The following is a 256,939-nucleotide window of genomic DNA, read 5'->3' on the forward strand; positions in this document are numbered from 1 at the left end:
GGACAGAATCTGGATTGTTTTACTGACTTTTCACAACATTACAGGTAAATATAAATGGCTAAAAAGTATGAAGTGGCATCATGAGGAAAAAATAGCATAATTCAGAAATTGAATTAAAGACTAACGCATTAAATAGATGTCTATCATACAACTGTCTTCTCTTTTTCTGTGTTTTTTCTCTCTCTTTCTCTCTCTCTGCTTCGTTTTTGCGGGTCATGAGAAAGCAACAAAGCCACAAAATGTGTGAACGCTCCTAAACAAAAAAAGAAAATTTAAGACAAAAGCACAGCTGTGTTCATTATTCACTCAGAAGTGAGATGATACACTAATGATATATTGCCATGTACAAGCTTCTGCACACACACACACACACACACACACACACACATATGCACACTTCTCCATCAGATGGACTCTTGCGCATGGATGGACCAGTGCATGACCCATTTATCTATTATGTGTGAATGGATTCCGACCCAGAGGAACAGAGGAACGGAGTTACTCTTCCAAACAACAAACACACACAACACAATAATGGAAAAAAAACCCACAACTTTCCCGTATACAAAAATCACAAATTTGCCTCCCCATGTCCATGACCTTTATGCAACCTCACTGATGTTAACCATAATTTTGTATTTATGTTGATTTTAGTGACAATGGTTCTAGCTTTATTGTGCTGCTAGTGTTTCCTCACGTTAGCTCTCTTTTACAACAGTGTACAAACTTGGACTGTTTATTTTATATATAACAATTTCTCACACTCACACACACACATTATTTGTTCGAGTTGTTTCATTATTCTTATAATAAAAAAATGGACATTTGAACTCCTCATAGTCAGCAAAAAGCTTACATTTTAATGTGATGTATTTTGCTCACCTGAAACCGGCATTAAAGTCAGAGACAGAGTCAGAGACAATGCAGAAAGAAGGTTAATAGTGAGATGCGTTCGTTCTGTCAGATGATTCAGGTGAAATTCATACGTCAGAGCCAAACTGATTTCAAATGAACAGCAGCCAAATGTGAAAGCAGATGACTGATGTGGTGGAATCGGATTTGAGTGTCAAAGCAGATAAAGTGAGCGTCGGTCAGCTGTGCATTTCCCTTTTTGCATACTTAATCGCTGAATGTTAAGCGATGCAAAGTTACTATCAGAAAAGTGAGGAGAATCAACACCAGGGAAGAGAAAATCTAATGAGGAGAGTGTGAGAGAGAAGTTGGACCTGAACATGAATTCTCATCCAAGCATTGGCTCCTTCATCGTGTGGAACTCTGACTCGGACTGAAATCCAAGTGCGCTTTCCAAAATGGAAATCTATTAGCACTTGCTCGGGCATGTGTCGCTTGCGTTCCCATGGCAGTAGAGAATCGAGAAAGCTGATTGGCTACTCCAGCATCCGGTGATGCCAAGTGTGTGGATTTTTCCAGCGCTGGCTGATGAATCTTTCGCTCTGTGGGTTGGAGGTTTGGACGCTGTGCATGCGTAAAATGCATCTACTATAATACACTGAAGCACACATCATTTACTTCTACACGGATCTAACACCAGACTGCACACAAGATCATCACAAACACATACATACACATACGGTGTTCTGTGTTCAATGGTTAAATATTCCTGCATGCCTACATTCAGGGGTTTATATCCAGACTGGAACAAGTTGCATGAAAGAACAAGCTAATAAAGCTCATGATTAAATTCACATTCATCATTGAAATTAACTCCCGCGCTTCCAAGGGCTTTGTGCATTCTAGAGCAAACAAATCTAGAAGTGAGAATTTTAGAAAGGCAATAAGTACTCGATTTTTGGAGATGACGCCGGACTTTTTGTAGCTGTAGCAGGAATTCTAGAATTCATTGTGCAATCACAATGCAATGCACTGGGAAACCATAGCATCGCGTGCAAAATCATATAGGTCAAGAATTCCAGAACATCTAAAGATACATTGAGAACTGCAAAAGCATGTCTACAAAGGCAGCAGGAATTCTTAATTTGGGAAGTGCAGGAATTCACAAAGTGCAATTTTAATTCCTAAAAGAACGCAAATTGAATTGCGAAATGGAGGTGCGATGAGAACTCTCGACAGGGGATTCTGGAAGTGCATTTCGAAATCTAGACGTGCAGTCACGATTCTAGAAGTTGAAACAGACTTTGGGAAATGCAGTGAGGATTTGCATTTAAAATGAAAGGTAGAAATAAAAGGAGAATCCAGGGAATGTGATTAGAAATTGGTAAGTGAAATTAAAACTGAAGTTGTACGCATATTCTGGAAGTACGGTGGGAATTGTGGACGTATGATGACAATTCAGAAAAATCATATAGGTGCAGAGCCAGTTGTAGAAACACAATTAATAATCTATAAATTCAATGGAACTTGGGGAAAGTACCACAGTGGGTACAACTGGGATTTCTTTACACCCAAAAAAGAGACTACTGGAAAGTAACAAGATTTTTGGATTGGGCTGGGAATTCATGCTCTGAGCTACAAATCGGACAGATTGGCTATGATTGGTTAGCCTTAAACTAATCACTACAGAAAAACGCCACTAATAAGGTTCTTTTCCACTCACACAGTGGCGCAGTTTTGTTCAGCTCACCAGAAATGTATACACCACCTTCGTAGATGTTCTATTCGGCTGAACCAGGGCATACAAAAAGATGATTCCACTTGTTAATGTATTTATCATGATCACTGTGTGTACCTGCTCTCCTATCATTTCATTTCTATAAAAACACTCCAGTTCTAGAGCTATCTAAAAGAAGGATGTGTGTTTTAAGAACATACTGCCTTCACATTCAGTTCAGTGGGTGTTTTTTTCCTCTTCTCCTTCTTGTTGCACATGGACTCCATCCAGGACAGAATTTCACAGTGAGAGCCCAGAGCTAATTCCCAGACTAGATGTAGCCTGTAGCTGCCCCTGCCTAGCTCTGCTGAATACACAATCTATAAACATCTAAACATCATAGTGCTTTGATTTTGTCTCTAGAGATTAAAGTCTTCATTTCAAAAATGGTTCAAAAAAGAAACTTTATACAAGGATTGGAGCAGGTAGCAAGACATTGTTTTTGCATGCCTGACAGGTTCTAGGTGGTAAAAATGGAAATACCCTGGCTTTTGTACCAGACACTAACAATATAATTTCAAAACATGTTTTTAAGTGTATAGAAATCATTTTATCAATAAAATATTTTTCATCAAGCTGAAATCCTGTTTTCAAACATAATCCGATACTTTTGAGACATTTTGCTGCAAAAATCTAAAAATAAATAATTATTTTATTCAGATTTAGTGTTGCTTTAATGAACAGCAGATACTATTAGAACCAGCCTGCTAGCTTTAAATATTTATCCACTAATTTACTAGCTAACCTTGATTTATTTTTTAGCATTATCTGACTGTATACATTGTCATTAATGATTTGCAAATTATGCAGAAACGTTAATATTTTTAAGAACTATGAATCCATTCATGATCACAACTTGACTTCTCACAACAGCACCTAGTCTAGTCTGCTAGCTAATAATAGAATATATAAGTCCAAGTTAGTTGTGGTAGTTGTCCATTAGGCAGTCAGTATCACAATGAGTGAACCTAAACATTCAGACTATTTTGGACACTTTTATTTTTGTAAAATATGAAATGGCTTCTTGTTACAACATGCACAGGATCATTGAAATCTTACATTTTTTTGACATCATGTAAAACTCATGCACATTTCAGACTTGGATGGTGACTTTGCTTTCTATGGTTCTTTTTTCATTAAAATGCATTCAAATCCATTTTGTGTTTTTTTTTGTTGTTGTTTTTGGGGCAATATATATAAAATTATTTGCACTTTTACAACAAACATCTTGGAGACAGAGGTTCTTGTTTCATACAATCTGCAGAATGTTAAAGAGTTTTTTATCAACTTCAGTCACTTTAAAGAACTGATACTTGCTATTTTTCTCTACAGTTTTTTAAGACACGCTCCTCTTCTTGACCATCCTGCGTTCTCCTGTTAGCACCGCGATGTGTGAGTCACTCCTTGAAACCCTAAGCGTTTGCCGTTTGGCGTCCGTTCCATGGCCGATGGTTCCATGTAGCTCCATGAGCTCGAGCTCATGTCTGGCTGCAGTCTCGAGCACTTTCTGCTTGTTATAATAGACAACAAAGTTGTTAATAATGGGGTGGACAGGCAGTGCAATAGCCACGACCCCACACAGGAAGCTGAGTGCTGCATTGCACCTCCCCAACGCTGTCTTCGGGTACACGTCTCCATAACCCACTGTCGTCATGGTGATGATGGCCCACCAGAAGGAGTGTGGGATGCTGCGGAACAATGTCTCCGGGTGACTGTGCTCCATCGTGTATCCAAGTGCTGAGAAGACAAAAATTCCAACACCCATGTAGGTAAGCAGGAGCCCAAGCTCGGCAAAGCTGCGTCTTAGCGCGTAAGTCAGAGTCTGAAGTCCAGATGAGTGACGTGCGAGCTTTAGTATGCGTGCTACACGCATCACGCGTAACGCCTGCACGGCCCGTTGGACATCCGTGAGGTCCATCGCAGCAGTGGCACCCAGATGGGTCAGAGCCAGTACAAAGTAAAAAGGTGCAATCGCGGCCAAGTCCACCATGTTGAGAAAAGACAGGACAAAACGGGTTTTCTCAGGAGCTGAGGCAAAACGTAGCCCGTATTCCAACGTGAACCAGCAGACGCAGGTCGTCTCAATGGCGTCCAGAGTAGGATGTTCAGCTACATGACCCTCTGCTTCTTGCACTTGTAGCTCTGGAAGCGTCGCAAGGCACATCACCAGTGAAGACGCGAGCACGAACAGGAACGATGCCACAGCAATGGCACGTGCCACCCAGGACGATTCCGGCTTCTCCATCAGTCTCCAGAGAAACCTCCGTATGCGTTCGGATCTGGTCGCCAAAGGCCCTCCGTCTATGTCCAGGTCGTCCAGAATGGCCTTGACCTTGTCAGCAATTTCGGCCAGCTCTTCCTCTTTCTCACGCACGTTGCTCTTGCAGCATTCATCCAAGCAGCTCGCGTCGATCCTCCAGAACTCCATTTCCTTCATGAAGCACATGGGGCAGATCCCCTTCTTCATGTGGATCTCGCCGAAATAATACACCTCCACGATGCACTTGAACGAGTCCGGGTCCCGGTCGAAGTAAAACTCCCCCTTCGCCGGCTCGTAGTCGTCGCACAGCGAGGAGATGGCGTCGAAACTGCGCGTGGTGCAGCGCGCGAGCTCCGCGAGGCGACTCTCCGGGTAGCGGTCCAGCATGTCGCCGCGCAGCGCGAGCCTCACGCCGCCCACGTTCACGGCGATCTGCTGCTCCGCGCCGTCGCGGTACCCGGGCTTCGGTAACGTCCACATCGTCCGTGATGTGTGAAGTTTAAAACATGTTCAGGACTAAACGCGGACAGGTTTCTACTCCGGGAAACACACAAGTGTCCCTGCTGGATGTGGAAAAAGCGGCTTTTCTCTCTCCGCGCGCGCGCGCAATTTGGCACTGCGCTCCGTGCGCTCCAGTAAAGTGCGCGCCGCCTGGACTCTGTCAATGCATGCGCGCGCGCGTGTGTGTGTGTGTGTGTGTGTGTAGATGAGGTCCGCCCCCCATTTAGCCCACCCTCACAAGCTACGGTGTCTCAGTTCTTTTTTTCAGAAGAAGCATTACAATAAATCAACTTTAAATGTAATTTTTTTTGTCATTTAGATAACAACTTAAAGAACTAACGCAATATTTAGGTTGCAGTTGAACCACAAAATCCTCAGATGATGATAATAATAATAATCATAATAATAATGTACAACATTTCCTAATAACAGTGATACACGAGAATTCATTATTCATCATATAGAAGTCGTGCACTTTTCCAGCCTAATCTGTACAAAATAAAAAAATAATATAAGTCTCAGTCACGTGCATGCAACAAGTTAATAAGTGAGTTTTCTGTAAAGGCTTTTCTGTTTGATTATATACAATACACACACTAAAAACACGTACAGTCTGGAAGGTTGTGAGGTAAAATTCGAGCACCCACAAGCTGCCAATAGTATTAGGGGCCTTGAGCAACACCTGTGTAGCAGACCTTAATAAGTCCAAAGAGCGCGCCTTAAGATCATTTCAGGATTGGATTGTGTCTCCATCTAGTGGTAAATGTCTACAATTACAGTAATAGGATTGGCGCTTGCTGCATTATTGTTGTTTTTACTGTATCATTATATTCTATTTGAGCACTTACATACACTTAAACCTGGGCAAATCAGTTAAGTAACAAAATTAGTTTATAAACTATTTTTTATGTGTATCTTTTCCTCCTTCATAAACAAAGTTTTGTAAATGTTTTGTAACATTAATTAACTCTTACATTATAGTTTTATAGACTCTGTGTGATCCAAACTTTACTCTAAAAGCTAATAAAATGTTCTAACTACAGCTTACCCTTACAACTCAGGCAAGATAGAACATCAAAGCTACAGGGTACAATAAAAAAAAAGACCTTATCTTTCAAAAAACCGCAATTTTTGGAGATATCTATATTTTGCATTTCATTTGGAATGTGTTGCATGTGTATCTGCGAATGTCAGATTTTTATTTTTATAATGAAGTATTTCTCAAAAGTGCATGTGACTTCCGTTTACTCACAGTGGCTTCTCAGCTGATCCTCGTGAACACTGCCTAAAAAGCAAACAAACCAATACAAGGAATGAGAAGTTGAACACTCACACTTCCTTTTTTAAAGTATTTTCCCATTTACATGTGTTATCATCAGCAACCCTTAGAATGAAAAGAAGACTCCGAAAATGGCTACATCTCCATTTCTGATCTTATAATACTGGCGTGCGAGATGTACCCACAAGAGGGCACTAGATCTCCAGTAATGGCTTTACAACCCTATTAAGCGATAATGGAGAGCGAATAAAACCTACAGAGAAGAAGCTGAGCGTGCGAGATGTACCCACAAGAGGGCACCAGATCTCCAGTAATGGCTTTACAACCCTATTAAGCGATAATGGAGAGCGAATAAAACCTACAGAGAAGAAGCTGAGGGGGGACTCGTGAACTTTGAAGATAAATAACTACTTTATAGTACAAACCTCAAGCTCAGTTAATGCTGCTTAGCCGAGCCTGTTATTTTCTGTCCAACTCTCAACACACCAAACAAGTCGAAAAATGAACTATCTGGCAACCCTGAGAGAGAGCAGAGACACAATATGTTAAATGGGGATGATGCATGCAGGAGCGCACATTGCATCATATACTGTGATTCTTAGCAATCAGGAGGCAGACACTCCTCAACTACAGTAGATGCACACACTCCTGCTTAAAGAAGTTAATAATAATAATAATTATTATTATTATTATTATTATTATTATTCCCCAGAAGTAACTAAACCCCTACAAATCAATATATTTTCCCAACCTCTGACCCTTGGGGTCAAGACTTCTCACTTCCATGTGTGTGGGCAGGGATGCGATACATTTTATTTATGATACATGTGTTTTAGAAAGGTATTTCAAATATAGTAGGATTTTGTCATTTGTATTTGATAGGATTGATAAAAATGGCTCCATATTTTGTGTCAAAATACTTCAAAGTCTATATGATGATTTGTGTCTACTCAGTAGTTGCCCAGACTTGTTGAGATCAGAACAGAAACTTGATCCATATGGAAGAAGGTGGTGAAGATAAGAAATGTGCAGGCTGCCAGCTTTCAAATAGGTGTCCAATAATTGCTAAATAAATATTTGGTTGCCAAATATTGAACCCCACTTGAAGTAGCTGTTTAGTAGGATCAGGATTTTACAAAACATTGCATGTATAACTGCCTGATATATAATATATTATTATATTTATGATAAACAATCAAATGATTAATTAGTTAGAAACTAGTTGCTATAAACACAGGTGCCATCAGTCGTCTTCTTATAAATGACTTGTTTATCATTGAGTCGGTGTTGCTGATGCAAAGTAGCCCTTCGTTACCAAACACCCAGTAACTAAATTAGGATACAATTATGATTCATTTACAAACTGTTAAACATTAAACTGTTGGTTACTTTAAAACTAACCTTCATCTGGGAGATCACAGGGAAATGTATGTGAATATTTCATCTGTTAACTGGTTGCATATGTCAGATTTATTGTGTGACTCGGCCTGAGAAAAGCTGTTGCTATCAAACATCGTTTACTTCATCAACTGAGTCAGTGACGATGATCAAATAGGCCAAGTTATGGAAAGATTTGGATACGTAAATACATTAAATGTCCATGTATCTACTTATCTTTCACTACCATGCCATGGACTATTTTTCCTCCTACCTAATCCAACAGAAAAACCAGTGTGATCTGGCAACCTTGCATGATATATTAATATAACTCTCAGAAGTAGACCTATAAATAGGTTTTATCATAATAATAATAATAATAATTATTATTATTATTATTATTATTATTATTATTATTATTATTATTATTATTATTGCGTTCACACAAGCCACCAAAAAAACCCAGATTCTGGGAACACAGGAAAAGGAGATAAGCCACGCGTGTGTGTGTGTGTGTGTGTGTGTGTGTCCTGCTCGACCCGACATAAACCCGAGAAGCTGCGCCTGAGCGGAAATTTCCGACGCCGCTATGCGGATCTTGCGTTCATCTACACCACGCTGGAGCCAAGCCACGCCTACTTGTGGGACAAACCCACGCGGTCGGGGCTTCTGATTGGCTGAAACGAAGGCGCGTCTTCCTGCCTCACGGGGAGCTATAAAAAGGACGCGGGCGCGCGGCTTATTGGATTTAAACAACAACGCGCGCAGCTCATGAATATGAATTGATGATCCGTTGGGAAGCGAAGAGGAGGCGTTACTCTGTACCACCGGTTCAGCATCAGATCGGGAGACCGCGTCAGATTAAGAGATTTGAGATTAGATTTTAGACGCTCCGATTTGCGCTTTTGAATCTTCTTTATTCGGTTATCCCCCCCCCGCTGTTTGGCAATGAGAGGGCCGTTTTTGCGTGTGTTCCGGTCGGCGATGAGCTCGTGTTGCCCGCAGAGTCGCGCTCATCTCTCCGTGGCTATTGTCGGAGCTCCGTTTTCCAAGGGACAGGTAAGGAGGACCACGCCGATATCAATAAAACCAGAGGGGCGAGATGAGAGTAAGTGGCTGATGAGTAAACGGAATGTGTCCTATTCAGAAAAGGAGAGGAGTGGAGCTCGGACCCAAAGCCATCAGAGACGCCGGGTTGGTGGAGAGACTGACCAGCATGGGTGAGTCCGAGGTCATGTGTAATAGCACTAAAGGATTTTAAGGGAAGAAGAAGAAATGGGTTCACATTCCGGGTAAAACTCGGTGTGTTATAGGGCACGTGCGATCCGGTGCGTCATGTACGCTCGGGGTGCGTCATCATCATTTCCCATCATTCCTACAGTATCGGATGGGGGTCTCATCTTTCTTTTTTTATTAGAACTTAAGTAGATTGCCAAAAGAAACTAATAAATACCGATTTCTAAATACCAGCACTCGTTGTACCTGTCTAGAACACTTTATTTCTTCTTGTGCAATAACAACAATAATAATATGATGATTTTGAAGGTATTGTAGTTTGGAAAACGTCAATTTCTTAAAAGTTCTTCAGTGCATGTATTCATGTGGGACAGCCATATTTTACTTTCCAAACGTATCACAGCTCAGGGTGTGTGTGTGTGTGTGTGTGTGTGTGTGTGTCTCCGCGCAGTGGCAGTATCTGTTTGCGTCATTGTGCGGTTGCCAGATCGGTCGGTTTGTGCCCGAGCTCGGTGTTTTTGTTTGGTATTGATCAGGAAGAGGTGTGTACTGTAGGTTACGTTTATGACGCAGGTAAATACGTACAATGTGAGAGTACATTTTTTGCTACATATTAGTGACAAACTATGTAAAAGTAAACCTATAACTTTTTATAACACTAAGTTGCACTTTGTGAATGTTTGAAAAATAACAAAAAAATCTAAATGACCAGTTACTGTCTTATCATAATGTAACTATTTTATGAATATAGTGCTTATACAGTATTTGGACAGTGACCCAGGGTCTCTTTTTGCCTTTGTGAACCACCACAATTGAATGATATTCTTCCCAATTTAATTTATGGGGTTTAACAGAAATAAATAAATAAATATATATATATATATATATATATATATATATATATATATATATATATATATATATATATATATATATATATATATAGCAAAAATAATTAAAATAGCAATATATTAAAGTGTTTGATTACTTGGGGTTGTGGTACATGATGAAAATTGTGCCACTGTTTAAATAAAATGGTATATGTACGATTAATGATACTTTATTGTTCTGAACTACTGTATATATAAACATTTAAAAAAATTAAGATGCACTACATGCACATTTAGGAAAAAAAAAAGAAAATTAAAGTAAAAAGTATAAAAGCTAAAATCCTCCAACTAAAGGTCAATAGTTAAAAACCTTGAATACCCATATTTACATACACTGATCCAGAGTCTATTTTACATTTCTGTTCATTTGCAGCATGCAATTGTTTCGAAGCTTTTAAACACAGAAGTGATGTTCCAGTCTTGTCTATTCCTGTCAGGGTGCAATTAGAAAATCAGCGGCATACAAAACCCCTCACCGACCCAGCTGCACACACTGCCAGTCATCCATTAGCTTTTGCAATCAGAATATTAGTGGTCAGAGCTACTCATCAGAAGATTGGAGTTTCAAGCCCCATCACTGCCAAGTTACAACTGTTGGGCCCTTTAGCAAGGCCCTCAACCCTTTCTTTCATAGACATGCTGTACCATGGCTAATCTTGCACTTCCAACCCAATTTATTACATAAGATGGGATATGTCACACTACTTAGTATAAATATATGGGGCAAATAACACTTCTTTTCTAATTTGGTGTAGTCACAGCCAAGAAAGTGCCTTAGAGAGTTATGCCATGAAAGACAGGTCAATCCATTAATGTTTTCCCTAAACACTGTGTGTTCCAGCCACTGAATAAGCCTTTATTTTAGCTAAGTAATTACCATTCTGGCTAGATTTAATCATGAAAACTACACGTTTGGTATCCAATTCACGTCATATCTTTAATTACGGTTCAGACCACACAAACTGGTTTCATGTTTATGGTAAAACACCACTTAATTTCTGGCTCAATGATACTTTGGCAGTAACCAATTCAACACGTGGAATGTGCAAGTCACCATGGTCTCTGTCTGAGCAGGTACTTAGTCAGCTGGGAAGTGAATAAACATTGCGTGTTGCCTGTAATCCAATAGCACAGGCTATCTTAAGGGTGAGCTGCTTTTTCCATGGCGGTGCAATCTGCTTTAGACCTCGATTTAAAGTAACAGGCTTATTGAAATGAAATCTTTGTTATTACACAATTCTGAGACTTTTTTTTACATGATGCAACATAAGATTATTTTTATTAGATTATCCAATTAGTATCAAATGCATAGCACGTCAACTGGGGGTGTCAGAAATGTATTTTAATGAGATGAAGCATCATAATCATGGTGAACCTACAAACCCATTTGAATGCAGTGACTAGTGATTTTTTTTTCTGAGAATATCTAAATGTCTTCACTCATATTTGGATTCGGAGCTGGAACTCATTAAGCAGAATTAAAAAACTAACAAGAATGTAAAAAAATAAAAAACGTTGCACATTTTAATGCATTGACCAGGGCTCTGGCATTCGAGTCTATTCCTGTCCAGATGTAAAAGGAACATGGGTGTGAGGGGTGTGTGTCAGTTTGGATTGGATGAGTAATACGAGACCGGCACCCTAACCCATCTAACCTATCAAACCCCCACCCCGAACATTAATCCATCACCTTGTTGTTTACCCTGTATCTGTTCCACTTGTTAGGATATGGCCAGCGGGTAGCTTTGCTTCCACGTGAACCCTTAGAGCAACTTGAGTGGTGCATTATGGGAAAATGTGGTGGGTGGAAAATGCATAGGCAGGCAGGCAGCCCCCCCAAAAAAAGATCAAGCTTGAATAACAGTTCTCTGGATGCCAATGAGAAGGAATATGTGCTTGGTCAGAGGTGGCGTACATTGGAAGGTATTTATTTTCATTGCTCAAGTACTCAAACCGAGTGATAAGGTAATACTGAGCACTGCAATGCCAGTTCTGAAGTTTCAAATATTTCTCTTTTTTTTTTTTTTTACTATCCCCCAGAAAATGCTGTGACTGATTTTGGAGACCTGAGTTTCAAGCACCTGGAGGAGGATGACCGGTTCATGAACGTTCCCTTCCCACGTACGGTGGGATATGCCAATCAGATTTTGTCAGAAACCGTGAGCAGAGCCGTAGGGGCGGGGCATACGACTGTCATGCTAGGAGGAGATCACAGGTACATTAACCTTAACCTCACTTCATAATAAATGATCACAACAACCAATCTGATTTGAATCCAGGTTGGTTTACACCACGGTATGTTCTTTATCCTGCTTTAACACATCTGGTTCAGCTCATCAGCTAATAAACAGCTGAGTCAAAGTTGATGGTTGTGTTAGAGCAAGAAAAAACAACATGCAGGTTGGATGTTCTCTATGATGAGAGTTGGCAACCTGCTCCCTGCACTTTAAAGGAACATTCTGTACGTTTTGTGTTACCGAATGCTTTGCAACACGGCAGCTTGCTACAGCATGATGCAATACGGGAGAATCTTGTTGTGTTCGCTTTATTAAGGGTGTGTGTATCTGCTACAACTCCTTACATTGGTCTCAAATGCACCAGTCACAAATTGCACCAATCCCATACACTTGGGAAAAAATAAGACACACATGCCTTGAGTCACACGATAGAGCACGTCAGATAAATTTCCAAAATTTCACCAGGATGTACATTACAGAATACAGACATTTCATAATGAGGCATGATCATCAGATCTTTGAAAAGCTATGACCTATTTACTGTACATTGTGGTTTGGTAAGAGCAGGCATCAACAAAATATAGTTTCTCACTGATCATCTCACCACTAAACCACAACTGTAGCCTTTTTCACATCTTGCACAATGTAATGTATTTTGATACAGGAATTGTAAAATGTTCCCATGCCATTGAAGTGGCTTCACGTGTCACCTGTTCAGCCATGTAAAAAAAAAAAAACCCTCGAGTGTGCACGCTATCCTCTATTGTCTTCAAGTATTTGAACACTGCATGCTTTAATCCCCATCCATGCCATTTCAAGTATCACAATACTGTCCAAAAGTAATGTAGTTGTCTCACACTTTGCAGCTTGGCCATCGGCTCGGTTGCAGGTCACGCCCAGCAGCGTCCGGATCTTTGTCTGATCTGGGTCGACGCCCATGCGGACATTAACACACCGATGACTTCACCATCCGGAAACCTCCACGGCCAGCCGGTCGCATTCATGCTCAAAGAGCTGCAGGACAAGGTGGGGCATCTGATGTACATTCTACAAGCCTCAGGCTCAAAATACCTCCCTGGCTTTAATCCCAGAACAGTGTTGAGATTGGAACATTCCTGACTAAAGACAATCTGTAGAGTTGAGCAAGTTCACCACAGTTAATGAAAGGTGTACATGATTATCACATACACTTCTGTCTGCCTATACACCTTTCAGAAAAAAAACTTTTTTTTTAAGGTAAACATTATGGACCATGCAAAAGTTATTGACATCTCTTTTAATATAATTTATGTTTTGCACGAAGATGCCAGTGGTTCCTGGGTTCTCCTGGATGACACCATTTCTCAAAGCCAGAGATCTGGTTTACATCGGCCTTAGAGACGTTGACCCTGGCGAACAGTAAGTAGCATGTTCTGTCTGGTTACTTCAGAGAGCTTGAGCATTAAATTAATATTACAGGTTTGCGTTTCACATTTTTTAATATTTATAACTAAATGATGGGCCTTTAGATTTGGTCCTCAATTTAACATCAGAGATAACTGATTAAACCAGATCAATGTCCAAAATATCAAACCAACCTGATTTTTTTATGGGGTTTTTTTTCTGGAAACAGAAATCAACTCCATTTCCTTCAGAATTGCCATTTCAGACAAACATACCATTTCACACAAAACCAAGAATTGGTTAATATTGCGCAAAAACAACAACAACGTGTTACTCAAGACTCATGGTCAAGAAAGCACTTGAAATCGAAAGCTGGGCAGGTCCCACCCCTCTTTCCTATCAGTCAAAAAAACACTAACCAATCATGGCCATCTGAAAGCTCAGGTATTTGAAAGAGAGGGCTGTTAGAACGTCCGCTGCCCTGTGATCTAGCACAGAGATTGTGTGCTGCCTTTAAGTGTCTTTGATGAATTATGGGTTAGCCTCTGTGTTTATGGTCATGTGAAAAGAGCGAGCAAGTTAGTGAAGGGGAAATTCCTCGGAAATTGGGTTAAAAAGGTCTTGAGAAATACAACCCTGACTTAGCGTTGCAGTTAAAAGCGATGCTGAAATTTAACAACTGCTCTTAGGTTTCCATTAGATGTAAGTTTGTAGCAAACAGGTTTTCTCGGTGCATCTAGATTCCTGAGAGTGACTTCAGGATGGAGTGTTCAGTAGGTCAGTAAACATGGTCTGATCTAAAATGGTAAAATGCTAAGGAGTTGTGTATTGGTAACACTACGTGTTTAGCCAGCATCCTATCTTTTGTTGGCTTTCTAAGAAAGTATGAGCACACATAATCCCATCTTACCTGTACAGACTGGTTTGGAGCTACAGTTCGGTGTACAGTTAAAAGCTTCAACAGGCACGTGAAACAAACGTCTGCCTTAGAGATGAGTACAGTTATTATAACCCATTAATTGCACATCCTAGGGCAGATCTGGCACAGAAACGACAACGTTTTTTTTTCCTTTAATGTACAACCTGTTATGACACGTTTCTGGTTTTCTCACCTTTTCTCAGTGTTATTCTGAAGAACCTGGGCATCCAGTGCTTCACCATGCGGGATATCGACAGAATGGGCATGCAAAGGGTTATGGAAGTGACGCTGGATCATCTGATAGCAAGGTGCACATATATTTTTAAGCGTGCACAAACACACACAGTTTCCTGAAGTATAAAATACTAGCAATTCTGTATTTATTACTATTGTCTATCTACCGAAAGTTGCAAAAACAGAATTCAAATGAACCGCTTTAAAACTAGCTACACCTAAATCAGTGTGACCGTGTCCTAGCTAGCAAGCTAATCTTTCTATCCTGTGCTGGCATTACAATTCTAAATCGCTCAGTATTACTCAGTTAATGTCTTGCTAGCTAGCAGTTTGCATTCCATTATGTTGTTCTGGATTGCCAGTTACAAAGTTAGCACAAAAAATGTCTTTTATAGGTAAACAATGACTATGGTTGCCAGCTAGTTATTAGCTAGTTGTTGAAATATGAACAAGTGTTCATATGCTTTATTTCTATTGCAAAAGGCATTTAATTTTACTTTATATTCGGTAGGCCATACAGTAGTTATATCGAGAGAAGCTTTTAGCTCAGTTTATGAGTATAAGCAATGCTTAGCAACATGGTTTGTTATAGAGGCTGATTGGATATTGAGACTGATGGAGAACATTACTTCTCACACAAGTTTTAATTGTATTGAGAATGTTTTTTTTTTTTCCCTCGTGTAAAAATTTCATAATTTACCTGTAATTCTCTCTGACAGGAAACAGCGTCCCATCCACCTGAGCTTCGACATTGATGCATTTGACCCCAGTCTTGCTCCAGCTACAGGAACTCCCGTTAATGGAGGACTGACTTATAGAGAAGGAATCTACATTACAGAGGAGATCCATAACACAGGTAACACTAACACACACACACACACACACACACGATGCATTATTTATTGTTTTAAGTAATTTATTTTAATTTCCTCTGTAGGTTTGCTTTCTGCAATGGACCTGGTGGAGGTAAATCCAACCCTGGGTGCAAGCTCTGAGGCGGTGGAGGCCACCGCCGGTCTTGCTGTGGACGTCATCGCATCATCTCTGGGTCAGACCCGTGAGCTACAAGACACTGAACAACTCGGCCTGTAGAGCCACGACGACACAAACACAGACCCAGACCCAGGAGTGAAATGCAAACCTGCTTAGCATTCCACCATTTGAACAAAAAAAGATGCACAAACCAGAAACTTTGAGTGTGAGAAAATACAAGAGGAGAAAAGAGAGGGATTGTGCCCCCCCTCACAAATAAAACGCACAGACGTATTCTACGTGACTGAGCCATCAAGGACTAAAGGCGTATCAATACTAGATATTCTAATATTTTGATTGAATGGACTGTTTACTGAATTTATGCAAAGATTGATTGATTATTTTTAATAACCTACCTGCTGAATATCTTTGAAACAATGCTGTACCTTTGTGTTATTGTCTCTTCGAAATGTCGACATGACATTTAACATTTAAAATGTCTGTTTTTAAGTGTTTTTTCTTTCGTCTCAACAAAATAAATAAAAATTTAATTTCCTAGTTTGTCATGCTTGAGAGTGTAAATGAGGTTCTCAGGTTTTTATCAAATTGCTAGATTTGATCTAACAAGGACACGGCTAGTCAGGTTTCTCTTTATTGTATGTGCAATGACCTGCTGCCTGATATAAAGAAAATCAATTAAATGAAAAAGAAGCAGAAGAGATTCCAAAATATACATAGACAAGAGTTAGTGTGTTTTCTAGATTCGCAGCAGACAACGGTGCAGAAAGGAAGCATAAGTGTGTCCGTGCAATGCTGCCTAATAATTAGCATCATCTCTTCTTCTTTGCAGTGCAGTCCCACCTTCTATCAGCTTATAAGCCTGGTTTGTTAACTCAGTCAGTTTGCCTGGTAAGCGGCAAAAGAAACCACATACAGAAGAAAAGATACGTCTTTCTGATGTACTGTGTCCTTTCCTTTTTTTTTTTTTTTTTTAAACTATTAAAGAATTACTACATATTTACCTGACCTGGTTTAGCCTAAGAAAAGCATGTCAAATAAATAATCAAGATTTTTGACAGATACAGTGTAAAACCTGGTACCTCTGATGACCTAAGGTAACCTCAGGGTGCCGTCTTAACTCTGTAACTTGTGTGAACATGCCATCCTAAACATACAGAAATGTTTTCAGGCAAGGTTCCCACAAATCCGCACACAAATCTTAAAAGTTAGGACAGAAAAACCCAAGCATATGTTTTATAATATCCATAAAGCATTGTGTTATTTTTTTAGTAATTATGTAATTATGAATTAAATACATTCAACAAATCACAGTTATAAGACACACACTTAAGAAACAGTCAGTGTTGTTGCAGTTATAGTGCCCGAAGCGGAATGTACAGTTGGGGAAAGTGGGTGCGGCAGCACGTGGCAATAAACAAAACAATATGCTAAGTCTGTTGCCATGAGCAACTTCTTGTGTTGCCTAAATCCTGTCTAAGTGTTTTGCGTCACATGTATTAATAAACCTGAAGGTCCTGTCAATATGAAAGGCTGTTAGGTCATAACCCCTCGATGGTCTCAGGTTCAGGATTTGAATGCATGCATGTGTCTGTTTGTGCATGTGTGTGTGTCTATCTGAGTCAGTTTGTTTGTATCTGTGTGCTTGTGTGTGTCCGTGTTCCCAGAGGACTGATATGACTATTTCTGAACGATCGAAACACATACACACACTCGTGCAATTTCACGGTTACATTACTCAGCTGAACAGACACGCCTTTAATACTATATCCAATCCAGTCCTGACAGGCAAATACAAAGTGTTTCTATTAAATAGATCAGGTTTAAGGAGTCAAAGGTCAGTGTTATTCAGTCACAAAGAGTCAATGTATGCCACTCCATCGTCAACTTCAAGCGGGCATTCGTATGTTTCTACGTGGACGCTGATTGGCATTCGTATAGAAGAAAGAAAGTCTTAAAATGCAGTGCAAGTTTCCGAGCTTCCACAAACCAACGTGAAAGAACACCGAAGGTGCCAGAACACGTCAGGTTTAAAAAGGAAAAAAAAAGTCTGGATTCTCTTTCTCGCTGCGTCTTTACTGAGAGAAAGAGGATAGAAAAATGAAAGACAGGGAACACAGAGAGCAGGCCGTCTCAGTGGCGAAAGAACTTGAGGTAGACCACAGCTCCCAGAATGGCCACCTCCATGATGATGATGATCCCCAGTAACAGCTTGTTAGTCATCAATCTGTTAGAAGACCAGAATCTCATATGAATGAAGCGCACGTGTAGTAATAAAAGCCACAATGTATCACAGCGGTGTGTGTGCGTGTGTGTGTGTTGAAGCTCACCTGCGAGACATGGTGCGTAAGATCTTCCTGCTGCGGCTCAGATTTTCTCCAGTGTGAACCAGCTAAGAAAGAAATAATAATAATTGTAAAAATAGAAACAAAAATAATAAGAAAATAGACACTGTGACAACTGTCTATCTAATCAACAATAATAAATATCATAAAAATATATTCAGCCATTTATCTACACATACTACAAAAATCAATAAACTATATGTATAAACAATATTGCGAATAATAATAATAATGACTACAGCCTCTATACACAATGTTTAATAATCATATACAGCATATTTAATACAATTATTAATAAGAATGTATAGATTTCATTATTATATTCAATATCTAACTAATAAGAAAAATACTAAAATGATTACTAAAATAATGTATTATATATATTCATAGTAACAAGTAAGTAATGAATAAAATTAACATTTATTTTACATATTAGGATCTTCTATAATAAATGATATTTTTGAAAACCATCAGCAATACTACAATGCAGCTACGAATATCCACCTGGCATCTGTGTACTACTGCTACTAATAATAATGTAATGTTAGAAAACCGATCCTGAAGTTGTCCCCGTCCCTCCTGGTGTCCCTCCCAGTGTCTCACCCTGTCTCGAGTGTGGTCGAGCTGCTCTCTCTGCTGTCCAAGCTCCTCGATGATGTCCGTGCCGATCTGTTCGCTCTCCACAGCGATGCGTTGGCTGCGTGCGATGCTCTGTGTGGCGTTGTTCAGAGACTCAGTGCCCTGGATCAGTAAAGTTCGCTGAGCTTGCTGCTCGGTCTGAAAGCGCACACACACACACATTTAATCTTGCTAAACAGAAATGTAATCAAATATAGACAAAATACAAAGATTTTTCTAGATGGTTTTCTGGTTATTAGTGAACAGCCCCAAATATCCTGATGCTCATCATGCATTATAAACATGTCAATTAATCTTGATGTGACCTGGATGTGACCTGATTTCTGGCACCTTGCGAAAGCATAATTGTTCAGTTTCAGCTCGCTGTCTCATCTGTGATTGAGTGTCTTTACCACCGCTACAACTTCCTGTTCCTTGTACTCACGCTGTGTTCGTTTTGAGCGCCATAGATGCCATGCCCACCATCTCCCGTCCTAGAGGAGAAGCTGTATGTGGTATCCGAGGTGTGTACTTGGCGCTGCAGCTTCCCCAGGTCTCTGTGGTACAGCCGCACTTTAGAGGACATGGAGTTCCTGAATGAGGAAGGGGCGCTGATAAGCTCCTGCTCCATCTCCCGCAGCTAAGAGAGAGAGATGAGAACCAGAGATGGGATTGTGAGCCCGCAAGAAGACAAATCTCACAAATAAATCACTAATTGAGATCATTTTATTTCACACTACACAGAGTTCAATGATGCTTATGGTACTCTGCTGCCCCCAAGTGAGTGTACAGCGGCATAACACATACAATTCAGCAGTCACTGTATTAAACGAGTCTGATTGAATGATCAGGATCATTTTAACGTTCTGAGTTTGACAGTATTTACTGATGTTTTAATAAGTTTTGATACAAAATTCAGAAGGTATCGGATTTTACTGCACACCGACAATTGAACGTAAAGGATCTACAAGATGTGAGAAAGGGAGAACTGGGGAGTGTCAGCCATCGTTTTCCATATAAGACTTTAGTGAATTTGTTCGCTTGAAATGAAAAACATCACAGGAAAGATTGAGGTCGTGTAGATCCCTCACAGCCTACCTCCATCGCTTGATTGTGTCTATTAATAACACAGGGTATCAGTTTTCTTCCTACATCCTTCTAATACGTCCTCGTTTCTACAGTAACAGCTTATTCTCAGGGACTTGGTGCTTCAGCGTGTGTGTGTGTGTGTGTGTGTGTGAGCATTACTTACCAACTCCTGTGCCTCTCTATGACGCTCATCAAACACTCGTGTCAGCTTCTTCTTCTCTTCTGAGAGCAAAACATTCAAATTAATTTCATAATTTATTTTTTAAAAAGCATATTGTGTCTGTAGGAATGGTTTAATGTGATGTAACAGAACAGTAATAACTCTGGGTTTTGATCTGAATTCAGACAGTCCAAGTCTAATGTGATTATGATGATGATGATGATGATGATAATCTACTATGTTACTGTCTAATTCTGGATGGGCACAAAAACGGTGTGTATTCGCTGTATTTTATAACTGAAGACAATTTATAAAGTGATGTCACAAAGGGGGCAAATATCGGTAGAAAAATATCGCGATATATCGCGTAACCAATTATCGGTAGACACCTACATCCTAATATCATAGTAATTCATTCACGACAAAAACAGCAAGCTAGTCAACTGTTTATAAACAACGTTTTAATAAATATTGCTTTATAAAAAGAATATAAAATGTTGAGTTATTTACCGCCTTGTGAGCGAATCACTCGGTCAGAGAGCTGCTTTAGCTCATCACACTGAGATCGGTACATTTCATGAAGCTTCTCAAACGCCTCGGACGACATTCTGCTCATTTTAATCACGTAAACTCTATAATGTGTCCGAAACCGATCAGTTAAACCTGGAAGGCACAACGAATAAACAGAAAGTCTGACCAGAAGCAAAGCAATCACAACATCCTGGAGGAACAGAGCTTCCTCGATTCGTGTAGGTGTCCTACTCAGTGCCTGCGTGAAAATCTAGATTTAGAAACATTTTAATCGTGAATTATATGCTTAAAAACTACACCCACATTGTAGAAACATATACGTTTATATATATATATTAAACTATACACATGGTTTAACATTTTAAAATAAAGTTATGCACTATATTTATACAGAAATAATCAACCAACCCCTAGCCGTCTTTCGCACAGCAATGCATTGTGGGTTGTGTGGTTTTCTGGTCAAATATTATTCTGAGCAAATAATTAATAATTAGATCAAATTTATAGATTTGAATGGAAAACTTGTTAATTCAATTATTTATAAACACAAAACTATTTAGCTGCTCAAAATGGTTCTGAACAACACAAACATAGGCGCAAATCACGTGATTACTTTTTACGGACATAGAGCGTTCCTAGCCAGGGCTCCAAATAAATACCCGGATGAGACGGCGCGTTCTGATTGGCCCAGAAGACACCTTCGATGCCTCACTAGCCCTGACGAAAACACTACAACTCCCATGATGCTCTCGGTGCTCAGCGAGTGGGAGGTTAACCAGCGCGCATCATCACACGATCCATACCTGCACCTTCCAGGCGTTAAACAGCACGCGCGCTACGGTTTTTCTTTTTCTTTTTTTTTACCGCCATGATGATGATGATGATGCTTGTCGTGCTGGGCTCCGGAGTCGTGGCGTTGATTCTGAGGCTGATGTCGCCTCGCATCAGGTAGGTGCACTGCTATTATCTAAACTATCACTGGAAATAGTCTGTAAATCACCGGCTCGTGCACGAGGAAGAGGATTTAAATGCATCATAAAGTGGTGCTGATGGTGGAGAAAAAAAGATAATGGTGTCCTGAATAAGCGTTCACACTGCAGTGCAGATCTCTGAATGAGAAATACTCCGATTAGTGTATTGTGCAAATACACACTTATTCAATTATAGTGTTTAACATTTGATTTTCAACCCATCATACCAATTATAGTTTTATACATCTCTATAATGATTTTCTGTAATTGTAACCGCCCTGCTTGAATATAAATATGATCCGCCTTGGAAGCTGACCAATAGGAGCTCTGTGAGGGCGGGGCTAATTATGCATGCATGTCCTAATTAAGCAGACCGCAACGTTATTGGCTTTTCGGGATGCGTGCGGTCGTACGATCAATGGGCAAGCGTTTAGTGTACAGGAATTTGTAATTTTATTTATTTATTTATTTATTTAATCTTTTAAATCTTTTTTTGCAACTCTGACCAGTTTCACGCAAAATAATCTTTCCACGGACCCTGAAATGTGCATATTCTATTACTATTATACATATTATTTAATTATTTACATATCTCATGAAAATGTATCTCAACTTATCATAATGCAGAATTAAAGCGAGATTTACCGATGCATAGAAATAAACTATAACAAGTAGGGGAAAATTTACATGCAGAAATGGTCATTTTTCACAGTCTGCAGGTTGTTGATTAGGGCTGCAACTAACGATTATTTTGTTTGGGGATTTCTCTTCGAACGAATTCACTCATGCAGAGTAGTTTCTGTAAAAAAAAAAATAATAATAATAATTAATTAAAACAGCATTTGAGAATTCAAATTGAAGCAATTTGTGCAAATCAACATGTGTATTGTTTTTAATAATATTTGCAGATGGCAAATTAACAATGCTGCTTAAAACAAACAATATATAATAATACAATATTGTTTTGGTAATTTTTATATATAAAAAAAATACACAGACATTTTGTTCAGTTGTGAAGATATCAGCATCCAGAATATATAATTTAATTTAGTATCATAAATAAATTATATGGTGTACAAATTTGCTGAAAACCTCAACAGTCACTGTAATCATTTACTGCTGCAATTATTTGCTGCTGTTGGATTGATGTTTGTTCGCACTGTTGCTTGTGAAATCGAATGCTTGTGAGTCACGCCAGAACAGATCGAGTGCGACTTTCCCGAAGATAGCAAACAAACAGTTTACACAATAGCACTTTATTAATCTATACCATTTCACATGGTTAAAGGACTAAAGTGCTGCTGCATTGCTCTCTTGGTAGAGATGAATTGAGGGTTACATCCTACTGCACTATGATCAGCAGGTAGATGAACAACATTGTAGCTGATGTAGGATACTGTTAAGTGAAACTTGTCCAACCTCATGAAGTTTTATAAAGTATCAGGACTTTATCTGTATATAAAGATTATAGGACTGTCAAAGCTTATATTACTATTAGCTCCAATTGTGTGTGTGTAGGAAATATGCAGCAGGTAGTGTGTGCATATCCACAGCACGTCTGGACGGGAAGACAGCGCTGATTACAGGAGCGAACACGGGAATCGGGAAAGAAACAGCACTGGACCTGGCAGCGCGGGGTGAGAGACACGCAAATCGAACCCGAACCACTCGATTAACAACGTTCACGTAGAAATAAACTTGACTATAAAGCAGGGCATTGCGGGGTTTTTTTTTTGTGAAATCTTGTCAGATCATTGCTAGATTTAATAATACACAAAGTTTTACAGATTCAATGGAGTACAGACACTGTCTGCTATGGACCATTTGTCCCCTTATACTTTCATACGTATCCCCAATCCTATAATTATAAATAGTATTAGATATGATTTATCAGGTAAACACCTATATTATTACTTTTAATTGTTTTACAGTATTATAATACAGTTAATTTCCAAGTAGAAACTAGATTTGTTTTCCACCTGTAAAAGTTTTTTTTTTTTAACGTGCAGGTGCACGGGTGATTTTGGCCTGTCGGGATGTGGAGAAAGGTGAGGAGGCGGCGGAGATTCGAACGCGTGTGGGTGGGGCACAGGTGGAGGTGCGAGAACTCGACCTGGCGGATACATATTCAATACGAGCATTTGCACAGAAATTCCTCAGAGGTGAATATGTACACACATACACACAAACTCTACTGAATCCTGATCAAACTTCTGAAATACATCTCATAAGTATGATGCAAAACCATAATATCAAAAGCAGATCTGATGCCATATAACACCCACTTGTTACCCAGTGTATTCCCTTACTGTTTTACTATTAACAGTGCAGATTTTCCCAGTATGGAATACTGGGAAAAGTAAGTGTTTGCCCCCTTTTCTGATTTCTTATTGTTTTGCATGTTTGTCACACTTTAATGTTTCAGATCATCAAACTAATTTAGATATTAGTAAAAGATAACACAACTGAACCCAAAATGCAGTTTTTTATTGAAGGTTTTTATTATTGGGGAAAACAAAATCCAAAACTACATGGCCCTGTGTAAAAAGTGTTTGCCCCCCCTGTTAAAACACAATCAAGAAATCTCTTAAATAGGACCTGCCTGACAAAGTGAAGTAGATCAAAAGATCCTCAAAAGCTAGACATCATGCCGAGATCCAAAGAAATTCAGAAACAAATGGGAAAGAAAGTAATTGAGATCTTTCAGTGTGGAAAAGGTTATAAAGCCGTTTCTAAAGCTTTGGGACTCCAGCAAACCACAGTGTGAGCCATTATTCACAAATGGCAAAAACATTGAACAGTGGAGAACCTTCACAGGAGTGGGCGGCCGACCAAAATTACCCCAAGAGCACAGTGACGACTCATCCAAGAGGTCACAAAAGACCCCACAACAACATCCAAAGAACTGCAGGCCTCACTTGCCTCAGTTAAGGTCAGTGTTCATGACTCAACCATCAGAAAAGACTGGGCAAAAATGGTCTGCATGGCAGAGATCCAAGAAAAAAAGGCTGCTGAGCAAAAAGAACATAACGGCTAGTCTTAGTTTTGCCAGAAAACATCATGATGATCCCCAAGACTTTTGGAAAAATACTGGACTGAAGCGACAAAAGTTGAACTTTTTGGAAGGTGTGTCCCATTACGTCTGGCGTAAAAAATACCGCATTCCAGGCAAAAAGAACATCATACCATCAGTAAAATATGGTGGTGGTAGTGTGATGGTCTGGGGCTGATTTGCTGCTTCAGGACCTGAAAGACTTGCTGTAATAAAAGGAACCATGAATTCTGCTGTTTCCCAAAAAATCCTGAAGGAGAATGTCCGGCCATCTGTTCGTGACCAAGCTGACGCGAACTTGGGTTCTGCAGCAGGACAATGATCCAAAACACACCAGCAAGTCCACCTCTGAATGACTGAAGAAAAACAAAATGAAGACTTTGGAGTGGCCTAGTCGAAGTCCTAACCTGAATCCTATTAAGATGCTGTGGCATGACCTTAAAGGCGGTTCATGCTCAAAAACCCTGGTTTACAACAATTCTGCATAGATGAGTGGACCAAAATTCCTCCACAGCACTGTAACAGACTCATTGCAAGTTATCGCAAATGCTTGATTGCAGTTGTTGCTGCTAAGGGTGGCCCAAACAGTTATTAGCTTTAGGGGCAAACACATTCACACAGGGCCATGTAGTTTTGGATTTTGTTTTCCCTCAATAATAAAAACCTTCATTTAAAAACGGCATGTTGTGTTCACTTGTGGTTCTATTTTTCCTTATATTTAAATTAGTTTGATCTGAAACATTAAAGTGTGAAAAACATGCAAGAAATCAGGAAGGGGCAAACACTTTCACACCACTGTAAGTTCTTTTATATACATATGTCAGTTGATTATTAGCTGTAGCACTGAAATGCAAAACTCGCACCAACCCTACTCAATTCAATTAGATATCCAGTCAGTACAATTTTGCAATAAGCAAATTGTCTTTATTTTCTGGCCTCACACAGAGGTGAGCCACCTGCACATCTTGATCAACAACGCCGGAGTGATGATGTGTCCTTACATGAAGACTGCAGACGGATTCGAGATGCACCTGGGAGTCAATCACCTCGGTGAGAGAAATTTCCAGCTGACGAGAAATGTATACAGTTGAAACCAGATATTTACATAAACTTCAGAAAAAAACATAATAAAAATACATCAAAATTGTCCCTTGCTCGATTCTGACATTTAACAAATGCAAAAAATATGTTAATATTTATTGATTTAAAACAGAAAAGGTTTACTCTGATTTGAAATAAGTTTTTGTGTTTTTTTCTGAAATGTATGTAAATATCTGGTTTCAACTGTAATACAGAAAAACGATACAGCTCATTATAATGGTATAACAGTGTTGCATTTCCAAATACACACCGTAAAACAGTAACCATTGCAACATGTAAAATACAGCATCAAATCTTAATTAAAGGATGGATGCAAATCAGCGTGTAATGATTTTAGGTCACTTCCTGTTAACGTTCCTGCTGATCGGCGTGTTGAAGCGTAGCGCGCCGTCCCGCATCATCGTCGTCTCATCATTGGCCCATTATTTTGGCTGGATCCGATTCCACGACCTGCACAGTCAGGGGAGCTACAACAGTGGCCTGGCCTACTGCCAGAGCAAACTGGCTAACGTGCTGTTCACCAGGGAGCTGGCGCGCAAGTTAACAGGTACACAAGAGACTTGGCATGACTTACAGAAAATTTCACTTATACTCATTTCTAAAATTCGTCCGTGTGAACTCCTACTGAGGAAGCGCTTGCTACAGAAACGTATTAGAAGGAGTGCTCTGGCTAACTGCTCTACTTCTAATGAGTTTCTATAGCCACCGCTCCTTACTTCTCAGAATGCAGATGCTGTGCTGTGATGAATTTACTTACTTTAAATGTTGTTCTTCAGGGCTGAACGTGACCGTGAACTCGGTGCACCCAGGGACAGTGATGTCCGATTTGGTGCGTCATTCCACATTGATGTCTCTGGGGTTCGCATTGTTCTCCATGTTCCTGAAAACACCACGGGAGGGAGCACAGACCTCCATCTACTGCACAGTGGCTGAGGAACTGCATTCCATCACGGGAAAGCACTTTAGGTAGGGTGCATTTCAGAAACACACGTCACATACACTTTCACGGCATAACCTGGTTTCCATAATATGGGCACTGCACAGTATTTATACCTTTTACCCTAATTACAGTAAATGCAATATGGGTTGGCCGTGAGTGTTGTGCATGCAACTTCAACCTTAAATTCTTTGTGATTTGTGAGAAATAATGGAATATAAATTCCTTCCCTTTGTCAGTGACTGTGCTCCAGCCTCCGTGGCTCCTCAGGGCCGATGCGACGAAACCTCTCGGAGGCTGTGGGAAGTCAGCTGCGAGCTCCTCGGTATCGAATGGGACTGAGATCGCTCTTCTCTTCATCACAGACTCGCCATCACGACCCGTCACTCGGACGACAAATCCATTCTGTTCTACCAATTTGCCAAACATACTTGCCACCGTTTTAAGCTTGTTTAAGAAACTGGACCCGGGATCCCAGTGTCACTACATTTGTACATCGCCGTAGTGCGTGCAAAAAAGTTTAATTTCTTTGTTAGGAATTTTAACCCTAACCCTTGTCATGCACATTTCACCTCCTCCCACTGCAGCTGCCAGGAATTGTACTGTTTTTATACAGAAGTAGACATGTTTTTTACTACTGTTACATTCATGATAAGAGAATTTAAATATATACATATAAAATGTTGAATAATTATTATAGTTACGTTTTCCTACTTGTCTTATATAAAAGAGTCACATGGCGACCAAATGTGGTCTGATCACGTTGTACTATTTTCCTAACAATTTGAAAGATTTTTTTTTTAGCTGTTTTCAGTTGATTGACACTTTCTGGTATTGTAATTGTGGGGACTGGATATTGTCCAAAGCCTATTAATGTAACAAAATTGCTTGCTGTTGTCTGATATGGAGAGATAAACCGAGAAGAGCAGATGCATTTGTACAGGTCGGGACATGGTGTTTTTCATTAGGCGTTTTCCCATTTTGGGGTCCAAACACTTTACAGGATACTTATTCTTAACTTTTTATCTTTTTCTGTAATGTCTTGTTCTTGACTGGATAGACATCAACCCAAGGCAAACAGACATATATATATATATATATATATATATATATATATATATATATATATATATATATATATATAAAAATAAAGAAAAGCCTTAATGAACATCTGCAAACAGTATTAGACAATAGCTAATTACATTTGCGTTGGCATTTGTCATGTTATGTTATTATTATTATTATAACTATGATTATGAAATTGTTAAATACTGATAATAATGTGATTTTAGCTCACCAGTGACAGTGTACTGGTGCATATCCCAAAAAACGAACTTATGGGGGAAAAAAAAAGATTATTACTTTAACATTTTGCAGGGTTTAATTCCACTTCATACTCTATGACTGTATTTACTGAATTTACATGCATCAGTCATGTTTATTCTGAATCGTATTTATTCTGTGAAAAAAAACAATGTGAACATTTTGTTATTCTCTGACCTCAGTGCATCCCAATGATTTCCCTTTACGTAATATCTAATTAACTGTTTGATTAAAGTGATTAAAGGCAAGCGATGAACTGCACTAATTTGCACAGTCAGTTACAGAATGGGTCAGACACATGACAGTGTCATAATACATCACATATCTCACACACAGTCAACACATAACAAAAGGAACAATGTGGCAAGTTTTTTACACAACTCCCCAAATAAATTTGGCAAGCTCATCCTAAGACAATGCAAATCATTTTAGAGAGCAGCCCATATTGCTCGTATAACAAATGATATGTTTTTACAACATCTGTAGAACAGATGGTTCTTTTAGCAGTATAACATTCACATGTACTTTAAACATCTGTGCTTTTCTCAATATTCCTTTAACATGATCTTTTCATATTTATTTAGTTTTTAATGCCTTCATCCAGAGGAAGTGTATACCACAGTTTAACTACAGTTTTTCTATATATTTGTTAAACAGTAGCATTGCAAAATATGTCTCAAGAGAAACCAAACTCATTTGCTATAGGATTAAAATATTAAACAAACTGCACAGTGTCTGTGTAGACCCCGAACCAGTAGCCAAACACACTCATGACCGCGAAAAGCTAAAGTTTTTTCAAATATCTGTTCAGTATAGAATAAGGTTTGTCAGCTACCTAGCATTTAATAATATGAACACAAGTAAATGTTATAATGTAGACAAAAGTGTGGTCTGGGTTCCTCCTGTTACTTAACTGACAATGATTAGCAGAAACTATTATGACCAGTTATTAATATGAATATACACTTTATCAGGATGTCTGTCGGGTTCAGTTATTTTGGAATATGACTTGATCATTTCCATGTCAGAAATCCTTTCAGATTTGTAAATCCTAATTTATATAATATATAGAAATCCCGACAAAAGGTTAGCTATCTATATGGATACGATTTAGGAATCCTGTCAAAAAAGACCAGGTTCTGGCAGAAATCCTGGATTCATTTTACAGAATAGAATAATACCAAATCCTGTGAGAAATCCTGTCAGATTAGTGCAGGTTAGCCTGCTAGCTAGTCTTAAAATTCCATCAGAATTATAGTCCTAATAACTTTTCTCAAAAATCCTGTCAGATTAGCTTCATTTTAACTGGAAAAATATGACTTGAATTCTGTCAGAAATCAGTCAGGTTAGCTCGAGGTATCCAACGGACTCAAGTGTGACAATCTGCCCTTGGTTAGCTCAGAAGAATTTGACCTTTGTGGATGTTTGCTACATGAAGAATTTTTGCATATGGACTTAAAGACTGAATAAAGATGCTACTATTTATCTAAGACAAAACAGAGTGAAAAAACAAAGCAGAATCTGTGAGGAACCATATTCCTATCTGAGGTAGGAAATGAAGGTGAAGCAAATACTGGCTGCTGACAAACATTTTCGTTCAGTAGCTGAACACTATTGATATAGCCTGACTTCAGCCAAAAAATACAAACTTATACGAAATTAGCCGTTCCCTCGCCATGTTTTCGATACAACAGTCACTAAAAAGTGTTTGTTGTTGTGGTTGTTGTGCACAGTGCGGTGATAGACGTTAAAAACATTGGCAGCCACATTCATGTGTCATTTTGTTTTAATACTGATTTTTTTTCCATACTTTTTATGTACAGATGGTTTTCTCTGAAGCAGGTGTGATAATGATTCATCTTTGCAGTTTGTAAGAAGGTAAACTTGTAGCTATCAGCTTCTCTTTTCTGATAGCTACTGTATATTAGATTCGATGCTCTTGCCTGGGCCTGAGTAAATGTGGGGTAGAATGAAAATTTTGCCGAATTTCTCATTTAAGAATACGCCGATCTGTCTGAGAAAGGTGCAGTAAAATTGCGAGTGGTTTGTAAAGATAAAAATTTATCCAATGCCACAATTGCACTGTACTGGCTTTTATATGTTACATTACCCTGTAGTGAACAGTACTTCATCTACTCTACTGCCATTCAAAATAAAATTTACTCTTTTGTAGACGGCTTCTAACAACAAGCAACTAGGGGTTGGTTATGGATCCAGATCTAAAGTCACAAGACCTGATCATGTGACACCATGGGGCATGTCTGCAATTTACTTCCAGCGTCACACATACTACTCAATCGTCCAAGACAGAGCAGAGCTTTGAGCCCTAGTCAGCCTTCTGTAGCTGTAGTCCATCAGAAATAAAGCCCCCAGTGCTACCTGTTGTTGCCTTGGCGTTTCCGTGACGCAGGCTCCTGATGTTCTGAGAGCCACTGACGGCAGATCTCTTGCATGGTGGAATCGCTCGAAACCTCGGCAGCTTGTAGAACGTCCTGTACAAGCAAACGTGCCTTCACAGGGTCCAGCTTCACCGCCAAAAGATACGCCGCCCTCAGCTTACTGCACATCAGGTATGCTTTTATCTACACATACAAAAGGATATAAAAAAAAAAAACAAATCATATTGTTGAAACCTTACAAAAGGTTTTGAACAGGAGAAAACCAAAGAAATGGAAGAACTATTACTTTATTTTCTATGGATTTGGACTCCAAAATCAGAGACTCCAACTCTTTGGCCTAAAAGAGAACAGATCAAACAGAAGCTTATAATGTATTGTGTGTGGCTTATTCTTTTGAAGGTATAAATTGGAGTAATCTAATTTTATAATTAAAAAAATCTAAACTTATGATATGGTTTCCCAGTGTAGTTTTCATTCGGCAAATGTATCATATAATCATCCTAGTTTGAGGACATATTTATTTCTATTTCCAGGATACATTCCAGAAACATTGACCAAGAAGACACAATAAACTGCCATACATGCATAATAATAGGAAAATGTAGAATGCTTCAGAAATTTCTACTCACATCAGCAGGATTTTTGTCTGAGGTTGAAATGCAGCCAAGCACTATGGTGTCACAGTCATGTTTCGTCCCCGTCCCTGACTCGCTCACACATTTCAGCAGCTGGCGAACGGCCTGGTACTCACGCAGACCTACCAACCGCTGACCAACACGCATGTACACAGCTAGAGCATCTAACTGAAAATCCTAAAAACACAAAGGAGAGAAGATATACAGCAAGAAAGTCTACACCATACTACACAGTGAACAATGCAACTTATATCGTCTTGCCTGTATGACTCGATAAGCAATGCCAAACCCCTCTTCAATGTTTTTGCCCCCCAGCATCACCTACAGAGTAAAATAAAGTGTAAACACACACACACACACACACACACACACACACACACACACACACACACACACACACACACACACACACAGTGCATTAACATTAAGTTTTAAGGCTGTTGAAAAGGTTTAGTTGATCTTTGTTATTATGCATATTAGTGTTGCATATGCATATTTTCTGAAAACACCACCAAAAGTATTGTTTAATACCCGGTCTTATGGTTGTTCCATACTGTTCTTCACTTTTTTTAAACAAAACTTGAATTAAAAATGCACGAAACTCACTCTGCAGGCCACATCAACCTTCATGGAACTTCCCCCAAAAAGAGTAGGTGGAGAACTGTTGCCTGTAGAAGTGAGTACTCTAGAGGAAGAGGAGGAGCTTTCGCATCGATGCAGAAAACGCGTCACTTCCAACTGCAGCATGATGGTGTTCATGTGTCTAAACAAAATATAACACAACAGTCACCAACTGTAAATAAAAAAAAAAAGATAACCGTTGTCATGGTTATTTATGGTTTTGCTGATTTCCAAATGTCTGACATGGAGACTTCGCTGGAGCTCATTCTTTTCCTGAAGGAGGAAGTTGATGATGAGGAAGACGAGAAGGTTTTGCGGCGGTTTTGTTGCTCCTGTAGGAAGGCCCTCAGGTGCTCTTTGGCACGGACCAGCCAGCGTTGCTGATCACCCAGCTGCACGTAGGAATGAGCGCCGCGTTTGAAGAAGTAAATACACGTCATAGCCGCACGCACGTGGTCCTAAACACATGCACACATTTTACAAAATGATGCGACGTATTGATTAACATTATTACAAATTTTTGCTGTTTTTGACTTTTTACCAAAACTCTTTACCATCATGAACTGCTGTAGTTGGTACAGCGTGTGGTAATAACCCTTGCGCTGGAGCATTTGGCATGCTGGCATTAAGTATTTGCCCCAGCTTTCCAAAGTAGTGTCCAGAGTTTCCAGGAGCCCCTGCAAAACCCCCAACCTGCCTCGATCCAAACACGGCTGGAGTATGCCCTCCAGAAACACCTCTTCTGGACATTCCTGCAGAACATCAATAAAGCCATGCAGTTAGGATCCATTCTTAAATGCTAATGTTTGTTAAGGTGTTCTTACGCTCAATAATCTGCAGAGACACAGTATAACAGCCCTAAATGAAAATCAAGGGGTAGAGTGTGTAATGCTAAACTGGTGCACATTACTATTACTAGTAAGTACTATTTAGTGTTAGCTAAGTAAATGTAGCATGCACTCGAGCTAGTGTATATTAGTAAAGAGTAAAACCATAACTGTAAATCTATAAGACTATACATTTAAACCGCAGTATTTTTACCTGTTGGTGTTCAATCAGATCTTTTAAAAAATAAATGCAAAACAATGCACAAAATAACAATACTGTCTCATTGTATTCGATGGTATGCATTATGGGTGTAACCTTGCTGAGCAGATATGTGAGTGCATCCTTCAGGCAATCGTGACGCAGGTAGAAGGAGATGAGGCTCAGGTGTGTGCCGTAGGTCATCAGGTAGTACACACACTCCTCGTGATTTCCACAGCGCAGCACCCGGCTCTCCGTCCTGTCCACAGGTGCCGTATCACGCAGAGCCTCCTCCAGCTCAGTCAGGGACGCCAGGATGTTGTCATCTCCTGACTGTTACACACACACACACACACACACACACACACACACACACACACACACACACACACACACACACGTGTCAAGAGACAGCATAGACTGCAATATTAGTATATATATCTTTACACTGAATGATTAAGCTGTCTGAGCAATATATCATTAGACAAACACAAACAGGCTAACCATAATTTATTTAATAATGATTTTAAGAGAAAAAGTGAGACAAAGCTGTATCATCCTTGTAAAAAAAAAATCAAGTGCCTTCGTATTAGCAGTCATTATTTTGAAAGTTAACATTTAATGGGGAATTTTTTTTTTTTATAAAAAATAAAAAAACAGTGTTATGTGTCCAATTTGTGCTACCAAAAAATAATGCAATGTTTGAGGCATGTTTTCTGCAGCAGGAGTTGGACCTCTTATACAGCTAAATGGCAGAGTGAATGCAAATGTTTATTAGAACCTTCTTCAACAACATATGGTTCCTACCCTGCGTTCATCACCCAATCAGCCCGCAGTGTTCATGCAGGACAACGCTCTATGTCACACAGCAAAACGGGTAAAGCAGTTCCTTAAAACTGAAAACACTGAAATAATGACATGGCCTGCTCAGAGTCCTGATCTCAAACCAATAGAGAACCTCTGGAAAATCCTTGGTGACAAAGTTATGGCCAAGAAACCCACTACAGTCACCGAACTGTGGAGGAGACTGGAAGAAGAGTGGAACAAAATCACACCAGAGCAGTGTGAGAGACTAGTGCTGTCCTGTTGCCGCAGATGTGCTGAAGTCATTCAGAGCAGAGGCCTGTACACTTCCTACTAATTGCTGACTGTTGTAACCTTCAGAAAATTTTGTTGTAATCTTTTTCCATGCTACAGTCATTGTTGTTCTCTAATTTTGATCAGTGTGTTTTCTGCAAGATAATGTTTTTTTTTTTTTTTAAATGCCTTAGTTATTTTGTGGAAAAGGTGTTCTGGTAGCATGATATAGACAGGACAAAAACTCCTTCAACTGTTGAGCAGTGAAGATGACATTATTTCAGAATTGTTCAAGTGGTTATAAATTGTTCTCTAATTTTGACCTCCAGTGTATAATACATATATATTTAGAGAACAAATTCATATATAATGACAATGTTTAAAAAGCATCATGTCACCAGCCATCTGAAGTTCTTGAGATCTTGGCTGTCTAATCTGAACGATCTCTGTGCTCACCGTGCTCGGTGCGAGTCGGATAGTAGACTCCAGGTGCTGGACGATCTCCTGCAGCAGTCGTGACCCTGGGTTCAGCTGGTTTTTGTCCACTGGAGCTTTCAGACAGCGGGCAAACTTCTCCCGGGCAGCGCTTAGACATCCGGCCTTCAGAAGTGCCATGCCCCATGCATGCCACACCCCGCTTGGGTCTAGACCACTTTTAGTTGACACCTTAAATGGGTACATCACATGGGAATAAAACATTAAACTCTCTGCGTACATTGTAAAACAGAGTTTGACATAATACAGCTGATTGTAAACACCTATATCTCACCTCTACAGCTAGCTGATAATACTCAGCCTCGAGGAGTTGGTTCCTCAAACGAGTCACCGCCGTCATCTCTAAAATGTCATCCAGAGATGGAATGTACTTATAGTTAGCACTGACTAGGATCTTCAGCACGTCCACCTTACTTATGTAGCTGTAAGCAGAGAGAGAAATCAAACATAGAACATTGCAACATAACAGTCTACAAGGGAGAACTTTAGGACATATTAGATGCATGCGGATGTGTGTGTGTGTGTGTGTGTGTGTGTGTGTGTGTGTGTGTGTGTGTGTGTGTGTGTGTGTGTGTGTGTGTGTCTCACCTGTCACACAGAGCCAGGTCCTGATTGCGTCCAGCTCTAACAAACATCAGCTTGGCACTGAACATGAGCTGCTGCATGATGTCGGTCAAGAGACGAGCGTCCACCTCAGGATTGGTCAGTTTGCGTGAGATCGAGCAGCAGTGACCAATCAGCTGGTGACCACAGGCAGCATGATCACTGTGAAGAGAGAGGATGGACACACACAGGGATGCACTGGGTGCCTGAGAGAGCAAGAGAAAGGGGAAAAAAGATGACACACAGACACCAAAAGTGTCAGAATCGTCAAAATGATTTGTCTGACTGTAAGTCTGTTCGACAGACAAACAGAAGTAAACATGGACCTGTTCATAGTAGAATTCGCTGTAAAGCTGCTGGTTCTCGGCTGCATTGGGACTGAGTCTGTACTGCCTCTGAGGAACCTCGGGGAAACTGAGAACTCCATCTAGCGCTCCATCAGTTGAGGCCGGACTGCCTGCAACTGTTGAAAAAGCATGCTATATATTTACATAGATCTAGTTCTCTAGCTTTACTCTTTACAATCTTACATAGAAGATCAATGTTTGTTTTGTTGATAAGAACTAAGACAAACAACTTCTTAGAAGGAATGAGAGAAATAAAATATAAACTTATTTAATTTAAATTAAATTTAAGTGTAATGACACTTTACGTTAATAAGCAAGAGGAAGATGAACATGTTAAAAACAGTCAGTATGATGAAACCTTTTAGACTGAATATAATATGATACCTTCTGCCTGCTCCAGATCTGCATCTGACCTGCAAAAAGACAGTTTAAGAAAATGTGTGAGGAAGTGTGAATATTATACGGAAGTCCTAACAGGCCATGTATTACTTTCTTGTTTTCTCGTGATCACAACTTTATTTTCTTGTGATCTCGACATAAAAAAAAGTCGTTTCCTTGTGATCATGACTTCATTTTTCTTTGCATTTGGCAGGAGAGCACGTTCTAGAGGCAGCATTATTGATAATAACCGTAACCATTTGTGGCCATAAATGGTTACGGTTATTATCTTTGATTATGGCTATTATCCATGATGCTAAGATGATGCTGCTTCTAGAAAATGCCCTTATGCCGAATATACAAAAAAAATGTATTTCTGATCACGAGGAATGTTCAAAATGCAGCATCATGTATAATAAGTGGATATGTGTTAGTGCAGGCACGAGTACATAGCAAAAGTTATTTTTTCGATATCATGATTTCATTTTCTGATGATCCCAACATTAGAAAAGTTGTTTTCTTGGGAATATGCTCTTATGCCAAATACACATAAATAATAAGCACTGACAACAAGAAAACAATTTTGTTATGTCGAGATCACAAGAAAACAATATTAATTGAAAAGAATATTATAATGCATGGCCTTATAATATATATATGTTTATATAACTAGAGTGTTCATATAGGGGTGTGCATGTGTGTGTGCTTACACTGTGTGAAAGAAGCTGTAACACTGGTCACACACTCTCACTGTCTCCTCACTTCCCTCCACTACCATCTTCCTGCTGGAACAGGCGTGACACACCAAGCGGCCACAGCGCCTGCAGTGATGCCGTCGGTTAAACTGACAGAGAGAGAGAAAAAGAATAGATAGATTGAATAGCTAAGTTTAACCTGATTGCAGCATAACAAATCTGTTACTCCTGAGAGTAACACATTATCATGTCTCCCTTTGGGTCTCACCATGGTGAATCTCTCTCTCTGACAGACCATGCAGATGTGCCTTTGGTGGTCAGGGATCCAGTCTTTACGCTCCGGCGTTTTCTCTGGAGGAGTGAACATGGCTGAGGGACGGAGCTTCTTCCACTCGAACCTCTGTCTTGGTCATGGGTGATGCTAGATGGAGTATGCATGGGAGTTCCTCCTATACAGAGATCCAATAGCAAAAGTTTTTATGATGACAAGTTTAAGTTTTACATTTCAGTTTGGGTTTAATCAGTGATGGATGACTTTGACCACTGTCTACTTCCCTTGCTGGTTATATTTAACAGTCGTCACAATAGTAACCTTTGTGAATTGGTGACATTTAAAATGCTTTTTTTTTTTTTAATCTAGAGTCAAATAACAACAAAATAAAACAAATGCAGATGCAAATATGGCAGACCTGTTGAAGGAGGCGGTGTGCGAGTGGGAGACGACAGTGTGCTTTCCTGAATAGGACACTGCAGCAGCGTGTCCTGCAAGCTGATCACTGAGTCTAAAAAAAAACCCAAACAGAATCTAAATTAATTGAGACCATCATTTATTTCACAGCAACAACAGAACAATGAGAACCTTAAAATTCAAAGCCTCAGTATCTGATTAGCTACATTCTGGGACAAGTGGAACATAGTTTTCTATATCAGACAATTGTCTAAATCACATCAAAATTGTTTTTGCCCTCACCGCTGCGTGTCCTCTCTCGGGGGGCGTAAGGGAAGTCTAGGGCTTTCTTTGCATACGCAGCCAGCAGTGTGTCGATGTCCTGGTTGGTGATTCCTGCTTCCTGAGCGGGTAAAAGGTTCCGGAGGGTCAAGACGGCAACCGACACCCAGTCCACTTTCAGGTTCATCAAAAGCTGCTCCAGCATGAGCAGAGGATCAGCTAGCAGCTGGAAGTAGTCCTGCCGAGAAGCTTCCGGAATAGTGAGCAACTCCTGTGGAAGCCAGGTTAGAAAACACAGTACTATAATTCATTCTGTTGTTTAATGTGAAAATCTTTTCGTATTGAATCGACTCATCGATCAATCTCGTAACATTACATCTTTGCAGACAGAAATACATGTACTCCTGGTTGGTACCATCACACGTAAACATAAATGCATACCTTAGAGCCCAGGTGCAGGGCGTGTATATGGCGTCTACGTGCCGACGTCATCCGGCTCTGAAAGTGCAGCGTGAGGTAATCAGACAAGAAATGGCAGGCAGCCAATCCGGGCCTCTGATCTAGTGCACCCTCGCTAACCTCCAGCGAATCAGAGAGACCCTCGAGGAGCTAGAGCCAGGGAAGATGGAGTGCATACAGTGCAGGACTTTAGGTCTATAGGACTTTCATTCTGTAAGTTAAAGTTCTGCCTCAAAGGTTTCTGGCAGAACATTGGTGCAAAATTTGTGCACACTCTCAATACCTGGAAGGCGTCCTCAGTTTGACCGTTTTCCAGCAGATGGAGAAGGTGTTCAGTCTGGAGCTGCAGTTTAGATTTCTCTGATACGGGATACAGCTGCACCCACTGTGCACACAAATCAAACTCCTGGGAACACACCAAATTATTCAGTCAATTATATTCACTTGAGGCAGAAAATGTTCAGAAATTATTTAACCTCATTTATAAAGTACTATCAGGCCGACCCGTGTCTGCAACAAAAGGGAGAACATGGATTCAGGGTTTCTGTTCGACTCCTCCTTTAACTCCTGCCATGTCTGCCATCCCAGTGGAGGCTGTAAATTGAGCATCTACATAACACACACATACACACACAATTTAGGACTGCACATCTTACATTAAATGGGACTAAACCTTCAAAATGCTCACACGTTTTAATAAGACAAGAATAATTTGGTGAGTGGATGTGATTACATTTGTTCTATATACTGTAGTTATTAATCCCATGCCAAACACTCACCTTGTTGTACATGTCGAGTTCATGTTTTTTTTGCTGCAGCTGTGGCGTGAGCATGTGATCCGGCCTTGAGTCACTGAGGCAGAACCGCAGGAGTTCCAGGCAGCTATGAAGAGGCCAGCGGTCCAAACTCTGCAGCGTGACATGGGCTCGCAGTTCCCAGTCCTTCACCCGGAAAAGCTGCTCTTTATCGCCCTCTCCTGCACATACGTGCATAAGAAAAGAGATTTGCAAATAACACATTATACAGTATAATGTATTGTTTAATTAACTCTCATTTCTTAAACTTAACATTATGTTTTTACAGCTCATAATTAACAGAACAGCACGAACTACTCTCACCACAGCTTCCACTAGACATAAAGAATTTGGATATTTAATTTGCGGTGGTTCAATAAAAATGTTCAAAAGATTTGTTTTTCTTTACCAATCTTATGCAAGACTATCTAAATATGTCTAAACCACTCATCATGAGTAACAACTATCCCCATTCTTTGTGTTCAGTGGAAATTAATAGACATAACCCCATACCTTCCATGGTGGTGCAGGCAAGCAGTTTGTCCTGTAGCGCCCCTTTCTGACTGCAGTTTTCTGCATAGAGCTCCAGCAGGCTCAAAGCTCGCTTCAGGTCTTTGGTGCTCAAAGCCTGTTGAAAAGCTTCAGCCAATGTCGCGTTACTTGTTCCATCCTGAGAACCAGAGAAGAGCACGACCACTGTGCCAGATTTCCTGCTCAAAGCTGCTCCAACTTCATCAGCCTCCAGAGATGACCCCAGCACAGGCGCTGCCATGTCCACTAGGAAGGCCTTGAGAATAGGAAAGGATGTAAGCAAAGCTTCGGCCTCTTTGGAGATCTGCTCCAAGTCCAATGGAGCTTCTTTACGTGCAGTGCTTCGAAAATACGAAGGCAGTCCAGGCCATGCAGAAGAGGTCACGCGAGCAATCTCAACCCTGCTCACGCCAAGCAACGCCAGCACAGCGACAAGAGGAGATCGGGATTTCAGGAACGACAGGGCAGAAGGTGTGAGGAGGAAAGAAGATGCAGTGGATGATGATGACGACGATGAAGATGAGGATAAAGAAGAAGAAGGAGAAGGAGGAGAGGTGGAGAGATTTGGAAAGACGCTGGTTTCCACCGACGCTTCTGATTCTGAACTGGGTTCTGAGACTGCAGGCGGTTCAGAAAGGTCAGTTCTTTCCTGAGTTTGCTGATGGAGAAGGGAGGCGATGGTGGATGAGCAGAAAGCTCCTCCATCGACTTCTGCACATTTTAGGGAGGAACGGAACCACAGAGGGAGTGGATCACAGCAACGCTGCACTATGACCTGTTGAACATTTACATGTAGACCCTCCTGATGCAGCAGAGACAGTAACCTAAAAAAACACACATACACACTTCATGAAAGTAAGACTCAGCCTGATCTTTATCTTTATAAATAATCTTTATAAATAAAAACAAAATATTTTATTATATATTATTATTAAATTATTTTTTTCCTGTTTTGCAGCTCTTTCCCTACTGCAAAGTAAAAAACTGTGTGCTGTACCTGTCTGGTGTGACCTGTCTGTCAAAGAGCAGGTATGAGAGGAGCTGATGTGGTGACTGCAGAAGTACAAGCAAAGGATTTCCCAATTTCACTGCCGAACTTTGATCTAAACACACGCACACACGCACGCACACGCACACACGCACGCACACGCACACACAGAATGCAACATCATCTTTTAAAAAAGATTTCCAATGGTTTTATTTAAATATTGCCTGATTTGTACCAAACACATGAAATTGCATTCAAAATAACTGCTAACCTTCTGAGCCCAGGCAGCACACCAGCACTGACGCTAGCATGTTGATATAATCCAGGAAGCTGCGCATGTAATCTGGCCTACAGGTGGAACCGTCCAATTCAAAAGGGCACAGCTGGTCCAGCGAGCGCAGCAGCTGTTTCATAGCAGAGCGTACAGGGTGTGAGTCGAGCTCAGACTGCTTCAGCCCTGTCTGCTCTAACAGAGATGCCAGGATAGAGCTGGTCAACTGGCTCTCACCTATGACGAACAATCACATTGAATACAAGCAGGAATAAATTCCTTGACATTACAAGACATACCACTTTCTCCTTAAAAATCTCTATAGATAAACAGAATTTTAGTTTCAGTTCAGTTAATCAGAATCAGAATACTTTATTAATTCCTAGAGAAATTGTTTGGTTGCAGGTGCTCACAGTAAAAGATCAAAGTGAAGAATAAGTAATAAATAAATATTATATATATATATATATATATATATATATATATATATATATATATATATATATATATATATATACATATATTTAAAGAGTTTTCTTTATTTTCATGACTATGAAAATTGTAGAGTCACACTGAAGGCATCAAAACTATGAATTAACACATGTGGAACTATATACATAACAAAAAAGTGTGAAACAACTGAAATATGTCATATTCTAGGTTCTTCAAAGTAGCCACCTTTTGCTTTGATTACTGCTTTGCACACTCTTTGCATTCTCTTGATGAGCTTCAAGAGGTAGTCACCTGAAATGGTTTTCACTTCACAGGTGTGCCCTGTCTGGTTTAATAAGTGTGATTTCTTGCCTTATAAATGGGGTTGGGACCATCAGTTGTGTTGTGCAGAAGTCAGGTGGATACACAGCTGATGGTCCTACTGAATAGACTGTTAGAATTTGTATTATGGCAAGAAAAAAGCAGCTAAGTACAGAAAAACGAGTGGCCATCATTACTTTAAGAAATGAAGGTCAGTCAGTCCGAAAAATTGGGAAAACTTTGAAAGTGTCCCCAAGTGCAGTCACAAAAACCATCAAGCGCTACAAAGAAACTGGCTCACATGCGGACCGCTGCAGGAAAGGAAGACCAAGAGTCACCTCTGCTGCGGGGGATAAGTTCATCCGAGTCACCAGCCTCAGAAATCGCAGGTTAACAGCAGCTCAGATTAGAGACCAGGTCAATGGCACACAGAGTTCTAGCAGCAGACACATCTCTACAACAACTGTTAAGAGGAGCCTGTGTGAATCAGGCCTTCATGGTAGAATATCTGCTAGGAAACCACTGCTAAAGAAAGGCAACAAGCAGAAAAGACTTGTTTGGGCTAAAGAACACAAGGAATGGACATTAGACCAGTGGAAAATCTGTGCTTTGGTCTGATGAGTCCAAATTTGAGATCTTTGGTTCCAACCACCGTGTCTTTGTGCGATGCAGAAAAGGTGAACGGATGGACTCTACATGCCTGGTTCCCACCGTGAAGCATGGAGGAGGAGGTGTGATGGTGTGGGGGTGATTTGCTGGTGACACTGTTGGGGATTTATTCAAAATTGAAGACATACTGAACCAGCGTGGCTACCACAGCATCTTGCAGCGGCATGCTATTCCATCCAGTTTGTGTTTAGTTGGACCATTATTTATTTTTCAACAGGACAATGACCCCAAACACACCTCCAGGCTGTGTAAGGGCTATTTGACCAAGAAGGAGAGTGATGGGGTGCTGCGCCAGATGACCTGGCCTCCACAGTCACCGGACCTGAACCCAATCGAGATGGTTTAGGGGTGAGCTGGACCGCAGAGTGAAGGCAAAAGGGCCAACAAGTGCTAAGCATCTCTGGGAACTCCTTCAAGACTGTTGAAAGACCATTTCAGGTGACTACCTCTTGAAGCTCATCAAGAGAATGCCAAGAGTGTGCAAAGCAGTAATCAAAGCAAAAGGTGGCTACTTTGAAGAACCTAGAATATGACATTTTTCAGTTGTTTCATACTTTTTTGTTATGTATATAATTCCATATATAATTCCACGTGTTAATTGTATATATGTGTGTGTATATATATATATATATATATATATATATATATATATATATATATATATATATATATATATATATATATATACATACACACACACACACACACACACACACACACACACACACACACATATTAAGGTATATGTTAAGTGAAATGAACTGTGTAGCAACATTAAAAACAGATGGCAGAAAAATCACACCACAATAATAGTTATAAAAGTTATTGCACATGTAACTAATTATTATTATAGCACTGAGATTATTACATATAACTTTAGTTTTTTAATGCTGTATTATGCCCAGAGCTTCTCTGTAATTTTATTCTTCTGAAAAAGTCACTGTTAAACACTGTATTCTTGGAGAAAAAGAAGGAAAAGGACATAAACAGTACAAGATAAATGCTTTTACCGGCCATGTCGATGGCAGAGGTCAGAGTCTGCAGTGTGACCTCGAGGCTCTGGACAAAGTTTATCTGGGCCATGATGGCCTCCTCTGTGAGACACAAATGCGTACAGAGGAGGACTTCCTGAGCACTGCAGCCAAATGGAGGCAGGACCCCACCCTCATCTCTGTTACAGTCTTTTAAAAAAATAAAATAAAAAAAGAGAAACTGATATACAGTATCATTCCATTAATACAGCTTTGTGCGGTATTATTCCAATTATAATATATAAATATAAATACAGTGGAACCTCGGGTTACGAACGCCCCGGCATACGTATAATTCAGGTTACGAATCGCAGTTCATAAAAATTTTTGCCCCTGGTTACGAACAATATATCGGGATACGAACGTCGCTCACCAAAAAATCGCAGGCAAGTTGGTTGTTTTTGCTCTATCCACGCAGCTCGTCACATCAGTTAGCGTCCTGTGTCCCTAGCGAGAGCATCGTGTTACTTATCCGCTTGAACTTTTCCCGGCAGCAGCGTAACAACTCGTTAGTTGATGCTCGTGGAATGATGAGATGGACAACATTAGCCGATGCATAACCACTTTACTTGTTTTTATGAAGATAGATTAGCAGGGTTACAGTCTTTTCCGAAGTACAATACCCATAATGAATTTCACTCTGGACTTCAATACCAACTGATAGTAGCCTTAAAGAAACAGCTCTCATTTTCCCTCTAATGCAACAATTGTCTCAGCGTCGTGTTAATAACACTGTCTTTAATATTCTATAATATAATATATAATAATATATAATAATATAATATAATAAGATTCTCCTTCCAAACAATAACTCTCCTCCTCCCCTTCTACAAACGTCGTCTCCTGCAGCGAGTCTTCTCAAAGGAAAGTACCGGTAAAGATCTTTTCCTCTTTGTATGTTTTATGTGGTATGATTTTAATATAACATGTTAAAAGTAAATAATATTAGTGAATATTGGCTTTATTTTTATTTAAGTAATATTTTGGTTGTCCAGAACGAATTACCAAGTTTCTGTTCATTATTATGGGGAAATTTGTATCGGGATACGAACTTTTCAGGTTACTGAATAAAGTACCGAACGAATTAAATTGTAACCCGAGGTTCCACTGTATATAAATATATAAATATATATATATATATATATATATATATATATATATATATATATTATTACAATATATAATATATTTTTTAAACATGAATTCAGTATTGTTCAAAAATATATGATATAATAATATACAGGTATAAGACTATATGAATGCGTGTGTACCGGATTTTGGTGGCCCTTTGCTTGTTGTTGTTCTGTTGAGTATTTTACTGATGTGCTGCAGCACAGAAGGAAAACCTCGGACACCTTCAGATTGACCAACGTCTCGATCCAACGTGATGTCTGCAGATGAAGATAGAGGTTAGATACTTGTCTATGGTTTAAAGAAGACACAAAGTAGGTGGGTCCCTGTGCCTGTGAGTCTCAGTAAAGTAGGCGTGGCCTCTGTGGCTTCACACTTTTTTCAGAGCTAACACCTTTGCATTCCTTGGTAAACCGGTGATCTGTCACACAGTTTCATTTTGTACCTCACAAACACACACATACCTCGACTCTCTAGAGAGATTTGTAGTCTCCGCTCAGCTGTCTCCAAAAGCTGTCGTGAGCTCTTCCACAACTGGCACTGACAGCAGGCCAGGTCAAAAGCGGCCATACCAGCTGGACTCAGCTCCTCTAGCAGGGGGCGCAGGGGGTCTGAGGGATCAGAAAGCGTGTGAGAGAGCCAGTAGTTCTCCTCCAAACAGGCCAGAGGGCGAGACGGAGAGCTCTGGAGGCGATCAGCTACATCAGAGATGGAGTAAAATGCCATGCCTGTAGGAGAGAGAAGGTGAGAGAGAGAGAGAGAGAGAGAGAGAGAGAGAGCGCATGTTAGGGAGTGTGAAGGGCCGATTTAGATCATACACCAAATTCTAATTTTATATATATTCTTATAAGTCTGCACCATATTATTATGGTGCATGCATACCTGCTGCAGCTGCATTGCCAATGCTCTGCAAAGTGGATCTGCTGCTGCTGCCCAGGCGACTCCGTCCCGGCCCTGTCACCCCGACTGACCCCAGACCCTCTGTGGAGGACGATAAGGAAGAAAGGGACTGGCTCTCAATCTTTTTCTCAACCTGAGCGAGTTCAGAGAGAACCTCATGGTACCGCTCCATGAAAAGTAGCTCGCCACAACATGGTGCGTTCTCCAACCCAAACATCAGCATCACCTACAAACACACACATATTATCTAAGTAGCTTCCTACACTATTGTTCAATATAGTGTTGCTATATAGAGTATAGCATGTAGGTAACCTGATGAGCCTCCACATAGTTTCCTCTTCGTATGCAGGAGATCAGGAGAGACTCAGGCGGGGAGAGCATAGAGGGAATGAGCCAGCTGTGAGGTCCTCCACACACACACTTTTCGCACTCCACACACACTGGCACGGTGCTACCACTGCCGTCTGGAGGAAAAAAAAAAAACATACTCTGTATTTTAGGATGTTGGATTACATCTGGATGTTGTGTAGAAGTGACATTTTTTTTATAAAGTGCTCTAACCCGAAGTGCTGGTGCTGATCTCGCCATTCTGTCGTTCAGAGGTCATGCGTCGCTCAGGGCGATGGCGAAGTGATCGCTTCTTTTTTCTAACTCCAGAAACACTGCTGCTGCTCCTACGCCTCAGAGGGAGAGTCAAGTTCACAACGGGAGAGGGCAGAGTTGGACCACCTGCGTGCGCACACACACACACACACACACACACACACACACACACACACACACACACACACACACACACACAAAAACAAACACTTTGCCAACAGAATATTTTTCCTTTCTTTAATGGGAGCCAGGTAAGTCTGTAACAGAAAATGTCATGGGCTGGAGTGACTACCAGTATTATTGTGGAAATTTTACTATGATTTTAAATGTATTTATTATGCCCCCTAATGCTAGATTTGTTTATTTTGTTATGCACTGTACTGACAAATGAGCATTACTTTTCAAGTACTATATAGCTATATAAAAAAACATTTCTTTACTTATACATATGGTTGGCACGTAAATCTAATAAAAATTAGGCTAACCAGAGGTCGACTGACAGTGGATTTTCTGATCCCGATTGCCAAGTTGGATAGTACTTGCCAGTAACCGACATTTAAAAAACAAACATAACAAAAAAACAAAAACATAACACTCCATGTTAAAAAGTACTAGACTTCATTACAAAAAAAAAAAAAAAAAAAACTAGTACTGAATCATGAAAATGTGCTAAAGGAAATTAATATGAATATTTATTTATTAAGAAATGGCATCAGTGATTCGCCTCTAGAGGCCGCTCTATTAACGACAGCAGACAGGAAGCCGGAAAAAGCCATTAGTTCCAAGCAATCAACAATAGGTGCCTCGACTCTTATTAATAACTACATGAAATTTAAGTTTGAAAGTTTATAATCAAATACAAATATGAAATTATTTAAACATAAAAATATACAGATATGACTCACTGCTTGGGTTCTCCTGATTGGTGGTAACGATTTGTAGCCTCCACTGAGCCTCGGCTGTGTATTTGGACAGCCTCTGCAACCGAGTGCTGAAAGTATCCACCGTAATCGAGCTACCCAAACTCTCAGCCAGCTCCACCTCTGCCTCCAGCGCCTCCGAGGGCACACATTCCCTCCAGTCCTTCTCTAAGTAGCGCAGGACTCCTTCCATCGCACCAAGATCCAACAAAAAGCCACGGCAACCCTTCAACTGTCCAGAACTTACAGTCTCAGAGCTCTCACCCTGCTCTTCTCGGGCTTTCCTTTCACGGATCTCTTCCTGGAGGCTGCTCTGTGTTCCCACGGTGTCGAAATGATTCGGTTCAGCAAAATCAGAATAGGACAAGAAAAGCAGCGAGAAGATGTTTTCCAGGAGCTCTAGGCGAAACATTGCAGGAACCGCTTCCAAGTAGAGCTGACACTCCGCGAGGTAATGCTGAAACAGGGATGAGTGACCTGTGTGGAGAAGTTATCATTTAATTTATAAGAAGGGACGTGTAATGCAAATTTTTGCTAGAGTGTCTCAAGGACATACAGTGAAACATTACTGTGATTGCTACAGTAGGAAGCCTACAAAAATATGCTACAAAACAATTGGATTAAGACATAGAATTATAACTCATTCAGTAGCGAATAAGTGTCCAGCTTTTATATACGCACTATCAAGACATAGTTACTGTACACACCTTTAGCCTGTTCCTTCTGTGGTACCTGTGCTGAACCAAAGTCTGAGCATCTGACCCTTGTGTTTATACACACAGCACGAACTGCGTATTTTATGGCACAGAAGCCCCTGAATAGAGTGATGTTGCGCTGAATGCAGTTGCTCTGGGTGTCTCCAGAAAGAAAGTCTCCTTAAAACAGTATCAGATAAAGCAGTGTCAGATAAAGAAGTGAATTTGTGTGTGTGTGTGTGTGTGTGTGTGTGTGTGTGTGTGTGTGTGTGTGTGTGTGTGTGTTTTACCTGCAGCCTGCAGCAGCTTCAGCACTCTGTGCTCTTCATACTTGGCCAGAGAAGTGAGAGAGTGCAGCACATAGAGAGCAGAGTGCTGATCCAGATTGTGCAGTTGAGACAGCAAGGCCTCATGGGAGATTTCGCTGATCACAAATGGAAATCTTTTAGACATTTTTAATATCAGATATTGTTTGATAAAAAATTTTGATCTAAATTTAAATGCTATTTTGACTGGGAATCCCCTACATTCTGCGTGTTTGAGTGTGTTACTCACGAGTTGTTTTTGATACACCACTCCAACACTGTTAACTGAGAAGAGAGGACGTTTGCAAAATCGCTGAGGATAGTGTCTTTGGCCTGCACACACAAACACACACAAAAAATGTGCAAAGTGACAAACACACTATGATACATGCTCAGGTTTTTTTCTGTCAGATGATCTGATTTCATTTAAACCATGGTACACATTATAGGTGGAATATTTCTAGTGGTGGCTCAATGGTTAGAGTTTTTTAAACCCAAAACATCTGCTTCCTGCTTTACACACCCTCACTGAATTCCTCACACAATTCCAAAGTGCAGCACAAATTTCAGTTCATTTAAGGCAGAAATAATTAGACTTTATAATGCAGACAAAAATTATTTGGTAATAAATTGGCACAGCGCATTGAAGGAGGTCAACTGCATCAGTTTGAGATGTTTATTTCCGGACCTGTTTTTGGTGCAGAATCCTGAGGAGTCCCTGGGCGGAATCAAGGCTCTGGCAGTGTTTCCATCCCAGCAAGAGAAGAAGGTGGGACAGTGGCTGAAACTCCGCCCTAAGTAATGTTTCCAGTTTAGAAAACTCCTCCTTTTTTATTAGGTTGAGCCCCGTGACCTACCAACAAAACCAGAAAAGGAGACAGGCGAGTGACTTTATAACAGAAACTGTAAACATAAATATAATTATTACATAATGTCCTTTTTATTTATAAAATTGACCATTTACATAGTGCTAGAAATCGTTTTTATTCTTACTGCATATTGGGCAGTGGCTGTTTGAAGTGTGTTTAGTAAAACACTCATGAAGGAGAGTGGATGAGGGTAAAACTCTTACCAGAACCTGCTCCAGAAAGTGCTTTCCACTGCTCAGACACTCAAAGTAAATGGCTTTCCAGGCATCAGGACGTTCACCATGACAACACAAGCCAAGCATGAGCCTCTCTGCTTCAGGCAAGTCCACTGAAACAAACATACACACAAACACACATACACACACTTAGTAGTAGATATTAATTTAGCCATATGTGTGGTCAGGTGCATGTTTTGAGATAGCACAAAGATATTGGTCACATGTGACTTTCGTTAGCACAAAGATGATGGTAACGTGACGGCCAGAAATAAGGCTGTGTGTGTGTTTGCGTGTGTATGAGGGGGAAATAATGTAACAAAGCAACCATAGACTCTCACTTCCTCAAATTCGAACCAAATTTAAGGACCAAAAACTGAAAATCAAAGTGAGCCTGTGAGTTTAGTTGTGTGTGTTTGTGTTAGTCCCTGTCTCTCCTACCCTGTGTGTGTGTTGGATTTTGAAGCAGTCTGTCCCTGCTAAGCTGCAGTGCTGTGGCACAGTAGCGCATCAGCAGAGTGTGGCTCTGTGGTCGAAGCAGGCATCCCATCAACCTCTCCTCACTTAGGGGCCCCACTCTTGCCCTCCATAGCTCCACCCACAGCTGCTCCAGCTCCGCAGCTGCACCCGGAGCAAGAGCCAGAGCGCCGCACACTTCTGCTGCCCATCCCTCATTTCTCTTGCTTTCCTTCTCTGCCATGAGGTCCAGGAGATGCTGGAGAAAACCACTGGATGCATTTGTGTGCTTCAGGAAGCAGAGCAGGGCCTGGGCAAGACGTGGGCTGTGCTCAGAGAGCAGGGAGCGGATGGAGGAGAGAGCCGCATTACTCAAAGGAACGACGGAGGGGGAGTCATTCTGCTCAATGCGCTCAGACTCCAGAAAAGCCTGATGTAGCTCCTAGGGAAGAGAGAAATCATAACATAAAGTGGAATATTTCTTGGATTTAGTAAAGGAGGGTTGAATGTACCTGGCAGTGTCAATAAAAGAGGCATGTCCTCCGTGTGTATGCCAATATCACTAAGGGAGGTGTGGCCTATGTACCTGTCAAGGTCATTAAAGGAGGCGTGGCCTCTGTGTGTATGCCAATATCACTGAAGGAGGTGTGGCCAATGTCCCTGTCAAGGTCATTAAAGAAGGCGTGGCCTTTGTGTGTGTGTGCTAGTATCACTGAAGAAGGCGTGGCATCTGTGTCTGTAAATTTAATTGAATTAATACAAAACCTAATATATAGGTACAACTTACATCTGAGTTTACTTTAAAAAAAAACAATACCTAACAAGTACTGTAGCTTTTATCTGTGGAATTTTGCTGCTTTTGTTACCTATATTAATCTATTACAGTTGACCTGTATAAGTGTTACAAAAAGTGGGAGGTTTACTTTTAGTACAGAATGAGGCAATTTCTCTCCGAGCTCTTCTAAAAGCAGCAGGAAGGCCAGTTCCCGTTGGACTGAAGGAGATACCTGCAGAGCAGAAAGGAGACATGATATGGATTATGAAATGCTCAGAAACTCTTCTGAGATATTTTAATCAAAAAAATTATTTCACCTTGTCTTTTGAGTGCTTCTCCAGCACCTGAAGCCAGAACCAAGCAAGTTTGTGAGGACTTCCCAGTGTCTCCCACCTGCAAAACCACACATGGTGAAAGTGAAGTCAAAGGCCACACTCACAAACCACCTGCACGTGGCTGCAATGATTGAATGTTAATGCAACTAAAATTGAAAGCTAACAGAGACTGTTTGAATGTGAGGCGACACTACTCACGCAAGTTGATACGGTTGTGCGATAAGTGCAGAGATGATATCATTGGGACTCTGCGGCACGTCTCCGGCAGCCTGACTGAGCTGTCGGACACAAGCGGCAGCCAGCTCCCACTCGCCATGCTGTAAACACTGAGTAAAAAACACAAACAGGTCCTGCACAGAGCTCTCCTCCTCCTGGCCAAAAGGATGCATAATGGCACGCTTTCCCAAGTGTGTATCAGTGTTTAGCGTCATTATCCAGATGATAACAGCCACTCATCTACAGCAGGCACAAAATACATGTAAAACAGCAGGCACATCACTTCACACAGCACTTCTCATCCAATAGTAAAGATGTGGTTCCTAGTTTGTCCAGTGTCCCCACAACCCTGTTTTTGTTAAAACTACAAAAACCTAGGGAGTCGCCTTTGGACTTAAAAAGGTGGAGCATTGGTCTGAACTTAATTCTGAATCAGAAACATAAAAAACAGAATCAAACAGTGAATAAACTTACTTTAAATATTAATATTGTAAATCAGAGTTTCTCTCAGACAGCTTCACATTTACATGATTAGAACCGATCTGGAAACACTTTGAAAATTTACAGATCACATCTTTAAACCATTCAGTTTTAGAAAATAGTGTTGAGACAATCAAATGTAGTTTTACCTAAATGTATGTCAAGGTAAAAAAGAAATGGCTATCAATATGACAGATAAATAAATTAAAGAGGAATAAAGGAAGAAGAAAGTAAATAAAGAGAAAAATACATTTATTAATTAAATGCTTCAAGGTATAAAGGAATACACTGTTGATACCTTACAGGATATTCAGCTTTACAATAAATAACAGAAATAAAAAAGTCTAGAAATAAACCTGTCTGAATAACTATGTATAGATATGTTAAATTTTTACTGTACTGTTAATATACAATTTTGTTTACTTCTGTCTACAATGCAACATCCAAAGTTTTACTCATAAACCTTTTAATAAAATCAGGATTTTAATGGGTCCAGGTGACAAACAGTCGTCTTGGAGAATGTTTATTATCTCCGAATTGTGTCCATTATCGTATAACATTGTAAAATACAGCACTTACGGTTTGTTTTGTCCAGAACAGGCGCTTATACACTCCCTCTAACTACCTACACCACCCGCACCCTGACAGCGCCGACGCCATGACAGTTGTGTCATGTGACCTTATCAGCTGATTCAGGAAGTGACTTCTAAGTTGCCAGGTTTTACTTCATCCTTAGAGATTTAATTTTAATTGTAACATTTTCTTAAAAATTTAAAATTTCACTGCATTTTTACATTCAAACCGAAAAATTGATATGAGAAAAAAATTCGGTTTTTTTTTTTTTTTTCGTCATTTACAAGAATTAAACATTACAATTTTGTGTAATGTTGGAAAATAATTATATGCGTCCTTATTATTTAAGACATATTACTTTAGTTTGCTTTACCTCTTTTAGTTTTTTTATATAGTGTATATTAACATATAGAATACATATTTATATGATCACGTGTAATAATCTCGAATTTTATCAATAATGCTTTAATGACACTTTTTAATTAATATATTTATTTGGAAGCTTAAAAATACTACATAAACCCATTTAAATCTGGCATCCCCGAGAACAAAGGTCACCAGTATTTTACCTGGTGTTTATGTACACAATTGATCTGTTAGGTGTGTGAGAAACACAGCATGTCTCTCTGTGTACGTGCCCCAGATTACCTGTTTGTTCTGTAAATGATTTTCTCAAATCCAAATCCTGCAGAAGAAGCTAACTCATCAGTTAATGTACACTGTTATTCAGGGTGTATTGACATAGTGTTGTTTTAGGTACACTGATCTTATTAGCATGAATGTTATGAGTTTTCAGATATTTCTTTTTTTTTTTTTTTTTTTTGTTAAAATTAACCATGCAATCTTTGTAATTAATAGTAATTTGTTTTTAAATAAATATGTTTGGGTGACCATTGGTTTAAGTTTAAACCTTGGTTCAAACCTGTGCTTATTGTCTGTGTTAATGTTTTGTGTTCTCTGGTCTTCTCCCTCTGTCCAAAAACATGCAAATAGTTTGACTGACTTCTGGATCTAACGTAACATTAACTTGGATAATAATAATAATAATAAGAAGAAGAAGAAGAAGAAGAAGAAGAAGAAGAAGAAGAGAAAGAAGAAGTAGAAAAAGTAAAAGAAGAAGAAGAAGGGGCAGAACAGCAAAAACAAAAGGAACAAAAAGAAATACTACTACAGCAAAATATTAATTGTAATAGTAGTTGTAGTAGTAATAATAATAATAATAATAATAATAATAATAATAATAATAATAATAAGCCGAAGAACAGCAAGGACAAAAATACTACTACAACTAATAATAATAATAATAATAAATAGGAGGAGTAATACTCATTTTATTATTTATATTGCAATTAAAGAGCGGTCTCTCTCTATCTCTCTCTCTCTCTCTCTCTCTCTCTCTCTCTCTTTCTTTCTTTCTTTTCTCTTTCTCTGACACACACACACACACACACACACACAAAGTATTCTGCAATGCACACATGAAACGCGCATAGCAGCAGGTAGCCATTTTGGATTCTGCATTGTGTCGTCACCACGGGTGAGACGGTTTCCACGGTAACGCGGGTGGGCCTGTAAGACGGTATCGGCCCAGGCGGGGTTTAAACGCTGTTCATCTTCATTCATCTCATTTTTCCACAATAACCGCAGGATCGAGCAGATGGAAACAATGTCTGACACTGCACCGGCACCGAGTGTAAGTCTCTTACATTCATCCTGTGTTCAGTTCCATATATTTCATTGTGCGTGACGATAGTGCTTTATTAACACACACACACACACACACACACACACACCCGAGGTGTTTGCGGATTATAATGTAGCCCAGCTCCATCACTGGGCCATACAATTTTTACAATATTATTTTAACTAATAGTATCTTAATTGTATACATAGTATTCATATTGTTTACACATTATTGACTGTTTGTCTTGTGGGTACTGTTTTTTGTATAATAATAATAATAATAATAATAATAATAATAATAATAACATTTTATTATTATTGATCTATTATTCACTACAGGTTATTCAATACTGAATTCTGTTACTGTTCTTTTTTTGTTTCTTTCTTTCTTATAATACTGTTCATTACTGTTCAGTGATATTTGCTATACCTTGCTGTCTTCTTTCTTTATTGTTGAGTGTTTATTCTGGATCATGGTTAATTGTTGTATTCATTATTTCCGTTATTGGCTTTTAACCGGATTGGATGCCTTGGCATTGTGGTGAAAATGATTTATTATTGTTTTATGCTTTATTATGTTAATCAGTTTAATCCAGGGAATGAGGAATACACCCTAGGGGATACCACGCCACAAACATTTTCACACACACACACACACACACACACACACACACACACACACACACACACACTGTACTTTTACTGGGTCATACCATTTTTACAATTTTATTTCAATTAATAGTCTTTTATTGTGTTCGGTGTTCACCACCACTGGGTTTTGTTTATTGATTTTATCGTTTTGATGGATTTTTCACATTGTTTTCACATCATTGACTGTTTGCATTGTGGGTACAGTTTATTATTATTATTTATTATTTATTATTTATTTGTTTAGACATTATTCTCTACAGGATATTAGATACTGTCTTCTATTCATTACTGTTCACTGATATTGCTATATTGTTGAGAAGACTTTTATGGTCATTACAACCATATAAATCACAGTACAGAGTAAAATAAAACAATGTTACCCCAGGACCAAGTGTTTATTAGGGATCATGGTTACTAGTTATATTCATTAATCCAGTTGTTGGCTTTTAACCAGATTGGAGTCGTGTTGTAAACAATTTATTATTGTTTTATGCTTTATTATGTTAAGCACTTTATTCCAGGAATGAGGAGTACACCCTAGGGGATAGGACAGCAGTCCATCATTCATGCTCATTTACACCTAACTCAAATGAAAAAAAGTTTTCTTTTTTAAACGTATTACCATATTATGTTACTGATTTGCATTCTTAATGCCTATGTTTGTACATGACAAAGAATGAAAGCGTCAAACAGAAAAAGTAGACAACTTTTACACCTGTTCATGTTTTCTAATCACTTTAGTTATTTAGTTGGTTAATTATAAGTTTCTATAGGTCCCTGGTGGTCTAGTGGTTAGGATGCGTTTAAATTAGAAATTATACGTTTCTATGATTTCTGTTGTAACTCTGTCTGTGTGCAGGAGAAGGATTACGTCGGACAGATTAAAGGAGGTCTGCGTCCTGCTATGAGAATCGTAGTGATGGGCATCATTCACGAAAGGCCAAAGAGGTAAATTGTCTCTAACCCTGTGTCATTCATGAAGTAAAGCTCCATAGCATGTCATAGGGTAAAAAAGTCAGCTGTAGGAAATAAAGACTTTACACACAGTCAGTGCATATGGACAATCTGGACATTCTTTTTATGCAAGAGTCATTCTTTCGTGTCGTGGCTGGTTCTGTAATTCCCAGTTATTGTGTCAGTGCCAGTGTGGGAAAAAGCATATCCCGTGAAGATTTTTGTTCTGCCAGATGTCAAAAGAGATATTCTTTTGCTTTGGCCTTATTTGGGAAATAAATGCTGCTCTCGTTTCTCACTAAAGCAAAATGACTGGAAGGTCATTGATACTAGTTTATTTAAAGGTTCCAGACTTTAAATGGTAAAATGGCGTATGTATTTGACCCCCTGCATGACTGCGTGCAGTATGATGGTGACGTTGTCCTGCCAACCCCAAGAAGAAGATGACAAAGAGCAGGAGGGTGACGTGGGGTTACAGCTGACGGTCAAGTTTCCTGAAAAGGCAGTGGTCCGCACTTCCAGAGTCAATGGGAAGTGGGGAACATCGGAGAGCATCGTCTCTTTCTTCCCTTTTGCTGCTGGAGAGTCTTTTAAAGTAAGCTTTTAGTCTCAGGTGATACTACATTCAGTGTCAGTAAAAGATTAAAGTATAAGTGAGGAATGAACCAGTTTGAGGCAAGGTGTTAAATAAAAAAAATCAGCGGCAAAGTTGTGTGGTGACTTACAAGTACCATCTCAGACTGGATTATTTTCTGATACAGCATGTTTTATTACTCATACACCACAGCAATTTAGCAACAATTTTGTATGGTGTCATACTTTAAAAGCCCATTTTTAGTTTCATGTAGTGTTCAGAATGTTGTAACAATGTAAAACAAGTGAGTTCTTGTTCCCTACAATAGTTTTAAAAATAGTTCTAAACTTTGCCTCTTTTGGTTAAAATTTCTTCCAGAAATGTTTACCAAACATCTCCTTACAAATACTTTTATTGATAATACAAGCCCTTGGGATTAGCTGTTGCTATGGAAACTAATGTAAATGTAATGTAAAAAAAAAAAAAAAACACTAACATAAGCCTAAGATTCATTGCACTACTGTTCGAGCTGCTGTTATAAACACCTTCTAGAGAGAAAGAATCTAGAAGATAAAAACACTGTGGTATAAGACTGTCTCTGTCTCTGTCTCTGTCTCTCTCTCTCTCTCTGTCTCTCTCTCTGTCTCTCTCTCACTCTCTCAGATGGAGATCGTGTGTGAGCACCAACAGTTTCGGATTCTTGTGGATGGGCAGCCATTGTGTGGATACACACACAGAGTGACCCAGCTGGCATCCCTCACGACCGTGCGTGTGGGCGGAGACCTGCAGCTTACCAAAATCGCATGAGAACATCATTAAGAGTCGCCATCCAAAAGAAATAACCCCAAACAGGCACTTGTAGAAAACTGAAGTTCTTTTACATAAATATCACTCCCTTAGTGACCCTTGACCTCTGGCACTAAGCACTAAGTCATAAAAACACCCAGACCGCATACACACAAGTATGAATTTCACACAAATTTCTTCTCCTGGCAGCAGTGTTTTATACTACAGCGCTTTCGAATTCTCAATTCTGATTGGTCAGAAGGTGTTGGTTCATTTTCTATCAAAGATTTACATACCGCAATGCACTTATTGTTTCAGTAGTAACAGCAGCTTCCAAAGGACTGTTTCTTATAAAGAGACGCTTCTTTTTAAAACATGTATAATCGCAATCATTAATCTAGTGAATGTTTTTTCTGTAAAGAAGAGATTCCAGTGTCAGTAAGGGAACTATAAAGCAAATATAACGTAAGTGATTGTTAGCATTTTGACACCATTTCCTGAAAGCTAGGACATTGAACTAAATTCTTGCTCTTTCGGCACAGAATGTTGTTTCGAAAAATTTCTATGTGGACGTTGTTTTAATAAATTAACAAACCAGGGACAGAGAATGTAGGAGTCATTATCACTAATCCTGTCTACATTAACGTTTTCTGACACAATTGCAAACTGCTACTTCAAGGGTGGTACATAAAATGTACTACAACCTGCTACAACCATGAACTTAACCTTGAACTTGGGCTCTTTTCAACAGAAGTGCCTTGACATTTGCATGTGTGTGTGTGTCCACATTTTCTTCATGGAGGCAGGAAAAATACAACCAGAAAGCTCTCTGAGAGATTTCTAATGCAATATCTTACATGGTGCTATTAGAACACAGTGGTGTGTGTGTGTGTATGTACAGTATGTGTGTGTTTGTATGTATGTGTGTCACACTCACCTACAATACACACTTTTTTACACACATGTAGGAGTTCATGTACGCTGCATTAGAGCTCGCCTGATCATTTCTATACTGTATGTTTGTGTTAACAGGCACAGCAGTTGAAAGACACGTGTTTGACGGAGAAAAAAAGCTTTGTCAAGATGCCTTTGTTTGAATTAGATTCCGGATGAAAACAATAAAGGACTTTTTTGCAAATATCTTGGATGTTGTATATTGTGGTAATGTATAAAGATATACCCGAAGATTCATCATCGATGTGATTCATTATAAATCACATGCTCTCCATTGTTTTTACATCACACTTCTCCTTTTCGGTCTCACATCACATTATGTTCAATTTTATACATTTTATTACTTTTAAAGTAATAAAGATTAATGCTTGAATTGTTTTTTTTAAATATACTAATGGACAATGTAGATTTCAACTCTCACTAGTGATCTAAACATGAACCAACCAATCAGCATCTTTCAACTCACACATAATTTTGTCTTCTATCACATTTCCTCTTAATGTTAAGTTTCCAGAAAGATCAACAAATTAATTATATCTTCTTTCCAAACTTTCTTACCTCTGACTTACTTCTGAATTAAATAAAAAAATATATATATTTCCATATAATTAAATTTCTTGCTAAAACAAAATGTACTCAAGAATCATGTTTTTTTTTCTCTTAGATTTTTCATATTTTTTAAATTATTTTCTTTTAAAAATGAAAATATTTTATTTTAATCTTTGTTTTTTGATAAACATTTTTGTTTCCTTTCATATTTTCTTTAGTTTTCACCACCATCCCTTTCACCATGATCATTAACACTTGCATTATTTTCACACTGCGAAGGAAAAAACACGCTGTTGAACGGGACGAGGCTCCTCACTGCATCTCTATTATACAATAAAACACTTTATTTTAAATGATTCAATGTGATAAAAATGGACATGGGCATGTGCTGAGATCAGGTTTTATAGCTACATATTATATATTATAGCTACATATATGCAACACTTTTCATTATAACTATGTTGTTTAAAAAATGACAGTATTTGTATCAGTATTTGTTCATGTATCTTGTACAAATCATGACAAAGTACTACAGAGTGATTGAATATCATAATATGGGTACATGCCTGATTCTGTATAAAAGTAAAAAAAAAAAAAAAAAAAAAATTAACACAAAACATTAAAACAAGTATCATGGTGCATACAAAAAGTGCTTAGCATGAGAATAAGTTAAAGAAAGAAGCCGCTGATGGTGTCCTGTAGTGAATTTCACATCCAGCCAATTTCATGTGAACCTAATGAAGTTAATGTCCTGCCAGCAGGATGAGCTTCATCATGATTTTTAGAGCATTTCCTGCTCACCATTTACATAAAGTTTAAATGCTGAGAATATCAGGTTCTTGAAGATTTTAAATGATAAATAAATAAATATGTCCTTTTAAATAATTTCATCATACTGATGAATGTTGGGGTTTGTAATATAATGCTACAAACACTACGGTAAACATAATGCAGGACAAAGTGTGTGAAAAGCTTAAGCCCGCCATGACGTCAGCTGTGTCTCAGACAAAACCACGGTTTTACGTTTGCTGCTTGAGGGCTTCGATCCAGTTCATTTTCTCCTGGTGTGTGGGGGCTTGGAAGAAGTAATGTATGTCTCTCTGAGTGATGATCTTAAACAGATTCCCCTGGACTTTACCTTTCACACCTGCATGTAACAAAGAAACACACATGGTTTAGTGGTGACCTCGCAACCACTTAGATAAACATCTTAAACATACGTCTGAACATGTGGGAAAAGGAAGACATTACCGCTGTTCTGGAATGATTCTATACCTGGACATCCTTTAATATATACTGTGTATTGTTGACTAATCATTTACCTGTTATTATGATGACTCAGCACATACACAAACACACAAACGTGCTCACCTGAAGGTACGCCGTTGTCATCCAGAGAAGAAATCAGACAGCCGCGCAAAGAAAACCCGCCAACTGGAGTGATGTCATCCTGAGGAATGAGGTCATCACAGGAAGTAGACAAGTCAGCACGCAATCAAGAGCAGCAATAACACAATGAAAGAACCCAAACTAGAAATATTTGTTTAAATTTAATCTTGTATTACTTTTTACCTCATATACAACAGAAACATGTGTTTTATTTGTATTTTAAGAAAGTCTTACTTTTTTCCATGTATAGTGTGTGTGTGTGTGTGTGTGTGTGTGTGTGTGTGTGTGTGTGTGTGTGGAATGTCAACAAAACAAGTTTCCACTTGAAATTATTAAGTAACAACAAGAACCTTCAAACAACATAAATCCCTATGTCTTGTTTTTACAACTTTACCTCTGACTGTTAAAGCTTCCTGCCGTAAATGTTACATTCACAAACACCACATTAACAATTACACATTTGTGTCTGCTGTACAGGTCTCTTGGAATGTATTGTCAGTCTAGGAACCATAACATATTACTACATGGGTGCCTAATATGCCGATTGCGATCGACCAATAGATCGCAAAGGTAGTATGGGTAAATTTGGTGCCATTCAAAAAGTTTTTTAGATGTTAGTGTATCATCTATCTTCTCTATGGCATTTGCGTCTTTATTGGCGTACAGGCCAGCCAGTCTGAGATCAAATGCTCACGAGCTACTGCTAAATTTTCTTTGTAGAAAATAAACGTGCTGAATCTTGAGCTTTTTTATTTTAACTATTACTATTATTTGTAAATGATTTTATTGCTCTCACCTTGCTTGGGTTGTAGTAGTGCAAGAAACCAGGTTCTGACCTCAGCACAAACAGTCGTACCTTCCAGTTCTTAACATTGTGTCCCTGCAAACACACACAGACACACACACAAATATTCACAAGTGAGAAACAGACACACATGATGTTCTCGGTTTGTATCTTGTGACACATGATCTAATTCATCCTCATAATGAAGGTACAACCTTAAACATTTAATAATGATGATGAACATGAGGAGGATAAACGTGATTTAAAACCTCACCTGTTTGATCAGGTATCCTCTCTTCTGCACTCTTCCACTCAGCTCCACTGCAGACATGGACTTTTCAGACTTTAAACTACCTCGTTTCTTAAAGCTCTCAGCCTGATGACACATAAACACGTATTTATAGTTTAAAAACACATCACTGCTAAAACACAATGATCAGTTGTCAAGGGGAAAAAACATACAAAGCTGTAGAGAGCTGTAGAATCGTCGAGAAACTGTTCTCCAAGAGCAGCGTTTCTCACGGCGGCTACGCTCTTAAATCCAACAGCTCTTACACTGCCTTCATCTACCAGAGCCGACGCCAGAGTCACTGCCTCCACCCGAGTCAGAGCCAGCTGAGTGAACACCAACCAATCCACCACTGCTGAGCCTACACACACACACACACACACACACACACACACACACACACACACACACCATTACATCATCAATGTTTTATTAATAAAATACCTTTATTAGATTATACAATACATTTTAAATAGGGATAAGCGAGACATATATCATGGCTTTAAGAGGAAGGATGTATTACAAACTTTATCTACCTGTGTGTGTGTGTGTGTGTGTGTGTGTGTGTGTGTGTGTGTGTGTACTAAATATTGTAAGGATACAGACCTGAGAAGCAGTTCATGTAGGTGCTGCCCTGCTCAACGTGGCTGCTCATCTTGATGCCACTGTGAACGTCGTACATAGAGTCCACCACCTGACTGATATACACACACACACACACACACACACACACACACACACACACACACACATCAGGATCAAACTAAAAAATTAGGATTGACACCTGGATTGTGTTTCAGGTTTTTGAAAAAGTGTTAATCAGTGAACTACATCTGAAACTCTTTTGTGTGATGATGCCAAAAACCCCCTTGAAACTCGCATCACCTGAGGTTAACACTGTGGAGCTGCAGCGAATGTGAAGTTTTCCACACAGCTGGAGAAAGACCTGGAGCATCCCCCGAGCCGAGTCTCCTCACGGCTGCGCTGATCTCCACGGCCCACTCGTCTCGCTCCTCCCGAGAACATGCCTCTAGGAAGTACTCCGACAAAGTGTTGGTCTTCAGCCTTATGACCAGCTGTTACACAGCGAACACAGCTGTTACAACACCATTGACACTGGAGACTCCTTACACTAACATACAGCCTAAGAAACATCCTCAGCATGTCATTCAATAGTTAAATAAATGTTGTCATGTCTCTATGGGTATCCCTGTCCACTAAATACGTGCCACAACAAGCTCAATTATGAATAACCACTGGTTGCTGTGGAGCCCAAGCAATTAAATATACAAACACACACCATGTTCCTGACAAGCCAGAGCAGAGTACTGCACACACAGCACATTTAATATGACTATGTATTGGAGTAGAGGAACTTTAAATGCCTGCAGCTGTAAATTACACGAGGACACACACCCTGACTAAGATTCCCTATTGTAGGTTTTATAATCAAAACGAAATGACAGGTAATAACCATTATGCTTTTTTAACTTATATATATTTAATCTCCTGTCCAAGTGGTGTAATTAAATCCCTGCAAAATAAACGTACAGTAATTCCCCCAATTAATTGTGAATCATTAATTGCAGCATACATATTTTGTCCTATTATCTTACAGGTCTGTTCTCGTATTCCAGGTAAGGACAGGTGATCTCGCAGGCCTGTAATGGGATGCTCCCTCTGTGACACGAGTCCCTTTTCCCTCCTTCAAACCTGTAGTAAAGCAGCTGCTCAGCTTTCAGGACGAACCATCGAACTTTCCAGTTGTGAACCACATGACCCTGATGAGAAATATAAAGAAAAAGTTTTACCACACCTTACCACAGTGCTGATTAGCTCTGTTTTCTGATTAGTCACAAGGTGTTGATGCATTGGCTACGAATCACAGGTTTACATTAATGCACTGCACCCTCATTCATAGGGACTTAACTAAGAATAATAAAGTATTCATAATAAGCTGTGTTATAAGAACATTTAAGCTGTGCTAATAAGCATTTAAGATGTGTTAATAAGCATTGAAGATGTGTTCATAAGCTGTAATAAACTGTGTTAATAAGCATTTAAGATGTGTTAATAAGCATTTAAGATGTGTTCATAAGCTGTAATAAACTGTGTTAATAAGCATTTAAGATGTGTTCATAAACTGTAATAAACTGTGTTAATAAGCATTTAAGATATGTTAATAAGCTGTAATAACCTGTGTTAATAAGCATTTAAGATGTGTTCATAAACTGTAATAACCTGTGTTAATAAGCATTTAAGATGTGTGAATAAGCTGTAATAAGATGTGTTAATAAGCATTTAAGATGTGTTAATAAGCATTTAAGATGTGTTAATAAGCTGTAATAACCCGTGTTAATAAGCATTTAAGATGTGTTAATAAGCTGTAATAAGTGGTGTTAATAAGCATTTAAGATGTGTTAATAAGCATTTAAGACGTGTTAATAAGCTGTAATAACCCGTGTTAATAAGCATTTAAGATGTGTTAATAAGCTGTAATAAGTGGTGTTAATAAGCATTTAAGATGTGTTAATAAGCTGTAATAAGCTGTGTTAATAAGAATATTTTTTTGTTGCGGTGACATTTATTTAACATATATTTATGAGAGGAGTCTCCAGTTTCAGAGCTTTGTATCAGTTTAACTTTTTTGTAACTTGTTATTTTGTGTTTTCTTCGTAATATAACAGGACGAGGGTTTTTTATGGTCTTGTCAAATTCAAAAGAGAGAAAATTTGAGGCAGGTGAGTGTTCAGCGCCGCTATGCTGTTAGTGAGAACTAGAACTGACTTTAAGTCGGCATTAAATGTAAACAGGTAAAAGTTTAATTATTTAAGTGAATAAAAACAATTGTTACTCCGATTGAAAGACCTTGAAAGAGGTTAAAAGTGGTTATAGAAATCTTCATATCATCCAAGTCACTGAGCTTTAAACAGTCAGTGTTTTCCTGTACTGTAATAGCACAACACAGTGTTTCCTATACTTTTTTACATGACAAGCTGAGAGTCTGCATGTTCCTTAAAATATTTATTCTGCTCGAGCTCAGAATCCAGTAAACACTCAGTGAAAGGTAAAGAAAAACATTCAGGATCTCCGGTAAAACATCTTCCACATTATTCAAGTATAAAAATCACGACTTACCCTCTTAACCAAAAAACCTTCTTTCAGGACGGAGTGGTTCTGCGTGTCCATTCCTGCTGATTTCTGCTGTTCTGACAAACCGACAAGTGTTTTTATAGCCAGGAGGAAACTGAGTCATCGTCCCTCCACGCCCCGCACGCCTCAGGGCTCAGATACGACCTCCAGGTAAGGATAAATACAAACACAGGGCAGGAGTGGCAGCAGGAAGTGCTTTCCTAATGGGGTGAAGAATCTGCAGGGTGGAGCGAGGATCTAAAGCAGCACACTTCTTACTCTGGAACTCCATATCTTATTTGTCTTTACGCATCAATAAAAAAACACACTTTTTTTTTATGATACGGATTTCACCTGAACCTCTCAAGTAAATAATTACCTGATTCAGGTGTGAGATTTACACATGAGATGTTCAGGCACTTCACAGTTTTAAATTCACACGATTTTTTTTTCATGTGTTATGTTACCTTCCCGACAGTAATTATTTTGTCACGTCAATTTGAGGACATGCTGCAACACACTTCAGATCACAAATATTTCCACTTGACATTAATGTGATTTTGTGTGTGTGTGTGTGTGTGTGTGTATAATTCAGTGAACATTCAACATTTTGAATGGAATGATATAACTGAAAGTTGGTCTCATTTGTAAGTTTCAATAATTTAAACTCACACAACATGCGTATGTAATGTTCAAGCATGACCTGCACATACGTGGTCTAATAGACCTTTGACTCTTTAGCAATGACATTATGAGGTGCTCCCTTTAAACTTTCACTTGAGGACAAGTACAAGTTCGATGCCCGGTCAGGGAACCAACCCCGGCCATTAGGGTTTCACAAGCCAGTGCACTCTTAGTGCCGGTCCCAAGCCCGGATAAATGGGGAGGGTTGCGTTAGGAAGGGCATCCAGCGTAAAAACGTGTGCCAAATCGAACATGCGGATGAATAATACGGATGATCCGCTGTGGCGACCCCTAATGGGAGAAGCCAAAAGAAAGATCGAATAGTTCAATAAAAAGTATGACATTTGCCTTTAAAATTTAGTAAAGTAAAAGTCTCCCCAAATGGAAATAAAGAATTACTTTGTTACCGTCCATCGCTGCACACTGAATACTTACAACTTTACCCTGATAAACACTGTTCTGCATTTACAATTACTGCATTCATCATGTATTTTATGGTTGTATTCTACTGTTCATTAAACCATTGCTAAAACAATGCTAATGGTGGTGGACTTTTTCACAACTCTGTACATTGAAAGGGATTTTGTTTGTATATACAGTGTGACGAGACTGAATAAGAAGTCAACAGGTTAAAAGACTTTTTGAAAGTTTGTTGAGGAAGACAGGATAGAGGTGCTAGCATCTCCTTCGCATGTGTTCAGGTTTAGCCTGTGATGTGTGTTTTTTTTTTTCATTATTAGAAATGTACATAATCGACATAAGCTGTTTAAAGTGTTTGCTCTCTGTGGTGGAACAGCCAGTGCTCTTCTAATGTGGGTGAAAAGAAATGAAAACACATGAAAAAAGAAACACACTGGCTCCTGTTTCAAGGAGTGAGAAAAGAGAATTAACTGATTTTTTAGCATTTAAAAAGCTAGCTACCACCTATACATGATGCTAATTAGCCAGCCATATTTGCTACCAGGCTATATAAGCATAATTTTTTATGAGATTAAACAATGAGAAAAAAACTCATTATACTACTATAGGCTACTATACTACATATACTGTAAGCTAGCAATAAATTCAAGGACTTTTAGTCACAATGAAATCCTTAATCCTTATCATGGCTTTGATAAAAAAGTACTTTAATCACTACATTCAGCAGAATAATTCATTTTTTAGACACGTGTACATTTACAGACAGACAGACAGCAGAAAATGACGGGACAGACACCTCGCCATTTTTTCATGAGTCACAGTAAATCACACTGAGTCACAGACATCCCGACGGCCAAATCACAATCTGAGTCACAACAGACTGCTTACAGCAGACTGGATGACTATTTAGGGAGAAATTACAAAAGCAAAAACACCATGGTTACCAATATAACTATCTACATAAACAACACAAAAAATATTCAACATTGTGAATAATCTAAACTTTTCGATTTATATTTGAATGGTGTTTCAGGATAATACATCGGATATATATTAAGTCCTGTTGCTGTTGTGGTTAAAATCAGCTGATATTTTCTTAATTTTTGATAAGAAATGCTTATTCATGTAATTCCTGACATTTTGTAGAGCTTAATTAATGAGTTCAGACATTTGGATCCCAAGCCATATGATTCCTTTAAAAATTAACTTTTTAGATAAAATATATATATATAAAAGCTATTGCAAATTTTTTCTATTTTTTTCGAATGAAAAAATCTTAATTTCACTTCACTAGTGTAGTTTTCTAGGTTAATACTAATTATATAACTATAAATAACGTCTGTACTACAAACCTTTTTCGTTTCACTACAAAATCATATATTTATTTTCCATATAGACTGTGGTTTTGGCTGCGCTTGAAATATAACGGTTTAAAGTAAATGTAAATCCATCGATTGGCGGAGTGAACAAGCTGTAGTTTTTATTGCCGCTAGAGGGCGACAAAGACCTGCGATAACATTCACACAGACTTCGTGAGCATGAAGACTAAAACATAATTACTCATACAAAAATAAATAATGAATTTCTTTCACCTTCTGTATAAGCTACTATTTAAATGTAATTATTTGTGTGTGTGTGTGTGTGTGTGTGTGTGTGTGTGTGTGTGTGTGTGTGTTGGTGGGGTGGGAGTATCCTTGGTGGGAAATTCAGATCCTGCAAATACAGTGGTGAACCAGGACACAACCCTAAACCTCTTTTGATTAAAAGTACTGTTGGACACACACACACACACACACACACACACACACACACACACACACACACACACACACACACACACACACACACACACACACACACACACACAGCCTATTTATCAGCAAAATCAGAAACCTTTGAAATCTAATTGATTAACGTTACACACATATTTGTGTCTGTGTGTGTGTGTGTGTGTGTGTGTAAATTTAAGTGAGGTGTGTTTCTAGTAGTAACCATTAACTCTGTTCAAATAGCCTTTACGTCAGTTATAAAAAAAAAAAAAAAAAGCTTCCAGGATGCAGACACACACTATCAAATCACCTCTGTATGAATAACACACCTACACACATTATGATATATGCGCACACACACATGCGCACACACACTCAAGTGTTTAAAAAAAAGTAGTTTAAAGTATAAAAGTACATTAAGCCAGTGTATTGAATTTTAACTTAGTATTAAGTTTTTTTTGTGTATTAAGATTAAGGATCAGTGCAATCTGTGCAAAGTATTGGCACCCCTGTGCAAAGTATTGGCACCCCTGTCCTGGCCAACAATGGAAAGCTCCACCCCCAGGCCCACCACAAAGTTTTGCTTTAGGGGTAAAGAATTATAAAAAAAAAAAAATCTAAATTGCCAGACATGACAGACAATCATAACATTTGTGTGTATTGACACACATCAGTACATGACCGTTTCTAGAATAATGCTGCACGTTGTTCAGAAACTCTAGCATCGTCCTGTTTTATTTCCCACAACACTTTACACACACATCTGATCCAGCAGTAGCAGACGTGATGTCCAGTTTGCAAAAAATATAGTAATAATCAAGCATTGATAAAATCCAAAAATATAGACAAAAATGTCAGTTATATAGCATTAAAGATGTAACAACTATCTAGTGCTGTAGGTAAACAGGACATTAGTTTTTGTGCACAATGAAACGGTCATTTAAAGCTAATTTGAGGAAACACAGATTACATATTTTGTTAGAGACATTACAGTGAAGTGGAACATTTCAGCCTTACAAACAAGTGTTTCTTTGTCCTCTCTCTCCCTCTCTCTCTCTCATTCTCAGTTGCCCTAAAACAGATTGAATTTTCTTTCAACTCCATCTGTTCATTTAACTACAAAAAAAAGTGTGTCAGCCGTCTGTGACCCAGAAACAAGGGCTCTGGAGTTTTAGGACTCTCTATGTGAAGCTCTGGCATGGCAGCTCTTTCTCTCAGAAAACTGCACATCTTCCCACATCATCAAACTGACAAACATCTAATTCCTCATCATAGCATCCGCTTCATTATCAGCAGGAAACCGATATGAATACTATATAAATAGTTTTATAATAGTTAAATTCAACACTTTAATACGTGTTTTCTGCGTTTGTGGTCGAGTTTTAAAAAAGCAAAAAACATGACATGTACTGAGGCCACACCCACTTTATTACTACTGACGAGCATAACGGCCACACCCTAATCTGAGAAACTCATTGTTAATAATGAACACTGTGCAGACGTCTGGCACTGTCATGTAAATATTTGTGATAATACTTTGTTCTGTAAATCTATACAGCCTTTGTTTAAATAATTCTAGACACAGAATAAAGTACAGTGTTAACCAAAGCAGAAAACCAACACAAAGTATATACAGAATGTACTGTACCTATAAAAACCAGCAAGTTACGAATCTTTCAATAAAAATTGCTAATCAACCGTAAAATTATTAGCATGTTCATGGCAACTATGTATATATATATATATATATATATATATATATATATATATATATATATATATATTTATTTTATTTTTAATTTTAGCGGCACTAATTTTAATCATTTTATTAATATTTAAATATTTAGCATGCCATTTTTTATAATAAAGTGTTCTTCATTAATAGTGATGCCTTCATAATTCTCACATGTACTTTTACAGCACAGTGATGTGCTTACTTCGAATTTCCCAGTGATGGGAAGTCTCAGAACACAAGGTTAGCCATGATACAGCACTTCTGGAGCACAGAGGGTTAAGGGCCTTGCGCAGGAGAGTGGCAGCTTGTTTATACTGGGACGTGAAAACCTGACCAGTAGCACAGAGCCTTAACCATTGAGCTACCACTTTCCCATCTAAATTGGTGTACAATAGAAATAATAAGCGAATTAAATTCAATAATCAGTCAAATGAAATCACAGTAACTAATCGGCAGTGATATAATTGAAAGCCAATCAATCTGCATTCGAATGAATTAGAATTCATATACAGAAATTGTACAATGTAGGATAGAAACTTCTTTTTCTTTTTCATCATTAATGTCAGATTTCCTGTGCAGTTACATTTGTATGTGTCCAGTTTCCATAAATTAGGCACAGTTTACAAATATGTGTATGTGTGTATGTGTATGTGTACTGCTCCTGTCCCATGTCCACTGTAGGGTGCACACCCAGTCAACCTGTTTGCCTTTCCTTCTCTCTCTCTCTCTCTCTCTCTCTCTCTCTCTCTCAGGAGTGGCTCAGTCTGTGCCATGCCGTAACCACTTTCTCTGGGTGTGTGATGGAGTCGGTCCACTGCTCTACAGCCTCCGGTGATGAGCTATCAAAACCCAGGACGACCTGCATGCAAACAAATGTACACATGCATGTGTTGATTTTGGAGGCAATATAATTTTACACATGCTTTTACACGCATGTATGAACTTTCAGCTCTATGCCGTACCGTGTTGTGATGTTGCTACGTGGTGCTCCCCTACAGGTGTTTAATGCGGGCTCATGTCTTACTGATAAACCTGTAAATGTATAACCTCCTTCAGAGGCTCCTGTGCATTGTCAAATATAAACAGCGCTATGATGCTTTAAATGAGACTGACTCTGATTTATATTAGTCATTTAAGTCTCCAAAAGAATGTGAATGCCAAGTTAAAGCTCTAATTGACATTACACATGCTGGTATCGAACAAAGAAAAACTTCTAATCTTTAAGGTGAAGATGTTTTTTTTAACTGTAATGGAATTATTGAGTCTCCAGTGTCAGGATTTTGGGACATGGAGGTTGTACATTTTTGATGATTTGCATAAAAAAGCAACTTGTGGCAATACAGAAGCGTCAATATTAACATCATAACAAGACCCTGGGTTTTATTTCTTGCATTTTTTGTTCATTTCTTCAGTGCATTACGGTTTTCTTGAGGAGTTCTACAGAAAAGAAAATGCAAACGTATAAATGGTTCATGAAAAAAGCTTAACAAATTTTTTGAACTGTTTTGTCCTACCCATCCTCACGATGTGCAACTTTTCTTTAAAAGTCCTTTTTTTTTATGTCCCTGTGACAGTATTTGTGAATCAATTTCCTTTCCTTTGTCAGCCATTGTGAAATAAAAAAAGGGCTATTCAATACAAAAGAAGCCCTGACTAGTGTACTCTCTCCGACCATCCAATCAAAGGACGTGAAAATGCTGATGTTATTGTACGCCTGCTGGATGGCTCCGATATCACCAACTTGCAATCAAATTGGTTAAAGCATCTTCAAGCAGCATGTACTTTATGCTACAGACAGCCACATTGCTGCACATTTTTATTTTGAAGCCAGATCCCTTTGATCTTGGCAACATGTGACCTGATGGCTAAAAACTGATTGGGAAGAAACTAACATAAAGATGCACTTCTTAAAGCTGCGCTACCAAGAGATTGAAATGAAACTATGAAGCTATGAAATAAAGATAATAGACTATTGGGAATAATTTAATATATGTTCATGGAAAAAATATATTAAAACATAAGTCAGTGATTCTGATTACTGATTCTGTGTAAGGACAGCAGTTAAGGCGTTGTTGGCCCTGATGGCTCCCCACTAATATAGTTTTTAATTTATATATTATAGTTATTATAATATACAATTTGCTGTGGTATTAAAGGAACAAACACTCCGGGATGTGCCTTACTAAGAAAGTAATCAACTTCCGGGTGGCACCAGGAATTCACTATTTTATTATAACAGATCAATATGAAGTGTTTTATTTACTAGTAAACAAAAAACCATATAAACAGCAACCAATTAACGTTTCCTAAATCCCCCCTTCTTTATACAGTGTCTACACAAACTTTGTCCAATGCTAATCATTGTTTAATGGGTCTGAGAGTGTACTAATCCCCACACCCACCTGTCCCAGCATGTATTTCCTGCGTATAGATCCACGGCTGTAGAGTTTGACGAACAGCTGGATGTTGTAGTCCTGACTGGTGACTGGCAGGAGCACTAAATCCGCCCACTGCACCTGCCCTCCAGAGGCCTTCAACAGCTTTGTCTTCCTCTTTATTATAAAGCGTCCGCCGCTGAACATCTCGACTTTTACAAAAAAACCTGAAAAGCGAATGAAGGTGATGTATTGCACTAATAACACCTTCATGCAAAGCTGAAAATGATGAACTATTTAATCGCACTATAAACGGATTATGTCAATAAAACTCTAGAGTAGACTCGTTTGGAGATGTGCCTCACTGTGTCTAAGGAGCAAGGATGATGATGGTAGGTTCTGAGCAGTGAGAATCTGGAGCTGGATTCGGCTGCTGACTGGCTGAAAACAGGTGGACAACTGGAGCTCAGCGTGACAAACCTACACAGAAAGTTAAAGAATCATTTTAAACATGTTCTCTTTTCCTGCTCTGTTTATTTATGGTCATACTTGTATATGAGCTCTAAAGTACTTCTGAACATGTAAGGGCAGGAATGCAAGCCCTGGGACTGTAACATACACTGCTGTAAGTACATGAGAATGTGCGAGGGATGGCAATGGCGTGATTAGATAGACTCACATGTGTCTTGCAGGGTGGACTCAGGTCCAACCAGTGCTCAGTCTCCTGCGGTGCAAGCGTCCGGAGAGATAACACACATTCACCCTGCATGTGCTTGCGGGGTGTGTGTGTCTGCAGTCGCAGCACCAGTGCACAAGCACGCAGCTGCTCCAGGCTTAGAGTGAATACGAATGTCTCCATAAAGACTACGTCCTGAAACAAAGACAGAGAATATATGCAGTTTACATGCACTAAAATGCAGCGTGTGCTTATGTTCCTAATAATTTCCAAAATTTCCAAAGTTTGATCTTGTTCAGATTTGTGTTTTGTTTAAAATGATTTTACTGTGGTATAACTGAAATAAAACACTTGCTGTTTTAAACTAACCAACTTCTGTGTGGTGTCATTAACTCCGTATCATTCCTTACATACTGACTACAAAATAAGTTGGTGTGGAGTTTTCCTTAAACTGTTTGCTGTTTCCTTGTGTGTTCTGGGGGGCAGGGTGTGTGTGTGTGTGTGTGTGTGTGTGTGTGTGTGTGTGTGTGTGTGTGTTTGTGTCTCACTGGTGTTGCCTCTTTTACTGAAGTTTTAAACTGCACAGGTTTTGCCATGGTGATAACCCCTTTAAAACCAACCCTCTGCTGTTCACCACCTTCTGAGTACACAGACAGATCTTTACACTGAAACAGACAGAGAGAGAGAGAGAGAGAGAGAGAGAGAGAGAGAGAGAGAGAGAGAGAGAGAGAGAGAGAAAGAGAAAGAGAGATCCGGTATCACGGTGAGCCCTTAAGAATGCTCCTTAAAAAACAAATGGCTTGACGGACAAAAAAAAGTGTGCAGATTCAACACAAACTATTAAAATGATAAATAATCTTCTCAAATCACTAACAAAGACACTTTAAACAAAGACATTTTTAAAAGTTGTAGGAATTGTAAACATGAATCAGGTTAAAGAAGTGAAGCAAGATAAAAAAAAAAAAGAAATAAGAGAGCAGGAAAAGGGGTCACGAAAAGAGAAACTGTGACTAGACAGAAATGAGGAAGCAAAAGAATGGGGAAAAAGTAATGATGAAGAAACCATGTGAGAAAAGAAAAAGAAAAGCAAAAATGAAAAGTAAAGGGAGAGGATTGGAGATGGGGATGAAAAATTGTGCCAGTGAAAATAAAGAAATGTGTGTGTGTGTGTGTGTGTGTGTGTGTGTGTGTGTGTGTGTGTGTGTGTGTGTGTGTGTGTTGGTGGGGGGTTGTTTATGTAGGAGAGAAAGAAAAAGCCACTAAGAAGCAGAATAAAATACAAAAGAAATAAAAGTGAGAGTAAAAAAATGATAAACAAAAAGGACACAAGAGATACAGAAAAGGAAACAAGAAAGAGAGAGAGAGAGAGAGAGAGAGAGAGAGAGAGAGAAGCACCGCAACCAATAAGATGAATAAACCGTTAGAGCAAAATAATGTAAAAGATGTAGAAAAAATCTGTAAAAAGTAAAACATTAGGAAAAAGTAAAGTGATGAGAGAAAAAGAAATAATTAACAGAGAGAGAGAGAGAGAGAGAGAAAGGTCAAAGAAAGGAAAAGCTGAAAGTGGTGATTGTGTTTGATTATGTGTATGAGACAGAGGGTGCATTGAGGAGGATGAGAGCAGACACAAAGGCCCAGTGTGTGAGTGTGTGAGTGTGTGTGTGTGTGTGTGTGTGTGTGTGTGTGTGTGTGTGTGTGTGTGTAAGTGAGATGCAGTGGCTCCTTAGCCGTAATCGTACCTGCACCAGCGTGATCCACACCTGTTCCACCGCCTCCTGGTAGCTTAAACGCACACACACCTTCCCTAAATCCCGCTCTCGCTCATCACTCGACACTGTGCTGGATTCTGAAAAGAAACAAGGTCTAAGCCTTTGTTTGTGAAAAATTCTATATAATTCCATTTTAAAAACAAAACAAACTTAAAAAGCAAAGATTTGATTTAATAAATATAAAGCACTATATTCTTTGACATAGAGCTTTAATATTGAATGTCTTGGGGGTTAAAATGGTTTCAGGTGAACACTTTGTGGTCTTAAAGAGTCAAACATACTTATATGTAGTTCGAAATTTGTTTCTATTGTGAATAGTTACCAATGCTACGGTTGCTCCCAAAGGAATCCCGAATGGAAGACGTGCTGCTCGGGACACTGTTCACTGAGTCATAGCGCTGTAACACACACACACACACACACACACACACACACACACACACACATATATATATATAGCTAATGAAGAATGATGAAGCTTGTTTAGTTGTGTGTTAAGTTGTCCTGACTTTATACTACTTGACATTTTAGATCAAGTTTTCAGGCTAAGCTGCAGTTATGTAAGATCATTACCTACATGCAAATTGCACAAAATGACTTTCAAATAAATATGACCCTGTTTTGCCTGATGGAAGTCACTGAAGGTTTATTTTTTTGGTGCTCAGTGTAAATCAGTTCACCTGTTCTCTAAAAAATGGTTTCCTTGCATCAAGAAAGGACTCAAATTCATACTGGAACCACATTCCGCAATTCACATTCAATCTATGCAGATGTTGCATTTGGACTAAAATTCCCAGTTGTCAAATATCCTCTTTAACTAATGACTTGTTGAAAAGCTGACTCAATATTACTTAAATATCTCAGGTGAGAAGCGAGACCTCGCCCAGTGCACCTGGCTTTGTGAAAGTCACGTCAAGTCAACGTGATCTGACACCGCCTTCGTAACAATCACAGCTAAATTTGGCTGGCCGATGGGTAAAAATGTGGAATCTATTTGTGGAATCTTGTTCTGTCCAAAAAAGAAGAGCTTTTAATATAAGCTTTAATATTTAGTGTACTTAATTATATTAAAGCAAAGTATACATGACCAGCTCACACGTCTCTAAGGGAAGAGAAAAGGAACTTCAGAATCCAATCAGAAAAGCTGAATAACAATTTGGAAAATAGTTTAGCAAGTATTAGAAAATTACTTTATGGTCAGCGAGGTCAATTTAACAGCTGTCTCACAAATCCTGTGGATTATATTGTCTGAGAAGTAGAATATATTTAACCATGCATTCCTATGTAATAATCACATTTTATTCAATTTTATTTGTAAAGCAGTTTTCATTAGTCATTGTCCCAAAGCAGATTTACAGATTTGCAAATATATATTTTAACATAATAAATGATTCCCTATAAGTTTATCCCCAACGTGTGAGCCGGAGACGACAGCAGCAAGGAAACAATCAATGAGACGGCAACAACACTCAAAAGGGAACCCAAAAGAATATATAAATTCTATTGCCATTATTAATTCAATCGAAGATAACATTTATACATAGGTTTATGGATGAATCATAGATTTATATTTAATTCCTCTACAGTTTATTTTGTTTCAATAATAAATCATAAATAAATAAATATATATAAATATATTCATATTCAGCTCTTCTGTGTGTCTTATGAAGTCCCAATGATGATAGTCTTAAGTCAATAAAAAACTACATACTAATATATAAAATAATGTTTAGAACGTATATTACATAATTTATTGATAAATTTTGTGTTTTATTGCATTAATATGTTATCATCTTTTATAGACTCACTATAATTTGTCTAGACTTTAAATAAGATTGCAATTCAATAATAAATAAACAAAAAAATTACTATTATTGAATGAATGTTTATTCCTTAAACTAAGCAATTGTGCAGGATTTTGTTAGTTGACAGGACTGTTAGTTGGTTTAGATAGGTGGAGGTTTGCAGGAGCATGTGTCACGTTGAACTCACCTGAATGTGGCTGTGAGGACTTGACAGATCCAACATGGATGCGCTGAGTTTTTGCTTCACGCTCTGCTCGAACGCTGAGAAAGAAACAAATCTAAAGTTTCATCATACAGCTGTGCGATGGATTATTCATTCATTATTAAAAAGAATTCATTCAAAATAAATGTATATATAGTAAAGCAATTTCTTTATCATGCTGCTTGCTGCAGTAACAAAGGATCCTGATATTTTTTCCACACACTAGTGTTAGAGATTTTGTTTAAACATGATTGAGTCTCTGCAGAATCAGTGCAACACATACACACCAAAAACAATAGCAGGTTTAACGTTTAAGGTTCAGAGCAAAGCCCTGCCTTTGCACATGTAAAGGAATGTCCATAAAGACTGAGGGTAATAAAGAAAGACAAATATTTGCAGAATGTGGTGTTCCAAAACATTGCCACGAGAACACCAAATATTTATGGCATCTCCATGCGAGAAAAAAAGGTTCTTTTATGGAAAGCTCTAAAGTGATGAGATAAAAAACAGCACCATAAGGAAATAATAAATGATTTCTCAGTGGAGTGGTTAATTTAGGTGCATCGCAACACGTTCACTAAATAAACCTGTTCACTCAAGAATTAATCAGAGTGACTCAATACATAAATGTGCCTCTAGCTGGATATATTACATGATCTATGCGGTTCAAAGTCTATTATAAAAAATAAGTTCACAGAAATGTTAAGAGTAAGAAGAGTTAATAAATAATTAAAGGCAATAAACAAAAAGAAATATTAATTATCAAAAGAATATGGAACCTAAAATAAACAAATAATAAATGCTTGTAAAATATTAAACGATACATTATCGTATGATTAATTATTATATTCATAAGCATAAAATTAGGATTCTTGTACAACATGTACACGCAAATATACCGTATTTTTCGGACTATAAGCAGCTACTTTTTCCCACGTTTTGAACCCCACGGCTTAAACAACGAGCGGCTTTTTTATTATTTTTTTCCTGGGTTTTTTTTCCGGTTTCACAAACTTTAAACCAAAAAACTGAGCGACATAACATTAGACCAATGAAATTTCCGAACGGAAACAAAAAAACGCACCTCACCTGTGTTCTGAGCTGCACGGCATCGGGAGAAAATCGGCACGGCATCGTTTTTTTTAAACGCACGATGATGCCAAAAGATAAACGCTCGAGAGAAATAGTTGTGAAAGGAAGGAGGAAGACCGTGAACAATGACTTTCTCGGTAGGCTACTGTTTAGATTCAAGCCGTTGTAGCGCGTTGAGTCTGGGTGAAGGAAGAGCGCGCTAACTCCAGTTTCAACAGAAATCATATAAGCACAGACAGGTTTCCAAAACTCGTGCTTTTTTTTATTTTTCTTGGCAACAGCGTTACAGGTTAGTCAAAAAAACTAGAAATGAGCATCAGAAAATAATAAGGACATATTCCTCGGTCTTGCACACATGCAGTAATACCGGAAAAAATGCGGCGGCAGGCTATTCCCAAAATGCCGCTCTGCTCTTAAAGAAGCCACAACATATTTCACCCATTACACTGTGTAACAGACACTGCCTTTCGTTAAAGCCTGTGTAAAGTTCATTAGTTTCAGTGTAGATGGGTGTAGGCGGCTTATAGACAGGTGTGGCTTTTTTATGTTCAAAATAAAAATCTTTGTTAAATTCAGCGGCTTATATATGGGTGCGCTTTATAGTCCGGAAATTACGGTAATCATAATAAAGATATATATAGAAAATAAAATAATCAACAGATCATACAATTTAACATTTCTTTAAATGTCTGTCTGTGTATGAAATGTTATAGCATTTCTACATGAAGGATGATGAGTTTATAAAGAGAAACATAAACAGCACTGCAGATGCCCCCACCTGATGCCTGTCCACCTTTTAACGGGGGTCGCCTCACAGCCCTTGGGGATACGTAACTGATCACATGACTCGGGTTAAAGGGGGAAGTGGGGTCATATGTGAATTGGCCCGCAGATGATAGCTCCACCTTCCTCTCAGCATACGTGGCTCTTGCTGAACCTGTTCCAATACACTCACATGTATAAATAATGAAATTGCTCAGCATTGGATAATTTTAAGTTGTATGTCTACTAAATACTTAACAAAGTCTGTGTTAAGTTACAAATATTAAAATATCACTCAATTAAATGTTTGAAGATCGTTTCTTTCAAATTAAAACAATGCCTTCTGAGAAAGTTCCCTTTCTGAGGTCTAGAGTGATGTTGATTCGATCCCTTGAACTGCCTTGGCTTTATATAACAAATCTGGAACATTTTATTCTAATGTTCTGGGGAATTCCCTGAGGGAAAGGATGAAGACAAAAGGGACCAATGCTGGAACACAGCCATGAACTTCCTCTTACTGTATTTCCCATAAGGCAGCTGTGTTTGTTCATCTGTTTCAAGTTTCTGGACTCTGGACCCTTATGATGCCTTGTTACATCACCTACTCCTTCTCTGTGATAATAAGGAGTGAAACATTTGGGGACATGTTGTTATGGGAAATTAATCTCTGTGAACGGACAATGCGTTGAAGAAGAGTTATGGTAACGTGTTTTATTCCCCTTCCTTTACCACAGCAATTTGCTATTTATCTTTACTTTACCGAAGCGATAAGCATTCGTTCCCTCGTCAAAATGCATCTTGTGATATTATTAAGAATAAAGCACAAACTTGTACTCGGTAACATTATGGCTTTATATCTTAAACAACAGACAACAGAAAATCTATTACACTTTCATCATTAAGACTGATTTCATGATTATGCAAGTTGTAATTCTTTTCTAAGGAATGCTGATTGATGAAATTTTGCAGAAAACCCGATTAGCTTTTCTGGTCTATGACACAAGAACACTCTCCTATCATACTCTCTTCTTCTGTCTTTCTGTAAGTCCTTTCTGTTTCTTATTAAGACAGAATTTACACTTCATCACCCATATTAATTTGAATTACAGCTTAAAACAAGCTTCAAGACTGTATCATTTATTCAAATGAAAGTTTGGTGAACTCACCTTGTAGTCCAGCCTGGTAGCTAGAGTATTGCATCCCTTGCGGCTGTACATAAGAAGATCTGTACGAAGGGAGTACGAAGGGTATTTCTTTGCCATCGGGAGGCAGTTTGGAGAGAAGATAATCCTCCGAGACACCAAACGTAGTTTTCTTTACTTCTGCCTCTGGCAGCGATGCAAAGGGTCGAACTGTAATGACTACACAGGACACATTTCCCTTACATACTGTATACTGCTGAAAGAATACATGCATCTACAGGGTTGCATGAGTCTAATCTTCAACACATCTTTCTAATCCGTAGAGAAAGTTGCCAAACAAAACCCTTGTCTTTTAAAGCTGCAATAAATATGTTTCATGGTGTGTGCTATATAATTAAAGTACATGAATCTGGTCAAAACATTGTTTGATGCAAGGCTTGTAGCATAAGTCACAACATATAAACACACACACACACACACACACACACACACACACACACAGACAGGAAACACATTATGAGAGAACTTTTTTTTTGCAAATAAGTGAACACTTCAGACTCTTAAATACATACATTTTTCAAAAATCAAAGTTGTTGTGTAAACATTCATGCCAGTTTAGATCTTACTTGAAATCCCACTACCATTTTTAGTTCCAGAGGAGATTCTTTAGAAGCTCTAAAGTGAAGTTTGTGACCCACAGGGTTTGGCTTTAGGGACATTTTTTATTCACCTCTTATGTGATTTGCCAAAAAACTGTGCTGAAGAATGCCAGCTTTAAAATTCTTTAATAAAACAAACCTAGAATCATTTCATGTTTAACCTGGGCTATTCATATTTAATGAAATTAGTTGCATAAATTTTCAGTGATGGCATATAGATTTATAGTTAATGCATTAGAGAATACATAACTGATTATTTTATTTATGTGATTTAGGATAACAATAAAGCAAGAGTACTTATAAAGCAATATAAGCAAACATTATTATTATTATTATTATTATTATTATTATTATTATTATTATTATGGAATGAAAGACACATTCTTTAACTTACTCTGTGGTTCTGGTTCTTTTTCCCTCACCAGAAAAATCTTGCAGCAGTTTTTAATACATTCCATGGCCATAATTAAAGCCTTGATGCTAATCCTCACGATGGTTCTTCACAGTAATGTCCCGCAGGGCAATGCAGAACCCACCAGAAACAATTCAGAAGCGTGTCAAAACTCCTCGCACCTTCTTCCGAACAAACGCTGCGAAGTATAAAGCGTTAGTTAGCTAACTTTTTCGGAATTAGTAGCTCGTCTAACATCGCTTTTCGCCATTTCTGTCCAAAAGCGGAGAGTTCATTATGTGTAAAGGAACGGGGAACGCGCATCGTTTCGTCGCGCGCTGCTGCTACTGCTGCTCGCTGTGTGGCGCGCGTGCACGTTGGACGCGCATTTTCAACAGGTGGAACTAAGAAAAAAAATCACTCTACCTGAAGTTCTCCGGGTCCTAATGCACTTCCTCTGCATCATCGTCATCATCATCATCGTCATCATCAAATTAATTATCAAGTCCATAATCAACAACTTCATCATGATGAACATCAATATCATGATCATCAACATCCTCGTCATCATCATCATCAAATTCATCATCATCATCATCATCATCAAACTAATCTAATCTAATCGATATCATGATTATCAACATCATGGTCATCATCTATATCATTTTTATGATCATCATCAAACTCATCATGATCATCAATATCATGATCATCATCATCAAATTCATCATCCTGGTCATCAATATCATGATCATTTGATGATGATCGTCAAATTCATCAGCAGCAACATCTCTCTCTCTCTCTCTCTCTCTCTCTCTCTCTCACACACACACACACACACACACACACACACACACACACACACACACACACACACACACACTAAAGGGCATTAATAAAAAGTTACTTTTTAAATAGCAAAAATGCTATCAACTGTTTTGAATGGTTTTTTTTTTATAATTCTTTTAAATGCCAAATTTAATGAACTATAAATGAAAATCTATACAAATAGCTTCATTTTTATTTCAAATTTTCAGAATATAATAAATGCTGTAAAATAAGTCTATAAATGTACAAAGGTTTTATATGTTTTAAATTATTATTTTAGCTTTTTTTGTATTCATTAATGTATTTATTTTTACAAACTTGATCTAAAGCAGCTTTGAAGAAATCTAGACCCTTACAAAGTGAGTTGTAAGAGGCAGTAAAAGGGGACCCTCCCTAAAGTAATGAATAAGAATGTACCCAAACCTTTTCTTCTACTGAGCACATGAGAGTGGACAATGTGTGCAAAGGCATATGTTTTATCAGCTACAGATCAGGGTCTGATTTCAGGATTCTGAATTACATAAAGTCTGATTGGATCACATAAAATCCCACATGGTTTCAGGTCATCATGTTTATCTTTATTCACCTGACCAGGCTCTCATTTTATACAAATAAAAAAAAAAACACCAAAAGACAACAGATAATCCAGAGGACACATGGCATGACAGAGAGAGGAAATACACACAAACGTTTTGGAAGTTTCATGTATTTGCTTTCACAGTTTTTATGATTCAGAGACAGCTGCTGTTGCAGAAAAGGAAGGAGAACTGTTTAAGAAGATGGGAACAGTTTAAACCGGTTGTGGTATTTCTGGAAATGATCCCTAAAGAAAAAGAACGACCCAAAAAACAAAGGAAAAAGCCATAAATATTGTTCTGACTGGATGTGTGAGAGTGAAAGTAAACAAAACAGGGGCAGCCGTTTTTAATTCCTATAACAAGATGCAGAATTTATAAAACACTTCTTTGGTGCGAAATATCAGTCCTATTACAGATTTCAAAAATGATCTAAAAGGATGTTCATGATGGCAAAACAGTAACCAAAAAAAAAAAAAACGAGCAAAACATTAGCCGACATGAACAAACACAGCTGCCTGATGGATAATGTGGGCACAGGAAGTCCATGATGGAACAGAGGAAAGATCAGAAGTCATGTGAAGAGTCTCAGAAAGGATGTTCAGAGACAAATATTGTGAGCCGGATGATGGAACTGCCACGGAAGTTGATGACATTGTTGACCGTAACCATTTCCAGGTCCAGGACAACTGTCCTCGGTCCTCTGATGGGACGAGCCAGGACCAGCGTAGCACTGACATTGCTGGTTTGCTGTTAAAATGGAAGAGAAACAGCACGTGTATAAATTATTGCCTGGTGCTGTTGATAAAATGTGACCTATACCACTGGTACACACAAACCTGTAAGAAGAAAAGCTGTGCTATTACTCAAACAAGCTCAGAGCGCCCTCTACTGGCCACACAAGAGTCACAAAACCAGCACTATGGACCTCAGTACCAGAGACATTTATGGAATTATACCATACTGTATTTAGGAGTGTAAAACACCTGAGTAACTGTACTTCGTTATTGTACTAAGACACTATTTTGAAAGTACATTTTCACAAACATCTTAAATCCATAAGATTGCATTGTTTAATAAATCAGGAGAAGATTTCTTAATAAATATTAAATGCTTGGCTAAGGTAAATATATCTTACAAAAAAGGATTTTTAGAACCTAATACTCATTGTAAATATTCTCTTTCCTCATATTTCCTCAGCTCACCCCCATTTCCACTCACCCGCATGTAAAACTCCCGACCCTCATTGCCAGATTTGATCTGGAAGATGTAAAAAGCCCCAGGGTAGCGTGTAGTAGCCTGCATTTGAAAAATATCAGCAGGGACACTGCGTCCAGAGGACAGGTCCATGTGGCGGTATAGGATAGTAAAAGGCCTGTCTCGGCACGCTGGGTTCTCCGCCGAACACATACACTGACTGAGAGAGACAGACAGACATTAAGTGATTATTTTATTTGAACAGGACCAATGTGATTTTTATGTAGTGAATTTAAAGACTGCGTGACTCACTTGTCACTGAGCTCTATGTATGGCGGTTCACATACGAGGGGGTCCAGGCATGTGTACCCTCCCTGGAAATTGAAACACACTTGTGCTGTTGTACACGTGTTGTTACCAGACTCACATTCATTGAGGTCTTTAAAATCAAACACACAACAGTTAGTCAGGGGTCAGCAAGGGCAACACTGATCATAGTTTATCATCATCATCGTCGTCATCATCATCAATATCAGTATTATCATGATCATCAGTATCAGCATCAAAATCATCGATTAAATATGAATACAAACAAAAGATATTGAAATAATCAGTGAACAGATATGGATTCACCTCCTGTTCTATTAAACTAGTCCCCTCATCACCCTAAAACACCACCCACAAGTAAAGCATGGTGGTCACAGCGTCATGTTGAGTGTTACTGTATCTATGTTTTGCTACACAGTGGCATTGTGGCAAATATTAAATTTTTTTATTCAGAGACTTAATGTCACTTCATAGTTCTCTAACACACTCCTTGTGTATTTATATTTATATTTATATTAAGAAAATTATAATCAATACTTCAATGCAATATCAAGATTTACATTCGTATTTGTTTATTCAGCAGCTTTAGTTGATTCATGATGTAAAATAACAGTGATATCCCTTACCTTCACAGCTCCGGCCATCCTCGAAGACGTAGTAACCAGGCGGACAAGTGCACGCGAACGAGCCAGGAGTGTTTACACATGTGTGCTGGCATAGGAAGTCTGAGAAACTGCATTCATCCACATCTGAAAAAATAGAGGATAAAGCATCAGAAACCCATTCGCACAAAAACACACAATTACACACAAACACACAAATTGTAACAATTGATCTACTCAGTTGCTTTCCTTCTCTAACTCTCTTTCCTTTCTAAGATCTCTCACCATGCTTCTGCCCTGTCACATTCAAATCTTTCATTATTTCTCATCTATTTATTTATTATCTCTCATCTTTCCTGCTATTATTTATTAATTCTCCTCTTTTTCCTTTTGCTTCCTTTGCCCTGCTTTTCACCGCTTCCTCCTCTGTTCACCGATGCAGGTAGTTCCGTCAGAGCCGAGCTCGAAGCCTTCGTCACAGTTGCACATGAATGAGCCGTATGAGTTCAGACATCCGTGAGTGCAGGGTTCAGTCCTACACTCGTCTATATCTGCAGACACAAATTTTGATAATCATGATGAGTTTAAAAATGTTGAATTTTAGGTCAAATCTTAATCATTTTAAATAGGCAAAACATTTTACTATTATAATGAATATAGGTGTTAAGGCGAGTTACTGACATACAGGTTAATGTTACTGAAGTTTTAATTTACTGAGGTCAAGTTTAGGCTTATGGTGCAGTTACATTACTAATGTTAAGGTTACATTTATTGAAGTAAAGGTTACTGAGGTAAACGTAAGAGTTATTGAGGTAAAGGTGTAGGTTACTGATGTAAAAGTAAATGTTACTTACATAGGTAGGAATTACTAAAGTAAAATTAGGGTTATAGAGGTATTGGTTAATGCTAATAAGAGAGGGGTTCGAATTACTGAGATAAAGGTTAATTTCACTAAAGTAAAAATAAGGTTACTGAGGTAAACATTAAGGTTAATGAAGTAAAAGGTAAGGCTCCTAATGTTAAGCTTGAGTCTATTAAGTTTGATGTCCTAGTTAAAGGTTATTGGTGTTTAGATTAGATATTTAGAAAAGGCAGATGTAGAGGACAGAGTAGTATGGAAATGGATGATCTTGAAAGATCTTAATAAAGGGGATGAAGAGGATTAGAGTTAAGTGTGGGTGTAGCATTATCTAAGTACAAAAATACCCCAAAAAAATGCAATGGAAAAGACTATTTGCAAGAGGAAGAAGACAGTGCATCTACCTTCACAGGTTCTGCTGTCAGAATTTAGGTTGAATCCCGGGTTGCAGGAGCAGGAATAAGAGCCTGGCAAATTAGCACAGAGCTGCTGGCAGTAACCGTAGCGGCATTCATCAATATCTAAAGTTTTGGTAGGAGGAAGCCGAGAATTCAGTAATACAGAGGTGATGTCATATACTGTAGCATTAAGGCAGTGCTAGAGTTAATAAAACTATAAAATGGTTTGTTATGAAATACTTTTTTCTAGGAAACTGCTATTTCCTTTGTTTAGTTTGTTAGGAAATCTTTATTTGTTTAGTTTTGTGCTGCGTGGTGAAAATGTTCACCAGATGAAGTATGAGACTTCAAACAAACAGAAATCTGGGCACTAATCCACAGAGCAAAGTCCATTTAGAGTTTTTTTTTGTTTTTTTTTTCTTTCAGTGCACACATCCTTCATAGAAAATGCTGCAGAAACAGAAATAACCTCCACAATGATCTGGTAAAAGTTGACTGTCTAGGTTCAGGCACTTACCCTGGCACTGTCCAGCCACCAGCCAGTAACCCTCGGTGCAGGAGCAGGAGTAACCCCCCATTGTGTTTATACACACCTGTGTGGGATTACATTGATGGGACTGTGCTTCACACTCATCAATGTCTGAAAAAGAAACAAAAAGAGCTTCAGTGTATATCCTTGACATGTTGATAATTTACTTGGCATCGCTACTATAATGGTTAGAAAAGAATATACATAGGAAGATGGACATGTCTAAGTGAGCTCCAAGAACCTCCAGGTTTTTGTGAAGCACAGGCAGGGTCTATTTAGTTTGATTTTATTACAATGGAAGAAATCAAAACAGCTTTATAGTTATTAGTGTATTTGACTGGTTATTTGAAATGAATGAGTTTAATTCAGACATCAAAAACTCTAATAACGTATTCTGTTCAGGATTTAAAAGCACTACGGCATCAATAGTTGGATTATCCTCAAAATTTAAATGTACATTTTGCAATAGACTTTAACAGTTAATGTCTTTGGCAGCTAAAAGTTTGTGAAATCCTTTATTTTAAAAGTCACAGTAAAAAAGAATGGGTATGTACATGAATGTTCCGAGACCTATTGTACCAACACAGAGGCCACATCCCTCTTTATGTCTATACCCCAATTCCACACACATTAATATATCTTAAACACACGCAGCTGGTATTTATAAGCTCCACAAACTGAAATCGGAGTCTACACACTCTCATATATGTCCTTATGTGGGCATTACAAACCCCTGAAACAACCTGAAACTACATATTTGGTTCTCAGACAGTGAAGTCACTTCTTTTAAAAAAAGAAATCTAAAGAAGGGGTGAAATTGTTTCTGATGTTTGTTTAGGCACTGGTGGTGGTTGATAACGGACGGGTTCGAGAGACCTGGTTCCAATGCCAGGACATCAGACTGAGTTCCAGCACCTGCTTGCACTTAAGAGCAAGTCAGGGTTAGAAGATGTTGGGCTCAGCATGTTGGCTGCATGTGTCCCATAGAAAGGATAAAAAAGATGTCCATTTATTGTGTACTTATATGGACAAAGACATTCTGACAAAGTGGGAAGTCTAGCGGACATGGGGGGTGGGGGTGTGTGTGCAGAGGGGGTCAGATAAGGGAATATGGGCCAATTTTGTGCACACAGATTAGGACCTAGTCTAGACCTAAAAGAAGTCATAGGGGAATGTATAGTCAGTGGCTTTAATCTATGGTTCAGTGCATTACTATTTATGGCAACATGAGCAAACATATTCATGCCAGAGACTAAAATTATATTTTTCCCCAGACATATTTTATTTTGCTTAGATTAAGATGTTAAAATAAAAAAGATTAGTGTGTAAAGGAAGAATGAACAGAATTTGTTCAACAATACAGCAATCTTTATAGTTTTTTCTATTATAAGGGTCTGCTTAGTCAAGCAACACGTTTCCAAAGTATACTCAAGCTAGACTATACAGTTTTAATAGGACATAATATAGACAGCAGGAGTCATTGTGCAGCGCTTAGATAAGCGTTAACACACATTTAAATGGGTCTAGTGTATTCATTTAAGAGGCGAACATAACAAGAATCTGACAACACATGGTCCCCGCAAAGCCAATCTAAATATGAAAGTACTGTTTATAAAGTAAGATAAGTGGATAAAAGGATAAAGAGAATATTGGTGGTGGTGCTTGTTGAAAGAGAATCTAGTGACTATAGAAATACAGTATATATATATATATATATATATATATATATATATATATATAGTACAGACCAAAAGTTTGGACACACCTTCTCATTCAAAGAGTTTTCTAAAAAAAATTGTAGAGTCACACTGAAGGCATCAAGGGCTATTTGACTAAGAAGGAGAGTGATGGGGTGCTGCGCCAGATGACCTGGCCTCCACAGTCACCGGACCTGAACCCAATCGAGATGGTTTAGGGGTGAGCTGGACCGCAGAGTGAAGGCAAAAGGGCCAACAAGTGCCAAGCATCTCTCGGGAAACTCCTTCAAGACTGTTGGAAGACCATTTCAGGTGACTACCTCTTGAAGCTCATCAAGAGAATGCCAAGAGTGTGCAAAGCAGTAATCAAAGCAAAAGGTGGCTACTTTGAAGAACCTAGAATATGACATTTTTCAGTTGTTTCACACTTTTTTGTTATGTATATAATTCCATATATAATTCCACGTGTTAATTCACAGTTTTGATGCCTTCAGTGTGAATCTACAATTTTCATAGTCATGAAAATAAAGAAAACTCTTTGAATGAGAAGGTGTGTCCAAACTTTTGGTCTGTACTGTATATATATATATATATATATATATATATATATATATATATATATATATATATATATATATATATATATATATATATATATATATATATATATATATATATATATATATATATATATATATAGGAGAAACAGGAGAAACATACTTTGGATGAAATGAAATGGTAGGAATCATGAATGAGTGATGTCTGCATCATTAAGAAACACTACATACAAAATCACAAACATTACAATAACACCATCATGACACATGGACTTAACATGAATGTTAATGTAGCCTATTAAATGTGAAATGACCTACTGCGCTCCTCTCACACCTCATTATTAACAAATGTGAGGAAGAATTAAGTAAAGACAGACTCTTGCTATGATCAGTTCAGCTTTTGAAAACATGCAGCAAAAACACACTTTTGTGGCATTCACTACTTTGGGGCCAGATTTGCAATGTCAGTGTATACTTTATGTTAATGTTTCACAATCTGGCAAAACCCATGGACCATGTGGTTAGCGGTTGATGCTAGGTACAAATTTAGTGTAAGTCTACTCAGATGGAGGCTTTTGTATAGATTAACAAAATATATTGCAATAAATGTTGACATTTCTCATAGTTTTGCCTCGTTTTCATTGTCTTTGTCATTGTGAAACACAATGTATGTGTAGCTAGTGATTTTGCTCATTGTCACTTCTTGATATCTCTGTTGCATTTAACATTTACAAAATTTGCATGATTTGTTCTTTTATTTCTGTTTACCACAAAATGTTAAGCAGTTATAAGCAGCTTAATGGTTTTCCCCGTTTTTTTTGCATTTCATTTATACACACCTACAGTACATACAAGGCCATGATTGTTAGATAAATGAGGTCAAGCTTGACACTAACCGGGGCACATTTTTGGACCAAAACCACGTTTCTAAATCCATTTCTTCTATTACTGCACAACTTCTGCCAATGGGAACTCTCATTCAACATTGTGTGACCTCATCGCTGGCAGACGCACCCAGAAGCTGTGTGGGATCTTTTAAAGCATACCAAACAGGGCCTAAATATCCTCCTATCATGGTTGAGATTTTCATAATGCCCCAAAGAGGTGATTATCTGTGTCAAAACTCGATAAGTTCGAAATATCTGGTGGCTTTTTCCACTGATTACAGTGATTTCATGGGAATGCAGGTTTTTTTTTTTTTTTTTATCTTTGCGGCTAAAAGTGACCCTAAAGGACTAAAGCAGACAAATTGAAAACACATTTGAGACTATCCAAAGTAATCTGCAGACATGAGGCAAAAATACACCTTAGAAGTTTGGGAGATTAAACCCTTTTATTTTCATTCCCTAACTGTGTGTATTGAGCTGTGAGATTAGCAAGGGGGTCTATTTCAATACCAGGTCATAAAATAACACTTTAAATCTCCCACAGAGTAAAGGAAAAAAAAAACATTAGCCATAAGGGAACATGTAATTACTTTGTAAATAGCCCCTCTCGCATCACGACAGGTCCTCATTTCAAACTGCAAACTGATATAGGGCTTTTAGTTATAGATATAGATCAGCCTTCCAGAGAGTTCTGTGGAATTCAATCTCTGCTAAAGTCTTTAAGTTAAAAGCTCGTCTCAGCAAGGAGCCACAGATATGAGTAAATTACAGGCCAGCATTTCATCACACCCGTTCTGTCTGCAATCCAGAGAGACACCCGAACCACTAAAACGGTGCAAGAACTCAATAAACACCGCAGCGTGGCCTGATCCAACCCAGAGAGACGTCAAAACCACATTCCCAAATACTCACTCATTTGCAATTACTGCAGCACGGCTTTATCAAAATGCAGAGTAAAGAAGGATCAGACACAACCGCATCAATGCACACAGATACAAACAAATCAAAGGAAGTATGTTTCTGAGCAGGATCAAAAGACACTGGTGTCTGATCAAGCTACAGAGATGTGTTATTAATCCAGAATCTCACAATAAAACCAGAATAGGGTTTCCTTATTTACACTATTTATAGCACAGCTGTTTTCTGATTGGTCAGAAGATTATTTTGTATAACAGCAGCTCTTACAACACTAACTCCAATATGCTAACCTTTCTATAGCAACAGGTCACAAGTCAGCAAATGTGGATCATGTGAGTCAACGCTGTATTATTCCAATGCAGGAATAATACAATAACTAAAATAACTTATTTAACACTCTTAATTCAACACAGGAGACTTTGTTGTGCAAACCCTGATCTTAGAAATCTTAAAATCGATTCAAAAGACAAAAGGAAGGCCTACTTACCAACACAGGTGCCATCCTCTCCGAGGGCATAGCCAAGGATGCAGGGGGCAGATGAACGGCCCACTATGGGATAACTTGGACCAGGAATGGACTCAGTGCCAGTCCCAATAGGAGGAGGATATTGCTCAGGAAACCCCACTGAGGTGTCAGGGTACAGTGGCTCAGTCTCAGCTCTGGCATACGGCTGTGAGTAAAGGTTCTGGGGGATGCAAAGGTAACCTCCGTTCTGATTTACACACCGCATGTCACCACGGCATGCACCAGGCAATGTGCGGCACTCGTCCACGTCTGAAAACATAACGAAAACATCATATAAGCTACCTGCTTAAATGAATGGCATTAATTAAACATTTTCTTGTCCTGGTTGCCCCTTTATTCTTCAAGTTTTCCCTGAACCAGCACACCTTACCAGGCTGAAACATCAGAGTAGGTTGGAACAGAAGAACATTATGACACATAGCATATAAAATACATGCAGCTCGGAGGGGGGAATCCAAAGAAAGATCTTTGACCTACTAACCAATGCATTGCCTGGAGCGAATGTCGTACATGAACCCCTCGGTGCACCTCTGTAGACAGCAAACAACATGAGTCAACCACAGTTGTGCAAATATTTTACAGAGCTTGAAATCGCAAAATTTTTCGTGGGTGTTTCTTTTAATTATTTATCCCATGAGTGTAAACATCTTGACCTAAACAACTTGTTTATCTCAGTTAGAGTCTGCTGTGACAGGACTGGACCACAGTGGTGATAAAAAATTGTTTTAAAAATGATGAGCATAATGCATATGGCTGCTTCGGGAAAGACTGCTGAGTCAAATCCAAGCAAGTGAGACAAAGTCAAAGGAATTTGGAATTTAGAAATCGGCAGAAAGCGCCAAGACTTACAAGATTTAGTCCAGAAACAATCCACAAAGCAGTTCAGAAACTCCCAAAATTTGGCTGTGTGGTTAAAGGATAGTTTTCAGGCAAAGCAAACAGAGGAAATAGAGAAGGCTTTACCTGACTCTTCCCAGACTGGAAGCAGCAGAGCAAAAATACCAAAGCTGTCAGCATTCTGTATAAAAAAACAACAAAAAAAACACAACATAGACATAAGCTTTTATAATCAATTAAAACTAACAGATAATGAAACAGTAAAAAGTACAGACAAACTGTAAAAATCCACAATGCACAAAGTAATAGTGGAAAACAAAGCAAAAAGTGCAATGTTTAGCATAAAGTCGATACAAAACTCATTTAGAAAAATAAAAGTAACTAAAACACATGCAGGGGATCAAATTGAATATTCTGCCATCTAACCTCTCGGTTGTGTTGGAGCTCCCAGCCACGTCCTCTGAATAAGTGTGTTAGTGTCAGTGTGGTTGGTCCCCACTCACCACGGACAGACAGCACTGTGCTCCCAGCAGGGGAAAAGTGAGGACCTCTCTTTCCTCTCTCTCTCTCTTTCCCTCTCCCACACACTCTCACACACGCATACACACACCCCACACACACGCGCACACACACACTGCGCTCAGTTTTAGTGCTGTTGGGCCTGAGTGCGCAAAATGCGCCAAATTCCAGCACCTGGTTTCGTTTACGCTCACCGCAGGCAGTAGTAAAGAGGAGGATCCTGCAGAATCCTCCTACTAGTGACATAAAAATAAATAAGACAACTGAACAAGAAATACCCAAACAAAAATGTTGAAAATATTACTCTCAGGAACGACACCAAACTATGACTATTGGGCCGCTTTATTTTTCTTGGAGTTTGACCAATAGTCCCAAAAGTTGCACGACTCTTTGTAAAACACGGCCACTTTTGCAGGAACAAATCAGATCGAAAACTGTGCTGGGATCTTCAATGGCTGCAACACTGAGGATCGATGTGCAGAACGTCTGAAGCATGTTGGGTTTGTTCTTCCTAAATGTTCTTGATTGAACCCATTTAACATTAAATAAAAGACCCACGCACCTCCACATGTCTAAAAGGGCCTTTTGAGGAAACTTGAATGTCTGTTTACGTATGTACTGTATGTAAATATGAATATATAAACACTTGCATGGAGTACATGCACATCTTGTAATGGTGTTTGGCCCAGTTTTACCTTCCAGCTGGCTTCTATCAAACACAGACCGCCCCTCCTCTTCAAAGGCTGGGCAGCACAGTAAAAAAAATCCAGTGAGACACTGAAGCTGGAGGGTACATATTAAAAAATATAGTTATTTAGAAATTAAAAAATAAAACAGATGTTTTATTTTTTTTATACAACAGCAGGTTGCTAACAGTTACAATTTAATTTATCATCACAGAACAAGCCATTATACCTTTCACCCATTTAATTTAGTTGAAACAAGTGAATTCCTGTTCTCACTTACATTATAGCAGCTATAAAATCGTTCCGTCCTCAAACTCCCTTCATTCTTTAAGTTCTGTTCCGCTGCTATTAAAGATAAAGATGTCACACTGAAAAGGCATTCATTTGTTCGGCTTAGCAGAAGTGAACCGAGGCTGCAGGCTCCGGTTACGGTTCGTACCCAGAAGCAGATGTGCTCTTGTCTCGTTCCAGAAGCTCAGGACAGACTTTAAACATCTCATACTGCCAGGCATAATCATCCAGAGACAAAGGTCAATGATGTAACATTTCAATTATGCCATTTAGAATCAAGGCTTTGAATCAGAGTCTCTTTTGAAACTTAAGATAATAACAGATAAATCACTTTTAAGGCTTTTAATAAATTTGTTGAGTCTTTTGTCATTGTTTATTAGTATAATATAAATCATTTAATATTAATTTCACATATCTTTATCATTATTATATATTATATTTATTAATGATATTTAATTGTGTCTATTTTGTTATTTTGACTGCATGTATCAGAAATCCTTAATGCACTAATTGTCAAATGAACTGACATAATGAAAAGAGACAGAATACTGGTCTAGAAAAGAATTACATTTTTGACCATTCTTACAACCAAAGTGAACAAAGTTTGATCAGGTTTTTCCTCCTGAAAAAAAGAAAACATCCTTATTTCTGTGTTTTTATGCGATGATATGCAAAACTTCCACCTGCCATCGTTTGTTTTCTCAGCAGTACTGACTCATTCTGTGCTCAATGGTATCTGGCAACCGAACAGACCAGATGTGCACTTAAAGCCAATAAAACACTGTGCATTAAAATCTGAACATTTGCCTGAGAAGCTTGTCAGCACTGAGTGAGAGTGAAACAGGTGGTAGAGTTGTGTTCATAGCCAGATAAAATGTCTCAGACATCACAGGGCTGTCCTGAATACCCATCAATACCATCACAGACAAGAGTATGGAGCTGTACAAGAATGTTGATATGGGGATTAGGCATGATAGGATTTAAGGATCACACATGTTTGATTACCATTTTTGTACTGGTCTTTTATTATTTTGGTTATGAGGGGAGAAAAAAAAAAATCATCAAATTCTTCAGGTGCTTTGAAGCTAAAGGTTTATATAGTATTCAGGTGAAGTCAGGACATAAATGAAACAGTAGTAAGAAGTTAAATATGGAATAAAAATACTGTCACCTGCTGTTCTGGGAAATGAATTAATGTCAGGGTGAAGTGTGATTATTACAAAGTGCTGACACCAGAGACTCCTTCATCAGATCAAGAAGTTCACGCATTTAAAAAAAAAATTATTGGTGCTTTTTACTTGTCACATATACATTACAGCAAAGTAAAATTCAGGTAGCTGGGGTCAGAGCACCCTGGAGCACAGAGAGATAAGGGCCTTGCTTAAGGGCCCATCAGTCCCAGCTTGGCAATTCTGGGGCATGAACCATGACCCTCTGGTCAGTAACCCAGAGCCTTAACCACTGAGCTACCACTTCCCCCAGCATATACATTCATCTGCTGAACATTTGTCGTACAAATCCATTTTAATGCGCTGTTAATCTAGAAATTATAACAATAGTCTAAAGTATGTGCACCTTCATTACATTTAAGAAACATGATCATGTTTTTTCCCTGAACTGGTGGCCAGGTGGCTAGAGTGACTGTCCCTCTGCCCTCATTGGCTCGCCCCTATCGCCAACCACACAACCCCAACCCCCCACCCCATGTTAATGCTCCGTTATCGCTCCGGTAAAGATCCACTGGCTCCGCTTATCCACTCCGAGTTCAGCATCACTCACAACCTGTGTGCCCACACACTGGAGAGTGAAAACAACAGTTCCCAAAGGTCGTTGCATTAACAGGTAGATGCATAATCATCATTACAGTCAGTGGTTGATGCGCTGATTTGGTCATTTGGTAGCATTTTTTTTTTCATGTAGTGATAACTTGTAAAAACGAGTCACATTCTTAGAAATAATTTATAATTGTGAATTATAACAGATGAAGTTAGCAAGATATTTCAATACCAATTGAACAGGAACAGGTAAACATCAAAATGTAAAACAGTATATAGCTTATGTATAATTTGTAAAAATGTTCTATCAAAACATCTACAATAAAGTCTGAAATTAATACCGACTGAGCAGTCTTCATTTATAAAAACGTGCATAATTTGTGTTAACAAGCACCCACCCCCTTTAGGCTGTTTTTTTGGTTTTGGGCCACTGCTGTGCACATCCCTGATTGTACAGAATGCTTGAGTTTGAATTACAATTTTACCTTCCCTGGAACTAAAAGACCCGAAGCTTTTTTAGGATGACAACGCCCCTGAAGACTCCAAAGTCTGAAGGAAAAACAAGTGTCCTGCACATAACCCAGCCCTACTCAACCCCATCAAACACCTTTTGAATGAGCGGGAGCCTCCTAAACATCCCAATACAAGTACCTGACCACACTAATGCTCTCATAGCAGAATGAACATAAAATCCTGACAATTCTAGTGAAAGGGAAAATAGTCATCAAAACCATTAAAAAGAGAATACTATGAGCAGGGGTGCACAAACAAACGAAAATAAGTGCAAGCAACACCAACAAGGTTTAAGATAGTGCTTGTGATGTGGGAATTGACACTCTTCACCCATTTGCATATGCAGAGATCTTTATTTCTGCATTCAATTACAAATATTGTGTGTGATTCATGTGAAACCTCAAAAAAAAAAAAAAAAAAGAAAAGAAAAATGCCAAACTAAAAACCTGCACAACCCTTAAATTAATAAATCACACTCTCACAAATTAATCCCAAGACCCCAAGTATTCCAGCAAATACCTGCTAAACTGCAGGTTCCATAAAAGTTTTTTTAGGGGCAAAAACAAGTGGAAGTTTATTTCTTGCATTTTTTGGTGTTAAATTAAAATACACACCTTCCCAACCGTTCCCTGCTAGCCAGTAATAATATACAGCTACATTTACACAAGAACATTTTTTTCCATAAGAAACCGATATGTACACACTCTTTTGCCTCTTTGATTTGTGAACTTTTCCAGCAATGCTTCAGATTTACATTTCTAAGTACATATTTATAATATTGCAGATATACACAGCACAAATGTTAGAGTATTATAAGAGTATTTAACTGTCAGACCGTAATCGGACGGTAGTCGTTGCTGTAACTGAGACGGGGGAAAAATTTGCATTGTATTTGGTTTAAATAAATTAAATAATAAAAAAAAAAAAAATCAAGGGGGGAAAAAAAAAAAATCAAGGAAAAAAGAAAAACACTATTTGTATGGATTTTACAGATGGCGAAAAGGTCTTAATAAATCCGACAGGCATGTGCGAGCCAACTGGCTGTCTCTCATCAGACAAACACTCTTCTCTATAATAAAAAGTGAACGCAGAACTGCTGCTGTTCACAACAAATCCCCAAAGGACACTTCTGATTAGAGGCTGCAGAATGATTCAATAAAATGCCAATGGTTCAGAAAGCACCTTGTATAATCATTTCAGCACTGCAGACCGGAATTTTTTTAGCATCTGTATTTCTGGTGTTTCCTAATTATTAAATGAATCAATGAGAAACAGCTGTAGTGCTCCGTCTCCAGGCGTCTCCTAAAGTGCTTTGATTGACAGCATTGTCGGGCAATCACTGTTTGAGCAGGTCTTTAAGGACCGCCCCAGCGCTGGCGTCGGCTGCCACCGGAACAGGCGAGAACGTAGGAAGGGCGTCCGAGATGGGCTTCATGAGCAGGTGCCCACTCGCGGCCCCCCCGCTGCCCGACGTTAACAGAGGGACGGCAGCTGAGCGAGGGGCCAGGAATGGGTTTGAGTCTGTGCTGCGCTTCCCGCTGACCGAGGAGCCTGGATAATTACACAAAAAACAAAAGTAGCACTTTGCGCTAGGTAAAAAAAAGCTAGGTTAGCTATTTTTATTTATTAAAATAACGTTTTACTTTTTATCTGCCCAAACATTCCTCACACTTGCAGAGAAAAAAAAAAGTCAAATCACTAGTTATACCCTTTACTAGTTATACCTATATTTAGGTAAGCTAATCTACAAGCAAGGAAGAGATCCAGAAAATAATCTGTGTCCCTAAAACCCACTCAATATCGATCCTGGAACCATTTCCATAATGTGTATTATCATAGTACCTGTTGCAGTTGCCCCAGCAGCATTCCGGCCATATGGGGGCGCACTCAGAGGCTTAATATCGTAAACAGGCAGTTTGGGAGCGGGGGAAGCTGGAGTGGACTCCACTTCCAAGAACTTCACAAACATCTCGGAGAAAGACTGCACAAGACACACAGTAGAACACGAGTGTGAGAGTGTAAAATCTTGGTCTCCATCACACAGTGCTGTAGCTGCATCTCTATTGAAATTGAGTTTTTAGATGTACACTATATGGACAAAAGTATTGGGACACCTGACCTTTCTAGCCATGTGTGGTTCTTCTCCAAACTGTTACCACAACGCTGGAGGAGTGTTTGGATGCGGTATAATAAAATTTTGCATTCAATTAAACTTGGAAACTCAAACCTGTTCCAGCATGGCAATGCCCCAGTGCACAAAGCGAGTCAAGTCAGGTACTGATGTAGGTGATGTGAGGAGGCCTGGGGTACAGTCCTCCTCACATCACCTACATCAGTACCTGACTTTACTAACACCCTTGTGGCTGACGAACACAAATGTCCACAAGCACATAATAAAATCTAGTGCAACATCTTCCTTGAATGTGGAATGCGATGCTTAAAAAGCACACACCATACTTATGACCAGGTGTCCACAAACCTTCGGCATTACAGCGTATGGAGATGTCAACGGTAATGTTTAACAAAATTCTATGCAATAATGTGATGAATATTTTCCTTTCTTTTGTATTTGTATATGTGTGAAAGAGAGAAACACTCACCCCGTTGAGGTTTTGGGTGCTGGTGGGTCTTTGGGGTGTGTTGGGAACGCTCTGTACCGCTCTGCTGCCTCCTAACCACCCCGACACCCAACCTGTGACTCCCTTCCTCCCCTCCTCCTCCAACATCTAAACAGAAAAAGCCAGAACGTCAAAGGGTCATCAACTCATTACCCAACTCCTCATACAATTGCATGATTTAGTGTATAGGGACTTTCTATATAATCGTGGATGTCATAGAGATGGATGAGCAAAATAAAATAAGGGTAAACGAGAACGCTGGGGAGGAGAAGGAGTTTTTTTTCTGGTCACTGAACATTTTTCCAGACAAAAACACAGACATTTAGAGTGGAAAAATTCTGATACGGGGCAGGAGAGGGAGGGGGAGAGAAAGAGAAAGGGGGGGCAAGAAATTAAAACAGGGATGAACTTGGAGACATTTGGTGTTTTATATAAAAAAAAGTCTTTATCAGAAGAATAAGTGTGCATAGTGATCACAGCTGGCTGAAACAGCTGCAGAGTTGGACAATGCACATGCGTTTTTGAGCATCTGATCAACATTATCCCCTTTCTTTACTCCTCTCTCAGACTGGTGCTAATCTCTTCCTCGTTTACAGCAGCCATGTTGCTTTAGAAGTTATAGCAGAAGTTTCCAGCTCTCATGGTTCTTACGGTTGCCATTACTTGTCTTTATACAGTGGGGGAAATAATTATTTGATCCTCTGTTGATTTTGTAAGTTTACCACCTTACAAAGAAATTAACAGACTAGAATTGTTATTGTAGGTTTATAAATTAAAAAAAATTAAAGAAAGATTATAAATTAATTTGTATTTGATTGAGTGAAATAAGTATTTGATCTTGACCCAAATCAGACTTAGATATACTTTACTGATCCCGTGAGGAGTCAGCCTTGTGCAAGTCTACAATCTTGTCCTGATGTCTTTCGACAGCTCTTTGGTCTTACCAATGGTGGTGGAGAGGTTTGAGTGGAAGAGGTCGATTCTGACAGGTGTCTTTTATACATATAATGAGTTGAAATGAGGAGTGCTTTCTTAAAGGTAAAGAACTATTTTTTGTGTGTGGTGGTCAGAATTCTTGGTGTTGGTAGGGGATCAAATACAAATCAATTTATATATAACATTAATTTAGTTTTTCTGTTTGTTTTTTTTTATATTCGTTCTTCCTCTTTTAAAATAAACCGATTTTAGACTGTTCATTTGTTTGTAAGGGGGTAAACTGACAAAATCAGCAGGGGATCAAATAATTATTTCCCACCACTGTAAAGGTGCTTTTTACTTGTCACATGTACATTATAGCACAGTGAATTATTTCTTCACGTTACAGTGATGTTAGAAATCTGGAGTCAGAGCTGGGGCACAGAGAGTTAAGGGCCTTGTTCAAGGGCCCCAAGAGTGGCAGTCGGGGCTTGAAACCCAGAACCATTGACCTACCACTTACACTACCATTTTGCCATGTATCTGTGTTTTTAAACATAAGGAATGTAATTAGCAGCAGGTACTCAAGGTGCCACTTGGTTTTTAAAGACCCTACACCATAGATGAGATGCCTGCAAACAAGGTATATATACAGCATATATAGTATCTGAAGAGCTCGTTCAAGACTTCCCCCACTAGCCACCTGCACACCAGAGCGTTTATCGCAACCCTGAGAATTTCAGACTCAAGTTCTTTTGGCCTTTCTCGAATAACATTTGTGAGGCTGTTAAAGGCAATATCCCTCCAAGAACAAAATACATGATTTATATCAGTTGTGCAGATGAAGACACAAGGGGTCAGTGAAAGCACACAGCACTGCCAAGTGATACGTTTCTTCTTCAATCAGCTCCACCCTTTTTAATATCCCACGAACCCGGAGTATTCAAGGAGGAAAAGCCAGAGAAGTTCTCTGTGTAAAAGCAGTGCCAAACAAATCCAAGGAGACCAGGAGATGGATGAGAACATGAAGAGTGACTGGTAGAAAAGAAATGAACATAGCACCGAGGAATGTGGGCTTGCTAAGGAAAGAACCCATGCAAGATCTTATAGCAGAGCATATTTGGGCAACATTTAAGACTTTGAATTTCTCCAATTTTTCTTTGGAATTTGATTGGCTTGTAAAAAGTGGGCATTCCAAAACAAACACGGAGTCAGACGCGAGTCCTGCAACACCACCGGTGAGTGACTCTAGCCAGGACATATTGCTGCAATACGCATTCAATATCCTATCTAGAAGATAAAATATATTGCATTGCTCTCAGTCACCTTAGAAATGCCTGTGATTAGCGGTTGCTATAAAAACTTAACACCATCTGACCAATCAGGATAGAGAATTCAATCAATTTGATTAGATTAGCTACTTTACTTTGCGATATCACGATATAAAGAAAGATTGAATATTAAATTCTAAAGAGCAGATGGTATGCTAGACTGAGAGATGGGAAAGCATGAAAAATAAGCCAATGTAAAGAAAAAAAAGGAAAAAAAAAACAGATTAATGAAAGGAATGCAGACGAAGTGCGGAAGGGAGTGAAAAGATGAACAGCAAGAAAAACAGGGCGTGTCCGCTCACCTTGTCGACTTCATCCCGTTCCAATCCAACAACATTACCCATAAGTCTCAGCACCTCGGCGCGTTTGTTTCTCGGCGTGTGGAAATAACCGAGAAACAGATTCCTCATTAGCACTCTGCGAAAGCGAGAAAAACAGACATCATCTTTATAAACAGGATTCACGTCATGGAAGGAATTTTATTTATGTTTTTGGGGAGATCTGATTTTTCACGTGTGTTTTTTCTTTCTTTCTTTGCTTGCTTACTTGTCCACTTTGCCTTCAGTGCTGTTGAGAAGTTCGGTCAGTTTGTGCTGGGCTTCATCCAGCATCTCCTGTCTCATTTCCACTGCAACACAATCACACACACACACTCGTGAGTTGGCTGTTTTTGGTCATGGTGAGGAAAATATGTCATCGCATCCATAAGAGCCTAACTACAGCCTTTCAAAAAGTTATTTATAAAGCAAACGATTACCTAACAAATGTCTGGAGCGCTCACAATGTCTGTGTGTGTGATATCATAAATATCCACAGTCTGGATATTTAACACAAAGGGGTTGTGTGTGTGTTTGAATATTTGCTATAAAAACAGTGGTAATGGTGTGACACGGTCTGAGTTTGTGATGTAATGACGTGATTTTTTTTATGCAAATACACCACACACTCACACACACTTACATACAGACTTAATTACAAACTTCTATTCTGAATATATATTTGTAATAGGTGATCATTCTTCTGAACTATCAAATGTGCTGAAAACAATAGCATAACTATTTCGAATTGAAAAAAAGAAAAAAAGTGTATTAATAAATAAAGTGCCAAAAAAAAAAAAAAAAAGTCTGTCAAAGTTGATGAGAAATTAACCCACAACATTCTAAATATTGTCCACATGTAACATTTACTGAAATGTGAGAAATATCTCCACATCTTTTTCCCCAGCAAAATATCTGGGGAAAAAATTCCTTCTTTTATTTAATCTATGAATAACATGTACACATGTAACTGACAATCAGTCATATAAAAACTGACAAAATAATAATTTTATACTATTTATTTAAATTTTTATGGGAAAGAAATAAAATTATCGCTATAAATTGTTAGAGGGAGGACAGTAATGTGAGGACACCTGACGACAGACAGACGGACGGACAGACAGACAGACAGACAGACAGACAGACAGACAGACAGACAGACAGACAGGCAGACAGGCAGAAAGAACGAAAGAAAGAACGAAAGAAAGAACGAAAGAAAAACGAAAGAAAGAGAGAAAGAACATGTACATGAAGCTATGGTCAGAATGCAGGGTCATGATCATGCTCCTGGAGTAGAGAAGGTTAAAACCTTTGATCAAAAGCTCAACCTACAAAATTCTGATCAGTAATCCAAAACTTCAACCATTGAGCTACCACTTCCCGATTGATAATGTTCTTCCTTTCCCATGTGGTTTTCAGAAAGTGTAACTTAAACATAAATGCCAGAATTCATAACTTCCTGCATGCATATATATATATATATATATATATATATATATATATATATATACACACACACACACACACACACACACACACACACACACACCAGCTGGCCTGTGAGAAGGTTGGAGACTGGTGGCCTAGTCTGCCTAAAGGAAGTCTGGGGCTGGGGTCCCAACCTTCTCACAGGCCAGCTGTGTGTGTGTGTGTGTGTGTGTGTGTGTGTGTGTGTGTGTTTTATACTATATATATATATATATATATATATATATATATATATATATATATATATATATATATATATATATATATATATATATATATTTTATTTTATTTTATTTAATTTTTTTTATTTATTTATCTGACATACTTGTTAAATGTACATTTTTGAAAGTGCTTTTAGTTTTGGTTTCCAACTAAAAGAGAGCTACATGGAACGCCGGAGCTGGAAATGAAAAACAAATCATTACTAATCCCTGGTGTAAATCACACACTGATGCCGCTCTTTGTCTGGGGCTGTCTTTAAGAAAATACGTTTCATAATCCACAATATAAGTCAGTTGCATCGTCTAACTTCACTATTAAGCTTTACCTTAAAAAAAGAAATAGAATGATGGAAACTTTTAGTTTTAGCTGTGGTGTACTGATCTGGCGCTGCTATAAATCAGCTCTCACCCTGTTTCTTCAGCTCCTCGATCTGCTCCTCCTTCAGGTCAAGCTGGTCAGTGAGACGGGAAGCCGACTCTAATGCGCCGTTCGCCTCGTCCAGATTCAGCTGCACAACACACAGAAACACAGTGTTACACACAAAGAAAAAAAAAAAAGTGGAGCGATGACATGCAGGTCAATGACGTCGCAGGCGGAAAAATAAAAAGCCAGGAATATATGAACCTATGGCTGTTCTTTCATTTCTGAAAGTCAGCTGTATTTGAACACAGAGCTAGGAACGTTTTCAGAGAAAAGGATTTTGGTCCAAGAAATTCACTGAAGCCAGATTTTTATGTTCGCTAAAGGCACAGCATGTTTTTAATTAAACACACTAGTTGAATAGGGATAAAATGAGTGAACAAGCAAAGTTAAAATTCAAAAGTTACAGGGAAGACAAAACAACTAGACTAGTGGATTTTACTGATAACCCGATAACCGATTAATCAACCGATAGTACTGGATTAAAAAACAAACATAACACCCCATGTAAAATAAAAATAACTGATTAAAAAATTACATTTAAAGATGCCCAATTTAAGCATGACTATTTGGATTTAGTGAAATGGCAACACTTTACAGTAAGATTCCATTTGTAACATTAACTAAAGTTAATAAATGCTTTAGAAGTTTTGTTTTTATTGACCATGATTTACTAATAAATTTTTTTATTAAATTATTTTTCTTTTTCATTTAAGGTACAGCAAGCAGACTCAAACAGCACGTGCTGTCAGTGATTCGCCTTTAGAGGCCGCTGTTTTACTGTATAACGACAGCAGGCTTTCTCCGATGCTCCAGCGCAGACGCAACCCAGAAAAATTATCGCCACGAATTTTTGTCGATGGCTAATATTTCCAGAAACAAACTAACGACATAACCAATGAATCAGTCGACCTCTAAAAACAACTTCACCCACAAATCGCAATTTCACCCACATTCCCAATAATAATAAATCTGGTTTAAAGCACAAGCTTTTGTTTGTAGTTATATTACCTGCATGGCAGAGACTTTATCCTCCAGCATGTCCGCTTTCCTCTTCCACTCCTCCTTCTGTTTCTTGTGTTTCTCTAGTTCTGCCGAATACATGGCTTTCTCCTCTAGTGTACAAACATTTTCAGAAGCACATCATTAAATTCTGACAGCACTTATTCTTGAAAGTCTGAGTGGAAACGACTGATTCCAGGAATCATTGTTATGAAACTATAAGCTATTAGATTTCCTAAATATCTACATCGATTATCCTCAATGTCTATATGATGTGATGCAAAAAGAAGAAGGAAAATCGAGAAAGAGGATGATAATGAGGATTGTGTCTGTGTGTGTGTGTGTGTGTGTGTGTGTGTGTGTGTGTGTGTGTGTGTGTGTGTCTGTCTTGCCTTGCTGGAACTGTTCTAGCACCATCTGCAGGTTTGACAGGGACACTGCATATTGGTTTATTTGTTCCTGAGCTGCATGGAGTTGAAGAAAAGCCTCGTCCCTCTGCCTGGCCATGACGTTCAACTGCTCTTGAAGAGACTCCACCTGCAGACTGGCCTGTTGACTACACACAATTTAAAATGCATTTATATAATCTTGCAATAGTTTTCCGAAATCATAGCAGCCATGACATCATGAGTAGACAAAGGAGGAACTCTCGAACCTGGCGCTCTCTACGGCACTGGAGGACGACGCCAGTCTCTCATCCAACATCGCCACCCTGCGTCTGAGCTCGCTTTCCCGGTCCTCTGCCGTGAGCGCCTCCCGCGTGTACGAGTCCTCGATCTCCAGCAGATGGTTGCGGAGACGCTCCAACTCCAGCTTCTGCCTCTGCTCTTTATCATGAGTGTGCTGTAGCTATAGTGTGAGATATAAAGAAGAAAAAGTAAGACTTTATAAAAGAAGGATTCAAACGAATTGTCACTTGGTAGTGTTCATTTGATGGAGTCTGACCTCACTCTGTAGGGCAGAAGTCTCCATCTGCTTCTGTTTAAGAGCCAGCATTACTTGGTCTCGCTCCTGCTGGAAAGCCAGTGCTTTCTCCTGCATGGACTTGACCTCATTCAGCAGCTGGTTCAGCTCTCCGGTCTTTCCCTGAAAATTATTTATGTTAAAATAAGAAGTAGAAGAAGTAGAAGAAGTAGAAGAAGAAGAAGAAGAAGAAGAAAAGTACACACCCGAACGTTCCCACTCACCTGTTCTCTATCTTTGAGCAGCTTCTCAATGGCCGCAGCCTTCTCAGTGATGGTGCTACACTCAAACTCTCGCTCCCGCAGCATCAGCGACACCTGCATGTTAGTCTCCTGTAAAGCTCGAAACTCTGTCTCTTTCTCTCGTGATTTCACCGTCACGGCTTCGTTCTCCTCCTTTAGCTTCTTGACGTCCAGCTCAAAGATCAGTGCTCGCTCCTTCAGGTTCATGACAGCCTGTTTTAGGACCTCATTATCGTTTTCACGGTTGCGCAACATTTCGCTTACCTGTACAACATGAGAGAAAGTAAAAATAATATACGAACGCAGAGAATGCCTCTAGTGGCCATCTCATGCAATAGCATTAACAATCACATTTTTTTGCATTTTGCCTAATTTACCACAGATTTTTAAAAAAAGGTTATAAACACATGAAAAACTGAACACTTGAATGTTTTGTGGGCAGAAAATGCTCTAAGGAATGAGGCTTGTTTGTTCTGAGCAAACATTGGTTTCTAGAAACCACCACCTGATAAACGTTTTAAACAGTTTTTATATTGTTATGGTTGGGATGCGAGATGTAATTCGCTTAAATAAGTATGAGTATGCATGCTCAACTCACTTGGTGCAGTTGGTCTCCTTTGGTCTTGATAAGCAGATCTTTTTCCCTGAGAGACCCCTGCAGGGTCTCAATTCTCTCCCGTGCTTGCCTGAGCTCCTCAGCATGGCCTCGTTGCTCACTTTCTGACAAAGATGCCGAATTTGACAAGCGATGGTTATTCTCCTGAAGCGTTTTCAACATATTTTCCTTCTCAATTAACGCCCTTTTTAACGTTTCCAGTTCTTGCCACAAGTTCTCATCTTGAAAAACTGGTAGTTTTGGTGGTGCCTCCTGGGCAACCTGATGTTCTACAGTTTCCACAGACTGTGCGGAAAAGTCTGGAACCTGAGAAACACTGTCAAGCTTTCCAAGCAGGACATCTTTAGTGGTACTAAGCTGGCTGATGGTCTGCTGTACATGGGCGAGTTCCTGACTCAAACTGCCCAGCCTTTTCTCCTTCTGCTCGTAGCTCTGTATGAGTCTGGAGTAGTCGACCGAAAGTTTGGAGCTGCAGTCGCTGTCAGCAGACACCTGGCCTTGCAGTTTCAGAAGCTCGTCCTGAAGCTGGGCGGATTCGTGTTGCATGTTCTTCACAGTTGTTATCACCTGTTGCTTCCACTCATCCATTTTCTTGACCTGCTGCTTGAGGTTGTCTCTTTCATGCAAAAGCTCTTCGAATTGATTGCTGCTCACACCGCCTGAACCACCGCTTCCAGAGTCTGCTCCAGAAGACTGAAGGACAGTGACCAACGTCTGGCATTTCTGAGTCAGAGCATCGATTTCAATATCCTTCTCGCGAATGATTCGGGACAAGTTCTGTATGGTCTCTCGGAACATCTCCTGACTTCCTGAAGGGTCACTCATGGTGGACAGTCGCTGGTTTTCTTGTTGAAGCTTAAGTAAAGCAGATTCCTTGGCCGCAATGATTTCCATGATGCGATGGTATTCCGAACGCAGGTGGCTATTCTCTCGCGCCTTTTCATTTAGTACAGCTAGCACTTGTTCTCGTTCGACTGCATACGCTTGCATCTGCTGCTGAAGCAACACCACATCCTGGCTATACCCACCTGAAACCCGGGCATGGAGCGCTTGGATTTCGAGTTCCTTCTGAAGCACGATTTGAGAAAGTTTTCCAAGTTCATCGCGAGACACCACAAGCTGATCAAGCTGTTTGGTCAAAGAGAGGTTCTTCTCATTTAGCTGGATAATCTCAGTCTCTTTCTCCTTGATGCCCTTCACGAGTTTTTCAAACTCCACCTTTGACAAGTCATGCTTCTCGTTGCCATTCTCACCACTGAGGGAACAAGTCTTGTCCTCTTGAAGAATTTCCACAGTTGTGTGTTGACTTTGTGAGCTGAGTTTCTCCATCTCTTCCCGCAGCCTTGAAATCTCCTCGTCCTTGGCACTGATCAGTTTGTCGTAGTTGAGGGTGCTTTGCTCATGTCTTGACCGAGCCTGCTCTAATTCGCTCTGGTGCACCTGTAAAGTATGCTGCGATTGTATATGCGATTCCCGTAGTTGTTCTAATGTTGCCCTTAGTGTCCTTGCCTCTTCCTCAAATCTGTCTCTAGCAGCTTCAGCTGTGAAACTTCAGTTTCCAGCTCGGTAATTACGTCCAGCGTCCTTGGTTCAGACATTGGCTGAGGTCTACTTTGCTGATCCTTCAGGCGGTCAATTTCCTCCCTAAGGTGACTGCACTTTTCTTTCGTGGCCCCTATTTGCTTGTCCTTCTCCTCCACCAATTTCCTTAATGCATCACTTTCTTGCTTCGCCTGTGAGACTGTGGCCTCCAAATCCTTCATCGCTTCATCAGTTTGTGCCTTTAATGAGGCAGCGAAAGCATCCTTCTCCTGTAAAAGCTCAGTGAGTTGCTTTTGTCCAGCCACGGTGATGTCCAACATCTCACTGGTGTCTTTGTGGTCGGCCACCATCTGCTCCATCTCACGCTTTAGCGAGGCGATCGTCAGGTCCTTTTCCTGGTTTAGCTTCACGGTACGTTCGTGTTCCATCTGCAATGCAGAGGCATCCAAGGATCGTGCTCTAGTCAGATTCTCGATGGTTTGCTGGTACTGCTTGGTCTGATCCAAAAGGCGGTTCTCTGCTTTACTCAGCTCATCTTCTAGCTGGTTCTTCTCTAGTTTCAAGGCCTCAATGCGAGTGTCTTTCTCCAAAACTACTCTGCTGAGAGAAGCCTGGCCATCCTGTATCTGTCTATCCAAATTCTCTACTTTCTCAAGAACCTGAATGCGTTCTTCTTTCAACTTCCTGTTCTCGATCTTCAACTCGAAATCCTCGGATGACACTTTTTCATTTAAGACTTTCAATTCAGCCAGCTCTCTTCTCACATCCTGGAGTTCTTTCTCCTTCTCTACCAGAACTTTCATTTGACCTTTTACTTCATCCCCCCGCTCCCCTGCTCGACTCAGCTCCTCACGAAGAGCATCCAGCTGAGTCTCTCGTTCCTGCAGCAGCTTCTTCAGGTCGGAGGCCTCCATGCGTGCCTCTTTGCCAAGCTCCTGAGACTTCTTCAATTTGTCCCTCAGCTCTCGCATCGTGGCCTCCAGCTGCTGTTTGCCCATGTGTAGGTCATTAAGGGTAAAGGCACTTTGGCTGAGTTTCTCCTTCTGAGCCTCTGACTCCTGATGAAGCGTCTCTTTTTGACTGAGCAAAGGGCAAGCTCTGATTTTAGACGGCTAACTTCAGCTTCAGCCTGAGACTTCTGTGTAGCGAGTAAATCTTTCATAGCAATGAGATGCTGGAGAAGAGAAGGTGAATTAAAACGTTTTCATACGATTACTAAATCAGTGTGATTCTACAATGTATTGCACAACTAGAGTTATAAGGCATACGTTAAACTTCATGCATGTACCCAGTGTTGATCTACAAAATTCTACAATATAATAGACTACTTCTGGAACACCTACTGCGGTTCTAACACATAATAGGCAACAATTGCTTGAAAGTTCTCTCTGGTTCTAGAATATTATTATTTAGTTAGAAAATGCATGTGCAGAATTGTTAGAATGCCCACAGACGCCCTTTGTGGTTCCAGTAGTACATCTACTGTTAGAACACCCACAATAGCATTCGTGTAAATACAATGCCCACTTCAGTTCTACAATGAAACAGACAACTGAAGATCTAGAATAATATACAACTACTGTCAGAATGCCCAGTGTCAATTGCAGAATATCTTGTACTAAGAGAAGATCAGATTTGAAAGCTGAACTGCATTAGAATGTACATTATATAAGAAACTAGAACCCATATTTTTCTAGTGCTGTGCAAGAACCCTGAGGAAGTCCATAAGAGTGCATGAAGCATGTAATAAAATGAAAAAGCTAACAGAGCAGTGTCGCATGTGTTTAGAATTTACACTACATTCATCACTGTCGCAGTACAAGACGAACCTGTGTGGCCTCCTGGTTCTGCCGGTCGAGTTCCTCCAGCTCTGCTGTGAGTGTGTCCATGCTGACATGCGCTCGCTTTAAAGCTTCCTCTCTCTGCTCAAGCTGGTTCTTTAAGTCCATAACTTCGAGCTGAAGGTCCTCTGAGCTTTCAGCTTCACTCAATGTGACCAGGTTCTCAGCTTGCTGGAGTTTCTCCACCATCGCTGACTGATCAGGGAGACGGAACACAGCAGCATGTTAAAAATAGAACTAAAATTAAAATAATAATCATCTCTATCAAATTATTCAATAATGACAGTAATATAGCATAAAAAAAATATTCATTTTTATTCCAAAATAAAGTTTTAATGATTGCGTTATTAACGTCTGAACCACCGTTTAGAACAGTGCTTCTTAGTAAGCGTTAGAAAACGTGGAAAAAACAAGAAATTTCCGGTAAACTTTTACTGACTCTGACATATCACCAGTTATAATTACTACCTTCTCTTTCTCTATTTCTTCTTTTTCTGCTCTGAGAGCATTGATGACTGTGTTGAGCTCCAAAATGTCCGCATGCTCAACCTCCGCACTCGGATTTAACTAAAAAAATAAAAATAAAATAAAAACAACAACATTTAAAATATTAATAAGTGGATAAAATAAAATACATATATTTTGCTATTGCTAAAAAAAAATTTATAAAAAAAATAAAAAATAAAACACGAAACTCAGGCTTACTTCCGTGAGAGATCTCAACCTGGAAACCTCTTTTTCAGCATCTACAAATGGGTACAATTGGTCATCTAAATAATGTAACCCACACTTTCCTAAATTCAGTATAAAAAAGAGCTACACCTTACATTACACCTTGATATTTATTCATTCCATATCTGACCCCGTAGCAGTAATGATGATTGATTCTCTTAACTAAGCATGAAATTTTAATTCAAATCTCCAGCTGCAATAAAGCTGATAAAACTGCGAGGATCACCTGCGAGTGCTTTCCTCAGCGTGTGTATCTCGCCATCGTGCTGTGCTTTGGCCATCGCTTTGCTTTCCTGCTCCTGAACCCGAGACTGAAGTTCACTAACAGAGTTCTGGAGGCGAGTGTAGTTCTGCAGAAGTTCGGAGTTTTCCGCCTTCGCCTCCTCTTTCTCTTGCTGAAGCTCCGCCCCCTGCCGCAGGGCCTCCTTGAGAGTCGCCGCTAGCTCACTGCACTTTGCGTTCTGAAGCTCCGCTTCCTCACGAAGGAGCGAATCGTGGCCTGCAGCTCCTCGAGTTTGGAGGATTCCGCTGGAGGTGCTGCTGCTGAAGTTTGGAGCATAGAAGTGGTTCCTGAGCAAAAGAACAATTTTAACCAAATGTTTGGTCTTGAAAGAAAAAAAAGAAAAGAAAAAAAAAAGTCACCTTCACCACTCTGAATCTGTTCCTCCAGCTCCTCGATCCTCTCTTCGTACTCTGCCAGCTCGTCTCTGTGCCGCTTTGCCATGTCTGCCATTTTTTGCCGATGAGCGTCCTGCAGCGCTGCCAGCTCGTGCTGATGCTCGTCGACCTCACGGCCCATTTCCTCTCGCAGCTCCTAATCGGTTCAGAAGGTGTTTATAAAATTAGAATCACTTTATGTGACAAATGTACCAAAGTGCTAAAGTGCGCTCTGATTGGTCAGAAAGTATTCATTTAAACAAGGCAACTCACAGGTTTCTATGAATGACAATTCTATAGTACAAAAAAATCCCTCGTTTAATCGTTTATATGGCGTAGAGTTTTCGACGAGAAGATTTATTCAAGAGTTTTAGATGGAGTCTCCAGTGTCAGTGCTTTGAATTTTTCTGACAGTCCTCAGGACAGAGGAGTTTAAAGCTTCTGAAACGTGAAAGATCAATGGCGGTGGGGAACGGTAACTACGGCTTCATCACACCACCCACGTGTTCATCGTGTGTGTCGCTTAACCATGCAAAAAGCCACGTCCTATTCATCATGTTCATGTTTTTGTCTGCTTGATAGGACCATACAAAGTTGTGCATCTTGTATTAGAGCAGATTATGTGGTACAATTTTCTCATACTGACCAGTAGATGTTCAACATGCAAAGAACTCTCTGAGGATTTGTGACCCTTGTGATGCCTGTTCCGAGAGAAACCCGTCTTAGAAAAACTCTGTAGGACCCTGGCCACTGTACTGTAACTCAGTTTAAGGGTGTTACAGATCTTCTTATAACCTGGGATTCTTTGTGGAGAGCAACAATTTAAATTATCAAATCCTCAGAGTTTTCTTTGCTATGAAGTGCCATTTTGAACATCCAGAGATCTAACTGTACTCAAAAACTGCTCTAATACAAGATTTGTATGAACCTGTCAAGCAAAAACATGAACAAGATGAATAGGACATGTGGCTTTGCATGCTTAAGCGACATACACTTAGGGTGTACTCACTTTTGTTGCCAGTTGTTTCGACAATAATGGCTGCATGTTGAGTTATTTTTTAGAGGACAGTAAATCTGTACTGCTTTACAAACTGCACACTGACTACTATAACATATATACAAGTTTCATTTCTATAGCAGTGTCCCTTGAGAAGATCTACTAAAATTGTTGCTGAAATGTTACTTTTGTGAGATACAGTATACTGTATATACACTCAGGCGCATCTCAATAAATTAAAATATCATTAAAAAGTTGATTTATTTAAGTAATTTAATACAGAAAGTGAAACTGGTATATTATATAGATTCAACACATACAGACTGATGTATTTCAAGTGTTTATTTCTTTTAATTTTGATGATTATGGCTTACAGATATTGAAAACCCAAAATTCAATATCTGAGATTTATAAGAATAAATTGTGAAAAGGTATTGTGAAAATTGTGAGACAGTAGATCAGTCAAAGAAAACGTAGCTTTTTGAAAACGTTCTCCGTAGCGGATACATTTGAAAATTGCCGATTTCGGCTTACGGCGTGGACATTAAAAAAGCAGGCTTTTGAAAACGATTACCATTTTTTTTGTCAAGCGGAAATGCACAGAACAGGGGTGTAAGCATTTTCGGACGCTTCAGTGCGGATGAGCAACTTTTAAGAACCGATTGAAAGAGCATTTTACCTTTGATTTATAAAAAATATTTTTACAAATTCTTAATTTTATTTTTAAGAAAACTGAATACTGGAATAATTTGAAAACACAAACATTTTTCAATACTCTGTGTTCGTATTTTTCTCAGACTAATCCAGACCTAGAAATCACTCAACTCAAATTCCATACTTTTTCAGACTTTTCCAAAATGAAAATCCAAAAGAACCCTGGGTCTGTTACAGCATGACACAGTGCATTATTCCTCACTTATCCTACAAAAGAACTCGTCCCAGTGAGAAACCTGAGAAGAGAGGAGATAAACTCACTTTGATAGTTCTCTGCAGCTTCAGGATTTCCCCATGGTCACCTTTTTCTGCTCCTGACACTTTTGATGCCTGTTTTATATAAATATACACAAAAAATTATCATCAAAGAACTGCATTATAAAGGTTAAGTAGTGTAATGTGTGTTACTCTGGCTGAGTAAGGCGACCTGGGCCACTCTCCTCCAGTGAGCAACGTCCGCCTCGAGTCGCTGCACCTCATGGGATAGCCGGTTGATTTCCTGCTGAGACCACAAGACATCGCTCAGGTCCACCTCGTCGCTGTGGAATCCGTGATGTCCAGCCGAGGGGCGGGACAAGAAAGAGGAGGAGGAGCTTGTTGTGGTGGCGACGGTCGTAACCGGAAGCACGGCGGAGTCGGAAGTGGAAGACGAGACATCGTGGGCTGAGAGCCGGAGCTTCTGGACTTCTTCTTGTAGACTGTTTTGGCGGGCTTTTAGGTGGCTGATGTCCACCTGGAAACACACACAAACACACACAAAAGGGATCAGCTTGAGTACTGACTTTGCTTTGGGACACATGAAAATTAGCTCAGCATGAAGGAGGAATTTACCTCTTTCTGCTGAAGAATAGTCCTGTACTCCAGAGACTGCTGTTTGATCTGGATCTCCGCTGCCTCCAACTTCTCCTCGAGCTCGCCGTTTATTCTCCTCAAGCGTTCATACTTTAGCGTTTAGACAGGGAAAGAGTGAGAGAGAGCATTCAGAGAGTCACAGAAAGAGAACAGCTTACATGCACCTCACATTAACATTGGTAACTCCACTCCATGTTGTATTTAATCTCAGGGACAGTTTAAGAACTGCTAATGTATCACCAAACAAGGTCACTACTAAACTTAAAACCAAGTCAATACATTGTTTTTCTACAAGTTAAAGTTTCTCCAGGAGCCCCGAGAGGTCAGAAAGCTCACAGAACAAGCTTGAGCGACTGATTGCATTGTGGGAGGATGTGAAAGGTATGCGGTTTTTGAATGAGGAAGAAAACACACCTCGGATTTCTGTGCAGCGAAAGCCGAATCCAGCTCCTGCAGCTTCGAGTTAGACACGTGCAGCTCGGTGGCAGCATCTACAACGCAGTCACACACATTTCAGGAATTTATTTCAATCACTATGGGTAGAAATTATACAATTACAATTTATTATGTTGAAAAGGGAATTTTTGACGCAATCTTATGGAACATACAAAGTTACGTCATATCAATAAATATAAATCAGGTGGAAATTACAAATATAACTTCTACAAATTATTATGTGGTTATGGATGATTAAAAAATTATTCTGACATGCACATGATTAAGTGTTTTTTTTTTTTTATTATTATCATCATTAAATTACGGAATTAAAGCGTAAATTTCAAATGAATTTTTGTCATGGCAAGTTTGCATCTGTGCTTCACCCTGCACAGGCATTTCAGCTGTTGCATCCAAGCAGGGCTTTAAATAACACCAACGTTCACATCAACAGCTGTATAAAAAGACTAACATATCTAATGAGTCTTAGTCTTTTGTCCCCTCAAACATGCGCAAAGTAAGATTGTTCCACATCAAGTAAAAAAACAATATTTTTCTTTCGGTGTTGAATTGAACTGCTCACCGATTTGCACTCAATTAATAACCAAGAGCTTGGAAATATAGTCCGCTCGCTGTGAGGGTCTGAGCTGCTGATTGCGATCTTGTCTGTGACAGACACTCTGCAGGAGTAATTAAGTCTTAGAAGCGTTCTAAAAGACCAGGGTCGAGAGATAAAACACTTGTGTGAAATCCCTGACAGAAAGAAATCTTTCAATTATTTCCTCTTCCAGGCAACTGCATTGTTACAGTTCACTCAAGACCGATGGGGAATAATATTAAGTACTACACAAGCTGTGTCCAAAAGAACCTGACTGAAACAATCAACTCAAGCATTTTACCTCATCATAGAATAACTTTCTGTGGATGTAACTGACTGGTAGCCTAGTTAGTGTGGGTGTGTGTGTGTGTGTGTGTGTGTGTGTGTGAAAACTAAGCTTCCAAATCCAAGCACAATAAAAGGTAGAACCTGACCAGGATCTTAAAGCACTAGACATTCTGAAAATCTGAAAGACTCACAAATCACACACCCTGATGAGTCCCTGTTTATCAAACTACAATAAATATATAACTTCTGAAAAAACAAACAAACAAACAAACAAACAAAAACAAACAAACAAAAAAAAAAAATAAATATATATATATATATATATATATATATATATATATATATATATATATATATATATATATATATATATAAAATGATGTAATGAGTAATACATTGCATGCGATGAAGGAATAAACATTTTGGCTGATTTACTGAAGATTTATTTACTGAAGATTCATTTATTTAATTAATTATGGCTTCGTTTTTTATAATACAGATGTTTCATTCATAAATTTGTAAATTTGTTATTGTTGTCCAAGAAATTGTGCAACAATAATAATAAAAACTGTAATAGATATTTTAAAACATATATGTGTGTGATTTGTGATAGAAGAGTATCTGCAAGAGTGAAAGGGAAAGTTTATATTACTGTGGTGAGAGCTGCGATGTTGTATGGATTAGAGACAGTGGCATTGAGTAAAAGACAGGAGGTGGCGCTGGAGGTAGCAGAGCTGAAGATGTTAAGGTTTTCGTTGGGAGTGACGACGATGGACAAGATTAGAAAATAGTTTATTAGAGGGACAGTGCATGTAGGATGTTTTGGGGTCAAGGTGAGGGAGGCGAGATTGAGATGGTTTGGACATGTGCAGAGAAGGAACATAGGGTATATCGGTAGAAGAATGCTGAGGATGGAGCCACCAGGAAGGTGGAAAAGAAGGAAGGCCAAGGAGGAGGTTTATGAATGTGGTGAGGGAAGACATGCAGGTAGTTGGGGGCGAAAGAGGCAGATGTAGAGAACAGGGGGTATGTAGAGGACAGGGGGGTATGGAGATGGATGATCCGCTGATTAGAGAAGAGAATTAGAGAAGCCGAAGAAGAAGAAGAAGATGATATGTGTGTGTGTGTGTGTGTGTGTGTGTGTGTGTGTGTGTGTGTGTGTGGACACAAACAATCTACACAGCAGGACATTAAATCACTATCTGTGTGTGTGTGTTTTTCTGCTTTGCTGGAAGCTCTGATCAAAGTTCTCAGTTTGTGCTGGACACAAGCCTTCAGTCAACACACACCTTTACACAGCTCTGAAATCCACATGACAACAAAAACTATCAGCACTTGCAAGAATATCCTGAGATTTCAGTCGTCTAATGATATCACATTTTATCGTGAGTGACAATGTTATTATGACATGGAGTGGTAGCTCCTGTGGTTAAGGCGCGGGTTACTGATCGGAAGGTCGGGGGTTCAAGCCCCGATATCACTAAGCTGCCACTCTTGGGCCCTTGAGCAAGGCTCTTAACCCTCCGTGTTCCAGGGGCACCGTATAGCTGACCCTGCACTCTGACCCCAGCTTCTAAGCAAGCTAGGATATGCGAAGAACAAAATTTCACTGTGCTGTAATGTATATGTGACAAATAAAGGCTATTCTTCTTCTTCTTCTATTCTTCTTCTATGACATCACACAGTTATTCAAATGCGTTTCAGTGATCCAGTATTAGCTATACAACTGCTTGTTGATTACTCGTGGTCGTTTTTCTGTAAGGAGACATATGTTCACCAAATATGAAAGGAGTCTCCTGTGTCAGAACTTTGAAACCTTTTTTTTATATCAAAGGAATTTGCACTTGGTGGGTTCTACAAACAGGTCGAAGGTAGGCGCATTATTATAATGAAATTAATCAAAAACATCACTTTGACACCACGCGGTTGGGTTGAAACACCTGAAAATAAGCAGAACTAGTGATAATACCGAAAATACCGCAATAATGACAGGCCTCGGTGATATCGCTCAGCTCTGAGCAGGGGGCGTGGCTTAAATCCAAATCATTATCATGGTCATTATCACCATCGTGCTCTTTTACCCTAACAATACGAATTCAATATGGCTTCCATATGGTAGTTCAGCTTTATAACTTACCTCCGACTTCTTCTGCTCCTTCCAGTAGGATGTCTTTGGTGAAACTGGAGATTTGACCAGTGAAAGAGGATAAACTTCCTCCGACCTGACCGAGAGACTGCCCCAGGCCTGAACCCAAACCCCCCAACCAAGACGCCATGACAGCGGCACACACTTAGACACACACTTACACCGCCTAGGAACGGAGGTTCACATGGACACCATGAACCCAAGCCACGATCAGATCGCGAGTTTGGTGTTTCGAGCTCTGTTATCGTTCTTATCAGCAGGATAGAAAATCGCTGCAACAGACCGGAAACTGGGTGTTCATGCAAACCGACTCGTTAATCCAGAACTATCCGCTTAGAGCGCCGAAATAAGAACCAGAAGCAGGCAGGGAGTGTGTAGAAATGACCCGGGCTGCGTGACCACACCGTCCCTGTTACCAGAGAATAAGAAATCCGCTTTGTTTTGGTTCGCTGTTGCTGATTTCTGCCACCTCGACTTCATCCATCACCGGACACACTCGTCAGAGGGGACGTGGACACGCGTAGAGCATCATGGGAACCTGACGGACCAATAGGACGGCGCAGGCTGGTGACGTCAAAGCAGTTGCCGGAAGTAAAAAGTCTGTTTATCTCCGTCAACTAGCTATAATATTTAGGAAGTGTTTTTCTTTATAGACACGTGTAATGCCTTAAAGCGAGAAATGTGTTGATCACTGATTGGAAAAAAAAGCGTGGACACTGCCGCTGAAATATATATAACAAATAAAGAAATTTCATTTAAACGTATGCATAGATTGTATCCAGCTAAAGCATACTTAAAGAGATTCAAGTGAGACAAGTGAGCAGTTCCTTTAGTGGTGCCCCTAATGAATCTGCTCTTCATATATTTTGGAATTGTCCTCATACATAATTATTTTGGATTACATTTTCTAAGTTTATAAACTGTAACTTGCTCTCAGATTTCTTTCTATTCTTCAAGGTTTTTTTTCTATAATATAAAAAAGGCAAATACGATGAGCACTTTATTATTCATGTTTTTTTTTATTGCCTGCTAAATCTCATATTGATCGTAGTAGATATATTCGTCAATATCTCATATTTATAGTTTTTGAAAAAGAAGTCCAGCAATATATCCATGCTATTTCATCCTCAAAGAACTCGAAAGCTGTTAAGACAATAAACCTGTACTACTGTTTTAACTTATTTTTCTAATATTTAGACTTATATTCGGTAATTTATTTATAAATGGCGCTTTGCTTCATTTATTTTTTGTTAGACATGCTTTCTTTTCTCACCTTTGTCCTGCATCTTTTTTTTGTACCTCTGCTCTTGCTTTCTGTATGTATTCTTTTAATCTAATACCTTGGCAATAATAATAATAATAATAATACATAAATAATAATTTATAATATATAAATATATATAAATAATTAAGTTTTCTTTCTTGATTTTTTTCCAGGTCAAGGACCCCATAGGCGATAGAGACAAGGGGCAAAATGTTTCAAACATAGCCACTTAGCCAATCATATTACGCTAGTTATATCATGTTAAGACAATAAGAACTATTGTTGTAAATGCATAACTGTCTGTATATTTTCATATATATTTCATACATTTTCCTTAATCTATCAGGTGGACAATAATACATTTACATGAATATCAGTTCAATAAAACGTAAATGAAAGAATTGTTATAATATAAAAGATTCAATATTTTATGCTTTTACCCATGTTAATTTTTTTAACAAAAAAATCTTTGTGATTCAACATTAAATAACAGGCTCCCTGCAGTACCACAGCAGACCCACTAGGGGTCGCGGAACCCGGGTTGAAGACCCATGCTGTAGGGCGACGCCTTCAGGAGTAAAGCAATTAAACTTTTTGTTCTTCTGCTTCTTCTTCTGCTTCTTCTTCTTCTTCTTCTTCTTCTTTCAGCTGCTCTCTTTAGGGGTCGCCACAGCGGATCATCCGTCTCCATACCCCTCTGTCCTCCATACACCTCTGTCCCTCCTCTGCACATGTCCAAACCATCTCAATAGTGCCTCCATCACCTTGACTCCAAAACGTCCTACAAGCGCTGTCCCCTAATAAACTTATCTTGTCCATCTTCGTCACTCCCAACAAAAACCTCAACATCTTCAGCTCTGCTACCTCCAATTCCTTGTGTATGTCAACCCACTTGGCCAATAAATCTGATTCTGATTCCTAGTTCTTAGTGTAGTCCCTGGTACAATGTGTGCACTTCTATAAAAGCTTTACTGGAATTAAAACTCATGAGACTCCAGTATGCTATTTGTCTGAAAAGTCATTTCACATAGTGATTTAAACTGTTTTGGGGGGAATGTCTGTATGCTGTAGCATTAGCTTTTAGCAGATGCCCTTATCCAGAAGGACTAACATTACATCTTATTCATACAACTGAACAGCTTTGGGGTTAAAAGCAATGCTAAAAGGCCCAGAAGTTACAGCTTGGTGTGGCGTGGATTTTCAAATTACAACCCCCTTTCACTAGAACTCAGAGGCAAAGACCTGTTTGAGCAGGACAATGCCTCTGTGCACAAAGCAAGCTCCATGAAGATCTTGATGTGTGAAGGTTAGATCAGGAGAACTCGAGAATTCTGCAAAGAGCCCTAATATCACTAATGCACTTGATGAATGAACAGGAACACTAACGTAATGCTAAATGAACACAATTCCCTACAGAAAGTCTCCCAAATCCCTAAAAAGTAAGTTCAGGAATCACATATGGGAGTGATGGTCAGGTGTGCACTCACTTTTTATCTCCATAATAGCTGCTTTTCAATAATAAGTAAATAACCTGCAAAAATATATAGTTTGTGATTTCTTTTAATGAGAATATGTTTATTATGGAATTGTTATGGAAGATGAAAACCAATCTAAAGGCCCTGTTTAGAGCCAAATGGCAAGTTCACTGTGTGTACATACCTATTTATAATAATTATTTCATTTATAATAATAAATAACCTACTTGTCCTGCAGTGTACTAATACCAGAATATTACTAATATAATGAATATCCTTATATATACCCCCTATATATAGCTCTTTCCTGTTATGTAACTAACTGACTAGATTTCAGGATTGATAAAAAAATATATATATAATAATTATTTTTATTATACAGGTAAAAAGAAATAGGCAGCGTCGTCTTTCTTTTTAGTGTTTTAATGTCTATTAAAAGAACACAAAGTGAAGAATTACAGACATGTTGTACCAAAAAGAGCCATGAGTAAAAATCAAATGCAAACTTTCTGTGAGAAAAAATTAAATAGAAGTCGGTCATTAAATACCTCACAGAATTTCGCCTCCACACTGCAGATTATTTATTTAAAAATGAAGAAAAGAAAGAAATGGAGAAGAATAAAATGCTCAGAGAGAATGCGCGTTTGCTGTTGTCCGGCTCGTGACGGATCATATAATTTCATTCCTATACATGTAGATCATCTGATAAAGGTTTGATATACATAATATATTCTTCTATCTGCCATCAGGATGAGACTGTGGATGCATCTCGGGTGTGTATGTCAGCAGGACGATCATCACCCAGAGGTGCAGTAGTGCCTACAGACACACAGAGACTCATTAATGTCGCACTGATCGAAAAATGTTGGATGAAGAGACAAAGCAGGAGAGTCTGCTTTTTAGCTTTACTCACCATATAAACAATTACAAAGACTCTGGCCATGGGGTAACGTCTGAGGAAGATCCCCAACCGGATGCTGGAGATAAGAATCATAAAATGTGATTGGCATATCTGGCTGTACACTATTTACAAATTACAAGATGCAATTTTACCTTTTTTTTTTTCTTTTCTAAACGCAATGCCAGTTTCTATGGCTATGTTCATTTCGAAAGCCAGGTTTAGTTACACAAATATAAAACTGAAATGTTTAAGATTCTTTTTTTTTTCAACAGAATAAAAAGAAATACAGTGCAGCAAAATATGTTTAATACACATTGGATTGTGACAGGATGGGCATTTTTGTGAATTTTCTTCTGATAATAAAAATGTATGTGTTTGACCTAATTGTAACTTGAATAAAAAGTTGGGGCGTGGCCTAGCCTACCCAGGGGTTTTAAAGAATGGTGATCAGTATGGGGTAGTGTACTGTATTTTGTTAATCATTTAAAACATTACAAAACACAATTTAGCAAAACAGAGCAATTTACACTACTATACAATATACAGTATGTACACCGAACAGCTATAACATTGGGACATTATAACGTTCTGAGCAGCGAAGAGAATAACACTGATAATCTCTGCATCCTGGCACCTGCTAGTTGGTGAAATATACTAGGCAGCGAATGAACATTTTGTCATCGAAGTTGACGTGTTAGGACCAGGAAAAATGGGCAAGCATACGGATTTGAGCGAATCTGACGAGGGCCCAATTGGGATAGCTAGAAGACTGGGTCAGAGCATCTCCAAAACTGCAGCTCTTGTGGGATGTTCCTGGTCAGCAGTGGTCAGCATCTATCAAAAGTAGTCCAAGCAAGGAACAGTGGTTGATTGATATACAGATTGAGGTCAGTGTGATCCGATCCAACAGATGAGCTCCTGTAGCTCAAACTGCTGAGGGAGTTAATGATGTTAATGCAGGTCGGGTCTATATTGGCAACAAAAAGAGGACCAACACCATATTGGGAAGGTGATCATAATGTCATGGATAATCTGTGTATATGTATATAGTGGTGGGCGTGTGAAAGAGCGAACACGCAAAAAACGGAAAATATTTGTACAATTTTGTCGTAACGTTATCAAAAACGGGACTACTGATTCATGCTCACTGTCAGATCAATGACCTGGAGTGAGTGTGCTCATACCTGAAGCGATCTATGGTGCTCGCTGCTTTGCGCACTTTCCCATACACGCCTGTCTCGGAGCCGTCCTGATCGCCGAACAGCACCGGTGTGTTTCTCTGCCTCGCGCCTTCACACAGCACAGCAGCATTGAACATTAAACAATCAGGGAGAACGCGATTATGTCCTTCGATATTGTGCCTAAATAAAACTGCAACTCAGCAATATCTGACATTTGGTAAATGTGTAAAACATATCCGAGGTTTTGTATGTATTGGCTGCTCAGAACTGAGGGACATGAACTGGCTTGACTAACTGACCTGCTCCGTCCATGGCGGTCATGTTGATGTGGGAGCCGCCGCTCTGGCCTCCCTGCACGCTCTTCAGCTGCTGCTCGAGGCGCTCCAGCTGGAAGACGAGTGAACTCTTCTCTGTGCCAAGTGCCTCCAGCATGGTCTGTTTCTGGATCAGGGTTTCAGTGAGCTGATGCAGACGACCTTCGAGCTCCGCCTGGCTGCTGCTGCTCAGAGCCTTATTGGTCAGCTGGTGAGTGAGACACGGAAAGAGAGAAAGAGAGATAATTTTTCAATCCAAATCCAAAGAGAATCCTGAATGTAATCTACATTTGCGCTTTGTGATGCAATTTTGTGTGTGTGTGCGTGCGTGTGTGTGTGAGATAGAGAGAGATGCATCCAACCTGGTTCCTGAGTTTCTGAATCTCATCCTCTCGGTCTTTGATGCGACTCTGCAGCGTGCTTTTAGTGCGATGGTGTTCGTCCTCCACATAATGCAGCTCCTGTTATACACACACACACACACACACACACACACACACACACACACACTTAAACACCAGAATACAATTTATACATCAGTTTGTTCATCAATGTGATTGGTTGAAACTAGGGTTATTCGATTAAACCAAATTCATTGTCAACAGATGGCGTTATCGATGAGTCGGGACAGTCGCACTGGATCTGATCTGGCGTGACTCGCGAGCATCAGGTTGCGCAATCAGCTCGCTGAAGACATAGCGATGAATTCAATTTAAACAGTGCAAACAAACACTTAATATAAAAGCAGCAAATAACAGCAGCAGTACATGATAACATTTCTAGTCACTGTTGTGGTTTTTAGTGAATGCTTATAAATTTGTACACCAATGCATATTTTGTTCTTTTTTTTTCTTTTTTAAAGCCTGTTACATGCTGCGTTTCTCCGTTCCATTCTTTTTCGTAGCATTTGTCTAATACAACAGTAACATATCTGTTTTCAAATGTGATTTACTGCAGCTATACTACATTCATATGCTTGTTTTCAATGTTTGTATATTCAATATATGCATATCATTTAATTATTATACAAAATTCAATTCATTATAATCCAGATGCTTATATTTAAGCATGGTTGTCAATTTGCCATCTGCAATTATCATTAAAAACAGTAAAAATATTGATTTACACAATTTACACCTTGCTATTTTATTTATTTATCTTTTTTACAGAAAGAAACAACTCTGCATGAGTGAATTTCTTCAAGGAGAAATCCCTTATGCAGTCCTCAACAAGCAGCCACTATAAGCTTTAAAATGTCTAAATTAAAGAGAGTTAACCTCAATATCTGTTGTTTGCATTTTTTTAAAGTACACTTTTATACATAAATATACTAAATTAGGGTTGTATATAGTTATAATAAGCTAAACAGCTTATTACAATTTTTTATGCAATAATCGCTAGTTGCAGCCATAGTTAAAACACATTCTAATGCAGATGTGGATCATGGTCTAAACTCTCTCCCGCACGCGCACACACAGGCAGCGCACCTGTTTGCAGCGCTCCAGTTCAGCTTCCACCTCTTGCTTCTGTCGGCTCTGTTGTAAGTTTTGCTCCTGTAGCTCCAGCTGCTGCTCTCTCCAGCTCTCAGCCTCAACCACAGCCTGGTTCTCCAGCTCCTGTGTAACGAACACAAACATGGCTATGATGATACGATCAGTGCGTGAAGACACACCTCATGTAACCTGTTTATATGTGCATAAACACTACGCTGTTAAGACACTGCTTTTACTTTAATCATCATGGAGCTCTGCTCCTCTCTTTACCAAAGATTCTTATTCTTGCAGTACTGTACTATGACAAAGTTGCATTCCTCAATCTATGAAACAGATTCACTTGATTATCTTTGTTTTATTTCTGCAAATAGATTCAAGAGAAGTCTGTTTATTTTAACATGTTTCTTGTTTTTATTATGGAAGTGTATAAATGTGGGTAATTTCTTCATCAGCTCCTGCTTTAAACATTCAAAATAATAATAAAACAACAACAAAAAAAACATTTTATAGCTAACTGATGCTTCATGCTCATCTTAACTAGCTTTTTTGACAATAAATAAATAAATAAAAACAGCTCATAGTTTTGTTTAACGAATAAATACTCCTCACATCGGGGCTGTGTTAAATCAAATATTAATAATATTTGGCAGTTTCTGAGTAGACAGATCACTGCTAAGCAGCACTAAAACTAACGCTAGCTAGCAAGATTCTACCTTCGTGACTGCTCCTGTTTGCACCAAATAGAACCATGTTAACTCCTAACAGGATTACAAAGAGTGTTAATTAATGCTGACTAGCCAAGCTGTTGACTAGTTTAATAATTGTTTCTGGCCATTTCTAAGCAAAAAATATGACCCCAAAAATGCTCCTTCTGAATAATTTACAGACTGTAAAGTGTCTGTGTTAACATTCTAGAACTTTATGGACCTGTATTTCAGAACGGAGGCTCTGGATCTGAGCTTGAAGTTTCTGAATCTCCTCCTTCTGGATCTCCTTCTCGTGCCGTAACTCCTCAAGCTCCACTTCGCCCGCTCCTCCGATGTCCAGCGCCTCCAAAGCCGAGCCCTCCTTCAGACTGCTGATCAGCTTTTCTTTGGACTGGAAACGTTTTAGAAAAAGCAAATAAGTCCATATTCCTTTTAACCATTTTTTTTTTGTACAGAATATGAAACTATAATCACCACTAGAGGTTGACCAATACTGGATTTTACCGATACCGACAGCTAGGTTGGATTGTACTTGCCGATAACTGATTAGTCAACCGATATTTTTAAAAATTAATACCGGATAAATAAACAAACATATCACTCTGTCATGTGTAAAATAGTAGTGACCTTAATTAGAAAAAAAAATATTTAAATGCTCTGGCCTTTGTGAAGACATTTAAAGATGGCCATTTTAAGCATGACTATTTGGATTTATGTGAAATGCTAACACTTTAATGCAAGATTCCATTTGTAACATTAACTGGAGTTAATAAATGCTTTAGAAGTATTGTTCATTGTTTGTTTCAACATTTACTAATACATTTTAAGTTAATGCATTATGAACTAACATGAAGGCTGTCTCACGTGTAAAAAAACAGCACGTGGTGTCACTAATTCGCCTCTAGAGGCCGCTCTCGTACTGTATAATGAAAGCGGACCTTCTCTAATGCAGACGCAACCAGGGGAATACTTACGGTACTGTATGTGTTTTTGTCTCAGCAATCAACTATCAATGCCAATTAATCGACAAAACCGATGAATTGGTCAACCACTACTCACTGAAACCCCTGAAATCCCACGTGAGACTGAGTTTCTCTAAAAGATGTTAGATGTGGTTGAGATGTGAGACCTGGAGGATACGTGAGGCTTTGTTTTTGTAGTCTTGCAGCTCCTGTTTGGCGTAATCGGCTGCGGCTCGAGCGGTTTTTGCCTGCTGCTGGAGCTCCTCTGCTTTTTGTCTTTCCTCTGCCACTCTGCGCTCGGCACTCGTCAACGACTCGGCCAAGGTCTGCCGCTCCTCTTCTGTCCTCGAAAGCCGCGTCGCAAACTCGCTCTAACACAGAAACAACAATCTGGGGTTCATTTGTGAACAGACGAACACCTGAACTTTATTGAGATGTTTTAGAAAGCAACTTGTCCACCTTGTATTTGATTAATACAGGATTACCAGGCTATTGTTAGCTATTAGGGGCGTAACGGTACACATACTTCTACAGAAAAGTTTAGCTACAGGATTTTCGGTTCTGTGCGTACCAAATGTAACCCTTTTTATGCACGCAACAAAGTTAATATCAGAGTTCCGTCACGAACATATTAATGGCGGATTACAAGTTTGTTGAGTCTCTGCCTCGCACTTTGAGTATTTGTCTTTTTATTACTATTATTATTATGCTTGAAAACATACTCAACAATGTTAGGGGTAAAAAAAAAAAAAAAAGAAACTAGAGTTAGCACAGTGTCACTGTGGCATTTCACTCTGTACCAGTAATATACGATTTGTATTGAATTGTTTTGCACATGTGCGCCCACTTCTGGTCATCGCTAACAGTAGCGCTATGGATTCTTTTGTGTTTTATGTCCAGCTTCAAGAACTTCTCTTAAAAGGAGAAAATCCTGACAATTTCACATTTCGAGGGAGTGAATGAATGAAAGATGGAAGGAAGCAAGACATTTGGTAAAGTATGCTGAAATAAGTAGACCAGTTGTGTAGATCATATCTTTAGAAAATTGAATATTAAATATAATACACACACACTCACACACACACTTATATATTTAATTTTCTTCGATCTATTGAATTTGTATCAATTTAATTGATTACTTAATTTAATGAATATTATAAAAACTTCTATAACATTCATTTGATTTATTCCATTTTATTTTATTATTAATTTTTTTTAAATAATATAAAATATGGTTTTATATATTATTTACCCAAGCAGGCATTTCATTTAAAATTGTTTAAAATGATCCCAAATTTCACTGCATTAATAAAAAAAATCAATCATTTCCTTACCCAAACTGTGACCTAAAAACCGGGGTACCTACTAGCTATAGCTGTTACTGACCTGCATCTGTCTGTAGCTGTCCTGCTCTCGAGTCAGAGTTGCCTCAGCCTCTCGGAGTCTCTCCTGCACAGTGTGTAATGCCTGAGAGTGCAAACTGCTCCCCTCACTGTGGTCCTGCAGAATCCTGTCATCACAAACACCACATCATCATCCTCATTTGCAGGCACAAAGACAACCATTTGAACCATTTGTAGAAAAATATCAACAAAATTAGGAGGGGAGAGGTGAATATCTCTGTCGTTGAGATACCTGGTCCTCTCGCTCTGAGCCTCTTCCAATGCCGAGCTTCTGGCCTTCAGTAACTGATCCGCCTCGTCCAGTCGCACCCTGAGCACAGCCAGCTGAGCGTCCTTAGCTGTCAGGGCCTGCGTGAGATCATCAACCTGCGCCCTCAGCTCCCTGCCCATACGGTCTGAGCGAATCTGCTCCGTGTTCCACTTCTCAGATCGAGATCGGGACTGGTTCAGCTCTGTGTAAAGAAACAGGGAGGAAGATTAAATCTTGAGATGGATGCTCCGATTTAAAAAAAAAGACAGACAGAAATGAATTTATTATCAAATAGGTTTCAATCTGAAATTAGTAATGTGAAGCCACGCCTCAATAATTAGATGCGAAGTAAACACCTTTACTAGGGCAGATACAGAGCCACACCTTCTTCACTTGGACAGATTCGCAGGCAACGTCTTCTTTACAGTTGTAGACACCTCGTTTAATTGTAACTATTCTTGGTCTGGTATATTTTACATCTTGTTTTAAGGTGGATGTAAATACTAAAAATGACATTGAGCTCTCGCACCCTCCTGTGTGTCCTTGGTTCTCTGGATGAGCGACGCCATCTCCTGGTTAAGCGAGGACACTTCGTTCGCAGGAGCTGGTTCTCCAAACGCAGACCAGACACCACCTGACTAAGCTGTTCCTCCTGAGTTGAGCTCGACTCCACCATGACCTGAACATCTGGTGCTGCTTCTGCTGCTGCCAGGCCTGAATCTGAGCTTTCCAGGGTGTCAACTAGAGAAAGGGAGAAGAGGATGTGAGCAGAACAGTAAAGTCAATGTAAAAAAGAGTGACAAAATGACTAATAGTGACGAATACAAACAGACATTTGGTTTTATTTCAAAGATGTTTTAAACGTAATATTATCCACCTCTATGACTCTATAGAGTTTTCTATAGCAGTACCTTGGCTTCCGTCTCGAGCGGAATCATTCTCAGTCTTGGCGCTGTGTGTGCTGGCAGTGAGGGAGCCAAGGCTGGAGGTCCGGGACAGAGCCTGTGTAGAAGGGGGAGTAGCCGGGGCAGATGGGACAGTCGCTTGCCCCAGTAACATCCCTTCAGCCACTGCAGGAGCCCGGACCGCTGTGTCTTTCCTCACCTCCTTCCTGTCGCTCTGAGGCGGATCTGAGCTGTTCAGAAAGTCAAACAGCAGATCATCGTCCACTTCAGCTCGCTTGGGTCTCACAAAGTTGGACGAGGCTTTGACCGCACTGCCACTGCTGCTTTTGCTAACAGCTGAACCCAGAGAACTTTTGCTGGACACATTAGCTGTGCCTGCTAACACGGTGGCTTTGGATTTCTTAATGTTCCCGGCAGCAGCAGAGATTAAACCGTGCGTCTCCTGGCCAGTGAAGATGTGACGGGATTCGTACGGTGTTAATTCCGGCTCTGGAGTCGAACGCTGCCAAGGAAGAACTGTGGCTTGAGTGTTTAACCAGGGCGGTGGCAGCTCCCTGGTCCACTTTGTTCAGGAAATCCTCAGCTCGGCCAGCTAAATCAACCAACCAAGACATCGTGGGATCTGAAAGTTCACAAATGTACATTTTATTTGCACCCTGCAGGGAAACAAGCAGTAATTAATTTGATCCCAAACCATTTTAAATTGCAAATTGCAAATAATTTTCACACTGATAAATTTAAATTTAAAGGGTAGGAGGAACTTGCAACCATCCAGAACATTCTTCAAATACATTTTTTTTATTGAGTTTCCACAAGAAGGGTGATGGAATACAAGGGAATTGATTTACCATGATTTTTATTAGCTCATGTTAGCATTTATATGAAACAGGCAACAATACTATTTCCCACGTATTTTAATTTAGATAGATGGAAGCAAGATGTTTCTTCTGGTGTTTAAGTGAAAATGTGAAATTACTAGATGTAATGTGTGTCTTATACACCTTAAGGGTGCCAATACTTTTGTAATTGACTGTATAAGGTTAATAAAAAGGTGTGAACCGGTAACTTTCATCACGACCTCCATACAATCAACACTGCCATTTTAATCTAATGCACAACAATTCAAATAAACAACTAACAAAGCAGTAGGTATTGTGCTAATCAATGCCTAGCTTCTTTTACTTTTCTCCGCATCCGTATTCCGACAACCACGCCCCCTGCTCTGCTATTGGCTCGCATCTGATAATGACGCTCACTTCATCGACTAGACAGCTAAACCAGCCAATCGGAAGAAGATCAGGAACCGCGCTGACCAATACCAACACAGAAGGCGTGATGTACTCGAATGCGCTTGAAAGCCTAACACCGATGCTCGGGTGTGTGTGTGTATATATATATATATTCAAAAAAATGACTTTATTTTCAGCTACGTTACCCGCGATCAGGTCTCTGTATTAAAGCGAGGAGTTCAAAATTCCACCGGCATTGTTGAAGGATAAATAATTCGTTTACTCGCTGTCAAATCTATTTTCTATTATCATCATAATCGCAAATCCTGCTTGACGTGGACCAGGAACTGAAAAGCCCCCAAAACAGACAGTCCCTGGATATGCCAGAGTAAAACTAACATGTTAAGGACCCCAAACAAGCTGTTCTTACCGATGCCTGAGTAAAAAAAAAAAAAATAGTTTGAGTTTAACGGAACTAAATTTAACAATTTTTATTAAAAATATAAATATAAAATATGCCAAATTAAAACCTTCGATGCAAGACTCATTTATTCGCGACGTTCTTTCTTTACTCACATAAATACAAATAAAAAACTCCACAGAAAAATCACTTTCAATCACTAAACATTTGTTGTATGTTGTAAACATTTGATGTACCAAGTATTATGCACCAAAATCCGCCATGATGCACACATCCAGCAATTAAACCCTTCCGTGTGGAAACAGCAAAATTTCCGTTTAGTGTCCTGATGATTTATGTCATTTAAAACACCATAATTACTTTAAAACATTTACAATATTTTGTCTTAATGCACATTGATGTACATTTTCACTAATATACATACACATTTGCATAAGGCATCCATATTTTTCTCACCCCATGTTGATTAGAGTATTACAAAACTTAAAAAGCATTAATTCAAGGTACATTTAGAACAGATGTGTGGTAGACAAGTTGTGATTAATTGTGAATTAACTCAATCATGCGATTAAATATTTTATTTGATTGATAGCCTTAATAGGAAATATATTATTTGAATATGCACACATGTACAGAATGTAATTTATATTTCTTTTTTTTTTTTCTTTCTTCCATCATCTTACAACTTTCTCCTTTATCCAAGTGGTTGAGGCCGAAGAAACGCTTGAGGCTAGCAATGGTGAGCCCCTTGGTGATTCTGGGATTTGAACTCACAACCTTTTTATCATTCGTCCAACATGTTAACCACTGAAATACCACTACAATATATTTAGATTAACTATTAAAAAATATTAAATATCCTATAGAAAGAGTCCATACAAATCTAAAATACTAATTGACTTCAAAATCAGTTTTAATTTAAAAGAATTGAGAGAAATAAACCACACGTGAACAACCAATACGAAACAGTGCTTCTTTATTGTTGCCGCACTCATCTGAAATGGCCAAATCTTATTTACAAAGCATGCCACATGAATACGAGAACTGACCAGAAGACATCATTGAAAAACCAATAATAGTCACATAATCGATCTGGAACAAAGATCGCCAAAGTACAAGAGGGGTAGGGGGAACAAAAACAATGTAATAAAAAGTATTACGTACAACTGAAGTGATTTTGTCCAGTACAGGAGTGACGTCATTAATAGTCTCTTATTATTCTTCTCAATAAGACACCAGGGTTGAATCCAAAAAGTGTGCCTGACACACATGACGCAAACAAGCACACGGATTAAAAAGCTTCAGGGGGAACAAATACAGTTTATAAAAATCCCCCAAGTATTCATGTTCTACATTTAAATAGCATTGTCATGTGTTGGAGGAGAGATTTAACAACAACAAAAAAGTATAATAGTAGAGATACAGAACATCAGGTAATTGTGTATAAATTAACCAGTGGACAATTTCTCTCCTATAAAGTACGGCTATGAGTGAAAAACAAAACAAAAAGCCGCCACATTTCACAGGATTTACATATTTAATTTCTTTTTTTCCCCCCAGAAGACTTGCGCACACAAACTGCGCAAGTAGTTTGAAGTCTCATGTCGGATGGATGTCTTGCTCTAGTCATGCACACTCGCTCATTCACTCACTCACACACACACACACACAGGTTTACATGTGTACAAGATCTCATTTAATCTAAAACTCTCATTCTCTCTACCTGCCTGATATACACACACACAGGGGACAAGGATTGAGATTGAGAGAGAGAGAGAGAGAGAGAGAGAGAGAGAGAGAGAGAGAGAGAGAGAGAAAGCCTTGGGCTCCCTGGTGCAGTCCACCAACACATGCAGGGGTTTGATGGGGGAAGCTGGAAGCTTCAGATGAGGCCTCGTCTCTTTTTGTAGTCCTCCAGGTTCAGGGAGCGTCGAGGGGCTCCGTCTTTCACCGGCAGCGAGTTGGAGCTTACTGACAAAGACTTTGTCTCTGCAGTACACATTCAAACACAAACAACTGAGAACATATCTGGGTTTAAAAAAATAAATGCAATCTAGTTTTAAGGCAAAGAAAGAGAGCAGAAAAACAAACTGAACTCTGATTACTGATCAAATGACACTTTGTATTGCATCATAAAATCTAAGAGCCAATCAGATTTTAATCCAAGCCAGACAAGACCCCAGACCTCCTCACATCAATACCTGACTTTACTAACACCATTGTGGCTGAATGAATCTCACACATATCTCTGCAAGCACACTTGCAGAATCTAGTGGAAGATCTTTCCAGAAGAGTGGGAGTTCCAGCAAATGGGGACTAAATGTGGAATGCTCAAAAATCAATCTTGTGGTCAGGTGTCCACAAACTTTAGCATAAGTAATGTTGGATAAACAGTCTATGTTTTATCTTGTTGAAAACGAGACGGCAGCATCTGTGCATCTTTTAAAACACTCACCAGCACTGGGGACCTGCAGGTCAATTTTGACATCAAAGTCATGGACTTTAAACAGGTCCTCCGAGAGGTCGCTGTTAGGTTTTGTGACATCTTTGTCTCTTGGGTTCAACGTACCCTGCTTTAAAACACACACACACATGCACATGGTGTTGATAAAGGTTAGGTTGTTATGGATCCAGTATTCAGAACACAAATGTCCTAGAAAACGATGGTTTACACCGTTTCAGGAGCAGTGAGGAGATAAAACAGTGTAAAAACCTATAAGATGCATGACATCATTAGTAGATTATGACTGGGTGCTCAGGTGGAATTCTTTCTCAGCCTACCTGTTTGTTGACCTGCTGCGAGTTGTCCTGTCCGGAGCCCGAACCGTATTTCTGATTAAGGTGGGCGAGAATAGCAGCGTGGACAGAAGGGTCTCTGGCCTGGAGGTTTCAAAATAAATAAATGAATAAATTCAGTGTGTACTGAACTGTATATGGTTGAAATGACAAATCCTACTTGAACTTGAAAATCATGAATCAGCAGAAAGAAAAACAGTTATGAAGCTTGTTGATTGTTCAAAATTTCTAGCATCATTTATTGCTCTGTACTAAAAAAGCCATGAAATTCAACTGCTGTAAAAAAATATAGCAGATATTAATGTTAATTTAATGTGGGACGTCACAGATTTGGTAAAAAAACCAAACAAACTAACAAAAAAAAAAAACACAATTATTTGATTTTAACATAAAAGGTGATTGATTCATTGTTTGGTTTTTTTCTTGCAGCATCAGCTTTATTTTTTTTTCCTCCCACCTTTATTTATTGTAGCAGTTTTTCCCCATAAACTGTAATCATAGCGACATTTTTGAATTGCGCAGTAATTACACCATGTAATCAAGCATTCTACAAATGTTAGTAGTGCCCCCTGTTGGAAAGTTTGTGTGTGCGCGTGAGTGCTCGGTCTATCCAGCGGGACTTATCACCTGGTGCTCTTTGCAAGTTTGTCCACCACAACAAGGGTTAAATATACATTAAATATCTTGGAATGTGATTGGTCAGAAGCCACTGATTAGTTGTGTATAAAGTGCAGATGCAAATCGTAGGTTTATATTAGTGTGTAACTGCTGATATGCAGTTGTATGGGAGGAACCTGCAGTGTCTGTGTGAAAGCTCTAACTCTTCATGACCGAATTTATAGCCACTATAGCGTTTGTGAGAACGGGACACTAACCAGTTTCAAAAGTAATCCACTATAGATAAAAACTCCTTTTTCATACTTTCGATGTTGTATGAGAGGAAACAGAGGAAACTTACCCTTGATCATTTGCCTTTAACAGAAAAAAGTGTTTTATCCCTTATACATTTCTTAAGGACTCGCTTACATTGTTAAAAAAAAAGAAGACAGGATAAAAACGATACAAAAGAAAACGATAAAAAAGAAAAACAGAAAAAGTTCTTACATTGGACACCATAGTGGGTTTGCACTGCCTTCTGGTAAAAGGGTCCATCTGCTGGTTTTTGGAGTTCTGACCTTCAGCCTGTGGGAAAAACAAAAATAAAGGAGAACAAGGGTGACATTCCTGGACATTTCCGTGACCAAACGCTCACACAGTGTGCAAAACAAAAACCTGGACGTACCACTAATGCTTTCTCAGACTCCACGATGTTCCAGCTACGATTCCTCTGGTTGATGTAACTAAGAAGCGTAAAAAATGGTGTTACTGAAACGCACCTAGACTGTGTGTGTGTGTGTGTGTGTGTGTGTGCGTTTACCTGATGGCAGAGATGTTTTTAGTTCTCTGTCTGTCTAATGCTTCAGCTCTTTCCTCCAACTCGTTCAGCTGATCCTGCAACAGCTTCACCTTATCGCCATCGCCGGTGTCCTCTGCCATTGCCTAACACACACACACACACGTTTACACCTCCAGCTCAGGTTAAGCATGATATAAACCGTTAATCTTCAGCGACCGTCACCTTTTCTTTGAGGAGTTGCGTTTTCTTCATGGCGTAGTTCGGCGGTGCCTTTCGGAACCGGTCCTTCTCCTTCACTATCTGTTAATGAGGCACAAAACATCACTTTATTCTTCAAAGCAGTTATTTTGATAATTTGTTAAATTATTTTGTACAATGGCAATACTGAACTTGAGGAAGGTGGGATTTAAGATAACACTCTACACACTCCATCAACACCACACAATCCAGGTTATTTTAATAAAATACTGATAAATTGAACAATCAGGGAACTGGAAATCTCTCTTAATTCATATCATACTAGCTCTATAGAGTACTTTAATAAAATAAAAATTAATTAAACTTAGTCACCATTCAATAATACCTTTGTTATTGGATGGGGGTGGGGGAGAGAGAGTGAGAAAGAGAAAGAGAGAGAAAGTAGGGGGACATAAAGCCGTGACTCACATCCTCAATGTCTTTGTCGTTGAATTTGTAGTTCACAGCTTCTTTGATGGACTGCTCTTTTTTAGCGATTTCATCCAGGGTAGGAATCTGCATTCCTGCAACGTGCATCTGCAACGAGCGAGAAAATGTAACGCGTGTTTGCCTATTACACCTTCCACTACGCCCTTCGCCCAGTAAAATCTGAGACGCTTCAGAAAACTGAAACTATGACAACAGCATCACAAACGGGACAAAAACTGAACATATGAGTAAACCTCACTCACCGCTTCCTTCCATTTCATGAACTCGCTCTCTGTGAATTCCTGATTGGACACAAACTCGAGCCGGAACACTCGGGTGTCGTTGCCGTGTCTTTTGGACAAACACACCATTGCACGTGCATTTAATTCCAATTCAAAATGACTGTACACTTATATTTTATAAGCCCTTTATTTCCTTCACATGCAAGATGTAACTCACTACTCAACTGTATCTAATGTGTGTCTGATTGACGGCTTACCGTAACTGCAGCCCTTTGTTTGTTCGCGTCGAGCCGAGTTGGTAGACCTTTGCTGTTTCTACCACGTCTACAATCTCAGCCACCTAGAAACAGCATGCAAACACCTCAGCTATAGAACGTACTACTTAGAAAACATCTACCGAAACGTATAGAATAATATAAACAATTATTTTGTATTCAATTCGTTCTAAAACCATTCGATATTTTAAATTTTTTATTTAACTTTAATTTGAATTAAATTTAAAATCTTTATCCGAAACAGGAAGTCGCTCGTACCCGGTAGACTGGTTTACTGCTGCAGTTGCCAATGCCGATGCGTACGTAGCACCCGGTGACCGTTTTAGCGAAGAAGGGCATGTGACACCAACGCTCCAGTTTGTGACGTGACAGACGGATGCGGTTCAGTTCCTCGGGCAATGACACCGGCTGAGACTTAGGTGGCGTCGCCTCTTTCCTGAGGGAGAGGAGATGGAATTATAAGGAGACACTCATAGCTTGTGTATAACACACATTACAATAGATATATAATGTCCACAAACCTTTCAAAATCGCAGGGGTTTTTTTAAATATAAAAGACAAATTAGAACAAACTTGTTGAATTTTTAATGTGAAAAATCGGGCCATCGAAAATAAATATTCAACAATTGGGCACATTTTAAATACAAAAGAAAACCTACAAAACCCTGATACATTTTAGAAACCTGCAATTTCATAAGGGTGTGTAGACTTTTTCCTCTTAGGCCATACTTACTCCTCTTCTTCATCGGAGGACGACAACCTTGAGCTGCGGTCGCTCTTTACTGAGGACTTATCGTCGTCTTCCTCTTCCTCCTCTTCGTCGTCGGAGTACACGTCGCTGGCCTTCAGCGGCTGCCGCTTGGTCAGGAGCTCTGCTGAGGGGGTGAAGGTTGAATTTTTAAATATGCACAGTGTACTAACCTCGTGTTGGTTCTGACAGACTGCAAGACACATCGTTGTGAACATTCAGCAGAAAAAAAAAAACACAAACCTGTTCTGTTCTTCTTCTTCTCTCGCTCGGCTTTCAGCTCCTCCATGGCCTGTGACTTCTTATCCAGCTTTTCGTCTCTTTTTGACCTCCTCTCTTTATTATGGGACATCACCTACATGAAGATCGGCAGACAGGTAAAACAACGATAATTCTTTTTTTTTTTCTTTTTAAAAAAAAGAAACCTTCTTGAAAGGTAAGATGGTCAGATTTCCGTGAGAAGGAGTCGAGAAACAAATCCACTCACCACCTGAGTGTCTGTAACCTGAGAATGCTTTTTCTTCTCCTGCTCTTCTTCTTGCTTCTTCTTTTTCTTTTCCTCTTTGACTTTCTTCTTTTCGGTCTTTAGTTTCTGTTTGATTTCAAACCTAATTTTAGCAAAAGAGAGGTTCTGGGTCACAAATTTATCTGGACGAAAGGCTCAGAACCGGCGGTCACGTCCAAATCTGCACACTAGTTTACTAAATAATATGATAAAAGTGTAGTATTGTTGGAGCGTGGACATTTATATGTACCATATTTTCCGGACTATAAGCCGCTACTTTTTTTCCCCACGTTTTACATACGTCTTAAACAATGGAGCGGCTAATATATGGATTTTCCATGGGTTTTTCCCGGTTTTACAAGCTTCAAGCCAAAAAACTGAGCCCCATAACATTAGACCAATGAAATTGCCGAACGGGATCAGGTAAATCGCGCTCCCACTGAATCGGGCTGCACCACATCATAAATATGGATGACGTTCCTCTGATGTTTGACCTGCCGCTCACTCGGACTGTCTACAGGAAATGCGAATCATTCGTCACGCTGAAAACAACCGGGCATGAAAAAACACTTCACCTGTGTTCTGAGCTGCATGACATCGGGAAAAAAGCTTCACCGATGGTGATTTTTAAACGCACGACGATGCCAAAAGAAAAACTTGTTGTGAAAAGGAAGGAGGAAAATTGTTGTGAAAGGAAGGAGGAAGACAGTGAACAATGACTTTCTTGGTAGGCTACTGTTTAGATACAAGCCGTGTAACAGACACTGTCTTTCATTAAAGCCTGTGTAAAGTTCATTAGTTTCAGTGTAGACAGGTGCGGCGTATTTATGTTCAAAATAAAAATCTTTGTCAAATTCAGTGCAGCTTATATATGGGTGCGCTTAATAGTCCGGAAATTACGGTATATTATATATATATATATATATATATATATATATATATATATATATATATATATATATATATATATATATATATATATATATATATATTTTGTGTGTGTGTGTTTCCTCACCTGCGTTTTAGCACCTCTCTCTTCTCAATACGGTTGAAAAGCTCTTGCTCTCTCTCTTTCTCAGTCATCTGCTCCAGCCTTGCCCGGTCCTCCTCGTCTCCCATCAGATCGTCTCCGTACCCGTCACGGAACACTTCATCCTCCGAGGACGAGTCTGAATCCGAGCTCGAAGAGGAACTGTTGCTCTCGGAGTCGGATACTTCGCCTGTGTGATTATTAGTGGCATAGACACTGTGTGAACAAATCGGCTTCCTCCAACAACGAAATTCTAATTCGGAGACACGACAAAAGCTTTGAGATTTCTTTAAAAATTACCCACTTACCCTCCTCTGGGGCAGAGCTCTCTGCGGAGCTGTCTCCATCCGAGCTCCCTGAGGAAGCAGCCTTGCTCACTTTCTTCTTTGTAGGGTTCTTCTTGTCTGCCCCTTTACCAGGCTTTGCCTTTTTCTTGGCTTTGGTGCCTCCAACAGTCCACTACACACACACACACACACACACACACACACACATTATAAATATATATATATTTTTAACAAAACTGCCTCGAGACAACCGGCAGGCTGATTCTTGGAACGAGGATGTTGTGATGTACCTCATCATCGCTGTCGGACGTCTCGGAGTCTGTAGAGGCTGCGGGTTTGCCGACAGGCTCCTCCGGTTCTTCAGAGTCCACACGCTTCCTCTTGGCCAAACTCAGCAACTCCTTCAAAAAGTTTTGACAAAGAAATGAGTCACTGTGATTTTTTTCTTTAAACATGTGTCCCTTTCTTGTAGAAGTCACTCTAAAAAAGTAAACCACAAATGCTAGAAAAAGGTGGCAGATCACAGAGTTAAGCCAGAGTTTCTTCTTCATTTTCAAGACAATCAGAACCGACTTGAATCACAGAAGCCTTAGTAAGAACGTCGCTGATAAATAACCTTAACAGAGTTCACCTTCTCGTCATTCCCTCAGATCCACTTTCACTTCACCAAACGCGGCTTCGGTGAAATCCATGGCTTTGCATGGAGTGTCTAATTTTCCTAAAACACTCTGTGTGAAATTTAACAGCCGATGAATAGAAAACAAAGTAACGCTGAAGTTTACTACCCCAGAGACACCGCGAGTATTTCTCCTACATCATCTATGGTTTGGGAAGACAAGACAGATTTAAAGAGGCGCTCTGGACCTCATGAAACCTCAGTGTAATAAAGGAGGGAGCACCAAAATGTTCTGGTACAATAAAGAAGTACAAAACACCACCCCATTTTTCACACTTAAGGTTAAGAATCTGCTCTTGCAATGCAAAAAAATTCCCAGCCTATATTTTTACGCTACGAACCTTTTAAAAACATTTATCATCATCAAAAGTGATGCAAGATAAATAGGAGGAAACATCACAGACGATAAAAATATAGAGCACGTCGGTTAGTCAGACTTCAGGAGAACTTGTGCGTTTTTCAGGCCAAAAGCATCAGAGTGACAAGCTGCATGTGTGTTTTGTTTGGGAGATTTGGACAGTAGATAATGGATTTCTGGATCTATCATTTTTGGTAAATTAGGTACAGCACGAAACCAAACCAAAAGGATATATTTTAGCCCAGTTCAGACAAGCAAATATAAAAGCAGCCAGAATTCCAGGAGTTATATTTAGTAACTTGTGAGATTTTATGCTCCTTGAAACTAGCGAGTACAGAGCATGTCCACAATGCATGATGGATTTGTGCATTACTGGTATCCAGATTCAGGGCATGGCCTGAACCCTGGGCTGAATGACCAGAGTGAACATGTGAGATGTGTTTTTAGTACCAGGCGGATAATCCTCGTTTTACAACTATATATATATATATATATATATATATATATATATATATATATATATGTGTGTGTATATGAGTTTATATATAGACATGTGTGTGTGTGTGTGTATATATATATATATATATATATATATATATATATATATATATATATATACACATACATACACACACACACACACACACACATGATGGAAGCTAAGCACTTCCATCATAACCATCATCATCCAGCAGAATAAAACGATCTAAACCAACACTGCTGGGGTATTTGGGGGGGAAATCCGACATAGCAAAGAGCGGGATAACGAAAGGTCTGGAGAAATCATGCCACGAGCCCCTGAAGTTATTTCTCTGCAGGTCACTGCAGGATGGAGGAGGAAAGCAGTGAGACTGAATCACAAGTGAAAATCTAGTGATTTGATGAGGTTTTCAGCTTTAAACTGCGTTCAGTTTTAAACACCCCACAAAAACCTGCCACGTTCCGAAATCCTAATGTAAATATACTATTTTTCATCTCCTAAAGTACAGAAAAATACAGATCCCAGGAGAACCTCGTGTCGCGGTTCATCTGCGTGATGTTTACAAGCGAACAGGACTAAACCTAACCCGCTAGCACGCTAGCTAGCAAGAACGCTAGCTAGAAAGCTAACATCCGATATCTACAAGCACAAGATAAAATGGTTTTAGTCACGTGGATTGTGATTTGTTGTCAAATTAAATCATGGACTAGCTCGTTATTGTGCACGTTTAATGCTTTGTCGGAGTGACTTTTTAATAAAATAGCCCGGCCTTTTGAGCAGCTCGCCAGCACTCTTCATCTGCGTTAGCTGCAAATATCTTTCCCACTTGTTTTCCACACTAAACCCGCCCACTCAATTCTGATTAGCGGACATTCCCGATTACTGCACAACGATTGGTTTAATCTACCGAACTATAGCTAGAACCCAACTAATCACAGAGCAGCTAGCGTTGTGACGCCAGAGATTCCGGAAGCAGACCGTACACATTACGGGTAGGATTTAATAGAAACAAAAAAGCACATACTAGCATGGACGGCCGTGCTAATGTTACCCAAGTTAAGCCCGCGCTCGCTCAGCCCCGTTTGCGTTAAAGCTTAAATAATAGAAACATGTCCATGTCTGATACCTGATCCAAATTGTCATCACTTGCGCTGTCCTCTGAATCGGAATCAATAACGACCCGACCTTTCCGTTTCTTTACGTTCACCATGGTTAGCTTGGATGCTAAGCTACCCGCGGCGTCTGCCTTCGTGCTTATTGGACACGATCGGAAACGGCGGCGCTAGAGAGGTCCGCTGCGCATGCGCGTTAGTAAAAACAAAACCCACGCATGCGCGTTACGTGTTTATGCTTGTTTTCTCTCACACACACCATAACGGGTTTGTGATTATTAAATCCCTTCATTATTTTCCATTAATTATTCCCCAAGGATTTATTTTACGGTTTTATGTTTACATTTATTTTTTATTTTCATTTAAAAAGCATCTATAACAATAGGAACTATAATAATAATTTTATTAATCATTTTCATTGGTGTTATACACCTTTGTAAACCACACTACCTGCATAAATACAATCAATTCTAATTATTAAAATAATTTGTTTGTAATACCAACACCTAGCTATTGATAATGCTTTAACTAGATTTTATAAAATTTCAATGTATTTTATGTCTATAATGACACTCGAGCCTCCACACTTTACAGGGCCGTTTTGCAGCACAACTTTGTTTCCATACGGACATTTTACTATACGGACTGTAATGGCAGCTCACAGAAACATAAATGTCAGGATGTTTCTTAGAATGAATCCTTCTCCTGGGTCGTTATTTTAAATTGATGGTGAATAATAACAGTATAACAACACTATCTTTACTGATCGCTGTTCTTTCGTGTAAGTAAAAGTAAGTAAAAGTTTATTTAATTTGTAGAATTTAAGAGTTATGGTGAACGATAATTTCCTTGATGAGCAAACAGTGGCGACTGTGGCAAGAAAAAACTTTCTTAGATGTTATGAGGAAGAAACCTTGAGAGGAACTTTGAGACTCAAAAGGGGAACCCATCCTCATTTGGGTGATATCAAGTGTGTGATTATAGTCTTTAAACAATACAGAACACTGGAGAGTGAGAACTAACATGAGCACGTAAGATTATGAGTAATTACAGCCAGATCCTAAGCACTGCTTAGGGTTCGTGTGTAAATGATGAAAGAGCAGGAAACAGAATAGGCCTTAATTCAAACGGGGGAATTTAAGACTGGTGTGAAATTGTACGTTGTTGTTCTTGCTGCTCCCGTTAGGTGTCGCCACAGCGGATCATCCATCTCTATAGCGCAATGTCCTCTACATCTGCCTCTTTCAAACCAAATTGCACTTTTTTGGTCTGCTGTCCTTGTTTAGATGTAAGGTAGTGACTGCAAACCTGCTCAGTCTGTCAGTCATTCTTTTTTCTCCTTTACAGAAGACTTTTGAATGCTTTGAGCTCAGAGGATATGGCTGTTTCAGGAAGGATACTAAAAAAATCCAGTGTCTTCCGGAGGTATCTTTTTCAGCCTCACATCCCTGTTACTGTCTCCCTCAACTTCAGGAACGTGTATGAGCGGGACTACCGCAGACCAGGCCAGGCTCCTGACAAGCGATGGCCCTGGCAGAAGATGCGCTTTGATTTCTCAAAAGGTGTAGAAGGTGTAAAGAAGCACTTTGGGCTGCTGAAGACGAGTTCATGGAGCGCTGGGTGGGCCCCGAGGGTCGGCCCCTAGAGGTGCACATGCTGGAGCAGACGCGTGTGCTGTGGGAGTTCCGTGGCCCAGAGTTACTCAGTGAGTGGACAGTCACCTCGGACCGAGAGATTGGCGGCCGGAGTGAGGTGTATTTGAAGCTGGGGAGGAATAACTCCACCTGCATGATGTACGGCTCTCTATGCTCAACCCCACCCCGAGATGGAGAGACGCGTTACAGTGGATACTGCACCCTGCGCTCCAAACAGCCTCTGGTTAGTATTCCGGCCCTTCATTACGAAGAGCCAAACCACCACAAATGATCTAAAAACTACTTTAATAAAAGGTGTATTAATTCAGATTTGACTTTTCTTTGTTTTGGATAATTTTTTTCACAATTAGAAGCAAAATGTTGAATTTTAGTTTTAGTTAAAATGGTGGAAACCCAGCAGCTGGAAGTGAACTAGAGTAGTCATGATGGCCCTCTTCTTGAACTGCATCTGTGTTTTTTTAGGCTTCCTTTGACCGGAAGAAGCACTACGATTGGTCGAACTTTAACACTCTGTATCTGCGTATCCGTGGAGATGGCAGGCCATGGATGGTGAACATCTCAGCAGAGACCTACTTCTCCCATCAGAGAGATGACATGTATAGCTACTTCCTGTACACCCGAGGGGGTCCATACTGGCAAGATGTTAAGGTGTGCCTCAAGTCAATAAATCTATGTCTAATAACTTTATATACTTTAAATACTTCCTTTTTCTCTTTCTTTGACAGATCCCCTTTTCAAAATTTTTCCTCTCAAGCCGAGGAAGAATACAAGATGACCAGCATGAACTTTGGTTAGACAAGGTCTGATGGATTTTCTTCCCATTTCTAGCATCCTTCCAGAAAACTTCAAATAACAGCTTTAGCTCTGACTGTAGGGGACTTCGTCTATTAATAAACAGCTTCCTATAAGTGATTACACATTTATTATCTGTTAATGTGAACCTGTGACTTGCTGTATTGTCAGAGCTGCTGTTACTGACCAACCAGTCCTGAAGCACTATAGTATATGGGTTTAGTCATGAAAGAGATATAATATAAACCCAATCATATTTACAGTTTATTATAATATTTGTATTGTCTAAAGATTTGCAGGTCACATCTAAATTGTAACATGATTTGGTTTGGTATTTCAGGTGAACTCTCTGGGATTCACGCTGGGAGATAAAGCAGACGGACCTTTCCAGTTAGAAATCGACTTTATCGCGGTGTGTAACGAACACGCTCACACCGAGGAGTTTGCTTACGAACTGTATAAGAGGAACCCGGAAGTGTAACAGAGTAACACTTGGATGTTCGATTTCATTAACTTTTGACACATGAAAATAATAGTAAAAAAAAACACATTTAATAGTAAATAAAAACCAGAGCTTTAACACCTCGACAACAATGTTATTCCTCAAACATTAAATCATCCGGACTACTTTATATACAAAGGGATTGGTTGTCTTTTTTTTCTTAAAACAAGGATATGGGAATACAAACACAATCTGCTCAACACTGAAAAATGACAGACAAGTGATAAAAAAATAAAAGGTGCGAATAGGTACAGTTTAAACATAGAATTTAAAAAGAAAGAAAACAGGAACATTAAGCCATGACCAGTCCGCGTCTGGCGCCGAGCATCTTCTCTTTTTCTGCTTCCGGTCCTCTGTTTGCTTAACACGACGTTCGGCTCTGTTATAGAGAATGAATCCGATCAGAATTAAGCAAAAGAACTAACAACGTGACAGTTTTAATTGGGGCAGGACAAAAATCCAAGGTGAAAAGGGGTGAATTAAGGCTTGACTTTTAAAGAGCTGCTAGAAGAGCCAGAGGGTATTTCACATCGTCCATGTGTTTTATGAATAAATACGTTGGAACAAATGTATATTTAATCAGCTTTAAAGAAAGAAAGTGACACTGTTGATCAGGAAATCTTGTGTGCATTGGAAATTGTGAAGAAATACTTTAAGTTTTAAAATGTCTATAAAAAGGTCTAAATTTATTAAAACGTTCTAAATCAAAAACATTAGCATCAACTTTAAAAATATAGAGAAAGAAAAATAAGTGTAGTTGTTATAGATACCCTAACTGATATTGTTTGTGGTTGCTTTGAGCGTATGTACTTTATTTTGAATAGAGAAAATCCAAAATAAAGACTAATGAAAGAAATATAAACCCTGCTGTGTACGGCGCCCCACCAGCCAACCTTTATTCCCCACGCATTAGTGCGTTTTTTTTCCCCCTTCGGTGTCTTACTCACCGTGTCTGCACCTGGTGCTGTTTATAGTTTTTCTGGTGAGAAGGAAGCGTTTGAGAGCTGTTCAGTGCTGCATTTTCCTGTGTGCTGCTGAAAGGCTTCAGTTTTCCTAAGCATGGGGAAAAAAACAAATAATTTGGGAAAAAAGATGATATAGAAATAGATAGAAGATCATATAATATGCATATGGAGAAGCAATTTCATGAACCTAATAACATGTCATATCAAAACTCTTTTACATAATTCAGCAGCTGGGAATTTTCATTGCATTCCCTATTTGTAAATAAAACCCTCCCTCACCCTTGTGGGGTTTGTACGTGAGAGGGCGAGAGAGGCTGGCTTTCAGATCGAAGGTATTCTTTTTGTTGGTTGCCGGAGTGTCCGAGGTGCTGTTGAAGACGAATGGGGTTAAACCTGAGGAAGAAAAAAATGCAGGCGTTACTCTGATGTTGCGGCAAAAAACCATGAGCAGAAAGTCACATGGTGTGCGTGTGTGTATTGATATATACACACTGCTCCGACCTGGAGTTTTGTTGACAGAAGTTGCGTTCTTGTTAACGCGCACTTCGGACTTCCTGCCTGACATGGGTGTGAGTGGAAATGCGGAGACATCCGAGCCGGGGTCTTTATCAGAGAGCGCTTGTGCTCATTGTCTTGTGTCGCTTGAGAAAACCTGAGAAGAAACAATTATCTCTATGTGAACGCGTTCTTTAGACCATCAACTCTGTACCCAGTATTAACTAGAGGTCGACCGATTCGTCGGTTTCACCAATTGATACTTGACTGTTGCAAAAATCCATACCAACAGTTTTTCCAGGTTGTGTTCGTTGCTGGAGCGTTTGAGAAGGTTCTCAGTCATTACAAGAGCGGCCTCTAGAGGCGAATTACCGATACCACGTGATTTTTATTTTTACATGCGAGACTGGGTGCAGCACGAGAAGCACTATACAGTATTATAGTTAATAATTGTTAATTATACAATTACATTTATTAATTAATTTATTATTATTATAAAATTATTGGTTCATTAATCCTTTATAGGCATGTGCAATCCAACCTAGCAATTAGTATCTTTAAAATCCATTAAGTGTCAAATTCTACTATTAATCTCATGCTCCTGACCTGACGTTGATCTTGTTGGTTGAGAGGATGGATGGCCTGAAAGGGCCACTTTCTTTCATCACTGACTTCCTCGCAGGAGCCTGAGTGACCCTGCGCTTCTGCGTTTTTTTCTCCTGAACTCCTGGGCTGAAGAGTGAGGCTCGGTGGACTGGAGGCATCTACAAGCAAGTACACGGAAATTGTGGATTTGACACACAGAAACGTTTATTTAAAGAGTGTGTACCACGAAAAGTGAAGAAACTGCACTTACAGTGCGAGTCTTAGTCTCTGCTGATTTCTTGATCCCAGTTTCTGACTGAGCCTGGAATCACACCACACTTGGTTAAGGAAGAAGCGTATGATATAGGAAAATAATCTGACCGTGTGGTCATACATCTTGAACTACAGCAATTCAGAAATATTTTTCAAATCTGTGTTTTCATGTTTGATATTCAATGAGGTTTTTCCGAATGCATTCTAAAGCAAATTCACAGTCATGTAACTCTTCAATTTTATGATGTTAAAAAAAAAAAAAAGTTAACATGTTACAAAAGATGTACAAAGGATCATCTTAGTGTTGCTTTGTAATTATTATTATTATTATTGTTATGCACTTTATTTGTTTTAGAAGTATTTTATTTATGGGTTTTGACAATTGATTTGCAGTCATTCACATTTGCATATTTGTTATTATAATTATTTTTTCCTTTAATTACATTTTTTTTTATTAATAGTGTAGGTGGAGGCTTTAAATTAGCCCTTTTGGGTTTTCTGTCTCCTCCGACAAAGCATATAAATTGTACTTTTTTTTGTATTGGATATATTTTATGCTTGTGCAAAATAAATACAAATTAAAGAGATAAACCTTCAGGTCCTTCACAGTGTTCCTGAGCCCCTCCACCTGCTTGTTCTTTCTCTGCACATAGGAATCGATGGACTCCATCTTGCTGAAATGCGCCTCGTGAAGTTTCTTGAAGTCTAGAGAATTTTAAGAATTTTAACACGGGGCACTTTACAATACAAACTGTGTAAATAAAGAAAGGTGGCTTTACTTGGTGTGGTCGGCCTCAGAGCTGCTTTCTTCTTCATCAGACCCTCGTGACGGGGAATTTTTCCTGCGGTCTTTGTTACCATACCTGTGTGTTTAAAAAATTATATAAATAAATAAGCAAAAAAATAGAAACATCTGTATTAACAAAACATTCAGCAAGTGACATCAAATCAGCTGTGGCTTCTATTTTTAGTTTTTTTTTGCTTCATACCCACCTTTTTTGCTCTCCTGAATGACTACGTCATCCTCAGCAGATTCAGGTTTGTTTTCAGTGACCTTGGGAGAGGACACTTTCCTCCTCTTGGAGCTCCTTTTACTCCCATCGTTCTCTTCCTCCTCTCTGGGCAACTCGGTGTCATCCTGTAATCAAACGTTTTTTTTAAATTACATTTTTTTTCACAGCTGAAGAATTTTGTGACACTGCACATCCTGTCACACTCACCTGAAAAGGTATGGGATTCAGATCAGCCCCATCTCCAGAATGCTTTCTCTTGGTCTGCTGTTTTTTTCCACGCCGTGTGGTCACCAGCGAGTCAGTCACGGCTTTAGGCTCGGCTGCTGCCTCCTCTGGGACCTGTGCATCATCGGAGGCGATGTTTCCCTGAGGTGGCACATTTGTAGCTTGGTAACAACTCATTATGCTGCATTGAGTCGTTGCATTTAAATTAAATAAATCCTTTTTACACTTGATCTAGTGCAATTGGGAGGCAGCAATCATTTTAGAGATCCCTAGATAAGCACTGACACTCACAATTTCATTTATATTTCCATTTGGGACAACTTTACTTACGTTCTCCGAGCTTTCTTGCTGTTCAAAATGAAGCCGCAGTGCCTTCAGAAGCTTATCAGCCTAAAAAAATAAGCACAGACAACCTTTTTCATATATATATATATATATATATATATATATATATATATATATATATATATATATATATGTGTGTGTGATAGATATAGATATATATCACACACACACACACACACACACACATATATATATATATATATATATATATACACATAATCCATCTCTCTCTCTCTCTCTCTCTCTCTCTCTCTCTCTATATATATATATATATATATATATATATATATATATATATATATATATATATATATATATATACACACACACACACACACAAATATTTCGCAGTCACCCATGAATCTAAATATCCTATTTCAAAGCTGAACAAGAAGAACAATGCCTTGCACAAAAAACTAAAGCCCAAAGTATTCCGCTCTTATTTTATGAATCTTTTGTATTTATCCTTCTATTGTGACTCCTGTCAGTCTCAGAACTTGTGATGCTGATGTTCGTTATGGACGGTCAGCCAAACACATTTCACCAGAACCATCACCATCACGAGACATAAGCAGTGTGTTTATTTCTGGTGGTCAGTGTATTTCTATTGTGTTACGCTGTTAGGCGGTCAATGTTAGCATTAAATTACTAGCACATACTCCATACAAATTATGATATTTATTTACTGCACACATACAGCTTGATTAATCGAGTACAATAACCGGCTTACCTTCACGTTGGCTTTCAAACCGACGCTCTTGGCGAGCTGCCGCAGTTCTGCATATTTCATGGCGTCTAAATCCATCTTTCGGTAGAAGATAATCGGATGAAATTACCAAGAAATTATTAATAAAAAACAGCGAGACCGATGTATAGGAAACGTTAACCGTTGCTCTGAACACTAACTGTTTCTCCAGCACGCGCCGGATTGTTGAAATTTTCAAAAACAGCCTCGCTCCCATCTCATTGGCTCTCTTGCTCCTGACGTCAGTTAACTATCTCCAATACAAACCGAGCACATCTCTTTTTCGCGCTGTGATTGGCCCGTGGCGTGAATAGATATCAAGTAGACCCCGCCTCCCTCCCCGGCCGGATCTCAAACAGCTCAGCTCTCCGCTATTCAAACGCACTACGTGAGTACTATGTAGCGCACAACGATTTGTGTGTTGGGATCCGTGCCCTGTAGAAGGCGTGTTCGAAAAGGAAGTAGAAGGTGTCGTGGAGGCTCTGGAGAAAGCAAATAAAAAAAGATGGCAAAAAGTTTTCTGAATGATTGCGATCCGTGTGACAGTAGCACTGAGAGCTCCATGATCTCGACTCAGCTGAAGGACATGGAGGACACCATGGAGCACAATGTGGAGTATGAAAAGTGCTCGGTTTTTCACTGCGCACAATCGAAGTGCAACATGGTGCTGGGGGACTCTTTAGGAGCCTGCGGGGAAGCCAAGAGCCTCAAATCCATCATTTGTCTGAGTAAGTAATTTGTAGAAAGTCTTATACACCCCGATGGATTTTATGCATCCCAGGATATGAGCTCTGAGAGTTGTTACAGCACTGTGTTTATTTATATCCATTTCCATCCAATTGTGTGCAGAAATCAGCAAGGCTGTCAAAGTGAGAGGAAAGCTCGAGATGAGCAAAGAAGGTCCTCTTAAATTATGGTAAAGTATCTGCACATGCACAACACATCCTAGTTTCACATCATACTCTATTTCAGAGGGGACTTTTTCCTAGGAAGTTCCAAAACATGTTTGGGGACAATAAATGTTGCATTGCACCAAAAAGTTGCCATTCATCCACTTATTTATATCATAATGTTTAAAAAGCAATGAAATCAACAGAAATCATTACTCTGTCATCTGTTAACATCTGTTCACTAATGTTGTTGTCTCCTCAACTATAAGTCATATTGGAGAAAAGCGTCTGCCAAACGAATGAACGTCAGAGTAATGCAGTTTGATGTTCTGATAGTACAATAAGAAACAATTCAATTTATTGTACAACAGAGCTCAATGCCTATTACAGCTTTTTGGTGACCTTGAATGAGAACCATGAAGCTGTTTCTTATTTTTCAAATGGCATTTCCACCATTTTGGCATGGCGGGCCAAATCCAATGGTGGACGAATACACCAATCATGTAGTTGAGTTAAATATTAGTGCTTCCTTTAAACTTTCACTTGAGTAAAAGTACAAAAGTATTTAACTTCAAATGGACTTAAATATCCAAAGTCATATGATTTATTACGGCTATTATTTTCCAATTATTATTTTTGATAAGTAGATACCACCAAGCAGCAATCAAAACAAGTTTAAGACAGATCATGTGCTACACCTTGATTGGTGGCTTGATTGACCAGTTAAGTTTTTAATCCACATTTCACAAAATGTAGCTTAGTAAAAAAATATATATATTTGACATTGAAATGTAGTGAAGTTAAAGTAAACGTCTCCCAAATGGAAATACTTTAGTAAAGTACAGATACTTGAAAAAGCTACTTAAGTACTGTAACAAATTACATTTACATTGTTACTGTCCATCGCTGGCCACATCACAAGGCTCTAGTTTCCTCTCTGGTGTAATACAATCCAGTTTCTGAAGCCTTGGTGATGATGTTCTTCCTGCTTTATTTGGACGCCAATTTCTGTGCACAAACCTGCAGAAACTCCTAGTCAGGATTGCTTCAAAGAAATAAGGTATAGGTGCTACTTTATTTACATGAAAACATGTTTCCTATACACGGTTGTACAAGAAAATAAAATTTGATTTGACGAAAAGCATTCAAATTTTTTTGATTGTATCAACAACTCGCAATTAACAATATTCCAAGATTATTATTAACAGCATAAGGTCAGAATGCCAAAGTTTTTTTGATGATTTAAATAACTAATTTCTAATAACTAATTCATAATTTACATTTGTAAAACACATTTTTTTGCATGTAGGGCTTTCGGTTCGGTACACGTGTACGCGGTCAATTCTGCATATCGAGGGAGTGAATGAATGAAGGATGGAAGGAATGAAGACAGTTGTTTAAAGTCTGGTAAAATAAGTAGAACATATCTAATTTAATTTGTACCAATTTAATCGATATAATTAAAATAATTGCATTAATTTCATTTATTTTATATGATAGTATAAATAAAATTAATTCTTTAATTGATTAAATGTAAATCTTTATTAATAAAATGAGCGAGGTCACTTTAGCAAGATATGCAGTGAACTGTTAATAGCTGAAAACTGAAACAGACACGGAGTCAACACTTTTTCCACCTGGTATCTCCGATCAGGATGATTTGCTAGAGATTGTGTAGGGTTTAATATATGCAGCCTTTGCAACTCTTATTAATCCTTGTTTATTTTCTTCTGGTCATATTTATCACCCAGCACTTACATGGCCCTGGAATGTTCCGGCTGTCGTCGGTTTGTCGGCTTCGTGCTCCACTCCACGCCACATCACTTGTCCAATCTGAGAGGCCTGTTCCTCCTGCTAAAAGAAGCCATCAACTGGTGATGCTCTAACACAACACTGCTGTAAAATTACAGCACGCCTTCAAATTTCACCTTTGAGTTCACTGACTTCTGTAACGTTAGTGCACTGATTAACTTGGCTAATGTTATCCAGCTAACCAATACTTCATTTGCTAACTGTACTCAACATTATCACATGTTTTATAGAACTACCCTTTAAATACCTGTTCTACTCACAATTTGTTTTATGCAATAACCGACGGTGTTCATTTCCCACCCTTTAGCTACATGCTAAAAACCTGCATAATTGTGAAAGCTTCCAGACTCTGCTTTGAACACAGACTGCTGGGAAAAAGCATCGATGAGGTGAGGAGGAACGACATGCTGAGATTAGACTTTTGTTCTTTTTCATTTACGTAGCTGCCAAACAGCAGTAGCACTTGCCTAAAAACATGAAGTCAAAGTGGTATAAAAGTTTGCTGCATGTCAGCATATTGTACCTATTGTCCATACAGATCGAACAGGACCTGGAAGGGCAGCTGAAGCAGGTGAACCTTCTGAAGGACACTTGGGTTGACAAACCGGGGAAGAGCAGTCTTCTGTCCTCCACTATATCTGATTAGCGCCTCAGAATCAGATTCCCATATACATGTTTGTATGTTCTTGTTGTTTGTTATTACAAAGTATAATTCATGTTGTACATTCATCAAATAAAATATTCAAATTGTAGCTTTTTGTTACATACAATCTCTTCGTACTGGGTGAATGTGAATTTTCAGAAGATTTTTTTTTGGGGGAAAACTGTCATTACCTGGGAATATTTCTGTAGATGGGAGAAAACAGGACAGATGAAGCAGAGGAGTCCTTATTCATACACCAACAGCTTCAAACTCCAGGCTGACAACATGCTTACCAGTGAATGCACCAGAAATGTTGGATGTTTAGGAGAAATAAAGAAAACGATAGGATATTTCCAAAGTTTGAGATCATTTCAAACTTAAACATAAAGAAAACACTGTATGGTGTGTTTCTTTTTATTTTTTTAATTTATTTTACTTTTTTTTATTTTTTTAGAATAATCTGACATTTTTATATTTGCATTTTGATGTAATATGGTAAATAAATGTACTAAAAGGGTGTAGTTTCCACAGAGATTCTATGCAATTTCAGCAATGAAATGTAAAATTTTCTAAAAAGAAAACAAATTACTTGTTAATTTACCTGTTTTATTGTCTCTTATATTTAGTATTGCTCTTTAATGAAGAAAAAATACTTTTTATCTGATTTATCGATGGAATAATTGGTAGAATACTCGCAAACTAAAATGATTGTTAGCTACAGCCATAGTAGGAAAGCACATTTCCAAACCAAATTGTTAGTAGGGCTACTGCTATCGATTATTTCAGTAATCGAGTAATCAGATAGGAAGTACTTTTTCTTTACTAAAGTGCAATACTAAATAATAGACATTTCCAGGGGTTGAGTTTATGGAAGGTCTTCATGATCTCTCGTCGTCTTCCAATGATGCTCTTCAGCTGTTGAAGACCGTGTGTGTCAAAACACCTCAAACTATTTGTTGGCAGTATGTCAAATGCACGTCGTGTCAAACATCTCTGTGGCAGATTTGCTCAGTTTCATGCAGAATTTAATGTCTGTACTTTGTTCTAACCTGATGTCCAGGTTGAAATTTGCTGTGTGTATATATCTATACACACCATTGATGAAAAGGTCATCAGTGTCTATGCTCTACAAGTGGGTTGTGAGATGGAGGAAAAAATCTGGGGTGAGTTATATAAAGTGGTAGATGGTGTACTGAGGAATTGAAGATTGGTAATTGATTTCAATGGCCTTGTAGGTGAAGGGAACAGAGATGATGAGGGGGAGATGGGTAGATATGGCTTTAAGGAGAGGAACGTGGAAGGGCAGATGGTGGTAGATTTTGCTAAAAGAATGAAAATGGCAGTGGGAAATACATACATAATAAAGAAGGAGGGTCATAGGGTGATGTATAAGAGCGGAGGAAGGTGCACCCAGGTGGACTGTATTCTATGCAGGAGATGCAACCTGAAAGCATGGCTTTGGAGGTGAAGAATAAGATGAGGAGAGTGAGGACTGAAAAAAGAGTAAGATATTGGAACCTGAAGGACTGAAAGACTGTAGTGTGAGATTCAGGGAAGAGGTCAGACAGGGGTTCGGTGGTTGATGATTGGGCAACTGTAGAAGTAATAAGGGAGACAGCAACGAAGGTACTTGGCAAGACATTTGGAAAGAGAAAGGAAGACAAAGAGACGCGGTGGTGGAATGTGGAAGTGCAGTAGTACATAAAAGAGAAAAAGGTTGGCAAAACAGAATTGGATTCGGCAGAAAGATGAGAAAGGTTTTTAACCAGATTGTTCAACAAAACTTTAGAAGGTGAGAGGATGCCTGAGAAATGGTGAAGTAGTGTGCTGGTACCAGTTTTTAAAAACTAGGGAGATGTGCAGACCTGCAGGAACTACAGTGGAATAAAGTTGATCAGTCACACCATGAAGTTATAGAAAAGAGTAGTGGAAGCCAGGCTGAGGCTGTGACCAGCAGTATGGTTTCAACTCGAGGAAGGGCACCACAGACGCAATATTTGCTTTGAGAATGTTGATGGAGAAGTATAGAGAAGGTCAGAAGGAGTTGCATTGTGTGTTTGTGGATTTAGAGAACGCGTACGACAGGGTGCCGAGAGAGGAGTTGTGGTATTGTATGAGGAAGTCAGGTGTGGCAGAGTAGTATGCGGGTGGTGCAGGACATGTATGAGGATAGTGTGACAGCAGTGAAGTGTGCAGTAAGAATGACAGACTGGTTTAAGGTGGAAGTTGGACTGCATCAAGGATCAGCTCTGAGCCCTTTTCTGTTCATGTTTACCTGTGAATGAGAGGGAGGGCAGTGGAGTGGTGCGGTTGCACCATTGTAAAGTAACAGAGAGTGTGTTGGAGAAGTGAAGAAAAGAGTGCAGGCAGGGTGGAGTGGGTGGAGAAGAGTGGCAGGAGTGATTTGTGATAGAAGAGTATCTGGAAGAGTAAAAGGGAAAGTTTATAGGACTGTGGTGAGACCTGCGATGTTGTATGGTTTAGAGACAGTGGCATTGACAAAGACAGTAGCCAGAGCTAGAGGTAGCAGAGCTGAAGATATCGAGGTTTTCACTGGAGTAACGAGGATGGACAGGATTAGAAATCAGTTTATTAGCCCACGCATGTAGGACGTTTTGGGGACAAAGTGAGAGAGGCCCGATTGAGATGGTTTGGAAATGTGCATAGGAGGGACATAGGGTATATTGGTAGAAGAATGCTAAAGATGGAGCCGCCAGGAAGGCCTATATCTATATCTATATCTATATATATATACACACACACACACACACACATTATATATATATATATATATATATATATATATACACACACACACACATATATATATATATATATATATATATATATATATATATATATATACACATACATACATTTATATATATATATATATATATATATATATATATATATATATATATACACATACATACATTTATATATATATATATATATATATATATATATATATGAGAGAGAGAGAGATCTAGATAGATATACGTATAGACGTACATACAGATAGACAGACAGACAGACAGACAGATATACGTACGTACAGACACAGATATACGTACGTACAGACATACATACATACGGACAGACAGATATACGTACGTACAGACAGACAGATATACGTACGTACGTACAGACAGACAGATATACGTACAGACAGACAGACAGATATACGTATGTACAGACAGACAGACAGACAGACGTACAGACAGACAGACTCAACATAGACAAAGTTCTTTTTCATCTCACTATTAGAAAAGCTTTTACTTGATGAAAAATAGGTGAAAAAAAAACACATAACACGATAAGATTGGCACCATGCTGCTTTTTATTGCTAAATTTCTTATACAGATTTTTTCTTTAGTGTACAAAATCAAGAGGTTTACCTTAGCATGCTTAACGCATCTGTAGTGCATAGATTTAACCAAACATACTGTACAGTTTTCTCATCCTGTGACAAAAGTATATATTAAAAAAAATGACATCATATAGATGTATCAATAGAAAATAATATTAATCTTAAAAAGCAACTGGATATTTTCAGGATCTGTTTAAACAAAATGTACATGGACTGATTGGTAACCAATCGAGCTTCGCCCCTCTTTTGGGTGCAAAATGTTTTATAATTTTGAATTGTGGATTTTGGACAGAAAACTAGTACTGGAGGGTGAAGAGATTTGCGTAGAAGTCATAGAAGTAATCGGTTTGACATATGGCAATTTCAACAAGCCTATACTTTTAATTTAATTTGATAATCGCCATTTAAATGTTTAAAAAAATAAATAAATGACGTACATACACAATGGTTTACAATAATGTAAGTGTTACCATTTTGTGTCTTTTTTTAAATATAGTAATTAATAAATTTTTTTTTTTTTACTGAACTGAGGGGACAAAAATTCCAAAAACCCACACCAATCAGTCCACTTGCTTGACTTCACATTTTTGCATTATATTTTCTCCACGCAAACTTAATTATTGCATGCAGCACAACACATGTGGTACCCACTTCTACCATGCAGTAACTAATTTTAAACCCCCCTCCCCCACCACAGAAACACAGACAGTTTCACTGGCGAAAAATGCATTTTCAGTGTGTTCTCTGTACTGTAGAGTCTGAAATAACAAGCCATCGCTTCCTATTGCTTTTCCCGACTGCATAAAATTGAGATCTGTGCGTTTTCTGCTGATGTAGTAATCGAAAACATGCAGTGTGCATAAAGAACTTTCTCTCGTTTTTTTTTTTTCTTCTTCATGATGACTTTCCCATACAGCATTTTTTTTTTGGTGTTTAATGAACACATTAGCTCATTTTTTTGGACTCCTGGTAATCAGTGGAACCAGTACACTTTAATAATAAATGTTAATAACGAACACTCACCGATGCCATAACGCACACCACGGCTAGACATATGCTACAGGTCATTCCACAGAAACACCATTCTGGCACTATAGAGTTCATGCATAATAAGATTATTGCTAGTATATGAGGAGGGTCTATCCGTGCCAAAAAAATTAATTGTAAAAACCATGTCTCCCCCTCCCTCCACAACTGCTTCAAGAACACTTTCTTGTACTATGTACTACTGAGCAATACTGAATGAGGCATGTTTGTTAGACTTAGTCACCTTCTGTTCAATCAGTGCAATCGAATCATTTTATATATACACACCCACACACAATATGGACAACCAGTATTTGGACAAGCTATCAGCCACACGTGGTTCTTCATGCTAGCACAAATTTGGACACACACAAGTGTATAAGATGTCTTTGGATGTGCTAGCTTTAACGCATCCAACATGTTCTAGCATGACGTGGGTTTGCGTGGTAGATCTCCTGCTATGGACCTCTGACCTCAACCTTGTTGTAAAGAATGTGACCACTGACAGCACCCCAGGCTTCCTCACCTCACCTACATCAGTGTCTGACTTTACTAACACCCTTGTAAAGCACAAGATGTCCACAAGCACACTCCAAAATTTGGTGAAACATCTTCCCATAAGAATGGAGGTTATTATAACAGCAAATGGGGACTTAACCTGAAATTGGATGTCTGAAATGCTTGTGGTCAGGTGTGCACAAACTTTTGTCTATACATGTAATTGTATAATACATCATGTTGACAAGATGACGTGACTAGCAGCAGGGTCCCTTCTTGTGTGCAGTGCTTAAACTAATCTCATGAGCAGGGTGATGACACTTTGGGCAACATGCTCAATTCCATTAGTTATTTCTCCAAATATCTCTTTATATCAAGCTTATGTCAAGACGCTGCACGACTGGGATTATTTTATCCTGGTTGAAATGAGCCTGGACAGTAAACACACTGACTAAAACAGGCGGCATGAACCGTTATTTTTTTTTTTGTGGGGGGGGGCGGGGAGGGGGCACGGATCGAGCCTCACGTTAAATATCTAACATAATGCGCTGTAAGGCTTGCATATTTGTCAATGGAATCTAAAAAATAGACTTTGCATTCCAGTTGTTGAGGTATTTGACTATCTACATCAGCGCATTTTGATCGGCTATAGATGCTAACTGACGAAACTAAACTCTATAATGTGTGCTACATTAAAACTAGCTAAGCTAACACTCTGATGCATCCATAACCTTGTAAGAGAGACAAAACTTGCATTAAAGCCACTCTAGACTACAGCTACTTTATTAATACTCTTGAGTTTTCCACTAATTTACAACCTAGTCGCTAAGTCAGGTTGTCCTTTGCTAGCTAGCAAAAAAGAACCAAGTTCATATCATCATAAAAACATCGGAATTTTGATTTGTCCTCTTGCAGCTCTGATTTTACCTAAAATGTGAATCCACTTTGATCTATAACTGATCAAAAATATATATAGTTGAAGAAAAAAACCCAGAAAACTAGCGTTTTTTTTTCCTGCAAAAATGCCTAATAAATATTTTTTTCCTAGTAAAGTGATCAGAACAAAACAATAAGATCAGGCTAATTTGTCTAAAGATCAAAAGACAACAAACACACAGAAAAAATAGACCTTCTCCAAAGCTCAGTATTCTCAAAGCTACACCGGGCTAATCAGCATCACCGTCACCTGCTCCACTACTGGCTAATAGGTGTTAACGTTAATATACTATATTTCACTACAGCTACTCTGCAAGCATCAGGTCCGCTCATGCATGGCCACATATAATGTTGGCACGACAGATCCCGCTACCGAACAAGCGGATGAAACTATACATCATTTAATGGAAGACATTGGTGATTTTGTTGTTTGTCGCACGAAACAACTCGTCACTTTGTTTGTACAATATACACGTTTATCTCGGAAACAGCACACGAAGGGGAAAAAAAGGACGGACAACCGTATTGCACATACCCTCCTGTACGTGGACACCATTTATGCTCAAAGCCCATAGAATGAGTGTGTGTGAGAAAAAAAAAATAAAAAGAGAGAGAGAGAGAGAGAGAGAGAGAGAGAGAGAGAGAGAGTTCAATATAATGCTCGCTCTGCCATTTAGCAAGCACTGGGTTACAAAAATTTGGGAGATTTAAGAAGCTACAGGTCAAACACAAGTCCAACATACATTACACACTATAAACACACACCCTAACTTTCTCTGGGAATAAAAGTAAATGGGGGAAAAGGTAAATAATCTATGGATACCCCCCCAAACCATATGATATGAACACAGATGTGTTAGATTATGGAGCTACAGAATAAACCAATTAAAGACCAATAATTATGTTAATTTCAACAACTAGAGCTGATCAAACCAAGTCTGAGACGGATGTAGTGAAGACATTCAGATCGTTGGGTAAAAATTCCGTGTAACTCGGCATGATTTCAGGACTGACTAAGTTAAAAGTCTTTAATGCAATGATACGCAGGATAAAATACCAAACAAAACTTACGACATATAAAGCAATCTGAAAGCTTCCGTTTCCATGACCACTTGATCTTCCTAAATTCTGTAAGCTTCGAGGAAAAAATGTATTATAGGTTTTTTGTTTTTAGGATTCAATGGGGTTTTGAACATAATTGTGAGAATGATTTGTCCTGCTCAGACCTGCTTTTTATTCACAACTTGCAACTAAATCGAAATGATTTGAATACCACGTCAACAAACCCTATACTTTTTAAATGCAAAGCGGACCTACGTACAGTATAAAACAATTCTTCTGGGATGGAAAAAAAAAAAAAAAAGAGAGATTACAACTCAAGTGGATGAAAGAAGAAATAAAAGCAGCCTGGACTCCACCAATGATGTCATCCTTCTGGACTGGATGGTGTGTGAAATGCTACCCGGGTATGACGTTGAGCAGATCTGAAGGACATGAGCGCAGGACGAGATTTGGTATGGTGCTGACCCACTTCTCATCTGCACAGTAATAAAAGTGGCTGAAATGACAGCATACTGTGGTATTTAGCCGACCTGGAGACATTCTGTACTGCAGTTTACCTGTGTACACTTTCTCTGTCGAGTTATGCATGTTGAATTCTTGGCCGAAGCAGGTTAACATGTCGACTTCTACAGAGACAGAAACAGTTTGTTAAAAATCGCAAACACAAAAAAGGGTCCAAACAGAGCTGTTACATTCTGGTTACTGACTCTTGTATTTTTCTGTAGTAATAGTTCTTTCAGTCCACAGTGAATGCTTCAAATAAACAGGTCTTAAATAGTGTGTAATTGTTAAAATGATGAAGCTCTGACACAGGGAAAATGTTTAGAATAGAAGTTTTTTAGCTTCAACTTAGAGGAAAAATTGAAGCTGGAGAGGAAATTATCGTATATGATCTTAAAAACTTTGATGTGTCGTCTTAAGCTCTGATTTTACTTTAAAAATGAATCCACTTTTTCTATAAAACAGATCAGATGTATACAGTTGAGGAGAAACTGTAACATACATTTTTTGTAGCCTTCCACAATAATAAACGTGACTATAAGTGGATAAAAATGAGATTGCGGTGCTGCCTAAGGAATTATAAATAAAGTCAGGAACTGACAAACGCAAATTTGGGGAACATGAACTTGAAATAAAACAAAAAACAAGAATTATGAGGTTTACTATAAAAAAAAAAAAAGGAAGTTATGCGCCTGATGATACATTTGTGTTACCTACAATTTTAAATACAGAGCATCACTGCTACTTTAAATCATGAAGCTCAACCTTGTTTTCTTGGTTCGATTTAATCTTTGGTCCTTTATTTACTAAAACAATTCCAGTTCGCTCTATTAGCGAAAGTTCACATGCCATGCATTTCCCTGCACTCCATTGAGGCTTGAGGAAAGCCTGAATACATCTCATTTATTCTTGCAGAAGCTTAAATTCCTTCAGTCCTTCCTCAAGGATGCAGGTTCAGACTCCATCCCTGCTAAGAAGAATTTCAGGGCTGTATTTAAAGTGATGTGACAGTGATCAGAAGGTTGCTGGTTTAATAAGCAGACCCTTAACACATGGTCATCTAATAGGAAATATAAAACATTTTTTCTGTTTTCCTTTTTTGGCGGATTATTCAAGTAATTATTATTATGAAGAAGCAGAAAGGACGCAGGAATGCAGGGATGTGGAAGTATTTGAGACATAAAATCACTATAGTTTAATGAACGTGTAATATATGGATTATTACCGTGTATGATTAACTAAAACACACACACACACACACACACACACACACACACACAGTTTATCAACGTCCTGCTGGTAAACAAAGAGCATGCATTGTGTGCGTAAATAAATCGAATAAAATGCTCATACCGCGGCTCTTGACGAGTTTTTCTGTGTACTGATAAAAAAACACGGGTTTAAGTTCCATTTTTACCCGCTTCTGGGCCCGGTAGTATGGATTTTGCTCCGGGCCTCGCTGTCCGTCGCTTAAAGGGACTAGCTACGCCATTTCATCTCCTGATAGTTACTAAGTAGCATTTCCGGAATGACCTTCAGTGCGACAGTGCCGCACTCTGATTGGACAAGCTTCCCATCAATCAATTTTTTAGTCCCTCCGTATTCGAATGGTGCCTGCGTGAAGCCACGCCCACATTCCGCTATACTCAGACAAATGGCTTACAATAGGAACATTTTTTCCTAAATAGAAATGTATTTCTGCTTATTTTTAGCTTCAAGGTTATGAATTATAGTGATGTATTAAAGCAATTGAAATAGTAAAATTATAATATTCACAAATAGAAATTTATTTTTTAATTATTATTATTAGAATGATCACTAATAATAAGAGTAATAAAATTATATTTTATGTATATATACATAAAATACATGTTGTAAACTAGACGTGTTAAACTCAAGTATGCAATTTTGGCCTCCTCTCTGATTGAGTCTGATTGAGCATGATTGGACATACACGTGCAAGCAACATGGGTTCATATGAAAAACACACTTGTCTTCCTCCTGTGGTTATTTTGTGAGAGTCCGATCTGAGAGATCCTGCTGAGAAACCAATCACAACATAATATAACAAACCACAAATCCAACCATATCTGATTCTGGATTTTTTTTTTTTGCGCTATGCGCCTTTAAGGCACGCCCCCGCCTTCACACCTCCTCGTGCACGCGCCTTCCGCGCCCCCTACGTTCAGCAGTCTCCAAAATGAACATCAACATGAACGCGTTCAGCGCCACAGGTCCGTTCTGTCACTTCAATTAAACAAACAGCAGCGGATAAAACTTATCAAGAATAAAGTCTAATCTTTCGGTAAGGCTTTTCTGCTGCATCTTTTTGTTTTCGAATATTTTTAATTATTGTCTTGTGAACTTGAGAGCGCGCGCACGTTAGGCCTCTGTTCTTTGTAGCTACTTTACTGAATGGAAATAAAATGTATAATAATGTTTATACATATATTAGACACAGTTGCATGATGAGTGCACAGTGCAGACCTTTATTACTCTGTGCAAACACGCTCGTTCTGAGTTTACTTCCGCTTCAGTCTTGTACTGAAGAATCACGCTAATCATGCTAATCATGCTATTCATGCTAATAACACCACCAAGCTTTCCCACTCTCACCCGGATGTAAAGAGCCGCCCTGGACTTGTCATATATGTCATGCAGAAATCACTGCTTCACAAGATAAAGGCGTGCTTTCAATCCGTGCCCTTCCCTATAATCATCCCTAAACAGTGTTCCACCTTCACATGCTCAGGATGTTCATAATCTTGCAACATATCACATACATTACTATGGAAATAATCTCTGACGTAATGCTGTTTGCACATGCATCACAGACATCAGGACCAGACCAGATGTTTTTATTTTGTTTTGCAGTAGTATAATCAGCAGAAGTGTATATATATTTTGGTTATTATCAAGCACAACCGCATATTCAGGCTCTGTAAGTCCTGTCTGAGAAATCCCAAAACCTCTAACCATTAACGTTGTAAAATAGTCTGAATTTGAATATTCCTGGAGATTATTGCATGTCTAAACACGTTCTGTGATCAGAGAATGTTTTTTGAAGAGGCTCAGGCACCGTCTGGGTGCACAAACAAACTTTTCAAAACAGTATTTGGAAGTTTATATAAGTACGTCGACACAGGTTATGGTGTAATCTGCAATGTCGGACACCTCGGACAACCGGAACATTCCCCGAGATTCTCACAATCATAATGACCACGTGTCTCAGATATGTTTGTTGATCGCTTGTGATAAGTATATGGCAGAACTAACTAAATAATGTGTATCAGGGATGGTAAGATTCACTGATTTGCAAAAGTGCATCGGCTTAAACGTTAACGCATTTGGTGCATGGAAAACAAGTTGGGATTTGTATCTCGATGCACCTGTTTGTACATATTTGCATTGGTAAAAACTATTTTTTATACATTTTTATATATTGATGCTCTATTCTTTAATTATTTAGAAAGGGACCAATAATTTGTGACCAATATTTGATATGTAGATTCATTTCTCCTCGCTAAACTGTTTCTCGAACACGTTCTCTCAGCACCACTGCTGCTACGTGAATATGATGTATCACTACACTACAGAGACTGAGGCATGTCCTTGGAGTCACATAGAATATAGATTTACATGGCAACGGTAGAGCTGCATCTTCCTGGAGACAGAAGAGGATTTAAGATTTAATGTTTTTCCCTTTTTTTTTGTGCCTTAACCAAATAAATAGACAAACTATCTGTACCATATTGAATTGCATAAAATCATTAATTTTTTAATAATCTTTTTTATTAAATCGCATTATGTTGACTCAAATCCAATTCGGATCACACTACATCGTAATAGAAGTATCTTCAATATAATCAAATGATTGGATATGCATCAGACAGTTACTGAGATGCACAAACGTACTGAGTGGGTAAGATATCTCCAGGATTAGGTCTCTCTAACAGTTACGTGGTTTTGACGTTTGCATGAGGCATAAAGGTCAGTTCTATAGCTCATTGTATCTGTAAAATGACTGACAGGAAGTGGATCCAAACAGAAGCCAGTGTTGTGGTCACAATCTTTATATATATATATATATATTTTAAATTATTTCTTACACTATGTTACTTGTGCTGGTTATTTTTACAAGGAAGGAACCTTTCAAATGCTCAATTCAATTGTTGCGGGTCATAATTTGGACTTTTTTCAACGCTTATGTGATGTCTATGTGTCGATGATGTGCTTCATCTTGGTCCAGCTCACACCTGAGAAAGAGAGAGGTTGGTTGGAGTGTGTGGAATGGCAGGAGGAAGAAGAGGAGCGAGCCGGACAACATACTGTCGTTCTCCGCTGAGCAACGAGGCTGGATCCGCAAACAATGGCAACCACTCCACCAGCTCCCCTGTGACAGGCGTAAGGTCACGGACGAGGTGAGATTCTCGTGTGCAACATGTCTGATGCCTTTTCTTCGAACTGTTTAGCATGGTTTGTGATTTTTTGATAACATTGTATAAACATAGCACATGAATATGTGTGTTGGTCTGCAGGAACAGTTCAGGAACGGGGATCAGCAGCCCTCCTCTCGCTACACAGACGGTTGTCCCACTGAAACACTGCAAGATCCCCGAGCTCTCTGTGGATCGCAATGTGATGTTTGAGCTGCACCTTCTCTTCTGCCACCTCATTGCTTTATTTGTGCACTATGTTAATATCTACAAGACGGTGTGGTGGTACCCACCCTCACACCCACCCTCACACACATCACTGGTGAGTCCTTCGACCTTTGGTGAGAGAGTGTGGACTTTTTTGGTTTTATGATTTTGAAATTGTACATGGAAAACAAGTTGGGAATTGTATCTGAAAAATCTGATTTGTCACACTGAAAAAATGGGTGTGGTCTTTGTGCTTGTCAGTTTTGGTAAAGGAGGTGTGGCTTGCTAGTGCTTATCAGATCTTTTGAAGTAGTAAGTGTGACCTCAGTGCTTTATAGTCCTGGTGGTGCAGTAGCCATGGCTTGTGTGTCGGTGAAAGAGAAGGTGTGGCCTTTGTGTCTATCACTATCACTTGGTAATGGTGGAGGTGTGGCCTAAGTTCTCACTCTTGGTGAAGGAATAGGTGTGGCTTCTGTGCATGTTATTCTTGGTGTTGGAGGAGGTGTGGCCTCGTCCCTCTTGATGTTGTTTTTTTTTTTATCATATTGCTGGGTTTTTTTAATCAGCTTTCATAAATCACATTTTGACAAGATGATATCATGGTAGAAGAGATGCCAAAGATAACTGACTTTTTTTTCCTACTCTTCCACAGAACTTCCACCTGATTGACTATAACATGCTGGTGTTCACCATCATCGTGTTGTCACGCCGGCTCATCGCTGCCATTGTTAAAGAGGTAACAAACAGCTCGTAAAGGGTTAATAACGGCGGTTTATAGTCTCTCATGCTTGTTTCTTCTTTTACACAGCAGCTCTGAAAGCTGAGCCATGACTTTTAACCTATAAAAAAAACGAGGAACAAATGATCAAACACTCGTTTGCTTTCTCTTTTACACTCTCAATCTCATTTGCTCTCTAAGTTACTAAAACAATATTTTTCTAATACATTTTCAAACATTTTCCAACATTCTCATTCATCCTATTTTTCTCTATATTTTGTTCAATGTAACTCAATTGTTCTCTCTCTCTCTCTCTCTCTCTCTCTCTCTCTCTCTCTCTCTCTCGCTCTCTCGCTCTCTCTCTCTCTTTCCTTCTCTCTAGGCATCCCAGAGCGGGAAATTTTCTCACTCCGTCTTTCTGGTGACTGCTCGCTTTGTCGTCTTGACACTCACAGGCTGGAGTCTGTGTCGTTCACTCATCCACCTCTTTAGGACGTACTCTGTGCTCAGCCTCCTGTTCCTCTGCTACCCGTGAGAGCTTACACTAGAGATCCTGTTATTATAGTATTATGTAGCTATTACATCAGCGCGCACACACGCGCACGCATGCACGCATATATATATATATATATATATACTCAAAGATCTAAGACTTTTTCTATGTACACAAAAGGCCTATTTCTCTCAAGTATTTGGTCACAAATCTGTCTAAATCTGTGTCAGCTCATGAAAAATGGTGTTCAGTAAATATATACACAAACACACACGCACAAGCAGGGGCTTAAAGATCCAGGCTGTAGTATTATGTGATCTAAATAAATGATGCATCTCTAATTCTGTATGCCTGTCTGTCTCTATCGTTTCTCTCTTCCAGTTTTGGGATGTATATCCCTATTCTCAGACCGAACACTGATGTGCGTCTTCCCCCCATCACCTCTGTTGGCTCCAGAGATACAGGGCTGGGAATGGGTGTGTCCGTGGGGCGGGACTACCTCTCCGTCCTGAAAGAGACATGGAAGCAGCACACAAGCCAGCTGTATGGCATCCAGCCCATGCCAACACACGCCTGCTGCCTCTCACCTGACCTCATTCGCAAAGAGGTCGAGTTCCTCAAGATGGACTTCAACAAGAGGATGAAGGAGGTGCTGGTCAGCTCCATGCTCAGTGCCTACTATGTGGCCTTCGTGCCCGTCTGGTTCGTCAAGGTGAGTGTGCTGGATTTCACACAGTTCTGGATTATAGTGTCAGTACACCCTGTGATGTATAAAGAGAAATTTGTGATTTTTTTAATGTACTACATAGAGATTACAGAAAAATATTCTTAATGGATTGATGGTTTCTCCAGTAGAGAGCAACAGGTTATGGATGATAGATAGAATGAAAGAGTTATTCAAGAGGCTTCAAGTTACTTGAAGAGTTACTTGAAGTAGTTATTATTCCTCCTAATTCTAGATGAGTTTATTTTGTTATGCACCATACAGACAAATGAACATTACTTTTCAAGAGCTATATAGCCTATTAAAAGAGCATTATTAATATCATAATAATTTTTTTTTTCATACGGTTGGTGGGTGAATCTAACACATAATTAGGCTATGTTGATAACTAGAGTTTGAGGGATTTTACAGATAGACTTGCTGATAACCGATCAATCAACCGATTTTGAAATAGATACTGGATAAAAAACAAACTTATCACTCCATGTAAAATAGTACTGAACTTTTATATGAAAAAAGTACTCTTATGAAAATGTGATAAAGGAAATAAATATGAATATTCATTAATAAATATAATTAATAAATAACAATATAACGTAGCGCTCTCCGTGCAGCGCTCCATCTCACGTGTAAAAACAAACCGCACGTTGTGTCCGCAATTCGTCTCTAGAAGCTGCTCTCGTAATGACAGTGGGCCAGGAGCCGAAAAAACTATCGGTATGATTTTTGCACATAGTTGATAATTCCCGCAATCAACTATTGGTGCCTTAACCTCTATTAATAACTAATGGAAATTGAAGTTTGAAATCCAACCTTTATTATCAAATACAGATATTATATGAGTAAAACATATATTTCTAAATATGTATTGTTCAGGGGGTTGTTCCAAATGTGGGGGCGGGCCATTTTTAGCCCTTAGCATGTTTGGGGGCCTCTGGTTTAAATAAAAGGGTGGAAGGATTATGTTTTTGGTTATGTGAGTGGAATGATGGATATCTGGATGGGTGGATGAAAAGAAATTGAATGGATGGATGGATGGGTGTGTGCATAAATCTGTAGTATTGACAGGAGGATGGATGGATGGATGGATGGATGCTATAATGGTATATGCAGAAAGTGACTGTTTGATGAACATATGAGTGGATTTCTGGAAGAATCCGTTAGATGGATGAATGGAGAAGTTACTCAGAAAGATTGTTGTGTAACTAGTAGTTATAATTTTTATTTTAGTGTGTGTGTGTGTGTGTGTGTGTGCATTGTAGAGCACTCAGTACGTGGATAAGCGCTGGTCATGCGAGCTCTTCCTCCTCGTGTTCGTGAGCACGTCAGTGATCCTGATGCGCCATCTGCTGCCCCCACGCTACTGCGACCTGCTGCACAAAGCCGCTGCCCACCTGGGCTGCTGGCACAAAGTGGACCCCTCGCTTTGCTCCAATGTCCTGCAGCACACGTACGTTTCACCGTGTCAGGGCTCATCTCATCTCATACAGGGGTCAGGATGTAGGATGTGTGCTAGTCTTTTCAGGAGCAGGATCTCAGACAGCATTCTCAGTCTCAGTTTTCTGATGAATCATTAAACCGGTTTTTATTTTCATTTTGTGTGCTTTCAGGTGGACAGAAGAGTTTATGTGGCCACAGGGGGTGTTGGTGAAACTCAATAAAAACGTGTATAAGGCAATGGGCCATTATAACGTAGCAGTGCCTTCAGACGTTTCACATTATCGATTTTATGTAAGTTTTCACACACACATCTAGATTCTACCAGTGGTGGACAGTAGCGAGGTAAATGTAATTTGTTTTTGTAATTAAGTAGCTTTTTTGTGTATCTATAATTTATTGAAGTATTTCCATTTAGGGAGACTTTGACTTCACCACATTTTAAAGTCAAATATCTTGCTTTTTTACACAACTACATTTTGCAAAATCAGTTGTTCCTTTTTATTTATAAGTGGATAAAAACTTAACTGGTCAGGCACGTAGCAAACCACCAATCAGGGTAGAGCACACGCTCTGTTTTGAAAATGTTTTGATTGGTGCTTGGTGGTATCTCATCAACAACATACAGTTCAGCATTAGTTAAAAAGCAAGCAAAACATTTTAAGAGGAATAAATAAAGGAAGAAACTACTGACTGCAACTTGCCACAACACTCATGGCCTTATTTTCGTGATAAAAAAAAAGAGTAGTTTTCATTCAATTTTTTTTTTAAGTAGTTAATTTTAATTATCAGAGTCAGTGTTTGACTCATTAATATCATTCTATTAATAGATTGGTGTGCTGAGAGTAACATTAGTGTTTTCACATATACTGAGTTAAGTGAAGTGTCTTTTGACAAACCCGATAAAAGGAAAATTGTAGCCATAATAAATCATAGTACTTTGAATACTTAAGTACATCTCTCTCTCTCTCTCTCTCTCTCTCTCTCTCTCTTCTTTTACAGTTTTTCTTCAACAGGCCACTTAGAATATTAAACATCCTCATTATCCTGGAAGGAGCGATGATCTTCTATCAGCTTTACTCTCTGATGTGTTCAGAGAAATGGTACCAGACAATATCGTTAGCTTTGATCCTCTTTAGTAACTACTATGCCTTCTTCAAGCTGCTCAGAGACAGAATCGTGTTGGGAAAAGCCTACTCATACTCCAGTTCATCAGACCACAAAGTCAGCTAGACGCTCGCCATCACATCGGCGTCTAAGAACAGAAAGAAAGAAAAAAGCATGTACCGGAGCTTTTTTATTATTTTTTTTTTCTATAAATTTGTTTTTGGTCACTGTTTATGTTTCGACCTGCCATGGAAATAAAATAGAAAATATTTTTGTATTCCTTCACTTGTCTGAGTCTCTGATTCTTGTGCTGGTTATGTAACATTTCAAGTGAAAATTACACACGTACATGAGACTGATCTCCATACACAATTAAATGCAAATGTTTATGCATCCTTAATTAACCAAGGAAGCAATTAAGTGTTCAGAAATTTGCATTCCCCCTTTTCTGAAGGTTATAAACAGTAATAAATTGCATGTTATTATTGTTTTTTGATACATAGGAAGGCTTACTGGTGACTTTGCAGTGGAGTCACTGATGTGAATGCAATTTTTACACATGCTGCAAGTTATGAATACTGCAAAGTTGCAAGAAGGATTTCCTACTACCTTTTGCCATGGTTACTTTTGGAAACAAAGCTTTATATGTTAGGAAGCTCAGGTCAGCCACGATACTTTGCCTCTGGAGCACAAAGGGTCAGAGGCCTTACTTAAGAGCCCCAGCTTGGTTATACTGGGGCTTGAAACTCCAACCTTACAATCAGAAACCCAGAGCCACCACTTCTTATCAGTGTGTGATGCAAGTAGCATTCCACAAATCAGGCGATGAATTATTCCTCTACTGATGATCATAATATCAGCTTTGTAGCATCCTGGACACACCAGAAATCTCATGATCTCATGATCTTGGGTCGCTTAAGTTTGAACTGCGTCACTCTTGCAAGCAAACTTTTTCAGATACCTGCACTGAAAATGGGCGACAACCAGATATGGCATAATCTTGTATTTTCCGAGGCCATGCTATGATGTATTGATCTCTTATTACCACCTGTCCACGAATTCACAGGTCACCAAAAGTGAACTTTGGAGCACAGGGACATGAGAAAATGCTGAGACTTAAGTTTTAAGGTGTTCAGTGTACGCATGCGTGGAACGGACCGGCAGCCAACTGCGCTGTAGCGGAGAAGTGAGATTGCGCGTGGTTACTGATGATGCGCGTGACCCGGGAGAATAAAAAAAAAAAAAGCCATGCGGTCCCTTTAAGGGAGAAAGCGCGCTCCCGACTGCGACCTTTTATTTATTGTTGCTCTTGCGCGAGAAGCGGCAGTGAACGGAAATCCAGTTCATGTAGATATTTTATATGTGTATATTTTGTTTAGGATTTTCTGAAAAAAAGAAAACTGATATGGAAGACAGGGATGTGCTGATCGCAGTGTTTCGGTGAGAGGAGAGGGTGAGTTTAGCGATTGGTGCCATACATTAAGAGCAAATCCCGCAAATCCCTTTCTCCATGCTGGTAAAAAAAAAAATGGATGGATGGCTTTAAAAAAACAAGGAAAATCTGTTTGCGCGTGCACACGAGGTAGAACATGAGTTTCTATGATAACCAGCTTTCAGGATAGTAATATAGTCAAGGAGTATGTAATGTATGCAATTAATAAGTGCACACCATGATGGTGTTATTTGGATGATCTTGATTGGCTGATCATTTTGAGTTAAAACAAAAACAAAACAAAAGAATATCTATTTTAACATGTAAATTCTTACCTGAATTTGTACCTTTACCTAAATTGCACGTGTCATCAGTGCTTAGAGGGTGTTCTGCAGCTCATTAGTGCATTAGTAAGCTTTATTTTATGTAAATGATCTCAATATAACAAGACAGAGCCACAGAAGGTACACCTGATGAGGGACCTGGACAACATAACACATCCACTTTATCTCAATGAATCAGCTTTTGTGCTCTCACACCTGCTGTATCCTCAGGAGGAGGCAGTTCAGGTGTGTCAGAGATGGCCGGGTTTCTGCGGGATTGATATTCGACACTTTATAGTCCCACAGAGACCTGGGGAGTCTATAAATAGTGCACATTGTGACCCTGTGATGAGAGCTGGGCGTTAAATATAGGACAAGGATCAGGGACAAGTCCGAGCATGCCTTCGAGCAAGTAAACAAGCAAGTAATTACGATTCATCTTTCCATCATTTGACCTCTCTGTGGTCATGAGCTGATGGCTTAAGTGGTGTGGGAGCATGCAGGAGATCTTTCGCTTCATGCTGAAAACGTAAATGTAGGATTGCTTTAATGTGCAGACCGATCATTAGAGATCAATAGCAGTCTCTCTGAGATGCGCCGCTGACCAGTATGGCTCAGTGGAAGGTTCTGTAATGTGACACATTATGGTTTGTGTTTCTGCATGAATAAAAGTTCAGCAATTTACACATTTTCTTGATTTTACCCTGTTATATTGGAGCGAATATAGCTGACTAGTAATGGAAATCTCTTGCATGGCCTGGCAGTGCGTCACAACAAAAAAGCGATGGTAAGAAAAGGTTTTGAGACTCATTTTGTAACACGCCAACAGATGGCAGCACAAGGCTGCATGCACAGTCACACTTAGCACCGACCTTCAAAGTCAAGTGTGTCAAAAGACATCGTCCTGTGTACCGTTACCGCGTCTGTTATTCTGACCACGTGTGTACCCGGTCACAGAGCTCTCTTCACATGTGAGATTCCCGCAAGAAACAACGTAATCTCACTTCCGCACCCACGCTACTTGTCAGATTTGGTTCCGCAAACTTCGCCCTCTTCCCGAAGATCAAAGATCAGAGGTCGTGTTTTGACTCAATTGTGAAGATACAGCAATCAATGTTTTACACGTTTTGAAAAGAAGGCTCTCAGGATACAGTCCCATTGTGGAAGAAACGCTGGGAGTGTTATAGTGTGGAAATGTAGATAAATAATATAAAAAAAACAGCAGTCTCTGAACTTTTTCATACCACGTCGTAGATTATATCTGATTGTCCAAGATGGCTGCCTTCATACTGTTTTACTGTTTAATCATATTGTGAAATTTGTTTCATTTTCAACCTGGGACTATTTACAGTCTTTTCAAGTCAATAAATGGGAGATGGCATGAAATCAGAAACTAATATCTCCCAAAGATTGCAGCCAGTTGTTACACTTCCAGGTTTGATTGATTGATTGATCAGACTGACATGTTCACAACTCACAAACATGTTGGTGGTCCCACTTACAGTTTATTTAAAATTATATGAGTTGGATTATTTTGGCTAACTTGTCAACTTTGTTTTTTGTCTCTAAGGGACTTGGTAGGATAAACATCCCATCTGCACTTGTCTTAGAAAAAAAAAGGCTGAACAATGGAGGACAAGAGAAAGAAGAGGAGTCCCAAAGTGTCCCTTCCGCAACCACCACCTCCGCCAGTAAACCCACGCAAACTTTCCGTCCTCCCGGCCAGCAAGAGCGCCACCTTCTCTCTGGGTCTGCCTCAGCCACCATCCCCTAAACCCCGGGGCAAGTACAAAAGATCTGTTGGAGCCATGGGGACAACCAAAGAAGTCCTCACTGTCCCCGTGCTTCCACCCAAGCCTACAAGGTTTGTACAAAGTCCACCGGATCCAGTGCCATGGAGGTTTCTAAATCAGTGAATAATCCATATCTTTAGAAAAGACCTGAACTGCAGGCACGTTCGCACACATTTACTTTCATTTTTTTAAATATCGTGTTGCAATGTATTTTGTTTACGTATGTTCCTGCATTAGAGTTTACGAGTTAGTGTTTGTCCGTGCAGTATGAATTATTTTCAGGCCGAAAATGTATACTTTTCTACAAACTGTAGTATTTATTTCTATTTGAATTATCTTAAAGTATTAATTAGCAACATGAAGATGCAATAATTGGGAATTTACTCCAAATAATTGGCCAAATAATGAAAAAACCTTATATCTTAGTATTATTAAAACAATATATGAAATGATATCATGATCATGATACAATAAAAATTATCAGTAAATATTATAACCATTTAAAATAAAATATTTACTTAAAAAATGTCGTCAAGGTTTTTTCTGAAGGTTATCGTCAGTGTTTGGAGCCCTTTGTCAACCATGAGCGAGTGTGTTGTGCAGGTTTTATAGCAGAGCTATGATTTACATCTGTGATTTTTTTGAGAATGGTTTTATAGCTTTATAAATAAACACTGCTCTGAGAACAGAAGGTCAATAGACTTTGAGTGTAGAATTTCATTCCACCCCTATCTCTGATCCTGTAATAACACTATGTTTAATTACACTGAACCCTGATTTTCTGATGGTTTTGGGTATGACGTGTTACAGTCGGCCTCACAGAGAAAAACCCCGAGCACCTCAGCCGGCCGGCCCCAGCCGGGTCGCCCCGTCCTCCTCTCCTCTGCAGCACTCCTTCCTCACTGACGTCTCAGATGTAAGAGAGATGGAGGGAGGACTCCTCAACCTACTCAACGACTTCCACTCAGGAAAACTGCAGGCCTTTGGTATCAAAAAAACATATGTAGGCCTTTTCTCTGAAGGTCATTTGTTTACTAAGGAAGAACATTTGCATTTATGTGAATCTCTGTGTCTCTCTTTCACCTCAGGTAAGGTGTGCTCATTTGAGCAGCTCGAGCATGTGAGGGAGATGCAGGAGAAACTGGCTCGCCTTCATTTCAGCCTTGACAGCCATGTCGAGGAGCTTTCTGAGGACCAGAGGAAAAGCGCTTCAGACCGCAACCTGGAGCACCTTCTCTCAAATGTAACACACACACACACACACACACATGCCGTTGTAACCCTGTGACAAACATGTCCTTACTTCATCCTACAAAGCACTGCTTTTGCATGCATTTACATACATTCAGCTCAGTGTGGGTGTGCACAAACATCTTATACAACATGGAAAAAAATTTTTTCAAAACCTTCGCCTAGTGTTGAAACTTTTGTCTTTTTATCTCAATTTTAATTAAGAATTGTCACAGTCTGTATTTTAAATTAATCATTAATTCAAATCATTAAAGCCTACTGAAACCGCATACTATTCTTAATACTTGTATATGATTCAGGAATTGCAAAAAAAAAGTATGTCTTTATCTGATGCACTTATTAATCTGTCACTGTCAAATGTCACACTGCGATACACAGGTTTTTATTTTTTTATCAGCTATTTATAAGAGCCGATTTTTGCTTTGCTTTGTTTGAGGTAATTTGTGCTGAGAAAACAGATCATTTGTGCCTGGTCGTGTCTGAGGAGAGAGACAGAGTGTTTGTGTTTGTGTTTGTGTGTGTGTGTGAATGAGAGAGAGGTGTTGAGTGTTAAAGCCCAAGGACTTCTCTGTGTGACAAGTTCATACAAAATTTTGTAAATGTAGTAAGGATGTTCAGAAAAGGATTTTTTATTGAAAATAAACAATTCATTCTCTCTCTCTCTCTCTCTCTCTCTCTCTCTCTCTCTCCACAGCTGGAAGAGCTCAGTAGCTCCATGTATCCTTCATGCAAACTGAATCACCGCCTGTTACCTCATTGCTTTTTCTGTTTGTCTAAATGCTTCCTGCTGCCTTCACAGATTTAAAAAGGATCCCTGCTGGGTGATCTAAACCTTCTCCAATGCTTTCCATCAGACTGTTTCACATCAGCACCATAAAACAAAAGAGTTTTTTTTTTTAAAAGCTGGTTTCAGACCAAAAATCAGGCTTTACAGGACATTTAACACAATTCCATATGCATTGTAGGAATTATATTAAAAATATTAATTAATATTATTAATAAGAATTAATGGTAAAATCAGCTGTTTTGGTACATGGATGATGAAGCTAAATTAAGCAATTCCTCCAAAGTCTTGCTCCATAATCCACTAGTGCAGAGAGGGAGGCAGTATGACTTTCAGACACATTTTGTCTTAATTGGCTGTATTAAGTCGAAGTAGACTAAAATAACTCTGTGGCATAGATCTTGTATTATCAAATTGGCAAAATTTACACTAAATGTTAAATATTCACTAAAAAATATACAAAGATCAGGCATAACATTATGGCATTATAACATTATGACCAGTGAAGTGAATAACACTATTTCTTTATCATGGCACTTTTTAGTGGGTGGGATATATTAGGCAGTAAATAAACATTTTGTCCTCAAAGTACAGGCGAGCATAAGGATTTGAGTGAGTTTGACAAGGGCCAAAATGTGATGGCTTGCAGACTTAATCAGAGAATCTACAAAACTGCAGCTCTTCTGGGGTGTTCCATCTACAGTGGTCAGTCTCTATCAAAAGTGGTCAAAGGAATAAACAGTGGGGAACCAGCAACAGGTTCATTGGCAGCAAAGGCTTATTGAAGCAGATGAGCTCCTGTAGAATTAACTGCTAAAGAAGTTAATGCTGTTAATGCTGGATGGGTCAGAAGTGTTTTGGCAGCAAAAGAGGACCAACACAATATTAGGCAGGGGCTCATAAAGTTATGCCTGTTTATTGTATATATTTAATACTTACTTTTATACGCTTTATCTCTTCTGGAACGTTTGTATTACTATACATTATACTCCGATTACATTTCACAGTATAAAACATTTTTATGAACTTATAACAGCATGAAAAGATGCTAAAGATAAAAACCTCCCAGAATCCATAAAGCACTTTTAGCTTTCAAGTGGAGGTCTGAAAGCGCAATATAGAAGATTTGAAATTTGAGCTTGTGCCATAATGTGAAACCTTAATGCACTTTCTCCAGACAGAAGTTACACCTGGCAGAGAATCAGGACTTGCCCAAGGCCTCTGATCCATGAGACGGAAAGCAAACCATAGCAACGTGCTTTCATCATGGAGCTGCTGATTCAGCTAAGCTAAACCTACAGTGAAGAAGTGGACCGCAAAAAAGAGTGTATAAAAACAATGGCACCAATGGCACCAAGCTCAAAAACTGCTAGCTAGTCCTCACTTGTTTTCTTCACAGACACCCTCTGATTTCTTCTTTAAAGGACCATTTCTGGTTACGTTTTCATGCGTGTTTGCTTGGTGAATATTCCGATGAAAGGAATGACAAGATGGCTCCACCAAAAACAGGATTTTTGGTGTGTTCAGTTAGAAACCATAGGAATATATGAGGGAAATTTGAATCCTGTTGCATATCAGGATGCCTTTTATATCCACATTAAACCATTTCTTTCAGTAGGCATTTCTTATTGTTTTTTGACTAACAATCGATTCAGGACCCAAAACAAGTCCACAGCATTGTCATGTGAACTCACAACCTTCTGGGGGCTAGCACAAAGCCGTAACTGCTAGGTTAGCACAGCTTCACCATAACCACTAGCTAAAGATTTGCTCAGGACTATTTGAGACGGTGACTCATCAATTTGTAGCACAAAAGAGATTTTATTTTTAGAAATGGAGTTAAAGATTTGAAAGGAAAAATTCATCCCACATTTAAATAAAATTAACATTGCACAATCCTTCACTCGCCACCAAATCAGTGGAAACACGTTTGCTACATGACGTATGCTAGTTTCTCTTGATAGCTAACAAATTCTCTCATCTTAAATCCTTTTTTGCCGTGCACTTGCCTGATATATGGTTTGTGTCGCGTCTATTAAGTCTAGAAACATGGAGCAATGTTTACTGCGTAATTAAATACTCTACATTTACAGCATGTGGCAGATTCGACTTACAAAAATTTCACGTATACATCTGAGAGTTAAGGGCCTTGCTCAGGGGCTCACTCCGCTCGCAGGCTGCTAATATTTGGAAGTTTGAATTGTAGCAGTCAATAATAACGATAACAAAAACATTGTATTTGTGTATTTATTATTTCTAGTTTAAAAAAGTCTGAGATAAACTAAAATGACTAGTTAACTGCTTTCGCATTGTAGCTTTCAAACACCTCATTCAACAGTGTGAGTGATACACCTCATTTGTGTCAGAGGGAACGTGTACTTTTTTCTGAGATTGTTTCTTTAAACTGAAATGTATACAAAGATTTAGATGGAAGACTGAATATTAAAAGCATGCAGTAGGTTATCAGTCAGGCTGAGAAAACTAAGCACTATTTTACTAATGCAGGCAGATAGAGACGTTATTGCTAGTGAACACACAAGGCATAAAAAGTCTTTTTTTCTAACAGTTATTTACAGAAATTGTAGTAATTATTCAGTTGTTAATTAGATGATCTGTTAGTCTGCCTGAGTTCATTTATTATTTTTGTCCTTTATACATTATATGGCTCCTGGTCTTTAATTCACTACGTTGTTTTAGGTGTATATGTTGTGCTAAGGGTCAAACGATGATTCTGTCGTCATTGCTGTTAAAACGTGTGTCATTCAGTTGTTTTTCAGCAAAATGTGATGTAGATTACATTTTAAAAAGAAAAATAAATTTCATTTTATTACATAAAAGCTATGTTTTTTCTTGGAATGTTGCTATACAGTACCAGTCAGTATCAGTGTTTTCTCTTCATTTTAATTTTTTTTCAACATTTTACATTAATACTGAAGAAATCCAAACTATGAAAGAACACACAAAAAAAAAACCCAGAATGTTTTATATTTTAGATTGTTCAAAGTAGATTCATTAAGCTTTGACATCTTTGCACACATATTCCATTCTCTCATTAAATTAATGAGCTAGTCACCTGGAATGGTTTTTAAGTTCACAGGTGCCTTCTTTGTTCATTTGTGACACTTCTTGACTTATTAATTCTTTACACCATTAATTGTCTTGTGTAAAGGAAAGGCTAAATATAGAGTCAATAGCCCTATTAGTGCTATACTTCATCTACTGTACACATCCATATTGTGGCAAGAAAAATCTCAAGAACTTTGAATGTCCCCCAAGTGCAGTCTCCAAAACCATCAAACGCTATTATGAAACTCGTGAGTACTGTCCCAGAAAAGAAAGACCAAGTGCTACCTCTGCTGCAGAGGATAAGTTTATTAGAATTCCAGCCTCAGAAACCGTCAGTTCACCTAAATGCGTCTTTCAAGTGGCAGATATATTTCAACATCCACTGTTCAGAGGAGACTGCATGAGACAATCTTTTATACTCAAAATTGCAGCAAAGAAACCAATACTTTGCAAGAACAACCAGGAACTGACATTAGATTAAAAAAGGTTAAAAAAAACCCCAACTATTTTTTCCCACAAATTTAACTTTTAAACTAGCTCAACGTAGCCGGGTGACTTTGTGTAGCTGTGACTGTTTATTTTAATTTATTAATTTTACTATAAACAAACAGCTACAGTCAGAAATCTTATTAATGAAGTGTTTACTACTGCAGTGAATATTTAGGAATATTGTATTGCAAACAGTCACCTGATGTAAACTTGGTGTTACACTGTTTTAAGAGCTTAATTTATAGTAGATTTTTTTATACACGTTTAATAATAATAATAATAATAATCATAATAATAATCATAATAATAATAATAATACAAAATCTCGAGTTGAGCAAAGGATTGAATTGTAAGAGGCAACGCGCAACTTCTCTCCGCTTCTCTAGGGGGCGCGAAAACTACAAGACTAATCCAACAGTTGCACAAAGCGAAGAAATGAACGGGATTTTGTTGCTAGGTGAAGTCGAATCTCAAATGGCTACAACCAACCTTCACGAGTACACTATCTAGGGAATTTAATTCTGCTTCTGTTGGCTGTATGGCAGTACACTATATGTCAGATTTGACGCTATTTGAGATCGAGCCTGGAAATTCGCTTGCAACGGCATAATTAAAAAAACTTTGAGGAATGTTTGAATAATAATAAGTATAATGAGTAAACAGGAATGGATAAATAATATGATATACTTTCAGGTACGTATATAGTTAGTGTGAGGTGCAATAATGTGAGTAATGTTAGTGTTGGTAGGTATAGTTTAGCTATGTTTAATAATAGAGGTAGATTAGCGAGAGTGTACTTCCGGCTTGCAGCCTGATTCTGCACAATGCTGCTGGTTTGTGTGTTTCAGGGGCGATGTCGAGGATATTTGATGAGGAGAGACCTGAAGTGTGTTCAGGCTGAATATGAGGACATAGTGAAGGAATTGGAGGGAGGTTTGGAGCACCTGAGTTGGAGAGGGCAGTTTCTACCCAAACCCCACTTCACTGATGCTGTAAGGTTCATTTACTATCATTTCACAGTGCTGCCATTTAAGGGGAAAGGGGCGGGGCTTGTTCTGCAACCAAGTAAACTAAACTGGCCAAAAATTAAATGTTCACAATTTCCCAAAGATCTGCAATGATTAACCACCAAGACTCTGATGACTGAATAACTATGGAAGGGTTCTATCAAAGCATAGAAGCATTTTCTTGTTGGTTTGAATACATTAATTGCTTTGGTACATTCATTTGATTGTGTACAATTGTCTGCTGTTTCCTACAATATCATTTGTTTTGTCATGTTGATCAAAACATACTATACTGGTTCCTTCCTGAATAGTTTTAACCCCCAAATCATACAGGCAGCAGTTCATTAAATAAGTCATTTCAATTCACCCTTGAGCATTTTTAATCCTTGTAATCCAAACTGTAGTAGGAATTACTAAAACTGTGCGGCGTCATACTCACAACAGGTCGAAACATTTTGACGATCTTGTTTGTGAACAATGCCAAAAGGTCTCGTCATTCTGATGAAAATGAGATGTTTATTAACACAAATTACTTTTGAGAGTTGGAGGATAGGATTAAAACAAAAAAGTACAGGATTTTGAAAGAAATCCTATAGGTGGTGCTGTTTGTACAAATTGTTTTGAGGAATTCACTTAGTAATTTGTAAAGGATGATTTAAGAAACGCTCCAAAGAACAGCTAAGAAAAACTGTAATTGTATTTGGCTCCTTAACACTTAAGTAAAGCAAATAAAGTACAAAGACTGAAAACAGTGTTACCTGGACATAAATCAGAATTTTGTCATATTTACGTCATCAGGACACAGAGAGCGCCTTTTTTAGATATCCTCGCCCAAAGAACCAGATCCAGGAATGTCCCGAGAACGTAGAGAAAGCGAAGATGCAGGATGAGGCACCTTGCCTTCACTCGGAGGTCCTGGTTCCCGAGAGGGATGAGGTTGGAAGTTGTGGCCTGGAGAGAGACCAGAGAGAGACGTGCGCTCCAGCAGGGGGCGATACACAGCAGGAGGGCTTGCAGAGCGACGATGTAACTGACACGACTACTCTGGCTCTGAGAATGAGTGCACTACAGCAGGGTATGAGTTTGTGTTAGAATCCCAGCATAAGTAGTAAATGAATGATTAACATAGTTCGTAGTGCACTGCTGAATACATACTTGCACCCTAACGTCTGTACTAGCACATATCTTGTATACTAGCCCAGTAGATACATTACAGTGACATTGCAGTACTCTCACATATTTGCACAGCTGCATACATACTAGAAACCTAGTAGATGTATTAATACCAGTGGTGGACAAAGTATACAAACCATGTAGTTAAAGTAGAGATACACTAGGCCAAACAATATGACTCCAGTATAGTAAAAGTGCTCCCTTTAAACTTCCATTTAAGTAAAATTACAAAAAGTATTTGACTTCATATGTACTTAAGTATCCGAAGTACTATGAAATATTATGGCTATATTTCTTAGATTGGAAGAAGAATTCTTGTAAGAAGAACTCGTACAGGGCCGAGGCAGGCAGAGAAGGCACTTGAAAGTGAAGGACTCGTTCTTCTTTTCAACTACTTCAAAAAATAATTCACGCAAACAAGGCCACAACTTCTTTTATTGAGTTTCTTCCATCATTTATTCCTCTCAAAATGTCCGGCTTGCTGCTGAACTGTATGTTAATAGTTAAGTAAAAAGTAAGATATTTGACTTTGAAATGTAGTGAAGTAAAAATCTCCCTAAATAGAAAAGTAAAGTAAACATACACAAAAAAGCTATTCAAGTACAGTAACAAATTACATTGACTTTACCTCCAGAATAGCATGCTTGCAAAGTATAATACTTGCACACTAATATGAAGCGGATTTGCATGCCATCATATTATTATATATAATATATGTATGTATATTTTATACTTTATATATTTATATATTTATTAATGTTCTTTTTTATATATATACTTATTATATATAATGACACTTTTGTGTTCACTAATGTACACTGCTTTTCATACTAATAACGTACTTGCATACTAGGGTACGACTTTCTTAACTCATCTCCATAATAGCATCTCATGTGTGCAGTGTGTGCGCAGTTCATACACACCATACCACCATATTTGCATACTTGTATACTACTGCACCAGTCTACACTTTGTACGCATTGTACATTTGCATACCGGTGCAGTTCTTGCATACTAGCATACCTCCAAAGACATTTGCACATTTTCATGCTCTAGTCTACTTGCACACTGTACATACTAGCAAAACTACCTTACAGCACATATGAAATACAGTATGAAATCTAGTGCACAACTGTAAGAATCCATGTGTGTGTTGTCTTTGGCAGCTCCTCCACTGATGCTCATCTTGTCGAAAAATGTACCACACACTCCTGAAGCTCTGAAGCAGCACAGAAACACTCTGGCCATGGAGCTGCTGTGGATCCAACAGGCCATCGCCAGCAGGAAGAAAGTATGCATTGGAGATTAAATGTTTCTTTTATAATTAAGCATTTTATTTGATATATACTGAAATGTTGCTTTATGTAATATTACTCCCTTCGAAATATTTCAGTAGTGACGATCTAGTGAATTTCTAACGCAAAAGAAATGTCTATTCGAACTCTCTTGTGTATCACTCTGCAAAATCACAAAAATGACAATAATCTCCAACTTGTCTGGAGTGTGAGCAGTTTGCACCAGTTTGTTATTCAAAGAGCAATACGTGATGGAACCTGAAGCTGTGGTGTCTATTGCAGTGGCCAAAGGAGAGCCCCGCCTTCGGTCATAAAAAGCTAAATTACACTGTGGGAGGCAGCATAACGTTCGGGTCAGCCTTTACAGCCTCTCTCTATCATTACGCTCTGGAATATAAATAAATGTCACAGCTGCCCATCAAGTGCAGGGTAACTTTTTCCACTGAAAGCAAGAAACAGGAAAAGCATTTACTTTTGGAGTTATACTAATGTTATAACCAGAGGTGGGGAAAGTGCTGATTTATTCTACTTAAATGTAAAGTATAAATAATTCATCAGAGTCTCAACTAAAATATGGATGTATCCATGCCAAAAAGGGTCTCATATGATGGTTGCAAATGTACTCCAGTTTTAAAAATGGCAAGAGCTTTAATGTAAATGAGTTGCACAAAAGGTGAACAAACAAAATGCTTAGTTCCTGTTTTTACTTATGTTATAGCAGCTGTAAACACTTGTTTTATTACCAACATCCCTTTGTTTCTCTCCTGAAGTTTTAATGTCATGTCATGATAAAAGAAAACTGAAACTGATAGCTTTATATCGACAGTGCTTTTCTGCTGGAGACTCCTTCCATTAATGTTAAAGAAACGCAACAATTAACAATTATAAACAATTTTTTTGAGGGACAGGGTAGTGGTTCTGGCTCAGTGGTTAAGGCCCTGGGTTATAGAACAGCAGGTCAATGGTTTAACCCTCAGTTTTGCCAAGCTGCCACTCTTGGGCCCTTGAGCAGGGCCCTCAACCCTCTAAATGCTTAAAGAGGGCTTTGAGATGACTGATCCTGAGCTCTGAAATTAGCTTCCTAATGTTACTGGGAGATGCAAAGATGAAGTGAAGAATTTCACTCTGTATATACGACAAGCAAAAACTTTTTTCTTCTTTCTTTCTTTCTATTTTATTTGATTTTCTTTTTTTGTTTGTTCTTCAATTCTTTGTTTCTTTCTTTTTTTCTGTCTGTCTTTCTTTTATTTGTTTTTCTTTTCATTCATTCTTTTGTTCTTTTGTTTCTTCCCTTTTTCTTTGTTTCCTTATTCTTTCTCTTTCTTTTCTCTTCGTTACATTTGTCCTTTCTTTCTTTCTTTCTTTCTTTCTTTCTTTCTTTCTTTCTTTCTTTCTTTCTTTCTTTCTTTCTTTTCTGTTTATTCTTTCTTTCTTTCTTTCTTTCTTTCTTTCTTTCTTTCTTTCTTTCTTTTCTGTTTATTATTTCTTTCTTCCTTTCTTTCATTTGTTTTTCTTATTTTTCTTTCTTTCTTTCTTTCTTTCTTTCTTTCTTTCTTTCTTTCTTTCTTAAGTCCCTGTGAAGGACCTGTTTATAGATTATAGAAATGACACATGTAATCATCTAACACTCTGATCTGCATTGCTGACCAAATCCAGAAATCACTTTAACTGTATAAATTTATTACTAAATACTAAATCAGACTTTTCAGTGTTTTTTTTAATCACTGTACATTGATTGTCTTATGGTGACTCACGTTGTCCTTGTTTGTTTTTTTGTGTGTTTGTATTTCAGTATCTGACCTTGAAACAGAAGATGGAAACGTCATAGTGACTAAGGACCTGGAAGTGTGGGGGAAAAGTGGACACTTGAGTATTTAGTGGCTTCACAAGTGAAGGTTTAATTGGACATGAATGTGACCTCCTTTTTGACCTTCTTCTTCTTCTTGTCACCTTCTAATTATTTCTGCTGCGAATGGAAAAAACATCGAAGGAAGCAGTACATAAAGAACTTAAGCGTAAATTTTTTACCCGACTGTAAATTTTGTGCTTGTTGATTTTTTTGCCGGAATTTGTAATAAACTGTATTTATTTGAAGCAAATATCATGTGTAGTGAGAATCGTAGGTTTCTTTCAGAGCGATTAAATTTCCTTTAATTTCCCCCAAAATCTACAGTGTGTGGCCCTTGATAACAGTGTACATCACAGTGCACACAGATTTATGACTGTATGTCATGTACACTGTGTGTGTGTGTGTGTGTGTGTGTGTGTGTGTGTGTGTGTGTGTGTGTGTGTGTGTGTGTGTGTGTGTGTGTGTGTGTGTGTGTAAAGCCCAAAATCCTAAAAAAATAAGTCACATTAGTGTTTACGTTCTATGAAATAATGATGTGTTGTCTTTACTATGGAGAAGTGAGGAGGAAATTAGAAAAGCTTGTTAGATTTATGTAAACCTTTTGTATTTTTATCTGTATGTCTCTCTGTCTTTCTCTTTCACTCTCTTTCTCTCATTCTCTCTCTCTCTCACTCCCTCCTTCTCCCCCTCTTTTGTTGTTACCAATGATCACTGGCAATGCTGCCATAGCAACCAGGAAACACTCCAGTGTGCATGTATGTATGTGTGTGTGTGTAGAAGAAGACACTAAACGCTTGAGCTGGTGAGAAGCGCGGGACGGCATAAGAAAAGATAAGATATTCACTCAGACGTTGCATATGATCAGATATTTTGTAAGTATGAAAGCGGGAGAGAGAGTGTTTGTATCTGCTTGTGTGTATATATGCATGTGTATGTGTGAGAGAGAAAGAGTGTGAAAGAATGCACTAATGTATATTGTAGAAACTCTATTGAAGTCTATGGACTTGGGGAAATTTTGAATTTGGTGGATGTAACATCAAGGTGTGTGTGTGTGTGTGTGTGTGTGTTTTTTTGTTTTACAGTGGGAAATCAGATTTTGCCCAGGTCAGGCGTGATGGCCTCCAGCGGAGCAACTGCCCTCTTGCCCCCTGTGAAGAGTGTTGTGGTATACAAGAACGGAGATCCCTTCTTCTCAGGTCTGCTCTTTTTTTCTTCTTCCTGTATAATGATTAATGCTGAGTGCAACAGACTCATCAAGCGTAGCTTCATGGCGTGTTTCCTGAGTTTGCTATTAAAAAAAATCAAAAAGTCCGTTTGACCTGTTCCTCTCTGTATGATCCAGGGAGAAGGTTCATCGTCAACCAGCGACAGGTCTCCACTATGGAGTCTTTCCTGAACGACGTGACTCTTAGCATCGGAGCTCCTCTAGCCGTGCGAACACTCTACACGCCACGGAACGGCCACCGGGTACCCGATCTAGAGAACCTCCAGCAGGGGGCGCAGTACGTGGCTGCCGGGTTCGAGAGATTCAGAAAGATGGAGTGAGTTTGAAGGAATAAATAGAAAAATAATACATAGAGATGGATCTTTAATTGCGATATGGCGTGGTTACATTTCCTTCATTAACCATGAAGCATGGGTTCCTCAGACTTTAAAGCCTTTAGCAAATGTTGAATGCAAACTGTTTTTGAGGAGGTTTTTTTTTATGTTTTTCTGTATTATATTTAACATTCACACCCCAATCAGGTAGTGTTGAAAGCTGGAGGGCTAAGGAACATGTTCATATTGTCTTAGACAATTTTGACAACCTGATTTGCAATGCATTTTGGAATCAGTCCACCCCATTAGTGTTCAATTACTCATTTTGTGTAGAGCTTTTAAAACTGGACACAGAGCAGATATCCTGATGTAGGTTTTCGATCCTCAGAGGTGACAGCAGAGACACAAGAAAGCTTAAAGCTCTAAATGGTCATCTTTTGGGTGACAGAAGATTAGGAGTGGGAATCTAAATAATTTGTGTATTCAGGTGTAGAAAAGCAAAGACAAACTACTGAGTGTTTTGCAGGATTGTGGATAAGTATTTTGGGAAAGGCACAGGACAGTCTTAGGTACAAACTTAAAAGCCAGATGCGATTATTATTAATCACCAGAAATTATGCTGATGAATCTGCTGATAATGCAGATCTTCAACATTGTGGTTTGATGTTTTTATATAAAGATTTTGTAATATATTAATTGTAAAAGCTACATCACATCAAATGTAGTTTTTATGATGATTTCAGTATATTTTCTAAATGTATACCCATAAATACCCCGGTACATTTGTATCTTTCTCAAGCTGCCAAATATGTGCCTCCACTGACCAGCAGGATGTCGTGACTTTACAGCTCCACATTATTCCCCAAATTCACATTTTGGTGATAAAGTCAAAGGGCAGAACATCTCGTTCGGCCTCGGAGACGTCACAGCGGCTTTGTGCAAGCAAGTCATCAGGCGTCTGAGAAACCAGGCTGTAAAGGAGCCCTTTTATCCAAACATTAGTGCGCCAACATGGGAGGTGTTCCTGCACGAATGTTAATCCGTTTCTCTTCTTTTTCTAAATCACTTTCTCGCAGTTATCTGAGTCTGGGCATGAAGAGAAATCCAGTGGCTCGAACTGGAGACGCCATGCAAGTGAGTGTTTTTATTATGTTATGAGTGCACGTCAAAATACACCCGTGAATGCTGCTCACTGAAGCTAATTTTTCATCTGAGATATAGACGAGACAGAGTTCTATTTAAGTATAAAGTCAGGTGATTAGGTAATGTACTTGGTTATCAGGTCAACTGATTAATACTTTAACCTTACATTACAGAAAATGTTCAATATACTAATGACTCGTTATTAATTTTAAAGATTGAGTCAATTTATTTATTCTTTTAAAAATTATTTGACATTATATGAGCCATATTTTATTAACCTTTAATACTGAACAATTGTTTTGCTTCTGAATTAATTATTTTATTTAATAGTAATTAATAATAATAATATATTAACACATAGTACCGTAACACATTAAATAGTAGTTAATAATAAGATATCACAATTATTAAATGTGTTAATTAAATAATTACTACATAATTTGTTTGGAATTTTTTCATTATTTCTCAAATGTATCATTTTATTTATCTAATACACAATTGTTTTATTTTGAATTTAATTTTCAAAATCTTAAAAAAAAAACATTATAGTCACCACCCTGAAGTTGATATTTTTTAATAACAGCATGTCAATGAGTGTTTTATACCTCTCACACAACAGCAATGTCTGTTAGTAAAAAAAAAAAAAGATGCTTCCAACTTTTTATCCGTTTATAGTTACATTTAATGACAATTCCTGCTCTGAGTAGCTTTGTAGCTGCCATAAAGGGTCAACTTTGTGCCTCGTTCGTTTTGTTGTTGTGTTGCTGTGGTTCTGATTGTGAGTGCGTGGGTGTATGCACGTGAGTAAAGGTGAAAGAATGAATCATTATTGTCTTGTCTGACAGTCCGATATACACACTGAGTATGAGACCTGTCCAGGCATGTCCGAGCTGTGACGTATCGAGGATTCAATCCAACTGAAACGCTAAATAGGATTTAAACTAATTTAATACCTAAAATGTTATTGCATTCATAAAAAGGCTTTATATTTGAACATTTACTTGTCTAATTGGTGTACTTTTACTGTGTAACCTAAACATACTTACAATCTCACAATCTTACAATCTTTGGTTTAAATACTATTATTATGTCTTATAAAGGTTATCACACATTTGATGGTTGGTGATTGCAGTGTGTCTCATTTACAATCTCTGAAACACTGTGTACAGTCCCAGTGATTCACTTTTATCAAAAATAAGAGTGATAACAAAGCAAATCAGATTAGATTATGGCAGAAAGTCAAATAAACATGAAAAAAGAAGGAAAAAACCCCCAACAATCATATAATAAAATCAGTGCAGGTGTTCAATTCAGTACAGATTTGGGTCATACAAAAGAAAATAGTACCGACTTGATTTTCATTGTTCTTTTAGGATTCTTCAGTCTAGTTTAGTTTTTGGCCCATTTGTGTTGCTTCATTTCGGGCAACAGTCAGTGCGCTATAATGACAATCTTTTTCTTGCTTTTTTAGCTTCTGTCTTTTCAATGATGACACCAAGTGTTTCTTCCTGGACACTCAGAAGGAGTAGCAAACATCATAAATACAACAATAAATCAAAGTTAGGCTGTAACTTCCAGTATCAGTACTACTTAAAAAATTGGGCTTATATACCCACATTTAGACAATATGACGGATGAGGAAGACTAAAAACTGAATGATTGAACTTAAGGTTTCAATATGAGGGTTTCTTTTCTCACCTGTGATCCACGATTCAGAATTTCTCACCATGAGTGTGAAAAGACAGCAGTCTGTGATATGGGGTATAACAGCTATTATTTGTTTGAATTATTAAAGTTACTACTTGGCCGGTACAGACGCTTTCATTAGCCATGCAGATCTGTTTAATCAGCTTCGGGCCAAAACGAGGTGTTGTGTTTCGTTTGTAGGAATCCTGCAGTCACAGTGACACAGTTGTCTTTTGTAGTTCTGATTGATTTGACGGTAGGTGAGATAGGAGCTGGGTGTTAAGCAGGCGTCAGGTGAAGGGCGAGACGTCTTTTGTCTGGGGCTTGAGATCCGTTCCAGGTTTCCGGACTTCTTTACACTTCTGTGTTGCTCTCTGCAGGGTAAAGGACTCAACAGACCCAACGTTTCCGCAAAATGGAGGAAGGTTATAACTCTTCCCTGCATTATACAGTGAGCAACACAGCTTTCTCTCTCTCTCTCTCTCTCTCTCTCTCTCTCTCTCTCTTTCACTCACTCACACACACACAAGCACTGTGGATATACAGTCCCTAATCACCTTCATGATTTAATTATCTTCATTATTTTCATATACATTGATATTCAGAATTATTGGCACCCTTTACGAAAAGAAATAAAAATGGATATATATTTAAGAAGATAAAGATAAATAGCACATTACAATTAAATTATGTTCTCACATAATATCACATATCACATTGTCTTTGTTCTCAGAGGGTTAAAATGCTACAATTTTAATATAATAATTTTTAAAAAATTATTTAAAGACTTTCATTCTGTAATATCTCAGAAGCTTATATAAGAATTTGAAGCTCTCTTTGATTATTAGGTTTGAGCCCAAGGATGTGTCTCTTCTTTTAAGACCACAGGGTCTACAGTACTTTCTGCAGTATCAGGGTTTCATTTCGAAGTTCCGGTACCGGTATATATTAAATTTTAAATGGTACAATATAATAATTCAATGTAATTGGGTGTTTCATACGTTGTTGTTCCAGGTAAATGTGACAAAGATAAGAACATTTTAATATATTTTTATTATTTTATCAGTTATATATTTTTTTTCCCAACATCAAAATGTAACCTATGTTCCCTGGAGGTTTTTTGTTACAGTTTGATACAAAGGTATTAAGATATAAATCTATTTTTATTTTAAATCGATTACATTCTGATATCAGACCAAAGCCAAAATTTTGGTATCGAGCCATCCCTAACACACACACACCTCTTTAATGCTTATATTATATTATACCTATTAATACACCTGCATGCTGACACACACCTGTTCTCTGTCCAGTGTGTTCAGGAACGGAGATGTGCTCAGTCCCACCATGCGCTTCATCATTCCTCGGAGCCTACTGAAAAACCTGGAACAGATTCTCAGCCTGGTCTCGGAGAAAGCCATGCTGCGCACCGGTGCCGTTCGCAGGTATACCCACACTCCTACCCGTGTACCAAGCGCAGACTCGTGTCCACTACTGTCGTAGGATTGTTTCAGCTTTTCATCTGACCTTTGATCTCAGGCTGTGCACTCTGGACGGCGTGACGGTGACCTCGGGGGAGGAGCTGGAGAGCGGCCAGTGTTACGTAGCCGTCGGTACCGAGCGCTTCAAGAAGCTTCCCTACGTGGAGCTGTTGCTAAACAAAGCACCGGGAGGCAGTGCAGACAGGTGAGGAAGAGGAGGAAGAGGAGGAGGATGTTAATGGAGGTGGTATTGTGTAATAAAATTGACAGATTGTCTGTTATTTAGACATTACATTGCAGATCGTGGGCTGCACAGGAGGTCAGAGGTAATGCACTGAGCATATAATCTCAGGATTACATTTGTAGCTGCGCTGAGTGACATGGAGCTAATCTTGTTTATTTTTATGGTGTATCACAGAACAGGAAGTTTCCTCAAGACAGCAACAGTGACTCCGCCCTCCTTCACTCTCCTGAAGTAGGATGGGTCCCACCTGTCTCTACATCTTATTTTAATGCCTGATCATTTTGCACAAGTCTTTATTCGGGCATTGTGTGTCTCAGAGGGACAGCAGACGCGTGAAGTCCACAGGAGATGAGGCCGAGCCAGGGGGAGTGATTTTGTCCCAGCCGCTGCAGAGGAGTGAAGGAAGAGGGGAACGAGAGGAGAGCTCAATATTCTATGCCAAACCTGTCAGAGTGCGCAAATACAGACCCCCACACAGAGCAGTGGCCAGAAACACAGGTAAAAGCATGGAGGGGAGATTCAGACAAATACTGTTCTTCAAATTTAAAGCATTTTGTATTTTAACACAGTATGTAATTTAGACATTGTTTATAGAGAAGATTTATATTCCCACTCTTTGACTTGAGTTTAGAGGCCGTGCTTCTTTTAGAGGAAGGCATTTCTAGGCAGTTCCTTAATAATAAATTAATATGCAGAGCGATATATGTGGTGTGGAAAAGAAAGAAGAATTTTATGTGTGTTTGTCTTGCAGGCCAAGCGAGTGTGTTTAAGGGTGTGGGGAGGAGGAGGGAGGAGGTGCGAGGAGCTGAGGAGGTGGCTGAGGATGAGGGCACAGCTGTGGAGCTTCCTGTAGATCAGGTGGGGAATCTCAGATCTTCTCACTTTTCATGCGCTGTTCTGTCTCCACTCGTAGCACTACTGAATAATGGCATGATGTAGAGTAGCTTTATTAAGCTAGTATAAATTTAGTATATGCCCTTCAACTGTCAGTCGTATCGGCTTTGCACATGCAATCTCAGTTTCTAGGAACTAAACCATTGTACATATCAGCATAGACCCTTATTTTCCACTTTTACATAGAAATGTCATACATTTTAGTGTTATTTTGCTAAGCTATATCAACTTGCACTTTTTATCACCTGGGCCGTCATCGTGTTTTAACATGCAAACCTTTACTGAAGTAATTAAATTATTTATCCATCCTATTTATTTATTTGGGGAAACTGGCTACTGTCCATGGTGCTGAATCTACTGTGGTGATTATTGTTTGTACAGAAGACTATAAAATGATAACCCGTATTTGTGAGTAACAAGCTGTTCTTGACACACTGTAGACTTTATGTAGTCACTTATATTACACTTAAATAAATATAGATAAAAAAAATGTACCTTTGGCCTTGTTTTATACCTTAAACATAAATGCAGACATGATTGAATTACTCATAGTAGATCATATTATTGTCTTATTTTCCAGAGAGTTGCTGAGGTTGTTCATGATGAGGAAATTGATCAGAGCCAAACAGAATCTACAAATCACATGCATCAGGTAGGAGAGTGTGTGTGTGTGTGTGTGTGTGTGTGTGTGTGTGTGTAAGATAGAATCTCCTGCTTTAGGTAGCCTTAATGATGACTCGGCCTCTCGCTCACTCAGACAAGGGCACCTGATGAGCGTACGACATCATCCCCACACTCCAGTCTGTCTCCTAGCGACAGAGAGCACCTTATGAAGGAGTACAGGCCATCTGAAGGAGAGACCTCGTTACCGAGAAGGAGCTTTTCTCCAAACGAGGAGGCAGAAGCACAAGATGAGGACATATTCAGCGAAGACCTGGAAAAAGAACGTGGCCAAAATGATGAGGTAGGTGGAGATAAATGCAGTAAATAAAGAATGGTTTAAAAATTTTGTTTGAGGAGAAGAAGGAGAGAAAGGATAATCAGAGAAGGCAAACAGAGATGGTGAAAAATGTAAAAGCAGTTTTGTGCACAGAAATAACAACTGCATATGAAAATAAATAGAATAATTAAAACCAGCTAAAATATATATATAAAACCCGAAATAAATAAGTAGTTGATTTCATTTGGACATTTTGATGTACACAAACTTAAAACTGGAATATCTTGACGTGTTTTTAATGTCAATATTTTGAGCCACACCCACTTCAATAACAAAATAAATGAAAGAATCAAAGAAGTATTTGATCTCCACTGCATGACATTATCCCAGCCCAACTCATCCACTTTTCGGTGCAATAGTACGGGTACAGCTTGATTCAGACATCTTCACTACGTATCTGGAAACCATAGGGGCAGATTGCTCTAATATGATATGCCACCTTTTCAAAACAACAGGGTCTGTTGAAGTCCATGGCTTTGATTATTTTCATGGGACACTGAATAAATTATCCAAAAAAAATCTTTCCTTTGTAAGTGAACTAAAAACATAACTAATGCAGAGCATTAACACAATAAAAACATGGTACACAAAGGAATGATCAGTAGCGATTTAAAAAAAAAAAAAAAAACATTTTAAATATGTAGTGTGTATTTTTTCTTTCTGTGTTCTTAAAGGGGACATACACACAGTTTCAGACAATCTCATGTAAATCTTTAGTAATGCTATAAATAAAACAGGAACAAAAACTTTATAGTCTTAAATAACTATGGCTAACAATCAGATCTAGCCGTACGTATTTGATTCAGAATCAGATCCCAAATCTAAAATTGACATCAAAAACAAAAGCAGCAAGAAGCACTACAGCAGGACGTGTCTTTGGAGACATTTTTCTCGAGCGAGTTGCTGTGCAGCGCTGCTGACGACTTCCATAACTGAAGCAAGCATGGTGCTGGTAACTCATTGGTTAAGGCATTGGACTTTGGATCAGATGGTCACAGGTTCAAATCCCACCACCACCAAGCTGCCACTGTTGGGCCCTTGAACAAGGCCCCTAACCTTAACCCTGCTCAGCTGTAAGTCGCTCTAGATAAGGGAGTCTGCCAAATGCCATAAATGTAAATTATGGTTGTGCTCTTTTTCTCTTGCTCTGGTTGCTGTGTACACGCTCTTCCAGGAGAAGTGCTAATACAAAGAATTCCTTCTTTCATGACATCATAGAGGGCCATACTTAAAAACACTCACCGGAACTTTATTAGAACCCGGAACGAGCATATTTGGCACAGAAAAAAATAGTTTTTTGAAACTTTTGCCATGTTTTGCATTAGAATTTAACTCTTTAACAGTGTAAATAATTCAGAATGCATGAAATAGCATTTAGGACCCCGTTTCGGGACAATCTGGACACACAATGACATGCCCCTTCTTCTCAAATGTTGCTCCACACTCACTTCTGAACCCACTTCTGTTTTATGTCTCTCATGGTGTAGATTTGTTCTACCTGAGGGGGCATGGTTTTGGGTTGTGGGTTGTGGGGGAGGAGTCTTTTTTTTTTGTCCTCCTAAAAATTTAAACAGAAACTAAAGATATCAAAGTGCATACAAATATTATGATTGACAGCTGTTTTTTTTTTTTTTCCAAATCTCAAAGGAACACTGTAAAAAAAAAATCCAGACTGCACCTTTAAAATAAGTAGAATATAAAACATTAGAGTTCAGTTAAGATAAAGATAAAAATCTTTTCTTCTACAGCAAAAAAAAAAAAATGTTGACATTTTAGGATTAAGATTAAGATATACCTTTGTTCGTCCAACAGTGGGGAAATTTCTCTGTTACAGCAAAGAAAAAGAAATGTGCAAATATATAAAAGAATAGAGACATAATATAGTATACAGTATACACAGTTAATATTGCATGGTTTTAAATGATTGTTATTGCACGTGTTGTTTAAAAATTTGTTAGTTATTATTGCACAGTTAAACAGAAACTTTCTTTTGGCTTCTCCCATTAGGGGTTGCCACAGCAGATAATCCGTATTCATGATCCGCATGTTGGATTTGGCACGTTTTACGCTGGATTCCCTTCCTAACGCAACCCTCCCTATTTATCTGGGCTTGAGACCGGCACTAAGAGTGCACTGGCTTGTGCAACCCTAATGGCTGGGTTACAGTTAACCAGTAATAATTTTTTTTTGTAGGCCTACAGGAATTCAGTTGCTTGTACTGATCCAATGTGTTCTTTTACTCTTTACTTTTATTCTGGTCTGTGTTTTATTTCAGAATGGACATCATAAGGAAGCTGACGAAGCAGAGACGCAGGACCAGGACCATGCCCGCCCACCCTCCTCAATCTCACAACAGAGAGAGTGACCCAGACAAAACATATATGTCAGACACAACTATAAATAAACAACCCCCATCCCCCCCCCCCACAGTATGTAAGGTCTAGCTCTAACCTTAATCATCTCTTGAGCATCATTCTCCTTATTCCCAGTATGTTCGTAACGTGATCTCCAGACTGCTCTCGTACACTGATGTCATGTAGACTGTACTGTTCCATTAAGTTTATTCACCTGTGAAGGTCTTTAACCCCGTTCATGTAATAATAGACGTTAACGAGATACTGTTAGCCGATCCAGTGCACAGTGAAATCAGCATCTCTTACAAAAGAAACAAACAAAAAAAAAATTTCACACCACAGTTTAACTATCTACAATCAGTTACGGAAAAGTATTTGAATTAAGTGAGTTTCAAAAAAGAGTTCCAAAAAAGAAAGATTATTCATTCTTATAATAATAATTTTGTTTTGTTTTTTCCTCTGAACCCTGACAAATGACTGATACATTGAAATGATTATAAAATATATGATCAATTGAAACTCTAAAATTATTGCTACCCTGACTAAAAAAAAAAAGTTTTATAGTAATAAAAAATATTTCTCTCAGAAATCTTAACACGATAAAGAATATTGAGTATAAAATTTGCTTACAATTATTTCTATTTTAAAGAAGGCTTTCAGGCCTCAAATGTGTTAAATTTGATAAAAATAAGAATGAACACCCAATTTGATTCCTAAATTAGCGACACCTTTTAAAAGAAAATCCCCCTCCCACCCCTCAAAGAATGTGTGGATGCTCATCATTCACCCCAATAGCAAACTGTACTGATTTGATGCTTGCGTGTATTAGTGCATCTTCTGTGTAAGTTCACCAACTAATCAGTCGTAACGTTCAGTTTACAGAGAACCTGTATATGTGAAGCCTATAAATTGTTCTGAATCTGCTTCATTCAGAGTTTTGAATAGAACCACTGTGAAAAGGTGAGTAGTGTAATAATAAAGCTAGGGGGCTGTGAGAGTGACGGTCGGATACACAAACAGCTCCTGCAAGGTTTAGGGGTCTTGTGAAAGTTGTGCAGATTTTTCACAGGACTCCGAAAACAAAAAAAATGTGATTCTATTTTCTTAGAATTGTAGATCAATGTGTCATTTTTATGTTCTCTTGTTTCACGTGTACTAATATTCAGGTGATATAGTATTAACAATAAAACCGTCCAAAAAAACCAAACAAACAAACAAAAAAAAACAAATACAGGTCAGTTTGGTTTCATCACTCATTATGACATGGAGCATCATTCAGTTATTCAAATTAATAAAACACATCCAGGTATATTGCACATTAATGCTATACAGTTTACAGTCAATTATTTTAAAATCTTATACATTATTTAGGAATTAATCAGAGCTTTTTAGGAGTACACCAGTTTATAATTTGCCATACTGAAGTGGTTTTTTTCCCTCTAACAGAGAAGTGTAGCTGGTGGGAGAATGACTGTTTATCTTTCTTTAATAGATTAATAGTAAGCATTGGTTGTTTGCTGTGGTTTAAAAGTCAATAGTAAAAACAGTAACTCCACTTTATCACACCAACCCTTATTCATTCATTTATTGTTATACAGCAGCTTGTCTTATTCTTTACATATTTCATTATAACATATATGTAGTTTCAGTAATAGAAAAATAGGGACTATTCTAGTTTCTCAACCAGGGCTTCTTTTTATACTATTTGTTATCTATTTGGTAGTTTCTGTACTTTTTGTTTCCAGGGGGTTTTACCAGAAAAGCGAACCACAAAACAACGTGATACCGCGAAAGAAGACTTTGTGTCCTTGTTTCTTTGAGAGTAAAACGAATCTAGCTACACATCGATTTGAAAATTGTATTTGGTTCCAAAAGAACAGTGATTTAAATCACACATTTTTGTTCTCTAGCCTGGTTTTATTTGTTCGCACTGAAGTGTGTGGCTGTAGGTGTGTTCTGGACGAGGTCAGATTGTATGTGATATAAACCTTCAACTTTCACTTTTACTTTTGGTTGAAGTCTGTTAGGTTCAGAAATTATATCAATAGTTTTGTTTGTATTTTATGATGAAAGCAGAAGCACATGGATCCTTTAATAATGGTCCTATAATAAAGGTATGGTCCCAACAAAGGAAAGCATCAGATTCCAGATTTTGTAAAATAAGTTGAGTCTCTAATGGAGTGTTTTATTTTTTCCAAATGTAGAAGAGACATTAGGTCCCTTAACCAAGAAAAATTAGCAGGAGGGCATGGGGATTTCCAATAAAGCAGTATTCATCTTCTGTAATAAATAATATTGGCATTTATTATTAAATAAATGGGAGATACTCCAAAAATGTATCTGCCGGGACAGAGAACATCTATTACAACGGTCATCTTCTGCAAAAGAAAGTTTTTTCAACTTTGCTTTGGTGAAATGAATTCTATAAACAACTTTAAACTGTATAAGACTCAAACGAGCACGAATACAGACAGAGTCAATTTGAGCTAAAACATAATTCCACAGCTCCCGTCAGGTTCCAGTCCTAACTCGCTCTCCCAGACTCCTTTAAGTGCAAAAAGAGAAGGTGTCTGTGAAGATCAAAGCAGATCATAGATAGAGGCAATGCGGTTATGAGACTTTGAAAGAGAAAATATATCTTCAATTAAAGTTTTCCTTGGCTGATGGGGAAATGTAGCAAAATATGCTTCAGCAAAATTGCGTAGTTGAAAGTAACGGAATAAATTACATTTGGAGATACTGAATCTACTCAATAAATCATTGAATGACACAAATGAATCCAGAAATTAATCATGAAACAGTACCATCCCCCTCCCCCTGAGCTGAGCAAAAGTTGAATCCAGAACTCTGAATTTATACTAATCGGATCTGAAATTAGGTTATTTGATGAGTCATATACCTGTGAGATTAATTGGGAGGCACACTGATGCCTAAGATGAGATGCTAAAAGGCAGCCAGCTCTCTCGCCGTGTTCGTAGTAAGTTGCTTTGGTGGGTTTTAGTAGAAATTCTGCCTTGTTAATTGTCAATAAATCAAAATCCGTTTGTAATTTCAGTCGTTCTGTCTCCAGGACAGGATTTGGTGACCTAGCATTTAATCTGTCTATATCCAAAGTTGAATCAGTGAGATTTTGCTTCTTTAATTTCCTATCTTTAGAATAATATGCATTAAAAGATATAATAATCCCACGTATGAATGTTTGGAACATTTCCCATAGAAGTGAAGGTGATACTAAATCTGTTTTGTTGGTTTCTAAAAAAAAAAATAAAGAAATAAATCAATGTTATTAGAGATATAATCACAAAATTCCTTGTCAGCCAACAGCGAAGTATTGAAGTTCCAGCCTCCCGCATGTCTACATGAATTTTGAGGTCTAAATTATGTGGGGCATGATCTGAGATAATAATCGCTGAATAATTTGTGAATTTTAACTGAAGGCAAAGGAGCCTTATCTATAAAAGAATAATCAATACATGAGTAAACATGATAGACATCTTTTTTTTTTGTAGTTGGGTTGAGAAAGCGCCAGGAATCTACACACCCCAACTGAGAAGAGAAGGTCCTAGACATTGAAGAAAGAGCTGATGTCTTTGGCTGTGTGCGGTCTAGACTTGGGTTGATTATGCAATTAAGATCCCCTCCTAAGATAAGGCGGTGAGTGTCTAAATCTGGGAGGTGGGGTGAAGTTTACCTTGTTTAGCAAACATTTTGAAAACTATAGATTATTAAACAGTCATTGAACGATTTTCAGTGAAAAAGATGAAGAATTTGAAGGAAAAGATGTGCATTAGAAGGCCAATGTGCTGTAATCTCTGGTCACTTTAACAGGGCTGATTTATGCAGGTCTAGTCAAATGTCTAGTATTAGTTGTGCATTTGTGTTTTAAAGTTCTAATAAACATTAACAGCCATTATTGGAAATCCATTTAGAATGCCCAGATGGCTGATTTGTTTAACTGTGACACGATCCTGGATCAACTAAGATTTAAAACTTTAGATCACAGCAGATGTGGCAAAAGTACACACATCCTTTACTTAAGTAGAAGTACAGATACTCATGTTTTAAAATACTCGGGTAAAAGTTGAAGTACAGATTAAACTTTTTTACTTAAGTGAAAGTAAAGAAGTCTTGGCTCTGACATGTACTTAAGTAAAAAGTAGTTTGTGTCGCCATTATGAGGGAAAAACCCACAAAACGCCACCTAGAGGGTAAATTGTGTAAAACATGGCGGATTTGGTGTTTGATTTGAGACTTGGCGCAGAAATAAAACATAAGTTTACTGATTAAAAATATTTGTATCTGGAGTTTAATAATTTATTTTATATCTAAGTAAAGAAAGGACGTCGTGGATAAATGTATTTTTTCCGAAGGTTTTAATTTCTCCTCTTTTATATTTAGTTATATATTTATGTATTTAAATTTTTTATAAAAATGGTAAAACCAGAAATGCGCGCTGAATTGATAGCGCGTTAATAAAACTTAGTGCCGTTTACAATAATTTTAATTTTGACAGCCAAATTTATATATATATTAGTACAAAACAAATTAGAAATGTTACCGAATGAATGTGTCCAGGCTGAAGATCCACATATAGAACACAAGCAGAGAAAAGATGATGATGATCATGAATGTGTCTGTTCTCAGTCATGTTTACATCACTGACTCCCTCTGTCTCATCCACGTTAACCCCAAACTTCTAACTGCCTTCTGCCTGCTGATTCTTATCTTCGTAAAGAGTGAGAGTCAGGACTTTATACACCAGCGGATTGAAAAAGACGCGCAGTAACAGGAAATCGGTTGTTCGGCTAAAAAAATAAAATATAAAAAATATTTTATATTTCACCAAATCAATGGATTAAAACTAAAGTAACGAGCCGGTTTTGAAAATGTAAGAAGTAAAAAGTACAGATATTTGTGTAAAAATGTAATGAGTAAAAGTAAAAAGTTGTCTGAAAAATAAATAATGGAGTAAAATACTGATACCAAAAAAATCTACTTAAGTATAGTAATGAAGTATTTGTACTCCGTTTCTTCCCACCTCTGGATCACAGTGATCCCTGGTATGCATCCGCTCCTTGTTCTAGCCACTACATGTCCCTCCTGGACAGCACCCAGGCAGGAAAAAACACTATATTCAGATGCTGTCGACCGTTGAAGTCGTATGATTGCTTGTTATTAGTTTGTACACACAGCTAGTCATTGCCCCAAGCTTTGAAGTCTTGAAAGCAGTGAAGACAAACACCAAGTCCTCGCTTTAAATCAAGTTGTTTGAACACCGAGTCGTTATTACTATTATGATAGTAAAAAATTACTTAGAGAGAAAAAAAATAAAGTCACCGTGGTCAGACCATACCCACAGCCTTCAATAAAATGTTCACATATTTATACCTGGAGGAGTTTAAAGTGTGCGATGATAAAATCACACCACACAGTTCAAAAGGAATTTTGATCCATTTCCCACTCAAATCATGAGTAGATTCATGGAGTAATGTTTAGTCCTGCACTGTCTGGGTCTGAGACGGAGCTCAACACACACAGAGTCACACCTGCTGTAATAAGCACCATCCCCATCACTGCACCTGAGAGAGAGAGAGAGAGAGAGGGAGGAGGAGAAAGGTGTAAATTGTGTTAACTACTTTATCATGCAAAGACTGACTACACGGTTCAGATATGTAACAAAATCTCTCGACAAATCACTCAACTGTCATTTCTAGTGGGGAAATTGAACAAGCATAAATTCTACAAGTAATTCACTACTGTAAGGTCTGTTTATATTAAATAAGAAATAAATGATATTGAGCCATTAGGGGTGTAACGGTACACAAAATTCAGGTTCGGTATGTACCTCAGTTTTTAAGTCACAGTTCAGTTCAATTTGTGTACATTTAGGGGAAAGAAATGCAAAATATAAAATTGCTTGGAATTTTTTCCTTAACATTATTTATTATTATTAACATTTGTGAACAACAGTTTACATATTTCAAAACAATTTTAAATAAAATGCCTGCTTGGTTTAAATGGAAAAAAGAGTACATTAAAAGAATACATTAAATTAATGCAATATACTTTTTTTATTATATTGATTCATTTGAAGAATCGATTAAATAGGTACAAATTAAATTGATAAAATAAAAATCAAATACAATCTGTTAGACCCCATTTGGGTAATTGAGATGTGTATATAGGTGTGGGTATGTTTTTTTAGATTTAATATAAAATCTTCTACATGTTCTACTTAACTGTTCTATTTTTTTCAGCATACAAATGTTTACATTTTACAAATACACAAGATATTTATGTCTTCATTCCATTTATTTCTTCTTAAATAAATTAATTCCAGAATTTTCAGGAATTTCTCCTTTTTAAGAGAAATTCTTAAAGCTGTACATAAAGTGCAAAAGAATCCATATCGCTGGACTGTCATTAAAACGCTGGCGCTGACAGGAAGTGGCGGCGATTTCACGCATGCACAGAACAAACCCTGAGTGACACTGCGCTTAAAGTGCGAGGTGGACGCTAAACAAACTTGCGGTCTGCCACTTAATGTGTTCCTGAGGGAACTCTGATTTAAACTACGTTCCACACGTAAAAAGGATTGCATTCGGTACACGTGCACCGTACCGAAAATCTTTCATATAAATACATGTAACGTTACACCCCCTATAAGACAGGCAATAAAAATAATAAAGAAACATTAATCAGACCAACTTTTCCCTCCAAATTCCTCTCCGAGCAGTTTCCCAGTGAACATGGTGAACACCAGGCTGAGCGAGTTGACCGTCGGGACGGCCAGAGACAAATCTGCAACGTACAACACGATGTGAATCAACAGCTTCTCTCCTGCACCATATACATGAAGCGTTTTACATGTTGACAATCAGTCATTCACACCAATCTGCCTTTTATACTGGGCCACATTTACAGAAAAAGCCCATGGATTCATCTATTACTCCCAGTCGTAATAAAGGTCAAGGATTAAAACATGTAGGATGTGCAAGTTACCTGTTGTAGCGAGGGTGAGGTAGAAGACCACAGAGCCACTCTGGTTCAGAAGAAACGGCACCAGATACTGCACAGAGTTTTCACGTTGTTCAGTCTAAGCATTGTGCTACAACATGATAGCTAAGATCTTTTTGATATTGGTATGTACAGGATGCATTTTTAAGTTCTAAAACCTTATACTACATAAAGAATAACATCTAACACTAAGCGCTATTGGCTCCTTATGTGAGCACAAAAGGCTTTCATCGCTTATGTACTTAATGCATGTGAAGCTTCAGGTGTTAAAATGTTCTACCTTGACATTGAGGAACAGAAACTTGACTTCAGCCATGAACTGGGAGATCTTGTTTGCTTTCTTAACATGCTCAAGGCCCTCAGTTCCTTTCCTGAGGAAGGGGTTGGTGGCTCCCCATAGCGCAGCGACCAGGAGGAGTGACAGAACTTCCACTACACAGAAAACAACTCATCAGCTGAAAGCAGCTGAAGTGTCTTCTAAACACTGATGAGAACATGGTGTGATGTCATTATTATTGTGGTGAACCCACTCAGCTATATGACGTTTCCAATCTACAGTCTGATTTACAGAAAAGTTGGAAAAAATATAAATAAAAACAGATTGCAATTATTGGCAATTTTGTTGCTCTGAAACTTTGTTGCTTAGAGGTGTGGCTTTTGAACTAATGATAAGCCGGATGGTCCCTCTCCTCTTTAGTCCAGAGGACATGGTGTCCATGGTTTCCAAAATGTATTCCAAATTTAGATTTGTCTGACCACAGAACAGTTTTCCACTTTGCCCCAGAACATATTTAACTTTGGCCCAGAGAGAGTGGCAGAGTTTCCAGATCATGTTTACACAGGCCTTGCATAATAGAGCTTTTTTAACCTTCATTTGTGGATGACATGGCAAACTGTGTTCACAGACCATGACTTCTAGAGGTGTTAAGCAGTGATTTCCTTTTCAAAATCACTGAGGGCCCGAAGATTACAGGCATCCAATATTGATTTTCATTCATGTCCCTCATATCTACATGCTTAAGGTTTATTTAAATAATATTCAGTGTATGAATAAAATCTCCTTCTCCATCAAAAACATCTTGTAGTTGTGGTTCGCGTCTCGTATCCTCACCCCCTCTATTTAGCCCTAGTGGATTGCCCCGTTACCATAGAAATGCCGCAGGGGCCATTTTTAAACCCTGTTATGAAACAAGTTATTCTTACAATTATTATTCTTACAATATTCTTACAAACAAAGGTTAATATTTGTATTTAGAGTTGTATTACATAGTTATTAATTGGTTATGTGGGGTCGTACTATATTTATTTAGCTATACAAAACTTGTTTTCCTTTTCTTAGTTCAGGCTACTGTTTACGGAAGTGAAGCAGCGCTCATATCGAATCATTTATTCCTTGCCAAAACTTTGCGGGAAAAAAAACATTGTAAATCATAAGTGAAATACAGTAATGTGATGCAGTAATTATGATTTTTTTTGTGCGCTAAAATATAGAAACACTCACCCACTAAGACCATTTCTTCTGGCGTGTGCGCTTCAGTCAGCGGGAGTCACAGCGACACTTAGCGGCTCGGAGGTAAGATATGGGGGTTCGTTCGTTTGTTTGTTTGTTTTTTAATCACATTGTTCCCATATAATACCAAACGTTTTCTTTTTACAATTATGATTTATTGTTCTGCGTAATGTTTGCTGTATTTAGAAGAGTTTTTGTTTCTGGGAAATTCCAACCACTGGATCATATCATGTTCTGTATTGTTTTAAAGACTATAATCACACTCTTGATATCACCCACACGAGGATGGGTTACGCTTTTGAGTCTGGTTCCTCTCTAGGTTTCTTCCTCATAACCTCAAAGGGAGTTTTTCCTTGCCACAGTCTTGCTCATCAGATTTACAAATTCTGTAAAGCTGCTTTGAGACAATGTCCATTGTTAAAAGCGCTATAGAAATAAACTTGGCTTGACTTGAAACTTGATATTTCAGCTTAGTGTGTGTGAACAGAATGCTGCAATGAAAGGAATACTGGAATAGAGTTTCCAGATCATGTTTACACATGCCACAGTGATTTCCATCACAGAATCACTGAGGAGCCAAGTGGAAAGGAAGTAAGGCCAGGAACATTGGAGGTGGGTTTAAACTATTCTATCATGGTGTGCATGGAAAGAGAAATGGTGTAGGGGTGATACTTAAGGAAGAGTACAGAAAGAGTCTAGTGGAGGTGAAGAGAGTTTCTGATAGGGTGATGAACGTGAAGCTGGACGTTGAAGGCGTGATGATAAATGTCATCCGCATCATCAGTGCCTATGCTCCACAAGTGGATGGAGGAGAAGAAAAATTTTTGGAGTGAGTTAGATGAAATGGTGGAGAGTGAACCTAGAAAAGAAAGATTGATGATTGGGGCAGATTTCATGCTACATGCCTACATTTCAGATGTAGGTGAAGGGAACAGAGATGATGGGTAGGTATGGTCTTAAGGAGAGGAATGTGGAAAGGCAAATGTGGTAGATTTTGCTAAAAGGATGGAAATATCAGTGGTTAATACGTATTTTAAAAAGGGGGATCATAGGGTGACGTATAAGAGTGGAGGAAGGTGCACACAGGTGGACTACATTTTATGCAGGAATTGCAACCTGAAGGAGATTGGAAACTCTACGGTGTTGGGGGCCAGGGACAGTGTAGCTAGACAGCATCAGATGGTGGTCTGTAGGATGGCTTTGGAAGTGAAGAAGAAAAGGAGGAGAGTGAGAACTGAAACTGGAAACTGAAGGGGGAAGACTGTAGTGTGAGATTCAGGGAAGATGTCAGACAGGGGCTCGGTGGTGGTGAAGAGCTGCTGGTTGATTGGGCAACTACTGCAGAAGTGATAAGGGAGGCCTAGCTGTCTCCCTTATCACTTCTGCAGTAGTTGCCCAATCAACCAGCAGCTCTTCACCAGAAGGTACTTGGTGTGACTTCAGAAAATAGAAAGCAAAACAAAGAGATGTGGTGGTGGAATGAGAAAGTGCAGGAGAGCATAAGGAGAAAGAGGTTGGTAAAACAGAACTGGAATCGACAGAGTGATGAGAAAAGTATTTAGGAGGTACAAGGAGTGCAAACGAAAAGGCATATGAGGAGCTGTATGTGAAGTTGGACATTAAGGAAGGAGAAAAGGATTTGTAGCGATTGGCCAGACAGAGGGACTGAGCAGGGAAGGATGTGCTGCAAGTTAGAGCAATAAAGGATGTAGATGGAAATATGTTGACTGGTGAGGAGAGTGTGTTGAGAAGGTGGAGGGAGTATTTTGAGCAGCTGATGAATAAGGGAAGTATGAGAGAGAGAGAGAGAGAGAGAGAGAGAGAGAGAGAGAGAGAGAAGGTTGGATGTGTGGAGATAGTGAAGCAGGAAGTGGATAGGATTAGTAAGGAGGAAATGAGAGATACGATTAAGAGGATGAAGAGTGGAAAGTCGGTTGGAGCAGATGACGTACCAGTAGAAGCATGGAGATGTTTAGGAGAGATGACAGTGGAATTTTTAACAAGATTGTTCAACAAGATTTTGAAAAAGTGGGAGGAATGGAGAAAGAGTGTGCTGGTACCAATTTTTAAGAATAAGGGAGATGTGCAGACCTGCAGTAACTACAGGGGAATAAAGTTGATCAGTCACACCATGAAGCTATGAGAAAGAGTAGTGGAGACCAGGCTGAGGGAAGAGAAGATCTGTGAAACAGTATGGTTTCATGACAAGGAAGAGCACTGCAGACCCAATATTCAATATTATCTTCTTATCTTTTTCAGTGACAATTAACATCCCATCAACAGGGAATCCAGCACAGAAGTAGTCCAGATGTTCTACAATTTACAAGATGCTGTCAGCTTGAAGTAGTCCACTGCATCGCTATCAGAAGGTATTCACACAGCATTGTAGACATTGCATAAAACCATGTCAATGAAAAAACAATAAATTTCAAACTGAAACCAACAAATCTTTGTTCATTCATCTGGTTTCACCAGTCAGTGCCAGATTTCTGACAAATACATAAAAGGAACCAGATTGAGTTTCTGATATTCTGTATTAGCTGGCATTGCCAGGAAAGATATCACACACACACACACACACACACACACACACACACACACACACACACACACACACACACACACACACACACACACACATGTACATGCACACACAAACACAGATTCATTTAAGAATGCAGATGGCTGAAGATGCCTGTGATATGGGTCACATCTGTAATTAATTGCATCTTATGTCACAGTTGATTTCATAGATTTATTAAGTAGCGTTATTACAGTGTTACAAAATAAATCAATACAATTACACAATATATATATATATATATATATATATATATATATATATATATATATATACATCTCAGGCAAAACAACTTGCTTCTAATTCCATCTATATATATATATATATATATATATATATATATATATATATATATATATATATATATATATATATATAGTGGTACCCGCTAATTATCGACCTTAATCCGTTCCTTAAAACCGGTCGAAATGCAAAAAGGTCGAAGAGCAAATGTACAATATACACGCACTAAATTGTTATATTGAGGCGAGACTGGGAAAATCCTTTGCCTCGCTCCACGTGGCTCGGGGTAAAAAAAGGTCGATAAGCGGGTATTTGGTAAAAGATAAACACTTTTTCACACCACTGTATATAACTGTTGTTTTTGCTGTAATATGAGCTGCAGTAGATTAATCAGGTAATAGGTACAGTTTAATATGTAAAGAGCTATAGGTGAGTGTTACAGGATGTTAGCGCAAAATGTGGAGGCGAAGAACAGCCCAAGGTGCAGCGGAGAGCAGTAAAATGGTGTTAGTGCTCACACGTAGCCGTGGATTATCACCTTATGACATATCACAACACTACAGAGACAGAGGCATGTCCTGAAATTCACATGTAATATAGAGATTATCATGGCAGAGGTAGAGCTGCATCTTCCTGTAGTCAGAACTTGTAAAGAACATCTAATTTTATTCAAACTTTTTCCTTTTTTTTTTTTGCACTACAAAGACCTGTTTATTAAGGGCCATGCATTAGAAATCAGAAGGCACGTAAGTAAACTGATGATCTGAAAAAGTGAAAAAGTGACTATATGTATCATATTGAATTGCATAGCATCATATTTCTTCCATTGCACCGTATTGCATTGAATCGCAAATGTGTTGAATCCAATCCAAATCGGACAGCACTGCATCGTAATAGGGCTGAATCGTATATATACATTGAGGTGCAAATCGGCCACAGCTTGGAAGATGCACATCCCTAGTTTAAAAGAGACAAACAGAGAAAGAGAGCAAAACAGATAGATAGTTTGTCTGTTTTAGGTCTCTAATAATAAAGCAGATAAATAATTTTTCAAAGGTCATTAGGAAATGTCTACAATAGCTGTCTCAGTCTGTATTAAACTAAAACTGTATATTACTATGGTTACAGTGTATAAGCAGCATATTTATTTAGAACACTAACAAACTACCTGTGCGTCCAACGCTCTGAACTCACACCTAAAATGTAATAGGTGTTGATTAGTTTCCCATAACCGCAGCTCTCAGACTTCTTATAGTAATGCACGCATCTTTATTACATTCTCTTTTATACGTTTCCACAGACATTCCACATAAACCAATTTTAAACGTTCAGTCAAATACAAAGGCGTTTCAATTAAGCGGACGTTGATGGAAGGAGCCTCCGGTGTTAAAGGTGAAGCTGTAACTTTTGTGACATACGCAGGACAGATTCCAGGACAGTAGAAGCTTTGAGAAACCGACTCCTCTCACAACTTTAAATGTAACCATAATCAGATAATAAGTAATTTCAGAGTGGGCCAAAATAAACCCTTTCTCATACCACCATGTAGTTCATTATTTTCCTTTGCCAACACCAGACAATGTGTATGTTTTATAAAATGTGTCACATGCATGGTTTAATGCTTGCAGTACATTTCATGGACAGGCTGATTTACACGTACAATAGAAGACCAGCCTAGAGAAAAGAAAACATTGGTTTCGGGTAACGGAAGAGTGAATCTGTTGTTCATTGAGAAGTTATCTCTTTGAGCTAAGTAGAGTAACAGCTGAAACTACACAAAACCCAACATTGCGTGTTTCAATGTGCATAACAGAAATGACTTTGTGTGTGTGTGGATAAGGGTTTCAAAGCAATCTCATGTAATAAAATAGCAGATCTGTCTGAAGGTTCCCACAAAAAAAGAAAAAATAAGCTTTGATTTATGACTATACTTTGAGTAATGTCTGTTTCATTTTTGTTCTCTCTTTCTCAATACAAACAACAGCTAGGTGTTCCTCAGTACATTATCATCTTACACCATGATAATTTCCCAACATAGTCATCATCATCATCTCTGCATAAAGCTATTCAGGTGTCTTATAAAAGACTGACATTGGAGACTTGTTCCCTACAGTAAAACCTTTAGGTAAAACTAACATGGCCATGGACACTTTTTTGAATTCTGTTCATTCTTAATTTTATTGAATCAGACACAAGTTTCTCACGCCTGCCTTCCTGAACCCGGTTTCCGTTTGTACTGTTTTTACAAGGTTTATTTACTTTAAATCATGACAGCATAAATTCCAATCAGCTTTAATCATCGTAGTGTTTCTTTTGCACTCTTTGTGAAATAAAAGGTGCAGCTAGACGACGTTTCGGTCATGTGACAACTGAAGCATGTCGTTTTGTTTATTTAATGCTGTAACTGTAAAATGATACATTACTTTGATATGTACTGTTTTAATCGGACGTGTTATTTTAACCGCAACACACGAGCTGGCATTCTTTGCACAAGCGTACTCCTTAGTATTAGTATTTGGTGAACATTGTATGAAACATCATATGAAACTCATCTGATGGCATCACAAACCCAAAGCCTTTCTGGCTAATAATGTAAATGTGTGAGAGTTCCGTTCCCGTTCTCATTCGGGCCATGCCATCGCATTCTCTTTATCTTTATCAGCAGAGCGATTATAAAGAGAAGTAGCAGGGCGCACAGCACACAAACAACGACGAGGGCTGTAGTGTTTGATTCACCATGGCAACTCTCTTCGCCTAAAAAACAGACAAAAAACAGTATGTTAGCCACAAGAGGAAGTGTCTACATGTGTCTTGCCATGGCTTAAATTTGTGTACGTTCTGACCACTTTGTTCATTCGCACTAGTTTTTGTCCATTTTTTGCTTTGGATTTGGTCATCTTTAAAGCTGATGTTCTCACTCTAACATCCTGTCTACCTTCTATCTTTTAGTTTTTTATATCAGTTTCACTAAACCTCTAGTCAGGTGGCCTGTGTTTTGATATTAACAATTAACTTTTGAGGAGCTGCAATTTTCAAGCTAAATTATTCATCATTTTTTCCACCAACAATATAAAAATCTCCCTCACTGCAACTGCAGCTACAACCCGAATATATTACACACTGAGGTAACGTTAGCACCAGGCTAGCTAACCTAGCTAGTACAGCAGCTGAAATTTGGTCTTAGTTGGATATGAGAAGATTTGTCAGAGATTTATGTAACATTCAAACACAACAACTATTTACAACGTTTGTAATCTATTTATTTTTGTAAAGCTGCTTTGCGCTGATGTCTATTGTTTCAAACACTATACAAATAAAACTAAATTACACTGAAAAAACTGACATCTTAGCAAGTGGCGATATCTTAAATATACTAGATTTGATGTATTTTTTTTACTACATTTTGCAATTGAATAAATATAAGATTATTACAGAGACCCCACAGACGCCCATATAGACTGACAGACAAGAGTACACAGAATTTCCTCAAACCACAGCCTCAGAAGAATGTTGCATTCACAGCTTCACTCTGTGTGTGTTTTGCTGTAACCTGCAACATGGCATGTAAACAATTCCTCAGACTTGAATTAACAGTGTGTTTAGGAAAATAGCAGCATGTTGCAATAACAGTAGAGTGTTGCAATAACAAGACACAAGTGTCTTTATATTTTTGGAAGATGCTCTCCCTGAACCTGAAAGTATGTGTGTACAATATGTGTGTGTGAGAAAGTAGTGATTGAGAACATTGCTATCATCAAGGTGAGATTTCATGAAATCACACAGTTTTGATTCAGTACAACTTCCGATTTGCATAACTCAACTCTGAAAACAGTGCAGAACAGTATGAAACTATTCCCGCTCCAGTTTCTGACAGGGATTCCCCTTGAGCCAAAACAAAGAGCTTTTCCAAATCTACATAAAATAATCTCAAGTGATTTAAGTAACACCGAAGCCGTGCCAGTAAGGAAATGTGTTTGGAGTAATGGAAAAACATCAATCTGGACTGCTAGGAGACACACGCAGAAGCACACACTAAGGCTTGACAAAGTTCTGGTTTCACTTACATTTCACTGTAGGTATTACACATGTTTGGATAACACCTGGAATCTGGTTTAAATCAGGTGCATCGAAGCCTTATTATCAAACAATTGGAGCCAACCAGAACAAGACAAGAACAAGCATGTATTATTTAATTCCTTATCTGAATTTAGTCTGGACTCTTGATTCTCTCATCAGATTCACAAATTAGTTTGTAAATATTAAACATATTCTGTGTGGTTTAACACATTTTTTTAGTATATAATTTCATTCCTGTTCTTTCATAGTTTGGATGTCTTTAGTATTAATGTACAATGCTAAAAATATGTTTATTATTATTATATAAGTTTATTTCGATAGCTTTTTATACACTGGACAATGTCTCAAAGCAGCTTTACAGAACGTAAGAATTATATAACAAAACATTTTTATATAAGTGAATTATGTGCATCTTTCCCTGATAAGCAAGCCTGTGGTAAGGTAAAGAAAAATAAAGAAAAATAAAGAAAAAACACTAAATCAGAAGGCGTCCAAGCAAACATCTAAATAAGATTGCACTACTTATGCAAAGTCTGACCACAGTCTAGACACTGCCTACAACTTGTTAAAAGTGGAATGCAGCCTTATATAACATTCCCAGTATTTTTCCCTCCATGGGCCATTCTTTACATCTTTCAAGCATGCAGTCTAACAAAGGGCATGAACATGTAAGCAAGGGAGCATAAATTCTTTGATTTTTTTTTGTTTCTTACAATGTAAACTAAGGACTTGTGTTGACAAATTAGTTTACACAAAGCAGCTAAATCTTACATAAAGATAAATGAAAGGCACACTGACACTGACATTGAGATTAAACAGCCAGGAATGTATGCTGAGAATAAGGTGTGCTGAGATTCTTTAAATGCGCTTAGTGTTGACGGCAAACCAAATTTCTGTTCTTTCAGCAATAATGAGAAACGCCAGCAAGCGAATCAGCGAATGTTTGATGTCTCACAGCTACACCATATGCTGCTAATAAGCAAGAAAATCTAACGGGTTCAGCATTGTGCAAACAGCAGGATTAAGCAGCATGGAGCTTTCACAACAATTGCCAATTAAGCAATCTAGTAGTTTAGACAGCTAAATCAGCAGTTGCTTCATAGTGTGCCGTCTTATCCAGGGTGTGTTCCTGCATCATACCTGCTATTCACGCCTGTTATTATATTGCTATAAAGACATGTAAGATATAAGGGTATTTGATTCCAAAATGATATTTTAGCTTTGTGATTTATTCTGATTGTTGAGTCAGGTTGAGGAAGTGGAGTGTGACAGTCCTTTTTTTTACTGCCTTTAAATATCTTATGGAGAACAAACAGCTACAAAATGTAATTAATTACTACTCTTTTTTAATCAGGTTGAAAAAACAGCCTGGGCTGGGAGTAGCCAGGATTACTTTGAGGCGCAGTTGAATTAGTCAGGACTCAGTGGGAGTGTGTGTGTGTGTGTGTGTGTGTGTGTGTGTGTGTGTGTGTGTGGATAAAACTGTTTAAGGGCTGGGTAAGAATGGTCAGGAATACTTAAGGACTTGCTTGATTCGGTTTGAAAGATGTCAGACTGGGTGGGAACAGCCGAGAGCCTCAACGTTGGGCGTGTATACATTTCTTTAAAACAAAAAAACATCCTGGGATACTCAATAGCAATGTTTTAAGAAATATAAAACCTGTTATAAAAAGTCTGAACTGGCATTTTACAGTGCACATTTTACTCATTACAAGATCAGCGGATATGATATTTCACTTCCTTTCGTTTGAAATTCAGTTTCTCCTCGCCTACCCATGCACACAAATTTACTCAGAAACACACAGGATTGCATTAATATACACACCTTAACTATGTCAAACATATCCAAGAACAACATGTTTGAATGAGTCCTTCCTCTGGTGTCTCAATTCCCCCGAAGGAACACATACATATGCGTCATCATTTTTGTCTTATCTGAGCTCCTGTGGTCATTTTAAAGGTTGATCAAATACTTTTATAGCTTCAGAAGTCTAAAGAAGGCCTCTCCCAATTACCCAAGATCAAAAACACGCACTGCAGTGTCAACCAGAGAGACGTCCTGTTATTAGTTTTAAACAGCTTTATTGCTTTTTTACTGTGCCAGCTACTACACATGCAAACCAGATGGTTGCCAGGTTAAATGTAGTCTCTTCATGTTGCTCATTTCAGCACTAGCAAAATATTCTGATGTTACAGCAAAGCCAGAAAAAAAAGAAAGTGTACTTACTGAGAAGGTCAAAAAAAGGAACAAGCACAAAAAACCCCACATATTTCAAGCCTTATCAGAGCAAAATCAAAGACGGTTTGGCCTTTATTGTGCCAAGTTCCTTGTAACTCTTGATAAGTGTTACAAAACTCACAGCTAGCATAATTTTTAGTTAACAAAGCAGGATTGATTTATTGTTGGCTATTGATTGTCCCATTCATGCCAAAGCCATTTCACACCTGAGTATCTGCAAAAATATGTGGAAAAATCTAATTGTCCAGCCTGAAAGTGCTAAAACATTTCTGGATGTGTGCATGGTTATAGTTTAGATTATTAAAGGAAATACATACTGTATTTTACAGTATTAACATCGATGTGTTCCTATGTGCTGTACTCTTCCGTTATCATGAAAAAAGATCAGAAGAGTCTCCTGTTCAGACAGGCACTGGAATGTATTTAAATGATTGTCAAGCGTATGATCATTGCGGGTATGTGTGTGTGCTAACATTGGACTCTGTTTCCTAAAATTGTCACCTCAGAACATTAATGCAAAAAAATACTTTATTTTTTCTCTTCTCAAGATTTTCCAAATACTCTAATACTCTAATTTCTAGCCGTTTTGGCACAATAGTCAATTCAAGTATTTTAACATTTACTGCATATTAGACTTCAGCAGTAAGGTAAATAATTAAAATAGGGTGAGGGCTCGAATATTCTAAGCATAAGTTTTATGTAAAAATGCATGTCAAAAAGCAGGATGTAGGTTGTAGGATTTCAAAATGAATCAATCTGGAGGGAAAAAACACTAATCTGGTTCTCTGGGTTTATTTTTATTTTTTTGACCGTTTGGTTTCTCTTAGCAGGCAAGATTCTGTGTGTTATTTGCTCTCACTCTGCCACAGTTTTCACCTGGTTTAGTTTACCCTAGTTTGGTGCTATTATTCATGCTTTCTGCCTTGCCCTTTTTGTTTCTCATTAAAAGGCCTTCGTTGAATTCACTTCGGTTCCAGTACGTACTTTGCGCCTGACAATTTTATAGATGGCAAGTTGACAACAATGGTTAAAAAATCTATATAAAATATAACATTATTTTGACAGTTATTGTTTGAAGAAATGCGAAGACATTTTGGTCAGTTGTAAAGATATACACATCAAGAATATATAATTAATTTCATTTTGTATAATATTTAAATGATATATGCATACATTAAATATACAAACATTGAAAAAAAGCATTTGAATGTATAGTAAATTTAACTGCAAATGCTATAAAAAGAATGGAACGGAGAAACGCAGTAAGCTAACAGGCTTAAAAAAAAAAATAAATAAATAAATATGCATTGGTGTCTCAATAGAGCTTCAATATACTATGCCACTGTCACACGATGAGGATAGAGTTTTTGCTTACCGTGTTGATGTTTTGCCTTCATCCATGACACCAGTATTTTCTTTTCATGTGCTCATGCATCCTGTGTTTTTCCATGCCCCACAAGTTCAGCTTTAGATAACTTGCAGGTTTTACAGGTTTTTAATATAAAATGCTCTCATTGCCTTGCGTTAAATATAAAATGCTCCCAAGCGGCTGTGTTATCTTGCCGTCACGCTAACCCGTAACTTGAGCAGCCCAACTAATCGATAACGACATTCCTTGCCAATAAATTGTATTATAAATTGATTATATTGATTGGTTGTTGCAGCTCTACTTTATACCCAGAGCTTTCTCCTGACCACCTCAGAACATCCACACACACTTTGTAAAATCTTTTTTACATTAGGGTTAATTACCATATACGATGCTGACGGGTCTAAGCAGATTCTGATTGAGGAGCTGGTTCTTTAATGTGAAAGTGACGTTCAGGGAAGGACTCAAAGACACGTAACTGCTCTTCACATGATACAGTCCTACAGCTCTTCCACTCCATCTACCTCCTCGCTGAACTGGGTGTGGTCACTAAGGACCTCTCCGTTTTCTCCAAACCACTTGACCTCCGGTTTTGGGAACCCCTCAGCCTCATAGAGCAGCTTGATAGTGGATCCACTCCTGCTTATGCTGAGCCTCGGCTCTGTGTAAAAAGCTAATATAAACACCCGCAGACACACACGTACTGTGTTAGCGATGTGGAACAGATAATGCAAAGATAGTATTTACTCATACCAAAGTACTTCATAATTTGCAAGAACATTCAGATAAATTCTCCTTCGATATAAATAATTCACTACAAGGAAATACATTTAAAATCGAATTAATAAATATGGTGTCTGCTTACTTAATACTGTCTTATTTATGCCCCCACTGGAACAATTAGTTTCCAAATGTCCACAATTTGTACACTTACAGTATATAAATATGGCAAAAAACTAAAAGAAATATCTTTTAGATATTTCTATCAAAACAATGGCATAATTTCATGGTGATTTATCAGGCACTACACTCCATGCTAAATTAGCGTATTTTTCATACAATTTATTGTACAAACATTCAGACACTGAAAGATTCCTGGTGGATTAATCAGGAGTAAAAAGGGAGAAATTTTTATTATGCCTCATGTATGATGGTGGGGGTCACAGGGACAGGGGCTGGTGGTGGGGGATCTATTTCCGGTTGTCTAAACTTTTTCCAAATTTTGAAAAAGTGAGCGACAGAAGTGAAAAGATTTGAGTGCAACCTAAAACAAACTAATTTCATCAAAAATATTCAGAATCATTGATCTCTGTTAGAAGCATGTATGTTCTTATTTACTAAGCGCTTCATACCTCCATATTCCAGCCGCATGCTTGCCTTGTCTGTGCCCTTGGTGTTGCTCACGATGCACTGGTAACCCCCCGTGTCTCTTGGCTCCACCGGCTCAATCCTGAGTGTCGCATTGCCTTTGTGCAGCTCTGACACAAACAGTGTCGTGCGGTTACGGTAATACGGGCTCTGAAAATCAAACTGATGTTTTTGGTAATAGAAGCTGTGGATGACTTCGGCATTTTCCTCCCGCTGCCATGTGATGACCAGAGGCGAGAGGTCAGATTTGAGTCAGGGGTAAACTGACAGCCCAGGATGGCCGGCTGACCTCGGATCACTAATACACGATCTGCCGGTGCAATCACTTCAAAGCCTGCGGACAAAGGGACATGTTAAATAATCAATTTGCTCCATTGTTTCTGGGATCAGCAATCACTACATGTACCTGAATTAAGGAATAAAACACTTTGGGGTATGATAGGAAAATCATCCATGACACAGTGGTGTGATGAAGTAGAGATGCTCTACCCACCCTGGAGTGGATTTCAAAAAGTGTCTAATTCCTCTTCACCACAGCAAACTTTCAATTCAGTATTGAATGATACATCATGCTTTATATCCATTTACAATTACATATAATATACCCAAACCAAGTACATTCCTGTTCTCAATTACCTTTAAAACAGCTATAAACATTCATGCCTTTAATAACCTCTGTTTTTCTCTCTGTCTCTTGAAGGTGATTAAACAAAAAATGCAACCTTGAATGTCTGATGTGGTTTAGATCACACTTTCTACAACCTGGTAACCATTAGCATTAATGCCTGAAAAGTGCGTAAAAAATGTGGTGTCCCTCAAGATTCTGTTTAAAGCCCTCTATTGCTTTTGCTTTATTTATAGTAAGGAATTCATTATAAATTGCTGAGACGGTTTCTGACAGTTTGAGCAGAATTTCTTTGGTTATGTGAACCGATTGTTGCAGCAGCTGTCCAGACAGCAGCGCTCTCAGAAAATATTGGCGGTGAAGATGCTGGATGTGGAGGTCCTGGGCAGGTGTGGTGAAAACGTGGTCTGCGGTTGTAAGGCCGGTTGGATGTACTGCCAAATTCTCTGAAACGCCTTTGGAGATGGGTTGTGGTAGAGAAATGAACATTCAATTCATGCCAATTGCACCCTCCCTCCAAAACTGCACATTTTAGAGTGACCTTTTATTGTGGCCAGCCTAAGGCACACCTGTGCAATAATCATGCTGTCTAATCAGCATCTTCATCTGCCACACCTGTGAGGTGGATGGATTAACTCAGCAAATGAGAAGTGCTCACTAACACAGATTTAGACAGATTTGTGAACAATATTTGAGAGAAATATGCCTTTTGTGTACATAGAAAAAATCTTAGATCTTTGAGTTCAGTTAAAAAAGTAGGGGCAAAAACAAAAGTGTTGCGTTTATAATTTTGTTCAGTATATGTAAAAATTGTGTTCATAGACTTCAGTTTAGCATTCAACACAATCATCCATCAGCACCTGATTGAGAAACTGAGCCTACTAGGCCTAAACACCTCCCTCTGCAACTGGATCCTGGACTTTCTGACTGTGAGACCTCAGTCCAGATCAGGGACAGCATATCCAGCACCACCACACTAAGCACTGGGGCCACTCAGAGCTGTGTGCAATTCACAGCTTGAACCACATCATCAAGTTCACCAATGACACCGCCATCTTCACATCATCTTTACTGCCAAGACTGTCTGAGACCGCTGCTGTCTGGACAGCTGCTGCAACAATTGGTTTGCATAACCAAAGAATTTCTGCTGAAACTGTGGGTAGGTCTCATCAGCAAGAATGACGAGTCAGCATACAGAGAGGAGGCGCAACATTTAACAGCCTGGTGTAAAGCCAAAAACCCGTCTCTGAACGTTCACAAAATAAAAGAGATGGTTGTTGACTTCAAGCAAGCTCGGAATGGACATTCCCCACTGATCATTGTTGGATCCTCTGTGGAGAGCATCAAAAGCATCAAATTCCTTGGTAATCATCTGGCAGTCATCACGAACTCTATCACCAAGAAAGCAACATCTCTACTTCATGATTAAAGCCCATCTCCTTCCGCCCATCCTAACCATATTCTACAGAGGGACCATTTAGAGCATCCTAAACAGCTGCAGCACTGCCTGGTTTGGGTACTGCACCATCTTGGATCACAAGAATCTATAGAGGATAGTGAGAACAGCCTCTCTCCCCTTTATCACAAACATTTACACCACACGCTGCATCTGCAAAGTTAACTGCATTGTGGACGACACCACACAACCCTCACACACACTCTTCACCCCTCTGCCATCAGGAAAGAGGTTCAGAAGCATTCAGGCTCCTCAACGCACAGATCTTAATTGGAAATGAAACTCACAATTACATACTCAACTGTGTGTTACTGAGCTGCTACAAATCTGAACTCAAACACACACTCAATACTCATTTCGATTCACACACATTCATGTCTTCAGCACCATCCATTTTATATTATTATTTTATTATAACTAATTATAACTGTTTACATGCTGTTTTCATCTACATGATTGCTGCTGTTACTGTTTAGCACAACCTTTTGTTATTACATTGTGCCTATATTTACATTCACAACAAGTTTAAGTGTTTAAGTACACTGTTGTTTACAGTTCTCTTTTGCACATTGTACGGTATAACACATTATACAGTAGGTTTACTGGTGATGCTATTTTGTGTTTTGTGTGTCTGTCCTACACTGTCTTTTGTTGTCTGTTATGTCTTTTGTCTGCACTGTTTGTACTAAGTAGCTCTATGTTGTTTTATGTAGCACCAGGGTTCCAGAGAAATATCTAATTTTACTGTTTACTGCGTCAGCTACATATGGTTAGAATGACAATAAAAGCATCTGGACATGACTTAATTTGAAACCGGCCTTCACACCCTCTATGCCTCAGATGCCTCATTATGGGCTTCTGAACTAATTTGGGTGGAGTATGCCTGTAAATCTCTACCAACCGCCACCACAGGACTCTCTTCCTTCCAGGCCGCCTACAGCTACCAGCCAGAACTTTGAGGGAAGCCATGTTGCACTCGTCAACATTAATGCTAATAGTTATTCGGGTGTGAGAAGGTCTGTAACAACAGAAAAACACCTGGTGTATTTCAGCCTACATATACACCAGGTGCATAACAGGAGCTGAGTTTTAGAGAACAATTCCAGCTTCTATTATACTCATTTCTTTAAACGTTTAAATAATAAGCTCATGGAGTCAAACATAATGAAAAAGCCCTATGGGTAATTCAGCTATTCATTTGCTTTTATGAGGAAATATATTCACAGTGTTTCATATAATAAAAATAAAACATAAGTAAATAAAGGATTGCCTGAAATTTACTGAAGTACAATCAATAAATAGAAACACCAAGGTCATGTGGTTCAGGTGTGAACCCCCATTTTTATATACCGTAATTTCCGGACTATAAAGTGCACCCTTATATAAGCGAATTTTATAAGACTGAATTTGACAAAGATTTTTATTTTTAACATAAATAAGCCGCACCTGTCTATAAGCCTGTTTACACTGAAACTAATTAGCTTTACACAGGCTTTAACGAAAGACACTAAATGCAATATGTTGCGCTTCTATTAGGAGCATAGCGGTATTTTGGGAATAGCCTGCCACTGCATTCTTCCGGTATTACTGCGTGTGTTCAAGACTGAGGATTATGTCCTTTTTTTTCTGATGCTCAATTCTAAGTTTCTATGACTAACCAATAACGCTGTTGCCAAGAAAAATAAAAAAGCACAAGTTTTGGAAACCTGTAAACCTACCAAGTAAGTCATTGTTCACTGTCTTCCTCTTTCCCTTCACAACTACAGTGGTACCTTGACCTACGAGTGCATTAATGTACGAGTTTTTCGAGGTACGTGCGGTCACTCGGTTAATTTTTTTGCTTTGTTACACGAGCAAAAAATTGAGGTACGAGCTTGAGACGCCGCTGCTAGATGGCGAAGCGCAGCCAGAAAGCAAAGATTGTGACGAAAATTAATATAAGCAAAGAAGAAAAAGTAAAAATTTTTACAGTTTAGGGATACGTTACTTAAGTCGTCTCATCTCCAAGGAAAATACACTAAATAAAACCTTATTATATCTTTGCGTACTCTTTTTATTATGTTTTTATACAAGATTTGTAATTTAGAAATGTATTTAATACATGAAACATTTTAAGTATTTTCAATATGGAAAACTGATTTGATGTGCGAGCAAATTGAGATACGAGCTCGTCCACGGAACGAATTAAACTCGTAGGTCAAGGTATCACTGTATTTCTCTGGGGAGTTTATTTTTGTCATCGTTGTGCGCCACCGGTGGAAGTTTTTCTCCCGACGCTGTGCAGCTCAGAACACAGGTGAGGTGCGTTTTCTCGTTTCCGTTCGGAAATTTCATTAGTATAATGTTATGTCGCTCAGTTTTTTGGCTTAAAGTTTGTGAAACCAGGAAAAACCCATATATTAGCTGCTTTGTTGTTTAAGCCGCGGGGTTCAAAACGTGGGAAAAAAGTAGCGGCTTATAGTCCGAAAAATACGGTAGATCAGAATGCTAAGCAAGCCCTGATTTGCCTCTAAATCAATGGAAATGAAAAGATGAATACCTCTAGGGCATGCTTCTTTATGATCATGACTCCATGAGCTTGTTATTTCTACAGGCAAGAAATGTCACACTTAATCACTGAATAGAATGTACAATCATTTTCGCAAAACCAGATCCTCCTTTCTTGTTTTGCAATACTACACATTAATAAACTGGTTGCAAAATAGCAATCAGTATAATTTTTATTCTTACATGTAAAATCTTGTGAAAGTGCTGCAGAATTTGTAGAAGTCATAAGAAGAGAGGGTGTTTTTGGTTTTGAAGGAACTACTTGGGCTTGCTTATATTGAAAAAAAAATGGATGACTGACTGACTCAAAGGAAATGGTATGTTGTGTTCTTTTAGTGAAAAGAGTCTGTTAATAGCTAAAATAGTGCTAGAACAGGTCCTTGAGCATGCTCTACAAAGCAGGAGAGTGATTTCATCGCAGAACAGTTTCAGGCAATGTAACGAGTCACAAGTGTTTCCACATAACAGTAACCATAAAAGCAGCGAACTGTGAAACAAAACATTTTCTGTTTGAAAAAGACAACTGCAGGATGGTAACCCCTGTGCCAACTCGTAGGGTTTATTTCAGCAAACTTCATTAAAAACAGCAAACTTCATAACACATGATAGCAAACACAAAAATCTAAATAGTTTGATTTTGTAGATCTTATTTTCTTATTCTTATTTTCTTATTTTCTTAATTTTGTAGATCTTATTATCATTGTCTCTTGACAATGTAGATGCAAATAATCCAGAATATATGTTTTGTAGATTCTTTTGTACATATTTTTTTTTTACAGGAAATGTCTCAGATTTAGGAACAATGTTCAATTGAACCCATTTGTGATATTTTCATATTTAAGCTGTAAGCAAACACGGGTTTGTGCTATTCACTGCCTGCAGCCTTACGTACAAATCCCCTTACAAATGACATAATCTAAACAAGAATATTAAATTTTTAACTTAGCTGTGATGTTTACAGTGATGGACAAAGTACACAAACCATGTACTTGAGTTAAAGTCGAGATGCACACGGTAAAATATTACTCCAGCAAAAATGCTCCCTTGAAACTTTCACCTGGGTAAAAAATGTACTATGATTTATTACGACTAAAAAGGTTCCTATTATCATTTTTGTCACGTGACTTTGTTTTATCAACTCAGTTTCTGTGAAAAGACTCTAAGCACAACAATCTATTAATAGAATGATATTAATAAGTCAAACACTGATATTTATGAAAATGATCATGAGCCCAAAACATTATTTTCAACAACTTCTAAACAATCACGCAAATAAGGCCAAGGGTGACGTGGAAAGTTTGAGTCAGTAGTTTTCTCTTTAATTTATTAATCTGTAAATGTTCTGCTTGCTGTTGAAATGCCGCTGAACTGTATGTTGGTGATGAGTAGATACCACCTAGCGTCAATCAAAACAAGTTGAAAACAGAGTGCACGCTCTGCCCTGAGTGGTGGTTTGCTGCGTGATTGACTAGTTAAGTCTTTATCCACTCATTAATAAAAAAGAACGACCGATTTCGCAAAATGTAGTGGAGTAAAGAGTAAGATATTTGACTTTAAAATGTAGTGAAGTCAAAGTCTCCCCAAAAGTGTCCTGAAGTTAAAGTGTACTTTACTTCATTAAAGTACAGATACACAAAAAAGCTACTTAAGTACAGTAACCATTTACATTTACTTCATTACTGTTCAACCCTGTTTGATTTATTACCAAAAAACAACTAAAATTGCACTACAATGCACAGTCGCCTGTACATTTAGTCAAAATCTCACATCAGATGTCCAGTTTATGGGGTTAGGTTGATCTAAAGAATAGGCAAACTCATTATTTTGGTTTTAGAAATTGTTACCAATCAGCACATTATATGTGGTTTTCCACCCTAAATAAAAGAACGAGCATGTGGAAACAAAAATAAATACGCAAAAGAAACCTGTACTTATCTGGTTGAAAGTAAAAGAGGAAGTAGGTGCAACTGTAATGACTGGATAATTACAGTATCTTATGGAGAACTAATTCTAATCTTTGCCCAACAGTACATTCCGCCTTTTTTAGGTCCGGTTTGGAAAAGTGAACATTCTAATGTTGCCTGGCATTGCTAAAAAAATTATTATCACAGTATTCATCTTTGTCATTTATGATTGAACTTTTAAATTAGGATTTTTTGCACACTGGAGATCAGTTTATAAATCCGCCAGTAAACAGAAGAAAAAAAAGAGAAAATCGTCAAACAGACATAAATTTAATCTGGAGTTTGCCTGTAGTGTGATCTGTCTTTGTCAACCACCACCGTCTACCACCACTAAGAATCTGTCTTTTTAACATTTACACATTTCACTGACTGTGTTTAAAAAATCCATACTGAATTAATGGAGAACTTCATCTCACCATCTCAACTCACACTGCAGCTTAAAGCACTCCCTGGCCGCAATTACATCACCTACTAAATAATAATACACATAACACTTTGCTTCTATGCATTAACATGAAGTCTTTCATCCCAGCTTTGGTCACACCCTGTTATTATATTACACCAACATTACCTCAGTTGATTTGTATTGCAGTTCAAGCCAGAAAATTTGCTCCTCTTGCCATATGTTTTTGTAGCTTCGATTATGTGCTGAAAAACATGCATTTTCACCTTAACCAATAAATAGTGGTTTGATAATCAGGCGCTGTTAGAATGCATTTAGATTTGTAGATTGACATAAATGAAGTGGATTTAGATCATTTTGAAAGTGTAATGAAGTCATAATTTTTAAGTAAAGCTTTACAATTTTGGACAGTAAACAAAACAAAAAATATCACAATGTTTTGCGTTTAATTGTGCATGCAATATAGTTTGCCTGATTGTTTTAAAAAAAAATTATTAATATTAAAATTACATCACATGAATGGGACCAATATCTCTAATCTCTAACCAAGCTCTAGTTAAGAGTTTTCAATAGAGCTAGTGGTGGTTAATGTTTATTTGAACTAACCTTTAACTAAGTATCCTATAAGACTCATGGTATGATGTTATAACTTATCTATTTTATCTATAACTTTTTTTTTATCTAATTTATTTATAACTCTATTTTATATCAAACGACAAGTATGCATGTACATTATAGGTAAGTTTTAAAGAGCTGAAGTGGAAACTTGATTACCTGCACAGATTGTGAGAGAGGAAAGGAGAAGTATGAAGCAGTCCATCTCTGCAGCAGCATTGTTTAATTCCACCTGGCTGGAGTCATCAGCGCCTAATCACAGTTTACAGTGATCCAGTCTGAGCCTGATCCTGTTTAGGTGTTTACCAAAACAGTGAGATCACTCTAAGTTTTCGAAAAGAGTATCTCTCGTATGTCCCACACGTGGCTGCACACTTCCTCACTGAATGCACCAAATACAACCACATTCGAGCCGTGAATCTGAAATCACTCCCGAATTTAACCCGGATAACCCTACAAACTGCCCCACCTACTGGAGAGCATTCAACACACCTGCTACCTTTTTTTGTCATTTAGTGTATGCAACACACACACTTACACCTGTATGTATCTGTTATATTAATAAGTTCAATTACATTTTCCTTTTAGTCAAAACTACTTATTTATTGTAATTATTCTTGCAAAAATGTTATTTTGTTTTTATTGAGGGCCAAACTAAACCGTAAATAATGACTTGATTTAAAAGATTACTGCAAATGTCATGTATTCGTTTTAATCTGAAAAATACAGAAAATAATAATAAATCTGCTGCTGCCATTTGAGGTGAAAATAGCTATTAAACACCAAACAACAATAATAATAACAATACATTTTTGTTGTGGTGGTGGTCCATTAATCAAGCTATTTAAATTACATTTTGGGCCATTTCATGCATTTATATTGTATAAACATTGAATAAAAAAATAAAGTACAACTTTCTAAACGTTACTTCTTCTTTCGGCTGCTCCCATTAGGGGTCGCCATAGCAGATCATCTCTCTCCATACCCCCAGCCCTCCCTCTACATCTGCCACTTTCAACCCAACTACCTGCATGTCTTCCTTAAACCTCCTCCTCAGCTTTCCTCTTTTCATCTTTCTTGGTAGCTCCATCCTCAGCATTCTTCTACCGATGTCCAAACCATCTCAATCGCGCCTGCCTCACTTTGTCACCAAAACGTCCTACATGCGCTGACCCTCTAATAAACACGTTTCCAATTATGTCCATCCTCATCACTCCCAACGAAAACCTCAACATCTTCAGCTCTGCTACCTCCAGCTCCACCTCCTGTCTTTTACTCAATGCCACTGTCTCTAAACCATACAACATCACAGGTCTCACCACAGTCCTATAAACTTTCCCTTTCACTCTTGCAGATCCCTTTCTATCACAAATCTCTCCCGCTATCACTCTTCTACTCCCACTCCACCCTGCCTGGACTCTTTTCTTCACTTCTCTAACACACTCTCCATTACTTTGCACTGTTGACCCCAGACACCCAAACTCCTCCACCTTCAGCAACTCTTCTCCCTGCAACTGCACCACTACACTGCCCTCCCTCTCATTCACACAAATGTACTCTGTCTTACTCCTACTGACTCTCATTCGCCTTCTCTTCAGCGCATACCTCCACCTCTCAAGGCTCTTCTCAACCTGCTCCCTACTTTTACCACAAATCACAATATCATCCGCAAAACATGATAGTCCACGGAGACCCCTGTCTGACCTCGTCCGTCAACCTGTCCATCACCACTGCAAACAGTAAAGGGCTCAGAGCCGATTCTTGATGCAGTCCAACCTCCACCTTGAACCAGTCTGTCGTTACTACTGCACACTTCACTGCTGTCACACTCTCCTCATACATGTCCTGCACCACCCTCACATCCTCTGGCTAGAACTAGATATGGACCATGTTATACTTTAATTGCTTGGGGTTAACAGGATTAGTTTCCCTTCCCTTTTTATTGTCATTTGCTCTTATTTATTCAATTTGGATGTAACTTTTTATTTATATAGAGTGTAATTTTTGGTTTCAGTTGAAATTCATGTCTTTTTTTTCTCAATAGTTGTAAATATAATATTTTGCTGAGCTTGGCGCTCTGTGCAAACTGCAACGTGGACAGAGACTCTTCAATACAGTTGGATCCTGGGTGGACGTTAGCAATGATGTAAGTTTTAGCATTGCCTCCAAGAGAATTCTATCACACACACACACACACACACACACACACACACACAACCATGTTCAGGTCACATCTCCACAAGCACACTGTATCCACTATGACCTTGACCTCGTACCCTGAGCAGGAAAGTGAGTTTGGAGTTCCGGTAACATATATGCAGACTCCTTCTATTGGACACGTCCACCAGAGCCCTGATCACCTTACCCAGGCACATCAGAGAGAAGTTGATGCTGCTCGCCTCCTGTGGTGTCAAAAGTCAACCAGTACACAACACAACACTTTTGAGTTTATACAGTGCTGTATTTGAAATAAAGCATCCGTTACACAAACCTTCAGAAGCGTTCCTTCTGTGTGTGTGACTTTCTGCCTCTCAGACCCTGCCAGATCTACCAGGTTGAGTTTAGTTTTTCTGATGTTCACCACTTCTTCTCCTCGCATCTCGATGGACTCCAGCGTTATTGTAAAAACTGCATGAGAGCAAGACGACACACGATTCCTTGGCGTGGATGCTATGTGCCGTTTACTCAACCCCTTAGATAACATCTACACACAAGCGCGGGCAACAATGATTACAAATGATTACATCTAATTGATTAAAATATGGAATATGTTAAAATCTGATTCACACATACTGCCCATAAGCAGTTGTGGTGCGTGTGTTTGTGTGTTTACCGGTTAAGCCCCTGCAGCTGAAGCTGCATAGTTCTCCACTGCTCCTTGCACAGACACTCTTTTCTTCTTGTCCTCTCTGAGAGGCCGACATGCTGAGGCGCTGTGCAGGAGGTCAAAGATCTGCTCATTGTAGATCTCAATAAAAGAACATTTACACCAGAATCGCTTTGTTACTGCAGACTGCGCAGACACACACACACACACACACACACACACACACACACACACATATATACACACACACACACAATTATAGGCAACTCTAGAAACAGAGTCAGCACTTTGTAATCATGACCCACCTAAATGACACAGTGTGTTAAACCAGAACATCTAGTTGCTACAATCCCACAATGCATTGCAGGTACAGTGCAGGTTGAGTGTTTGATGGGTGGTTGAGTGACACAGCTCACCTTTTCCACCTCTCTGCTGATAAGGAGGAATAAATGCTCAATGCTACGAGGAATAACACCACACAGCTCATCAGAGAAATCTTTTAGCTTGTTCAGGCAAATGCAGCCACACACACACATGCACACACAGAGTTCATCAGCACTGTACACTGACATGAAGACGGAGCCTCGGTGTGTAATGGTGTGTAACTCACCCAGCATGGTAAAGGTCTTTCCTGAACCAGTCTGTCCACTGCATCATCACATAAGAAGTATGTCGGGGCTACCTGTATTAGGCAGCAAGTGAACATTTTGTCCTCAAAGTTGACGTGTTAGAAGCAGGAAAAACAGGCAAGCGTAAGGATTTGAGCGAGTTTGACAAATTGTGATGGCTAGACAACTGGGTCAGAGCATCTTCAAAACTGCAGCTTTAATGGGCTTTTTCTGGTTTGCAGTATCTATCAAAAGTGGTCCAAGGAAGGAACAGTGTCATCATCATGGGTGGCCAAGGTAAATTGATGCACGTGGGAAGTGAAGGCTGGTCTGTGTGATCTGATCCAACAGACGAGTTTCTGTAGCACAAATTGATGAAGAGGTTGAAGCTGTTAATGCTCTATGAGTCAGAACTGTTTTGGCAGCAAAAGGGGGACCAACACAATATTAGGCAGTTGCTCATAATGTTATGCCTGGTCTGTAATTATATACAGTGAGGAAAATAAGTATTTGAACACCCTGCTAATTTGCAAGTTCTCCCACTTAGAAATCATGGAGGGGTCTGAAATTGTCATCCTAGGTGCTTGTCCACTGTGGGAGACATAATCTAAAAAAAAATCCAGAAATCACAATATATGATTTTTAAACTATTTATTTGTATGATACAGCTGCAAATAAGTATTTGAACACCTGTCTATCAGCTAGAATTCTGACCCTCAAAGACCTGTTAGTCTGCCTTTAAAATGTCCACCTCCACTACATTTATTATCCTAAATTAGATGCACCAGTTTGAGGTCGTTAGCTGCATAAAGACACCTGTCCACCCCATACAATCAGTAAGAATCCAACTACTAACATGGCCAAGACCAAAGAGCTGTCCAAAGACACTAGAGACAAAATTGTACACCTCCACAAGGCTGGAAAGGGCTACGGGGAAATTGCCAAGCAGCTTGGTGAAAAAAGGTCCACTGTTGGAGCAATCATTAGAAAATGGAAGAAGCTAAACATGACTGTCAATCTCCCTCGGACTGGGGCTCCATGCAAGATCTCACCTCTCAATGATCCTAAGGAAGGTGAGAAATCAGCCCAGAACTACACGGGAGGAGCTGGTCAATGACCTGAAAAGAGCTGGGACCACCGTTTCCAAGGTTACTGTTGGTAATACACTAAGACGTCATGGTTTGAAATCTTGCATGGCACGGAAGGTTCCCCTGCTTAAACCAGCACATGTCCAGGCACGTCTTAAGTTTGCCAATGACCATTTGGATGATCCAGAGGAGTCATGGGAGAAAGTCATGTGGCAATGACAATTTCAGACCCCTCCATGATTTCTAAGTGGGAGAACTTGCAAAATAGCAGGGTGTTCAAATACTTATTTTCCTCACTGTATACACTGGCGATCAAAATTAGAGAACAATTTATAAACAATTGAACAATTCTAAAATAATGTCATCTTCACTGCTCAACAGTTGAAGGAGTTTTTGTCCTGTCTATACCATGCTACCAGAACACCTTTTCCACAAAATAACTAAGGCATTTCCAAAAAAAAATTATTTTGCAGAAAACACACTGATCAAAATTAGAGAACAACAATGACTGTAGCATGGAAAAAGATTACAACAAAATTTTCTGAAGGTTACAACAGTCAGCAATTAGTAGGAAGTGTACAGGCCTCTGCTCTGAATGACTTCAGCACATCTGCAGCCACAGGATAGCACTAGTCTCTCACACTGCTCTGGTGTGATTTTGGTCCACTCTTCTTCCAGTCTCCTCCACAGTTCGGTGACTGTAGTGGGTTTCTTGGCCATAACTTTGTCGCCAAGGATTTTCCAGAGGTTCTCTATTGGGTTGAGATCAGGACTCTGGGCAGGCCATGTCATTATTTCAATGTTTTCAGTTTCAAGGAACTGCTTTACCTGTTTTGCTGTGTGACATGGAGCGTTGTCCTGCATGAACACTGCGGGCTGATTGGGTGATGAACATAGGGAAGGAACCATATGTTGTTGAAGAAGATTCTGATAAACATTTGCATTCACTCTGGCATGTAGCTGTATAAGAGGCCCAACTCCTGCTGCAGACATGCCCCAAACCATGACACTTCCTCCTCCACTTTTCACTGACTTCTTTACACACTTTGGGTTCAGTTCTCTCCAGTTTGTCGCCGAACATAATGTTTCTCATCGGACCCAAATAAATTAAACTTGCTTTCATCACTGAAGTGAACTTTGGTTCTCCTCTGTCCACACAACATGCTCCTCAGCAAAGCTTAGTCTAGCCTTTTGATTCTTTCTGCTAATGAGAGGTTTGGTCACTGCAGAGTGGGCTTTCAGTCCAAACGCTCTTAAACGTAGAGACACTGTATGACGAGACAGATCCTTACCCTGTTCAGCGCTGAACTGGTGAGCAATTCCAGCTGCAGTCTGGAAACGATTGCCCATTGAGATCCTCCGCAGTATCCTGTCCTCTCTTGTATTTGTGTTCCATGGACGACCAGCCTTCTTGGCGGACTTGAATGAGTTTGTGATGTTGTAAAGATTCAATATTCTTGAAATAACAGATTTGGAATGACCAACTTGTCTTGCTATGGCTGATAGGGTCATCTCTTTGGATTTCATCTGGACAACCTGCTGCCGGAAGCTTTCAGTCACTTTAGAACGGCCCACCATCTTGCAGAGTCAGTGAAACTGGAAGTTAGGCTGCCAGTTAAATAGGGGTTTACAGATAATCAAGGAAATTAAAATAAATTCCATAAAACTACAAAATGACCAAATTAAACCTTCATGTTTTGAGCCAACATTCCGATATACTATAATGATTGACTTTCTCACAGACTTTCCACATAAATCATTTATATTACTGAACTCATCTGTGAGATATCCTTGATCACTAGTCCTAGATTAGGTTGACCCAGAACACTCAGTTCTTGTCTTTATCCTGTCTTCATACGCCTACGCTGTGAGAAAACCCAAACTGTCGCCTTTTGGTGTGGCTAACCTGCGTTTTGTTGCTTTTGCCAAACGAATAACATGACCAGATGTGGAGTTGTATATGTATCTTATATGTATCTTGTTGCCATTAGTAGGTATAGTAATTTTGTTGTATGCTTCTAAAATAACCTTTTTGTATGCTTCTGTTGACCATACCCTGAACTATCGTTTTGTGGCATATGTTACTTTGCTCGTACACACACAGTGGTTCCTGTATTTCTGTTTTAGGCTTATCTTTTGCAGGCTCAGCATAACCTGGTGGAGTTGTCTCTCCCAACTTTCTCTTCTGTTCACACACACACACACACACACACACACACACACACACACACACATGGCAGCCCACCCCCTTTTTTCTCCTTCTCTTTGGAAGTATATCTTCATGTGTGAGACAGTAAACTTTGGAACTTCTCTCTGAAAGCTGACTCGTGTGTTTCATTGAGACTTCCCCGTATACATAGGAGAGCAGAGATCGAGAGGAAAGGCTGAATTCAAGAGTATCCAGTCCATGCGACAGAAGGAAATCCTGCCCAAGAAGCAGAGGATAAAACACTTCTTTACAGTTCTTGGGGGCTCGTCCGGGATATCAGCATTCGGGTAAGTGCTGATTTGGTATCCTGTGATACCGTTGAAAGTGTAGGCACTCACCTCGTATGCTGATATCCGTGTTGTACTGATTTGGTATCTTGTCGTACCGTTGAAAGTGTAGGCACGGACCTCGTGTAGTAAGCTAATTTGTTGTCGACGTTGTACCATCGCGCTGATCCGTAGTCACAGTAACTTGCGACTTCGAAATTTTATTAAACTGCCTTATCCATCTCGATCTCTGGCCTCCAACCTTTGTATCTAACATTGTCAGACAGCTGTACCTATATTGGACATTGGGTAATTCTGGGACAAAATGTCCTAAACCAGGATAAATCGTTGTGGGCTCACCTTTTATATTACCCCCTGGCTAGACAATTTAGCAGGGTGGACTGAATCACAACCTCAATTTCTGACTTATCCTTGTGGTGGTACTTTTAAATCTCAATACCTGAAATCTGCACATTCCTAAATTTATGAAGGTTTGGGTGATCCTAACTGGGATTATTCTTTCATGGGTGATAGTTGTTAAAAAAAATGGGTGAAAATGAAACCAATCTGGGATGAATATTACTCTATATCGAACTCAAAAAGAGAACTTAAGTCTCTGCCCAGAACCAAAGCCAAGCCAAAACCATCTTTATTGCCAAATGCTCCACCCCCACCCTATCATAATCCAGATGATTGCTTCATGATGAAAAAAGAAACAGAGGTCGGGAACACTTACTGTTAGCTCTTATTAGAGCATTCTCTGGTGTACTATAGTATGGCATTTCGCGAAAACCTTTCAGGCTGCTGCGCTGTCATTTTATATCCAAAAAAGAGAATGAGAGAGAGAGAGCGCCCATCGAGGGACGTCAGCATACGTCACGACTTCTGTATAAATATATACTTCTGTATAAATTGTTGAACATGATACCCATTGGAGCCTCGAAGTAATGCTATTAATTTAAAAGAAGGTTTAAGTGCTTTATTTGATTTCTTTTAGATGCATAAATTATGCTGCTGCTTTAAAACTCTTGGGTTTTCATTTTGTAAGATATCCACTAATAAAAAAAGATCTGAAGCACGTGTGAAAGTTTCTACTGTTTTAAATGGAGAGATATGCTGGTTCCTATTTTTTTTACACAGCGGTAGGTCTCAGTTTTATTAATGTAATGGTCATGATCCAGTGGCAGTTAAAAGGGGCCTGCGCAAACAGATCGCTTTAATCCAGTTTGGGAAGTTCATCACCCTTTGCCGTGTGAATTCAGGCCCTCAATTATTACCAGAGTTTAAAACCTGGTGAACAAAAAAAGCCACGTCGCGCTCCAACGCCATTTCTTATTTGAAAAGAGAAGAATTTAAGGGGGGATTACACGAGTGGTCCTACAGCACCATTTCACACGGACACATAGTATATACAGCTATAGAGCTGATTTCACGATTGTATTGCCGTTTGTGTCTTAGTGATGTTGGGATGTTATAATTATACCGTAGGTCCTTCGCATCAGCTTATTAGCATGCAATTTAATAATTTTTAAAAAGCCCAGTTGTTTTTGCTTTTATTGAGACAATCCAATTAACCCTCAATTAAAATGAATAAATTTATCCCTATGAAATAATTGTAATACCACCGGTCAGATGTTCAACTGGAAGTTGTGAACCTAGTTTCCTGAAAATCACTGAAAGAAGAATCTTTCGCTTTAGTTGTCTTGTCTGGTGAGGTCTTTTTGAAACCTTGAACTTAAATGTAATATAAATTTTAAAAGAGCAAAATATTAGAATTAATTGTAGCATTAAGAATTAATGTCCTTTTTAATTCACATGATGGTTCTTGATTTGTTTTTTTATTTATTTTCTGAATTAAAAATCTCACACCTCTTATATGTTTAAATCAAAATGCAGACATTTTCGTCCCAAATAAACTCATATCTCCGCATGAGATCCATTTAACACATTTTAAAAAAAGTTTTCTAAAAATTAATGTTCAGTTTCAGGAATTGTAAGGACTATAGCATCACAATCACACCATCACCCCAAGCCCATGTAACTGTGTATATGTTCAACCAAGAGAATGTGATCATTAAAAAGAAAAACTGATTGAATGATGCAGTAAAGTTTATTTAAGCAACAAGCAAGAACATTTTAGGAAAAGTTGATATCTGTGATTACCCAAAGACTGCAGGGTAGCGACCAGGCTTACTGATGCCACACCGCCGCCATTAGCAATGGCTGCTGATGACATCATTGATGATGCGAGGGATCCTGCAGCAATACCACCAGAGGTAAAACCAGCAGATGAAATCACAAATGGAGCCAACAGCAAGGAGAAAGCTAAAAAAAAAACCGGAAGAGTTGATGAACGTGAAGACTACCAAGTTAAAATATTCTTTTAAGGAGAAACGGTTTATTTACCAATAGTGAGAAATACTAGTAAGAGAGAACAACCTTATCATCCACCCTCGTGTCAGAAAAGTACAATGACACATGTTGAAAGAACCCACAGGTAGTCGTCGACTTACGACCATTCGACTTTACGACCACAATCGCTAGCCATACGACAGTAAGAAACGAAATGGTGTAGAGATGATACAAATGGCATAAAATTAACAAAGAAAATTATGATATATACAGTATAACAATAATGAAAGAAAATTATGATAAAATACTACTTAAAGATTTTTATAACATCATTTCACAGTACTGTACATATAGCCTACTCAACTTACGGTCAAATCGTGTTACGACTGGTCTGTCGGAACCAATCGTGGTCGTAAGTCGACGAATACCTGTATAAGCAATGCTTAGTTCTTACACAGTTTACCCAGTTTGGATGTAAATACCCTCAAAAAATTTGTTTACACTTTAATACATTTCAATATACTTCAATTTCAATATTCTGCAGCTGAGAACTAAATTAGCCCTTACGGTCAATGTCCAAAGAATTATGAAACTGACTGTATATTATTTGATTCTGGTGCTTGCTTGTTTGCTTGGTGCTGTATTTTCATTTTCAGATCATAAATATTGAAGTTGGCATGTTAATGTAGCAGAAGGGATTTGCTAGCACAGTTACAGCAGTGGTGGGCCATCAGTCAGAATCACTGAGTCAGGTTTTATTAAATTTTTTCCATGTATATTTTCCCAATAGTCTAGCGCAGGGGTGGCAACCAGTCGGAGACCAAGAGCCACATTTTTTACTGTGTTACCGCAAAGAGCCACATCATTCACATGGGCACACATGAACATCACCCATCCCTTTCTCACACACACACACACACACACACACACACACACACACACACACACACATCTGCTCAGCCAGATTTATTGTAAATGTCACACACCAACATGATAATGACAGAAATTGACTCCTACAGTACTAAGACTAAGGCCAGTCATTTTTAACAATGAACATTGTGTGCACTGTCTCACACACAAACTCTCACAAACTTGCAGTTAGTTTCGGTATGGGCAGATTTGCTTTCGCAAATGCAGCCATCATTGTTTCTTTTACATCTATGCCATGGGTTCTGTCTTTTAATTGCACAATATCAAGGAGCAGAGGTGGCAAAAGTACACACATCCTTTACTTAAGTAGAAGTACAGATACTCATGTTTTAAAATACTCTGGTAAAAGTTGAAGTACTGATTAAACTTTTTTACTTAAGTGAAAGTAAAGAAGTTTTGGCTTTGACATGTACTTAAGTAAAAAGTAGTTATTAATGCTACCTGTTTTAGCTGTTAACTGGACCTCACATCATAGATAGATGGATGGATGGATGGATGGATGGATGGATGGATGGATGGATGGATGGATGGATGGATGGATGGATGGATGGATGGATGGATGGATGGATGGATAGATAGATAGATAGATGGATGGATGTGATAGCCTAGTGTCTTAATGTCAGTATCCCCACGAGGATGAGTTTGAGAGTTTGATCAATCAATTGACCTTGTCCAATCTGAAAACATTTCAATTCTGTCCTTTCTGTGTTGGATTAATTTCTTGATTTCCTGGTCTTTAATGAAAGATAACTCCACCAAAAAAAGGCACTTGAGTGGTAGCTCAGTGGGTTAAGGCTTGTGCCTGAACATGGTCCCTAATATAGTCCACGCTGGTGATAAGGTTTCAAAGCCAGTCCTACATGCCTTCTTTCTTACTGTGCTGGCATGAAACAAAGTATGAACCCTCCAAAAAGCACACATGCTTTTCAGCAGCGGTCGCTCAGTGGTTTAAGGCTTGTGCCTCATCTAAACATGCTTCCCAGCCTGATCACTTCCATGGTTCAGTGGGTTAAGGGTGGTGTCCCGCTGATGGTGAGGAGCAGGGTTTGAAGCCTGCTAGTTGTGATGTAGGTTATGTTCCTGCTTCCTAAATCTTTCTTTAGCTTTATATTCTTGTGTTGATGGTTTAAAGGTAGATAGACCTGCTCTAAACAACCTTTCGGCCTGTCTTCCCTGATGGTTCAGTGGGTTAAATCAGGTTTCTTGCTTTTGGTGGGGTTCAGGGTTCGAATCCTGCTTTCTGTCTGCCAGTCACGATCAGGATTCACTTCCTACATCTTTCTTTAGTGATATATTTTTATTTTTAATGGGTTGAAAAGAAAGATAGACCTGCTCTTAATAAGCTTCCTAGCCTGTCCTCATCAGTGGTTCTATGGGTTAAGGTTGGTATCTTGCTGGTGGTGGGGCTCATGGTTCGAATCCTGCTTTCTTCCTGTAATTTACAATGTAGGTTTAACTTGTGCTACTTACATCTGTATTCGCTTCCTACATCTTCCTTTACCGTTAAATTCTTGTGTTGATGGTTTGAAAAGAATGATAGACCTGCTCTAATCAAGCTTCCCATCCTGTTTTTTTCTGATGGCTTAGTGGGTTAAGGCTGGTACTTTGCTAATGTTGGTGGTCAGGGTTCAAACCTGGCTTTCTGTCTGCTATTCATTAAATTCCTGACTCCTACATATTCATATTCTTGTTTTGAGGGGTTAAAAAGAAAGATAGACCTGCTCTAAACAAGCTTTCCCGCTTGTCCTTCCTGATGGTTCAGTGGGTTAATGCTGGTGCCTCGCTTATGGTGTGAATCAGGGTTCGAATCCTGCTTTGTCCCTGCTAGTCACGTCATGGCTTTGCTTCCTACGTCTGTCTTTAGCATTATATTCTTGTGTTGATGGTTTGAAAGAAAAGATAGACCTGTTCTAAACAACCGTCAGAGCCGGTCCTTCCCGATGGTTCAGTGGGTTAAGACTGGTATTTCGCTGTTGGTGGGGTTCAGGGTTCGAATCCTGGTTTCTGTCTTGTCGGAATTTCTTGCTTTGAAGCATGAAACAAACGATAAACCCCCCAAAAAAAGAAGGTGTGTTGTGGGACTTGATAGCTTTGTGATAAAAGCCTTGCCTCTGAGCTCAGAGGTTGCTGGTTCGAATCTGGCTTGTCCCCACACTGGGTGCGCTGTGTGGAAAGTAGTGTCTGGTGAGCAATGAGGTAGTTGACTGTAAACAAAGGCTGTGAAGACCTGCTGCTTCACAGCCTCAGAAAAAGTGAGGCTGATAGGTTTTAGGCAGAATTTTTCCCTATATATATGCAAAACTAAGTCGATACTTTTTTAAACGTTTTTTCGTTCTTTTTAAACAATTTAAAGGAGAGCTAAGGGGTAGGAATTGAACCGGGTGAGTCAGATAGCAGCAACCACTGCACTGACCATTACACCAATACAGGAGAGGCAAACAAGCCTTTGCTAATTGGACTCTTGGCTTTTCTATAGTTAGGAGCCCAGTGTTTTTACTTACATATGGACAGTTAATGAGGTGATACCGGAGAAAATGCACCTCTTCAAGTCAAGTCAGGAAGCTTTTATATATATAAAATTATAGACATTTTACAGATTTAAATGATGTATTGTTTTTATCTGTACGATCAATAAAGACACTGTTAGATTTTTATCATGCCCAAATGAAACTTAATTCTTGGAGAGGTTTTCCATATGACCTGTTATGCCTGTGGTGCCTTTCTGATATCAGGGAAGAAGAAATACACAGCACACAGAATGCATGTTCTTCCTCTTCTGTTTATTGCAGGTAGCAGAACGTATATACGTGTATACACATACAGAGAAAAGGCTGTCCTAAACTTGTTTCCTGTTTAGACAAGAGGATATACTAGCCGGAGATGTGTGAGCCCAGATAAGGCTCCCTGTTTACCTTACAGACTAACATCGTAAATATTCTATAGACACTGAACAGACAAAGAGATGTGTGTGAGATAGTGTGAAAACCATCTTAACACTAACAGACAGTAATTTAAGTTTGCGTCGCCATTATGAGGGAAAAACCCACAAAACGCTGGTGTTTGATTTGAGACTCAGAAATAAAACAAGAGTTTACTGATTAAAAATATTTTTATCTGGAGTTAATTTATTTATTTTATATCTAAGTAAAGAAAGGACAAAATTTTGTGCCATTTAAAATCATTTTAAAAGCCAAATATATATATATATGTAACAAGGTTGAAATAGTTTTATTTCACTAAATTTTCTTGTTTATGCATTCACTGTGGTTCTATATTTGTTGAAATCATCAGTGTTTGGTAAAATACATTTTAGGGGTCTGTAATTAGATAATGGGTTCACCTTCCTTTCCCCCCCTTCCTTTAACAACAAAGTGGTTCAGTCCAGGTAGTATCTGCTGATTGCTCTTTTAACTGTCTTTTCCTTCTCTCTCCCGAGCGGAAGATGTATGCTGTGTTCCATGCTAAAGATTAATTGCTAGCATTGGTTGAAAATAATTCACACACAGAAACATGTGAATTTATGCACTCTGGAATGTTATTTTTGTTGACAGTGTTGACGGTGTGTGAGCTGAAGCTGTTGTGACAATCTGTATATAAAATACATTCTCTATGCAGACCAAATCTGGCGTTCTCCTGTCGGTTATTTTCAACACAACGCAGACCACAGAAGTATACGGTTACACTGGTGCCGTGACACGTGCGATTGTTCAGCGGCTGCCGAACTCCCGAGGTTGCTGCACAGACTAGAATACGCCGGACTTCACCGCTTTTCCACTTCATCGAGGAGACGTCAGACATCATTGCTTTTCTAATTCGTCGAGGAGACGTCGTTTTTACTGCTTTTCACGTCAAGTAGCATGGACTAAGGTTACGGTACTCTTTTATTTTCAAGATTAAAGACGTTCTAAGTGAACATAGATTTGATTTGATAATTTCTCGAATGTTTTAAGTTATTGATCGATTTAGTAGAGTTGTAAAGTAAACAGTGCAAAAGTATAATATCATTTACGCAGTTTTGAATGAAATTTTTTTTTTTTTGGTATGTTAATTAATGATGCATTCTAACAAAGATGCCAGAGATTTTGGTGGCTATCATGTTGGGAGAGGCAGAGGGGTTTTGCCATTTAGTGGTTCATGTACTCCTGGGAAGATGAATGACATTGATTCTGATGCTAATAGAGTACGGTTTTCTACTCCAGCGTCTGATGACATACCGCCACTTGAAATACGTTTATCAGAACCTACTTTAGCGCTATCTAACGATCAAGTAAAACAACTGAGCTCTGATATCAGTCAGTCGATTAAATCCAGCTTGTTTCCTAACAATCAGCTAACTAACTCCAACTGGTGTTATGATTGTCAGAGGTGTTCCCGTGTGGATCCGTGTGGTACCACCATCATTGATGCTTCAAAGATGAATCTTGTGCTGAAAAGTGGTAAAGAGCCACCATATTTTCGTGGCGATAGTTCAGATAAGTGTTCGATCTTTGAATGGGAAGATTTGATGAAGACCTACCTTGAAAAAGGCAATTATTCCAAACGAGAATGCATTGATGAGATCATAAACAAATTGATGGGCGGGCAAGGGATGTTGTTCAGATATGGTTACGCAACAGTGTCTCAGTCTGTAGGGCTGGCGATGTAGATATGGTATTCCGTATCCTCAAACAACACTTCGGGGGTGTCGTATCCACAGGGCTTCCCCTGGCTGATTTTTACGCTACTAAGCCATATCAAAATGAGGGGCCTTTTGATTTTTGGATTAGATTAAACAAAGCTGCTGACCTAGCTGAACAGCATCTTAAAAGTGAGGGTAGAACGTTGCAAAATCGGGACATGGAGATTGCCGTTATGTTCATACGTAATTGTCCTGATAAAGATCTCTCAATGATGTTTTTAAGCAAAACACAGCGTGAGTGGACCGCTGCAGAGGTACAGGATCGTTTGGATGAATTTGTAAGAAACCGCCAAGTATATGAGTGTCAATTCTCTCAACAAACAGCTAGTGCTGTTAGTAATGATATGAGTGGTACACCACCTTGTAAAACTGAAGTTGTTAGGGCTCCTGGGAGTGCAGTTGAGCCTGATCATACAACACGTGAAGGTAACACGATGGATAGGATACTGAATATGCTGGAGAAAGCACTGACATGTAACACACAGTCCACCAGGGCAGTGGTGCATAAACCGAATGCTAAGAGACCACTAGTGTGTAAAGTCTGTCAGAGTAATGACCACAACACAATTGCTCACTGTAGGTTGCACAAATTGTGTTTCACTTGCTATCGTCCTGGTCATACACATGACATCTGTGGGATGACTACGTCACAGGTTATGCCAAACAGCTCGACTGCTGCTGTTGACGGTCACAGTCAAATTTCCCCTCAGGGAAACTAGTGAGCCTCCATCTGGAGGAGGGCGATGGTAGGCACATGAGTTCAACCTCCTTTGATAGTGATGATATTGAATCTGTATATGCTTTCTTGTGCGAAAATGTCCCGAAGTTTAGCAAGGTAATCGTGCAAAATACCATGAGAACATCTCAAAGTGAAAGTTTGTTCTACACTAATGTGTTAGTGCAGGATAGGGTTGAGATACAAGGCATGATGGATACTGGGTCGATGGCAACTACCATTAGTGCAGACATAATACCCATGTTAAAACAAGCAGGCGTGATGACTGAGGACATGCTGGCCCCTGCTGATATTGTTTTAGTGGGTTGTGGGGGAAAACAAACCAGTCCTTTAGGACTATGTGATTTGAAACTTGAGGTTTATGGGTACAAGTTTTTAGTCCCAGTTTTGTTTGTAAAAGGACAGATTGATCCCATTGTTTTAGGTACAAATGTACTTAAGCCGCTTATCAGGCATTTCAAGTCAAATGATGGATTTTGGTGTGTTATGAGTAATCCTGATTCACCATGCCAGAATGACAGTAGCCAGTTTCTTCGTCTTCTGTCTAACCTAGAGAGATGGCGAGAGTCCATCCCAGACAAGGTTGGAACTCTGAAGTTGAAAAGTTCTGTAATTCTTGACCTATGACTGAACATCTGGTGTGGGGTCGATTGCCCACGGGTTCCGTATTATCAGCTGGCAGTATGGTACTCATTGAGCCATGTGCATCCCCATGTGTGAACAAACAGATAATGGTTGGGCGGATAGTGTCTCCACTGTGGGGAGATGGGTGGCTGCCATGAAAATTATCAACCCCACTTCAGCAGAAATAACATTACGTAGGAACTCGAAAATTGCAGATGTTTTCCCCTGCATTGCTTTGGAGGACTTTGATCAGTTTTCTGACACTGTGACTGTTCATCAAAATGTGGGGAAAGTGCAAAGTAATAGTTCCTGCTGTAGCCTTACTGCCAGAAGCTTATGCAGTAACATCATTGATGTGAATGATAAGATGGAAAAGCTAGGGCTTAGCTCCATTCCAATTGGTGATTGTGAAGTGTCCTTACAGTGTAAAGAGAAACTTGTTAATTTGATTGAGGCATATGAGTCTGTCTTCTCGAGACATCATCTGGATTGTGGTGAGGCGGATTTCTGCCATCGTATTAGATTAACAGATGACCGACCATTTAGGTTGCCATACCGCAGAATGTCGCCTGCTCATTATCATAAGCTGAAAGAAACTTTGGATGAGATGGAGGCAAAAGAAATTATTCGTAAATCTTGTAGTGAATTTGCCTCTCCCTTGGTTCTGGTGTGGAAGAAAAATGGCGATCTGCGAATCTGCACGGATTTCAGATGGCTTAATGCCAGAACTGTTAAAGACGCCCATCCGCTTCCACATCAGAGTGACGTTCTGGCTGCGTTGGGGGGAAACATGTTTTTTAGCACCATGGACTTGACGGCTGGCTATTACAACATACCCCTACATGAACACGACAGGAAGTATACAGCATTTTCGTCACCGCTTGGACTACGAATACAATCGTCTCCCGCAAGGGCTGTGTAATAGTCCAGCCACATTTATGCGCATGATGTTGACTATATTTGGTGACCAGAACTTTTTAAGTCTTCTGTGTTATCTCGACGATTTGTTGGTGTTTGCCAAGACCGAAGAAGAGAGCTTGGCTCGTTTGGAGATGGTGTTTCGACGCCTGAAAGAACATAACTTGAAACTCTCACTGTCAAAATGTCAGTTTTTAAAGCGTTCAGTCAAATTCCTAGGGCATGTGATTTCCCAGGATGGAATTTCGAGGGATCCGGACAAAGTGGAAGCCATAGTCAAGGTGACAGAGGCTGATTTGATGGAGTTGGATGAATTTTTTGCAATGAAATGGGCGATTTGTAATAAATTTAGCCACTGGTTACGTGGTCATAGGTTCACTGTGTGGACCGACAACAATCCCTTGAAGTACATACTGACCAAGCCCAGGTTGGATGCCTGCGAGCAGCGATGGGTGGCACAGCTGGCACCATTCGATTTTGACATCCAGTATATTCCAGGCACTAAGAATGTGGTAGCTGACGCCCTCAGTAGAAAGCCTTTTGTGCAGTCTAAAATTTTGCACAGATTGACTAGGGCTCCATATTCCACCCTTCTTAAGCAGGCGGCCAATTTTCAAAAGGATGATGTTCAGAATATGTTTCGCTGTCCGCAGCGCTACCAGAGTTGAGGGATGTGAATGCTCAGTTTGAGACTCAAGATGCTACCTGTGAAGCTGTTTGTATTGCAGGAAGTGTACGAGTGAGCAGTGATGAGATTTCTGCTGTCATGCAAACACATCAGCATTGGAAAGATGCAGGTACTGTGAGAGCAATTTCACATGTGCAGTACCTAGAGTCTCTTGTTGCAGTGGGGCAGAATCCTGTTCCTGTTTTCAACCATACTGAACTGCTTACTGAACAAGTTAATGATGCTGTTGTTGGCCGGGTCAAGTTTTTTATAGACCGTGGTCGTCGTCCTCAAGACGTGAAAAGTTCATGAATCACGTGGGACGTTAAGGATATTGAGACAGTGGGGTAAACTGAACACACGCCTGGGGATAGTGTATCGTGTGTCCAAGCACCCAGTGACAAAACAGAAAACTTACCAATATGTTGTACCTGAATCGCTTCGAATGGCAGTGTTGAAAGGCATTCATGATGATGCAGGCCATCAGGGTCAGCAGCGCTCATTAGGGTTGGCCAGACAGAGGTTTTATTGGGATACAATGGAGAAAGATGTCAAAGACTACGTGCACAACTGTAAGAGATGCATTGTGAGCAAGGCTCCTGAGCCTGAGGCTAGGGCCCCATTAGTTTCCATTGCCACTTCGTCTCCACTTGAATTAGTCTGCATAGACTTTTGGTCGGCTGAAGACCACAACAATAAGACTATTGACGTTTTAGTAGTCACTGACCATTTTACAAAGTTGGCGTGTGCATATCCTTGCCCTAACCAATCCGCAAAGACAGTGGCACGGGTTCTTTGGAACAATTTCTTTTGCGTGTATGGTTTTCCTGTTACCATTCACTCTGACCAGGGTGCCAATTTTGAGAGTTTGTTGATTGCGGAGCTGTGTCAGTTGGCTGGTATTGACAAAACTCACACCACACCATACCATCCAATGGGCAATGGTCAGGTGGAAAGGATGAACCGCACTCTTGGTAACATGATTCGTGCACTGCCCCCCAGATCTAAAGTCAGATGGCGCAGATGTTGAACACCTTGACTTTTGCATATAATTGTACAGTTCATGAGACAACAGGTTTTTCACCTTTCTTTCTCATGTACGGCCGTACTCCGAGACTACCCGTTGACCTTATGTTCGAAAGTGTACTTTTGAATGGAGAAACTGTTGACATTGACAAGTATGTGCAGTTACTCAAGCGTGACCTCTGTGAGGCTATGAAACTTGCTCAGTCACATTCAGGAAAACAGCAACGTAGACAGGCAGAAGTGTATAACAAGAAGAGTAAGGGACAACCTGTTGATATTGGTCAAAGAGTTTTGTTGGCTAACAAAGGTGAAAGAGGAAAAAGAAACTGGCAGATCGTTGGGAGAGTACAGTTTACATAGTGATCGACAAAATCCCTTGTTAAACACGTACAAACTCAGAAGCCCTTCTGGTGTTGTTAAAACTGTTCATAGGAATCTGATTATGCCAGTTGACTTTCTCCCATTGCCTGATACAGACGCTGTCGAGGAACAGTTATCCAGTTTGAGTGATGATGAACTTGAGAGTTCTAGTTTTGAGCATCTTGCAGATGAAAGGACTACTCGATGGGTTGCTGACCTCTCTAACAGCACTGGATGTCCTGTAGCGGACATTGATGAGTTGGATGGGCGGAATGTGATGTGTGATGACACTGCTCAGACGAATGATGTTAACATGGTAACAACTGAGTGTTATGGTGATGTTGCTGGTGTTGACTCCCATGTAGAATGTGGTATACATGATTATGGCCCTTCTGAATGCAGGAGTGGGGATAAGGATGATTCTGCATCAGGTGTCATTTTGTGTACTGAGTATGACATGGAGGTTATGGCATTTCCCAAAGGAAACCCTGTTAATGAGCCTTCTCCTACTGTACAACCATCAACCTTTGAGAAGACTGAATTGTCAGTGAAAAGACCTGATCTGACTGATGGTTTTCGCACTAGACATGGCAGACTTGTAAAGCCGTTAAATAGGCTTATTCAGACTATGTCTAATCAATTTGTTAGGAATATTTTTAGGAAAAGACAAAATGGTACTGTGAGTTCTGGGTAATTGGTTACTTTGGTATTACTGTTTTTTGTTATTGTTCTGTGTTACTGTATCTATTGATGTATTTAATTTTTTTGTTTACTTGAAGAGGGATGATGTATAATTGCATATAGTCTGTTAGACTGGCAAAGCTGTTTAATTAGCTCATTCTGACTGTCTAACCTATTTTGTTTTGAATCTCTTTTAGAGAAATTTAAACAATGAGTTAATACATAGTTTTGTGTGTATTTTTATTTTATTTTTTTTATTTATTGGCAATTATTTGTTGCTTTAAATTTTCTAAAAAAAAAAAAAAAAAATTGGGTGTGGTCTATTAAGATAGACAATTATGCAATCTTGGATGTGACCTTTTGATGTGTATATGGCATGTCTTCCTGTGGTTGGGTGAAGGAGTAGCTAACCTTTGCCTTTCCTAGTCCTTAACAGCATTAATGTTGGTGGACTTTCTTCAGTCTGTATGATTAGGGGTTACACCTGATAGCTGAGTAATTTAACTGTAGAGTTGAGTATTTTGTTTATAAATTCCCCTTCTCTTCTTTCTTTGATTTTAAATTAGTCGTTCGTATGTTGTACATGTTGTTATGGAAAATCTAGTGAAATTAGTGGGGGTGAGTGTAACAAGGTTGAAATAGTTTTATTTCACTAAATTTTCTTGTTTATGCATTCACTGTGGTTCTATATTTGTTGAAATCATCACTGTTTGGTAAAATACATTTTAGGGGTCTGTAATTAGATAATGGGTTCACCTTCCTTTCCCCTTCCTTTAACAACAAAGTGGTTCAGTCCAGGTAGCCATATCTGCTGATTGCTCTTTAACGGTCTTTTCCTTCTCTCTCCCGAGCGGAAGAGGTATGCTGTGTTCCATGCTAAAGATTAATTGCTAGCATTGGTTGAAAATAATTCACACACAGAAATGTGAATTTATGCACTCTGGAATGTTATTTTTGTTGACAGTGTTGACGGTGTGTAAGCTGAAGCTGTTGTGACAATCTGTATATAAAAATACATTCTCTATGCAGGTATGCATTGACGAACCATATTTGAAATCAATCTTGTTGCATTTCATATGCTCATCTGTATAAGTGTGTATGGAGTTATTTTTTTTTGGTATGTTAAATTTAGTTTTACTTTGGCCTTGTTTGTTGGTTATCCTTTGTTTTCTTCCCTTCCCGCCTTTTCTCTTTCACCTTTTCCCTCCCTTTCTGTTTACCTTCCTTTTCTCCCCTTTTCCTTCTCTCTCCCGAGCGGAAGAGTGTTGACGGTGTGTGAGCTGAAGCTGTTGTGACAATCTGTATATAAAAATACATTCTCTATGCAGACCAAATCTGGCGTTCTCCTGTCGGTTATTTTCAACACAACGCAGACCACAGAAGTATACGGTTACATATATATATATATATATATATATATATATATATATATATATATATATATATTAATACAAAACTAATTAAAAATGTTGTTACCTAATGAATGTGTCCAGGCTGAAGATCCACATATAGAACACAAGCATGATGATGATCAGGAATGTGTCTGTTCTCAGTCATGTTTACATCACTGACTCCCTCTGTCTCATCCACGTTAACCCCAAACTTCTTACTGCCTTCTGTGGTGAGTGAGAGTCCGTAATTTATACACCAGTGGATTGAACGCGCAGTAACAGGAAATCGGTTGTTCGGCTGAAATCGGCACGCAGTGAAAATAAAAAAATTATATTTCACCAAATCAATGGATTAAAACTAAAGTAACGAGTCTGTTTTGAAAATGTAAGAAGTAAAAAGTACAGATATTTGTGTAAAAATGTAATGAGTAAAAGTAAAAAGTTGTCTGAAAAATAAATAGTGGAGTAAAGTACTGATACCGAAAAAATCTACTTAAGTACAGTAACGAAGTATTTCGTTACTTCCCACCTCTGTCAAGGAGTTCTTCTTTGATCACACAATCGTTTGACACCATACAAATATTGCCAACTGAGGCTTGTCTTCTATGATACAACTCTCATCCAATGCGACACTGAAATACTCACATGTTTGAAAGTCAGAGTGCAACTGTGATTCAATAAAACTTTCTTTTGGCTTCTCTCATTAGGGGTCGCCACAGCGGATCATCCGTATTCATGATCCGCATGTTTGATTTGGCCCATGTTTTTACGCTGGGTGCCCTTCCTAACGCAACCCTCCCCATTTATCCTGGCTTGGGACCGGCACTAAAAGTGCACTGGCTTGTGCAACCCTAATGGCTGGGGTTGGTTCCCTGACTGGGGATCGAACCCGGGCCGCAACTGTGATTCAATAGCCGTGTTAATGTCCGATATTCTGTGTTCAACAGTGTGGCGGGACAGTTGAATGTCTGATACCATGCGTTTTAGTTTGTCGTTTTCAGGAGACAAGATTTTAACAACTTCACTGAGACATTTTTGAAACAATTACATTTTTTATATTAAATTAGATGTGCTCCCACTGAATCGGGCCGCACCACATCATAAATATGGATGATGTTCCTCTGAAGTTTAACCTGCTGCTCACTTGGACTGTCAACAGGAAATGCGAATCATTCGTCACACTGAAAACAACCAGGCATGAAAAAACACACTTCACCTGTTTTCTGAGCTGCACGGCATCGGGAGAAAAGCTTCACCGGTGGTGATTTTTAAACGCACAACGATGCCAAAAGAAAAACTCCCGAAAAAGGAGTTGTGAAAGGAAGGAGGAAGACAGTGAACAATGACTTTCTTGTAGCCTACTGTTTAGATACAAGCTGTATAACAGGCACTGTCTTTCGTTAATGCCTGTGTAAAGTTCATTGGTTTCAATGTAGACACCTGCGGCTTATAGACAGGTGCTGCGTATTTATGTTCAAAATAAAAATCTTTTTTAAATTCAGTGAGTGCGGCTTATATTTGGGTGCGCTTAATAGTCCGGAATTTACGGTAAACTCTCCCACTCTGTTAAAAACGTCCTGTGTTTTCTTTATATTTTTGTTTTGCTGTTAATTTTTTTCCGGCCATTTTGAGAGCGAACTTGAAACAAATTGTTTACTTAAATGATCTTGCCCCTACTGGGAAACTTTGCGATATTTTCATCTCACGCACATGCGTATTTGACGAAAATACCGTAATAAACTCAAGCGAAGCTACGCGCACATAAAAAAATAAAAATAAACACAAACTTCGATATGAACGTAAGAGCCGCATGAAACCAGGCAAAGAGCCGCATGTGGCTCGAGAGCCGCGGGTTGGCCACCCCTGGTCTAGCGTCTTCCTTTCATAGCTTTTCTCTTGGTTGGTATTTCCACGCTTTACCACTAGAGGCAGACATACAGTTTACCAAGCATGACAAGTTACCTATGACATCATAGTGCTTAGTCCTCCATCAAGAGTATAAAAGGCCAGAACACTAAACAGCAGCATGCATTCTGTATCACGCAACCTACTGAACAGTAGCTAACAGAAGACAGCAAGAATCACCTCATATACGATCAATCCTATACCCAGTAAGTTTGAGTTTTCTGAATCTTGTACCATGTATTTACTGACACGCTGTGGCAAGTACAATCCCCTGATCAGCTCACACCAGATAGTGAAAATCCTTATATGGTCCTTCGAGCTAGATAGGAAAACTTCCTAACAGGGGGTAAGGATTTAAACATATAAAAAAATATCTCACAGTACGATAAAACCTCAGTATAAAGTTAGCAATATTTATTGCTCTAAGACAAACGAAGATGTGGAAAAAGTGCCATAAGTATTTATTAACCAATGATTGCGCATTACACTGATGTACAAATTAATCGTGTCATATTTATTTATCCTCTAATCATAACAGTAAAAATATATAATATAGTATAAAATGAAATGAACATAAAATAACATTCACTATGCAAACAAAGCTCTGAGTAGCTCTTGAAGTCCACCCATCTGTGATGCACTATGGTCAGCTGGTAATATCGTTTGACTAAAGTATGGCTGTGACGGAATTTTACACTTTGGCTCCAGCATGTTAACTAACTTCTTAAAATCTTCGTTGTCCACCACCTGTGGGTGTTTGTCTATGTATGAACTGATGCAGCTTGTGAAGTCTGTTATGAGGGAGTGAGGTTGATCAATTTTATCAGTTTAAACATTTGATTCTGTCAGAAGTTCAGGTTTTGGGATGCAAAGAAGAGCAGGGCCAGAAAAACGAGCGTGCAGAGCCGATATTTCTGAACTAACTGAAGCTTGTTTATTAATGATGCAGGACATCCACCTAGTACAATAGTCTATTCTGGAGGTCATGAACGCATGGACAAGCTTCTCTGCATCAGATATAGATAACATTTTTCTTAACTTAGAAATATTTCTAAGGTGAAAGAAGGCTGTTTTTGTAACTTGATTGATGTGATTTTTAAAAGACAAGTCGCTGTCTAAAGTAACTCCCAGGTCTTTTACCATTGAACTAGTGGTTACAGAACATCCGTCTAAATGCAGGTTGAGATGCTGGAGCTTCTGTATACTGGTTTTTGGGCCGATGAGCAAAATCTCCGTCTTATCAGAATTTAGAAGTAGAAAGTTATGGGTCATCCAATCTCTTATTTCTTTAACACACTCAGTTATGCGAGCTGATTGAGCTGTATTGCCTGGTTTTGTTGAGATATATAGCTGGGTATCATCAGCATAACAATGGAAGCTAATTCCATGCCTTCTAATAATATTTCCTAACGGAAGCATGTATATTGTGAAGAGCAGGGGTCCTAGAACTGAACCTTGTGGCACGCCATAATTTACTAGCATTAACCTGGATAGCTCTCCATTTAAGTCTACGAAATGGTAACGATCGGACAGGTAGGATTTAAACCAGCTTAATGCCTGTCCCTGAATGCCGATGTAATTCTGTAAACGATCTAGGAGGAGATCATGGTCTATAGTGATGAATGCAGCACTAAAATCTAGTAAAACCAACAGCGATATGAAGCCTTGGTCTGAAGCTAAAAACAGGTCATTAGTGATTTTAACTAGGGCAGTTTCTGTGCTATGATGGGGCCTAAAACCTGACTGAAACTCTTCAAAAGATATTGTTCTCTTGCAAGTGTGAACATAACTGGGCAGCGACAATCTTTCCTAAACTCTTAGACATAAATGGGAGATTTGAGATTGGTCTGTAATTCGATAGCGTGTTTGGATCCATATTAGGTTTTTTTTCAATGAGGGGCTTAATAACTGCTAACTTGAGGGATTTAGGGACATGACCTAACGATAGTGAGGAGTTATTAATATTGAGAAGAGGCTCACCAGCTGTATATAACACTTCCTTTAATAGATGAGTTGAATTGTAATCTAACTGACATGTTGTTGATTTAGCTTTGGTAATAATATTATACAGCTCTTTCTGTCCTATACATCTAAAACAGTGTAGATGTGGAGCTGTAGGCGAGATAATGTCAGGAGATGCTGTCAGAGGTTGGACCGCCACAATTGTTTTTTTTATGTTATCTATTTTTTCAGTGAAGAAATTCATGAAGTCCTCACTACTAAACTGTGATGCAACACAATTTTCAGATCCCTGAAAATTGTCTAATGTGCTAGTGAGGATAAGGTCTATGTTGTTAACCATTTCATCAAGATGTCGGAGCGCATTGAGCGCGAGCAGAGCCGAGCCGGTCCGGGAACCGGGCCGGGCCAGGAACCAGAGCGCGTCATGCGCGAACAGAGCAGAGCCAAACCGGGAACCGGAGCGCATTGAGCGCAAGCAGAGCCAAGCCGGAAGTCGGAGCGCGTTGAGCGCGAGCCGAGCAAAGCCGAGCCGGGCCGGGAACAGAGCAGATCTGGGAACCGGGGCGCGTTCAGCGCGAACAGAGCCGAGCCTCAAGGCTGTCGCGGTTGGGAACCTGGAGGACAGAATAGCCAAACAGAAACAGGTTAGTAACAGAAAGAAAATCTTAACGGAGAATTACACTGGAGAGTAATCAGGGCAAGCCTAAAGACAATCTGGCACCGATTGGAGGATTCTGGCGTCCTTATATGTTGGAAGGGGGCGGTTCCTCGGTGATGGAGGCGGCAATGCCGGAAGTGCTCAAGCGTGCTGACAGATATGTCATCTATAGCCCTATTCGTTAGAGAAATTTCTGTTTCACAGACGTACTTTGTGATTTTAATCCCGTCCGAATCTGCCATGTCTGTCTTTCTCTCACACGACCTCTGTAAAAATTCCAGAGCAAATTTCCTACTGGTTTTCAGCAAACTCGGCGGTCCTCTGAGAAATCTAATCCCGTCCGAATGCGAATGTCTGTGATTGCCGAAAATGTTTTTTCCAAAACGCGTTTTCTTGTGTGTTTTGGTCAACGTGAAATACCGTACTAACCCTAGCGTGCCGGTATTCAAGTTTCTGCTCAGTCATAAAGGCAATACACGCATCCTGTACATGTGGTCTTGTGCAACACCTGCATGTAAAACACAGACACTCCTACCTCCGTAATAGACACGGAGATGTTAGTCCCATCCGAATCCATACATGAAATGACAGATGTCGGCTGAAAATAATTCTAACTCAAACGTCGTTTGGAAAACTAGTCCCGTCCGAATAGGGCTTATGTTGTATTCTGAATAAAATATTAAAATTTCAAACTTCCACATCATTGCATTCTATTTTTATTTACAATTTGTACAGTGTCCCAACTTTTTTGGAATCGGGTTTGTACCCCCCACCCCTGTGTTTCAGTAAACATAAATGAGCAGACACTTGGATCCCCATCATTTTGTTAATGTTGATTTTTAGTGTTAATTGCAGGCTGTTTTTGTATAAAATGAAGTGCCTGAGGGCTTTTTTTATTGTGTGTTCTTGTAGGCAAAGGCAAGAGTGGTGGGACTGGATGCTCAGATTAAGAGGATAGCTCTGGATAATCAGTAAGTCTGCGCTCAGATTGAACACGTGTTTTACACTCATAGTGTTTCACCTCACGCTTTCTCCCTTTGCTAGGCGTCGCGTGTCTGAATTGATGGCAGATTTTACTCGGCTCAAAGGTATCTTGCAGAAATGCCTTCCTTTTTCTTATTTTTTTTTTTTAAAGAAAACTACTCGACTATGTGTGTGTCTGTGTGTGATTGTGTGTGTGTGTGTGTGTGTGTGTGTGTGTGTGTGTGTGTGTGTGTGTGTGTGTGTGAATTTGCAGCCAAGCTAAGCCGAGTGGTGGTTAGAAACATGGAGCATTCATTCTCTGACCGCCGACGCAAGGAAGGAAGTCATTGACAAGTTTAAGAAGGTGCACTGGATAATTCTACACCACTTCAAACCCAGAATCATGCCTACTTTTAATTTAAATTGAACTTCCTGCACAGATGTTCAGAATGGTGTAGTGTCTGATATTTTAAATGGTTTAACATGAAATTTTATTATTAAAATTGTGCACTTTATGCTGTGAACAACTTTTTGTCTCGGGAACACATTTATGACTACATTTATAAGGTAAAACCAGTTTAGCTCCTGTTTACAAACGTGATGGAGACTTTAGAAAGTGAGCAGGGAACTGATTGGAGCAATCAATTGAGTACCAATTTGTAATCAACTCCCTTAATTTGAAGTGTCTCCCTGTCTCTCCCTCTGTGTTTTCAAAAAAGTCAAATAAATGACTAAAAGGGAAAAATATGCGTGTTGACCTGTGTCCTTTTGCAAACCAGAGCTAATTGCAAAAGTGCAGCAACACTGATCTTGTTTGTTTGTATCTCTCTCGCCACAATGGATCATCCGCATGTTTGATTTGGCACATGTTTTTACGCTGGATGCCCTTCCAAACGCACCGGGGATGAAACCTGGGCCGCAGCGGTGAAAGCACCGCATCCTAACCACTAGACCACCAGGGAATCCCTTGTAGTTAATTAAATAAATAAATAAAAAGACTTTAAATGTGTAACACTGACTTCTTTCAGTGCAAAGGTTAAATAAAAAGTTTAAGCTGTTTAAGACATGCTGCTGGATCTCAGCGATCTACTGCATGTGAGATTAATACTCTTTTATCAGTTTATATTGTGCATGTGCAAATGATCTGTGATTAAAGGGATTAATACAGTCTCACACACATCTGCATTTCATACAGAGGATATTGGTGTTGACCTCCAGGTTGTTTGTGTGTGTTAAAACTGACATTCAAATTTGAATGATTTTGTATCTCATAAACCAGAGAAAATCACAAGTTAATTGAAACATTCACATTTCAGATCCATTGGTATTTATTATACCTACAGAGACATTTTCTTCTCACTGACATTTAGCTTTATTATTTATTCATTTATTATTATTTACTTTAACTGGATCCATGCTTGACATGACCAGCTGAAAATATAACAGTAAATAAGTGTATGTTGAAAATCTCACTGACTAAGAGCTTTGGCTCAGGTTTTGTTCACGATCGTGCAATCACCCGATATTTCTGTAAACTGCAGTGTGAGAGATCAAGTAATTCCCGCATTAAATGTGCTACATCGTATTAAATTTTATCCAAAAAAAAAAAGCAAAACCGAATGTCATGTATATACTGACTTGTGGCTATTAGCACCGATAGCTGAAGTCTTCAGGCATTGTACACATCCATGCACTGTTGTTGCTCAAGCCTAGTCACTTACAGTATCTTCACATTTTGTTTTTATTTCAAATTTGAATCTGACAGTCAGCGATGTAACGAAAACAGCAACAAATTCAGGTTTACTAAAAATGTATATAAATGTAAAGGTTTTGCACAAAAAGAATTTCAGACTGATGTAAATGACAACATTAACGGCTCCAGGCAGTGTGTCATTAGTGGTGATGTACAGTGTGATAAGATTTGATTGACATTCAGTTATGTTTTATATATTCAGCAATGTGCAAAGGTTTTAAGCAGGTGTGGAAAAATGCTGTAAAGTGAGAAAGCTTTCAGAAATGATGAGTGTTAATAGTTCATTTTTATCAATGAACAAAATTGAAAGTAACTGAACAAAAGAAAAATCCAAATCAAATCAGTGTTTGGTGAAAAACAGCATAAAATCTTGCACACAGTCTATGAAGGAAATCGGCAGGTAGTTTGTTACAAACATCTTTTAGAACTAAGCACAGATCATCTGTGGATTAATTCAGACTCAAATACTTTTGTCTCTTCATGTAATCTAAGACAGACAGAATGATGTTGAGATCAGGATTGTTCTTCTCTACACTGAAGATTGTTCTTTAATGACATTGGCTGTCTGTCTGGGGTCCTTGTTCTGCTTCAGAATAAATTTGGGCCCAATCACACACCTCCCTGATGGTACTGCCTAATAAAGAAGTATTTGCATTTCTGTATTTCCCACTATAGAGGAAAAAATGTATCATGACCAAATTTCCAACTCCATTTGCAAAAATGCAGCTTCAAACTTGCATGAAACCTCCACCATGCTTCACTATTGCCTGTGGACACTCATTTTTGTGCTGCTTTCCAGCACTCCAGGAAACAACTTGCCTCCTTCTACAGCTGCATTTTTTTTAGATTTTGACTCAGTCCAGAGCACCTGCTGCTATTTTACTATTTTACAGAGTTGAGTTACCAAGCCAGACTTCTCCAGTAAATGGGTATGCCTGGGTCCTACTGGTTTCTTCCAGTTCTTTGCTGATGGCACTGCTGGACATCTTCTGATGTTGAAGGGCAGTAAGCATGATGTCTTTTATCTGCTGCATTAAGTTTCCATGACCGATCACTGCGTCTACCCTCCTCAACATTGACCATATTATTGTGCTTCTTCACAATAGCTTGAAGAACACATCTTGAAACCCCAATCTGCTTTCAGATCTTGCCTTGGAGAGACCTTGCTCATGCAGTATAACTACCTTGTGTCTTGTTGCTCTGCTCAGTCTTGCAATGGTTTAGGACCTGTGATGCGGAACTGTCTTCCACAACCTCACCTTAGTAGCAGAGTTTGACTTTTACTCAATTAGATTAAAGCACCTACACAGCTGTTTTTTTTCACTAAATGACTGGGTTTCAAGTAGCGTATTAATATGATGAAGCAAATCTACCAAGAAGGTGCTAATAATAATCATACACCAGACTCTCATCCTACAAAATGGGCAAAAGTAAGACCTGAAAGCCGAAGGGTGGTCATACCAAATACTGGTTTTATTTAGATTTTTCTCCTGTTTGCTCACTTTGCAATTTGTAAATTGATAAACAATTAAAATGTGCATTTTTGCAAATTAGTATTTTGCATAGTACTACAGGTTTGAAAAATGAAATTGATTCTGACAGCCAATTTGAGTTTGTAAGAGAGTAGCTGCCATTGTATACATGTTTCTGACCACACACACAAACACACACAGACATACACAGCTTGATCTATAAATTCCTCCCTTTTCTGGCCTAAAGAGGAGTTTTCCCTGTGGGTCATAATGGGTAAGCGTGTAAGCAGATAGAAGGAAGGGTGTGTGTGCGCTTTTGTGTGTGTGGGTGGGGAGGTTAGAGTCGGTAAATAAAGGAAAAAGGTACTTAAAATAAATAATATTACTGAATCTGTTGTCTGTAAGAGAAACACTATTTTTCCTTGTTCCTGTATCTGTGCTGATGCTTTCTGGCCTTGTCCTGGTTCTCGTTCTGTGTAGGTCAACGTGAATGTTCTGGGAAGAACGTTCCTGGTGTTGGCCAGAGAACTCTGCATCAATGCTCTTGAGCAAACTGATTGCGCAACCTGATGCTCGCGAGTCATGCCAGATCAGATCCAGTGCGACTGTCCAGAGGTTAGCAAACAGTTTATACAATAGCACTTCATTTTACTAAACCATTTTCACATGATGAGGATTTTACAGTGCTTTTTGCTTACCGTGCTGATGTTTCGCCTTCATCCGTGACACCAGTGTGCTTTCTTTTCCTGCTGCTGGTTGACCCTGTACACTCTGCCCTTTCGCAAACGACGGTGTTATCTTGCTACCATGCTAAGTCATAACTTGAGTCAAGTCAAGTGGCTTTTATGGTCATTTTTACTATACACAGTGGTACACAGTAAAAACGAGACAACGTTCCTCCAAAACCCTGGTGCTACACTAAACAAGCCCAACTCTATCGATACCGGCATTTGTTGAAAATGAATTCGGTTTTATTTACCCTAGTTTCAACCAAACACATTGATGTACAAACTGATGTAAAATTGTATTCCGGTGTGTAAGTGTGTTTGTGTGTGTGTGTGTGTGTGTGTGTGTAACGTCTCTAGGTTACGTATGTAACCCTAGTTCCCAGAGAGAACGAGACGTGCGGGTGGAAGCTGTGTCTTGATGTGCCTCATGACGAGCCTCTCGAAGCACTTCATCACAATGGGTGTGAGTGCAACGGGACGATAGTCATTGAGGCAGGAGTCAGTCGACTTCTTAGGCACGGGAATGATGGTTGTCGTCTTGAAGCCCGTAGGAACAGTGGCGCTGCTCAGGAAGATGTTGAAGATGTCGGTGAACACATCTGCTAGCTGTTGTGCACATTCTCTGAGCACTCTGCCAGGAATGTTGTCTGGTCCAGCAGACTTCCGTGGGTTAACTCTGCATAGAGTTTTACTCACTTCAGCTGTGGTTAGACAGAGCACCTGGTCACTGGGAGGAGGGATGGTTTCGCTCGCCACCATGTTGTTCTGCACCTCGAACCGTGCGTAGAAGTCGTTCAGCGCATCTGGGAGGGAGGCGTCACGGTCACAAGCAGGTGATGTTGTGTTGTAGTTCATGATCACCTGGATGCCCTGCCATATGTGCGCCGGGTGTCTCCGCTATCCTGGAAGTAGCTGTGAATTCTCTTGGCGTGTGTGTGCTTCGCCTCTCTGATGAAGGCGGAGTCTCTTGTTTTTAGCAGCGCACGCACCTTGGCGGTCATCTACGGCTTCTGGTTGGAGAGAGTAGTGATGGTCTTGGAGATAGTCACGTCATCAATGCACTTGCCGATGTAGCTGGTCACTGTTGACGTGTACTCCACCAAGTTGATGAAATCGCTGTTGGTTGCAGCTTCCCTGAACATATCCCAGTCAGTGCATTCAAAGCAGTCCTGGAGAGCAGACATGGATCCTGCTGGCCAGGTTCTCACCTGCTTTCGAGCTGGTCTTGAACGCCTGCTGAGTGGTCTGTATGCTGGGATCAGCATAACGGAGATGTGGTCCGAGTACCCGAGGTGGGGCGGGGCTTCGCCCGGTATGCACGGTATGTTTGTGTACACAACATCCAGCATGTTTTCTCCTCTGGTTGCAAAGTCCACATTCTGATGAATTTTGGGAAGCACAGTCCTGAGATTTGCATGATTAAAATCTCCGGCGACAATAAACAATCCGTCATTGCCACCATTGGGGGGGCCTCATGTGGAGGAGGCCGAGTGGAATTACACTGGAGCAGCAGCTTCTGGAACTGGAGCAGCAGCTTCTGGAACTACTTTACGGTGAGTGGCTGGCCTTCTCTTACCCTCCTGACTGCAGTGAGGATGACTTCGATCCGGGCGGGAGACAACCATGCCCGCAACCTGGCCGAGTCCCACAACACGCCCAGAAAAGTGGTTCTCTGCACTCTTTCCAGCGTTCAGTCATGCAGGCGAGAACGACATCTCGATGCCGAACTGCCTGGTGCTCTGAATAAGCCAATATCAACCAATCGACCAAATGCGGACCCCTGGAGCCGCAGCGGGGTCATCGCTGCATCCACGCATTTTGTGAAGGTACGGGGTGAGAGTGCTAGGCTGAACGGGAGGAAAACTGAAGCCTGAAACTGAGCCTCATAAATGAGCGGTTCAAGGAGCGAAGATCCAGAATGGGACGCAACCCGCCATCCTGCTTTGGAACAACGAAGTACGGGCTGTAGTAGCCTGACTCTCAAACCTTGGAAGGAAACCACCTTGATGGCCCGTTTCCCCAGGAGAGTGCGCACCTCTTGTTCCAGGACCAGAGCCTGCTCGGGTCCCACCAGGGTGGGACACAACCTGTTGAACCGGGAAGGAGAAGACGCAAACTGAATCGCGTAGCCCTTCTGTACAGTACGCAGGACCCACTGGGAGACTTTTCAGGTGGAAAGACGGGGAGCGAACCGCTGAAGGGAGGCTGCGCCCTGAAGCACGTCTCGTGGCAGGGCTAACAGCCCTTCTGGCCCCGAACGGCCGGGCAGGTCTCCCCCATCCATATCGAGACTTTGAGTGGAAGTGAAGGGAGACGCTCGCTGGAGGGGGCCGTGCTCTGAAGCACATCTTGTGGCAGAGTCAACAGCCTGGTCTTCTGGTGGTGCGGGAGAGGGACAGGCACAGTAGCATGAGGTGAACACCGTCCCACCAACCGTAGGCCATCAGGACCTACGCACCACAGCCCGTTTGTTGGAGGAGAGGGTGACCTTCAGGTCAGCCTGCTCCTTCTTGGGCTTCTGTTTCTGGGTCTCTCGCCAACCGGCGCTTATCCACGCACCCACCGCTATATACATATACACAGATTATGCATAACATTATAATCACCTTCCCAATATGGTGTTGGTCCTCCTTTTGTTGCCAATACAGACCCGACCTGCATTAACATCATTAACTCCCTTAGCAGTTTGAGCTACAGGAGCTCATCTGTTGGATCGGATCACACTGACCTCAATCCGTATATCAACCAACCACTGTTCCTTTTTTGGACTACTTTTGATAGATGCTGACCACTGCCGACCAGGAACATTTCACAAGAGCTGCAGTTTTGGAGATGCTTTGACCCAGTCATCTAGCCATCCCAATTTGGCCCTCGTCAAATTTGCTCAAATCCTTAAGCTTGCCCATTTTTCCTGGTCCTAACACGTCAGCTTTGATGACAAATTGTTCACTTGCTGCCTAATATATTCCACCAACTAGCAGGTGCCAGGATGCAGAGATTATCAGTGTTATTCTCTTTGCTGCTCAGAACGTTATAATGTCAATGTTATGCCTGTTCGGTGTACATACTGTATATTGTATAGTAGTGTAAATTGCTCTGTTTTGCTAAATTGTGTTTTGTAATGTTTTAAATGATTAACAAAATACAGTACACTACCCCATACTGATCACCATTCTTTAAAACCCCTGGGTAGGCTAGGCCACGCCCCAACTTTTTATTCAAGTTACAATGGGGTCAAACACATACATTTTTATTATCAGAAGAAAATTCCCAAAAATGCCCATCCTGTCACAATCCAATGTGTATTAAACATATTTTGCTGGAATCTATTTCTTCTTATTCTGTTGATCCTTTTGTAAAGGTTTTTAATCAAGTTAATCCAAATTTAGTAAAAAAATTTAAATAAAAAATCTTAAACATTTTAGTTCTTTCGAAATGAACATAGCCATAAAAGCTGGCATTGCATTTAGAAGAAAAAAAAGTAAAATTGCAACTTGTAACTTGTATAAATCAAGCCGCCTAAACCAATTAGTGTAAAACCGTTTGCATAAAACGAATAGTGTTCAGCCAGATGTGCCAATCACATTTTGTGATTCTTTTCTCCAGCATTCGGTTAGGGATCTTCCTCAGATGTTACCCCATGGCCAAGTTGTTCAGAAACATAGCATGAAGTGCACCGTCTGCATTTACAGTACAAAAATACAGTGTTATACACCTGAACTGTTATTGTCAGGGATCCACCTGCCACGCCCCCCCTGGGTAGCTGTCACGCTGCCTTCGCTCTGCCGCTTCCGGCTTTGATTCCCGACACCTGTGACTCGTTAACCATACAACTATATAAACTCACGCTCCCGATTCACAGGCTGTCGGTTCTTGAAGGTCATGCTGGTAATCGCCTGGATTCCGTACCGCCAGCATTCCCCGCTGGTTCCATCTCCTGACTCCATCTCCTAGGATTATACTTTCGTTGTGGATTACCCTTTTGCATTTGAGTTTACTTTTCTTTCGGATATTACTTTCCTTTTGGATATTACTTTCCTTTTGGTTATTATCCCCACACGGATTATACCCGCATTCAGGGCTCATCACGCTTCACGGCACGTACTTAACTCAAGACGTATGTATGTGTTTTTGTGAAGAGACTAATAAAGAATGATTGAGTTACTTCCGCTTCGTGTTCGCCACCCTGACAGTTATATACATACATAACACTGTAATGTAATTTTAATAATACAATTTCATGTTAAACCATTTAAAATATCAGACACTACACCATTCTAAACATCTGTGCAGGAAGTTTTATTTAAATTTAAATTACATTTTTAAACTCCTTGCATCAGTCTAGGTCCTTGACGATGTCAGAGAAGGGTACTCTTCTGGCTTTTATGCCAGCTGCTATTTCTCATGAGGCACTCGGCTGCAAATTTACACACACACACACACACACACACAGTCGAGTAGTTTTCTTTAAAAAATAAATAAATAAATGAAATAAATAAATAAGAAGAAAAAGGAAGTCATTTCTGCAACATACGATTGACCTGAGCGATTCCTGCCTCCCATTCATACACGCACAAACACACACACACACCAGAAAATTTCAATTCATCAGAGTTGTCAGTTAATCAGCATCGACAGTTGATTGCTGGAACTATCAGTAAAAATCCATCCCACGTGTCTGAGAAGGTCTGCTGTCGTTATACAGTACGAGTGCGGTGTCTAGAGGTGAATTCCTGACGCCACAAGCAGTATGTGGGTATGCTTCTTAATGCCAAGAGGAGCCGATTTACTAGACACCATGCACACCAGCTTTCTCCATTTCTCCAGTTTGAGACGTAATCATTTTAAATAATAAATTAGAACTAGAACTAGATATGGACCATGTTATACTTGAATTGCTTGGGGATAACAGGATTAGTTTCCCTTGTATCATTTTTTATTGCAATTTGCTCTTATTATTTATTCAATTTGAATATAACTTTGTTGGTTATTGTTATTGTTGGTTTCAGTTGAAATTCATGTCTTTTTTATCTCAATAGTTGTAAATATAATTCATATATTCATATTTATTTCTTTGCGCACATTTTCATTTTTTGGTACTTTTTTTATTGTTTATTTTAAGAGTAAAGTTCAGTACTATTTTACATGGTTTATTATTGTATAATCGACTATTCGGCAGATACGATCCAAACTAGCAGTCGGTAAAATCGGTTAGGCATGTAATGGTATTATCGATTTAGTGGTCTCGCAATAGCAATATTGTCTCGATATCATTGTGGTCACATGACAGCATAAAACAATAGTTTTTTTTTTTTCAGCCCAGTGAGTGAAGGGAAGCTTCACTCAAACTCCCATTCGACCCACATGTGCCTATCATTCTTTAAGCTCTGCTACCTCTACAGAGTGATGTAGAAATTGTGGATGCTAAAGCGAATTTTGAATCTGAAGTGTGGAAGCATTTTGGTTTCCCAGTGAAAAGATACGATAAAGAAGAAAAGGTGACCGAAAGACAAAAAAAAAAAATATGCAGACAATGCCACACTGTGGTAAAATGCATGCCGGGGAATACGACCAACATAAAGAGCCACTTGTTCAAATAATCACCCTGATAGGAGGAATAAAATCCAGCCCGGCCCAAAAGACTATAAAGGAAGCATTTACAACCTCACTCCCTCAGAACAGACATCACAAGCTGCATCAGTTCATACATAGACAAACACCCACAGGTGGTGGACAACGAAGGTTTTAAGAAGTTAGTAAACATGCTGGAGCCAAAGTGTAAAATTCCGTCACAGCCATACTCTAGTTAAACGATATTACCAGCTGACCATAGTCCATAAAGTGCATCACAGATGGGTGGACTTCAAGAGCTACTCAGAGCTTTGTTTGCATAGTGAATGTTATTTTATGTTCATTTCATTTTATACTATATTATATATTTTTACTGTTATGATTAGAGGATAAAGAAATATGACACGATTAATTTGTACATCAGTATAATGCACAATCATTGGTTAATAAATACTTATGGCACTTTTTCCACATCTTCGTTTGTCTTAGAGCAATAAATATTGCGAACTTTATACTGAGGTTTAATCGTACTGTGAGATATTTTTTATATGTTTAAATCCTTACCATCAGTCGACCTCTATTAATTAGTATATCTTTAGCCAGATAAATATCTAGTTGAGAAATTAGAAATGATATCTCACACACTACATAGTATCTTAAGCATCGTGTTTTGATTTACCGTGTTTTTGCTGAGCTTGGTGCTCTGTGCAAACTGCAACATGGACAGAGACTCTTCAATACAGTTGGATCCTGGGTGGACGTTAGCAATGATGTAAGTTTTAGCATTGCCTCCAAGAGAATCTTATCATACACACAGCCATGTTCAGGTCACAACTCCACAAGCACACTGTATCTACTATGACCTTGACCTCGTACCCTAAACAGGAAGGTGAGTTTGGAGTCCCGGTAACAGATATGCTGACTCCATCATTCGGTCACATCCACCAGAGCCAAGATCACCTTACCCAGGCACATCAGAGAGAAGTTGATGCTGCTCGCCTCCTGTGGTGTCAAAAGTCAACCAGTACACAACATCTGTAAGCACAACACTTTTGAGTTTATACAGTGCTGTATTTGAAATAAAGCATCCGTTTCACAAACCTTCAGAAGCGTATCTTCTGCGTGTGTGTCTTCCTGCCAGATCTACCAGGTTGAGTTTAGATTTTCTAAAGTTCACCACTTCTTCTCCTCGCATCTCGATGGACTCCAGCGTTATTGTAAAAACTGCATGAGAGCGAGACGACACGCGATTCCTTGGCGTGGATGCTATGTGCCGATTACTCAACCCCTTAGATAACATCTACACACAAGCGTGAGTGCGACAACAATGATTACAAATTATTACATCTAATTGATTAAAATATGGAATATGTTAAAATCTGATTGACACATACTGCTTATAAGCAGTCGTGGTGTGTGTGTTTGTGTGTGTACCCGGTAAGCCTCTGCGGTTGAAGCTGCATAGTTCTCCACTGCTCCTTGCACAGACATTTTTTTCCTCTTGTCCTCTCTGAGAGGCCGACGTGCTGAGGCGCTGTGCAGGAGGTCAAACATCTGCTCACTGTAGATCTCAATAAAAGAACATTTACACCAGAATCGCTTTGTTACTGCAGACTGCGCAGACTGCACGCACACACACACACACACACACACACTTATAGACAACCCTAGAAACAGAGTCAGCACTTTGTAAACATGACCCACATAAAGGACACAGTGTATTAAACCAGAACAGCTAGTTGCTAGAATCACACAATGCATTGCAGGTACAGTGCAGGTTAAGTGTTTGATGGGTGGTTGAGTGACACAGCTCACCTTTTCCGCCCGTGTTCAAATTTGAGCCTTCTAATTGGCTAGTGCTGATTGCCATTTTGTCGTTCTCTGATTGGCTGGGAGCTACGTCAATTATTCTACGTGTTCGTTTTATGGGCGGAGTTTCACTATACTCAGTGTGTCAACACGTTGAACAGCCATTATCCAGCTCTTTAAAAGCCAGGTATGATTATTAACTTCATAAACTTAATTAATGGACTATTGATATATTCCAAGAATTCGGTTACTTTTTGTTAAATAATATTGTAAGAAATATTTTATTGGAATCCGGGTATTGGGGTGAATTTTGCCATTAGAAGGCATAAATGAAATTTGGTTAGTTAGCAACATTAATTATCAATGGTTAGTTTTAAAACTAAAAGTTAAATAACTAATTACTTATAAATCTTGTACCGAATGCGCACTGTATAAATCTTGGCTTAGTGCATTTGGCCGAATTAAAATGAAGGGCTAGCCGCTAGCCGATAGCCGATAGCCGCGCGCCTTTTTAAACGTGTTCGCTCCGGTCACAGAGCGCGTGCAGTGTTGTAAGGTGAGGGCACACAGCACCCGGACTGCTTATAAACAACTCAGAACTGCTGTTAATATTTTGGTTTAATAACTGTTTGTTATAGTTAACTTAAATAAACACTCATTTCTGTGAGGAAGAACAGCATCATTTTAATATGGCTAAGATGAAGTGCAGAAGGAGAAAAGAAAATACAAAGCAGGATATGGCATATTACACATCTGCTGGGAAAGACAAACCTGGACTCGATGTGAAATATATAAATTCAGATAAAGCGAACATCCATTCAAACATGCCATCCTATGTTCCTTTTGACCTAGACTGCTTTCATTAACAGACAGGGGCATCACGGTAATACTTGATGCTACCATAGAATATGGTTCCCTTGGGAGACTTGTCAATGATGACATTATGAATCCAAACAGCAAAATGAAAACCATCAGTGTAGAGGGAAAGCCTCATCTGTGTTTATTTGCAACTAGGAACAATAACCCTGGACACAACCCATTATTTGTATGTATAAAGCATGCAAGTTACATGAGCATAAGACTATCAGAACTAGAATAAATAAATAAATAAAATAAATAAATAAATAAATAAATTAAAGACTAAAAATCACAAGGTTGTAAGCACCTTTTCATCCACTATTTGCCCAAACTGTTAACTGATCTGAGTAAATAATGTTAAAATTACATAGTACCATGCAAAAAGTTAAATGCATTAATATGGTGAATTTCAGGCTTTGTTGTGATAAATTTTTAGAATAATTAGTCGGGGTCTTGAACACAGATTGATTATTAAATTCGTACTGATACCCTTTGGACCGTGAATTTAAACTGACCACTGTAACATTAGTTTAAGTTACTTACTTATAATGATGTTTGGTCTTTAAAAAGCTTTAGTGGCGCTAATGCAGCAAGTGTTCGACTTGACT

The 256,939-nt window shown here is 39.0% G+C and overlaps 20 protein-coding genes and 2 long non-coding RNA genes across 28 annotated transcripts; 10 read left to right on the forward strand and 12 right to left on the reverse strand.

The window, feature by feature from the left end:
• Window positions 1-3,608: 3,608 nt before the first annotated feature.
• kcnf1b (potassium voltage-gated channel, subfamily F, member 1b) lies at window positions 3,609-5,616 on the reverse strand. The gene has a single exon (XM_046875250.1). It carries the CDS (start codon window positions 5,367-5,369, stop codon window positions 3,966-3,968), a length of 1,404 nt encoding a protein of 467 aa, XP_046731206.1. The 5' UTR covers window positions 5,370-5,616; the 3' UTR covers window positions 3,609-3,965.
• A 3,165-nt stretch (window positions 5,617-8,781) lies between these two features.
• Window positions 8,782-16,475, forward strand: arg2 (arginase 2). 2 transcript variants are annotated; one of them, XM_046873845.1, is made up of 8 exons: window positions 8,782-9,105; window positions 9,194-9,266; window positions 12,213-12,387; window positions 13,276-13,435; window positions 13,713-13,807; window positions 14,915-15,019; window positions 15,665-15,801; window positions 15,883-16,475. In XM_046873845.1, the coding sequence occupies exons 1-8, from the start codon at window positions 8,995-8,997 to the stop codon at window positions 16,035-16,037; spliced, it is 1,011 nt and encodes a 336-aa protein (XP_046729801.1). In that variant the 5' UTR covers window positions 8,782-8,994; the 3' UTR covers window positions 16,038-16,475. The 2 variants fall into 2 exon arrangements, with proteins under 2 accessions (XP_046729801.1, XP_046729809.1); XM_046873853.1 differs by lacking the exons at window positions 8,782-9,105; window positions 9,194-9,266 and adding an exon at window positions 10,279-12,095.
• A 1,198-nt stretch (window positions 16,476-17,673) lies between these two features.
• On the reverse strand, window positions 17,674-21,327 carry vti1b (vesicle transport through interaction with t-SNAREs 1B). Of its 2 annotated transcripts, none has more exons than XM_046873878.1 (7): window positions 21,292-21,327; window positions 20,658-20,810; window positions 20,151-20,209; window positions 19,344-19,538; window positions 18,884-19,057; window positions 18,266-18,327; window positions 17,674-18,162 (listed from the first exon to the last, which is right to left on the reverse strand). In XM_046873878.1, exons 1-7 carry the CDS (start codon window positions 21,302-21,304, stop codon window positions 18,069-18,071), a joined length of 750 nt encoding a protein of 249 aa, XP_046729834.1. In that variant the 5' UTR covers window positions 21,305-21,327; the 3' UTR covers window positions 17,674-18,068. The 2 variants fall into 2 exon arrangements, with proteins under 2 accessions (XP_046729834.1, XP_046729842.1); XM_046873886.1 differs by lacking the exon at window positions 21,292-21,327 and adding an exon at window positions 21,087-21,241.
• Window positions 21,328-21,424: 97 nt separating this feature from the next.
• On the forward strand, window positions 21,425-27,847 carry rdh12 (retinol dehydrogenase 12). The gene is made up of 7 exons (XM_046873866.1): window positions 21,425-21,626; window positions 23,168-23,286; window positions 23,659-23,811; window positions 25,647-25,751; window positions 26,140-26,349; window positions 26,579-26,768; window positions 26,979-27,847. The coding sequence occupies exons 1-7, from the start codon at window positions 21,547-21,549 to the stop codon at window positions 27,079-27,081; spliced, it is 960 nt and encodes a 319-aa protein (XP_046729822.1). The 5' UTR covers window positions 21,425-21,546; the 3' UTR covers window positions 27,082-27,847.
• A 329-nt stretch (window positions 27,848-28,176) lies between these two features.
• zfyve26 (zinc finger, FYVE domain containing 26) lies at window positions 28,177-51,362 on the reverse strand. Its single transcript, XM_046873835.1, is given in 44 exon segments — window positions 28,177-30,644; window positions 30,748-30,798; window positions 31,091-31,273; window positions 31,358-31,417; window positions 31,703-31,859; window positions 31,961-32,175; window positions 32,272-32,469; window positions 32,861-33,076; window positions 34,277-34,486; window positions 34,590-34,737; window positions 34,904-35,124; window positions 35,245-35,381; window positions 35,650-35,678; window positions 36,354-36,487; window positions 36,607-36,744; window positions 36,747-36,787; window positions 37,028-37,120; window positions 37,309-37,558; window positions 37,729-37,896; window positions 38,030-38,152; window positions 38,251-38,355; window positions 38,526-38,722; window positions 39,054-39,895; window positions 40,069-40,174; window positions 40,331-40,567; window positions 42,763-42,933; window positions 44,055-44,174; window positions 44,379-44,642; window positions 44,797-45,040; window positions 45,127-45,278; window positions 45,376-45,543; window positions 46,323-46,474; window positions 46,476-46,512; window positions 46,515-46,814; window positions 47,045-47,212; window positions 47,323-47,456; window positions 47,588-47,670; window positions 48,026-48,190; window positions 48,410-48,534; window positions 48,863-49,319; window positions 49,801-49,884; window positions 49,970-50,045; window positions 50,186-50,443; window positions 51,263-51,362. Coding segments are annotated over 43 exon segments (7,599 nt in total). The 5' UTR covers window positions 50,419-50,443; window positions 51,263-51,362; the 3' UTR covers window positions 28,177-30,437.
• Window positions 51,363-52,776: 1,414 nt separating this feature from the next.
• On the forward strand, window positions 52,777-57,044 carry si:ch211-10a23.2 (Galectin-related protein A-like). Its single transcript, XM_046873896.1, has 4 exons — window positions 52,777-52,949; window positions 54,450-54,538; window positions 54,950-55,139; window positions 55,782-57,044. Exons 1-4 carry the CDS (start codon window positions 52,914-52,916, stop codon window positions 55,923-55,925), a joined length of 459 nt encoding a protein of 152 aa, XP_046729852.1. The 5' UTR covers window positions 52,777-52,913; the 3' UTR covers window positions 55,926-57,044.
• A 982-nt stretch (window positions 57,045-58,026) lies between these two features.
• On the reverse strand, window positions 58,027-63,155 carry plek2 (pleckstrin 2). The gene is made up of 9 exons (XM_046864067.1): window positions 63,008-63,155; window positions 61,486-61,650; window positions 60,755-60,945; window positions 60,476-60,567; window positions 60,043-60,230; window positions 59,855-59,956; window positions 59,593-59,676; window positions 58,779-58,857; window positions 58,027-58,554 (listed from the first exon to the last, which is right to left on the reverse strand). Exons 1-9 carry the CDS (start codon window positions 63,056-63,058, stop codon window positions 58,427-58,429), a joined length of 1,080 nt encoding a protein of 359 aa, XP_046720023.1. The 5' UTR covers window positions 63,059-63,155; the 3' UTR covers window positions 58,027-58,426.
• A 4,896-nt stretch (window positions 63,156-68,051) lies between these two features.
• Window positions 68,052-78,865, reverse strand: LOC124378339 (tandem C2 domains nuclear protein). The gene is made up of 11 exons (XM_046837943.1): window positions 78,486-78,865; window positions 77,457-77,651; window positions 76,307-76,465; window positions 74,422-74,495; window positions 72,752-72,827; window positions 72,400-72,506; window positions 71,209-71,325; window positions 70,664-70,855; window positions 70,350-70,464; window positions 70,012-70,211; window positions 68,052-68,468 (listed from the first exon to the last, which is right to left on the reverse strand). The coding sequence occupies exons 1-11, from the start codon at window positions 78,553-78,555 to the stop codon at window positions 68,358-68,360; spliced, it is 1,416 nt and encodes a 471-aa protein (XP_046693899.1). The 5' UTR covers window positions 78,556-78,865; the 3' UTR covers window positions 68,052-68,357.
• A 1,001-nt stretch (window positions 78,866-79,866) lies between these two features.
• fbln5 (fibulin 5) lies at window positions 79,867-89,895 on the reverse strand. Its single transcript, XM_046837000.1, has 11 exons — window positions 89,646-89,895; window positions 89,346-89,400; window positions 88,864-88,912; window positions 88,344-88,631; window positions 83,786-83,908; window positions 83,275-83,391; window positions 82,446-82,562; window positions 82,036-82,158; window positions 81,395-81,521; window positions 81,107-81,302; window positions 79,867-80,635 (listed from the first exon to the last, which is right to left on the reverse strand). Exons 2-11 carry the CDS (start codon window positions 89,397-89,399, stop codon window positions 80,474-80,476), a joined length of 1,356 nt encoding a protein of 451 aa, XP_046692956.1. The 5' UTR covers window position 89,400; window positions 89,646-89,895; the 3' UTR covers window positions 79,867-80,473.
• Window positions 89,896-93,336: 3,441 nt separating this feature from the next.
• trip11 (thyroid hormone receptor interactor 11) lies at window positions 93,337-114,790 on the reverse strand. The gene is given in 25 exon segments (XM_046872678.1): window positions 93,337-94,554; window positions 94,846-94,984; window positions 95,604-95,729; window positions 98,170-98,284; window positions 98,414-98,495; window positions 100,303-100,402; window positions 101,326-101,429; window positions 101,709-101,872; window positions 101,972-102,165; window positions 102,262-102,402; window positions 102,504-102,785; window positions 103,120-104,672; window positions 104,675-105,772; window positions 105,775-105,853; window positions 106,509-106,715; window positions 106,989-107,087; window positions 107,226-107,266; window positions 107,479-107,739; window positions 107,742-107,822; window positions 107,895-108,066; window positions 109,882-109,950; window positions 110,048-110,353; window positions 110,452-110,562; window positions 110,887-110,963; window positions 113,931-114,790. Coding segments are annotated over 25 exon segments (5,955 nt in total). The 5' UTR covers window positions 114,070-114,790; the 3' UTR covers window positions 93,337-94,339.
• Window positions 114,791-117,082: 2,292 nt separating this feature from the next.
• golga5 (golgin A5) lies at window positions 117,083-125,416 on the reverse strand. Its single transcript, XM_046836002.1, is given in 14 exon segments — window positions 117,083-117,497; window positions 117,592-117,655; window positions 118,764-118,869; window positions 119,060-119,282; window positions 119,437-119,535; window positions 120,562-120,690; window positions 121,495-121,665; window positions 122,404-122,607; window positions 123,623-123,746; window positions 123,872-124,091; window positions 124,419-124,487; window positions 124,490-124,630; window positions 124,801-125,302; window positions 125,304-125,416. Coding segments are annotated over 14 exon segments (2,241 nt in total). The 5' UTR covers window positions 125,409-125,416; the 3' UTR covers window positions 117,083-117,413.
• A 1,987-nt stretch (window positions 125,417-127,403) lies between these two features.
• rtf1 (RTF1 homolog, Paf1/RNA polymerase II complex component) lies at window positions 127,404-137,203 on the reverse strand. Of its 3 annotated transcripts, none has more exons than XM_046871073.1 (18): window positions 137,031-137,203; window positions 134,680-134,790; window positions 134,411-134,561; window positions 134,088-134,292; window positions 133,055-133,175; window positions 132,811-132,922; window positions 132,553-132,691; window positions 132,078-132,255; window positions 131,802-131,884; window positions 131,566-131,653; window positions 131,303-131,410; window positions 130,859-130,936; window positions 130,658-130,779; window positions 130,523-130,580; window positions 130,345-130,422; window positions 129,226-129,324; window positions 128,900-129,017; window positions 127,404-128,433 (listed from the first exon to the last, which is right to left on the reverse strand). In XM_046871073.1, exons 1-18 carry the CDS (start codon window positions 137,112-137,114, stop codon window positions 128,327-128,329), a joined length of 2,040 nt encoding a protein of 679 aa, XP_046727029.1. In that variant the 5' UTR covers window positions 137,115-137,203; the 3' UTR covers window positions 127,404-128,326. The 3 variants fall into 3 exon arrangements, with proteins under 3 accessions (XP_046727029.1, XP_046727019.1, XP_046727010.1); XM_046871063.1 differs by having other exon boundaries at window positions 128,900-129,014; window positions 132,553-132,694; XM_046871054.1 differs by having other exon boundaries at window positions 132,553-132,694.
• Window positions 137,126-140,103, forward strand: ndufaf1 (NADH:ubiquinone oxidoreductase complex assembly factor 1). The gene is given in 6 exon segments (XM_046871097.1): window positions 137,126-137,283; window positions 138,364-138,614; window positions 138,617-138,894; window positions 139,134-139,319; window positions 139,397-139,471; window positions 139,804-140,103. Coding segments are annotated over 6 exon segments (1,089 nt in total). The 3' UTR covers window positions 139,945-140,103.
• nusap1 (nucleolar and spindle associated protein 1) lies at window positions 139,994-144,807 on the reverse strand. The gene is given in 14 exon segments (XM_046871086.1): window positions 139,994-140,304; window positions 140,307-140,344; window positions 140,913-141,018; window positions 141,210-141,323; window positions 141,432-141,509; window positions 141,512-141,582; window positions 142,032-142,189; window positions 142,282-142,332; window positions 142,876-142,988; window positions 143,063-143,146; window positions 143,277-143,421; window positions 143,504-143,662; window positions 143,852-143,911; window positions 144,597-144,807. Coding segments are annotated over 14 exon segments (1,299 nt in total). The 5' UTR covers window positions 144,672-144,807; the 3' UTR covers window positions 139,994-140,257.
• A 134-nt stretch (window positions 144,808-144,941) lies between these two features.
• On the forward strand, window positions 144,942-148,065 carry oip5 (opa interacting protein 5). The gene is made up of 5 exons (XM_046871110.1): window positions 144,942-145,339; window positions 145,461-145,527; window positions 147,253-147,375; window positions 147,621-147,702; window positions 147,852-148,065. The coding sequence occupies exons 1-5, from the start codon at window positions 145,117-145,119 to the stop codon at window positions 147,957-147,959; spliced, it is 603 nt and encodes a 200-aa protein (XP_046727066.1). The 5' UTR covers window positions 144,942-145,116; the 3' UTR covers window positions 147,960-148,065.
• A 3,216-nt stretch (window positions 148,066-151,281) lies between these two features.
• Window positions 151,282-156,876, reverse strand: LOC124376008. Its single transcript, XR_006923757.1, has 3 exons — window positions 156,706-156,876; window positions 155,409-155,477; window positions 151,282-155,327 (listed from the first exon to the last, which is right to left on the reverse strand). It is a non-coding gene; the product is annotated as an uncharacterized LOC124376008 (long non-coding RNA).
• A 624-nt stretch (window positions 156,877-157,500) lies between these two features.
• Window positions 157,501-164,759, forward strand: tmem39b (transmembrane protein 39B). The gene is made up of 9 exons (XM_046837374.1): window positions 157,501-157,657; window positions 159,602-159,773; window positions 159,891-160,110; window positions 160,648-160,731; window positions 161,096-161,244; window positions 161,588-161,918; window positions 163,193-163,380; window positions 163,541-163,661; window positions 164,370-164,759. The coding sequence occupies exons 2-9, from the start codon at window positions 159,643-159,645 to the stop codon at window positions 164,598-164,600; spliced, it is 1,455 nt and encodes a 484-aa protein (XP_046693330.1). The 5' UTR covers window positions 157,501-157,657; window positions 159,602-159,642; the 3' UTR covers window positions 164,601-164,759.
• A 970-nt stretch (window positions 164,760-165,729) lies between these two features.
• On the forward strand, window positions 165,730-171,678 carry ccdc28b (coiled-coil domain containing 28B). The gene is made up of 6 exons (XM_046862117.1): window positions 165,730-165,927; window positions 167,800-168,093; window positions 168,833-169,008; window positions 169,111-169,265; window positions 169,968-169,990; window positions 171,235-171,678. Exons 2-6 carry the CDS (start codon window positions 167,858-167,860, stop codon window positions 171,287-171,289), a joined length of 645 nt encoding a protein of 214 aa, XP_046718073.1. The 5' UTR covers window positions 165,730-165,927; window positions 167,800-167,857; the 3' UTR covers window positions 171,290-171,678.
• A 2,394-nt stretch (window positions 171,679-174,072) lies between these two features.
• iqcc (IQ motif containing C) lies at window positions 174,073-179,186 on the forward strand. The gene is made up of 5 exons (XM_046874122.1): window positions 174,073-174,305; window positions 174,461-174,604; window positions 175,418-175,694; window positions 176,959-177,083; window positions 178,880-179,186. Exons 1-5 carry the CDS (start codon window positions 174,264-174,266, stop codon window positions 178,913-178,915), a joined length of 624 nt encoding a protein of 207 aa, XP_046730078.1. The 5' UTR covers window positions 174,073-174,263; the 3' UTR covers window positions 178,916-179,186.
• A 127-nt stretch (window positions 179,187-179,313) lies between these two features.
• dcdc2b (doublecortin domain containing 2B) lies at window positions 179,314-192,554 on the forward strand. 3 transcript variants are annotated; one of them, XM_046874099.1, is made up of 14 exons: window positions 179,314-179,339; window positions 179,978-180,132; window positions 180,279-180,477; window positions 181,552-181,609; window positions 183,685-183,755; window positions 184,618-184,749; window positions 184,844-184,990; window positions 185,072-185,111; window positions 185,204-185,260; window positions 185,347-185,527; window positions 185,781-185,887; window positions 186,504-186,575; window positions 186,681-186,887; window positions 189,199-192,554. In XM_046874099.1, exons 1-14 carry the CDS (start codon window positions 179,314-179,316, stop codon window positions 189,286-189,288), a joined length of 1,542 nt encoding a protein of 513 aa, XP_046730055.1. In that variant the 3' UTR covers window positions 189,289-192,554. The 3 variants fall into 3 exon arrangements, with proteins under 3 accessions (XP_046730055.1, XP_046730061.1, XP_046730067.1); XM_046874105.1 differs by having other exon boundaries at window positions 179,331-179,808; window positions 180,019-180,132; XM_046874111.1 differs by lacking the exon at window positions 179,314-179,339 and having other exon boundaries at window positions 179,825-180,132.
• Window positions 192,555-194,428: 1,874 nt separating this feature from the next.
• tmem234 (transmembrane protein 234) lies at window positions 194,429-197,840 on the reverse strand. Its single transcript, XM_046877325.1, has 5 exons — window positions 197,796-197,840; window positions 196,575-196,726; window positions 196,280-196,346; window positions 195,986-196,078; window positions 194,429-194,856 (listed from the first exon to the last, which is right to left on the reverse strand). Exons 1-5 carry the CDS (start codon window positions 197,806-197,808, stop codon window positions 194,756-194,758), a joined length of 426 nt encoding a protein of 141 aa, XP_046733281.1. The 5' UTR covers window positions 197,809-197,840; the 3' UTR covers window positions 194,429-194,755.
• LOC124403639 lies at window positions 197,784-200,211 on the forward strand. The gene is made up of 2 exons (XR_006928922.1): window positions 197,784-197,867; window positions 200,064-200,211. It is a non-coding gene; the product is annotated as an uncharacterized LOC124403639 (long non-coding RNA).
• Window positions 200,212-256,939: the final 56,728 nt, after the last annotated feature.

This window comes from Silurus meridionalis, chromosome 2 (assembly GCF_014805685.1).
Source record: "Silurus meridionalis isolate SWU-2019-XX chromosome 2, ASM1480568v1, whole genome shotgun sequence".
NCBI lineage: Eukaryota > Metazoa > Chordata > Actinopteri > Siluriformes > Siluridae > Silurus > Silurus meridionalis.

What these genes read in the sequence shown, in the direction of transcription:
- kcnf1b (XM_046875250.1), bottom strand. Translation starts at nt 5,369, where the DNA reads ATGTGGACGTTACCGAAGCCCGGGTACCGCGACGGCGCGGAGCAGCAG.
- arg2 (XM_046873845.1), top strand. Translation starts at nt 8,995, where the DNA reads ATGAGAGGGCCGTTTTTGCGTGTGTTCCGGTCGGCGATGAGCTCGTGT. An exon ending in ATGCTAGGAGGAGATCACAG is followed by an intron (nt 12,388 to 13,275) that starts GTACATTAACCT and finishes CACACTTTGCAG; the next exon opens with CTTGGCCATCGGCTCGGTTG. An exon ending in TCAAAGAGCTGCAGGACAAG is followed by an intron (nt 13,436 to 13,712) that starts GTGGGGCATCTG and finishes TTTTGCACGAAG; the next exon opens with ATGCCAGTGGTTCCTGGGTT.
- vti1b (XM_046873878.1), bottom strand. An exon ending in ATAGAGAGGCACAGGAGTTG is followed by an intron (nt 19,539 to 20,150) that starts GTAAGTAATGCT and finishes TCTCTCTCTTAG; the next exon opens with CTGCGGGAGATGGAGCAGGA. An exon ending in GCGCTCAAAACGAACACAGC is followed by an intron (nt 19,058 to 19,343) that starts GTGAGTACAAGG and finishes GTGCGCTTTCAG; the next exon opens with ACCGAGCAGCAAGCTCAGCG.
- rdh12 (XM_046873866.1), top strand. Translation starts at nt 21,547, where the DNA reads ATGATGATGATGATGATGCTTGTCGTGCTGGGCTCCGGAGTCGTGGCG. An exon ending in CTGATGTCGCCTCGCATCAG is followed by an intron (nt 21,627 to 23,167) that starts GTAGGTGCACTG and finishes GTGTGTGTGTAG; the next exon opens with GAAATATGCAGCAGGTAGTG. An exon ending in ATCACGGGAAAGCACTTTAG is followed by an intron (nt 26,769 to 26,978) that starts GTAGGGTGCATT and finishes TCCCTTTGTCAG; the next exon opens with TGACTGTGCTCCAGCCTCCG.
- si:ch211-10a23.2 (XM_046873896.1), top strand. Translation starts at nt 52,914, where the DNA reads ATGGAAACAATGTCTGACACTGCACCGGCACCGAGT. An exon ending in ACACTGCACCGGCACCGAGT is followed by an intron (nt 52,950 to 54,449) that starts GTAAGTCTCTTA and finishes GTCTGTGTGCAG; the next exon opens with GAGAAGGATTACGTCGGACA. An exon ending in ATTCACGAAAGGCCAAAGAG is followed by an intron (nt 54,539 to 54,949) that starts GTAAATTGTCTC and finishes GACTGCGTGCAG; the next exon opens with TATGATGGTGACGTTGTCCT.
- plek2 (XM_046864067.1), bottom strand. Translation starts at nt 63,058, where the DNA reads ATGGACACGCAGAACCACTCCGTCCTGAAAGAAGGTTTTTTGGTTAAG. An exon ending in ACTACTACAACCCAAGCAAG is followed by an intron (nt 58,858 to 59,592) that starts GTGAGAGCAATA and finishes CTCATTCCTCAG; the next exon opens with GATGACATCACTCCAGTTGG. An exon ending in TGACAACGGCGTACCTTCAG is followed by an intron (nt 58,555 to 58,778) that starts GTGAGCACGTTT and finishes TGTTACATGCAG; the next exon opens with GTGTGAAAGGTAAAGTCCAG.
- LOC124378339 (XM_046837943.1), bottom strand. Translation starts at nt 78,555, where the DNA reads ATGGCCATGGAATGTATTAAAAACTGCTGCAAGATTTTTCTGGTGAGG. An exon ending in GTCCTCACAGCCACATTCAG is followed by an intron (nt 72,828 to 74,421) that starts GTGAGTTCAACG and finishes TGTGTGTTACAG; the next exon opens with CGCTATGACTCAGTGAACAG. An exon ending in GGAAATACATGCTGGGACAG is followed by an intron (nt 68,469 to 70,011) that starts GTGGGTGTGGGG and finishes GTTTGCATGCAG; the next exon opens with GTCGTCCTGGGTTTTGATAG.
- fbln5 (XM_046837000.1), bottom strand. Translation starts at nt 89,399, where the DNA reads ATGCTGACAGCTTTGGTATTTTTGCTCTGCTGCTTCCAGTCTGGGAAG. An exon ending in GGTGGCTGGACAGTGCCAGG is followed by an intron (nt 83,392 to 83,785) that starts GTAAGTGCCTGA and finishes CCAAAACTTTAG; the next exon opens with ATATTGATGAATGCCGCTAC. An exon ending in TGACGGAACTACCTGCATCG is followed by an intron (nt 82,159 to 82,445) that starts GTGAACAGAGGA and finishes CTATTTTTTCAG; the next exon opens with ATGTGGATGAATGCAGTTTC.
- rtf1 (XM_046871054.1), bottom strand. Translation starts at nt 137,114, where the DNA reads ATGGTGAACGTAAAGAAACGGAAAGGTCGGGTCGTTATTGATTCCGAT. An exon ending in GAGCTCTGCCCCAGAGGAGG is followed by an intron (nt 134,293 to 134,410) that starts GTAAGTGGGTAA and finishes ATAATCACACAG; the next exon opens with GCGAAGTATCCGACTCCGAG. An exon ending in TCATGAAATGGAAGGAAGCG is followed by an intron (nt 131,411 to 131,565) that starts GTGAGTGAGGTT and finishes CGCTCGTTGCAG; the next exon opens with ATGCACGTTGCAGGAATGCA.
- oip5 (XM_046871110.1), top strand. Translation starts at nt 145,117, where the DNA reads ATGGCAAAAAGTTTTCTGAATGATTGCGATCCGTGTGACAGTAGCACT. An exon ending in GAAGGTCCTCTTAAATTATG is followed by an intron (nt 145,528 to 147,252) that starts GTAAAGTATCTG and finishes TTTATCACCCAG; the next exon opens with CACTTACATGGCCCTGGAAT. An exon ending in CTAAAAGAAGCCATCAACTG is followed by an intron (nt 147,376 to 147,620) that starts GTGATGCTCTAA and finishes CCCACCCTTTAG; the next exon opens with CTACATGCTAAAAACCTGCA.
- tmem39b (XM_046837374.1), top strand. Translation starts at nt 159,643, where the DNA reads ATGGCAGGAGGAAGAAGAGGAGCGAGCCGGACAACATACTGTCGTTCT. An exon ending in GGCGTAAGGTCACGGACGAG is followed by an intron (nt 159,774 to 159,890) that starts GTGAGATTCTCG and finishes GTTGGTCTGCAG; the next exon opens with GAACAGTTCAGGAACGGGGA. An exon ending in CTCCTGTTCCTCTGCTACCC is followed by an intron (nt 161,245 to 161,587) that starts GTGAGAGCTTAC and finishes TCTCTCTTCCAG; the next exon opens with TTTTGGGATGTATATCCCTA.
- ccdc28b (XM_046862117.1), top strand. Translation starts at nt 167,858, where the DNA reads ATGGAGGACAAGAGAAAGAAGAGGAGTCCCAAAGTGTCCCTTCCGCAA. An exon ending in AGGAAAACTGCAGGCCTTTG is followed by an intron (nt 169,009 to 169,110) that starts GTATCAAAAAAA and finishes CTTTCACCTCAG; the next exon opens with GTAAGGTGTGCTCATTTGAG. An exon ending in TGGAGCACCTTCTCTCAAAT is followed by an intron (nt 169,266 to 169,967) that starts GTAACACACACA and finishes CTCTCTCCACAG; the next exon opens with CTGGAAGAGCTCAGTAGCTC.
- iqcc (XM_046874122.1), top strand. Translation starts at nt 174,264, where the DNA reads ATGAGTAAACAGGAATGGATAAATAATATGATATACTTTCAG. An exon ending in ATAATATGATATACTTTCAG is followed by an intron (nt 174,306 to 174,460) that starts GTACGTATATAG and finishes TGTGTGTTTCAG; the next exon opens with GGGCGATGTCGAGGATATTT. An exon ending in CCATCGCCAGCAGGAAGAAA is followed by an intron (nt 177,084 to 178,879) that starts GTATGCATTGGA and finishes TTTGTATTTCAG; the next exon opens with TATCTGACCTTGAAACAGAA.
- dcdc2b (XM_046874099.1), top strand. Translation starts at nt 179,314, where the DNA reads ATGTCATGTACACTGTGTGTGTGTGT. An exon ending in GAACTGGAGACGCCATGCAA is followed by an intron (nt 181,610 to 183,684) that starts GTGAGTGTTTTT and finishes TGCTCTCTGCAG; the next exon opens with GGTAAAGGACTCAACAGACC. An exon ending in GGCTGCACAGGAGGTCAGAG is followed by an intron (nt 185,112 to 185,203) that starts GTAATGCACTGA and finishes GGTGTATCACAG; the next exon opens with AACAGGAAGTTTCCTCAAGA.
- tmem234 (XM_046877325.1), bottom strand. An exon ending in TTCTGTTCCTCAATGTCAAG is followed by an intron (nt 196,347 to 196,574) that starts GTAGAACATTTT and finishes AACTCTGTGCAG; the next exon opens with TATCTGGTGCCGTTTCTTCT. An exon ending in CCTCACCCTCGCTACAACAG is followed by an intron (nt 196,079 to 196,279) that starts GTAACTTGCACA and finishes TGTACGTTGCAG; the next exon opens with ATTTGTCTCTGGCCGTCCCG.